We start from the raw sequence: 288,358 nt of genomic DNA, 5'->3' as shown, positions 1-288,358 counted from the left end.
AAGAGTGGACTATCCTATCAGATATCAAAACTTATTATAAAGTTATAATAAATTAAATTAAATTAAATTAAATAGCATGGTTCTAGACACAAAATAGACAGATGATTAGAAGAGAGAGTCCCGATTGCTAAATTCATGGTAAAGAGGGCATTTCAAATCCATGGGGAATGGCTGAATTATTCAATAGATGGTACCGGGCAATTGGTTAAGCATTGAAGAAGAATAAAGTTGGATCCCCACCTCACCTTTTATATCAAAATTAATTCCAGATAGAGTAACAACTCATATGTAAAAAAATAAAACCATATGAGTATTAGAAGAAACTGTGGATTCATTTATATTTTTATATATCATGTAATATTAATTTATAATGTTGGAGAAGGGTAAAGGCCTTTCTAAGCTGTTACTTACCTACTGTATTTTCCTTTTGCTGCTGTAACAAATTATCACAAACCTCGTGGCTTACGATGACACAAATTTATTAGCTCACAATTTGGGCAGTCAGAAGACCTAAAAGCAAGGGGTCAGCAGGGCTGCACTCCTTCTGAAGGCTCTAGGCATAACTGTTTATTTGCCTCTTCAGCTTCTAGAGGCCACCTGCATTCCTTGGCTCATGGCCCCTTCCTGCATCACCCCCATCTCTGCTTCTGTCATCACAGCTCCTACTCTGCCTCTGACTCTTCTCCCTCATAGAAGGACCCCTGTGATTACACTGGGCTCACCTGGATAATCCAGGAAAACAATCCCTCTCAAGCTCTTTAACTTAATCATATCTGCAAAGTCCCTTTTGCCATGTAAAGGAATATATTCTCGGGTCTGAGGATTAGGACATTGACATGTTGGTCAGTGGGGGCACTTATTCCATCTACCCCAACTACCCAATAGCTATTCCTTCCTTCTTCCTTAACAGGACCCCGATTATATTCACGCAGCCACTCCTCCCCAGTGCAGTGTGGGGGACTCAGGGAAAGCGGACCACACGCCCAGCTCCACTGAGCAATGGGTCTTGACTGGTCTTCTAGTTATGGTTATTGATCCAGAATGGTCATGGGATCTAATCCATTGGTCCAATCAAGAAAGTAGGAAACAAATGGTAGATAAAGAGGTTTCACTCTTTTACCGAATAAGAACAAGGCAGTGTCTCTCCACTTGGCTGCTGACAGCTGTGTTAGGATAAGAAGGGAGGCCACCCTCAGGATGGTGTCCACACTAGAGATGTCAGAGCAGGGAGAGAAGGGACCTCAGGTCCTGATGATATTATTGAGCAGTGTGATCAACCTGCCCCGAAGTCTTCCCTACTTTTGGATTTTCTGTTAAAGAAGAAAACAAATTTTCTAATTCTTTAAACCATATTTGGGTAGCTTTTCTGTTAATTGCCTTAATAGCATCCTAACTGATACACAACCAGAACATAAAACCCAGAAGCCGTTAAGAAGAATACGGACATATTCCAGTACATTTTAAATTCAGTAAACTTTAAACTTCTATGTGGGAAAATTATAAAAATGTCCAAAGACAATAATAAATAGAAAAATGTTTTCAACATATATGCTAAAAATCCAATTACCCGATTTAACAAAAGCTTGTATAAATCTTAAGAATGTAGAACCCAATAAGGAGCATGGACAAGGGATTCACATAGCTTAAAGAAAAATAAATGCAAGTCAATGAATGTGCAAACTCACTCAAAATTTTTATTTTATTTTTTTAAAAGATTTTATTTATTTATTTGACAGAGACATAGCGAGAGAGGGAACACAAGCAGGGGGAGTGGGAGAGGGAGAAGCAGGCTTCTCGCTGAGCAGGGAGCCCGATGTGGGGCTCAATCCCAGGACCCTGGGACCATGACCTCAGCTGAAGGCAGACGCTTAACGACTGAGCCACCCAGGCGCCCCTCACTCAAAATCTTTAAAAGGATAATCTAAATAACAACAAAGGAAACAACCAGAATGCCCAGAGAGAACCAGATAATGAATCATGGACATTCTGCAGCTGTTAAATAGGCTAAGCTGGAACCATATGTGCAGAATTGAAGAGTCTCCAAAATGTGTTAGTATAACTAGCATAGTGGAATAATATTAATATAATTTTTAAACAGTAACAGCAGTTTACATAATATGAGCCTTTGTGTAACATTTTAAAAACTAGATATGCATAAACATAGATATGTATAGATTTACAGATATTTACATACATAGCTAAACAATATGGTAGTATAGGTATAAATTTTGTTTTCACAGAAGGAAACACAAAGAACCTCCTGAGATTCACGAGCAGAACTTATTTTTCATTTTCTACCTCTCTGCATCGCATAAATTGTCTTCTCCCGCATATTTTTAAAAATGGCTCACATTAGTTATCTGAACTGTGGAATAATTTGACATTTTTATTTTTTTATATATCTGTGCATTCAAGAAAACAAATAGAAGTTATTTTGACAGTTAATTGGCTGGAGAGCCATCTGGATGGTTGGCTTGAAAGCAGACTATTCAGCAGGGTATTCAAGGCCCATTACAATCAGGCCACAGCTTCCCTTTGAGTTTATTCATTAATTCAGCAAATATTTGCTGAAGACTCACTGGATTTCGAGTTCTGCGCGAGAGGCTCATCTCTTCAATGATCACAAGCCATGGACACTGCCCTCCAGTTGCTCATGGACACTTGTACCGCTAAGTAGCTACAGTGGGGTGAATCGTGCATGATGCTGTCTTGGAGGAGAGGGCCGTGTGTGGGAGTTCCCAAGGTGGGAGGGGCCTGCTCCCTGGGGGCGATTCACAAAGGTTTCACAAAGCCACTTGCACATGACCTTGCAGAGTTTTGAGGTAGAAAGGACGTTCCAAGCTGAGGGAGCCACACGTGCAAACATGAGGAGAGGTGGAAGAAAATGCTGTGTTTGCAAATCTTTGGGTCATCTGGCATGTCCTGTGCAAGGGGTGAGGCCAGGAAGTACTCACAAGATGAGGTCAGAAAGGCAAAAAAAGGCAGATGACGGATGACCTTGTTGATTCTAATGGCAATGGGGAGCCAAAGCAGGATGTGGTGCAGCAGCATGTATGATCGCTGTGTGTTTCAGAGGTCAGCAATGAGGACAGATTCTAGTCCCATGGTAGCTACGGGAGAGTTTGTAGAGCGCAGTGATTAATAGTATGGAATGGGTTTGAACTCTGGTTCTACTACTTCCTAGCTGTATACTTTGGGGAAAATTATTCAGCATCTCTGTGCCTCAGTTCTCTGAGTCAATCCAATAATCCCCAAAGGCCTAGGTATCCAACTTTCTCCAGGACACAGTTACCCTGGCACACTTACCTCACAGTTCCCCTTGGGGAAAGTTGGAAGACTCAGTACCTAGGGTGTCGGTACCATGAGTTCTTTCTTAAGGGGACCTGATCTCCCCTACATTCACGGGGCTCCGGGCCTATGAACTGACTCAGGTCTGTAACTGTGCAAGGAGCCATGACTCTCAAGTAGCTTGATGTAACTTAGACCTCTGTTCATGAGACCCACAGATATAAAATCATCAAGGTTGAATTAAAAACCCTTTACACCTCAGTTTGAATTAAAAGTATCAGTATGAACTCATGATGTTATTTATGTTTAGAAAAGTACTTATTTTATATATCTGCATAGAAAGACCTAGATTCGGTGAATGACCTAGTAGCAATGAGCGCCCTCAGTGTATAGACTGCAGTCTCTAAATGCCATTGCCTACTAAGAAGAAACAAGAGTTGAACTATGTGGGAAATACGTGTGAGCAAGGTGTTCAACAATGTCCATCCTCAAATCTGTAACTGACTTCCCTCTTAAAGGACCAGTAAAATATCCAGCTGCCTCCCTGGCATCTTGACTTGGATGTTTCATGGGACCTCCAGACTCAACATGCCAAAAACAAAACTAATGACCCCCCCCACCCCAACCAAATCTGCTCTGCTACTAATTAGTGGTGTGACCTCAGAGAAGCCTCTTAGCTAGTCTAGTCTCCAGTATGTGAACTGCGCCAGTAACTAAATTATCCCTAGGTCATTTCCAGCTGAAGGAATGTGTGGGACTAAAACTTATCTCTAGGGGTTCCTGGGTGGCTCAGTGGCTTAAGCGTCTGCCTTCGGCTCAGGTCATGATCCTAGGGTCCTGGGATTGAGCCCCACATCAGGCTCCCTGCTCAGTGGGGAGTCTGCTTCTGCTTCTCCCTCTGCCCCTCCCCCTTCCACTTGTGCTCTCTCTCTCTCAAATAAATAACATCTTAAAAAATAAGTAAATAAAACTTGCCTCCATTTGTCAGTACTAATTTAATTGTGCATTGTTTCTAAAAACAAGCCACTTTTTAAAAAAAGATTTTATTTATTTATTTTGAGAGAGAGAGCGCGTGCATGAGCAACGGGAGGGACAGAAGGAGAAGGAGAGAGAGAATCTCAAGCAGACTTCCCGCTGAGCACAGAGCCAGACCCTGGAGGGTGGGGGGCGGTGGTGGTGGTGGTGGTGGTGGTGTTCAATCCCACAGCACTGAGATCATGACCTGAGCCTAAATCAAGAGTCGGACACTTAACCAACTGAGCCACCCAGGCGCTCCAAAATAAGCCACTTTAAAAAGAACTTAGCCTATGTATTAGCCTATGTAGCTTGCAGTATATTTGGCTGAAATTTCAAATAGTCCATAATTGCTTTCACTATGGGCTCATGTGTCCTGGACCCAACCAGCCAAGTAGCTAACTGCCTGCCTCCCTGTAGCAACAGCCAAGGACCTGTCTGTTGTTGTGAAGATAATTTAGATGACTGGTTTTTTTGTTCTGTTTTGTTTTTTTTCAGGCCTGGGCTTTTGTATCTGTTTCAGAAATGTGATAGGTGCAATTTTTTCCAAGGTAAGTGGAAGAGATGGTTTTGACCTCTAGTGAGGCATCTGTGGAAGGGTGACTTGTCATTTTTATTGCATAAGTGAGGGTGCTCCCACAGTAAAGTGAAAGGGGCGATAAATAAGATTCTTGGAGGCTGTTAAATGGCACTCGGCGGGAGGGAGGCCTGGGTGACAACTGCACACTGCTCAGGGATCGCCACATGCCTCCCCTTTCTCTGGAACTCTACACTGGCACGTGAATCGTGGTATTTGACTTCACTGTCTCTCTGTTCGGATGGTTCACCTGATTTAAGGGGTTAAAAAGCTGAGTAAGCTTAAAACCAATGGGAACAGAAGATAATTGGGAAAAGGTGGAAAAAGGTGGATCTGCCTCTTTCGGCCAATTCAGAACTTCCCCCAGGTAGAAAAGATAACACATCCGAAACTCGGTTTATCTTTTCTCAGAGGCAGTTATGAGTCTGACATCAGCTGGAGCCTCCTATCGTATCCTTGAGAGTCAAAGGAAATGTGACTTGAACCCCCATTCAATGTACAGTGCGAATCTCAGCACCAGCCATCTTTGGGGTTTTCGGGGCACTGACTTCTGTTTCTCCTGGTCCCCTCTAGCTCCCATGTCTACGGAGTCTCAAGCCAAGTCTCTAGCCAAGCCCCTGGAGCAGGTGCTGCCAATGGACCCATTTCCTCCAGGGATTAGCTCATGGCCATGATGCGCTGTCCGGCTTCTGCAGGCATTGCGAAGTGGTGGACACCGCCCAGACATTTTTGCTCTGCCAAGAACCACCCCTACAGGGGGTGGGGTGGGGGAGGCGAGGAGGCAGACTTGCCTGCAAAGTCAGGAGAGGTGCTACATTGCATAGCATCAGAGCTCAGCAAGGAGCTCCAAGTTGGTATCAGGCATCTAGGTTCTTAAAGTTAACTCGAGAAAATCTTCAGCCACTTGCTGTTGTGTTTTTAATCGACTCGCTATGTCATTTAGTTGCCATCTGTACACATCAAGGTAGGTACTGCTTCCAATATTTGTCAGGTGAGGAATCTAAGGAATCTGTTAGGTAACTTTCTAAGGCTCTGGATGGTCCATGACACCAAGTGATGGGAATCCCAGCCTGGCTGACTAGGGCTCTTTCTCTCCATCAGATTGCACTCCCCTAAACAGCTCAGGATTTCATAACATGCCTAGTTTGTAAAGAATTCACATATACATTCTCACCCGAGTCTAGCAACAGTTCGATGGAGGAAGTGGGGATTAAAAATGCCCATTTTGTAGATGAGGTACTGAAGTTCTAGAGAGGTGAAAATTCAAGGGCAACCAGATATTCAAATCAACAAAACCATTCCAGCCTGTCCTTGCTCTAGAAGAATAAATAAACAAAGAAGACATATCTCCTGGACACAGGCAATGCATTTCACATTGCTAGGTATTGTTAGTTATGTGTGAATTGTCCTTTTAATGTTCAGAGTACTTAGAGTCTGAAAAGACCTCTGGGAAAATGGGGAGCCTAATCCCTAGGTCCTCCTTGGAAATTCTGGTTTACCAGCGAGAACCACCACCTCACCGTTGCAAATTTGCATAGAAGCCAGCTGGACTTCCTGGAAGAAACGTCTTTTCTCCAGGGGACTGGGCGACTTCCCACTGAGTCCTAAGATAGTGAACTGAAGGCTCTTCAATGTCCAAAGTTTGCTTGAGCCTTGAGTGAACAAAGACCTCCCCCTAAGTCATTGGCTGATTGGAACCACCCTCCTACCACCCCCCAGAGGATACTGGGCAACATCTGGAGACATTTTTAGTTGTCTGGGGGAGGGCTACTTGTATCGAGTAAGTAGAGGCCAGTGGTGCTGCTAAAAATTTTACAATGCACACAACGGCCTCTCAAAACAAAGAGTTATTTGGCCTTGAATGTCAGAGTAGGGCCCAGGTTGAGACACCTGGCTCTAAGCCTAAGGTAATGCCTGGGCTCCATCCTGGGCCCTGGCTGACTACAGCACAAAGCAAGCTCAAGATGGCAGCCCTCATGTGTTCTGTGACCTAAAAAGCTCAGAAAAAAGTAGGTTGCTCCCCCATAGAAGGGACTGTAAGGAAACCGAAAGCATGAAATAGCCTTCAGGGCCCTGTCTAGGGTGGCTGAACGCCAGAGGGGAGGGATGTCTCCCCACCTTTAGGAGAGTGAGCTAGGTGAGTGGCAGGAACATTGGTGGGGTGGACAGGGGCGGCTGAGGAGCTCTTCTTCCCATGGAAAATAGGTGGAAAAGGCAACCAGAAGAAGTAGCAAAGAGGCACAAGGTTCTCCCTGCAGCAACCCCAAGGCAGGCAGGGTCCGCAGGCGCTGTGCCTATTAGATCCTGACAGGGGGTCCTTCGGGGATTTTACAGGGGTGATCCAGGCAGTGGCAAAGCTGGAACCAGGCCCAAGTCTTCTGATGCTCTTAGGGACTGAATTGTGTCCCCTCCCAGATCCATACATTGAATTCCTAACTCATGGTGTGACTGTATTTGGTGAGAGGGCCTGTAGGGAGGTAATGAAAGTTAAATGAGGTCATAAGGGCAGGGGCCCTAATCCAATACGACTAGCATCCTATGAGAAAAGGAAGAGACACCCCAGATCTCTCTCTCTCTACATGTGCACAGAGGAAAGCAATGTGCAGACACAGGGGGAGGGGGCTGTCTACAAGCCAGGAAGAGCCCTCTCACCAGAAACCAACACTGCTGGCAACTTGATCTTGAACTTCCAGCCTCCAGAACTGTGACAGAATACATTTTTGTTTTCTGTTTAAAACCATTCTGTGTAAGCCACACGGTCTGTGGTATTTTGTTATGGCAGCCTTTTGTTATGGCAGCCTGAGCTGACTAATGCAGATGCCAACATCTGGCTCCATGCACCAGATTCTCCCAACCGTGGCCCATCATTCCAATGACAGTCAGGTCACCGATGGCCATTTATGATAGCTTCTATTCAGGACTCGACCATCTTCCATCTTTGCACCACTTGCCCCCAGTCAACACTCCCTCTTTTTTTTTTTTTTTTACAGATTTTATTTATTTATTTGAGAGAGAAACAGCATGAGAGGGGATAGGGTCAGAGGGAGAAGCAGGCTCCCCGCTGAGCTAGGAGCCCAATGTGACACTCAATCCCAGGACTCTGGGATCATGACCTGAGCCGAAGGCTGTCGCTTAACCAACTGAGCCACCCAGGCGCCCCAACACTCCCTCCTGAAGGCCTCTCCCCCGAGGTGAAACACCAGTTCATCCGTGTCTCCCGATACCTCTCCCAAGGATCTCTCAGGCTCTCTTTCATAGGGTAGCAATGTCAAAGGTTCTCGTTTTGACAGCTCTTTGTTCTAACTCTACAAATTCTCCCTAGGAAAGCTGCCAAAGGACCTATTTCCACCACGACTTTGAACAATCTCCATCCCATGAATGGAAGTACCCAGCACAGAATCAGCTTATGCTAAATATTTACTGAGTGAAGGAGTAAATGACCAAATAAACAAACTATCTCCTGTAAGCTGAAATATTCTTAGTCTAGCTCTTTTTTCTGAGCTCCAGCCCTGCTGTCTTAGGGGCTGCCCACAGCTGCATAACAAACTACCCCCAAACTCAATGACTTACAACAAGAAGCATTTTTTTTCTTATGTAGGCTAACCGTGGTTGAGCTGATCTAGACTGGGCTTGGCTAGAAGGGATCTGCTCTACCTTTCAGATTTTGAATCATCTGGGTTTGGCTCCAGGCTATGAGAGCTGGATTCGGGTCTCCTCATTTGGGGCCAGACTATAAGGACAGTGGTCACTCAGCACATGGTTTCCTCATGGCAATCTCCAAATTGTACAAGCACAATGAAGGCCTCTGCCCGTGTTCACATCCTCTAACATCCCACAGAGCAAGCAAGTCTCAAGGAGAAGCCCATCGTCAATGGGATGAGGATGTAATCTCTGCTCATGGGATGGGGGAGAGGGATAGGAGTGAATATTTGCTGAACAATAATGCAAACATCTAAACTGACACAACTACATATCAAATTTCCTACAAGATACCTCCCCCTTGAATGTCTTACAAAGTCCTTAAATTCTCCATGTTGTTTGCTAAGAACCTAGCACTGCCAAATTCCTCCTTCAGAAGAATCGGGTCTCCTTGTCCATGTCCTATTAGCAGGGGATCCTGATGAGTTTGGACAGAATTCCAAACACTTACTTCTAACAAACAGCCAGCTCCCCTGAATTCTGAATCACCCACCTCCTAGAACCCCTCATTGTGCTGGCCCACACAGCTGAAGAGCTCTCCCACTGCAGACATGTGCCTGACTCACTCTTGTGTTGTCTGTGGAGTCTCAATGGGATGTTCACTTCCCAGCTCCCACTGTTCAGTGCGAGTTCTTCCCCTGCCCGTCAACTCCAGCTACCAAGGTCCCACCAGACCCTGTGCCTCAGCTTGCCTAAGTCACAATGAGGAGACTGCACACCGCACAGCCCTTTTGAGCACTCACCTGTTATAATGGAAATCAGCTTCTCTAGATCAGCTCTTCTCTGAAGACAGCATCTCATGGACAGGGCTGTGAACCACTTTTCATGGAACTGATATTAGGACCCACCAAAGGGGAGCAAGGTCAGAAAATGAGTTACTGATCAGCTTCGGCTTTCCCACGGCCTGGTTTAGATTACATTTGCTCATACACACATATACACACACACAGAACCCTATACCCAGTTCTAATCTTCCCACTCATATTTATTTAGGCTGTCGCCAGATAATTTGATAGGCTTCTTTAGGACAAATGGGCCCTGCTCCGGGAGGCTGAGGACAGGAATAGCAAGTCTGGACAGGCATACTTTGGCAGCATGAGGAGGAAAAGCTTTGCTAGATGAATGTTGGCAGTACTGTTGGCTCTTGCCTGCTGTATTAATTTCTCCTTTAAAAGAAAGCTGACCCATTTTTTCCAGCCCACAGCCCTAATGGACTGGTATTCAGAGGCCATCCTTCTCCCACATAAAGAGCTGTATTGTGTTTAATGATAAGCCTTTTAATGGAATTTGCTATTTCTGGGTCTCTGGGAAAATGCCATTAATGAGCTTGCAAGTGCAAGGAAAAGCAGATGCTCTGGGGGCACGCTTCTCAAGGGCAGACTACCCTGGCAAGATGATGAACAAAAACCCAGAAAACAGGTTTTTTCTCACTGTCTCGGCACTGGTTTGGCCTAACCAAAACTACGATCTAGACCAACTTTGTCTTCAAAATGTTAAGGTATCACCCTTAACCACCCCCACGCTACCCACCCCCCAACATCCTATCTGGAGGCCCCTGATTCTGATGTCACTCACAACAAATGCTTCTGTCATCCTCATCATAACCAAATTGTCAGCAGAGTGCAGGACTCTGACCAAGAGGGGCGCCTGGCTGGCTCAGTTGTTTAAGCAGCTGCCTTCAGCTCAGGTCATGGTCTCAGGGTCCTGGGATCGAGCCCCACATCAGGCTCCCTGCTCAGCAGGAAGCTTGCTTCTCCCTCTCCCACTCCCCTGCTTGTGACCCCTCTCTCTCTCTGTCAAATAAATAAATAAAATCTTTAAAAAAAAAAAAGACTCTGACCAAGACTCATGGGTCAACCAGGCGGACTAATATCTGTCACTCCTTCAAAACCTATAACTGGTCAATGTCCATTTAAGAGACTGAGCACAACATAAGACAAGTGGAGCACAACATAAGACAAGTGGAACCCACATTGTGAAGACAGGAGAGGGGGTGAGGAGTCTCCAAGTGCCTGGGTCCAGCTCACAGGTCAGATGGTGGTCATGTCTTTTTGATGGCAGTCCCCAACAGTGCAAAACGTCTGCCATCTTGGCATCCCTTGGCACCTCCTGGGACGTGCTGGCACCTCTGACACATGGGGAGCTTTGCTGGCACACACACCCTCTAAAGATATATAAAAAAGGTGTAAGAGGAGGTCCTGGTCCTCAAGGGTTTAACAGTTCAAAGTAATCCAACTCATATTACTGAGTAGTATTGAGAGAAAGGCACTATGCTAGAAGTGGTTGCAAGGTCAAAAATGAGGAAGACAGAATAGAGAATCCTGGTTATCTTAAAGGCTTGCTCAGCCTGAGGTCTGCAGCATCACCTGAGCTGGTTTACTTTTTATTTATTTTTTAAAAGTTTTTATTTATTTATTTGAGAGAGAGAAGTGAGAGAGCACAAGCAGGGGTAGCGGCAGAGGGAGAGGGAGAAGCAGGCTCCCCGCCGAGCACAGAGCCTGAGGCAGGCAGGGTTCAATCCCAGGACCCTGAGATCATGACCTGCGCTGAAGGCAGGCGCTTAACCAACAGCCACCCTGGCACTCCACCTGAGCTGGTTTAAAATGAGATACCACCTCACACCAGTCAGAATGGCTAAAATTAACAACTCAGGAAACAACAGATGGTGGCGAGGATGCACAGAAAGGGGAAACCGAACGTAAACTGGTGCAGCCACTCTGAAAAACAGTATGGAGGTTCCTCAAAAAGTTAAATGTAGAGCTACCTTACGACCCAGCAATTGCACTATTAGGTATTTATCCAAAGGGTACAAACATAGTGATTTGAAGGGGCACATGCACCCCAGAATTTATAGCAGCAATGTCCACAATAGCCAAACTAAGGGAGAGCCCATATTTCCATCGACAGATGAATGGATAAAGAAGATGTGGTGTGGGGCACCTGGGTGGCTCAGTTGGTTGGGCGACTGCCTTCGGCTCGGGTCATGATCCTGGAGTCCCTGGATCGAGTCCCGCATCCGGCTCCCTGCTCGACGGGGAGCCTGCTTCTGCCTCTGACCCTCCCCCCTCTCATGTGCTCTCTCTCTCTCATTCTCTCTGTCTCAAATAAATAAATAAAATCTTAAAAAAAAAAAAAAAGAAGATGTGGTGTGTATATATATACAATGGAATATTACTCTGCCACCAAAAAGAATGAAATCTTGCCATTTGCAATGACATGGATGGAATAGAGGGTATTATACTAAGCACAATAAGTCAGTCAGAGAAATACAAACATCATATGAGTTCACTCACATGTGGAATTTAAGAAACAAAACAGAGAAGCATAAGGGAAGGGAAGGAAAAATAAAATAAGATATAAACAGAGAGGGAGACAAACCATAAGAGACTCTTAACTACAGGAAACAAACAGCGTTGCTGGAGGGGAGGTGAGGGGATGGGGTAATTGGGTGATGGGCATTAAGTAGGGCACTTGAAATAATGAGCACTGGGCGCCTGGGTGGCTCAGTTGGTTAAGCGACTGCCTTCGGCTCAGGTCATGATCCTGGAGTCCCGGGATCGAGTCCCGCATCGGGCTCCCTGCTCAGCAGGGAGTCTGCTTCTCCCTCTGACCCTCCTCCCTCTCATGCTCTCTGTCTCTCATTCTCTTTGTCTCAAATAAATAAATAAAATCTTTAAAAAAAAAAATGCATAGTTGCTGGAGCTCCACCCAAAAGCTTTCATTTGCTGGTCTGAATTTCTGTTAAAAAACATTGACAGTTATCAGAGGAGAGAAGCTCAGCAGGTGTCGAAGCAGCTGTCAATAATGGGGAAGTGGGGACTGTAAAAAGCCGGTGTATTTCCTTCCTGTGGCTGCCATAACAAGCTTGTTTAAAACAACAGAACTTTATGGGGCACCTGGGTGGCTCAGTTGGCTAAGCCTCCAACTCTTGGTTTCGGCTCAGGTTGCAATCTCATGGGTTGCGGGATCGAGCCCCAGCTTCAGGGCTCCACACTCAGCGGGGAGTCTGCTTGAGATTCTCTCCTCTGTCCCTCCCCCCACTCTTTCTCTCTTCCAAATAAACAAATAAATCTTTAAAAAAACAACAACAGAACTTCATTCTCTCACAGTCTAGAGGTCAGAAGTTCAAAGTCAAGGTGCCTGCAGGCCTCACTCCCTCCTAATGCTCATGGGGAGAATCATCCAACCTTGGCCTCTTCCAGCCTCTGGTGGCTCCACTGCTCCAGGCTCTGCCTCTGTCTTTGCACGGCCTTAAACCTCTTCCCTGTCTTCTCTTCCGTCTCGATCTCCCTTTGCTGTTCTCTTCTAAGGACACTTGTCATTGCATTTAGGGCCCACTCAGATAATGGAAGACTATCTCATCTCAAGATGCTTAACTTAACCTGCAAAGACCCCTTTTCCTCATGAGGTAGGATTCACAGGTTCCAGGGATTTGACATCTATCAGGGGACCGTTTTTTTGCGTCTACCACAGCAACCAACAAGAGAAGACAGCATGTGCCCAGTACACAATTAGCACGACGCAGTAAAAGACTGAGCAGCAGTCTCTTGGGCCTGCTTTTTAACCAAATGAGAGCCTGAAGTTCAAGTGGCAAAGTTATTATGGTAGCTGTTCAGGATTCAGCAGGCCAGTACATTGCTTTTCAGGAAGATTTTACCACCACTCTGCTTCAAAAGACTGAGAAGAATACTATTGAGGATGATGACATCAAGGAATCACAAGTAGGTCTCTGCTTCCTGTTCTGAAGTTTCCACAGCTAAGAAAAAGACTCTCTCAGGAGACCAGGGACAAGACGGGGAGAACCACTGGTGTGGGACTGATTCTACCAGACCCCTGAGCTCTGAGAAAGCTGCTTGTTTCTCTGCTGCCTTGAGCAACCTACGAACATTTTCTAGTTGCATCCTCTTACTCTGAAGGATCAGAATATAGTGAGTAACTTCAAACAGGTCCATTAAGCAGTCAGAATGTGAACTGACCACCTGGGCCAGTGATTATGTCACTGCAGTTTGAAAGTAATTACAGGTGCCCCCCCAACCCCTGTCTGCAGGGGATATATCCCAAGACCCCCAGATAGTACCGAACCTACTGTATGTTTTTTCCTCTACATACATACCGATGATAAGGCTTAATTTATAAACTAGGCATAGTAAGAGATTAACAACAAGAACTACTAATAAAATAGAACAATTTTAATGCTATACTGTAATGAAAGTTATGTGAATGTGGTCTCTCTCTCTCTCTCTCAAAATATCTTACTGTACTCACCCTTCTTCTTGTGATGATGTGAGCTGATAAAATGCCGTGTGATGAGATGAAGTGAGGGGAATGATGTAGGCTTTGTGACATATATATCACAATATATCAGGAGGATCACCTGCTTTGGACTGTAGTTGACCCCAGGTAACTGAAACCATGGAGAAAGGGGGACTACTGTACACCATTGTCTCTGCAACTATGCATGTTTTTCCCATGGAACTGTTCCAGTATTCGGATTATAGAGGGAAGAGAGCTGTAATAAATGCCTTTAAAAATGGCAAGCTTTGGGGGGTGCCTGCGTGGTTCAGTCAGTTAAGCTTCTGATTCTTGATTTCGGCTCAAGTCATGATCTCAGGTTTGTGGGATCAAGCCCAGCGTTGAGCTCCATGCTCAGCGTGGAGTCGGCTTGAGATTCTCTCTCTCCCTCTCCCTCTGCCCTTCTCCCTCCACACATATGCATGAGCACTCTCTCTCTCTGAAGATAAAAAAAAAATATTAAAAAAAAATGGCAAGCTTTGAAGTTAGCAAGTAAGGAGGACACCTTGTCTATGAGACTGTTTTCAACTAATTACTAAATACTCCTCTCTCCAGGTCTCTCCCTTCCAATCTTCCTAATATTCCTTCATAGGAGTCTATAACAAAGGTGAGTTGTGCTCATAGAAATTTAACTGAAGAAAATAATCTAACAAGTGTGCAGCAATACAGTCTCAATGTCCATCATAGGGGCGCTTGGGTGGCTCAGTCGGTTAAATGTCCAACTCTTGATTTTGGCTCAGGTCGTGATCTCAGGGTTGTGAAATTGAGCCCCATGTTGGGCTCTGCTTGTCCCTCTCCCTCTGCTCCTCCGTTCATGCACTCTCTCTATCCACACACACAAAAAAGATTGTCTGCCTCTCCTTCTGGCCCTTCCTTGCCCCTTCTTCCTCTCTAATAAAAAAAGTCCATCATAATACTAATTACAATAATGAAAAACCAGAATCAACCAAAATGTCCACCAATTATAGTCCCTGCCTATCTCAGGAAAACTTCCTTGATCCCTCAGGCTGTTCAGTGTTTTCATACTTCTTGCTTGGTAGCATATCAAAATTGTAATTCAATTGCTATATAAAAACAGTAGAAGCTGTCTTAATCAGTCTCCATTCAAACAACTTGCGGATAACTAGTACTCTTCATCCTTTCTCTGGAAAACCACAACAATTCTGATCACCCTGTCACTTGTTTGAGTCAGTTGTATCTGCTGCTGTAATCATGTAATCTAACATCATCCTAAGTCAGTTATATATGAATGTAAAAAGTAAGTTGTTCCTATGAAAACTAAGTTGAACGCTTTGGACGGATTCAATAAAGGAGCACTGCTAAAGAAAAAAAATCTAGAGTATCGAGATTCTCTTCTCCACATCAAGACACCCAAATAAGAAAGAGTACAGATGCATTATGGGAAATAGAACAGATGCACTGTGGGAAATAGGACAGGTGCATTATGGGAAATAGAACAGATGCACTGTGGGAAATAGGACAGGTGCATTATGGGTAGGGTGACCGCATATCCAGGTCAATCTAGGACAGTCCCTGTTTACACCTGTTGTTTCGGCGCCCTACCCGGTTTAGTGCTCCCTTTCATTCTCAGAAGTGTCCAATTTGGGTGATAAAGTAGAAGGTCACTCTAACTACAGCTATAGTTTATGTAAGACAAATAAGGTTTAATGCCAATCAGCAGGCCATCCCAAAGAATTAAAACCGAGCCCCACAGGAAAAGATCAGTGAATGAATGTTCATGTACATGTTTTAAACTGGGGTCCTCAGACTTCTTTCTGTAAAGGTCCAGATAGTAATTATTTTAGGCTTTAGTCAGTCTCTGTCCCAACTATTCAAACCTGCCATCACTTTTGTGCCAAATGCTACCCTAGATAATCCATAAATGAATGTGCATAGCTGTGTTCCAATAAAACTTTATTTTGGACACTACCTTTGAATTTCATACAATTTTCACATGTCACAAAATATTGTTCTTATTTTTAAAAATTTTTTCAAGCATTTAAAAATGTGAAAACCATTCCTGATTCACAAGCCATACAAAGACGGGCAGTGGGCTGATTGAGCCTGTGGGCCATAGTTTGTTGACCTTTGTCGTAAGTTTTAAAAAAAATAATGTTATGTATGTGTTAGATTTTTTTCCTTCGTGGTTTTCATTTTTCAATAATTCAAAATGCTCAAATGGCATTGAATAAAAGGGCTTCCGTTGTATTTGTTCACATTCTTTCTATTTCTCTTGCCTGTAAGGTCCATGATATAAGTGATTTTACCTGGCACATAACAGGTGCTCAGTAAATGTTTCCTAGATGAAAGAAGTTATACAATATTTATACACTGGAAAACTAACACAACCATGAAAAATTATGTTGGCAAGCTCAAGGTCTATTGTGAAAGGTTAAAAAAAAAAACAAAAACCCAGGTAACACAATAGTTATGTATGATGTAACTCTAGTTTGAGAAATTATAGGTCTATGTTTGCATGGGAAATTATATAGTAAGCTATACAAAAATATTATCAGTTATTATATCACTATAGTTATTACAGGTTTGGGGATGCTTTAAAATCTTTTTTTTTTTTTTTGCTTGTATTTTTGACTTTTTTAAATGGATATGTTTTCTAAAATGGTGTATGATTTCTCATTGCTGTTTTATCTTACCTTATAAATCTCACGTCCTGAAGGAATTTACATCTGACCAATGGAGACACCAGGGTTGGTCAGACCCTGTGTCTGTGGTCAGGGGCCAGGAGGGACTTAGGTGAGATGCTGGCCTGGGAGGGAATGGAGGAAGTCCACTTATTTGTCAGATAGAACCAGTTCTCCACACCACTCAGAAAGTTAGAGATTAGTACCTCCTGAGTTCTGGCCTTGAAAAAAGCTACTCCACTTTCCCGTAAAATGTATGTAGGCTGTGGTTAAACTTTGATATTTGATGCTAGGAGCAAAGGGAGGTCCAGGAAGAGTTTTGTGCAGTTAGCCCATCAACGAACCCTTGTGGGCACCCATCACTGAACAGGCACTGTTTTAGGCCCTGGAGGTACAGGAGAGAACAAAGCAGACAGAAATCCTTGCCCTCAAGGCACTTCCTCTGGGGAGAAGAGAAAGAGATAAACAGTGAGAGGGAGAAATGATGACAACAGATGGAGCTGACGGGGCCTCGGACACAGGATGGGTAACAGCACCGTCCAGGTGGACAGGCTGGCCCGGTCTGAAGAGACATCTGAGCTGAGCCCGGTCAGCCAAGCCAGGATCAGGCAGACGAAACCAACAGAACAAAGACACCGAGCAGCACAAACCGGGCACATCTGAAGGCCCAAAAGAAGGCCGGTGTGGCTGGGAAGATGACACTGAGACACGGAAAGCAGCCACCTCAGGTGACCACGACAGAATTTATTCTATGTGAACAAATGTCATTCCAAGTGAAACAGGCAGCCACTGTGGGTTTTGAACAGAAGAATGACACGTTCTGGCTTATATTTTCAAAGCTCATTCTTGCCCCTGTGTGAGGCGGCAAGGGTGGACCACAATGCCCCTCAGGAGGCCACCCAGCAGGGGTTGGGGCGGGGAGGGGGGGTGGAAACGGGGAACAGAGGTGGGCTGATTGGTATTCGTTTCCAGGGTGAAGTCACCGGGACTTGCTTCAGAACTGCATTTAAGCAGGAGGAAGATAGGATTCAGTTCGTTTGCTTTGATTTGATTTTTGTCTGTTTTCATTTAGTGGCTTTATCGAGATAACGACTCTTACACCATACAATTTCCCCAGTTAAAGTACAAGTCAGTGGCTTTAAGTACATTCACAGAGTCATGTAACCATCAGTACAACTGACTTTAGCATATTTTCTTTACCCTAGAAAAGAAACCTTGCATCCCGTAGCGACTACCTGCCCCCCTCCCCGCCACCTTGTACTCTGTACCACATTTTATTTATCCGTTCTTCAACTGATGGACTTGTAGCTTATTTCCTTTTGGGGACTATTATGAATAGTGCTGCTCTGAAAACTGTATATGAGTTTTTGTGTGGGTGTGTGTTTTAATTTCTCTTGAGGACTTTGGAATTGCTGGTTCATACAATAACTGTTGAACGGAGGAACTGCCAGACCGTTTTCCAAAGCGGCTGCCATGTTGTATGTTCCCACTAGCAGTGTGTGAGGGTGTGATTCAGTTTTAAGGTCACTCTGGCTGCTGTGTGGAAGGAGGAGTGATGCAGACATCAGAATGCTCATGCAAAAGTGAAGGCATCTTAGTAGGGTGCAAAGACAACCAACTTAAAGTGTACCTCATGGTGTTTTACGGCAAAAAGATTTTTGTGAGATAGCCACCTTTACACCATGAATCACATCATTAAATGGAAAGATTCCAACGGAGAGAACTTGTTAAAAGAGATCTGCAGTTTTCCAATCTCGAATCCGAAAGCAAACTGGTATTGAACATCTGTCCCCAAACAAGCTCCGACAAGCAGGAGGGTATTTTCAGAGAAGCTGCAGGAGTCAGTGGGTGCAATAAAACTTCCACACCTTTAAGCCATGAAAACACAGGGCTCAAGTGGGAGCCTGTTGCTGAGGACTCCTGTGCTAACAGGCATCACTCCTACTGCCTTGGGACACTGCCCCTCTGTCCCAGAGAAGGGCTGGCTTTGTTCCCATTGCTGGTTTTGATGACTGCGCAAGAGTCTTGTCCCTCTGCAGTTCTTCCCGTTCAGAAAGGGAAGGGAAACCAGTATCTATCAAGCTCACGCTATAACCAGTTGTGGGTGAGATGCTCCACGTTAAGTCAGTGAAACCTCCTCTGTCAAATCATCAAGGAAGAAAGACCTATTTTTTCCTATCAGAGATGAGGAAAGTTGACCCCTTTGTATTGGAAGGTCAGAAAAGGCCTCTCTAAAAAGATGGTCTTTTAACTGATACCAGCCATGTAAGAAGCAGGAGGAAGAACAGTCCAAGGTAAACTCCAAAATTGTTCATTAGCTCTCCAGGTCTCTTCATGTTTATTCTCATTTAATTTTCACTTATATTTACTAGTATAAATAAGAGTAAGAAGTATCCCTCTAGAAATAAATCAAGTTTAAATTGACTGAAAAGATAACTTTGAGTCAAAATTAGAATTGTTTTGGGGCACCTGGTTGGCTCAGTCGGTTAAGCATCTGCCTGCAGCTCAGGTCATGATCCCAGGGTCCTGGGATCGAGCCCCGCATTGGGCTACCTGCTCTGTGGACAGTCTGCTTCTCCCTCTCCCTCTGACCCTCCCCCCTTCTCATGCTCTCTCTCGTCCTCTCTCTCTTTCTTGTCCTCTCTCTCTCTCTCAAGTGAATAAATAAAAAATCTTTTTAAAAAAGAAATTATAATGTTTTTCCTTAATCTTTCTGATTATACCCAGGACCTATTCTCCATAACATTATCTATCACCCACTTCATCCCTACAGACATCCACTATCTCCCCCACACATTAGGATCACTGTCTCTGCTAACCTTTTTTTTTTTTTAAAGAATTTATTTATGTGTATGTGTGAGAGATAGTGAGAAAGAGCACGAGGGGGTGGGGAGAGGGAGAAGCAGATTCCCTGCTGAGCAGGGAGCCCGACGCGGGACTCGATCCCAGAACCCTGGGATCATGACCCGAACCAAAGGCAGATGCTCAACCGACTAAGCCACCCAGGCGCCCCTCTGCTAACATGTCTTAGTAGACGTTGGACCAGGGGGAGATCATGTAAAAATCAATGGTATGGCAGACAGAGTAGAATGTGTGCTTCTATGGGCAGATCACTCCATAAGGAAAAAGGGAGGATGAGGAAAGAGCTCCGCCCAATCCCTGCTCTCAGCCTCACTAATTGGATACACCTTTCTCCTTCCATGGGAAAAAGTAGTGAAGATAATTGGGAGAGGTTATGGAAACATAAGGATGACCAGGAAAGAAATATCATCTCCACCCCCCACCCCCCACCCCAGCCAACACTGGGTACTGGATGTCCTGGTTCTGTCAATACGTACTAATGTAACGTCGGGCAAGAATGCTGGCCCTCTCTCCTGGGTCTTGGATTTTTCCTCCCTCCATTAAAAACGGTGCTTCCCTCCTGTTATGCAGAACTGCTGGGCACACAGAGGATGAGTAAATATGTCAAAACCTTTGCAAAGAACACAAACACTATAAAAAAGAATGAAATCTTGCTATTTGCAATAACACAGATGGATCTGGAGGGTACAATGCTAAGTGGAATAAGACAGAGAAAGACAAATACCCTATGATTTCACTCATATGCAGAACCTAAGAAATAAAACAAATGAACAAACAAACAATACAGAAAGACTCATAAATATAGAGAACAAGGGCGCCTGGGTGGCTCAGTTGGTTAAGCGACTGCCTTCGGCTCAGGTCATGATCCCGGAGTCCTGGGATCGAGTCCCGCATCGGGTTCCCGGCTCGGCGGGGAGCCTGCTTCTCCCTCTGACCCTATCCCCTCTCATGCTATTTCTGTCTCTCTCTCTCTCTCTCTCAAATAAATAAATAAATAAAATCTTTAAAAATATATATAGAGAGAGAGAGAACAAACTGGTAGTTGCTAGAGAGGAAGAGAGTTGGGGAGATAGGTGAAAGAGGTGATGGAGATTAATAGGTACAAACTTCCAGTTATAAAATAGATTAGTCAAGGGGTACCTGGATGGTGCAGTCGGTTAAGAGTCCGACTCTTGGTTTTGGCTCAGGCTGTGATCTCAGGATGGTGAGATCGAGCCCCATGTCGGGCTCTGCGCTCAGTGGGGAGTTGGCTTGAGATTCTCTCCCTCTGCCCCTCTTCCTCCCACTGCGCTGTCTCTCTCTAAATAAATAAATCTTAAAATAAAATAGGTAAGTCAAAGGGATGAAAGTATAGCACAAGGAGCGTAGTCTTGTTCCTGCAGTGATTTTTGTTTTGAGCTTTGTGCAATGTATGAAACTGCTGAATCACTATGTTGTACACCTGATATTAATATAACATTGTCTCAACTATACTTAATAAAATAAATAAATAATAAAAGGGGGGTGAGGAACTAACATAAAGCCTTAAAGCTCAAAAAGAAAACATTACAAACACTAAAAAAAATCATAAGGTATTACTGATGTGTAGAAGTTGCAGGCCCTTGATTGCAGGGTCTTCCAAGAGACTGGCACAGATCCTTTTCAAGGGGTGCCTGAGAGGGTCCCGTTGGGTTATTCTACTCCTTACACTTTTAGCTTGGCAGCTTCTGGCACCTGACAGGACGGCTCCTTGCCTCCTGGGCACTCTTCCTCTGATCGGGCGATGGGAGGGAGTGCCACGTGTATGCGATTATCACGCTTGCGGTCCCAGTTCCTGAGAGGCAGTCTTCAGTTCGATAGATGGCTCATGGAGAGGGAATGCACACGTTCCCATTCATTTTCTTGGTCTAATATAAAGCTTCTATTTGGGACAAGCCATTCTATGCCTCCTTGAAAGTTGGAACTGGGGAATCCCTGGGTGTCAGGGATGCCAAGCCTTCTGGGTATGAGGATATGGAGAGCCCCGCCAAAAAAAGAATCAGCTGGAGGTTGCTAGGACAGGGCAGAAAGTAGAGGCTGGCCTGACAGGCCCAGGGTCAGGGCTGGACAAACCTGCCTCATGCTTACCCAAAGGCTTTAGTGGGGTAATGGATGTGGAACTTCGCTTGGCCCAGATGACTCCTCTGTGCCCACTTTACTACTTAAAGCTTCAAGTGCTCTGAAACATGGTTCTTGACCCTGAGTTAACATCAAGAGTTCTTGAGGGGCTCTGAGAAAAGAGCAATGCCTGTCACTGCTCTCTCCTCTCCTTCACAGATGGGGCCCGGAGCCTTGTATGCTTTGTGTTTGTTTTAAATTTTTTTATTTGGAAACGATTTCAAACTTAGGAAAACACTGCCAGAAAAAGAACAATACAAAGAACATCCCCATACCCTTTATTGAGACTCACCTGTGCTTCACATTTGTCCCATTTGTTTTATCATTTGCTCTCTTTCTAAATTTTATTTATTTTTAACTTATTTATAAAATAAAATGCTTTGAGGGGTGCCTGGGTGGCTCAGTCATTAAGCATCTGCCTTTGGCTCAGGTCATGATCCCAGGGTCCTGGGATCGAGCCCCGCATCGGGCTCCCTGTTCGGCGGGAAGCCTGCTTCTCCCTCTCCTACTCTCTCTGCTTGTGTTCCCTCTCTCGCTGTGTCTCTCTCTGTCAAATAAATAAATAAAATCTTTAAAAAAAAATAAAAATAAAAAAATAAAATGCTTTGAGAGTAAGACATCATACTTACGTCCTTAAAAGAAGACCTATTTTGGGGTGCCTGGGTGGTGCAGTCAGTTAAGTGTCCAACTCTTGATTTCGGCTCAGGTCATGATCTCAGGGTTTTGAGATCGAGCCCTGTGTTGGGCTCCGTGCTCAGTGAGGAGTCTGCTTAAGATTATCTCTCCCTCTCCCTCTGCCCCTCTGCCCAACCCACACTCCCTGCACATGCATGTGTGCATGCACTCTCTCTCAAATAAATAAATAAATCTTTTTTTTTTTAAACTAAAACCTATCTCAATGTGCATTACCTCAGAATAAGGATATGTTGTTGCATAGCCACATAGTATATTTTCAACCCCAGCAAATTTAACATTGACATATACGCTTTTCACTTCTCTACCATCGTATTCCAGTTTGTCAGTAGACTTGACAGTCTCCTGACAGCATTTTTCCTTCCAGTAGAGACTCCAGTCTAGGATCCATCTAGTTGTCTCACTCGTGTATTTTTTTTTTTTTTAAGATTTTATTTATTTATTTGACAGAGAGAGGGAACACAAGCAGAAGGAGTGGGAGAGGGAGAAGCAGGCTTCCCTCCGAGCAGGGAGCCCCATGTGCCCGGGGAGCTTTTAAAAAATACACCAGTGAGGGGCGCCTGGGTGGCTCAGTCGTTAAGCATCTGCCTTCAGCTCAGGTCATGATCCCAGGGTCCTGGGATCGAGCCCCAGATGGGGCTCCCTGCTCGGAGGGAAGCCTGCTTCTCCCTCTCCCACTCCTTCTGCTTGTGTTCCCTCTCTCTGTCAAATAAATAAATAAAATCTTAAAAAAAAAAAAGCTCCCCAGGTGATTTTAATGTGTACCTTGGACTCTGAACAACCGTGTGAATGAATATTTATTACCCTAACACATATTGAATGTCTACCAGGTGCAAAGTACTGTGAATAAATTAGAGTTTATGATTTTTAAGGGACATACTATATACAAATCAACTATGACATCAGATGGATAAATATCATGAAAGAAATGTTAACCAAATCTGTGGGAGGAAACTTTAAATTTAACAAGCTTACTGAGCATCTACCATGTGCCAGGCATTGTACGAACTTCTGGAAAAACAGATGTAAGAAAAAAATAATGAATGCACAATTAATAATTAATGAATACATGGTTAATGTCAAAGGCAGGGTTTTTCAAAGGCTTTTCTTGGGCGAAGTGAGACTTAATAGATAAGTAGGACTCAGCTTTTAGAGATGAAGACATTTCAGAGAGTAAACATCAAGAGAAAAATGAAGGGAAATAAGTGAACCATGGAGTAAGTAATGTACTTCACTGTAACCTGAGAACTGGGAGCATGGGGTTGGATTGGGTTTTCCTGGAAAAGTAGGCTGAACAATGTAAGATGACAGTCACTTTGGAAAATAGTTTGGCAGTTTCTTCAGAAGTTAAACATAAATATAACATACAATCCAGGGGCACCTGGGTGGCGAGTTAAGCGTCTGCCTTTGGCTCAGGTCATGATCCTGGGGTCCTGGGATCAAGCCCCGTGTCAGGCTCTCTGCTCAGTGGGGAGTCTACTTGTCCCTCTGCCCCTCCCCACCCCCCTGCTTGTGCTCTCTCTTTCTCTCTCAAATAAATAAATAAAATCTTTTTAAAAAATAACATACAATCCAACAATTCTATTCCCAGGTATCTACCCAATTGTAATGAAAATGTGTGTCCACACGAAGACTTGCATAGGAATGTAATGTTTGTAGCAACATTATTTACAATAGCTCCAAAGTGGAAATGACCCAAATGTCTGCCACAGAAAGTGCATATCCATCAATGGGATACTACTGAGCAATAGAAAGGAATGAATGACTGACATATGCTACAACATGGATGAACCTCAGAAACATTCTGCTAAGATTAAGCAACTAAGTGAAAAGTACCAGATGGAAATACCATATATTATATCAATTAATTGAGTTGAAGTGTCTGGAAAAGACAGATTTATAGAGACAGAAAGTAGATTAATGGTTGCCTGGTGTTGGCGTGGGAATGGGGACTGACTACAAATGGGTACCTAGGATAGGTTTCTTTGGGGATAGAAATGTCCTGAAACCTGGATTATGGTTATAATGTAATAACTCTGAACATTTACCCAAAAATGTCGAATCGTACACTTAAATAGATGAATTTTGTAATATGCAAATTATACTTAAATAAAACTGGAAAAATTAGTTATTAAAATCAGAAAGGAAATTAGTAATCTTAGAAATTAAAAATATAATTGAAATTCTAAAACTTAACAGGAGTTAAGACTTGAAGATGGGAAAAACTCTGGACTGGACAACTTATTTAGAGGACTGGCAAATGGAAGGATTGGATTAAGGAATTCACCAGGATGCAACACAGAGGCAAAAAGAATTTTTTAATCACATTTCAGGATATAGATGAAGAGGCTTCCTCACTGACCTAATGGCGGTTCCAGAAAAGAGAATGTAGTCGATGACAAAGAAACATTATTTGAAGAGAAAATCATTGATAATTTTTCAGAATTAAAGAGAGCACACCAGTCCTCAACAGAAAGTACCCTAACATCTAGAAAGTTCTGGTGAAACTGCTAAACACCAAAATAAAACAAACACAAATCTTAAATGCTATCAAGAGAAAGGCAGACTGACCACAAAGGAATGAAACAGTCTGACAGTAGAATTTTTACCAGCAACAACCAGTGCCAGAAAACAATAGAGTACCTTCATCACTGTGCTTTGGGAAAATAAATGTTCACTAGAATTTTATACCCAAATAAATGATCACCCAACACTGAGGGCAAAATAACAACAGTTTCAAATATACAAAGAATTCCCTCCCCCACCCAGACCCCTACAGAAAAGTTTACTAAGAAATAAACTTCAGGGGCACCTGGGTGGCTCAGTCGATTAAGCGTCTGCCTTCGGCTCAGGCCATTGAGTCCCACATCAGGCTCCCTGATGAAGCAGGGGAGCCTGCTTCTCCCTCTCCCACTCCCCCGCTTGTGTTCCTGCTCTCACTGTCTCTCTCTCTCTCTCTCTCTCTGTCAAATAAATAGATAAAATCTTTAAAAAAAAAAAAAGGAAAAGAAATGAACTTCAGCTAGAAGAAAAGTGAACCCAAAGAGAAGGCTTTGGATTCAAGAAAAAATAGTGAGAGGTGATGAAATGTCAGTGAATTTAATTAAGGCTTGATTATAAAAATGATTTTTAAATTTAAAAAAGTCAAATACTCTAGATAACAATGGCAAGATGGGAAAGGAGAGGGCTGTTAAATGGTAAAGTCTGCAAAAATCTTTTGCAGGAATGGGGTGCCTGGGTGGCTCAGAGGGTTGAGAGTCCAACTCTTGATCTTGGATCAGGTCATGATCTCAGGGTCATGATCTCAGGGTCCTGAGATTGAGCCCCAGGTGGAGCCCCAGGCTCAGTGGGGAGTCTGAGATATTCTTTCTCCCTCCGCCCCTCCCCACTCCCCTGCTTGCTCTCTCTTTCTCTCTAAAATAAGTAAATAAATCTTAAAAGAAAATCTTTTGCAGGAAGAAAGAATTATACAATAACTTTGTTAGAAAAAATTATAGTCAAGTACGTATGTTGAAAAAAAAAAGGACAATTCTGAGAAGAATAGAAATAAAACCTAACACCCTCAAACCAGCAGTGGAAAATGAGGGAATATAGATCATTTTACTAAGCCAATAGAAGGCAGGAACGGAGGAAAAGGAAGAATGAAAAGGATGGCACATGAAAAACATAAAACATGATGGAAGAATAAGCCCAAATATATTAGTAATCACAATTAATGCACAAGGATTAAATTCACCTGCCAGAAATACAACTAAAATAAAACTTAACAGAAAGATTCAATCTAATGAGATGGAAAATACACACAAACATTAGCCAAAAGAAAGGTAGCATATCGATATCAATATTAAAATGTCTAATTTAATCAATTAGCATAACAACCGTATAAAGAGGCACTACATAATAAGAATCCATTATGATTTTTAATGCAGAATATCCTTTGAGAAACACTGCCTACTGTGCGCTAGGGATCATGCTGCTTTTTCCACTGCTGTCATCTTCAGTGCTTGGCACATAATAGGTGTGTCATAAATACTGCTGAGTGGAATGTTTACCACATTGTATTGAAATGATCTGTTCGTGTGTTTCTTATACACAGGGGTAGGGACTGTGTCTTAGTCAGTTTCATGCCATCAATATTCAGCACAGCACCTGGCACACAGTAGGCACTCCATAAATTCAACTGAATTCAAGGTTAATCTCTTCCATAAAATCTCCCCTAACTGTTCCTGCCCATAATGATTTACCCTTTGTTTCCACTTCTACAGAACGCATAGTTTGAAAAACCCAACTTAGCAATTGATTATACAGTAGTGTCTTTGAGTTTTCTTTCCATGTTTCAAACCTTGTGTCTCCAAAAACATTTTAGATTCCTTAAAGATAGAGATGTCTTATACTATGCCTAGAGCCTTGAATCAGTATTTTTTAGGGGTTGATGTCACATTTGGATAAATGTAGATTAGATCAGTTGGTGCCAGCCACACATGCCAATGCCCCAAGGGGTATCTCCATTCCCTTTTTTCAATCTTTGACTAACGAAATCACTGTCTGGAGACAGGCTCATATGCAAATAATGTAGAGAAGTTGATGGGAAGGGCAGGAGAAGGCAGCTAGTGTCCAGTTCCAAGACTCTGTGCTCTCTTCCTTCTGGCAAAATAGTCAGAGAGGAAAATGCCTGTGAACCTACAAAAAAAATGGGTGTGGGGGGGTGGGAGGGAGATAGAGAAGAGAGCATGCCCCATACACTACTGGACAGAATCTGGACCTGACCCTTCCACTAGCAGGCATGGTATCAGGAGTTTATTATGAGATCAAAAGGAAACCCCACGACAAACAGCTATATTCCCCCACTGGGACCTTGTAAGAGAGGGCTTTTGTTTCCATCTATACACAAGGCACAGGAGGGGAACCTACAATAAGAATCTCCTAATAGGGAAGCTGCAGAGAGCTAACCAAGGGCAGGGTGGCATCTTCTTGGTGGTCTTCATCGGGTCCTGGAGAGGTTCAATCCCGTCCCTGGGAGGAGGTAGGGAGATGGGCGGGCTGACCTCCCAAGGTCTTCTGTAATCCAGTAATTAACTGGGGACTCGTGCACTTCCCCATTTATGCTCTTACACACATCTGCACCAGTCTGATAGTAAGTCCCCCGGGCTGCCTTCCAGGTTTAGTACGGCGCCAGACAAGCTGCTGGCACTCAACAAATGGCTCAAATATTTGTTGAATGAAGGAATAAATTCATCAAGTGTTTAAATAGAGCCCACATGACCTCCCCAGCTGTAAAGCACAACGATGAATAAAATCACAACATTCCAGACCCGATCATTTGAGCAGAGCTGGCAAAGGAAAACAAACGCGCGCGCGCGCGCGCACTCCCACCAGCGCTGGTTCAACTAGGTTTCCCACCTTGGGAGCACAGACCACCTGCTCAGCACTGTAGGAGTTTCCTTGGCAAGTATCCTCATTCTCCAGAGAGGCGCTTCCAGAAGGTCAAGTTACCAAGATTTAGGACCGCTTCCCTTACGGGTCGGTCTCCCAGACAAAGTTTCTGCCCGGATTCAGCCTGGGCCTCCCCTGGGCCCGTCCCCCTCCCCCAACCTGGGGCCCCCAGGGCGCGCAGGTCGCCGGCCCGCAGCGCCTTACCTTACCTTGGTGAGCTGGGCGATCTTCTTGCACATTTTCACGTGCATCTCGGGATCCCAGTCCATTCTCGCGTCGGCGTCACCGCGGGCATCAGCTTTGGAGCCCTGGCAAGTCCCGGACGCGTGAATTTTGCTGTTGAGGACAGAAGCCATGGCTATAACGCGTCCAACACTCAAGGGTTCTCGCTCGTGTTCTCGCTGCCCGCGGTGTGCACGTGCGTGCGCGCGCGGGCGTGTGAGCGTGTGGGCTTTCTCCGGAGCGGTGGCACTGCAGTCCCGCCGGCCGCGCCGCCGCGCGGCCCCTGCCGCCCCGAGGTGCTGGCCCTTCGGCCGGTCCGCGAGCCCACACTCCCTGCTCCGGCGCTCGCTCGCTGGCTCGCCGGCTCGGCGGGCACCCGCACCCTGCGGCGAGACGCAGAGGATCCGCACGTGCCGCTCGCGACCCGCGCGCCGCTCTCCGGCCGGTGAGGGTTTCGCGCGCAACAGTGGAGCTTCCGCGATAGGAGCCGCCGGCCTTGGAGAGGTTTGCGCTGGCCGCGCGCCGCGCTCTTGGACACGTGGGTGGCTCCGGGCTCCGGGCTCAGCAGCGACTGCCCCCGCCCGTGGTGGGCATCCCAAGCCAAGGAAGAATTAAAGCCGGCCTCAGCGTCTGGCAGCCGGGGCGCACGGTCTGGGCAGGGGCCCTTGGCGATGTTCTCCGGGGCGAACGGGTGGCGAGTGACAGGGCACCTTGACCAGCACACTCAGCCGGAGGCTCCGGAACCTCCGAGCTCGGCGCTGAAGGCGGAGATGGGGGGCAGGAGGTCTTGAGAGGGAAAGGGAGCTAAGAGCAAGTCGCGAGGACGCGACGAGGTACCGGGACCCGGGCGCACAGTGTGGGCCCCAGTCGGGGCTGCGGGTAGCCGCCCCCCTTCCCCCATCTTGGGGAGGAGCCCGGACGTTGCGGGAGGATTGCCAGGGATCACCGAACAAAGGGAAGAAGCCAAAGGGACGGCCGAGGAGCTGGTGACAGAAATCTGGGACAAGAAAGCGCGGAACGTACAAGAAGCGGTTCCAGGAGCGCGGAGGAAAAGTCATCAGAGAGGTAGAAAGGCTGGTAGCAGGTGTGGGAAAGGAGGAAGCAAAGAGGAATGGAGTAGTTGACTAACAGATGGAGCTGAAAGTCTAAGTAAACCGAGCTCAATGAAAGGGAAGTGACTCATCCATATCCACACTCTTGGCCACTGGCCAAATGGAGCCAGAATCTTGTCATCAGGATTACGAGCTTGTGCCTTTTTATTTTGCTTGTTGAGTGGAGGAGTTAGCGACTAAATTTCTTTGTGGCTTGCTTTCTCTGGGTTCAAACAGTGGGTTTTGGGGAAAGTGACAACACCCTGATCAGATTTTCCTAACGTGTGGATAAAAGCATTGCCATAATAAGCAATTTTCATGCCTAATATATTTAATTTTACAGACTGCTTTATATCAGGAGTTTTAGTCATCTTGATAAAGCAAGCAAGCTCCAAAGGGTTTCAGAAACCACAATCCCATTCCTCTACACTGCAGGTAACAATACCCATTTTTATAGATAAGAAAATAGATCCAGAACATCTGTACCAAGCCAGGCAATTGCAAGTAGCCCAGTTGTGACTGAAACCAAGATATTCCTGTTCTAAATTTCTTCCTCTAGCCCCAGTATACCACGCTGGGTAGGAATGGCCAATGATATACCAGTTTTTGGTTCCTGGTATATCATCTTAGGTTCTCTTTCCAAGACAACATCTCAGTTTCCCAGTTCATTTAGAAAACAGAAAGTCTGAATCAAAATCACTGCCAGGAGGTTGTTATATAGATTCTTGGTCCTATGCTAGACTCCCTGAGTCAAAATACTTGGAGTTGAGGGTCCAAGAACGCACATTTTAAACAATCTCCCTTTAAAGTAGTTTCTGCAGGGTCTTACTATGCATTAAATTTTATAGGAATTCAACAACTGTGTAAACTAGAGGGAAATTAACCTTTTTAGTCCAAAACTTTACCAAAAGTTGTGCACCATTTTGGAAAATCACATCATCAATGGTCAATGGCTCATGCTATTTGGTTGTCAATATAACACACTTATATTTGACACATTCGTGGTTGAGTCTACCCAGATGTGCAAGCATCCGAATACTGCTTTATGTCATAAAGTTAATCATATCAGACCATTTATATATTGAAATACACATTAATTATAATGACTTTCTTTTTATTTCTTTATCTTACTGTCAAGAAATTATACTGATTTTTAAAAATGTGTGTATTCATTTAAAAAATTATCTCTGAATTTCAGTATAGTAACATGAACATTGTAAAAAAAAAAAGTGACATCAGGTCTGAATGGGATTGAGAATCACTTCTGTAGATGATCATATACACACTAAAGTTTGGTAAGACTGCGATCTAACCCCAAGTTTTACTTATTTAAATATGATCTTATTAGATCTAGGGGCCAAAATATTTTCCAGTGGGATATCTTTTTTTTTTAAGTTTTTTTTTTTTAATTCATCTGAGAGACAAAGAAAGAGAGAGAGAGAGCAGGAGCAGGGGAAGGGGCAGAGGGAGAAGCAGACTCCCTGCTGAGCAGGGAGCCCACCACGGGGCTCCATCCCAAGACCCTACCCTAGGATCATGACCTGAGCAGAAGGCAGACACTTAACCAACTGAGCCATCCAGGCGCCCTGCCAGTGGGATATATCTTACACTTTCAAGTTCTTAATGGAAGCCTGGAAAAACCCCAGATTCCCTTATCAGGCTTTGTCGGACCACAGCTACTAAGTAAGGAAGATACTATAAGCTGACCTGTCTTGGAAAGAGTTCTCTGCAGCTGAGATTTCCTAGCACTATGATTACTAGGTCCTTTCACACTATCAGAGCAGAAGGGAATTAAGCACTGTATCAAATATGGGGTGTGTGTGGGGAACATTTATTAGACCACTAATATGATCTTGGCATTGTGCTATGCTCTTAGCACACGTTCTTACTTCCTCTAAGGTACTTATTATCATTGTCATTTTACAGACTAGGAAATTGAAGATAAGGGAGGCTAAGCACCCGATTTTAGACAGCTAGTAATGGATCTGGGTCTATCTGACTTTGAAGGCTATTCTTCCCAGAGCACAATGCTGGTAATCTGAAATTCTTAAAAGCCATAATTGATTCGTTCTTTCTGTAGATTATAAAAATGTAAGCTTCTTATAGTACTCCTCTCCCCAAAAAACTCACCTGTAATAAAACAAAATATAAGCAGCAAGAAATTACCCCCAATCTTACGCTTAGAGAAAACTACCGTTAATATTTTAGAGAAGCTTCTTTTAGATGTCCTCTCTGTACACATCTAGATGCATTTATGTACATAAATGCATTTTTAAAACATAAATGGAATACTGTACATCATGTTTTTGAATCCTTATTCACTCAATATAAAATAGATATCTTTTTCCTTTTTTGTCAATAAAGATATACATTCCCATTTTAAACAACTAATATCCCGTTATATACAAAATAACATATTTATCCTATCCCTTATTGAAAAAAAACTGTTTTTATATTCTAAGCAAAATGTTTCATATATGTTTGCTATGTGTATTTTCTTTCTTTTGGTGGGGGGAGGGGCAGGGAAAAAGAGAGACTTTTTTTTTTAAAGATTTTATTTATTTATTTGAGAGAGAGGATGAGAGGAGAGAGAGAGCACATGAGAGGGGGGAGGGTCAGAGGGAGAAGCAGACTCCCTGCTGAGCAGGGAGCCTGATGCGGGACTCAATCCCGGGACTCCAGGATCATGACCTGAGCTGAAGGCAGTTGCTCAACCAACTGAGCCACCCAGGCGCCCAGAGAGAGAGAGAGACTCTTAAGCAGGCTCCATACTCAGCGCGAAGCCCAACATGGGCCTTGATCAGGGCCTGAGCTGAAACCAAGAGTCAGACCCTCAACCGACTGAACCACTCAGGCACCTGAGACTATTCATTTCTGTTCTAAAGGACAGGAAAAACAAAAAGGACATACGAAACTCATGTGTTAAGTGTAATGGGAAAGCAAATAGCTTATGAGATAGAACTGTTTAGATGTGTTAAGTACAGAAAGCATACTGTAAGACACGATAAAGATAGAATGGAAAATATATATAGAAGGGATGGAACAAACGAGGGTTACTAACTGAAAATAATGGAAAGGCCAAGGTGTAAGTTAAGATACCACCTTTGGGCCAATAACTACATTATCCCCCCAAATGCTGTTCGTTGTTCACACCCATCCTGGCCCCATGGATGTTCTGCTTCAGAAAAACAGAAAGCATGGCTCACAGCAGACCTCCAACCAGGCAAACTTGCCCTGCACATTTCTGATAGAAGAACGTTTTGGCTTTAGGCACCCCTCTATCTGCTGAGCCCCCTTTCCAATTTCAGCTGTGGTCCTTATAACCGCACTATCAGAAGTGAAGGTCGACGCAGTAGACGGGACATAAACACTGCATTACACAGGATTCAGGTAATATGGTCCTCCCAGCTCCCTGGCACCTTATCCTAAATGTCTTAACCGTCACTGACTCCTATTGAAAAGTGATTCACTAAACTATGTGATTTTGAGCATCTTAATTTGGGCTGTGGCGTTTCCTGTCCATGACATACAGGATAGCCTGTCTGATAGCGTATTTGGAGGTTACCACTGCATCGAGATAACTTCCTGCATAACATCACACGTGGATCGTTGCACACATGTGCAAGTATTTCCATAGGAATAAATCCTAATAAACCAGTTTCAGTAAGTTAGCACATTTTAAATGTTGATGCTATATTTTGTTATACCATTCTCTTGAAGTTATTCCGATTTACACTCTCATTAGTAGGGCACAAAAATGCATGTTTTCCTATACCCTTGCCCAAACTAGCAGCTATTGATCTTCAAATAGCTTCCATTTTAATAGGTGAAGAGTGTCTCCCCCTACACACCATTTGTGTGAATATCAGTAGGGCTGTTGGAACACCTTTCCAGAAACTGATCAGTTGTAGGAATTAAACTTTTTTTTTCCATTGTTTTCACCGGGCTTTCTTCGTGTTGAAATAACTTTCTAGGCCCAAGACAGAGTGTTCAGAATGCCACATCAGCAACCTGAAACTTAAGATAACTTTTGTGTCCTTGTAAATGCTTTGCCTGACCAGAAACACAGTATATCCAGTCAGCCAATCCTCAAATGCCAAGCCAGTTTGGGCTCTGTACTTATTTCCTCTTCCTCCTCACTCCAAACAAGGCTGACTATGTGGCCCCAGCTAATGAGAAATTTTCGATTTTTCTCTTCCTTGTTTCTTTTTTTTTTTTTAATTTTATTTATTTATTTGACAGAGAGACAGCGAGAGAGGGAACACAAGCAGGGGGAGTGGGAGAGGGAGAACCGGGCTTCCCGCAGAGCAGGGAGCCCAGTGTGGGGCTCGATCCCAGGACCCTGGGATCATGACCCGAGCCGAAGGCAGACACTTAACAACTGAGCCACCCAGGCGCCCCTATTTTTTTTTTTAAGATTTATTTATTTATTTGAGAGAGAGCGCATGCATGGGGAAGGGGCAGAGGAGAGAGAGAGAATCTTAGGCAGACTGCGCTGAGCGTGGAGCCCCATTCTGGGCTTGATCCCTGAGATCATGACCTAAGCCGAAACCAAGAGTCAGTTGCTTAACTGACTGTGCCACCCAGGTACCCCACCCCCCACTTGTTCTTTATTCTTTATTCTTATAAAAGCTTCTTGCCTTCTACCCCTTTTGTAGTCTCTGAACAAAGAAACTGTCTACTTCATGAAGTATTGAAGTTTTGTATTATCTAAGTTGTCTTTAATAATTTTTTAACACTTGATTACAAGATCTTTCCTTGTAGGGGCTTTTAGCACTGGGCCTATGATATATATATTGCAAACATTTCACCTAGTTCGTGATTTATTTCAGCTTTCTTATGCTTGGAAAAGGAGATTTCCAAGGTAAAGCAAGCAAGCTTAGCTAAGAGAGTCTCTTTTTAAAATAGGGTTGGGAGGGGTTGCCTCAGTCTTTTAAGCATCCTATTTTTTTTTTAAAGATTTTATTTAATTATTTGAGACAGAGAGAATGAGATACAGAGAGCATGAGAGGGAGGAGGGTCAGAGGGAGAAGCAGACTCCCTGCCGAGCAGGGACCCGATGCGGAACTCGATCCCGGGACTCCAGGATCATGACCTGAGCCGAAGGCAGTCGCTTAACCAACTGAGCCACCCAGGCGCCCTATTTTTTTTTTTTTAAGATTTTATTTATTTATTTATTTATTTGACAGAGAGAGGGAGAGAGAGGGTGCACACAAGCGGGGGGAGCAGCAGGTAGAGGGAGAGGGAGAAGCAGGCTCCCCGCTGAGTAGGGGGATCATGACCTGAGCAAGGCAGATGCTTAACCGACTGAGTCAACCAGGCACCCCAAATCTTACTCTTGATTTCAGCTCAGGTCATGATCTCAGGGTCGTGAGACCGAGCCCCCAGTTGGGCTCCATGCTGAGTGTGGAACCTGCTTAAGATCCTCTCTCTCCCCCTCTGCCCCTCCCCCCTGCTAAAGTGTACACTCTCTCATTAAAAAAAAAAAAAAAAAAAAAATATATATATATATATAGGGTTGGGAAGCCATAGGTTATGCATGTCCTCAACTTAGAAACTGTGAACTTTTCAGCTAGCTGCAAGCCCTCAGCCTGGACTAAACTTCCTCCTCACCATGACACCTGAATCATATGCACTCTTCACTTCCAAAGAGTCAATGTGTTTAGCAAATTTCAATCCCTCATTTTCAGATTAACCCAACCAATCCCAGTTACCCTAATTCCAATCCCTCCTTTACATAGAAGACCTGAATGAGAACTACACTCATAGCCTTTTGCCTATATAACTCTGCTCTCTCTTTGTCTTCCTTGGAACACAATTCAGGTTTCTATCTGAATCTGTGTCTCCCAAATTGCAATTCTAATTGCCCAGATAACCGTCTGTTTGCTCAAATTTTCAGTGAATTCTTTTCTTGGTTGACATGCTCTATAAATATTTTCAATTTTTATGTAGGCAAATCTATCGATCTTTTCTATTATATTTTCTGGTTTTTACATCATGCTTAGAAAAGCTTTTCCCGTCTATTAGTTTCTCCTAGCACTTCTGGGGTTTCTTTTTTTTCTTTTCTTTTTTTTTTTTTTTATGGTTACAAATTTGATCTAGCTGAGAGTTATGTTGATATATGGAGTGAGGTTGGAATACAGACCTGTTTTTCCAGATGGCTAGGCAGTTGTCTCAACAGGTATTGAATAATTCATCTTTACCACACTGATAATCCAAGTGCTGCCTTAGGTGATCTCTTTAGTAGAAATTTACTAATCTTTTAGCCTTTGCTTAGTCAGAGTTTTCTTTTGTTATCAGTTAAGTAGCATGGGTAACGGGCGCTTGGGTGGCTCAGTTGGTTAAGCGACTGCCTTCGGCCCAGGTCATGATCCTGGAGTCCCAGGATTGAGTCCCGCATCGGGCTCCCTGCTCGGCAGGGAGTCTGCTTCTCCCTCTGACCCTCCCCCCTCTCATGCTCTCTCTATCTCATTCTCTCTCTCAAATAAATAAATAAAATCTTAAACAAAAAAAAGTAGCATGGGTAACTTGATTGTCATTACTACTAATATACTTCTACTACTCATCTAAAACCAAGATCACATTCTTCAGTGTTTATTTCACTTAATCTCTTTAAATAGAAGGCGATTTTCCCTACTCTGCCTTATCCCTACTGTTAAAAAGAAAACCATAGGCCCAAAATGGTGTCACTTAGGTCAAGTCACAAACCAGGGCTTAATGTCTAATATTAATCGTGGTTTCATGCTCCCCCACAAATATTGTCTTAACTGGTCAGTCAGGAATTTTCTGTTAAGAACCAATAAGGTAATCTGCATGAAGACACCCCCTGCCATTCCCCCCCTAAGGGAAAGTGACCTTGCCTGGAAGAATCTTTTCTTTCTTTTGCTGATAACTTCCTTGCTTCACCCTCCTCCTATAAAAACCTTCCATTTTGTACTACAACTTCAGGATTCTGCCCAACTCATGAATTGCTTAATAAAGCCAATCAGACCTTCAAATTACTCAGTTGAATTTTTTTTTTTTTTTAACACTACTCATCTTTCAGACTAGTTTGTAAGTCCGTAAAATATGTGCTCAAGGCTCTGTATTTTTGGGTACCACCTATATCATATTTTTAAAAGCTAAAGTTCTCTCTCAAAGATCCCCTCCTTTTTGAGGGAAGAATGCAAGAAATGAACACAGAGCTTAAATTGGCACTTTGCCTGTATTGTAATCCTCACACACATTAACTAGTTCCAGGGTTTCACTAAAGGTAGTGTAGAGGCTGCTTTCAGGCAACAAGCTTGAGCAATGGACATATGAGTAAGGTAAAAGGGCCCACAGTGACCACCAAGCTGAATGCAAACAGGCTCATTCAGTGACCCACCCTGAAACTGCCATAGTCCCTAACTGACTAATTACAACCAGGCACAGTTACCAAAAAAGGGAAAATTCCATATGTTCCCATACCTCCTCACTCTGCCCTATATAACTAGCCCCTCACCATCGCCTTGTGGCAGACAGCCTATCCTTTGCTGTCCTGCTCACTGCTCCCTTGTAGTGTATCCAATAAGCTTTTATCTCTTTTATTCTGCCTTGGGTGAATTCTTTCAAAGGCCTCCCCATCAGATCGGAAGTCCCACAGGTAGCCTGGGATCAAGTCTTATATCTCATCTCCACAGGAGGAAAATAAAGACAAAACCCCTTGTCAGAAAAATGACAACACTTGCACTGATATTATAGTTATCTCAACATAACACCACAGGACATGACACTTTGGAATAAGATGATTTGTGGCAATATTATAGACGGATCATATTGTTGCAGGGGTGTAGAATGCAAGGGCCAAGAAAGAATTCTTGAGACATTGTATGGTGCAACCTAGTAAGTTTATTTAAGTAAGTAGCATGGGGCCAGGACTCCTGGGCAAAGGAGCTACACTTACGCTGTATGAAGCTGGAGGTTTTATGCTTAGTGTTCAAGGGGGAGGGGACGTGCAGGGAGTATTAAATCTTAAATGTCTTCTTCAAATTTCTACTCGTAAACCAACTTTTGAGAGATTTCTCTGGTGCTTACCGTTCAGTTATACATGCAGTCATGAGATCCTCTAAGAATGTAGCAATCAGCAAGTATTTGATCCTTATCAGAATTATACAGGCTATAGGTCAGCCTTCTGGGCTAAAGGTGAACATTCTTCTGCTTCTATTTCTCATCAATATTAATATGAACACCATGAGCTCCACATGGTTCTGGAAACAGCTTGTGGAAAATGAGTCTAGGAACTCTGGCATTGGTAGTCATTTTTTTTTCCATCTTCCTACCTTAAAATTGTGTTACTGGTAACAAGGTGTGAAACAGAGATAAAAGAAGAGTTCGGTACAGGAGCTAAGAGCAGTTTGTGGCAGAAGTAGTCTTTTTTTTTTTTTTTAGGCTTTATATATTTATTTTGAGAGAGATCACGAGCAGAGAGGAAGGGCAGAGGGAGAAGCAGGCTCCCCACCGAGCAGGGAGAAGCAGGCTCCCCACCGAGCAGGGAGCCGGATGCGGGACTCAGTCCCAGGACCCTGAGATCATGACCTGAGCCAAAGGCAGACGATTAACTGACTGAGCCACCCAGGGGCCCAAGAAGTAGTCTTTTCAATACCTGAAACAGTTAACAACCAATTTGCAAAGTACGTCTAACTTTGCCTTAGGGAAAATAGGTAGGAAGTGAATCCAGCATCAATACTGTTGCCTTTCTGGTCTTTTTCGGGAGTTCAGAGATAATTAAACAATAGAACGCTCCAACACTCAAAAAAGGAATGGAACTGATGCTTTTTAATTCTCTTGATTACATAGCAGTAGGGTGCTCAGTACTCAATGGACATGCAAATGTTTTTAACTGAGTTAAGTATTGGTAATATGGCTGACCTGTCTATGGTTGAATATTTCAATGTAGCCATTTCTCAATTTCCTATTTGGAATTGATCACTTTGCCTCTGCAGTACAAACCCAAGTATTGTCTAGAGTATTTACAGGGATTTAGAACCTTTTTTTTTTTTTTTTTTAAAGTAAGCTCTATGCCCAGTGTGGGGCTTGAACTCAGGACCCTGAGATCAAGAGTTGCCACGCTCTATCGACTGAGCCAGCCAAGCACTCCCGGAGTTAAAACTTCTTAAATTCTGGTTAACATAGAAATTACCATGAACTTGGTAAAAATGAGCATTTCAGACTCCCCATAGCAGAAATTTTGATTTAGGAGGTATGAGTAAGGCATTTAAACAACAACTTCAGTGATGCTGTTGTGGATGGTACCAGGTCCTACTTTGAAAATTGCTTTAATGGCTCTAACAAACCTTCTCAGTTCCCTCTAGGTCTTGCTTTATAATGTCCTTCTTGTCCTCTCTCCTATTTCAATCCTGTCAGCTGTCAAGTTTCAGCTCAGATCACACTTCTGAGGCAGTCCTGACCTGACTATTCCAGTCAGAGATACTCTCTCTGAGCTCCCTGGCAATCAGTATACAAGGGACATCTCCAAACTTTGACCAAGCAATCCGTCAGCAGGAACTTTTTAAGCATGCATTCCCCAAAATGTACTTCTTAACCTAGGAATCAGTATTATAGTGTACCAATATTTTACATACACTATAAAATATACACAGAAGTTAACAGATGAATTAAAGAAAATAGGGGTGCCTTGGTGGCTCAGGCAGTTAAGTGTCTGCCTTTGGCTCAGGGTCCTGGGATCGAGCCCTGCATCGGGCTCCCTGCTCAGGGGGAGCCTGCTTCTCCCTCTGCCTGACACTTCCCCTGCTTGTGCTCTCTCTGACAAATAAATAAAATCTTTAAAAAAAATACAAGTGTATACATGTGAAAAATCATAAAGTACACTTAAGATTAGTGTACTTTTATATTTTACTGTAGGTATGTTATCCCTTACTTAACAAAAAAAGGCAGATAGACAAATTGACCTGGCATGGTTTACTCAACAGATTTGATGAAAGAGAAAACATATATCACCACTCATAATCATTTGCAATTAAATAAAATTTGATTATATAATAATAATATAAACAAATTATGGGGAAAATCCTCAATCATAACTCAGAAAAAAGCCCTAAAGCATTATCTGGGAATATATTATGGAGCTGTCACTGGATTTAACTATATCTTGATAGCAAAAACAGTATGGAGGATGAAAAACAGTATGAAATTTCAAAGTATTTTTAAAGTAGGTAATTCCTTATGCTTTTGAATCAACAGAGGCTAAAATTTAAATGAAAGTGCTGTTGACAGTACATCATTTCTGTAAATAAGAAAATTCTGAGATTTGCCTAAGCAATGGAAAAAGTTCCTTTTCCAAAAATGTTATAATAATAATAATAATATATATATATATATATTTCTTTTCTTTCTGAAAAAGCCTTCTGCAGTGCATGGCTTACTGGAGCATCTATTGCAATTGTGGAGTATGAACCTGAAGAAGCAATCTAATCGCTGACACGACCACAATTTTACTGTATTTTTAATGTCAAACTTCTGAAATCTGACTACTAAAATTGTAATAAAATAACTAATGAAATAAAACTGAAATAAAATTTGAGATTTATATTTGTGACACAGTGACACTCCAGAATGTGTCCATCATCCAAAATCCAAAAATGTATATTTGGTGTACTTCTAATTGCCTCATTTTAACATTAACCTAGTATCCCATGTACTCATCCTTTTGATTTTCCCCAATATTCCAACATCTGTCTCACTCCTTTCTGCATTTTCCATGCACTCACTTTGTTCCCAGTTTCCTAGAGACCTACTTCCCAAAACCCCCATCCTACTTACTTGACATGGTAGCCATCCCAGCACTTTCCTTCATTGCATTCCTTAGTGAGGTCTTGTTTTCAGGATCCCAAGCCTTCTTATTTAGATTTACTCCTTTGTTTTGATGAAGCACATTCTCCAGGAGCCTCCTAAGAAAGGGTACATGGTAAGATAAAATTTTGAGACTATGCAAGTCTAAACTTTATTTTAGCCCCATACTTGATTGGATTGTTGGGGTACAGAATTCTACATTGGAAATAAATTTTCCTCTTATATTTGAAGGCTTTGCTTTCATAGTCTTCCTTCAACCAGTGTTGCTACCTAGAAATCTAAATACCAGGGGTGCCTGGGTAGCTCACTTGGTTAAGCCGCTGCCTTCAGCTCAGGTCATGATCCTAGGGTTCAGGGATTGGGCCCTGCATGGGGATCCCTGCTCAGCGGGGGAGTCTGCTTCTCCCTCTGCCTCTCCCCCTGCTTGTGCTCTCTCTCTCTCTCAAATAAATAAATAAAATCTTTAAAAAAAAAAGAAAGAAATCTAAATACCATTGTGAAATTTTTTTTTTAGAGATTATTTATTTACTTAAGAAAGAGAGAGCAGGGGGAGGGGCAGAGGAAGAGAGAGAGAAAGAATCCTTAAGCAGACTCCCCACTGAGGGCAGAGCCCAATGTGGGGCTTGATCCCAGGACCCTGAGATAATGACCTGAACAAAAATCCAGAGTTGGATGCTCAACTGACTGAGCCACACAGGTGCCCCATGAAAATATTTTATGTAACTCTTGTTTCGTCCCCTTTGGAAACTTTTAGGACTTTCTTTAATCCTGTCATCCTGAAATATCATGTTATGCTTTTCTGTTTTCATTGTGCTGGGCACTCAGTGGATCCTTTCAATTTATGTGACTCAGGTCCTACATTTTGGGGAAATGTTCTTTAATTTTGTTATCTCTTTTCACCTCCTTTCTCTGTTCTCATTTTGGAGCTCTTACTAATCAGATGTTGTATCCCATCCTGATCTTCTAATTTTCTTTTCTGTTCTTTCCTATTCCCCATCTCTTTCTGTTCTACTTATTGAAATTTCTCCAACTTATCTTCTAACACAACTACTGAATGTTTAATTCGAGCTCTATTTTTCCAATATTTTTATTATCTGATTGTTCATTTTTTCTAGCATCCTCTTCTTACTTCATAGATGCAGTATATTCTCCTGTTTCTGAGAGTATTTTATGTGCCTTGCATTATTTCCAGGTTTTTGTTCATTTATTTGTTTTGGTTCTTTTGTTTTGGTCTTCATGTTTCATTGTTGAAGTTATTCTCAAATGTCTATTGATCCTTGGCTATCAGTGTGTCATGATTATCAGAGACTGGAAGACATGTACGAGTGGGCAGGGCTTGTGGACTATGGGTTTCATTGCAACAAATAATCAAGTGGCAAGTTGTTTTTATACTTGCTCATCTCTCTGGGTGGGGTGGGCAGGGCTGGGTATTTAAACTCAGTGCCAGATTCTGTAGCCAGGTGGAGAAGGGGACTGAAGGCTCATGTTCAGAATACTGACATTCTCTCCATCTCTTGTTTTCAGTATAACACCTCATTGCCACACTACTCTCCCCCAAGTCCCAGTTCTAATCTGTTCGGTTTGATTTGTCCAGAGAATAAGCCTCCCATCTTTGGCTAGAAAGAGGGATAAGTAACCTGCTTCAAATCCTTGAGTCTTTGGGGGGTTCTGGAAATGTTCCAAATGTGTGGATCTTTTCTGCAATGCAGAATGGTTGCCAAAAATATCAAGTATTTTTTTTTAAAGTAATACTTAATCTTTTCCTTCGTGGTAAAGCAAAGTAAGAAATTAACTGCTTAGGGGCACCTGGGTGGCTCAGTCGTTAAGCATCTGCCTACGGCTCAGGTCATGACCCCAGGGTCTTTCTGGTTGTTCAGGGTGCAATCACAAAGCCAATCTAGGGTCTTTCATAAAAACTGGCCATACCCTTGGACTGTTCCAAATGTTTGGGTGCCTTCCAAAGGAAGTTGTCCCTTCCAGACTATTGCCTAATGAACACATTGTAAAACATCAGTTGATACATTGGGGTGTCAGGTCCCACACTTGACACCAGGGATGGAATGTTAGCATTAAATAAGCATAACTTTGGCAGTTAACCCAAATGTAATTTTCCCTGAAGTAACAATGAGCTCCTGAATTTACAAGCTGCAACACTGATTCTGACAATTTCATTTGGTTTCTGCCAAAATCTAATTTGATACCACACCAACTTGGTTTCTGTGTATACTAGGAACTTAGTTTTAATCTTGTCAGGCTGACCAGGATCGTGAGTCTCCTAGATGATTACAGATCATGCTCTACTCCAGGGGAACAGGGCATCAATTCCCAAATGATCCCAGGAATTTTCACATTATGTGTCAGGGTCATCTATGTCTTCCCAAATAAATTGCCCAAACTCCAGTCAACTTGTTTTATGATCCAACCCTAAATTGTCACTAGCATTTTAAACCGACTCCATGCTGTTTGGAAGCAACAACTCTGGGACCCTCTGCTTGCTATATTAAATTATTTTTAAAATCAGGCATTCCTTTCCCACATCTCACTGAGGAGCTGGCCACAGTTCTCACAGCCAACAGGAGTTGGTAGCCAGCAAGTGTCAGGTCATTGTGTTACCTTCATCCTTTCCATTTTCTTGGTCTCACATCCAAAACTGTTATATAATCCCACTGATGCCACCAATCGAAAGGAAGAATGTAGAGGACTGTCTACAGTGATCGGACTCAAACATGTAACTGTTAACTAAACTTTGTTTAAAATTGGCAAAGATACACCAGAGATTTTCTTTTTGGTAACAGCAAGTCGACACAGGAGAAATACTGGTGGTTGGTGTCAGCTAATACAGCTCCCTCAATTTCCCTCAGTCCAGTGGATATTGCTCACTGGTGGGCTCATATGCCAGGAGCTTGCACAGACTTGTATCATGAAGTCTGACAAGTTACCCAAACTTTCTGGGCTTTTCTATGTACCCCAGTCATATGAGCAAAACACTCCTGGCCCTGATCTTTATGTGCCATTGCCTCGTGAACTTATCAAATACAACTTAAATCTGGGTATAAAAGGCCTCTTTATCTATTCCCTTAGGTGACTACCCCTTTTGGGGTTTCATTGTTGGAGTGTGCCCTCCATGTAACTTTCCACTACACTTGGATGGCCACATATTTACAAATATCTAAGGGTCTGTATAAGGATTAGGCTAGTTTAATGTGACCCTAGAGAGCAAAAACAGCATCAATGGCCAAAAGCTTTGGGGTAGTTTACATTGGTTCAATATATATTATTATTTTTAAAAAGATTTTATTTGAGAGACAGAGAGAACAAAGCAGGGGGAAGTGCAGAGGGAGAGGGACAAGCAGACTCCCCACTGAGCAGGGAGCCAGATGCAGGGCTCAGGCTTGATCCCAGGACTCTGAGATCATGACCTGAGCTGAAGTCAGATGCTTAACCGACTCAGCCACTCAGGCACCCTGGTTCAATATATTTTAAAACTGATTTCTTATGTATAGTATCTTATTTAATTTTGCACTCCCAGGGTCTGGACTATAGTAAGCACTCCATACTATTATTAGATGAATGACTAAATTTCTAACAAGAGACATTTAAAAGTAATGGGCTGCTCTAAAAGGCATTAAATTCTCTAATACGGAAGCCAAAAGTAGAAAATAATTTATTAGAGACAGAAGAGAGAATTTATGTATCAGTAAGAAAATAACCCAAGCGATTTCTAAATTCCCTAACAGCTTTGATAATCTACTCTAATAACAGAACATTATATTCATCATAGATAAATTTTTTTAAATGGATACTTGTGATAGGAGCCCCAGGAGGATAATCCCCGAAAGGCGACTTAAATCTGTCCCTCATCAGACATGTATCAATTTTTTCCTTCTCTTAGGAAAGCTGATGGGTTTAAAAGACATGATTATGGTCTTCTGTGCTCAAAGTATCTGGATCGCTTTAACAAAAAAAGGCTGCCTATCTGCATTGCAAGAGAACAGTACCTTTATAACATTAATGTCTCTTGGTTTAGAAATCCTGTTTCCTTAGATAAATATTTCTATGAAAACACAGTAAATTTGTCATTTCTCCTAATCCCTTCGAGGGAGAGTGTGCCAAGTGGTAAATCCACCCCTAACCCCACGCCCATGGCACACAAAAAGAAGTAAAGGCTTAAGGCTTTTCCAGGTATCTCTCATTTTGTGTAACCCGTAATTACCTAACATATACAAACAAATGGGTTCAAATCCGGGTCTTGACTGAATATCTGACATTTTCTTTTACAAGTATGTTTCATTATCTAGAGCTCCCAAGTCACCTCCTATCAGAGACACTATATTGTATGTATGTATGTATCTATCTGATCAGTTGACTCTATTTAGCATTTAGTGAATGTTGAATATGCCTTAAGCAAAGCAGGATCTACTTCATTTGTTGAGAACAAATGACCATACTCTTCAGCACGTACAAAGCTGTTGGTTTATTCAGCTGCAGAGCTGGGGAAAGGCTTCCTTTCGGAATGAATAGCAAAAATGCTTCAGGAGCAAGGCACTTTTATATACACACACAGAGAAAAAGAAACATATTATGGTTACATAAACATCAATATATTTTAATTTTCAGACCTCCCTACCTCTTCCCACCTTCCCCTTAAGGAAAAAAAAAAAAAGGGAAACAGGTTTTTATAACATTTAAAAAACCCAATTTCACAGAACATCTCTACATAGGAACAGTTTCTGATACATTCAATTACACTAACAGTATGGTATGTTTTCAGTTCAGTAATTTTCCATTCACAAGTATCTTTCCTACCTACTACAGGTCCCTCTTTTTCCCTCAAGACATGACAACTAAGGCTCAGCAGAAATTCTCATTGGATTATAAACATTCTTCTCTCTCCTTGAAGTTGCTATACATGTGGAGAATTTGTGATTCCATTAATGCTTCCATTTTTTTGATGCCACATCATATACAGCACTTAATTATGGAGAACAGGAAAAAAGTAAAAGTAAAATGAAAGGATATAGGATCTTTAACAATCTATTTTCTGATTCCTTTTAGATGCCCCGTCAACCAGGATCACACACACAGGTTTCACTCTAGTGTAGGTGTGTGAAAAGATTTATTGGTCCCATGAATCTTCTTTTATGTATGATTTCTATGTTTTGACTCATTTCAATAAATGCAGCAAGATTCATTTATAAGGGTACATACTCTTCCTTGTTGAGCTAGAAGAAAATCTAAAGCTAATCCATGTAGAAAAACAATGCTGCTAAAAACTCCAACTTCTGATTGTATTAGGCTGAGATTTTCTGTAGTGCTAAGTTCTTTAAAGTTAGAAGAGTTCCTGAAAAGTTTGCAATGGATGTAAACAGTGCATAAAGTACTGCTGAGAACATTATGCAGATGAAATATTTTAATTCATTAGCAGTTAATATTGAAAGCATAAATGCTTTTAATCCTTTCCCATTGGTCTTCTAAAATGTGATCTGCTCTTGACCAAAGTCTGAATGCCCAGATGCAGGAAACCTATTCCCCGCAGAACAGGTGTCTGTTTAACCCCTGGTTACAATTTTTAGGCCAGTGTAGCTAGAGACAGCCTGGTGGGAGTTTAATGTATAAAGGTTTATACTGTAGCTGCAGGTACTGTAATAGGCCTGAAGCAGTGCAGCCTTGGTTTGAAACTTCACTCCCTCCCCTCCAAAATAGGAACCCTAAAGGGTGCCATATATAGGCCTATCTGTATAAAAGCTGGGAGATAAATTCATAGCCCCATCATTTTCTTTTGTCTAAGGAATTCCAATTAATGCAACTATCTCATAGAAATTGTTAGAAAAGAGTATGCTCAGAGAGGTGTTATTGAGAATAGCTAAGTTCCCTCTTCCCCACTGGCTATTCTGAAGGTTAGGTAGGGACCTACTACTTCTTCCTTCCCGTTCACAATGAAATATCTGGTTAAGAGTCCATTCAGAAAGGCAGAATAAATTGGGCGGGTGGCGGAGGGGGAGAACTGAGTGTGGACAACAGTCAACTAAACTTTTGTAATATGGTCCCTTTTGTCTAATTTTCTACTCAAGCTTTCATTTTATCCACAGGGTCTGTCAAAGGGCATGATCACCATGCATTTTTTGTAGCTGAGTTATGGTACCACTGTACTTGGTAGTACTTAAGGGCTTGTTAGGACAGGGTATGGTTTGGTTGAGAAGGCATTTGCTTTTCAACTATGGCGTGTGTGACTTTGTACTTCCTTCTCAGTTAGCAATATGAGAGATAGCAGAACAAATGGTGGGTCTTTAGAGTGATGCGGTTAGGAGTTTGTTAACTGCCTTCTGGAAGTCAGTATACGAGTAGGTAGTGTTGATGGGTTCAGTGCGGGTTGTTTCCTTAACTGTTTTAGTTAACCAGCCACAGCAACAACCAGAAACACATGAATTAGGGATCTGTTTTAGGTATTCAGGTATGGGAGTGGCTCTACTCAATGTCCGGCTTAACTGTTTGGTGGCAAACTGCAGTGCTCCGTTTAGAGTGGCATGATCTCTAGAAAGCCGACTGGCATTTGTAAGGGGCCTTTGAAAAGGTGGGACTCCACAAGAAGCCAGAGGAGGCCATTCGGGAATTGGTTCCAGTTTGGGTACACAATGGGAGCAATGGGAGAGTCTTAGACCTATCTCCCGAAGTATATGGACTGGTGTGCTTGGATCCAAGAGTTTAGCATGATATAACCAGGAATTAGGATTTAAAGGTTTCCAAGTTGTAGAGTATTTTAAAAGGCACTTAACCTGCCAGGCAAGACTCTCAAGAGGTGTGAGGTTGGGCACCACAGGGTCTTCTTCTTCAGAGGAATCCCACTCTTGCCCAGAACTCTCATTTAGGTAGTTAGCACTTTCTTCTTCCTCACTTTCTGATTCTGATAAAGGGTCAGGAGAGGGATTTCTGGGACCCATTAGATTAGAAGCAGAAACCAGAAAAAGGTAACAATCTAAGCCAGCAAAATACTGACTAAAACTAGCAAATAGAAACAAAAGATGAAAAATCCTTCAACAAGATTAATTTGTCAGTCCATTACACACACACACAGTATGCCTCTGGCTCATATCACTGTGCAGTTCTTCAAGATTATGTTGCATATTCTTCACTTACAAAGAAGACATCTCAGTTCTCAGGACCAGTTCAGTGTGTAAAAGTGTTAAGTCACTTACCAGTGGTACAGGTCAGAGTCTCTCCTTCAAATCCTGGCTACCCAAGAAGAGAAGGGGTCCTCATCTAGGCAAGCTGATTTTCTTAGCATGTTCTCAACTGGTCGTGATACTGTGAAGAGACACTTTATGTATTGTTTTGTTGGCAGGGATGTTATATCTACTTGGTAATAAAAGAAACAATGGTTGCCTTTCTTGTCCGCTGTTGGTGCAAATTTTCTTCAGGGAGATGGTGGGATGAGTTGTCAGGGACATCTGGTGTACACGGATCCGATGTTTTCCATAGGTGGTGCAAATGCCCTTGGAAACTGGTGACTTAGTTGTTGAACTATCTGGAAAGGTAGCTTTAACCTGTGAATGAGAAGACTAGAGAAATGATATTAAAGCTTGAAAGCAATGGGTAACATTACTGTCCTTCTAACTTTATATAGTATTTAAGAACACAGATGCTGAACATGAACACTTCCTGGGCTTTTCCATCTCTAGCTCATAGTCTTAGGCAGATTTTTCTACTGGGGATGACTCCTGGGAAGGAGAGCCTGGTGTCATTCTAATCATTTATTGGTACATATCTGGGTCAGTTTATTTATTTATTTATTTATTTATTTTTTTAAAGATTTTATTTATTTGAGAGAGAGAGAATAAGAGACAGAGAGCACGAGAGGGAGGAGGGTCAGAGGGAGAAGCAGACTCCCTGCCGAGCAGGGAGCCCGATGCGGGACTCGATCCCGGGACTCCAGGATCATGACCTGAACCAAAGGCAGTCGCTTAACCAACTGAGCCACCCAGGCGCCCTGGGTCAGTTTATTTTTTAGTACACTGTTCTAGCCCAGAAAATTACTTCTGCAAGAGCAGTTCCCTTATGCCCCAAACTCAATAGAGAGCTGTAAAAGGTACTTTTTTCCCTTTAGATGTGCTTATTGGGATTAGTTTTAGGGGACCTGTTCTGGTTGTAGAGCTGCATGCGACTCTTGTTGGGACCCAAAGGTTGTGGTCATATAACCATACTCTATAGATATGAGAGAAGATGGCAGGTGTAAATTTTTTTTTTCTTCCAGGTGTAATTCTTAATATAGTAGAAATTACAATGAATGTAAACAGTTTAAACTCACAGTTAAAAGACACTCTGATTGGATTAAAAAAACAAAACAAGATTCAATAATATGCAATTAACAGAAGATACTTCAAAGCAAAAAGACATAGAAAGGCAAAAAAATAAAAGAACGAAAAAAGATGTATCAGGCAACTGTGGACCAAAATAAAGCTGAGATAGCAATCTTAATACCCAACAAAAAAGATTTCAAGTCAAAACATATAAGGGACAAAGATGGACAATAATATCAGTAAAAGGAACGGAATAAAATTATATAGTACTCATCATAAATGTTTATGATCCTGAAAGCACATCCTCAAAATTTCTCAAGTAACAATGGACAGAACTATATAAGCAGGAGATATAAGAAGCCTGAAAACAATCAAAATATTAATATACTTTAGGTATTTTATCAGTAGTCAGAACTCTATACCAAACTGAATAGATGTTTGAGAGTGCACATATACACACATGAAAATAGATCATGTATTAGGTTATAAAGTATAACCAGTTGTAAAGGGTCTATTTCGTTCAGACTAAATTCTCTGACCAAAATGCAATAAAGGTGAATATTAAAAGATAGTTAAAAGTAATCCTATGTTGGGAAGCTAAATAACTCATGGGTTAAAATGGAAATTATAAAGGATGTTAAATACTAAAACCGAATAATATAAACCATACAAAGCAAAATTTGTGGGACATGGGAAACACGTACCTGAAAGAAAATTATAGCTTTGAATACACTGACGAGAAAATGAAGAAGTTTAAATATCTACAAGTTAAGCATTCAATTCAAAATAATGGAAAAGAGCAACAGCAAAATAAGCAGGAAGGAAATAAAGGCAGAAATGAAATAGCATATGAGAATAGAAAAGACTGACAAAACTAAAAGATGGTTTTTGTGAAAATATGAATAAGAAAAATGAACTAGTGAAACTTACTGAGAGACTTAAGAACACAAAAAGAGATTAAAAATAAAAAAACAGAGGACGGGGGCACCTGGGTGGCTCAGTGGTTAAGCGCCTGCCTTCGGCTCAGGTCATGGTCCCAGGGTCCTGGGATTGAGCCCCACATCGGGCTCCCTGCTCCGCGGGAGGCCTGCTTCTCCCTCTCCCACTCCCCCTGCTTGTGTTCCCTCTCTCGCTGTATCTCTCTCTGTCAAAAAAAAAAAATCTTAAAAAAAAACCAGAGGACGTCTGGGTGGCTAAGTTGGTTAAGCGTCTGCCTTTGGCTTAGTTCATGATCCCAGGCTTCTGGGATCAAGTCCCGCATTGGGCTCCTTGCTCGGTGGGGAGCCTGCTTCTCCCTCTGCCTGACGCTCTCCCCTGCTTGTGCTCTCTCTCTGACAAATAAATAATAAATAAATCTTAAAAAAAAAAAAAAACAAATATATACTAAATGTGAAAATCTAGGTGAAATGGCTGAATTCTGGAAGAAAATGCTAAAACTCACATAGGAAGAAGTAGATAACTTGAATAGAACAAACCAGTAAGTGTTAAAGAAAATGAAAAGGTACCAACCTCCTTTTAAAAGCACTAGGCCTATACGGTTTTATAAGTGAGTTCCACTAAAATTCCAAGGAAATTAACACCTATTTGTTTCGGAAAAAAGAAAAAAGCATATAAACTGACAAACTCCTTTTATAAGGATAATGAAATATTAATTCCAAACCTAAAGATGAACCAAATAAAAAAAGTACAGGCTCATTTCACTTGCAAAAATTCCAAATATTACCTAACAAAATCTAATAGATTAAAGAAAAAAAAGAATATGCTATCACATAGAACTTATCCCAGGGAAAGGAAGAATACCTCAACTTCAAAAAATTTATAAATATATGTCACCATGGTAAGAAAATAAAGCCAAAAAAACCCCAAACAAACAATTATTTTATCAACTGTGTATATTTAACCTTTCTTAGTTCCTTCAAAAACAAAACAAAATACTCTTACCAATCTAGGCAGAAAAGTTACCCTCTTAACTTGGTAAAGGTTATCATCAAAAACTTTCAGCAAATATAACCTGAATGAGAAATTTTAGATATATTCCCTCTAAAAATAAAATCAGATAAGGATAACCATGATGCCTGATATTGTCTGATGAGTACCAAAAGTCCTAATCAATATTATAAAAATAAGAATAAAATAAAAAAAGAATAAATGACAGGTGTCAGAACTGGAAGAAAAGAGATATGGTCATCTAATTAAAAAAACTAACATATAAACAATTAAAGCTAATAAAAGAGCTCAACGAAGTTCCTGGATTTAAGAATAATCTATGGATATTCATTATTATTTAGTATATACCACTTACTATTCTAGGAATTGCAAATGTTAACTCATTTAAAATTCTCCTAACAACCCTACAAGACAGGTACTTTTTTTTTTTTTTTTAAAGATTTTATTTATTTATTCATGAGAGACAGAGACAGAGAGAGAGGCAGAGGGAGAAGCAGGCTCCCAAGGAGCAGGGAGCCCGATGCGGGACTCGATCCCAGAACCCTGGAATCATGACCTGAGCCGAAGGCAGACACTTAACCATCTGAGCCACCCAGGCGCCCGACAGGTACTTTTTTAACTACCTCATTTTAAACATGAGGTTTAAGCTACCTGCCCAAGGCCATACCTCTACTACGTGACAGGATGTGGATTTGAACCCAGGAACTTTTAACTTCTACACAAGCAATACTAACTAAAAAAATGTATTACATATATACCCTTCACCACAGTGAGAAAAAAAAAAAACAAAAAACCCAAACTAGGAAACTAGGATCTAGGAACTACTTAATAATATATAAGACCTCTATGAAAAATGTAAAATTCTAATAAAGGACATAAAGATGATTTAAAAATCTTGGATGGAACAAATGAATATTATAAAAAGTTTCTCCAAATTGATTTATACAATCCCAATATGAAAAGAATAAAATTGCACATGCAGCCAAACCAATGATTTAAACAGAAGAGTGAAGGGGGTTCTTGGCCTACAAGATATTAACACATACTACAAAAGTCACAGAAATTAAAAGAGGGTAGAGTTAGTGTATTGGAACAAATAGTCCAATCGAACAGAACAAAACTCAGAAATACAGCCATATGAAGTTTTGGAATGTAGTACAAAGTAAAGTTTGCAAATAAATCAAGGAGTAATGAAAGTATTTAGTACATAATATTGGTAAAGCTGGCTCATTACATGAAGAAAACCAATGTTTAGTGTTTATATATAATTTATATATATATAATGCTACATACAAAGGAGGACTCACGTTGGATGAAAGACCTAAGTGATTATGGTAAACTATGAAGTTAAAGGAACATAATACATGAATATAGAGTATCATTGTGACGTGGGGCCAGGGAAACTTTTATTTTTATTATTATTATTTTAAGATTTTACTTATTTTAGAGATAGAGAGAGAGAGAGAGAAAGAGAGAGCATGAGTGTGGGGAGGGCAGGAGGAGCAGAGGGCGAGGGACAAGCAGACTCCACATTGAGCACAGAGCCCCACGTGTGGCTTGATCTCATCACCCCGAGATCATGACCTGAGCCGAAATCAAGAGTAGGCGGCCCAACTGACTGAGCCACCCAGACACCCCCCAGGAGACTTTTTTTTTTTTTTTAAAGATTTTATTTATTTACTCATGAGAGACAGAGAGAGAGAGAGGCAGAGGGAGAAGCAGGCTCCCAAGGAGCAGGGAGCCCGATGCAGGACTCCATCCCAGGACGCTGGGATCATGACCTGAGCCGAAGGCAGACGCCCAACCAGCTGGGCCACCCAGGCGCCCCCCCCCAGGAGACTTTTAAATGAAAAAACCATAAAGCACAAGACCAAAAAATGATGAATTCAATCACATCAAAATTATTTCTGGATTGAACTAAAGATATCAAGAACTAAGTTAACTACAAATCCACAACAAAAAGATAGCAACCTCAATAAAGAAAGGGCAAAGGACAAAAATATTCAATTTACAGAAGAGAAAATCAACCGGCCATTAGCCATATGATGAGTAAAGAGTTATCACATTATTCTATTTGGTAAAAATTAGAAAGCTGAAGACAATGCCAAGTGTTAGTGAGGAGACAAAGGAACAAGACCTGTAGGAACCAGTATTGCTGGTGATATAGTCTGGGGAAGAGAAATCTGGCTGTATCATTTGGCCAAACTATTTGCACATCTCATGATCCAGCAATTCTACTCTTGTGTATATATATAGTAAAGAAGTTCTCCATAAGACCAACATGTACTCTGAAGCTTCATCTTTGATGGTAAGGAATTAGAAGTATTGAAGGTTTCCATCACTGAAGGAGTGGATAAGCAAAATGTGGTAAAAGCACACTAGACGTATACGTCGCAACATGGATGTACTAAAGGCAGAACTCTAAATGAAAAAAGCAAAAACCAAAATATCAACATCCCATTTATGCCATTCTGTAGGAGTGATTTTCAAAATGAGTTAGTAAACATCTCTAGTTTCAAATACACACTGAATTGTGGTAATAACATTATATGGTATGGCTTCAGGTCAATACTCCTCTGAAGAACATTTCTCTGGCTTCTACACATTCTTTTTACTTAACTCTGTTCCCCAAAATGTCTGGCACATACTACAGCTTAGGATGTCTTTTGAAAGAAAATGAGAGAATGACAAAGGTCTGCTGTAAGTAACTATACAAGCATGTTCTATTTTTATTCTATGAAGATAAAAATTCCCAATTATATTCAGGTGATCGGGTAATATGTTGCACAAAGACAAATGAAAAAAATTTTAAAGCAGGATCAATATTGCTACATTTTTTACTAGATTCCATCTGCAAGATCATTATTGGGCTTTTCTTGTTATTGTGTTACTCAAAGCATTCTTTAAAAGGCCCACTCTACTTTTTTAGCAGAAATAAGACAAAGTCTCTTTGGGGGCACATGTAAATTCTAGAGTGAACCCATCACTGTTACTCCTTTATAATCCACATGTATAATTTTCCCACATCAAAACTGAATTAAACACAGCTATTCCATTTATTCCTATGTATAATTTACCTTTAAAGAATGATTTTACCATAATTTCAGAACTACATAGCCTTACCTTACAAAATCTTCAGTTTTGTTATATCTTCAACTAAACTAAATTTACCAAGGACAGGAAGAAATTTATTCCCAGGTATCACTTGTTCTTTTTTCCCACAAAACTAAAAGCAAAACTCAAGAAACAGGTGAGCTTTAAGGCAGTGAGACTAGAATGTTTAAGTTTAATATAGCACCTTTTTTTTTTTTTACCAGCTTTGAGGTATGATTGATAAGTTGTATATATTTAACATGTACAATGTGATGTTTTGATACATGTATATATTGTGAAATGATTACTGCAAACAAGCTATTAATACAACCATTACCCCAGAGTTACCATTTTCTTGTGTGTGGTGAGAACACTTGAGATCTACTCTCAGCAAATTTCAGGTATACATACATTATTACTAACTATAGTCACCAGGTTGTACATTAGGTCTCCAGAATTTATAACTCCAAGTTTTTACTTTGTCCAACATCTCCCAATTTCCTCCAAGCCCCTGATAACTTCCATTCTACTCTGTTACTAGGAGTTTGATTTTTTTAGATTCCACCTATAAGCAGATTATACGATATTTGCCTTTGTGTCTGACTTATTTCACTTAGCCGAATATCCTGTAGGCTGACCCATGTTGTAGCAAATAGGAGGATTTCCTTCCTTTTTAAGACTGAAGAGTATTCCATTATATATAAATCACATCTTCCATTGATGGGCACTTATGTTGTTTCCATATCTTGGCTACTATGACTAATGTTGCAATAAACACAGGGGTGCAGATACATCTTTTGAGATAGTGATTTCATTTCCTTTGGATATATACCTAGAAATAGGATTGCTGGACCACACTGGGATTTCTCTTTTTAATTTTTTGAGGAAACTCCAGACTGTTTTCTATATAATGGCTGTATCAATTTACATTCCCACCAACATGTATAAAGGTTCTCTTTTCTCCACATTCTAACACTTTTTATCTTTTGATTTTTTTTCTAATAGTCATCCTAATAGGTGTCAGGTGATATCTCATTGAGGTTTTGCTTTGCATTTCTCTGGCGATTAGTGATGTTGAGCACTTCTTCATATACTTGTTGGCTGTACGTCTTCTGTGGAAAAATGTCTATTCAGGTCTTTTGCTCATTTTTTAATTGGGTTTTTGCTTTTTTGCTATTGAATTGTAAGAGTTTCTTATATATTTTGGATACTAACCCCTTAAGGGAAATATAGTTTGCAAATATTTTCTCCCATTCCAAACGTTGCCTTTTCATTTTGTAATCCATCTTTTTATGTTCAAAAAATACTAAACAAAAACATGTTATTAAATCCTAAAAAAAGCTAATCAAAATAGTTAGGCTGACCTCTGGTGGCCAGATGCCTCATCCCTCAGTAACTGACAAAATGATACAAAGTCATCTCTCATTTGTGGAGAAGTCACCAAATAAAATACAGTAAAGGAAATAATATTGTTAGAAACTTCACATTCAGAGGAACATAGGTAGCAGGGACCCAGGGCATAAAAAGAGCTGAGCAATTAAAGGCCACAAAATAAGAAAAATGTCTCCAAATGTTAGTTTGTTCTAATTTTTAGTTTGCCAATTTTACATGAAAAACAAATGGCATATACAGTGGTTCTCAAAATAAGAATCGTTTCACACTATCCAATAATGTAGTCACTGGCCCCATGTGTCTATGGAGCACCCAAAATGTGGCTAGTGTAAAATAACACCGAATTTCAAAGACTTAGTAGGGAAAAAAAGAGAATGTAAATCATTTCATTAATAATTTGCTGATTATATGTTGAAATAATAATATTTGGATATTTGGTTAATAAATTAATGCCCTTTCTAGCTTTCTCCACAGCTTTCCAGGCATTCTACATTTTATCTACAGTGAGATTATGCTAGCAGTATATCCTATAGATTCTTGGGCCTCTATGCTTTTGTTCCAGCTGATTAACCTAAAATACTCATCCTTTTTTGCCTTTTCAGAATTGGACCTCCTGGTAATTTTGAAATTATAGGCAACCCAAATGCTACCATATTCATTACTTTAACTAGCATTTGAATACTTACGTTGTATGTATAATATGAAGCAAGAGAATGGATGAATAAATTATCAAATATTCATAGAACAGAATACTATAGAAACCGTCTGTGCCTCAGTTTCCTCATCTTAAAAGAAGCTAGAAGTTACCTTACTGGGGCTGTTTGTAAGGACTGAATGAAGTAAAGTGCTTACAACAGTGTCTGGCAAATAAGGGTCCATAAGGTGTAAGTTAGTATTATGAAAGTATCCATATGAATAAACCTCAAAAACAATATTAATTGAAAAAAGCAAGTTGCAAAGGATTATTTTGTTTGCAAATGATGATTTATATAATGTTAGAACATGAAAACAACACAGTATATTTATTCAGAGACTTATTCATATGTCATTCATACATGAAACAGTTGAGTTCAGAAAAGCCGTTAATGCAGGAGAGAGAAGGTAATTCAAAAGGAAAAAGGTACAGAGATGTTCGTTTTCGTCTGATAGAATACCATTTTTTTTTTAAGTTTAAAGACCTAGTTCCTGCTCGAAGGCACTCCAAATTTCTTCATCTTTACCACCACCCTGAACACCACCCCCTGAGTTCTCCTTTGTTGAATACGTTGTCGTCATGCACCTTTGTAAACTAGGCCTCGAAAGCTGGTGCCTCTAGAGTAAGCTAGGTCTAAACTGAATCATGCCTCTCTTCGCAGCTCTTCCCAGACTGCCTCCCTCTTGCAGACCCCCCACCAGCCGAGGCCCTAAGGTTTAAAATGACAGAGGCCCGCTTCCGTCAGGACACCTCGTAACGTCCCCCTCAGCAGATCGGGAACGTCCGCTTTCTCAGCGGAAGCCGGGACGCTGCCCAGCCTCCAGCACGCCCTCTTTCCCTTCTCGACGGATCTCCACACGAACCCTTACGCCCGGGATCCCCTGCTCCCCTTTAGCCGGAGCAGGAACTGTTCCCCTCAGCGGATTCCCTGTTCTCACCCATGGAGGATCCTTGCTTCTTTCTCGCCCCACGCCCAGCTGCACGACCCAGCTAGGTCTAGCACCACGAGCTCCGCCCGGACAGTAGCACCACGGCTCGGCAAGCAGACGAGCCGACGCCCCCTCCCCTTACAAACGCCACTTCCCACTCGGAAAACCGCGGCGCAGAACCTAAGCGCATGCGCCCAAACTGCCGTAGTTCAGGGAGGGATCCATCTCTTCCCGCTCTCGCGGCAGTCTCGCGGTATTTCCTTCCCCCGCGGGAATTATTTGAACGCTCTGGCGGTAACTCCACCCTGGGTGCTCAGCTGCCTGCTGACCGGAACCCGCGGCGGCTCTGTAAACTTGACCTGCGGGCCGTAGGCACCCTGCAGCCCGGAGCGGACGGGGCTCGTCCCGGCCGGGTGCCGGCGCCATGGGGGCGGAGAAGAAGCTGCTGCCGGTTAAGGAGGCCTTTCAGCTGGCGCAGCAGCCGCACCAGAACCAGGCGAAGCTGGTGGTGGCGCTGAGCCGCACCTACCGCACGGTAAGCGCGGCCCCGGGCCTCGGCCGCCGCCCCTCGCCCTCCCCGGACCAGCGTCCCCCAGGGGCCTCCCGTGGCCCTCCGGACTCCAACCTTCCGAACCTCCCGACCCAGTTCGGAGAGGTCTGGAGACCTGCCCCAGGTCGCCCGGGCACCCCCTCTCCCCAGCGGCCTCCGGCGCGGACCGTTAATTCTTTGTGAATTTGGAGAGCAACGTTTACGAGCACCGGGGCGACCGGGCGCCAAGTGTTGGGCCGCTGGGTGGATCCTGAGCGGGGTGGCTCAGCGGTTGTTGTCCCTCAGGTCACCGCCCACATCAGGAACGCCAGATTATTCACAGTTAAATAGAATCGAATCACCAAATAACAAATTAACCATTAGGACCCGGCTCTTCCTATTTAAGTAAATGCTGTTTTGAGTGGTGCCGTGAGAAGAACAGGACAGTGAGTTTCGGGAAAATTACCTTGAGGTCCAAGAAAAATTGTAAGTCAGTATAATCGGGTTTCAGGATATGAGATAGGATGTGAACGTTGTATCAAAAGGAAATCGCTGTGTAAGAGTAAGGCTAAATGTGGTAAAATATGAAAGCCATTGTTGATTTTGAGTTGTTTCATGAAGAAGCATATTTTTACTAAACTGGCACCAAGGCATATTGAGAATTTAGAGGGTATTAAAGTCAAAGGGATCCTTTCACTGTCAACATTCACGTTTGTTTTCTTCCTTGGAGAAGTGCATTTCTCTGGAGAGAGATCTGTGCAATTTTTTTTCCTTTGATAGTTTGGAAACTCACCTGAGTTTACTAAATAATGATTTCAGTTTGAGTTACGACTAGTACTTTAAGCAGTCTTAGGGTCCTGTTGGGAAAAAGGGATTATATCAGTGCAGTTTGTGCAGGGTTTCTCTTTTGTCTTTCAGATGGACGTTAAAACGGTTTTTCATGAGGAGTTTGTCCATTATCTTAAATATGCTATGGTGGTCTATAAACGTGAACCAGCGGTGGAGAGAGTAGTAGACTTTGCAGCCAAGTTTGTTACTTCATTTCACCAGTCAGATATGGAAGATGATGAGGAAGAGGAAGATGGTGGCATTTTAAATTATTTGTTTACCTTTCTTTTAAAGGTATGAAAACTGGAACTTTGGGGAAGTGTTGTAGAAAACTTTATTATATTAAAAGGGCCATGGGAGTTTGTATGTTTTAGAGAATGAAGTATTTAGTAACTGAGAAGATGTGGATGAGTCTGCCTTTTATAGGAAATACTAGAACTGTCATTAAGATTAAGAAATGGACTTAAAATAAATGCGGCGTTAAGTTTTTAATGAGCTCTCTTTGCCACTTCTCACATCATTTTAAATGAGTTCTTTATTTTAGGGGCGCCTGGGTGGCTCAGTTGGTTAAGCGACTGCCTTCGGCTCAGGTCATGATCCTGGAGTCCCGGGATCGAGTCCCGCATCGGGCTCCCTGCTCGGCAGGGAGTCTGCTTCTCCCTCTGACCCTCCCCCCTCTCATGCTCTCTCTCTCTATCTCATTCTCTCTGTCAAATAAATAAATAAAATCTTTAAAATAAATAAATAAATAAATGAGTTCTTTATTTTAGAAGTAAAGTAAAAATTTCTACAAAGAGAAGTATGCTCTTGTAATTTAGCTTATACTTACTTTGGATTGTGTATATGTATATATATATATTTTAAAGATTTTATTTATTTATTTGAGACAGAGAGAATGAGAGACAGAGAGCATGAGAGGGAGGAGGGTCAGAGGGAGAAGCAGACTCCCTGCCGAGCAGGGAGCCCGATGCGGGACTCGATCCCGGGACTCCAGGATCATGACCTGAGCCGAAGGCAGTCGCTTAACCAACTGAGCCACCCAGGCGCCCTGGATTGTGCATATTTTAATACTTTTAGTATGCATATGGATTAACGTAGCATTGTAGTTTCTCTGCGAGTAATGAATTACTTTTGTAACTTCCTGAATTCTAAACAATTCAAATGGTATGTGATTGCAAATAAATTTTGATTTGTTCCTGTTTCAGTCTCATGAAGCAAACAGCAATGCAGTTAGATTTAGAGTGTGCCAGCTCATAAACAAGCTCTTGGGAAGTATGCCAGAAAATGCCCAGATTGATGATGATTTGTTTGATAAAATTAATGAAGCCATGCTTATTAGATTGAAAGATAAAATTCCAAATGTGAGGATACAGGCAGTTCTGGCTCTTTCACGACTTCAGGATCCCAAAGATGATGAATGTCCAGTCGTTAATGGTATGTGTAGCTTCCTAAAATCTTTTTCAGTTTCCTTGACTTTGTTAAATTCTCAGTAGAGAGGTGTTTTTTTTTTTTTTCTCTATGTGGAATAGTATAGGTCATATATATATATATATATATATATATGATTTTTAAAAATACTCAAGTAGCCACCACCCAACTTAAAAAAATAGAACATCATCAGTGCCTTTGAAGACTACCTTACGTCCCACCCCACTCTCAGAGTTAACGATTATCCTGAATTTTGGGTTAATTACTCTCTTGTCTTTCTGTTTAAACAATTAGCCACATGTGTGTGTCTCTAAAAAGTTTTGCCTATCGTTTTGTATGCTATATGAGTCATACTTTTCTGTGCTTTCTAATAATTATTTATAATTGTAACATTCATCCATGTTGATATATTTACTGTCTTAAACATTCTGTGGAATGAATTGTTAACACAGCTAATTATTCTAATAATGACAGACTATCTGGTTTCCAGTTATTTTGTTCTGAAAAAAATGGTGTTGTTGCTATGAACTTCCTTATCATGGCTTCTGGTGCACAGCTTAAATAGTTTTTTCTGGGGTGTGTACCTAGGGTGGATTTGTTAGGATATGTGCACATTCAGCTTTATTAGATAAGGTACAAGTGTTCTACAAAACCGTTTACTAATTAATACTCCCAGTAACCGTGCATAAAAACATTCATTTATCCATATTCTCTCCAGTGTTAGATATTGTCAGATTTAAAAATTTTTGTTTATCTGGTTGTATGTATGAAATATATCCTTTTATGCATCTTTTCATATATTTAACAGTCAATTGTATTTCTTCTATATAATGCCTATTAATGTGTTCTCATTTTTCTGTTTGTCATATTGATTTACTGGAGTTCTTATTCTGGAAAGAAATTTTGGAGTTGTGTGAATTGTAGATTTTTTTCAACTTTAGATGGCTCTTTGTTTCACCCTCTTTGGGATATCTTCTGTTAGACAGAAATTCCTAATGTCAAAATTAATCAGTCTCTGCCTTTATGACTTGCACTTTTTTCCCTTTTCTTCCTTTCTTTCTTTTGATTTGCACTTTCTTTTATTTAAGAAATTTTTCTCTACCTCTGGGCTCGTAAAGATAGTCATATTCCACTTTTCCATACATGCCTAGCTACATTTTGGGCACATTTTCATTTTTTTCTTTGTCCCTGTTAATAGCTTTATAATCAGTTTTGATAACTGATGATAGTTAATATTTTTTGGTGTTAAATGGTACACATAATAATATTGTACAAAATAAATGTTTAATAGTCAACAAGTAATTATAAAGCTGGGGAAAATTTGAGAAGTAGAGTTGAATAAACATTTAAATAACAGGAAATGGATTTTGTTTCAGGGAGTAAAATTAGAAGTTACATCCTTCTTTAGGACTCATTAAAAATCAAAATAATGAGCCCTTTATAAAACCTTATTACTTTAAAATAAACTGCCTGCTATACTAGGCTTTCTTTTAGATTTTGAAGAGTAACAAAGACATAATCTCGGGGTGCCTGGGTGGCTCAGTTGGTTAAGTGACTGCCTTTGGCTCAGGTCATGATCCTGGAGTCCTGGGATGGAGTCCTGCATTGGGCTCCCTGCTCAGCAGGGAGTCTGCTTCTCCCTCTGACCTTCCCCCCTCTCATGTGCTCTCTCTCAAATGAATAAATAAAATCTTAAAAAAAAAAAAAAAGACAATCTTATTGATGGATTTTACATGATCTTTAGGGCTCTTTGTTTTTAGTTTTAGACTTTGTGCCTAGTCTTTTTTTTTTTTTTAAGATTTTTTTTATTTATTTATTCGACAGAGAGAGACACAGCGAGAGAGGGAACACAAGCAGGGGGAGTGGGAGAGGGAGAAGCAGGCTTCCCGCGGAGCAGGGAGCCCGATGTGGGGCTTGATCCCAGGACCCTAGGATCATGACCTGAGCCGAAGGCAGACGCTTAACGACTGAGCCACTCAGGCGCCCCTGTGCCTAGTCTTTTGACAAATTTCTTAATTTATTTTTTAAGGGAAGTTGGCAGGAAAAAAATCTTCCGCTAAAATTAAATGTGTAAGACTAAAAATTGATTATCTTTATTATTTTAAAGATATTGTCAAATACCAAAATGTGGGCTATCTTATGACTATGGTTAAATAAATAATATTTCTTTAGTGTACTAAAATGTATTGCTCTATTTTTAGCATATGCTACTTTGATTGAAAATGATTCAAATCCAGAAGTTAGGCGTGCAGTGTTATCATGTATTGCACCATCAGCAAAGACTTTGCCAAAAATTGTGGGGCGCACCAAGGATGTGAAAGAGACTGTCAGAAAGCTGGCTTATCAGGTAAATAAGCCTAATAACTTGTGTAGACATATTCTTAAAATACTTTTGAAAAATATTTGGCATGTAATAATGATTTCTTCAATTTTTATGGATTTTTATGAGATTTTTATGGATAGAAAGTATAAATAATTTAGGTATACTCTTATTACATTAAGTGTGTTACCAGATATTTGTTTTGGAAATTCTGGGTTATTTTCTTAGATGAAGGAGATATTATTAGTTATGAAATATGTAGACTATGTTGAGTTTAATGACCACCTTATTATTATTACTATCTCTTTAAGGTTTTAGCTGAAAAGGTTCATATGAGAGCTCTGTCCATTGCTCAGAGAGTAATGCTCCTTCAACAAGGTCTTAATGACAGATCAGGTAAGATAGACTTCTGTATATACAAAACATCAGATTTTGGTTTAGTAGACTTAGAAGATTTAGAAAACATGTGTCCTTAATTATGTCAAGTAAGCCCATCAATGACACAGCCTGTCAAAATTTAGCTTGGTACACCATGTAGAAAACATTTCAAAGGGTTAAAGATCCTGGTAGTTAAAGGAGCAGTGTTTGTTTTAATTTTCCTGTGTTTTACAGGTGAAACTATATCTCAAGGCTATATAGCTAATTTATATCAGAGGGCAGGAACTCTTTTTCAACTCTCTTCTAAAAAAGTGCTATCTATTCCCTTTGTGTATATCTTTTCTTTCTTCCTTTTTTTTTGTATTTGAGAGAGAAAGAAAGAAAGCATGAGAGTGGGGGGAGGAGCCAAGGGAAAGGGAGAAGCAACCGCCCCGCCCCATAAGGCCTGACACAGGGCTTGATCCCAGGACCCTGGGATCATGACCTGACCTAAAGGCAGACTCTTAACTGACTGAGTCACCCAGGCACCCTCCCCTTTGTGTATAGCTTGATAAGAATGTGTGCTGTACTGTGGGGACAGAAATTAAGAATGATCAGACTAGCATAATTTTCCTTTTTTTTTTTTTTTCTTTTTCTCTCTGTTAAAACTAGAGACTGCTCACAGGAGTAATGAGGAACAATATATCTTAAATTTCCAATCCCCATGAGAAGACTAAGATAGCTTAATTTTGCTGTAGCAAGAAAACTTGAGTTTCAAAACATTGTCAGAGGACTAATGACTGGGAGGATGACTTCTTAAAAAACTAAGAATAAAGTTTGTTCAGTGATACATGCTTATGATTCACTACTGCAAATAACAATCGTGTAATAGATGAAGTCAGGCATCAGGTGAAATAATCGCTATCATAATGTCAGGACTAACACTGAAGCCCCATGAACCCTGGGGAGAAGGAATGCAGATATTTTTGTAGGCCGTAATAGTGATTGGGTATTGGTTTGGGCCTTTTCCATTTTTTTTTTTTTTTTTTTTTAAAGATTTTATTTATTTATTTGACAGAGAGAGAGAGATATCACAAGTAGGCAGACAGGCAGGCAGAGGGAGAGGGAGAAGCAGGCTCCCTGCTGAGCACAGAGCCCGATGTGGGGCTCGATCCCAGGACCCTGGGATCATGACCCGAGCCGAAGGCAGATGCTTAACCATCTGAGCCACCCAGGCGTCCCGGGCCTTTTCCATTTTTATTAGAAGTGAGCAGCATAGTGATTTTTGCAATATTATTGTACCTTTTTTTTTCTTCGGTATTTTTCTTTGTTGTTCTTAGTCTCTTCTCATTTTTATTATAAATACTGATTTTATGTTAACATTAATCTGATAAAAGGTCATTAATACAGACAAAATACAGGAAATGGAAGCTAGAGGGAGCCTCTGTTCACTTATATTTCAAATGACTTAACAGATGCTGTGAAACAAGCAATGCAGAAGCATCTTCTCCAAGGCTGGTTACGTTTCACTGAAGGAAATATATTAGAGTTGCTTCATCGGTTAGATGTGGAAAATTCTCCTGAAGTGGCAGTCTCTGTTCTCAATGCCTTATTTTCAGTGGCTCCTCTTAATGAACTGGCAGAAATCTGTAAAAATAATGATGGCAGGTATATATTCATTACTTGAAATGTGATACTCGTGAACTTCTCCAATTAAAATTAGTCCTTTTCTGATTACTTCGGATTGTTTCAATAGCTTTTATCTACCTCACTTGTGTTTTCTTTACTCTGATGGATGTCTTTTCTCATTTATCCCTCTTGTGTAAGAACTCACTACCTTATCATAGACTACTTTAGCTGCATTCTTTTTTTTTCCCATTTTGTTACTTTGATTTTTGCATTAGCTTACCATGGAAAGTCCAACGACATGCTTCCCTATTGTATGCTTGCTTGTTTGATTCTTTTTTTTTTTTCTTTTGCTCTAAATATTTTCATTTGTGTGTGGGTGGATAAGTTAATGACTTTGCAATTAAAAGGATGCTGGTTATAAATCAGGTCTGCTTTTTATTTCCCATTTTTTATACTCCATTCAAATTTTTAATTTTAAGATTATTCTTTCTCTTATTCTCTCCCTTTTAAATGAAGGAAACTGATTCCAGTGGAAACATTAACTCCTGAAAATGCTTTGTATTGGCGTGTCCTTTGTGAGTATGTGAAATCAAAAGGAGATGAAGGTGAAGAATTTTTGGAGCAAATTTTGCCAGAGCCCATAGTGTATGCAGAGTATTTACTAAGGTAAAATTTTTTCTTTTTGTTCGGATAGTACTTTTGTTCCTGTGTGTGTCAACCGTGTAGCCCCCTCCCTCAAAGTCATGCTTGATCAGGGGTCAGTTATTTGGCTAGGCAGGGATAAATAAGAATGTGCATTGAGTCTGAAGAATATTCTGTGCTGGACAGAACACTGAAAGAGTAAAAAGTCAGTATGTTTAGGGACATTCCTTAAAACCGTTAGGATGGGGTGCCTGGGTGGCTCAGTTGGTTAAGCTCAGGTCATGATCCTGGATCGAGTCCCGCATCGGGCTCCCTGCTCGACAGGGAGTCTGCTTCTCCCTCTGACCCTCCCCCTCTCATGTGCTCTCTCATTCTCTCTCTCTCAAATAAATAAATAAAATCTTTAAAAAAATAAAAAAATAAAAACCGTTAGGATGTGATTATGAACATTTCTCCATAAAGTTGATAATGATGATATGTTACTCTTTGAAATTGGTTGGCAAACCTTTTCTTAGGGTCAGATAGTAACTATTTTAGTCTGTGGACCTGTGTCGCAATGACAGCTCTGCTGTGGGTGTGCAAAAGCAGCCAAAGAATATATGATGAATGATTGTAACTGTTTTCTAATAAAACTTCTTTCAACTTTTATGGACACTAAAATTTTAATTTTATGTAATTTTCATCTGTATATATTTTCAAATGTATATGTGTATACATCCATGTATAAATAAGCTTCCATTTAGCTTGCAAACTGTATGAAAACAAGCAGCAGGCTGTATCTGGTGCATGGGCCATACTTTTCCAACTGACAAGGTGAACCTTTGTGGCTAGTTTAATATTAATTAAAACTGTCACCATTTGGCTTTTTGTTTTTTAAAAAGTTTTTTCAAAATATACCTTTTTCTTAATTATTCTCATTTCACTTTAAAATTACCAAGTAAAACATGAATGCAATTCTTGTCAAAATTCAAATACAGAAATATATAGAAGAAAAATGTGGAATTTTCCTTTCATCTCCTAATTCCTCAGTTCCATTTATCTTAGACTTAACAATTTGGCGTATACACTTTCAGACCTCTTTCTCTACATTTATATACACATACATTAAAATACATAAATTACATTTTAAATGTATTATAAAAAAATAAATTACATTTTAAACATAGCACACTATACATATTTGGGGTTTTTCCCCAGCTACTTATATCTGCGATCATTATATGTTGGTGCATATAAATTTATCACACTCTCTCTTTTTTTTTTTTTTTTTTATTTGCGAGAGAGAGAATGAGAGACAGAGAGCATGAGAGGGAGGAGGGTCAGAGGGAGAAGCAGACTCCCTGCTGAGCAGGGAGCCTGATGTGGGACTCGATCCCGGGACTCCAGGATCATGACCCGAGCCGAAGGCAGTCGCTTAACGAACTGAGCCACCCAGACGCCCCAAATTTATCACACTCTTAACAACGTATCATCCCATAGTATGATGGCAATCAATTGGCAATCATAAAATCAATTTATGATGGCAATTAATTTACTTCTCTGTCAATGGACATTTAGCATGATTCCAGTTTTCACTGACAAAGTTGTGTTAGACCATACATTTTATGTATGTTGGGATTTTGTGGGGTTGATTCCCAGAAGTGGAATTGCTGGGCCAAAAGTTATATATATTTTGATAGATTTTGGTGTGTAGATTTTTAACTTTATGCTTTTGATGCATTTTTTAAAAAGCTTCTTCCATATAACATGAATTACAGGCCTGAATTCTCTTTGTATAGAATGTAGTATTCTGCTTTTGCTTATAATGATTCCATGTAAGTTAGGAGGCAAAACTATAAGTGCATTTTAATTTGTATGCAAAATATTGAATCAAGGATAAATATCTTAAATGTGAGCCAAAATGGAAACTTACAACCTGAGTTCATAGTAACAGCATAAAAAATATGTGTGAATCTCCTGTTTCAATAGTAATTATTTCAGATTTCAGTATTTAGAGTATTCGTTATAATGCTGTTTGAGCCATGTTGTAGTATGTCCAAAACGAATGAATTTGATGCAATGCTTAATAATATGAATTAATATAAAAGTAATAAATGTTCATAGAAAATAAAGAAAATATGAGGAAATAAATATTTAAGTAACAGAGGGAAAGCCTCTCCTCAAGGATTACCTCACAGATTAACTCTTAGTTACTGAAATCAACAGGTAGGGAGCTTGGTTCTTCTGGCTCTGAGAAGTCAGGGATTCTTGTATTTCCTCTGTCACTTAATCTGTGAGTTTTGAAATAGGTAGCTTTTAATCAGCTTTTTTCATTTATAAAGAAGAAAACTTTAAAAATTGTATTTTAATTATTATTGAAAAATACTTGAGAAATAGAGTGGTTTTCTTTTTGGGGCAACGTCACTAGATAGGATTAGCTTATTCAGGTACAGAAACAAAATTAAATGGAAAAACTATTTCCTGATAATCTCAGAGATATATTTTCAGACATTCTGTAGCAGAAAGAGGTAGTGACTCAGAATTCTGATATGAAACAATTTCCTGTTAAATGAGGTATTCACATAAAGGAAGAAATCAGGGATATTAAATTAGGCTTGTCAAATTTGAGGAAGAAAAAGAGACACCAACATAATTTTTAGAAAGTGACCTTAAGTCTAAATTCTTGGAGAGAGCTTTAAGAATAAGAAAAAGGCTTTCTTATTCTTGAGTGGTCTCTTCATTGTAATGAATATGTTTAAAAATGGTTAAAAAGATGATTTCATGGTAATTAAAATCGGTGGGTCCATTTTGAGTTGTATTTATGCAGTTCGAGATTTGTAACCTATTAATGAACCAACTACTCTTTGAATTTATTTTAAAAAATACCCTCTGTCTTGATGCATGCATTGTGCTAAAGCTAGAGTGGAAAAGTACTCAAAGGGGAGGGGAGGATTCAAAGATGAGTGAAGGTTTTTTAGCTTGTCAGAAACCAGCAACTACTAAGCTAATGATTTTGATAATTATTAGTTTCTTTCCTTTAGTTTTCTACTGGAACCCAGAGTGCTGATACCATTGGAAGTCCTAATCTCATGGCCAGAGATTTGTGAGCTTTTATTTACTCTTGGTTGTCATTTTAAAGACAAGTCAGTTTATTCATCAGACATAGTTCTGCAGTTTTTATAACTTGATTTTTGTTGACATTTAAAAAATGACATTTTTCATCAGGATTGTTTTTCATATTACTTATAGCCTAAAAGCACCTAGTTGTCTAAGCTTAAACTCCTAATTCTACCTTTAAGTAGCTTTTTTTTTGATCACACAAAAAAGGGAGACCTTTTGATAGGCTGTTGAATTTTATCTAGGTGAGGTTTGTAAAAGGCTTTAAGTTGGGCAGTGATAGTAAGAATAAAAGGGTAGTAGATGGTGCTTGTTTAGGAGTATCTACACTAAAATAAGAACAATACAGATATTAGTAGGGCCCCTAAGCAAGGATAATACAAATTCATGAAGGTCTATTTTTCTGATTTTTTTTAAAAGGTCATTGTATTCATGGATTACTTGCATAATTGGTATTAATTATTACTATTCTTTTAAGCAAAAGAATAATGGTCAGTTAGGGATGATGAGTGAAGACTAGCTCTTTATGAAAAACTGAGTTTTTATTAAAGGGATCCAGGACTCTAATTGAAAATATTGGTGACAGTCAGAATGGCTAAAATTAACAAGTCAGGAAACGACAGATGTTGGCGGGGATGCGGAGAAAGGGGAACCCTCCTACACTGTTGGTGGGAATGCAAGCTGGTGCAGCCACTCTGGAAAACTGTATGGAGGTTCCTCAAAAAGTTGAAAATAGAGCTACCCTATGATCCAGCAATTGCACTACTGGGTATTTACCCCAAAGATACAAAAGTAGGGATCCGAAGGGGTACATGCACCCCGATGTTTATAGCAGCAATGTCCACAATAGCCAAACTGTGGAAAGAGCCAAGATGTCCATTGACAGATGACTGGATAAAGATGTGGTATATATATACAATGGAATATTATGCAGCCATCAAAAGGAATGAGATCTTGCCATTTGCAATGACGTGGATAGAACTGGAGGGTATTATGTTGAGTGAAATAAGTCAGAGAAAGACATGTATCATATGATCTCACTGATATGAGGAATTCTTAATCGCAGGAAACTGAGTGTTGTTGGAGTGGGGGGTGAGGTGGGAGGGATGGGGTGACTGGGTGATAGACACTGGGGAGGGTATGTGCTCTGGTAAGCGCTGTGAATTGTGCAAGACTGTTGAATCTCAGATCTGTACCTCTGAAACAAATAATGCAATATATGTTAAGAAAAAAAAAAAAAGAAGAAGAAGGTAGCGGGAGGGGAAGAATGAAGTGGGGGAAATCGGAGGGGTGGACGAACCATGAGAGACGATGGACTCTGAAAAACAAACTGAGGGTTCTAGAGGGGAGGGGGGTGGGAGGATGGGTTGGCCTGGTGGTGGGTATTGAGGAGGGCACGTTCTGCATGGAGCACTGGGTGTTATGAATCATGGAACACTTCATCTAGAACTAATGATGTAATGTATGGGGATTAACATAAGAATAAAAAAAAATATTGGTGACATTGAAATAATGTTATCAATTTGAGAGTCAAATATGTGCCTTTTGAAAATTTCCCATAAGAAATTTGAATCTTTATTGAGTATATTTTCCAAATTCTTTTTGATTCAAGCCCATAAGTTTGTTTACAAAAGTTCATAACAATAGCATAGAGTTTATTCTTTAGGCCAAATTAGAATAATGTGGTATAAACATCCATATATTTGAAGTAATATGAACTGAAAAAGACCCTTTTCTGACCTCATGGGGAGCTAATGTTTTTTTTTTTTAACAGATTTTACATTTTATTTTTTCTGCTTGTTTTAGTTATATTCAGAGTATCCCAGTTGTTAAAGATGAAATGAAAAATGATTTTTCTTATATTGGAAATTTGATGTCAAAAGAATTTATAGGTCAACAGTTAATTCTAATTATCAAGTCTTTGGATACAAGTGAAGAAGGAGGAAGGTATGTCTAAATATTAACCCTTGTCCTAATTTGCTCTTCTAACATCCTGTATTGAAATATAGTCTTGTTACGGTATGATTAAGTATATTTATATTTAACCTAGCTCTCTAAAGTACAATAAAGAGTTTTCTTTTTCCTCTTACACATGTAATATCTAACAGGAAATACACCCTTTCTCTCTCTCTCTCTGTCTCTCTGTGTATACATACATATATGTGTGTGTATATATATATACATACACACACACACATACATACATATAATTGACTCTTGAACAACACGGGGAGGGGGTAAGGGTGCTGGTCCCCCATCCCCTCTCTGGAGTCAGAATCCAGATATAACTTTTGACCTCTCAAAAACCTAATTATTAATAGCCTATTGACTAAAAGCCTTACCAATAAGCATAAACATAAAAATTGACATAAACAGTTGATTAACATGATTTTCTATATTATATGTATTATATACCATATTCTTAAAATAAAGTAAGCTAGAGAAAAATGTTATTAAGAAAATTTAAGGAAGAGAAAATAAAGTACTGTATTGTATTTCTGGAATTGTGCTATACTATATTTATGGGCAAAAATATGCATATAGGTAGACCTGTGCAGTTTGTATCCATTTTGTTCATATATATATGGAAATAATTCAATTTTTTCAGAATAAATCAATAAAATTGCAGATTTTGCTTAAAAATCTCTATTACAGAGAAGGCTAGTAATACTCTCTAAAGATTTGATTCACTTCTGATGTTTTTCATTTCATCGTGTTGATTTATGACAGATTGTAGGGTCTTTATAAAAATTTTTTTTTTTTTTTGCAGAACATAAATTTTTGACCTAGTCTATACATAATTTTTTTGTACCTATGGTGATAAAAAAGAACTGAGATAAATAAAATTAAGTCTGCAGAATAAATGAAATGTTAGAGATAAAATGTGTTTCTACCATCATGTTTAAGTGAAAATAGTTCTTTTTGAATGCAGGAAAGGACTACTGGCTGTTTTACAGGAGATTCTTACTCTACCCACAACCCCGGTATCCCTACTTTCTTTTCTTGTTGAGAGATTGCTCTGCATCGTTATGGATGATAATAAGAGAACACAAATTGTAAGTAATTTTCTTAATTGTTCATAAAGGTTAAAAGGTTTTGGTCAATGATATTGAGGATTGTCTTGTTTTCTTTTCAGTATTTTTTGCTTTATTTATCTTTAATTGCCTTTTGTTTTAGTCTTGTATATTAAGTTTTTAGACTTCTTAAAACTAAATCTCTCTCCCACACACACATTTGAAAAATCATCTCCTTCTCTTCCTATCATTCTGTTGAATCAGTTTGAAATGGAACAAGTTAGGGAAGAGGGGACACATATGTCTTAGTCACTAGAGTGTTTGAGAGCTGGCTCAAATTAGACGCACTTAGGTTCAGATCCCTTCTGCTACTTTCTAGCTTTGTGACTTTGAGCAAGTTACTTAATTTAGCCTTTTTACTTGTCTGCAAAGTGCGAATAACAATAAAATCTACCTTGTTCAATGAAATAGTGTTCATCAAGTGCTTGGTAAATACAGAAATAAATGTTATCTGTTATAATACTATTGCCAAGTATTATTTTTTCTGGGCTAGCCAAAAAGACCCGTATCAGTGCTTTTCATCAATTCATACAATCTCTGAGTTGCAAATTAATTCAGGGTTGTCTTTTCCAACCCCTTCTTATACATACTTACACATAAATCCTTTCTACAACATGCAACATTCCCAGTTAGTGGTTATCCAACATCTGCTTAAGTACCTTCATTTGGGATGTAGCCTTTTCCTGAATCAGCCAACTGTTGTGTCCCAGTGGCTCTGAAAGGAAAGTCTTTAGTTAGGCTGTCATTATTTATGCATTGTATACCCAAAGGAAGAATAAAAGAGTATTCTATTTTTCTATATTTAACTCCCGTGGAGCTAAACAAGGGAGGGAGTTGAGGATTATAGACAGAATTCTAGTTTTTGGTGCCTAAGATTAGATACTATATTCATTTTTCTTTGTTTTTCAAGCATTATATGAGAGAATTTATCTTCAATGTCTATGTGCCTATTTACCTTCTCATAATCTTAGAGTTTTTAGTCAGGTATATTGTTTGGTCATTTCTTTCCCCAAAATTGTCTAGCAAGTAGAATGTGTGCTGTTTTACTCTGTTTTGCTCTATTTTTAAAGAGATTGTGGATACTATTTGGAGTTCTGTGTAGCAGTTTGATTCATTTTATGATATAGAACATATATTAAAGCATGTACTCTGAATTCTAACTTATCAGGTTACAGAAATTATCTCAGAGATTAGGGCGCCCATTGTTACTGTTGGTGCTGGTGATCCAGCTGATGCAAGAAAGAAAGAACTCAAGGTAAATTTCTTCTAAATTAAATAAATGCTTGAGTATAACGTAGCCATGCAAGTCTTTTGTTTCCTCTTGCTCTACATTTTCAAAATTGTTCTCACAGAGTCAAATTATTGATTAACTGTTAAACTATAAGAGTATCTAAAATGTTACCAGATTATGCAGTTTGGAAGATTTGCCCTTCTTTGGATCAGGAAGACTATGACTTTTTTGTATATGGCTGTTGTTGTATATGGTGTCATGATGTTAAGTATTACTCTTTAGTTTGCTATAGATGTTCATAATAATAGTTTTTGTTAAAGCAATTTATATCTTTCCTTAGATGGCAGAAATAAAAGTTAAACTTATTGAGGCAAAAGAAGCTTTGGAAAATTGCATTAACTTACAGGATTTTAATCAAGCATCAGAATTAAAAGAAGAAATAAAAGCATTAGAAGATGCCAAAATAAACCTATTGAAAGAGACAGAGCAACTTGAAATCAAAGAAGTCCATATAGAGAAGGTATAGATTACTTTATCATACTAAATTTCAGCTGTTATTAATCATCTCAACTACACTTTATTTTCTTTCTTAACTCAAATCTGCCAGAATATATTTATTTGGAGGACTTTTTAGAAGTATCATGAATTAACATGAAAATAATTTTTTTCTCTTGTTTCTTTTTATCTTAGACTTTGAAAGGCCTCAATTAGCTTTAATTATTATAACTAGGACTTTATTTGCTCCATTGTCACGCTAATCTCTGTAGTCTATATAGTCTTTCTTCCTTGCTAAGGAAACTTGCCTTCTAGTGTTTTCCGTGTGTGTGTGTGTGTGTGTGTGAGAGAGAGAGAGAGAGAGAGAGAGATTGAGCGAGAGAGTGTATGTGTTTTGAATGCTTTAGAAAAGGAATATGCATCTATCTATCCATCTTTTTCTTTGTGGAAGACTCCTGACTTAGCTGGGAAAAGAATTTCTGTAACTATCCCATTATACATGTAAATTTTTAAAGCTTAACTACATTTTTGTTTTTAGAAAAAGCTAAGTAGTTTTGTTATTTTAAATGAAATACTAAGCATTTTATCTAGTAACACTTAAAGCTGAGTTTCAGCATTCATTTTTTTTTTTTTTTTAAGATTTTATTTATTTATTTGAGACAGAGAATGAGATACAGAGAGCATGAGAGGGAGGAGGGTCAGAGGGAGAAGCAGACTCCCTGCCAAGCAGGGAGCCCGATGCGGGACTCGATCCAGGGACTCCAGGATCATGACCTGAGCCGAAGGCAGTCGCTTAACCAACTGAGCCACCCAGGCGCCCACAGCATTCATTTTTTTTTAAACTTCATTGTGTTTGATAAACTTGTCATATTTTATCATAAGATAGAATGGTATCAGTATAATATTTGATGTTAACTTTCAGGGGGTCTTTTAGAATTTTGCCTTTTGTAGTAAATATCATTATTATTTTACTTCAGTTTAGAAAGTGCTGATTGGAGTATGCTCATAAGTAGAATACTGAATAGGGAAGAGTTTACTATACAGGAGCATTTTGTAAGTTGTGCTATGTCCTTGTGCTCTCTAGCCATAGACATCCCTGCTCAAACACTCCACTTTTGAGTATGCCTGAATTTTATTTTCCTAGCTAGTACCTTATTTTGTTTGACAAAGTCTATGGATTATTATAGGTTCTTTACTTTGAGGAGCAGATTTAAAGTGAAAAATGAAAATATAAACTGAAAAACAATATAAACTCCAGGTCTGAATTGGAAAAATATGAACAAATATGTCCTATCGTGATTAATATCATCTGTTTAACTTGACTTCCTTTGATCTTTTGTGTGTTCATTTGTCCTATTTAAGGGTTATAAATTTATTATAGTATAATTTACAGCATGGCATAATAGATGGTATAGGCGGGGAAGTTATAGGGGTTGAATGGAGAGGCATCTAACCCAGGTAGGCTGTTGTTGGCTTCCCCAGGGGAAGAAATGTTTTCACTTGACATTTGAGTAAAAATAACAACGTAAGCTAACATTTACAGGATGCTTTTTCTGTGGTAGTCACTGCTTCAGGCACTTCGCAAGTGTTTGATTCTCACTATAACCCTATGGGGTGGTGCTATTTTCATTTTATAGAGGAAAAATAACTTGCCCAAAGTCACACAGATAGTAAATTGTAGAGGCAGGATTCAAATCCAGGCAAGTCAGGCAAGTGGCTTTAGATTTGTGCCTTTAATGCACTCTGTTGTCTCTCCCTGATGAATTGTTAAAGGAATGCAGGCAGATGGGAAGGCATGTGTGAAGGCCCAGAAGTTAAAGAGTACCTGCTGTGTTTGAAAACTTCAGGTCCACATGACTAGAGAATTGAGGGGGGAGAGGTAAGAGAGAAATCTAGTGGAAAAATTAATGGCCAGGTCTTATAAGGCCTTGTATAAGCAATATTGAAAACTTTCTGCCTTAGCCAAGGATCATGGTGAACCACTAAAGGTTTTAAGTGGTAGGATGAGATTTATATCTTCGTCAGAAAATGGGTTGCAGCGTGATAAGAACCTAGGCAGGCATAGTAGTTGAAGACTGTTAAATTAATGTAGGCTTGATATGATTACAGCCTGAACAAGACAATGATGGTGGATGTGGAAAGAAGTGATGGATTTGAGAAGTATTTAGGAATTAGTAACAGGGAGAAAAGTGAGTCAAGAATGTATTGTAGGTCTTTTGGTTTGGACATTTGGGTAGATGGCAGTGTTATTTATGGAAATAGCACAAGAAGAGGGATTGGGGTAATGATAAATTGGTTCTCTTTTGGACATTTAAGTTTGAGAAGCCTGTGGAACATACAAGAGGAAATGTCTTATAGCAATTGTATATATGAATCTGAAACTTAAGAAATAGCTGGGTCAGCTCATGTATTGTAAATGCAGTTGGATAATTGGATAAGATTGCCAGGGAGTATATCTGGAGATAATATGCCTTAGACAAAGCCCTGAAAAAGCTAACATTTAAGGGATGGACAGAAGATATTCTTACTAATGCAGAATATTTTGTGTTTCATTTTAGAATGATGTTGAAACACTACAGAAGTGTCTTATTTTGTGCTATGAACTGTTGAAGCAGATGTCCACTTCAGCTGGTATAGGTGCAACCATGAATGGCATCATTGAATCTTTGGTATGTTTGTGGCCTTTGAGGCTTTATACTTTAGCCCATTCCTTCCTCATTTCATAAGTAATATGTTCCTTGGAGTTCCAAAGAAGAAAAAGATGACCATCTTAAACATCTGATAAATATAAGTGGTAAAAAAAAAATTATATAGTGACTACTTCATATTGTGAAGATTAAATTAAGATAATATATATAAAAGACCTGGTATATAAGTATATTTATTCCTTTAAGAAGTATGAAAAAATTATGCTAGAAAGAGATGTAGAATATCTTCATTCTTTGATAGTAAGGGGAAATACTGAAACACATCAGGAATATTTAAATATTGGAATCTTGCTATATAGAAAGACTATGAGACTGTTGACATTGTGAGTCCCATGAAAGGAATTTGTTTTTTCCTGTATATTTAAAGGACTTTATACTTAAGTAGCTCTTCAAAGGTAATTTCCATATTATTGAGCATAGGGACATAAATACTGCAATCTGTAGTAAAACAACATTGTCTGATAGCAATGTAATGCAAACTACATGTAACTTTACATTTTCTGTAGCCACATTTAAAAATTAAAAAGAAACAGGTGAAATTAATTTTATTTATTTATTTATTTTTTAAAGATTTTATTCATTTATTTGAGAGAGAATGAGATAGAGAGAGAACATGAGAGGGGGGAGGGTCAGCGGGAGAAGCAGACTCCCTGCCGAGCAGGGAGCCCGATGCGGGACTCGATCCCGGGACTCCAGGATCATGACCTGAGCCGAAGGCAGTCGCTTAACCAACTGAGCCACCCAGGCGCCCGAAATTAATTTTAATATATTTAACCCGATATACCCAAAATGTTTTAATGGCATCATTTACTCAGTATTAAACTACTGAGATATTTTACATTCAGTTCTTCATACTAAGTCTTTTTTTTTTTTTAAGTAAAAAAAAGCATGGAGCCCAGTGCAGGGCTTGCTTGAATTCACGACCCTGAGATCAAGACCCGAGCTGAAATCAAGAGTCGGACGCTTAACCAATCGAGCCGCCCAGGTGCCCCCATACTAAGTCTTGATAGCATATCTCAGTCTGGTGTAATCACATTTCAAGTGTTCTGTAGTCACATGTGGTCAGTGGCTACAGAATCACATAGTGCAACTCTAGGGTATTGTTTTTACCAGCACTACTTATCCAAAGCAAATTTTGAATGTATCCAGGCTCTTCCAGGATTCTCCCCCAATTGTTTTTACTTGGGATTAATGAAAAACAGCCAGTGAATATAATCTAAAATCAAGTTCCTTGGATTGTCATGAGTTTCTAAAGTCAGTAAAGAAGACCAATTATTGTTTACAACAATGTAGAACTTCTGATTGAAAGAAGATTTTACTAAGCCATTAGAATTTTAGCTTTATTCTTAGTGAAGCAAATGTCTTTAGTGAAAAGTAGTACTTTTAAAGTTCTGTTTGCATACTTTATGTCTGGTCCTGTTGCAAGAGAATGGTAAACTATCGTATATGACACAATTGAAGTAGTAAATATGAAGACTGTATACTTGTTGGAAAAGATACACAATTTTGAGTGAAGAAAGAACACAAAATTGAATGATCATAATGATTTTGAGTATACAAAAACAATTTATGTCTAAAGATCAAAAGAAACTAGAGGGGGGTGCCTGGGTGGCTCAGTTGGTTAAGCAACTGCCTTCGGCTTGGGTCATGATCCTGGAGTCCCAGGATCGAGTCCCGCATCGGGCTCCCTGCTCGGCGGGGAGTCTGCTTCTCCCTCTGACCCTCCCCCCTCTCATGCTCTCTCTCTCATTCTCTCTCTCAAATAAATAAATAAAAAAGAAAGAAAGAAACTAGAGGGATGTAAATGAGTAGGGTATTTAGAGGAGTTGTAATATTTTAATGAAGTTACCATTTTTAAGTAAAAACCGTAAGTTACTAATTGAACAAATATTTATTGAACATCTACTATATACTAAATGCCAGTGATAGAGTGTATATGGTATACAAAACATGTAGACTGCCCTTGTAGATCTTCTGGTCAAGTGAGAGGGACATCAATCAAATATAAGTAGAAGGTTATGCCATTGATAAGTGCTATGAAAAAGAGCTATATGGTCATATGTGAATTTATAATAGTGGATTGGCTCTATTCAGGGAAGATGACCTTGATCTGATTTTTGAATAGACATTAAGTATGTGAAAAAGGGAAGGAAGAATATTCTAGATTTGCTCTCTCTAGTACAGTTGCAACCAGCCACATGTGTCTATTAAAAACCTGTGTCTAGGGGCGCCTGGGTGGCTCAGTCGGTTAAGCGTCTGCCTTCGGCTCAGGTCATGATCTCAGGGTCCTGGGATCGAGTCCCACGTCGGGCTCTCTGCTCAGCGGGGAGTCTGCTTCTCACTCTCCCTCTGTGTACTCTTTCTCTCAAATAAATAAAATCTTTAAAAAACAAAACCTGTGGCTATTAACAATTAGTCCAAACTGAGATGTGCTGTAAGGGTCAAAATACATTGGGTTTTGAAGACTTAGTACAAACAACACAATGTAGATTATCTCAATTTTTTTAATATTGATTACATGTTGTAATGTTAATAATTTGGTTATATTGGGTGTAATAAAGTACACTAAAATTAGCTTCACATGTTTCTTTTAAATTTTCTAGAAAATTTAAAGTGACCTATGACTTAACATATTTCTGTTGAATAGCACTGAATGGAAGGCATCAAAATCAGACCATTGTATAAGCAAAGAGCAAGGGGTAGCATAATATAAGATAGTACTAAGAGAGACTACACAATGAGATATATGTCATGTAAGGGAGTTTTATCTTTGTCCTATGAGCACTGGGAAGCTATTAAGTCACTTTTAGCAGGTGGAAGGGGAGGTGTCTTGTGATCAGACTGTATTTCACTCTGGCTACATTCTTCTGTTTTAGCAATTTAATATTTCCTTTTTTTTTTTTTTTAAAGATTTTCTTTTTTATTTATTCATTTGAGACACAGAGATAGAGAGAGAGTGCATGAACAGGGGGAGAGGCATAGGGAGAGGGAGAAGCGGGCTCTCTGCCGAGCCAGGAGCCAGGAGCCAGACATGGGGCTTGATCCCAGCACCCTGGGATCATGACCTGAGCCGAAGGCAGACGCTTAACCATCTGAGCCACCCAGGCGCCCCTACCTTTTTTTTTTTTTTTTAACTGAAAATTGTTAGACAATATGGATAAGAAGTAGATCTGTGATATCATACAGAAATTATCTATTTCACCATGTTTTTAATATACTGTTATGAATTTCTTGTCCTTGTCAAAATTATTTTAATTAAATTTATTTAATTTAGATTCTTCCTGGAATAGTAAGTGTTCATCCTGTAATAAGAAATCTGGCTGTTTTATGCTTGGGATGCTGTGGACTACAGAATCAGGATTTTGCAAGTAAACACTTCGTATTACTGTTGCAGGTAGGATTTATCCTATGACAAAATCTTGCTTGTATTTCCTGAAATAAGTACTCAGAATCTGTGGTGATAATTTGAGTGTTCTGAATTTAATTTATTCCAGGGCTTATTAATGATGATGACTGTTATGGATGACTTTTAGGGACTGGATGATTTTTATCTTTAGATTTCTTTCTTGTTAAAGTAGAAAAAAAGATGAAATGTCAATTACTTAAGATATTTTTTAAAAATTAAACATATAGCATATTCTGTGCCCAGCATTATTCTAGGCTTGGAAAATAATAAGATAGGTAATGAAAAAAACCAAGATAAAAGTTGCTGTCCTAATGGAGCTTACATTTTAGAAGGGGAAACACAATGAAAAATAAACAATACATAGCGAGTCAGATTGAAAAAAGCAAAGAAGAGGAGTAAGGAGTGGAAATAGGGAGAAAGATCTATTTCTTAGAGAAAGGCCTCACTAATAAGTTGAATTTGAGCCAATACCAGAGGAAAGTGGGAGAATGAACAATGTAGATATCTGGGTAAGATGTTTCTGAGGATAGGGAAGAACAGGGGAAGGGCCCCTGAAGTAGGACTTTGTTTCACATGTTCAAGGAGCAGGGTAACTGTGGCTAGGGCAAATTGAGCAAAGAGGAAAATAGTAGGAGAAAGTATTTGCAGGCAACAGGATGTCCGTATCTTCTAGGGACTTAAGAGACTTCACTGTGAATGAAATGGGAAAGAACTGGAGGATTTTGAGTAGAGGATTATTATAATCTGACTGGGGTATAGTGTTGATGTAAACTAGGGGTTGATAGACCTTCTCTGTAAAGGGCTAGAGAGTAAATATTTTTGACTTTGCAGGCCATATGGTGTGTCTCGAGTACTATTCTGCGGTGCAAGTGTGAAAACACCCAAGACAATATGTAAATGAATTAGTGTGGTAGTAGTTTAGTAAAAATCTATTTATGGACAGTAAAATTTAAATTTCAGATAATTTTCACATGTAATGAAATTGTTTTTTTTTTTAACCATTTAAAGATGTGTAACTCTTCTTAACTTGAAGTCTGTGCAAAAACAGGTAGCAGACTGGATTTGGCCCCTTACCCATAGTTTACAGGTCCCTAATATTAACTGTAGGGTTACAAGTATGGAAGCAGAGATACTCATAAGGAAGGTATGCAATAATCCAGGAAAGAGATGATGATTTGGACCAGTATTCAAGTGGTTATTGGGGTTGTGAGAAGGGGTGGTAATATAAGTTTGGAAGATGACATCTTTAGTATTTGGTGATGAATCTGATGTAACATGTGAGAGAAAGAAATTGAAGATAGCTAAGAATTTTAGCCCAAATAATTGGAAGGATAAACTTGCCCTTTCCTGTGATAGGGAAAACAGAGGAACAGGTTGTATGGCAGGTGGATGAGATAAGGAGTTCAATTTTGGGCATGGTAAATTTGAAGTTTGAGTTCCAAGTGGATTTATCAAATAAGACATTTGTATGTGAGTTTGGAGATAGGAGGGAAGTGCAAGTCGGAGAGATTAATTCTAAGTCTTTATAATAGTATCCAGTGCTTAGAGATTGGATGTTATGTGAGGGATGAGTGTAGATTGAGTAGAGATCTTGACTTTGTAGTTCCCTAGGGCTTAGGCCACATTTCAAGGAAAGGGGAGATAAAAAGAACCAGTAAAGGCTAAGGTGAAGTAGACAGTAAGGGGAGAGTGTGATGTCATTCCTAGAAGGCAAGTGAAGATGATATTTTACAGGGGCTAGCATCACCCGACTGTCCAATGCTGGTGACAGGTTGATAAGGATTTATAATTGACCATTTGGGGCAAATAAGGAAGTGTTTGGTGACTTTCATGAGAATAGCTTATGTGAAGGGCAAAGCTTTATTGGAGTGGGCTGAAGAGAGAATTATGAGAGAGGAATTGGAGATAGCCAGTGTAGACTACTCTTCCAAGATTTTATTTTTGTTAGGAGAAATAGAAATGGGGAGGTAGCAAGAGAAGGGTTTGGAATAAAAAGAAGAGGTTTTTGGTTTTGTTTTAGATTTTTTTTAAGATGGAGAAGATTACACCATGTTTGTAATAAATACTAAGGACAATGGCTCTGTTGAAAGGAAAAAATTGATAATACAGGAAGAGAAGGCACTTGCGAGAATGCTACTGAATAGACAAGAAGGATGAAATCTAGTGTACCAATGGAATGTGTTTGACTTTTTAACGCCTTTGGACATCTATCTTTTAACATTTGGGCCTGGCTTAACTTCAAAAATATACCTCCCTCCACTTCTCCATATGAAAAGACAATGTGACTCAGGTAGCATCTGGTATTGCCAAATCTAATGGTATAAAAAAGCTGCAGGGAATTTTAGTGCAAATTGCTTGCCAGCGGTAAATGGGAGTGCTTTGTGTGCTCAGTTTGAAAATAACATGTGACAACACAGATCATCATTTTCATGAAAAGATTATTTTAAAAGACTGAACTCTGGGGTGCCTGGTGGCTCAGTTAGTTAAGCATCCAACTCTTTATTTTGGCTCAGGACATGATCTCTCAGAGTCCTGAAATCTGCCAATGTTGGGCTCCATGGGAGTCTGCTAGAGATTCTCTCTCTCCCACTGCTTTGCCCCCTGCTCGCATGTGCTCGCTCGCTCTCAAATAAATAAATAAATCTTAAAAAAAAAAAAAAAAAGACTGAACTCAAGCAATAGTAGAGTATTCCCTCAGCATGAAACCCTTATCTTGGAGCATGCTTTAATGTTGCAATCACATTACCGAGGGGAAAAAAGCATACAATTAGAACTTGGGGAAGTCATGTGTTCTGGAAATGGTCAAACTGCTCGTGGCTTGTATCAGAGGAAGAAAATTAAAATCATACTTACGTCAAAAGATAGTCATTAGGAATTTCAGGGTTTTGTTTTAGTTTCCTTTTTTGGAGCATTTGGCATCTCATCAATTTATTTACTGTGCAGTGATGAAATTCCTGTTGATGCTCTGTTTATATTTATCATCCTATGCTGCTGTTGTCTTAGAAAAATTTCTGTTATTGTTAGATCCTTTTGGAAACTTGAAATGTCAGTATTATCTTTTTTATCATTTTATTTTTTAAAGATTTTATTTATTTGAAACAGAGCAAGAGATAGCGAGAGCAGGAACACAAGCAGGGGGAGTGGGAGAGGGAGAAGCAGGCTTCCCCCAGAGCAGGGAGCCCGATGCGGGGCTCGATCCCAGGACCCTGGGATCATGACCTGAGCCGAAGGCAGACGCATAACGACTGAGCCACCCAGGCACCATCAATATTATCTTTAAAAATGATGTGAAAGTTCCTTTCTCAAAGAAACAAAAATTTTGGTACTTTGTCCAGATGAATCATTTATAGTACTTGGCCCTACATCTGGTTTTGCTCTAAGATGTAGAGTGAATCTACATGTGTTATAGTCATTCTTTCTCAGTCAGTTGGCATTAGTGATTCTGTTAGTAATTAGAAGGAAGTCTTGTTTACTATTGTGAAATTTTTTGGCTTAATATAGGTGCCCAGAGAATAAAATCCTGTATTTTCAAAGAGGTTTTGCTAAGAAATACTGTATATATAGTAAGCTCTCTACTTGGGTTTCCTGGCTTCCTAGAAGATGGGTCTTGAAGTGCTAGATTGATCTCTGGTCATTACTCTTAAGTGGAAGAAAAATCTTATTAGAACATTCAATAGTGAAGAATTCATTTATATCTAGCTTAAGTAGGTTTTTTTGGCTCTAAAAATGGGATAAAACATTCATTAAGATGTTCTATGTACCATTAAGAATGCTGCTGAAAAATTGTGAGTTGTAGTCAGGTTGGAACTCTAATAGAGGAGATTAAAGGCAGACAGTTACATAAAATTTCTAATATTGCAGCAAAGGAAACACCATAGGACTTTTCTAAAAGATAATTAAGTTCACTTAACCTTTAAAGATGAAATGTGGATTTTGATCCTTTTAATTTTTGCTGGCCATAGCATCAGTAATAAGTGCTGTGGTCATTGCAGCCAAAGAAATATAGTATGATTGTAATGCTTAAGCGTGTCCTGGAGCATTCTGATATATTTAATACTAACTCATGCTCCACTTGACAGAGCATATAGGAGCCTTGATACTGTTTATTTTTATATTTGTACTTCTCCGTTGTGGAAAGGAATTGTCAAAATCAAGCAGGTGTGAAAGATAAATGATGTTTCTTATCAAGACCATTCCACAATTTTACCCTCTTCCAAATCAAACCAGTCAATAGAAAAGCAGCCTTGTCATGGAATTAAAGTTTTAAAGAATTGAAGTTGCCCCCCTCTTTTGTAATATAAACAACGGAGATCCCTAAACTTTTTTTGAGGACTAGCTATTAATATTTGCCTGGAAAAAAAAATCTATATCTATACATATATATATGTATAGATATAGATTTTTTTTTTTAAAGTAGGCTCCATGCCCAATGTGAGCCCAGTGCAGGGCTCAAACTCATGACCATGAGATCAAGAGTCAGACACTGACTGAGCCACCCAGGCATCCCTAGATTTTTTTTGTGAATTAAAAATGTTTGTTGGGGGCGCCTGGGTGGCTCAGTTGGTTAAGCGACTGCCTTCGGCTCAGGTCATGATCCCAGGGTCCTGGGATCGAGCCCCGCATCGGGCTCCCTGCTCCGCGGGAAGCCTGCTTCTCCCTCTCCCACTCCCCCTGCTTGTGTTCCCTCTCTCGCGGTGTCTCTGTCAAATAAATAAATAAAATCTTAAAAAAAAAAAAATGTTTGTGAATATCAGGTTCAAATGCAGTAAAATAAGTTATATGTAGGGGCTTCTGGGTGGCTCAGTCAGTTAAGCGCCTGCCTTGATCCCAGGATCCTGGGATCAAGTCCCTTGTCAGGCTCCTTGCTTAGCAGGGAGCCTGCTTCTCTCTCTCCCTCTGCCCCTCCCCCTGCTTGTGCTCTCACTCTCGCTGTCTCTCTCCCTCTGTCAAATAAATAAATCTATAAAAAAAAAATAAAAAAAAGTTATATGTAAAATTTTGTCCTTTTTTTTTTTTGTATGTTATTCTGCAGTGGGGTTTTAAGCTCTTCTCATGTCCTTAAAGGGTTTATGATCAAAAGAAGTTAACCACTGAATGAATTCATTTGTTCATAAAGTTACTTTTAGGGCTCTCATTAGAAGATTTTAAATTAAGGGAAAATAGCTATCTTTTGGGGGAGTAAGAAATCAGTTCTTTTTTAAATCAAGCCTTAGTAATACAAATTGATTTAAGACACGTATACACACTTGTTAGAAAGGTAAGAGAGAGAAATCCTTCCTTCCTTCCTTCTTGGCTTCATGCCCAACATGGGGCTCAAACTCACAACCTCAGGATCAAGAGTCACATGTTCTACTGACTGAGCCAGTTAGGTGCCCCAGAAATTATTTCATTTTAAAGTCTTGCTTAGATAAATACAGTATTGAGAGCTATTGCTAACCAGTAAGGGACTGAGAAGGACAAGGAAAACCAAGTTGCTGCTAAAAGAGTAGCATGTTTAGAAATCTTATAGAATAGTCCTTACATTGCATTTGTCTTTGGGAAATTTGCAGGTCTTACCATAATAGATAACATTTTGAAATTTTTTTCAAAGATTTGAGCTATTTTTCTCAATTCACTAACTTGACCAACTTGTGATTTTTATTCAGTCTAAAGGCTAAGCCATATAGCCAAGTAGTGGATCCATGTCCAAAATTTAAGTGCATTAAAGAATATAATAAAGCTTTTCATAATAGAAATATTCAGCTCTATCTTTTTCATGGCTTTGAAATTTAGTATATAGGAATTCAGTGTTCTTAACCTAGGACAGACTCATACAAACTGCTGGATTTTATAGTTTACCCCCTTTTTTAAAGGAGTCCAATTCATTGAGAACTGAATTTACTTTTAATGAAATTTGAATTTATTGAACTAATAAAGAAAATTTTATCTTTAGTAAAGCTTGCTAACCTGGAAGAGTACTGATATTCTAATGAATGCTTTTTATTGGTTAAAATGTAATGTTTTTTACTTAAGGGATGGCTGTAACAATTACAGTGTAATTGAACAGTTTTTCTAGATCTTAAAAAAAAATCATATCCAATATATTCATTCTTTTTCAAATAAAAGGAACAAATAATATAATACAGCCTGATTCTAGTTCTAGGAATTTTTTTTGTACTGAAGATGAACTTTTCCTGAATGAAATAGAAGTCTGAATGTTATGGTACAAATGAAAATAATAACGTTAAAACAAATTTTAATTTTTGAAAAATGATGTTTCATGTGGACTTGACTGTTGGAATTAGACTAAGAAAATAGGGTACATGTTAATTTTATACAGCATAGACAATGAAAAGTTTACTGAATTTACTTTTTTTGGCGGGGGATGTTTCAATTTAGGTTTTGCAAATTGATGATGTGACAATAAAAATAAGTGCTTTAAAGGCAATCTTTGACCAACTGATGACGTTTGGTATTGAGCCATTTAAAACTAAAAAAATCAAAGCCGTACAAAGTGAAGATGCAGAAATAAACACTGATGGAGACCAAGAGTTCAAAGAAGCTGAAGAAGAGACTGCTACAGCCAAGAATGTTCTGAAACTCCTTTCTGATTTCTTAGATAGTGAGGTAAGAAATAATCACAGCCTTGTTATTATGAAATTTCTTTTTATTGTGTATGTTTGGGCTCTTTATTTTTTTTAGGCTGAAGCTTAAATTTGACCAACATTTAAAAATTTTGCCTTTTAAATATGATTAAGTTCCACTTTCATTCCTAATATACCTTGTTTCTCACTGTCAGATTGTATATGCAAAGAATTGAAGTGTAAACAAAAATGACTATTAGAGGGGGTTCTGGTTTTTGGTTTTTTTAATCTTTTCCCATGTCTTTATGATTTATGACTTAAAGTTTTTCCCCTGGAGTCTTAAGAAATAATTTAAAATAATTTTACATTGGGTTGGTGGAAGGTCTGAGATAGGGTATGGAATTAGATTTTTTTCCTTAAGGTACCCCTGAACTACATTTTTATAGCATATATAAGCAATAAAAAAAAATATTTTTTTTTTAGGATTTTATTTCTTTATTTGACAGAGAGAGACACAACGAGAGAGGGAACACAAGCAGGGGGAGTGGGAGAGGGAGAAGCAGGCCTCCTGTGGAGCAGGGAGCCCTATGCTGGGCTCTCTCCCAGGACTCTGGGATCATGACCTGAGCCGAAGGCAGATGCTTAACGACCGAGCCACCCAGCTGCCCCAACAATCAAAAATTTTTTGTATTTTTTTTATTGAGGTGAAATTGATATAAACAGTTTTAAAGTGGACAGTTGATTGGCATTTAGTACCTTCACAATGTAATGCAACTGCCACCTCTATATAATTTTTAAAACATTTTCACTATCCCAAAAGGAAGAACTGTATCCTTTGAGCAGTTGCTCCCTATTTCTCCTTCTGCCTGTTCCTTATAGTCACCAATATGCCTTTTGTCTCTATGGATTTAACTTTTCTGGATGTTTCATATAAATGGAATCATATAGTATGTGACCTCATGTCTGCTTTCTTTCACTTAGCTTCTTTTCTTTCTTTCTTTTTGGATATATTTATTTATTTGCTTTATCTGTAAGTCCCATGGGGGAGAGGACTATGCTTGCATGTTTTTGTTTTTTTGTTTTTTAAATAGCCAAGGTATAGTACATCATTAGGTTTTGATACAATGTTCAGGATTCATTAGTTGAATATAACATGCAGTACTCATCATATCACATGCCCTCTTTAATTCCTATCACCCTGTTACCCCATTCCCCCACCCACCTCCCTTTCTGCAACCCTCGGTTTGTTTCCTGTAGTCAAGAGTCTCATGGTTTGTCTCTCAATGATTTCTTTGCATTCAGTTTTTCCTCCCTTCCCCTATTGTCTTCTGCATTATACCTTATGTTCCACATGAGTGAAACCATATGATAATTGTGTTTCTCTGATTGACTTATTTCACTTAGCATAATACCCTCCAGTTCCATCCATGTCGATGTAAATGATAGATATTCATCCTTTCTGATGGCTGAGTAATATTCCATTGCATATATGAACCACATCTTCTTTATCCATTCATCTGTTGAAGGACATGTCGGCTCCTTCCACAGTTTGGCTATTGTGGACATTGCTGCTATGAACATTGGGGTGCGTGTGCCTCCTCTTTTCACTACATCTGTATCTTTGGGGTAAATTGCTGGGTCGTAGGGTAGTTCTATTTTTAACATCCTGAGGAATCTCCATGCTGGTTTCCAGAGTGACTATACCAGCTTGCATTCCCACCAACAGTGTAAGAGGGTTCCCCTTTCTTCACATCCTTGCCAACATTTGTTGTTTTCTGTCTTGTTAATTTTAGCCATTCTCACTGGTATAAGGTGGTATCTCATTGTGATTTTGTTTTGTATTTCCCTGATGGCAAGTAATGTGGAGCATTTTCTCATGTGTCTGTTGTCCATTTGTATGTCTTTGGAGAAGTGACTGTTCATGTTTTCTGCCCATTTCTTGACCGGATTATTTGTTTTTTTGGATGAGTGTTGAGTTTGAGAAGTTCTTTGTAGATCTTGGATACCAGCCCTTAATCTGTAATATCATTTGCATATATATTCTACCATTCCATAGGTTTGTTGATTGTTTCCTTTGTTGTGCAGAAGCTTTTTATCTTGATGAAGTCCCAAAAGTTCATTTTTGCTTTTGTTTCCCTTGCCTTTAGAGATGCGTCTTGGAAAAAGTTGCTTTGTCCAAGGTCAGACAGGTTGCTGCCTATGTTCTCCTCTAGGATTTTGATGGATTCCTGTCTCACATTTAGGTCTTTCATCCATTTTGAGTTTATCTTTGTGTATGGTGTAAGATAATGGTCCAGTCTCATTCTTCTGCATGTGGCTGTCCAGTTTTCCCAACAGCCATTTGTTGAAGACTTTTTTCCATTGGATATTCTTTCCTGCTTTGTTGAAGATTAGTTGACCATAGAGTTGAAGGTCCATTTCTGGGCTCTGTATTCTATTCCATTGACTTATGTGTCTGTTTTCATGCCATATCATGCTGCTTTAATGATTACAGCTTTGTAATAGAGCTTGAAGTCAGGCAGTGTGATGCCCCCAGCTTTGGTTTTCTTTTTCAACATTCCCCTGGTGATTCGGGGTCTTTTCTGATTTCATAGAAATTTTAGGATTGTTTGTTCCAGCTCTGTGAAAAATGTCAGTGGTTTTTTGATAGGGATTGCATTGAATGTGTAGATTGCTCTGGGCAACATAGACATTTTAACAATGTTTATTTTTCCAATCCATGAGCAAGGAATGTTTTTCCATCTCTTTGTGTATTCCTCAATTTCTTTCATAAGTGTTCTGTAGTTTCTAGAGTACAGATCCTTTACCTCTTTGGTTAGGTTTATTCCTAGGTATCTAGTGGTTTTTGGTGCGATTGTGAATGGGATCGATTCCTTAATTTCTCTTTCTTCTGTCTCATTGTTAGTGTATAGAAATGCAACTGATTTCTGTGCATTGATTTTGTATCCTGCCACGTTGCTGAATTGCTGTATGAGTTCTAGCAATTTTGGGTTGGAATCTTTTGGGTTTTCCCCATAAAGTATCATGTCATCTGCAAAGAAAGAGAGTTTGATTACTTCTCTGCTGATTTGGATGCCTTTTCTTTCTTTTTGTTGTCTGACAACAAAAGCTAGGACTTCTAGTACTGTGTTGAACAATAGTGGTGAGAGTGGGCATTCTTGCTGTGTTCCTGACCTTAAGGGAAAAGCTCTCAGTTTTTCTCCATTGAGAATTATAATCGCTGTGGCACTTAGCTTATTTTCGAGGCTCATTCATATTGTAGCTTGTATCAGTACTTCATTCCTTCTTATGGCAGAACACTCTCTCATTTTATGTATATATCACAATTTCCTTAGCTCATCCACTGAAAAATATTTGGGCTGTTTTCATCTTTTAGCTATTGGGTATATAATCCTGTTATGAACATGTGTGGGCATGTATTTTCTGTTCTTTAGGGTATATACCTAGGAGAGGCTTACTGGGATTTATGGTAAATTTTTTTTTTTTTTTAATGATTCACCCCCAATCTAGTTAATTAACACATCCCAACAATTCACATATTTATTTACTTGTTTTAGTGAGAACATTTAAATTCTACTCTCATAGCAAAGTTCAATTATACAATACAGTGTTACCAACTAAGGTCACCGTGTTTTACATTAGGTCTCCAGAATTGTATTTATTTATTTATTTATTTATTAAGAACTTGTAGCTGAAAGTTTGTACCCTTTTACTAATGTTTCTGTATTTCTCCCAACCCCCAGTCCTGGCAGCTACTTTTCTACTCCATTTCTATGAGTTTGACCATTTTTTTATATTTACTTTTTTTAAAGATTCTACATTTAAAGTGATACATACAGTATTTATCTTTGGGTATTTCACTTAGCACAGTGTTCTGAAGGCCTATCCATGTTGTTGATGGTAGGATTTCCTTTTCTTATCTGCAAATATATTCTGTTGTATATATTCATATATATACCACATCTTCTTCATCCAGTCATCCATCAGTGGGCATTCAGGTTGTTTCCATATCTTGGCTATTGTAAGTAATGCTGCAGTGAACATGGGAGTGCAGATACCTCTTTGAGATTCTGTTTTCATTTCCTTTGGATATATATCCTGAAGTGAGACTGCTCTGTCATATGGTAATTCTATTTTTAATTTTTTTTTTAGGATTTATCCATTCATTTTACAGAGAGAGTGTTTGTGTGAGCAGGGGAAGGTGCAGAGGGAATGGGAGAGAATCTCAAGCAGACTCCCTGCTGAACGAGGAGCTGGGTGTGGGGTTTGATCTCAGGACCTGAGCTGAAGTCAGACACTGAGCCACTCAGGCACTCCTGTTTTTAATTTTTTGAGGAACCTCTGTATTGTTTTCCACGGTGCTGCACCAGTTTACATTCCCACCAGCAGTGCACAAGGCTTCCCTTTCCTCCACATCCTCACCAATACTTAGCTCTTATTTTTTTGTTGAAAGTCATTCAAACAAGTTGAGGTGATAATGCATTGTGGTTTTGATTTGCATTTCCATGATGGTTAGTGATGTTGAGCACTTTATCGTGTGCCTGTTGGTTGTTTCTATGTTTTTGGAAAAATACCATTTCAACTCCTCTGCTCATCTTTTTTTAAGTTTTTATTTAAATTCCAGTTAGTTAGCATACAGTGTAATGGTAGTTTCAGGTGTTCAATATAGTGATTCAACATTTCCATACAACACCTGGTGCTCATCACAAGTGCACTCCTTAATCCTCATCATCTATTTAACCCATCCCTCACCCATCCCCCTTCTGGTAACCATCAGCTTGTTCTGTATAGTTAAGAGTATTTCTTGGTTTGCCTCTCCTCTTTTTTCCTTTGCTCATTTGTTTTGTTTCTTAAATTCCATGTATGAGTGAAATCATATAGTATTTGTCTTTCTCTGACTTATTTCACTTAGCAAATACTCTCTAGATTCATCCATGTCTTTGCAAATGGCAAGATTTCATTCTTTTTGATGGCTGAGTGATATTCCACTGTATATATATACCACCTCTTTTTTATCCATTCATTAGTTGATGGACACTTGGACTGTTTCTATAATTTGGCTACTGTAGATAATACTGCCATAAACATTGGGGTGCATGTATCCCTTTGAATTAGCTCTTTGGCTAAATTCCGAGTAGTGCAGTTTTTGGATTATAAGGTAGTTCTATTTTTAACTTTCTGAGGAACCTCCATACTGTTTTCTAGCGTGGCTGTACCAGTTTGCATTCCCACCAACAGTGCAAGAGGGTTCCCCTTTCTCCATATCCTTGACAACACCTGTTGTTTCTTGTGTTGTTGATTTTAGCCATTCTGACAGGTGTGAGGTGCTTTCTCATTGTAGTTTTGATTTGTATTTTAATTGGATTGTTTGGGTTTTTTTGCTACTGAGTTATATGAGTACCTTATATATTTGGAATATTAACCTGTTATTAAATATATAATTTGCAAATAATTGTTTTGCAATATGTAGGTTATCTTTGCATTTTGTTGATGGTTTCCCTTGCTGTGCAGAGCTGTTCAGTTTGATGCAGTCCCACTTATTTTTGCTGATGTTGACTTTGCTTTTGGTGTCAAATCCAAAAAATCACCAAGACCTCTTTTCTTCTAGGAGTTTATGGTTTCACGTGATACTTTCTTTAACTTCTTTGAGGAACTGTCAAACTGTTTTTCACAGCAGTCAAACCATTTTACATTTTACAACATTGTACCAGGGCTTCAATTTTCCCACATTCATATCAACACTTGTTATTTTCCATTAAAAATTTTTTTAGCCATTTTAGTAGATTGAAAAAATACTTCCAGTGGTTTTGAATTGTATTTCTCTAATGACTACTGATGAGTATCTTTATGTGCTTGTTGCCTATTTGTAGGTCTTATTTGGAGAAATGTCTTTTCAAATATTGGGTTGTCCCTTTTCGAGTTCTTCATATATTCTGAGTAGTAGATCCTTATCAAGTATGTGATATGCAAATATTTTGTCCTATAGGTTGTCTTTTCTTAAGAATGTCCTTAGATAATATAAAACATTTGTAATTTTGATAAAGACTAAGTTGTGTTTTTTACCCTTTTATTGCTTGTGCATCTTTTGGTGTCCTAAGAATATATTGCCAATCCAAGTTATGGAGATTTGTCTCTGTGTTTTCTTCTAAGAGTTTTACTTTTAGCTTTTTATATTTAGGCTTTTGATGAATTTTCAGATAATATTTCTACATGGTGTGAGGTAGAGTTCCAACTTCATTGTTTTGCTTGTGGACATCCAGTTTGTCTTAGCACCATTAATTGAAGATGCGATTTTTTTCCCACTGAATTGTTTTGGCACTTTTGTTGAGAATCAACTGACCCTACTTGTGTGAGTTTATTTCTGGACTCTCAATATTACATTATCTGTGTCAATCCAGTACCAGACCATTTTAATTTGTGTAACTTCATAATAAATTTTGAAATTGGGGAGTTGAGTTCTCCAACTTTGTTCTTTATTAGTATTGTTTGGCTACTTGGGGTCCTTTGCAATTCTTCATGAATTGGAGGATTGGTTTTTCCATTTCTGCAAAAAAGTCCATTAGAATTTTGATAGGGGTTGCATTTGGACATGTAGATCACACTGGATAGTATTGCCGTCTTAATAATGTTAAATCTTCCAATCCATAAACTTGGATGCCTTTCCATTTATTTAGGTCATGGTTCATTTCTTTCAAAAGTGTTTTTGTAGTTTTCAGGGTATAAATCTTTGATTTTCTTGGTTAAGTTTATTCTTATGTATTTGGATGCTATTGTAAATAGAGTTGTTTTCTTAATTTCCTTTTTGGGTGGTTGGTTCACTGATTTTGTATAGAAACTTAATTGGGTTTTCTGTGTATTTATTTGATTTGGTATTCAACTTTGCTGCATTCACTTATTAACTCTTGTAATTTGTGTGTGTGTGAATTCTTTGGGATTTTCTCTATATAGAATCATGTCATCTGTGAAGAGACATTGTTTCAATTCTTACTTTCCAATTTGTATGTGTTTTATTTCTTTTTCTATTTTATTTTCTTTTTCCTGCCTAATTGCTCTAACTGGAACTTTCAGTACACTGTTGAGGCAGCAATGTTGTTTCGTCTCTAATCTTAAGGGAAAATTTTTCAGTCTTTAACTATTCAGTGTGAGGTAGGTTCTTTATAAATGACCTTATCACCTTGAGAAAGTTTCCTTCTATTCTTGTCTGGGTTTTTTTCATTGTTTTGGCTTTGTTTTGCTTTTGTCATGAAAGCATGTTTAATTTTTCAAATGCTTTTTCTACGTCCGTGAGATGCTCATATGGGTTTTTGTTCATTTGTTTTATGGATGTACGTTACTTTGCTTGATTTTCTTCTGTTGAACCACCCTTGCATTCTTGGGATAAGTTCTACTTGGTTATGGTTTATATGGTGTATAATCTTTTTAATATGTTGTTGGATTTGATTTGGTACCATTTTGTTGAAGATTTTTATGTCTGTATTCATAAGGGAAATTGGGCTGTTGTTGTCTTGCACTGTCTTTGTCTGCCTTTGGTTTCGGGGTAATACTGACTTCATATACTGAGTTAGGAATTGTTTGTTCCTCTTCTGTTTATTGGAAGACTTTGAGAAGATTGCTGTGAATTCTTCTTTTATTACTTGGTGAGAATTTACCAGTAAAGCCATCTGGGGTTGGACTTTTCTCTTGGGGAGGTCTCTGATTACTTATTCAATTGGAGTATAATTAGAGGTCTATTTGGATTTGTTTTTTTTTTTACTGAATCAGTTTTGGTAATTTGTCTTTCTAGGAAATGTCCATTTTATCTAAGTTACTTAATTTTTGGTGGTCAGTTTATAGTGTTTTACAATTCTTTTTATTACTGTAAGGCCAGTTGTAATGTTCCTGTTTTCAGTTCTGATTTCAGTTATTTGCATCTTCTTTCTTTTATCTTTGTCACTCTAGCTGAAGGTTTGTCAATTGTGTTCATATTTTCAAAGAACCAACTTTTGGTTTTATTGATTTTTCTCTTTTTCTCTCTCTGTTTTGTTTCTCTTCTCTAATCTTTAATATTTTCTTTCTCCTTCCTTCTTTAGTTTTAGTTTTTTTTTTTTTTTTAAGTTCCTTAAAGTATAAAGTTAGGTTATTGAGGTGTTTTTTTGTTTTGTTTTGTTTTTTGTTTTTTTAATTCCAGTGTAATTAATGTACACTGTTATATTAGTTTCAGGTGTACAGTATAATGATTCAACAGTTCTGTGCTTTACTCAGTGCTCATTATGATTAAGTGTACTTTCAGTTCCTTTCACTTATTTCATCCACCCCACCCCTCCCCCCTTTCCTCTGGTAATCACAAGTTTGTTCTCTTTATTTAAGCGTCTGTTTATTGGTGTGTCATTTTTTCATTGTTCGTTTTGTTTCTTAAATTTCACATATGAATGAAATCATATGGTGTTTGTCTTTCTCTGATTGACTTTTTTCTTTTTCCTTTTTTTTAATGCGGGGCTCAAACTCATGACCGTGAGATCAAGACCTGAGCCAAGATCAAGAGTTGGACACTTAATCAACTGAGCTACCCAGGCACCCCACTGATTGACTTATTTTATTAGCATTATACCTTCTTGATCCATCCATGTTGTTGCAGATGGCAAGATTTCATTCTTTTTTTTTTATTTTTGGTTGAGTAATATTCCATTGTATGTATGTGTGTATATATATATATTTATCCATTCATCTACTGATGGACATGTGCATGGTTTCCATATTTTGGCTATTGTAAATAGTAGTGCAGTAAATATGTGTATATATCTTTTTGGAATTGATGTTTTTATATTCTTTGGGTAAATACCCAGTAGTGGAATTACTGGATCATATGATAATTCTATTTTTAATTTTTTGAGGCACCTTCATACTTGCATTCCCACCAATAGCACATGAGGGTTCCTTTTCTCCACATCCTTGCCAAACTTGTTGTCTCTTGTGTTTTTGATTTTAGCCACTCTTACAGGTGTGAGTTAATATCATTGAGGTTTTGATTTGCATTTCCCTGATGATATGTGATGTTGAGCATCTTTTCATGTGTTTGTTGGCCATCTGTATGTCTTCTTTGGAGAAATGTCTGTTCATGTCTTCTGCCCATTTTTTAATTGGATTATTTTTTGGTGTTGAGTTGTATGAGTTCTTTATATATATATATATATATATATATTTTTTTTTTTTTAAAGATTTTTTATTTACTTATTTGAGAGAGAGAATGAGAGAGAGAGCATGAGAGGGGGGAGGGTCAGAGGGAGAAGCAGACTCTCCGCTGAGCAGGGAGCCCGATGCGGGACTCGATCCGGGGACTCCAGGATCATGACCTGAGCCGAAGGCAGTCGCTTAACCAACTGAGCCACCCAGGCGCCCCTTTATATATTTTTGATACTAATTCTTTATCAGATACGTCATTTGCAAATATCTTCTCCCATTCAGTAGGTTTTTAGTTTTGTTGATTATTTCCTTTGCTGTGCAGTAGCTTTCTGTTTTGATGTAATACCAGTAGTTTGTTTATTTTTGCTTTTGTTTCCCTTTCCTCAGGAGATATATCTAGGAAAGTGTTGCTGCTGCTGATATCAAAGAAATTACTGCCTGTGTTCTCTTCTAGGGTATTTATGGTTTCAGGTCTCACATTTAGATTTTCATTTACAATTAGCATTTTGAGTTTATTTTTGTGTATGGTGTAAGAAAATTGTCCAATTTCATTGTTTTGCATGTAGCTGTTTAGTTTTCCACTTGTTGAAGAGACTTGTCTTTTTCCCATTTGTGTGTTTTTGCCTCCTTTCTTGAAGATTAATTGACCATATAATTGTGTGTTTATTTCTGGGCTCTCTGTTTTGTTCTTTTGATGTTTGTATCTATTTTTTGTGCTAGTGCCTTACTATTTTAATTACTACAGCTTTGTAGTATATCTTGAAATCTGGAGTTGTGAAACCTCCAGTTTTGTTCTTCTTTTTCAAGATTACTCTGGCTTTTTGGGGTCTTTTGTGGTTCCATACATATTTTAGGGTTATTTGCTCTAGTTTTGTGAAAAATGCTATTGGTATTTTGATAGGGATTGCATTAAATATGTAGATTGCTTTGGGTACTATGGACATTTTAACAATATTGTTCTCCCAATTCATGAACATGTAATATCTTTCCATTTGTTTGTGTCATCTTCAGTTTCTTTTATCACTGTTTTATAGTTTTCACAGTACAGGTCTTTCACCTTCTTGGTTACATTTATTCCTAGGTATTTTATTCTTTTTGGTGCAATTGTAAATGGGATTGTTTTCTTAATTTCGCTTTCTGTTACTTCATTATTTGTATATATAGGCATGGGAACAATTGCTGTATATTGATTTTGTATCCGACCTTCCTGAATTCATTTATCGGTTCTAGTAGTGTTTTGGTGGAGTCTTTAGGGTTTTCTCTATAGGATATCATTTCATCTGTAAATAGTGAATTTTACTTCTCCCTTACTGATTTAGATGCCTTTTATTTCTTTTTGTTGTCTGATTGCTATGGCTAGGACTTCCAGAACTATGTTGAGTAAAAGTGAGAGTGGATATCTTTGTCTTGTTCCTGATCTTAGGGGAAAAGCTCTGTTTTTTTGTTTTTTTGTCTTTTTTTTAACCACTGAGTATGATGTTAGCTGTGGGTTTTTCATTTATGGCCTTTAGTATGTTGAGGTATGTTCCCTCTAAACATACTTTGTTGAGGATTTTTATTATAGATGGTTGTACTTGTCATATGCTTTTTCTACATCTATTGAAATGATCAGTAGATCAATAGAACATTAGCCTTTGTCTTATTGATTTGATGTATCACAATGATTTGCAAATATTGAGCCACCCTTGCAACCCAGGAATAAATCCCACTTGATCATGGTGAATGATTTTTTTTTTTTTAATTTTTAAAAATAAAAAAAATTTTAATGTACTGTTTCTTTGCTAATATTTTGTTGAGGACTTTTGTATCTATGTTCAATAGCTATAATATATTATTTTGTAGTGTCTTTATGTGGTTTTGGTATCAGGGTGATGCTGGCTTCATAGAATGAATTTGGAAACTTTCCTTCCTCTTCTATTTTTTGGAATAGTTTGAGAAAAATAGGTAATAACTTTTCTTTAAATGTTTGGTAAAATTCACTTGTGGGGCCTAGTGGCAAGTGGCCCTGAACTTGCGTTTGTTGGGAATTTTTTTTATTATTGACTCAATTTCATTGCTTGTAATTGAACCATTCATATTTTCTATTTATTCCTGATTCAGTTTTGGGAGGTTACATATTTCTAGGAATTTATCTGTTTCTTCTTGGTTGTCCAATTTGTTGGCATATAATGTTTCATAATATTTGCTTATCATCTTTAGTATTTCTGTGATGTTGGTTGTTATTTTTCTTCTTTCATTCTGATTTTGTTTGAGTCCTCCTTTTTTTCTTTTTCTTTCTTTTTTTTTTTTTTGATGAATCTTGCTAGAGTTTGTCAGTTTTGTTGGTCTTTTCAAATAAAAAGCTCCTGGTCCTGGCTTCATTTATCAGTTTTATTAGTTTTTATTTCATTTATTTTTTCTCTAGTTTTTGTTATTTTCTTTCTTCTACTGGTTTTGGATTTTGTTTATTCTTCTTTTTCTAGCTCCATTATGTGTAAGTTTAGGTTGTTTGAGATTTTTCTTTCTTCTTGAGGTAGGTCTGTATTGTGATAAACTTCCCTCTCAGAATAGCTTTTGGTGCATTCCCAAATTTTTTTCCTTTTCATGTCTCTCCATTTTACTTTTTGATTTGTTTGATTTCTTGGTTGCCTCCTTAATTGTTTAGTAGCATATTATTTAACCTCCATGTACTTGTCTTCTTTCTAGATTTTTTCTTGTGGTTGATTTCTAGTTTCATAGCATTTTGGTTGGAAAAGATGCATGGTATGATTTTAGTCCTTTTGTTGAGATTTGTTTTGTTGGCTAACGTGATCTTTTCTTGAGAATGTTCCGTGTGCACTTGAAAACAATGTATATTCTGCTCTTTTGGGATGGAATGTTCTGAATATATATCTATTAGATCCATCTTGTTTAATGCATCACTGAAAGTCATTATTTCCTTGTTTATTTTCTGTTTGGATGATGTATCCATTTCTGTAAGTGGGGTATTGAAGTCCCCTACTATAATTATATTGCTATCGATTACTTCCTTTTTTTTTTTTTGTTACCTTTTGATTATGTATTGTCCTTTGTCTCTAGTTACAGACTTTGTTTTAAAGTCTGTTTTGTCTGATATAACTGTTTCTAGCCCAGCTTTCTTTTCACTTCCATCTGCAGATAAATGTTTTTCTATCCCTCACTTTCAATTTGCATATGTCTTTAGATCTGAAAAGAGTCTCTTGTAGGCAGCATTTTTTTTTTAAATCCATTCTGTCACTATATGTCTTTTGATTGGAACATTTAGTCCATTTACATTCAAAGTAATTATTGATAGGTATGTACTTACTGCTCTTCTTTTACTAGTTTTGTGGTTGTTTTTGTAGTTCTTCTCTGTTCCTTTCTTGGTCTCTTCATTCACGGTTTACTGGCTTTCTTTAGTGATATGCATGGATTCCTTTCTCTACTTTTTGCTTATCTGTTACCGATATTTGATTTATGGTTACCATCAGGTTTACATATAACCTGCTATATATGGATATAGCAGTTTATATTAAGTTGATGGTTGCTTAAGTTTGAACCATTTTCAAAGTACTAAATTTCTACTCCTCTCTCCCCACATTTTAGATACACGGTGTTATACTTTATTTCTTTTCCTTTTGTGAATTCCTTGACTGATTTTTAGGTATACTTAATTTTACTCCTTTTGTGCTTCCTAGTTTTCTTTCTCCTGCTTATGGTGTTTCTTTTCCACTAAAAGAATCCCCTGCAACATTTCTCATAAGGCTGGTTTATGGGGATGAATTCCTTTAACTTGTTTGTCTGAAAAACTCTTTATCTCTCCTTCTATTCTGAATGATAGTCTTGCTGGATAGAGTATTCTTGGTTGCAGGTTTTTTCTTTCAGCACTTTGAATATATCATGTCATTCCCTTCTGAGCTGCAAAATTTCTGCTGAAAAATCAGCTGATATTCTTATGGGGTTTCCCTTGTGTGTAACCTTCTTCTTTTCTCTTTCTGCTTTTAAAATTCTCTTTAAAGTCAATTATCAGGGCGCCTGGGTGGCTCAGTTGGTTAAGCGACTGCCTTCGGCTCAGGTCATGATCCTGGAGTCCCAGGATCGAGTCCCACATCGGGCTCCCTGCTCGGCAGGGAGTCTGCTTCTCCCTCTGACCCTCCTCCCTCTCATGCTCTCTGTCTCTCATTCTCTCTCTCTCTCAAATAAATAAATAAATAAAAAATCTTTAAAAAAAAAATAAATAAATAAAGTCAATTATCATATGGTTTCACTTATTTGTGGAACATAAAGAATAGCATGGAGGACATTAGGAGAAGGAAGAGAAAAATGAAGGGGGGTGGAAATCAGAGGGAGAGACGAACCATGAGAGACTGTGGACTCTGGGAAACAAAGTGAGGGTTTTAGAGGGGAGGGGGTGGGAGGGATGGGTTAGCCTGGTGATGGGTATTATGGAGGGCACGTATTGCATGGAGCACTAGGTGTTATACACAAACAATGAATCAGGAAGACTACATCAAAAACTAATGATGTACTGTATGGTGACTAACGTAACAGTTTAATAGCAAAAATTAAAAAAAATAAAATTCTTTATCTCTACTTTTTGCCAATTTTTAAAAGATTTAATTATTTTAGAGAGCATGTGAGCGAGGGGAGGGGCAGAGGGAGAGGCAGAGAATCTCAAGCAGACTCCATGCTGAGTGTGGAGCCCGATGCAGGGCTTAATTCCATGACCCTGAGATCATGACTTGAGCTGAAAACCAAGAGCTGGGCACTCAACCAACTGAGCCACCCAGGCGCCCCACCACTTTTTGCCAGTTTAATTACTATGTGTTTTGGTGTGGACCTCCTTGGGTTGATTTTGCTGGGGACTCTCTGTGCCTCTTGTGTCTGGATTTCTGTTCCTTTCCCAGTTTTGGACAGTTTTCACCTATTCTTCAAATGAATTTTCTCCTCTTTTCTCTCCCTTCTCCTTCTGGGATCTCTATAATGCAGATGTTATTATGCTTGATGGTGTCACTGAATTCCCTTAATCTATTCTCATTTTTTATTATTTTTTCTTTTGTTCATCTTGATTATTTTCCATTACTCTGTCCTCCAGTTCACTGATCTGTTCTGCTTCCTCCAGTCTACTGTTTATTCCCTCTAGTGTATTTTTAATTTCAGTTATTGAGTTCTTCATTTCTGATTGGTTCTTTATTTTTTTCCATCCCTTTGTTATGGGTCTCACTGAGATCCTCCCCTCTTTTCTCAAGTCCAGTGAGTATCTTAGTGACCATTACTTTAAATTATCTATCAGGCATATTACTTATCTCCTTTTCATTTAGCTCTGTTGCTTGTGATTTTGTCTTGTTCTTTTATTTGGGACATATTCCTCTGTCTCATTTTGTCTAACTCTGTCTCTGTTTCTATGTGTTAGGAAAGTCAGCTCTTTGTCTTCTGCTCTTGAAAGTAGTGGCCATATGAAGAAGAGGTCCTGTAGTGTCCTGAGTGCAGTGTCCTCTGCTCACCAGAACCTGGTGCTTCAGGGGTGTCTCCTATGTGTGCTACGCACCCTCCTGTTGTGGCTGAGCCACGTTTGCCTTCAGTCCAGTCATCTGCAATGGTTCCCTTTGCTTGTTGGCAAGCTTTAGTCCCTATATTTTTACGGGCCAGTCTGGGGCTACTTTAGGCTTGATTGGGTCAGGGTGGGTGTTTGTCAGAGATGTATTCACAGTGAACTGAAATGGCTCTCCCGGTGTTGTCCCCTGGGAAGCTTTCATTGGTAGGCAGGGCTGGCAGTCGGATTAGATGTGTGCTTTCACCCCATTACTTTAGCTGCTTTGGAGAATTCCTGTTGTGGGTGGGTTGAAATGGGCAGATCTGGAGAATTCAGGAGTGGGGTGTGCTGTTAGCAAGGTAGGTGGAACATGTTCATCCTGGGCTGATTCCCTCAAATGTTGGGTATCTGGGCTGGGGGCCAGAGGAGGGAAATGGCACTGCCAGCTCTTTTGTTCTTGGAGAAGTCTCCTAAAGATCCCTGTCCCTCTAGCACACATTCTGAGATTAGTAAATAAATCTTCCTGTATACTCCAGGCCTTTTTCAAATTACTGCTTCTATGCTGTATCTTAGCAGGGTTGGTTGTTATGCTCTCTCCTTAAGGGCAGGGACTGAGTTTCCTATCTACATTTGTCTCTCCCAGAGCCCAGTTGGCTGATTTTTTAAGGTTCCAGGTGTTAAGCCCCACTGATTATAAGAACTCACAGTGTTAAGTCTCTCTGTTTTCAAAGCCATATGTTATAAAGGGGATTCTTCTTTCCAGTGCAGTTCTCCGGTACCTGTGGTGCCTGGGGTGGGGTCTGCTCCTCTCCTCTGTCCAGTGGCTGCAGTGTCCCTCCTGTGGACAGTCCCATGGGTCAGTTTGGTTCATGGCCATGTCTCCACTCTTCGTGCTCTTTTTGATGTGGCCTCTTCTCTACATTTAGCTGTGGAGAGTCTGGGTCATTTTCTGGGTGATTTACAGTGATGTGGGTATTATCTAGGTATATCCATGGGAGGAGGTGAGCTTAGGATACTCCTACTCCACCATCTTCCTGGAAGTCCAAGATTTTTTTTTTCTTTTTCACTGTAGGCATTTACTGCTATACATTGCCCTGTGAAGACAGCTTATGTTGCACTTCCTAAGTTTTGGGTTTTTGTATTTTTCATTTTAGTTCATTTCTAAGTGTTTTCTAAATTTCCTTTTTATGTCTTCTTTGACTCATTGGTTTGTAAAAAATATATTGTTTACACATATTTGTGAATTTTATAGTCTTCTTCTGGTATTGCTTTCTAGGTATATTCTCTTGTGGTTTGAGAAGATATTTTGATGTTTTAATTCTTTTAAAATTTATTTCGAGTTGTTTTTGGCCTAACATAGTGTCAGTCCATGAGGATATTCCATGTGCCCTTGAGAAGGAAGTGTATCCTACTATAGTGAGGTGGAGGGACTACATGTTTGGTGGGTCTGGTTGGTCTGTAATATTGTTCAAGTCCTTATTGTTGTTTTCTTACTGATCTGCCTGGGTGTTCTGTCCATTCCGGAAAGCTCTTCAGTTATTATTGTTGAGCTATTTCATTCTGCATTTCCGCCAATGCTTGTTTATGTATCCTGAGGCTCTGTTTTATCTATACTTTTAATTATCTTTTGATGAATTAACCTTTTTAATATCAGTATTTATCGTTCTTTGTCTCTTTTAACAGTTTTTGACTTACCACATTTTGATTGCAAAATTGTGGTAATCAGTCCTTATCAGTGATTTAAGTGTAAATAAATTAAACTCACCAATCAAAAGGCAGATGTTGGTTTTAAATTTTGAGTTAATATTCAAGCAATATACTAATTTCCTGTTGGGAATTACCCAGTGCTGTGGGCTTGCTGACATTGCATTGGTAGAAAATGACTGAGCAGTAAAACTGTATGACAAAGGAATGAAGCTTTTTTTTTTTTTTTAATAGTACTGGTACCTTAATCTCTTTATGGCTATATTAGATTCTGTGATATTAACTTTATTTTTGTCATTACCACTAAACAAAATCTGACTTACTGCACTGCCCTCTGGGCCATAATAAGAATTTTTTTACATGCTTTAAAGACTTGCAGTTCTGTTTCATTTCAAATTCCTGACATTCAACAGATGGATCACTATTGCTATCAGGAAAGTTTGTCACAGTTAAACATTTTAAAGAGATGGGGAGCGTGCAGCCTTTGAAGTTGTAGACTTGTACATTTGTGTTCTGGTTGCATTTGTGTGAATCTTCAGTAAGGTGTTTACTGTCTCTGGCTTTTTTCCTCATCTGCAAAATGGGGATAATGATGCCTATTCACTGGATGGTTCTTTAATTAAGTCAACAAATATTTGAGGGTTGGGGGCACCTGGGTGACTCAGTCTTTAAGCTTCTGCCTTCAGCTCAGGTCATGATCCCAGGGTCCTGGGATCGAGCCCTGCATCGGGCTCCCTGCTCCGCAGGAAGCCTGCTTCTCGCTCTCCCACTCCCCCTGCTGGTGTTCCCTCTCTCTGTGTGTATCTCTCTGTCAAATAAATAAATAAAATCTTTAAAAAAAAAACAACAAATATTTGAGGGCGAATTATGTGCCAGTCACTATGTTCTTGAGAGTACAGTGCTGAGTGGAACAAGGTTTCTGCCCTCTGGTTGTTGTGAGCCCAAAAGGAGTTAGTGTGTGGAAAGCACGTGCTCGTGCCCTAGCACTTACTAATCTTGTTGGCTTCTAAATCTTTGAGTTTTTGAAAAACTTTTGATAATAGTTCTTGTGTTTGCTTGTTCCATTGTTTTTACTTCTGTCTCTAGTTTAGACTTGTTTTACATTCGTAGATTATAATCTGCAAATATAATTTTCCTAAAATCTCATTTAAGTCTTTATTTCTCTGCCATTTCAAAAACCTTAAGTGGTTCCACATCCTGCCTCACTACAGCTGAATGTTTTTGCCTGATTTTCAGGATCTCTGTAATGTGATCACTGAGCAAATTTACTGTTCTTCAGTAATAATAAACAATAACTGATATTTGTTGAGGATTTACTATGTGGCTAGCACTTTTTAAAAAAAGATTTTATTTATTTATTTGAGACAGAGCGAAAGAGTGGGGGAAGAGCAGAGGGAGAGGGACAAGCACACTCCCTGCTGAGCTCTGAGCCCAACTCAGGTCTGGATCTCATGACCCTGAGATCATAACTTGAGCTGAAACCAAGAGTCAGACACTTAACTGACTGAGCCACCCAGGCACCCCTATGTGGATAGTGCTTGCAAGAGTTTTATTTGTAGTATTTCTTTATCTTTGTAACTGTAATTTTATTATCCTTTTTTAAAATTCAGAACTTTTTATTTTTGAATGAAAAAAGTAGGGTACATGGGGTGCCTGGGTGGCTCAGTCAGTTGAGTGTCTGACTCTTGATTTTGGCTCAGGTCCTGATCTCAGGGTTATGGAATCAAGCCCCACGTGGGGGCGCTGCACTTAGCAGGGAGTCTGCTTGAGATTCTCTCCCAGTGTCCTTTCCCCCACTCACGTGTGCTCCCTCTCTAAAATAAATATGTAAATCTTTTTTAAAAAATGGGGTACAAAGTTAATATGCACAGGATCATGCAGCTAGGAAGTGTCAGAGGCTTGACTTTAATAATTCAGTCTCAATAACTAGTATTTTTAGTTACCTGTCTTTATGCCTGTACCTCCATTTGAATATCACCGTATCTTCTTTTCCATTTTCTTCTCGAAGCTTTGCTTTGGTTACTCTTTCTAGGAATTCCTTTTTCCATTTGTACACCTTCTATTCCCATTTCCCCTTTATTCATACACACTGTCACTCCCACCTCTGGAGATTCTGTTTATAGGTCACCTTCCTCTCATGGTAGGGATTATTACTGAGTGTTTTCTATATCTTATCTCATGAGAAGCATGTAATACATTACTGTTGTAACTTTTGATTTCTTCTAAAAAAATTTTAAGGGAATTGAAGTTTTCTTAGCTAGACTAATAATTTGTCATATAGCCTTAACCTAAAATCTTTTTATGTATCTTTAACAAATTCATAGTATGAGTGATTTTTTGATAGTTCATAGAAGAATATTGTAGGACAGGCTACATTGTAAGGCTTTAGAAGGAAATACAAATTTAATAAAATTTCTTTTAATGAAAGTCATTTTTATTAGGTGTCTGAACTCAGGACAGGAGCTGCAGAAGGACTAGCCAAGCTGATGTTCTCAGGGCTCTTGGTCAGCAGCAGGATTCTTTCTCGTCTTATCTTGTTATGGTACAATCCTGTGACTGAAGAGGATGTTCGACTTCGACATTGCCTAGGCGTGTTCTTCCCCATGTTTGCTTATGCGAGCAGGTATTTAGTTATATTGATAAATCCGAATCTGACTTGAAGTTAAATTCAGGCTCCCCATGAGTCCTATCTATAAATATAATTTTGTTATTGTTCCTTTTTTTTCAGTGGTTAGTAATGAAAATGAGAACTTACCTAGATTTTATTTACCTGAATTATTTGTCTCTTTCCTAGATGAAAATATACTGTATCTTGATGGGGTGAATTTTATACTTTTTTTTTTTTTTTTTTTTGAGAATCCTATGCCTTTTCTTTGCTCACATACTTTTCAAATTGTTTTTCAATAGGACTAATCAGGAATGTTTTGAAGAAGCCTTTCTTCCAACTCTGCAAACACTGGCCAGTGCTCCTGCATCTTCTCCTTTAGCTGAAGTAGATATCACTAATGTTGCTGAGTTACTTGTAGATTTGACAAGACCAAGTGGATTAAATCCTCAGGCCAAGAATTCACAAGATTATCAGGTGGGTGGGTATGTTAGCCTGTGGATGGTAAGGATGTTGACTATCATACAGGTCACTGTTGTTTTTGATAAAATAATCCTTTTCATAGGTTCTTAGAAATAGAGGCCACGGTTTGATCTTGAGATTTCTGGTCTATATGGTGGCACATAACACAAAGGAAGCAAAGATCTTTTGGGAAATGTGATAATCATATAAAGATAGAAATAATTTGCTACTGAAATTCAGAACTTAGCAAAAATTCATCTCTCTCACTACCCCCTCCCAACCTAGTGCTGGCTATATTAAACATTCTGAAAAATGTCCTATGTTTATCTAGGACTCATTGAATCTTCAAACGTTGGCTTATCTGCTTTGTTTCTGATACAAGGAAGGAGAATTCAAAGAATGAATTGGTCATCTCAAGCTCATTTTTGTTTTTAATTCAAAGAAGATAAGTTAACTGCAAACTGTCCCATAAATTAAACTTAAGCTGGGTTTTGGATCCTTTAACTTAATCATTTAATTAAACTTGTTACCATATTGAAAATTAATGTGTTATTAATGATTTCAGATGCCAGCTAATTAAGTTGAAAGTATAGCTTTTTAATTTAATTTTTTTAGTGACTGCATACTCCATTCAAGTCATTATGTTACATGTTATTGGAAAGATGATTACAAAGGATATTAAGGCAAAATATAGTAAGGGTAGGTGATAGAGCTACTAAGTGCTTAGGACTTAAGAAGAAGGCAGGGTTCATGTAGTAGGGGTGATGAGTACAGCATTACTAATAAAATTCACTTCGGTCTTATTGGGAATAAAAAAGACTTTAGGTAAAAGTGATTAAATGTAGCTGGTTGTCCAAGTCATGCAGGGGACTGTGGAAGAATCATTCTGGCTAAGGAGCCAGAATGGCCCTGTTGAGGGCAGAACATTAAGGTGTAGGGAATTTGGAGTTGGCCGTATTTGCCATAATGATGTAGGGTATATATTGAAAGGCTTAATGGGATGAAAATTACCTATTAGGAAGATCAGTTTGGTGGTCAGTATCATTATATGAGGTGAACTGGTGTAGGGTATATATTGAAAGGCTTAATGGGATGAAAATTACCTATTAGGAAGATCAGTTTGGTGGTCAGTATCATTATATGAGGTGAACTGGTGAGAGGAATAGAGAGCGAATATTAAGGGAGCAGTTGGAAATCTGTATAATTAAGAGATAAAAAGCTTGTAGAAAAAAGATGATAGCAATAGAAAGTAGAAAGAAAAGAATAGTAGACAGTGACATGGAAAAAAAAAAGATGGGTATAAAGACATGAAGAAAGAACTTAGGGAGGCAAGGAAGATGGAGTCCAACCAAGATAACTCTTAAGGTCCTGAGTATGGGTTACAGAGGACTTCAAAGAAGCTGTTGACATCTTTTAATTGCAGTTTTCTCCTGATCAACATCCTGGAGGAGTGAGGGAAGTAGGTTGGGGCAGAGGAAGAACTTGAACTGTCATGCAGTCTTAAAGCCCCAGCTCATCCCACAGGAAGCTCCAGAACTGGGATAATCCCTTGAGTTGCTCAGATGGAGACAAGGCTGGGCTGTTGTACCTGCGTATCTTCCAGCCACTGAAGGAGGACTAACGTGGCAGGCCCCACTGTCTCCAGCCTGGATCAGTTCTGCACCTGAGAACTTTTAGCCTCCAGAACTCAGAGTAGCTGGAGATGATTGCTTCATTCATGAAGGGGGTGGATCTGGACCCTGTACCACAGGACCCTCTATAAGAAGAGGGGGGGAGTTCAGTTTGGGAGGAATATGTTAAATTTGGATTTAGACATTTTGCATTTGAAATTATGGCAAGATAATTAGTTGGAAATGTTTGTTAGATATGTAGGAACTATATTGTAATACCATTTCCAGTTTACAAAACCTTTTTCTCTTGATTTTCTAGGCCTTATCAGTTCATGACAATTTGGCTATAAAAATTTGCAATGAGATCTTAACATGTCCATGTTCACCAGAAATTCGGGTCTATACGAAAGCCTTGGGTTCTTTAGAACTCAGTAGCAATCTTGCTCAAGATCTTTTGGTTCTATTGAATGAAATTCTGGAGGTAAAGTGGTTTCTAATTACTCTGTATATAAATTACTGTGAACAAATTTTTTATTAAAGTAGAATTTACGTGGTTGTATTAAATTATTGTTGTATTAAATACATTACATGGTTGTATTAAATTATACATATGTCGGCAAATTGTGTCTGCTCATTTGAAGTAAATATTGCCTTCATAAGTTTAATAGAATTTTTTAAATGTTTTTAAACATCTTGATATCCATATATAGCTTTTCTGAAAGAAGATTAGAAAATGCTGCATTAAAAAACATTAATGATGTTTTCTATTATAGCAAGTAAAAGACAGGACATGTCTGAGAGCTCTGGAGAAAATCAAGATTCAGTTAGAAAAAGGAAATAAAGAGTATGATGACCAAGCAGTAGCAGCACAGGATGCCAACATGACTATGACTGCTTTTCAAATTGAAGATGGTAATCACATACTAACCTGAGTATTTGTAAGATTCTGTCCTTTGAATCTTTTTTTTTTTTTTTTAAAGATTTTATTTATTTATTTGACAGAGAGATTGACAGCGAGAGAGGGAACACAAGCAGGGGGGGAGTGGGAGAGGGAGAAACAGGCCTCCCGCGGAGCAGGGAGCCTGATGTGGGGCTCGATCCCAGGACCCTGGGATCATGACCTGAGCCGAAGGCAGACGCCCAACGACTGAGCCGCCCAGGGGCCCCTGTCCTTTGCATCTTAAAGAGGCACTTTTTTTTCCTCCTCTAGCATGTGGTTGGATTTCAGAAATGAAAGAAAAATGTTTCTCATTAATTCCCTTGGAAAGTGTATTACTGATAAATGTTTATTCTACTTTCGTAGTTTTTTTTTATGTGTACATTTTTCACCATAGGACCATGCATACTGTCTCAGGTTTCGTTTGCTTTCCAGTATTCATGCTTTTTGGGACACCGGTTTATGATAATTTTCAGTAGCTGCTGATGGTACTGTTGTCATTTCTGTTTTATGAAAAATTGACTTGGAAAGGCCATTTAAAATGTTTAATGAAGCTTTTTAAAATTTACATTGTTGTGTCATTTCCTTTAATAGAAAAAAGTAAAGAAGCATATAAAACTCCTCTCAGGGATGTAAAAGCAACCCGAGCATCAAAATCCACTCAGCAGAAGACTAACAGAGGTAGTATATGGATCTTTATAATAAAACTTTTCAATTTTGTTTTCCAATGAAATGCTCACTTTGCAAGTTTCCTTGTTGATAAAGATTTTTAAATGTCTCAGGTATCCTTTATTTTCAGTTCTTAGAGCTGATACTAGGTTTTGCTTTGTGTCTAGAAGATTCTAATACTAGTGTTGCTCCAAGTGCTTTTGATTGAAAGAGTTTTGATGCAATGTATCATGTTGCAAAGGACTATTTGGGTTAAATTAAGATTTTTTTTACCAGATGATCAAGGATGATTTTCTATTATTAGCTGGTTATATTCTGTCATTTATATGATTAAGCATTTTGAAAACCTTTTATCCCTGTAGTACTTGTCTGGGCTTCTGTTTTCCTTTTTCCCATTTCATTTCATCATTTTTCAACATCATTTATTTCCCAAGGGGTATCCAACAATAGGGGATTTGTTGGAATAAAGAAAATGTTGACAATTAGGGGATCACTTGGAAAAAAATCTGTAATTCAACATCTTTTTATTGTTTTATTATTATTACAAAAGCAATTCATGCTTATTACAGAAGAATCAGAAAATACATGCAAGCAAACTAATATAAAGAACGCTAATCATCCCACCCATGAGCCAACCATTATTTTAATTCTTAAAAAACAATTTTGAGGCCCTATGCAGATTTAATTTTTTTCTAAATGGAATCTGGCCATAATATTTTTGTAGACAATCACTTATTCACATGCTTATTGTTGGGTATTGTTCCAAATTAGTCCCATATTGTTGGATGTTTTCTTGGGGCTAGCTGCATTATGAGCAAATATGTAAGGTTGTGGAGAAAAACAGTTAAGTCTCACATGAATAATAAATAGGGTATATAAATTTCAACCAAATGTTCATACTGAGCAATTTGATCAGATTCTTATCATAAATGAGGGAGCATCATGGGCTAAACTTTATCTTCTTAACCTTGGAAGTTTCTAGCAAGTAGAATTTTGCAACCTTCAGCATATTGTTAGAAGGTCTAGTTTTTATACTGAAAAATGTTTTATAACACATACTTGAATTGGCCATGTATACATTTGAATATTTTGTAAGAAGCCATTACCTTACTGATTAAAGCTCTCTCTCCCGGGTCTGCTGATGGGCATACCCCACTTTTCTCCCCTTAATTTTCATTAGTTTCTCCGCAGGTCATGTGCTATAGCAGAAGTACTTCTCTTTACATAGCATGTTTTTCACATTCTTCTTTCTCCCAAATATATTTAACTAAAATTTGCCTCCTTATAATTTGATTTCCATATTTTCCTTTGCCTATTACCCAAGCTTACAAAAGAATAAATGGCTGGAAACTAGGAAGAAATTTGTTGCAGAGGGAAAATGAAGGATTTGGGTAGGTCAGAAAATAGAAACAGTCAGCAATTGAGAATAAATTTTGATAATGAATTATATACTGTCTTGAAGGACGGAGAAAAGTGACAGCTTCAGCTAGGATGAACAGGAGACGTCAGACTGTGGAGGTTGACTCTGAAAGGTATGCCATGTACATCTAGAAAATGGATGTGGTGGTTTTGGGGGGTTTTTTTGGTCTAGGAGTAGCAAAGAAATTGTAGTTTGCTAACACTGTGAAGGAGAGAAACTCAGTATGTGTAAGATACTCAGTGAAAACTGTAAATCACAAGGTCTTGGATATATATAGTCTAGAATTCCATTATCAAGAGCATTTGACGTCCCATGTCTTGTGTGCTTTTCCTACTGGGATGGCCCGTAGTCTTAGGTGGTCATCTTTAATATGTCCTTTCAGTTTATATATCCATGTATGCTTCTAACTACATGATTGTGTGTATGGCTCTCCGATCTTGAATTAGCAAACTCTTAAAGGATTTAGATTTGGGTTCTTAGCATTTATAAGCAGGATTACTCTATCATTGTAAATTATATATTATTTGTCGTGTAGTGTTTATTTTTAGATTCTGCCAATTAAGCCACTGTCGTAAGTTGAAAGTTTGTAGTTGCCTTGTGTTCATCTATTGGTAAAATTGTAATGTGTGTATTTTCAGTATATAGCTTTAGGTTAAGTTTTGACTAAATTTAAAATGTTTTTTGGAAACCTGCTCTTTACAGAGTGTTTTAAGAATGTATTACCTAAATTAAGAGAATGTAAGATGTTTTTTCACTTTGTGTTGTCCTCCAAAATTCTTTTGGGCAGTTGTTCTGTTTAATCACTTCATTACAAAATGTTTTTCCTTATAATACCAGGTTCCATATAGAAATAAAAAGCAATTAGCTAGGTTTTCCATGATTTACTTGGCAGGATAGCCAATAAGTCTTTTTTGGTTTTAGTTTTAAAAACTTAGTAAAATCAGGATATCAATTACACACTGATAAAATGACAGAAACAAAAAGTTTTATTGATAAATAAACTTGTTTTAAAGCTTGTATTTAAATTGGTGTATTTTCAACATCCATTTAGTGACCCTGAAATTCCAGAGCCAGAATCAGAAATGAAGATGAGATTGCCAAGACGAGCCAAAACAGCAGCACTAGAAAAAAGTAAACTTAACCTTGCAGAGTTTCTCAATGAAGATACAAGTTAGAAGAGATGATGGAGGTGAAGTCCTTTTAACCATGTCCATTAAAATTATGTTCAGTTTTCTGCTTTAATAAAGTTACCCTTGTATCAAAATCAGAAAATGCCTGATAGCTTGTAGGACTTTGTGCTGTGTGACTCCACGTTACTTTGGCCTTTACTGAAACATTAGGACAGCACCTGGCTGGCGCTCCACAGAAGCCTGCAGCGGACCCGGGGGTGTAACCAGCGTCTAAGGTGGGCCTAGGAACCTGCTTCGCAAATCGGCTTCTCAGGTGATGCGTGAACTCTCACGTTTAGTATATGGCATTCTGGACAGCTTCTCAGTGTAACTAGCTAGTAGCTTGCATTTGAGAAGCTTGTGATTTAGATAGGGCACATCCAACATAGATGAGAACACTTCAGAACACATTTAAAAAGGGACATCTCAAGGGCAAATGAAGTACCACAAACTGGCTAGAAAGGAGCTTGCTTACCTTCAGGGAGGAGGACTACTACAATGACTCCAAAGTTCCCAGCATCTAAGCTGAACAGTTATTTTGATAATTTTGTGATTCTTACACTAAAAACATTTTGGTAATGCTATCTGAATGGATAATTTCTCTTCTTACAGTATTTGCATATGAGAGCTCTAGTTTTCGTATGTTTCTGATGGCATTTCTTGGGTTAGGAGATGTTCACATGTACTTTTTTTTTTTTTAAGTAATCTCTACATCCAATATGGGGCTCGAACTCATGGCCCAAGATCCAGAGTCACATGCTCTCTCTACTGACTGAGCCAGGCAGTGCCCGCACTTTCACATGTTAATTATGGAGTTGCTTTCTATGTTTTTGGCATAACAAAATAAATACTGTGGATAATAAAAGACAATTCTAGTAGGAAAAGCATGACAGAAGTCCTTTATATACTAGTTTATGAGCACTGTTTCTTCATTGTCAATCTCATTTTTCTTCCCAAATTGGCACTTGCCTCAGTCGTGGAATGGATATGAACTCAGTCCTCTTTCCGTCTGCAACACCCAGCAAAACATGTTTTCTTATCCCTCTGATTACCTTTTCTCTTTATTATCCAGAATAGAAATGTCCTAACACTGGATTTGTTTTATTAATAATTGTGCTTTTTAAGATTTATTTAGGCCATTTATTTAAGGTGATGTTCTAAGAGCTAAATTAAAATCGTTGTGCTTTTTAGAACCAAATTGCTATATTACATAATATATGTGCTTTATAAAACTCAGAAATATAAAAGGAGTCTGAAAGTTACAAAGTAAGAATGCTTACTAAGCAAAAGGAAAAGGCAGATGTGGTCGTAAAAACAACAAAACATAGATGATTGTTTTTCATTCTGTTGGCTCTGTGTCTTCCTGTGCTTTAAATCCCTTTTGTAAGTCTTACTTTGTTAAATCCCTGTCACTGTAAAAATAATTTTTTGGGGTGAGGGGTAGGGAGAAATAGGACTTAAAGTGTACACAGAATGTGCTATAAGGAAAAGTGTTTAGAAACACCATAGACTGAATCCCATGTACCCCACAGCCAGGCCATCCAACGGGAAGGAGCCCTGTTCTTATATACTTCCGTGGGCCACCGTACCAGAGCTTTTTTCCTCTGGCATGGGAAAAACAAATTTAAGCACCAAACCTTTAGTGTTCTTACTATTCAAGTTTTAGACACAATCACGTAGCCATTGCTGAAGCTATGCTTTTGCACTATTATAGTTAAAGGTAAGGAATTTTATCCTGATTTTAAAAGAAAGACATTTTACACTGAAATGGCTAAAATACAATCAAATCAAGAGATGTAAATCCATTTACCATTTTTTCATTCAAAACTGATAACTTACACCAAACAGTATTCTTGTCTGCAAGAGGCACAGCTTTGCTGAAGAGTAAACATGCAATTGTGCCATTGATCTTACAGCCCACAGATTTTATAGGTTTAAAAGTACAGAGAAAGAACCGATCAGCTCAAATTCTATGAATGAAAACATGCTACTTGGTGATAAACTATGATCAATTTTTCTATACATATATAACTTTGAAAGAGAGATACTTCTAAGAGATACCTTTGCCTTTTACCAGTTTGCTTCGAGGTAGTTGGTATCCACCTATTATACAACTGTTAATGGTCAGGTCATCACAAATCTTTACAATACTAGCCTTCTAAATCACATAATGCAGTATATATTAAAACTTTGTGCACAGAAATAAAACTGGGGATAATTATGTATTTAAACTTAGGGCATAAAAAAATTCACAAAATACCTTTAAAAAGAGAAACATCAAAATCCATTTGTACTGCAAAATTCCACAACGGTCCGGTGTAAAACGTAAAAAAACATACAAAGAATCTAATCCAAATGATTAATGCTAATGATTATATTTAATATAAAGACATCACAGGACTAGAAATATTTCAAGATCAATTGATAAATGCAGAAAGAATACTGATGTACAAAATAAGGACAGTGCAAGAAGAACTGCAATCTATTTCTCTTCACTTCTGAGGTTTTGGTTATGAACTGTACAGCTCGCTAGAGGAGATGCTGTCAAATTCAGATTCCATTCAGTGGGGCGATTAAGGCACATCTTAATGGGGCTCACAGGGCAACTTGCTGTATTCCCATCGGACAAATTCAGTTTCTCATCAGTTTTCATTTGTAGCATGCTGGAAAAAAAAGTGCAAAGCATTTAGTGTTACTTTAACTTCAAAGAAATTATCAACCTTGTAAAAGAAAATTCAGTCATTTTTATTGTTTGGACTTCTAAACAGAGTAGATAGGGCATTTTATTACCCTGAAAGTATGAGAGTTTTGTTCTGTTTCTTAGCTCCAGCCTCCTTACTGAACTGAATATATTACATATAGCCAGGTACTTAAGGCGTCACCCAGGTAGCGCTGGCCAACAAAACCACTGTGTATGTGGATTCCATAAGTACACTCATGACATTTAACCTACTGAACTTGGCAGGATTCAACCCTTTTCATTTGTCCTTTAACTCACCAGGATCAGAGCCACTTTGAGACAAGAAGGAATTAACCTTTGTTTGAAAGTCTACCATGTTCTAGGCACATTCACATGTATTATCTCATTTAAATTTCATAACAACCAAGCAACGTTGGTATACTTATCCTGATGATAAACAATAAAAGTGAGTCTCAGACTCAAGTACAAATATGTCTGAAGTTATAGAGTCACCCAACGAATTGGAATACGGTCCTTCCTCTTTCCCTTATGCTTGTCTACTAGCTCTCTGATGAGAATCTTTAGAAACAGAAACTTGAGTCCAAAGGGTAGCTAGTCCACATGTAATGGACATGTAGTCCTGAATCTTAAATAATATTCATGATAGTCTATTCACGTTTTCAGATGTGAATCCTTATGTTTATAAACTAATAGCTTGCTGTACAGTAGCTCATTTGATGCTTAACTGATTAGTTTGGTTGGACTACATCATTCCTAACCTTTCTCCAATGACAGATCTAGGATTCTTTCTATTAGTGAAGAGGAAATAGGCATGTAGTATTTAAGTGACTTGTTACAAGTGGCAGCTTCCTCCAGACCTCAGTAGCATTTTCCTGATCTTTCCTTGCAACGTCAAAAACGGGACTCATTTGCCATTCAATAAACCAGAGAGTTTAACCTGTTATAGCATATTTCAATGGCTATCATGTTGCCACTGAGTTCTCCCCAGGCAAATGGTCCCAGTTTCACTGAATAACATAGTTTCAGCTTCATAGATACGAAGCAAAATGACAAACTACAAGTAGCTTAAAAGGTTACTCATCAAAAATAGAAAATCACTTAAAAAGCCAAAAAACAGAGGTGAATACAAAAGAATATATTTAAAGTAGGTCATGGCCTGATAAATGACAAAGAGATCCAAAATACAATATTCTCATTCATATCAGAAATCTTAACTGATTTTTGAAAATATTTGCATCGGTTACTATTATTAGACTGATGGCCTCATGGACCTCAAGATTTTTTGTTTTTCAAGTTAGCAAAGCTCAGATAAAGCAGTAATGTTTTTCCTTCTTCCAAGGACTGCTAGCCTTTGTATTTGTATTATTTGCATATATACCTCTTTGAGAAATCTAAGGCAAGCTATAAAAATACAAATATACTTAAGATAGCTTGGTAGATCAAGTATCAATGCCAAAAGAAGATGATGGCATGAAGCAACAAATGGTGATAAAAACAATTTTTGCTAAAAAAAACCTAAAAGACCCCGATTTTTGCTGTTTGATTGACAAAGGTATATTTATCAGAGAATAATACTTTAATAACTACATTGTTCTTTTTAAGACCTTCAAAAACATTAAAGTTACTTTTCTAGAGAGTGTACTCCAAATTTGGGTACACAAACTCCAGGAGTGCACAAAACTATACACATGCATGGGAAGAAAATTCCAGTTTTAAAAGCACTATATGTTAGTACTAATACACAGATTGACATACTTAATTCATAAATATACACTTAAAACTCGGTATGCAAAGTTTGGGGCTACTAATCTATAGAATACTAAGAGTAGAAGAATATAGCTATCTTCAAGTGCTAGAAACAGAGGCATTAGAACAATAGAGCTAGAAGGGACCTTTCTAGACACCACCCACCCACCCCTTTTTTAAGATGGGGAAACTAAGGTATAGGAAAATAGAAAAATAAAATAAACTTCTTTTCTCAGAGTGTTCCAATCAGATGTATGTGGACTAATATAAGAACCTGGATCTCTTAAGTAATCTAGTAATAACCAAAGCACTTCTCAATTCCATTTTCTGTACCAAATTATTTAACATTGGGTACCCACTAGAATGCACCTTTCAGGTACAAAGATGAGGGAGCATACACAGTGCATGCTTTCAAAGAATTTGCAATCTAGAATTTTTAATAATCCTTTATATTTGGAAATTGAAAAATTGACTAGTTAGGTTTAATGTCAGGAATTTGTAGTACAATCATACACATTTGTACTAAATGAAAGATTAAATATTCTTCAACTTTTTTTTTTTTTTTTAAAGTATCTCTACACCCAGTATGGGGCTTGAACTCACGATCACAAGATGAAGAGTCCCAAGCTCTACTGAACAGAGCTAGCCAGGTACCCCCTCAAATTTTCTTGATGTACTTTTTAAACTTTTTATTTTGTATGTTTTAAAAATGAAGTTGAATACTCTTGTATGTGTCTGTATTCAACTGTATCTATAGGGTTGATGTCTAGGAATAGGATAAATTGAGTCACAAGGTGCTTTTAAAGTTCTGATATTACCAAAATATCCTTCATGGATTACGTACCATTTTACGCTCTTGCCAACAACGTGTGCAAATGTCTTTCATTTTCTTACCAATAATGTATAATAAAATGGATCTTTGAAAAAAATGATAGGTCAAAAAATGATAGTTCATTGTTTAATTTGCATTTCTCTTATGAGGAAGGTTCAGCTTATTTTCATATTAATATGTAGTTAAGATTGGTGCTCTGTTCTATGTGATTTGCAGTCCCACTCCCCTCCCTACGCGGCCTAGTTCATTCGTGTTTGTATCTGCTTATGGTGATTTTGTCATGAATCCATTCTAAATTTTGGATCATCAAATGTAGCAGTCTCTTATTTCATGGCTTCTTTGCCTTACGTGTGATTAGAAAGCTGAAGCAGCAGCATTTAAACCGTCAGATCAAGTGGCTTTATCCATATCAAGGATTCTACTGAAAGCTCAGCGACAGTGTGTAAAGAACTGGGGAGAGGAACATAAAGACTGGAGTCCCAGTTCTGAGAAGATCAATCATCAGCCTTATGACCTTGGACAAGTAACCTTAGTCTCTTTCATTCTCCTTTTCTCATCTTTAAAAAAAGATATTGAGGGGCGCCTGGGGGGCTCAGTCAGTTAAGCATCCGACTCTTGATTTTGGCTCAGGTCATGATCTCAGGGTTGTAAGATTGAGCCCCGCGTTGGACTCCGTGCTGGGCATGAAGCCTGCTTGAGATTCTCTCTCTCCCTCTTAAAAAAAATTAAACATCATCCTGTTCACCGTTACATTTCTGAATGATTTAATGAGAGCCATTTAACATGATTTAAAAACCATACGGAGCTATCGACAAATGCAAAGGTTTAATTTAACACTGTGTCTTTTGGTGAATGGGGGACAAAGCTGGAAGAGAGGTACTCACCCTAAGGCCTCTTCTATCAAACTAGCAACCGAGACAGACGGTAGGTGAGGAGTGAATGAGGACAAGGAAGGGGCACTGAAATGATCATCTGGACATACAAGCCTATTTTCAATACTTCTGTAATTTCATCCACCCTAAGTAAGGTAGAATGTCTCTCCAGAATGTGAATGGAGGTTTACAAGAATATGTGCATTTGGGAAGTATAAAAGATGAAAATCTTTTGTGGGTCATGGAAATCCAAACAGTTACAATGTGTGATTTAAATTAATGATTACTGGGGTGCCTGGGTGGCTCAGAGGGTTAGGTGGCCAACTCTTGATTTTGGCTCAGGTCATGATCTTGGGGTCTTGAGATCAAGCCCCACATTGGGCTATGTGCTTGGCGCCGAGTCTACTTGAGATTCTCTCTCTCCCTCTCTGCTCATGAGCTCACGAATACATAAAATCTTTAAAAAATATTTTAAAAAATGATTACTGATAATTCTAACAAAAAAATTTTTAATATATCTAGCTGTAATAATTCACACTTGTTTTACTTATTACTAGAGATATGGAATAGTTCATTTCTGTCATAGAGACAATACACTTTAATGTAAGCTAGCCAAATCGCAGGAAACACATTTTAGTGTGAGCAAGACAGTTCTGAAAAGATCATTTCTAGAGCAGCTGCTACATGCTAGGCACTATGCTAAAAATCTTTCCAATGATATTGCACTCAATTCCAAAAACCACCACTGAGGCTCCAAGAAGTAAAATGACGCATTAAGGTTCACCCAACTAGTAAGTGCAAATTCAGAGTCTAGGATTTATCACCCTATCCTGTATACTAACTCTTGGGCTGTAATTCTGTCATGATTCTCCCTTTATGTTAATACCCATCTACCTATTTCTTCAGAATACTTAACATATGGTAAGTGCCTGGTCTACAGATTTCAGACAGACAGACATTCTGAAGGGCTACAGCCACAACCGTATCTAGGAAATTATATATGTAGAGCATGGAGTTTCCTCATATTTAACTAAGTAAGTAGTAGTCATATCTTTCAATTTCTCAAGATAAAAAAAAGAAAATATGTTAGGGCACAGACATGTTTTTTGAGAGCTATCATACGAGTTTTTTTTTTTAATTAATTAATTTATTTATTTATTTGAGAGAGAGAGAGCATGAGAGGGAGGAAGGTCAGAGGGAGAAGCAGACTCCCCGCCGAGCAGGGAGCCCGATGCGGGACTCGATCCCGGGACTCCAGGATCATGACCTGAGCCGAAGGCAGTCGCTTAACCAACTGAGCCACCCAGGCGCCCCTTAAATCTCTGGGCTTTAAAGGGGAGGAGGATTCAAATGAAAGAGCCATAGAGATCTAGCCAGTTACACATGGTCTACCAGTGGAACATGATGTCTAACGTAAATCCTTTCTCTTGTTGGCAAACTCTGTAAGAGTTAGGTTATATAGGTTTTTTGTTTTTTTTAAAAGATTTTATTTATTTATTTGACAGAGAGATAGAGAGAGAGCACAGATAGTCAGAATGGCAGGCAGAGGGAGAGGGAGAAGCAGGCTCTCCACCATGTAGTGAGCCCGATGCGGGGCTCGATCCCAGGACCCCGGGATCATGACCTGAGCCGAAGGCAGACGCTTAACCAACTGAGCCACTCAGGCGCCCCAGGTTTTTTGTTTTTAAAGACTTAATTTATCTCAAGAGAAAAATTTCTCTTTGGTAGGATACTTGAATTTACTTGAATTTACTTGAATTTAAGGGCCCTGGCAGATTAAGTGGTAGATTTTAAGTCGGACATTTTTTCTGACTTGCTTTTGATTATTTGAGGTGGTTATTTGGAGGAACAGAAGAACCTGGTGGTTAAGAGTAAGACTTTGAAGTCTCATATTCTTGGATTAGAATCGCAGATTTGCAGTTTACTCCAAACAATTTCAGGAGAACTACTTTTTTTAATATAAAGATTAGCATAGTATGTGCTTAACTAGTAAGTGCTATCATGATTATTAGAGCAAACCATAAAGATTCACAAGAAAACATCTAGAATAAAAAGAATAGTTTCTCCTGAGAAACAGGATATCTACCTGAATTTTTAGTTGGATGGAATGAAGGAAATTATAGTCCGATTAAAGGCACAAAACCAATTCTCTTCAGAAATCAATGAACAGTTTGCAGTGCTATGTGATTTACAAGTGATCATTGGCCAGGTAGGGCCAAAAAGAATTTACCTGAATTTCTTAATTAACTTGTATATTAAATTAGTATAATGCAACTGTGCCTAAAGCAGTATCTTAAATATAATAGGTATTCAGATATTCAATAAACACAAATGTGATTCACATACATTTATAAAAATAAAATAGGAAATTTTAGTACTAAATTAAAAACACTTAGCAACTTATTGATCTAAAATAATGCCAACTGACTAACTGTGAAAGAGTGTGGAACCTGACAGCCCTTAGAAAGATTTTGGATCCTGTTCCCATTTGCCTTTTGAGGAACTTAAAAATGATTATAATCACTGATCCCTTCCTTTTTTTTTTTTTTTTAATATAGCTGCATCCACAGCCCAAATTCTTCACTCCTCCCTATATTCATCTCTTTGCCCTATTATTTTGCAATGTCCTCTCATTCTAGCCTCACCCATGTGACTTGCTTTGGCCAACAGGATGTTAGCAAGTATGAACTCTAAACTGGCTGAGGCCAGTGCAAGCTGAAGCTTGAGAAACTACTTGGGCACTTATGCCCCCTTGTGTATCTCTATTTTTGCCATGAGAACAATGCCTGGGCTGGCCTGCTGGATGGATGTGAGACGCAGAGAGGGGCTAAGCCGGCTCACCTGATAGCTAGCTAGTACAAGGCATGTGAGGGAACCCAGCCAAAGCCAAAAGAACTTCTTAGCCTTATTTGCCAGTCAGAGATGCAGAAGTGAAATAAGTGCTTAATTTACCTAAGGGAGTAAGTTTTGGGGTGGTTTGTAAGGTAGCACTGTTGTGGCAATAGATAAATACTAGAACATGTCTTCTCCTCACCATGATGTGCAAGGTCTCTCATTCCTTAAAAATAAAAACAAACAAGTGCAAGGTCTCTCATTCCTTAAAAACAAAAACAAAACAAAACTTCACTCAATCTTTTATTTTCCTCAAAATAACATTTTTAGAGCTAGTTTATTTTAATGAGTTATCCTATACTTGCTATCACCGTTTTCTTCTCTCTTACTCTTAACCTACTCCAATCTGGCTTCCAAGTCTTTCACTCCATGAAAACAACACTTATTAAAGTCACCAATGAATTGATAAGTCTGATGAATGATCTTTAATTTTCAACCTTTTTGCCTTCCTAAGAACATTAAACACTATTGGTCATTTCCTCTGCTATAGACTGAACTGTGTACCTCCCTGTTTTATATGCTGAAGTTCTAACCCCCTATATTAAGAGATATAGGGCCTTTAGGAGGTAACTAAGGTAAAATAAGGTTACAGGGTGGAGCCCTAATCTGATGGCCTTGTTGTCCCCATAAGAGGAGAAGAAGACACCACAGAATGGGAAGGTAGCCATTTGCAAACCAGCAATAGAGACCCACCAGAAACTGAACCCTCCAGACCTTGATCTTGGACTTTCCAGCCTCCAGAACTGTGAGAAAACAAATCTCTGTCATTAAGACACGCAGTCTAGGGGCACCTGGGTGGCTCAGTCGGTTAAGCGGCTGCCTTCAGCTCAGGTCATGATCCCGGGGTCCTGGGATCGAGCCCCACATCGGGCTCCCTGCTCAGCAGAGAGCCTGCTTCTCCCTTTCCCTCTGCCTGCCACTCTGCCTACTTGTGCTATCTGTCAAATAAATAAATAAAAAAAAATTAAAAAAAAAAAAAGACACGCAGTCTACAATATTTTGTGATGGCAGCCTGAGAAGAGTAAACCTCTTTCTTGAAACTCACTTTTTTTTTTGGCTTTTGAGACAAAACACAATATTGGCTTTCTTCTTCCTCTTCCCTTCACTGCAAGTCATCCTCCTCTTGGATGGCTTGGAATTTCTCAAGCCTAAGTCCCAGGCTTCCTTTTCTTCTTCTATAATCTTTCTTTAGGGGTTCTCATCCATACTCAGTTTCGGTTATCAATGACATCTCAGACATCTCAAATCCTCCCACTGCTCACCACATTACTTCTTCAAAAAGGATTTCCCTGAGTATTCAACCTAAAGTTATTACCACTAGAAACTCTTTAGATCATCTAATTTCATTAACACAGAACTTACAATTGCTTATGTTTTTCCTCCCTCCCATTAAAATACGAGCTTGATGACAGAGTACAACATATTGGTCTTGTTCAACATATTATTTCCAGTACCCTGCATATAGAAACTGGATAAATATCTGTCAAAAGAATAAATCTAGGACTTCTGCTTCTGGCTATGATGAAGTAACAGGAATCAGATTTACCCTCTCACCTTAAACAACTTAAAAAATAGACAAAAATATAAGCAATATATATAGTAGGCTCCACATCCAGCATGGAGCCCAATGTGGGGCTTGAACGCACGACCCTGACATCAAGACCTAAGCTGAAATTGAGAGCCAGATGCTTAACTGACTAAGCCACCCATGCACCCCTGAAATATTTTTAAGACAATGGATGAAAGAAAGTACAGGGTGACTGTGATCCCTGAAAGAAGGGAACAAAGGAGGGAAGTCATAAAAATTGCTCTGGCTTACTGCCTGAAGAATTTCCAGCCTGCAGTTTCAAGAGAGGGACCAAAGGAGCTTGGAGATCTTCCTGAAATGAGAGGACAGTTTGTTGCTGAGGGAGACCAAAGCAACCAGAATCTGTGGGGCAGAGCACAGGAGACAGAGCTGCACAGAGAGAGCTCTAGAGATCTGCACTGGCTTCCCTCGAATCTGTAGATAAATACTGATCAGTGCATGATAAATGTTTCCCAATTCTGTGAAAAAGACCACTGAAAAGGACCAGGCAGAAAATTGCTAGAGGCCATACAGGACTGGATATAATTTGTGTTCCCACCAGCAAGAACGGAAAGACCCCCTGACACATATGACAGTAAATAATTATTGGTAGTGCCTCACTAGTGGGGTAAAATTAGCCCTATGGCAAGATTTCTCATCCTCAGCACTACTCACATTTGGGGCCAAGTGATTCTTTATTGTGAGGAGCTGTCTTATTATGCACTGTAGAATGTTTAGCAGCATCTCTGGCCTCTACCCACTAAGTGTGACAATCCAAAATGTCTCTACACATCATCAAATATCCTCTGCAGGACATCCCCGGTTGAGAACCACTGTCCTAGATTAAAGGCTGTTTCAACTCTGCCTATCAATGCCCAAAAGCAAGATTTGAAACAATAAAGTTTTCTTAATGAGTTAATAGTGTCTCAGAACAGAGCCACAAAACATTGAAGACATTGGAAAAACAAAACAAAAAAACCCCAGCATACAAGGTAAAATCGACAGTGTCCAGCATCCAATCCAAAATTACCAGGCATGCAAAAAACAGGAAAATATCCAAAATGAGGAGAAAAATCAATCAGTAGGAACTGAGAGCACACGATGTAAAATTAGCACACAAGGATTATTAGTGCAAGTACTTTCAAGAAGCTGAGGAAAGCATAAGCATGAGGAGAAATATAGTAAATACAAAGAAGACTAAATTTATTTATTTATTAAAAGGATTTTATTTATTTATTTGTGAGAGAGAGAGAGAGACATAGCAAGAGAGAGAGAGCACCAGCAGAGGGGAGAGGGAGAAGCAGGTTCCCTGCTGAGCAGGGAGACCAACATGGGGCTCGATCCTAGGACCCTGGGCTCATGACCTGAGCCGAAGGCAGACACTTAACCAGCTGAGCCACCCAGGTGCCCCAGAAGACTAAATTTAAATCTCTGGAGATGAAAATATAATTTCTGAAATGAAAATATCCTGGCTGTTACTAACAGCAGATTAGACAATCCAAAGAAGAGTTTATCAAACTTAAAAACATGAAATAGCATAATCCAAAATGAAACAGAGAAAAAAATGTAGAAAAATGAACAGGTATCAGTGTTCCATGCGGCAAAATAAATGTGATTGGAATCCCAAAAGGAGAGTAGTGACAAGAGAGATAGAAACATATTTCAAGAAAATACAGCTAAAAGATTTCCAAATGTGGTAAAAACTAAACCCCCATATCCAACTAGTTCAAAAAACTCCAAATCGAAAAAAACATGAAGGTAACAATGCCAAACCCATTTATAATCAAATTGCTGATAACCACTGATAAAATCTTATAAGCAACTGGAGGAAAAAAAAATCCAGTACATACAGAGTAGCAAAAAGAAGAATGACAGCAGACTTATCTTCAAAATCTGGAAGGCAGTGGAGCAACAGGTTCAAAGTACTAAAAGAAACATATGGTCAAATCTGAATTTCATATCCAGCTAAAATATCTTTTCAAAAACAGAAGTGGGGAAAAAAAGTGCGAAATAAGACTTTTTCAGACAAAAAGGCAGGGCTGAGTGAATTAATAAAGAGCAAACCCACACTACAAGAAATGCTAAAGGAAGTTATTCAGGCAGAAGTAAAATAATATCAGATAGAAGCCTGGATTTGTACAAAAGAATGAAAAGTACCAGAAATGGAAAATTCATGGGGAAAATACTTTTCCTATTTTAAAAATCTCTTTGAACAACTGTACAAAGGAAAAATAGTAACAACATATTGGGAAGATTATAACATTTATAGAAGCAAAATGTATGACAATAATAATAGCACAAAGGCTTGGAGGGAGGAAATGCAAATGTACTGTAAAGTTCTTAGACTATACATGAAGTGGTGTAACATTATCTGAAGGGAGTTACTGGTAAATTGATATATAGGGTAAACTTGACAACAAGTACTTCTTAAAAAAACAATTAAGAGAGTAAATAGAATAATAAAATACACTCAGCTTATCCAAAAGAAGGCAAGAAAAGAGAAAAAAGGAAGTAAATAATAGATGGGACAAATAGAAAATAGAAAGTTGGATGGCTTTTATCAAAAAGATAAGAAATAAGTGTGGGTGAAGATGTGGAAAAAAGGTGAACCTTGTGTACTATTAGTGGGAATATAAATTGGTATACCCGCTATAGAAAATAGTATGGATGTTCCCCCAAAAATTAAAAATAGAACTACCATATGATCCAGCAATTCCACTTCTGGATATTTATCCAAAAAATGAAAACAGTAAACTTAAAAAAATATATGCACCCCCCCCCAATGTTCACTGCAGCATTATTTACAATAACCAAGATATGGAAACAACTTGTGTCTATCAAAGGATGAATGGATAAAGAGAATCTCTCTCTCTGTCACACACACACACACACACACACACACACATCCAGCCATAAAAAGGAAATCTTGCCATTTGCAATAACATGAATGGACCTTGAGGACATTATGCTAAGTGAAATAAGTTAGAGAAAGACAAATACCAGATGATTTCACTTATATGTGGAATCTAAAAATAACAAAAGCCAACCAAGCTCACCAATACAGAAAGCAGATTGGTGGATGCTAGAGGCGGGGGCAAAATGGGTGAAGGGGCTCAATAGGTACAAACTTGTAGTCATAAAATAAAGAAGTCATGGGAATGTAACATACAGCACAGTCGCTGACTATAATTAATAATACTGTATTACATATTTGAAGTTTGCTAAAAGAATAGATCATAAAAGTTTTCATCACAAGAAAAAATTCTATGGTGACAAAAGTTAACTAGACTTACTGTGGTGATCACGTCACAATACATAATAAATACCAAATAATTATGTTGTACACTCAAAACTAAGATGTTGTATGTCAGTTATACCTCAATTAAAACAAAAACAAAAACAAAACAAAGTTGGCTGACTGAAACTCAACCACATCAAGTCACACGAAATGAAAATGGTCTATTAAAAGGCAGAGATTGTCAGATTGGGTGAGAAAGCAAGCCTCAACCATATGTTGCCTAAAAGAAACTCACTTCAAATACAGAGGCATATAGATTAAGAATGAAAGTGTGGGAAAAGATATACCATGCTAAAACTAGTGAAAGGTAGCTGGAATGACTATAGTAATATCAGACAAAAAATGATTTCAGACCAAAGAATATTTCCAGAGATAAAGAGGTTCATTTCATATGAAAAAGGAGTAAATTCATCAAAAGTACATAAAAATTCTAAATGTATATGCACCTAATCACAGAGCTTCAAAATACATGAAACAAAACCACAACTGAAAGGATAAATAGGAAAATCTAGAATCAAAGTTGCAGATTTCAAAACCTCTCTCTCAAGGATAAATAGAATAAGTAGACTGAAACTCAAGAAGGATGTAGAAGAGTTGAATAGCACTATCAACTTGCTTAACTGACAAGACTCCACCCAACAGCAGCAGACTACACATTATTTTCAATAACATGGAGAACATTCATTAAAGTAGATCTGGATAGACTCTTGACCATAAAAAAAAAATCTCAATAAATTCAAAAGAATTAAAATCATACAAAGTATATTTTATAACCATAGTAGAATTAAACTAGAAATCAGTAACAGTATCTGGAAAATCCTCAAAATTTGGAAACTGACCAATATATCTCTAAATAATCCATGGGTTAAACAAGAAATCACAAGGGAAATATGAAAATAGTTCTAATTTAATGAGAGTGAAAATACAGCAGAGCAAAATTTGTGAGATATAGCTAAAGTAGTGTTCAGAGGGAAATTTATAACATAATGATCATATTAGTAAGGAATTAATCTTCTTTCTTTTTTTTTTTTTTAAGATTTTATTTATTTTTTAGAGAGCGAGCAAGCGAGAAACAGCATGAGAGGGGAGAGGGTCAGAGGGAGAAGCAGGCTCCCCGCTGAGCCGGGAGCCCGATGTGGGACTCGATCCCAGGACCCTGGGATCATGACCTGAGCCGAAGGCAGACGCTTAACCATCTGAGCCACCCAGGTGCCCCTAATCTTCTTTCTACTACAACCCTCTACACTCTATACCAATAGTTCTCTAAGTGTGGTCCCTGGAGCCCAACCATCTCTTTTTTAATAAGCCCTCCTGGTGATTCTGATGCACACTAAAGTTTGTAAAGCATTGTTTTAAAGTAGTACAGTTCTCATTTGGACCACCGTAATGGTCTATGCCTTCACTCTTGCAGTCTACCATTCATTTTCCACAAGGCAGTCAGAGAGATCCTCTAGGGAGAATCTGATGATGTCATATATCTTCCCTATCCAATCTCTACTCTAAGAGCAATAGGAAGCTCCTGAAAGTACATAAACATGGCTTATGGGAATCTACATGGCTATCCTTCATTTACTTCTCAATCCTCACACCTGATATCATGCTCCTCCTTTCTCTTTTGACTCAAGACACACCAGTCATTGTCATACCTGCAAAGAATACCATGCTGCAGTTTTCCCACATGCAAGTCTTTCTGGAAGTCAGTCCTCCCCTCCTAGCTCTTTGCTACTTGGCCTAATTAATTCCTACTCACTCTTCACAGCTCAGTTCAATGCCATTTCCTTAGAGAAGTCTTCCCCCCCAATTCTCTGACTTGATAAAATCTCCCTGTAAGGAATTCTTATAATACCACCTACTAATTAAGAACTTGTAAGATTTGTGTACTTACTTACTCAATGTCTGCCTCTCTTAATAAACTTGAACCATGAGGGCAGAACAATACCTGGTTTTGTCCCCCATCATATCCTGTATGTCTAGCATATCGCCTGGCACACAGGAGACATTTTTTAAAGAATAAATTAATGGGGTCTATCTAGCTTTCTGTTTCTATGTACAGAAACAAAGTAGAAAACAAATGAAATGTCTAGGTTGCCTGGGATTGGAATGGGAGTGGGGTAGGAAAAAGAAGCCAAGGTCTTATTAAAATTAAACAAGAACAACCAAGAAAAACCTGGCAGGATGAAATCATTCAGACACTGCTCTGTCCCCCCCACCCCCCGCGCGTAATTAAACAACAGGTGAATTCAATAGACTTAACATTATAATCACAGAATGCTCAGCTCCACTGCAAACTGTTTACTGCCCAGGAAAAATGAGGGTGGGGGGAATGGTAGCTGGGAGAGCTGAACCAAGAATTCTGAATCCCTAAGTGAAGAAATTGAGAAGAAAAAAGGAGAACATTTGAGGAAGGAATTTAAGATGTAAAGCACTGAAATCAATCTTTCTAACAGGTGGTAGCCACCGGTGAAGGAAGAGAAGAAGGGCGACCCTTGGACTTACCTCAGATAGACAAAGCAGGTCTGGAGGCTGCGGGGAGAGAATAAAGATTTACAAAACAGAATAAACTGCCACTCATGGCTCCCCAGCACCACTCTGCTGGATAACGATAGGTCTTGTCCCATACAGATAAAACAAAACAACTACAAGTCAGAAATATATTGCATTGTGTGGGAAGAGGGAGAGGATGGGGTGTTCGGAATAAACTGGATATAATAACTTTAATCTATTTTTAAACAACCCAAGGACTTTCTAGCCACATACCAAAATTCTCCTGATATATACAGGTCAGCAAACTTTTTTCCACAAAAGGCCAGGTAATAAGTATTTTAAGCTTTGTGGGCTTTATGAAATTACTCAATTCAGCTTCAGTGGCATAAACAGCAATGACAACACCTAAGTGAACTTGGAGTGTTACAATAAAACTTTACTTACAAACAGGCCATGGGCCAGGTGCCCCAATTTAGAGAATTAGTTTTATGTTTGAAAATAGTTCTATACTCCGTATCCACTAGTATGGAGAATCAATCAAATTATCTTTCTTCAAATTATACTGTGCTGCCAAAGTAAAAACAATTTGACATACTTTTTTGTAAGTTCCCCGAGTTCCTCTGTGACTCTAACACAAAGCCTAGTAGACCAAAAGAAAAAGTATCCAATTTGTTGAGTAAATTAGATGGTTTTCCATGAAAGATGTGGGGTAATTAGTCAAGTAGAATATTGTGAAAAACTCAGTAATGGTTAACAAAGCAATAGGATATAAAATAGTCAAGAAAAATTCTAAGAAAAAAAAATCAAGACAGGAGATTATCAAAGTAGCTCTTCTATATTTTAATAAAGCATTATAGCAAGAGTTAGAAATGCTTCAAAACCCAAAACTCTTCTCCTTACTCAGTTCCTATGAAAGTTATGCTGATAGGGAAGAAACTCAATTATAAATAGAACAGATTTTTATTAAAAATTCCTGATTTCACGGGCGCCTGGGTGGCTCAGTCGGTTAAGCGACTGCCTTCGGCTCAGGTCATGATCCTGGAGTCCCGGGATCGAGTCCCGCATCGGGCTCCCTGCTCAGCGGGGAGTCTGCTTCTCCCTCTGACCCTCCTCCCTCTCATGCTCTCTGTCTCTCATTCTCTCTTGCAAATAAATAAAATATTAAAAAAAAAAAAATTTTTTTTTAAATTCCTGATTTCATTAGAATACTTCAAATAACCAAAAGTTTTAACGGTTTCACTTGTGGCACTGTCAATTAGTAAAGAGGTAATATGAAGTCCAAATAAAAAAGAATATGCCAATGAGTTTTTTCATTTTTCCACTAAAATATCTATCTTCACTTCATCCAGTTCTGACTAAACTAAGATGGTGTAAGATTAATTAAGACTTGAGGAGATACTGATGTTATATGAAATTAAGACTTGACAAAAAACACTGATCTCATATGTTTTCCTAAGTTCATAAGATATTTTCTCATGGTTTGTAATATCTATGGTAAAGCTACCTGAATTGACTGCTACCACCACTCCTCCTTTCTTAACATGAAATGAAAATCTAATATACAAAAATGAAATTTACAAAATGGGCTCATTAGAATGTGATCATCTTTGGCTTATAGGTATTTACCACAGTGTTCTTTTAATGGTGAATGTTAATAAAGCACTTACAACTTAAGTTTGATTACTCTAATTTATGTCCAAGAACAAATCTAGTATATAAATTAGTATGTTTTTATAGTCATTGCATTTTTCTGGGAATATCGCAGTAAATATAAAGAAACCCTAGCAGGAAACTATATAGAGCAGTGTTTTCCAATTATGTTCCCCAAACTGTGGGACATAAAAAGCTATGATATGATATATGATATGATATGATATATAAAGTTTGAAGAATGCTGTTTAACATGTTAATGGGGCATAGTGATTCAACAAGCACAGGACTGAGCATTTCCCAAAGTTATTAGACCATAGGACCCTTTTCCCACAGAACATCTTGGAGGACTAGTGCTTCTTGGACTATATCTCTGGAATGCTTGTGTGGCAAACTAAATGAAGGTGACAATGAGTCATCTAGCAATGTGTTTCTATCAAAATGAAATTTAGAAAATCATCTACTCTATGCTACATAGTTCTTCCATTAAATGATAATTATGAAGCTGAATAATAGCACATGAAGAAATGCTAACTCTAAATTTTATTTGAACATGTTTAAGGATATTCTGTGCCAAGGTTTGCCTCAACCATACAAATTTAAAAGGATATTTTGAGTTAGGATGCAAAAAATGTGGTAAACCATTCATGAGCAGGACCAGAGGAGGATGAATGGTTGGTTTCAGTTTTAGGTAGTTGAAATTTTATTAATATTAATTAAAAATCACCCATCAGTTAACATACCTGTGTGAAAACCACAATTCTAAATGGAAAAATTGTATTCAGTCATTTTTGAGGATAGATGACAAAACAGGAGAAGCTGACAAATTGACTTTTTTTCAGTCAGCTCAGAATCTAATTCAAAGTATCAATTTGAATTCTGAATTTTTATGGCAAAATTTAATGTTTTAGGATGAGTACAATGAGTATAGCTACCTCAAGTCCACATTAGTTATTCTAGTCTTAAAACTTCCTTAGATGTGTCCAAAGTAAGCTTATTTACATCCAGATCTTTATCAGTTAGGAAAGGCACACATTTACTTCAGTAACTCAAAAGACACTGATATGCAAAAGTTCTATATTATTATTTTCAATAGTCACTCCATTTTAGGCCATTATCACCTCAAAAATCATCTCTTGCAGCTAGCCTTTCACACACCCCATTTTGTCCTTCCCCTCAAAACTCTATACTGTGTGTTATCATTAGAAAAGATTCCCTAGAATTACACTTTAGTTTCTCACTATTCACGGAATGAGTTCTCGGCCTGATCTCTTTGTCCTTTTGTTATACCCACTTGGTGAACCCAATTAACCCAATTAAATCTAAGGGCCCACCTTTCTCCAAGCTTACATTCTGGCGGCTGAGATAAAAATCACAAAACTGTTCAACCCTGTTATTTCTTGAGAGAGTATTTCAAATGTTATCTACATTGCACAATACCCACCATATTATTCTTAAATTACCTCTGGAGTCATAGAAAATATCTCTAATATTCTCAATATTTTGCCCATGAATTTGTGAACTAACGTGCATTCCCATATATTGTTTCCACTGTTTTCATGTTTTAAGAGAGAAGTGATTCTTCTCACCAAAACTATCTAATGATGGCCCATAATGTCCAATAATTCACTCTGGGGCTTCACTCCATTTCCACTGCTTGCCATCTTGTTTGTATCTTCAACCTTTCATTCTCTACTGGCTTCTCCTCATTGGCAGCAGTTAAACTTTTTTTTTAAAAAAAACAGTCTTCATGAGGGCTTCCTCTCACTATCTCCCTATCTCCTCTCCAGTCAGAGCCATTTAGTTTTCTATGCTAATTTTCTTCATTTCCTCTTCCTGCATTAACTCAATCATAAGATTTCTGGCTGCGTACCAAAACTACGCTCTCCAAAATCATTACAATAACCTTTTGTGCTATCTTCAGTGGAAACATTTCAAGGCTTAATTAACCTCTTTTCAACATTTCACACTGTTGTTTTATCCCTTCTTAAAACACATTTCCTTTCTACCACACTCTCCTGGCTTTCCTCTTACTTCCTGACTACCCTCATCAGTCTCCTTTTGTGTACTTTTTTTTTTTTTTAAGATTTATTTTAGAGAAAGAGTGAGTGCGTGTGTGCACTCGAGTGGTGGGCAGGGGCAGAGGGAGAGAATCTCAAGCAGACTCCCTGTTGAGTATGGAGCCTGATGCAGGGCTCAATCTCACGACCCTGAGATCATGACCTGAGCCAAAATCAAGAGTTGGGACACTTAACCACCTCCGCAATCCATGTGCCCCTGTGCACAATTTTTTTTTTCCTCTATATCTTTGGGGCTCTGAGGTCCTAGGCTCTTCCCATTTTACACTGAGCAATCCATTCCACTCTCATGGTTTCAATTATTTATGGACTCCAAAATCTTTATCTCTAGCTCAGACCTCTTTTCTGAGAAACAAACACATATTAACCAAAGCTGACCTCTTAATAAGACAGGTTTAAACTGCGCGGGTCCACTTACACGCAGATTTTTTTCCCCATAAATATACATACAGTATTGTAAATGTATTTTCTCTTCCTTATGATTTTCTTATAAAATCTTTTCTCTAGCTTACTTTATTATAAGAATACTGTATATAATACATATAACAGAAAATATGTATTAACTGTTCATGTTATCAGTAAGGCTTCCGGTCAACAGGTTATTGGTAGTTAAGTTCTTGCGGAGTCAAAAGTTATATGTAGATTTTTTTAATGCACAGGAAGTTAGCACCCCTAACCTCTGCATTGTCCAAGGGTCAACTGTGATTGCTTCCTAAACATCTTTTCTTAGATATTCCACTCAAACTGCTTACATCTAAAACTGCACACTCTTAATGTTCTCTTATATCTCAGTGAATGTTACTATCCTCTATCACTTAGATGTTCAAGCACAAACCTGGACATTACCCTTTATTCCTCTACTCTCTAAGATGTACTGATTCTATCTCATAGACCTCCACCAAATCTATCTGTTCTCCATTACTGCCATACTAGGGCTCCAAACATTTTTTCATTAACTGATGCTGGCCTCACAATTTGGGCTATGCTTCCCTCAGTAGCTTTATCTTTTGCCATTTTTCTGTCCGCCCCCTGCCCCTTTCTTAATTTCTCTTTTATGCCTCAGCTATATGAATTAAATTACTCAGTGTTCTATAAGCCTGTTCTGTCACCCAAATTTTCCACATGCAGTTTGCTCTTCCTGAAATACTTCTCCCCTGACTTCTAATACTTTGGCATCCTTCAAATCTCAGCTTAGATGTAACTATGTAAGAATCCTTGCCTAATTTTCTAAACCTGGGTTCAATTTCCCTCCTTGGTGCTTCTACAAGCCACCTCTCTCCCCAATTACAGCACTCTACTTTCTACTGGAATTGCCTATTCACTGTCCCCTATGAAATGATAAGCTCCATGAGAACACAAACCATGACTTTAGCCATTCTATCCCCTTAATATAATTAATAATATAATATCTCACTTAAAACATAAAATATACTCTATTTACTGAATATATATACATGATGCAAGTCTTGTTTTCTTACTCAGATGGAAAGGGAACTTTCTGAACTTTCTACAGTATCTAAGAGCATGTTGTAGGCATTCATTAAGTATATACTGAATTAAGAATAGGATAGAATTGCATTTCTTCTTTCCTTGCCATGTCTACAGTTGATACACAGCAGTACAAATGTAGTGAAGTATAAGTTTTAAAACTCCTATGTATTAAACTATATCTAGACAGTAAATCTTGAAATGTACAAAAACAAGACATTTATGGCAGAAGCAAAACTTTTCATCAATAGAAATATTCCCTAATTCATTATATACATTGCCTTATGAATTTTTCTAGAAAAGTCCTTGTTGTTAAAAATCTCTCTCAAATCTCCAGTCACTAATTACTCTATGACGAAGAAAAACACATATAAAACTGATAATGAATTTTAGTGTCATTTCCAAAAAGGCATTAAGAAGTATGGAATACCAAGAATAATGAGAAAAAAAAGAACACCTTAAGAAACATTTTAAAATCAGATAAATATAACAAAAGCTGCTATAAATACAACTTTGTAAAAATAATGTCCTTGATTAAAAAAAAGAATGTTAAATAAAGAAGGAAAGTTATCAGTAAAAGATAAATAAAACTTTAAGCAGAACAGGAAATAGTACTAGTAATTTTAAAAATGAGAAAAGGTGTAAAACAACAATGCTAAATTTTTTTAAAAAATCACACAAGGATTTTGAGATTAATGTGAAAAAGTAATAATGAGGCATTTTCCATCTGATTTTTCCAGGGTGATCTCATATTTAGTGGGATAAAGAATCATATTAATATAAATTTTATATTCATACCTTAGGAAGATACAATGGTTAAGAAGCTAGAAGGACAAAATACGGTTCTGTTGTAAACTACCTTTGGTAAACTCTAACAGCATGAAATGAGAATGAAAGAATTAAAAGTGAAACACTGCACTTTCTACTCCATTCATGACAGTCTTTCAAAAATATGTGTATATATTTTTAGGTGAATTATAAATTTTTTTTTTTTAATCACTATCAGGCTTCTTCCCTCTTTTTTCCTGACATGCTATTTGTCATGTTATTTTTAGTTATCCTAAGGACAAGAAACAAAGGACATTATTTTTTAATTTGATTCATCTTTCATAATGGAGACTCTAATTTGATTAACATTAAAGCTTTAATCGTCACATGTTACAAAGTTAAAAATTTTTAATTAATGCATGTTAAATATTACTGAAATAGGCATTTTAAAGTCATTCAATTAATTGAATGTTGGGGTCATTATAATCATCTAACCTATTAAAACTTGAGTTTATTGCTTTTAATATTTTAATAGAAAATTTAATAATTGTTTCTTAGCTTTTAAAAAAGTTTTAAAAAGGTAACAAAAATAAAGCCATCAATACCTCCATAAGCCCCTAAAATATACAATGTAACAATGCAACTATACAATAAAATAGCCTTAAATTTACAAATGTAACCTGGCACACTCTCGCATGTCCAGGAAGTAATGAAATGAGCATTACCATACTTCTACAAATCCTGAACTGTCTAGCACCTATCAATAAGCTGAGATGGAACTGGCTCCATTGGCAACTACAGTGTTCATATCCTATCTTGCTAGGGTCTGAGGGGAACAGTCTCCCTGAGGCACCAAAGTCAGGCCAGCATAACTGAGTAAAGCACATAATTACTTACTAAAGTAATTTCAGTTTACATTCTAAATTTACCATTACCTTAACAGTATCTGTATATGATTTTCTCCCTTGTTACACTATAGATTATCTCTGGAAAGAAATCCTCATCTTTGTATCTGTGGAATCTAGTTCAGTGTCTCATCTGAAAAAAAAACCTATTCAACAAGTTTGCTTATTTATTGAAGAAAATATCTTGTTCCTTGACACTATTTAAATAAGCAGAGTCTTAAGATGGTTCTCAAAGCAGTACCAGAGGACATTAACAATTTGATGGTAAATGTGAGACTGATTTACTAGAATTATTATATATGTTATAGACCTCATTGACTTAGCAGAGACCGTCTTCTTTCCACATGGTCTCAAAGCTATTAATTTATCAAGACAATGAATACATATTATCCTGTAGTGTAGCAGTTAATTTTTAGATAGCTCCTTGGGCATATTTACCATTCACACTGTTTTCTATATTTTATATTAGATCAAATACAAAAACAGATAATATAACTTGTATATTAATGATATATGTTTAGGAGCTTTCTATGTCTCTACTAAATATATTTTAATTTGCTTAAAATTCTGGACACATTAAGAGGTAGGGAAGTGCATGGGTACATTTAGTAGAACCTAATTTCGTGAGTTTCATACTAGGTGCCAAGAAATTAGGAAATAAATTGAAACTAAATCAGCTGTTCCTTTTCTACCCATTATCTCATACTTTACTCAAGGCACCTACAATGAAACTTTAAAATTAAGTAGAGAAAAACTTACCTAGTTGGGATTTTGAATAATAGTTTGCCATTTGTCCACTGTTGCAAGACTGTCGTTTATGTCTTTTTGTTGACATTTCTGTGGTCTTCCATGGTGGTCTTTTTCTTTTGTTCAATTTGCTAAGAACATCAGAACTATCAGGATTCTTGTCATAGTTAACACATTTATTTAATTTACTGTTGTCAAGTTGGCCAGGAAATTTATTGGTTGAAGGACTATTTGTTTTAGCATTTTCTATTTCTTTAGATTGCTTTTTAAAAGAATTTTGCCTAGCAGAATGGGATCTTAAGGTAAAGCACTTTGATTCTTCTCTATGAGTCTGATGATTACTTCCACCGTCAATAGATTCAGGAGAGTAAATGATTGTATTTAGCTTAAAAGTATTTCTGTGTTCAAGATAGTTGATCTTCCTCAAAAATATTCTACAATCTTTTAAGGTTTTTGACCTCCAATTATTTGGACATACATTTCCTAGTCTTGGTCCCTTTTCAAAATCTTTTTGGCTGCAATTTGTTCCATTCTCCTTTGCTTCTGACTTAAAATTATTCTCTAAACTAGCATGTGTTTTCAAGTCAGACATCACCACCTTCTGTTGCAAAGAGTCATCCCTGATCTCAGGTGGCAAAATAAACTGATTATTTAGTGTGTTTTTTCCTTGGAGTGGGATGTCAGCCTTTGTTCCCCCCTCAGTCTTATTTAAAAATTGGTTCTGGCAGAAAAATCTTAAGTTCCTCCTTTTAGAGATCCAATCAATTGTTCCATGGTTGTGCAGCTTTCCCTCTCTTTTCCACTTTGCATGTTGCAACCTCTTAAACTCAGTTCTTTTTAATCTAGCTAATGTTAAATTACTTTTCACATTTAACAGTGGAGAGCTAACCATTTTATGCAGTAGATGCAACTTCCCTGCTGATTTTGAAGGAGAAGATAGTGCAAATTTTTTAAAGTGCTTTCTGAAGGGGCTGGTATTAAAATTAGAATATTTGGTCCCTAATTTAATTCCTCTGGTGTTTATTACTTCCAAAGGGTTTCGAGCATTTGCTTTTCTAACTAGTGAAAGAGACTGTGTTTCTGTTGTTTGCATAAACCAGATACAGAGTTCATTCAAATCATACTTTTTCCGAAAAAGCATTTTTACAGGTGAAACTTCAAGTTCTAAAAGACAGGTTTCCAAAGGTTTTGCTATTTTGAAATTATCATTTTCAATGCGTTCTCTTTTTTTATGAACACAGTTTCCAGCTTCATCTCCACTCACTTGTACCCAAGCATTTGTTATTTGCTCAAATCTATTGTTTAATTCCTCTAATAAGGAATCGTTTGAAGTAGAAGCAGCCCACCACCTGAGCAAAGGATTTGATGAAATTATAGGGTCCAAGGATACTTCAGAAATGGGTATTAATTTGTTATCTTCCAAACATATTTTTGCATTCCTTGAATTTCTAGTTGCTGGGGTACCTTTCGAAGCTATTTTTATCCTTGACTGCCTATGTTTTTCCTTCTGACTTTTACCTTTCTGCAAATGGAGTTTATATGATTTACGGAGCAGAGCATTTCTATAAATAAGTGAGCTAGACGATGCTAATGGATGTAAGAAATGGAGAGATGGTTTTCTATCCCCAATAGAATGTCTCAAAGGTATAGTAGCAACCATACTTTTTGATCCATTCTTAAATATGTCAGCTTCAGTGTGCCTTGTATCCATCTTACTGCATTGGTGATCATACTTTTCTTCAGCCAGATTTTTTTCTAATGTATTTTCTTGTTCTAAAGGAGGTAAGCAGCTGCTAATACTTACTTCTCTCTCCTGAGGTGAAACTCTATTAATAGTCACAGATATGCCAGAGATTTTCACTTTTGCAGGTCTACCAGGCTTCCTAATTATTGCAAAAGGCTTCTGGTTTGGTCGAATAATGTTCTTGGAAGGTTGAGGTATCACAGACTTGTTCTTGGTAGGCCTAACATAGTCAAAGCCAGACCCCAAGATCTCACTTTCAGTAGTCAAACTCGAAACAGCACTTCTTTCACCTGAGTCAGTTTTGTATTCTCTAATATTTCTGAGACCGTTACATTCAGTTGGAAAGTCAGCAACATTATTGCTGAAAGACATAATATTGCTTATGTTTACAGTTCCTTCAGAAACATGCCTTCTACTTCTTCTTGATCTTCCATAAATAACAGTTACAGTAATACTCTTTTTATAAATACCTTCTTCTACTTCTGATAGGAGAGATTCTGGACTTTTCTTTCCAGCACTAGAAGACTCATTTTGGCAAATGGTGATGTCTGTTTGATCAGTTTTAGGTTTTGGTGGTCTTCCAATTGGCCGCTTAATTTGTTTCACAACCTGGGGACCTATTTTTTTAGGTCGACCTGGTTTTCGTTTAAAGGATGAATCAATACCATTGCTTGGATTTTCCTTAGGTTCATGTTGTGGCTTATCACTATTCATATCATCTATAAACATTGCAGGGGATTCTGTAATTTCTTTTGCACAATTAAATTTGTTTAGTTCTCCCTGTAGAGGGTCACTGTCATTAGGATTAGAACTATAATTTTCAAAGTTAGCATTTGGGACATCCTTATTTGTTTCTGTTTTTTTTTCAATTACATGATGAGTTGGACATTTTTCAGAAGGAAGATCAATATTTGATTTGGAAGTACCAACTGAAGTTAAAGTATATTTGACTCCTTCACTGCTTTTAACCTCAGATAAAAACATGAGTTTGATAGGGCTAGAATAGCTGGAAAAAGAAGAGCTTTCAATGGCTTCATATTTTGTTGGCACACTTTGAACATTGGAAATCAAGCTACTCGCATCTAAAATAGAAGACTTTTCGAGATTATCAAGTCTTTTGCTATTCATATCTATTGTAGGAATATGACTGCTTTTGATATTGCTGGCTGCTACCACAGATTTTGATAAACTCTGTTCTTTGCATGTCGTTCTGCTTAAAGTAAGAGTCATATTTCTACCTGCAGTTTGATCTTTACCATTAATTTCTATCAATTTCTTGGATGCCTTGCATCCTTCAGATAATGAGTGATTATTCAAAGACTTTTTGGCCATATTTATTGTGTCTTCCAAACGCTCCACAACAACTTGTAAATTAGAATTCATTGCAATTTTGTTTAGATCTATATTGTGTGAGCTTTCAATTTGAATATTTTTCACTGGGTCTTTTTTTTTTGTAGATTCAGAAAGTTTTTTGGCCTTAGGGGATTTTTTAAAAACATAATTATTTGTTACATATATAGAATACCACCCCGGGCGCACAATATTTCGTTTAGTTCTGCTCAAAAGTCCAGGAACATCACTTTTCAAAGGAGTTTGAGTATTCTCCAGTTTTGGATTCTCCTTGTGATTTTGCAAAAGTTTTTTTCCAGCTGCAGATTTCTCCTGTGATTTTATGCTCATTTTCCCAGGGGAAGTTGTTTTAAAGCTTTCTGAAAATGCATCAAAAGCCAAGTTAGTTTCTAAACTATGAAGAGGTAGTTGCAATGATTGTAATGCACAATCTGGTGAAAATGATGTTTCTGCATGATTGTTATCTTGTAAGCTTTCAGAATTTTGTAAAGACCCTTGGCAATGATAGAATTCTTTTTTGTCCGTGGAAAATATCTCATCATTGCATGTCAACTTCCTTGAATTTTTTTCAGTGTATTTTTTTCTTACAAAATTTTCATCAAGACTAGCAAGTTCTCTTTTTATTTGTAAAGACTGCCTTCTAAACATGGGTGAATCAGGAGAGTTGTGCATTGAAAATAAGGTTTCTTGACGCTTTCGAAATCTTGTCTGAATAATTTTATTTTCTACCTTTTTATCATGTTGACTCAGCAATTCCATGAAACTGTAATCACTGGCCTTGGCATTATTCAAGAGTGAGGATATTAAATCTCTCAGTTTTAAATCATTATCTGTATTACAATCACTGCTAGATAATTTTATAAGGTTTGTCACATCTGTAGTTTCTATTGATTTTAGTTTTTCATTAATACGATCCATTAAATCTTGAAAAATTATAGTAGTTTCACCTTTTTCATGATTTGTAGTACAATTACCGCTGTCTTCCAGAAGCAAATAATCAGAGTCACTGGATTTTTTAGTTTTACGTATTTTACCTTCGCGGTCACCCTTGTCACTGTTTATGTCTGCTGGTATGAGAGATGGAGGCTGGTTAATGTTTATTTCGAGTCCATTATCTTCTAAGGCCGAAAGCTCTGAGACGACATCTTTCAATTTTTCGAATCCTTCAGTCTGTACAGGTGATAATGGGGGAGGTGATGGACTTCGAGATCCACAAAAGTCCTTAAGACTGACTGAAACACCACATACTTCCCTTGGTGAAAGAGGAGCATGAAACGTTGGTTTTGTGGAGTGAATGTTTGGTAACAGTCCAGAACAGCACCTGTGAGAATTAGAACTGTTTGCAATTCCTCTATTCACTACTGTCTTAATGTGTTCAATAGTTACAGTTTGGCAAGATAAACAATGTAAATCTTTAATACAGACTGGCAGAGGCACAAAACCAGGGCTTTGTCTTTCATTTTGTAAACACCCTCTTTCTGCCAGCCTATATTCATAATTACAGAATAGACCATGTAAATCATCTTCAATTAGGGGCTTTTGAGATTCTGAAGACACAGTATATGATGCATTACAAGAGCAAAGAGAAGCAGCATTCTGCTCTTGGACTAATTTCAACATGGCCAAAACTTGTTGCTGGTGATGTATGCACAAAGATTCCAAAACTTTGCTTAATGCTGATTTTCCTTTTTCCATTTTAGTAGCTTCCTCTGATTTTGCATCAACAGTTGAACTAAAAATAAAAATCAAACAAAAAATGAATTACAGCAAAAATACCAGTATTATAAGGAGTTACAATTTTAACAGAGTTTGAACAAAAGAAATTTTGGTATTGCTGGACTCCTAACTCCTACAGAGCTGCACTAATGACATCTTGATTATTGTTCAGCAAAAATATAATGAAGCACGATGATAATTAATTTCCCATGGCAAGTATCATAGTCAAAGGAAAGCCCTAGTTTTGTGATATAAAAGCTGATTATAGGTATGATTATATTTATAGATTGCTAATGTTTAGTGCTTTGGATGTATTAAGAATATTTAATGGAAAGTGCTTCAGAAGGAGTTACATTTTTGAAAGTAGACATTTTTTAAGTTATTTTGATAATTATCAACCCGTATTAGTGCAAATAAGAAAAATAAGATGTAGGAGAAAATCTTATCTTTATTTAAAATAGATATTTTTTCAAGGTAGTGAAAATAAAAATTATTGATAAAAGAAAGCTTTGCATACTCACAAGGAAAATTAAGGAATTTAGATTTCATATAAATAACAATATCTTTTCTAAGATTAAGCTGCAGGCATTTTAACCTAATAATAAAAAATCTAAGCTATTTAAAAATAAAATCTATTTTTAATTTATTTTAAATACTAAAGTAATTACATGAAGACTAAAGGCATTACTTACCTAATTATTTAATTTCAAATGCTGGAAAATGTCCCACTGAAGAAACTAATATACATCTAATTTTAACTAACACCCAGGATTACTTAGCAACCAAGGCAGAAGTCTACAAAAAAAATTTTTTAATCCAATACCAGCAGCAAGAAGAATAAAATATATTAAAAGAATTCTGTTTCAGAAAAGTATCTATTTAAATTAAACATATCACCAAACTCTGTACATGAAAATAGCCTCCCATTCATGATTTCTTATATTTGCTATTATTGTTAATAGTTCCTGTTTTGTAGAAATTTTATTTAGGGTTGGAATTGGGATATACTGATTATGAATTGCTATAGGAGATTGTATTTTGTTTAAAGGGTTATTATATTCATATATATTAAAAAGGATTTTTATTTTAAAATGAAAAGTGAAATTAATTTTATTTTGCTCTCTAAAACTGACTTAACCTGTTTCACAGATAAGTATGCAATATTTTATCTACATTTTATAAATATTGTTGAGTAGCAAAAACACCAAAGCAAATTCTGAACATTAGATCAAAAATTTTCTAGAAAAACGGTAACTTTACTAGATTCAACCAGTATTTCACCAAAACTAATATGTGATTTGACAAAAAGCAGTTATCAAAGTGAGAAAAAGATATGAAATTAATAATAAAACGTTTAAGTCCACAGACATGACCCCAATATCCTTTCCTTTCTGAAAATATTTTTTTTTTTTTGGTCAGTTTTATCATGATTGGGAGTAAATGATGGAACTGATTCCCAAGATTCACTATTAGATAACTCAAAAAATATATGGAGAACAAAGACATGAGGAAATGTTAACTATCAAATATGAAGATATAAGTGATATACTCTTTTCTAGCAAATTAAAAATTATAATTTTCACATAAGCAAAAGGATACCCAAGAGTTCTGATAGATGCACTTCAACAGTTTCTTTAAAGTTATGTTATGGCCTATTAAACATATCTGTGATTAAATAAAAAGAGATTTTGTTTCTTAGAAAAATTCATTGCATCATAATTTAAAGATTAATTTGCTTTCCTAAGTTTTCTAAAATGCTTAAATGTTTTTTCTGTTAGCAAAGTCAAATAGAAAGTAGAAATAATTAAAACTAATGATTAGTGTTAACTATTCTGAAAACCACCCCAAGATTTTTACATTTGTCTTCTGAGATTTCAAGGAAGTCTATACTTTAAAAAACTTTCTTATTCAGTTAATTACTTTTGGGTTTTTTTTTCCCATTTTATTACTTTATTATAATAATGGAACTTCCAAAATACCACAGTGGTCAATAATTCCCATGTAATGGTATATGAAGAATAGCTTCATAAAGTTACTAATTGGATATTAAGGCATTAGATTATATCTAATACACACATATCAGATATTAGCTAACTAAATTCTCAAATTATAAAATTCCATAATGCTTATTTGGCTCCAAATTTTTCTTTTTCATATTTCTTGCACGTTAGAGGCTCAAAGAAAAACCTAATATTAGTAAGTAATAGTTGAATACACATAGGTCTCCAATCTAGTATTCTCAAGTAATTATGTAAAGGTTCTATAATTATATCTTTCATAGCTCCCTTGTTTTTAATGTTAAATTTTTTTCTAACCTTTTCCAGTTTGATTTATAAACCAAAACATCCTGCCTATTTTTTATACGTTACTATCGGTTTTGCTCATTACAAGTTTTGTTGTTCTTTGGAGAAGTCAATTTTTCATATTAATATAAATAAAACTCATTCCTACAGTGAATCAAAAAAGTCAGTGTAGTCAGTTTTTTTCTTTTCTTTTCTTTTCTTTTCTTTTACTGAATGAGTAAATCAATCACACACCAACAGTGTTGTAAATTTAAGTGCAAAAGCATTGAAGTGCTTTACTACAAATTACAACCTAGAAACACGTTAACTGAACAATTAAAATTCATACAATCAGATTTAGATATATAACAACACAAAGTAGGAACAGAATTACAGTACATTTACAACACAAGACAGATACATGAATTCATTAGAAAATATTGTAATAAATAATTCATGAATTATAGTGCAATTGATTTATGCATAAATATAACTAATTGCCTAACAATCAGTTTATATTAACAAAATCTGTCAAAATCAAGGCAGCCACAGAGTTTTACTAAATTACTGCGACAATGGAAATACTGCAATTAAAAAACAAATACAAGTATTTGTACTGTAAACAACTAAAAAAATCAGTCTCACTAAAGTTAGTATACAATTTAATATAAAATTGTCATTAGCTACCAGAAATGGTTTAAACAACTTTACTGAGCAGTAGTTTTCTAAAAACAGAGGCACTGTTTTTTCTTTTCCTTCTTTTTTTTTCTTTTAAATATAAAATACTTGAGGAACATTCAAATAAGTAGAAAGCATATAAGGGTTGCTTTCACCTTCATTAAAAGTCTGCTGAAACTGGATTTTTCAGAAAACTGTCAATTAATAAGTAGTAACTGGTAACTAAATTTATAAAGTACTTTGAAAGTTTAACGTAAAGAACATCTTAATAGAATCACTGGGGAGAAGGGGAACCCATAAATTTCCCTGCCTTTCCTAGTTTGTATAATCAAAAGTTAACTCAATAATTAGAAACATTTTGTTTCTTTTAAAAGTTATGGGTTGATCATTACCTATAAACTATCAAAAAATATTTAATTTACTATTTCTGACCAAAAATAAATAATACAAATACTAAATGCTGCAAATTAACTATAATATTACCTATAAAACTACTGATCACTGTGAAGTCAATAGCAAAATGATCCCTGATTTTATGAATCCTGTAAAGTTTTTGGTCAGGTCATCTTTTAAATGATATAAAAGTGTTCTGTAAGTATCCCTTTACTATAAACTTCTCAATCAATTTATTAATGTAAATATAGTGTGAGGAATAAAAAAGCTCAATATAAATATTATGTAATGCATTCAGGCCCCCAAATTTTTGCAAGTAAAATTCTGTATAAAGAGGTCAATAAAATTGTGTTGAAACATTTACTTTATTTTTTAAATTTGTTTTTCAATGGGGGAGAAGGGGAAATATATTAAATAATCCAAGTTCTGGCCCTCACAAAATATGGCTTAATTCTTTAAAAAGAAAGATGACCCTGACATCTGCTGTTTTGCAATCTATTATGTATACTTACTTGGAAAAAAAAAAAAAAGAGCAAGAGGATTCATACCCTAGTATGCAGGTAACGTTAAGCTGAAGAGGGTTCAGTATAGATCTAAGAGACCAAATAACTACCTGGTTGTGTAGTGTCCCACTCTTCAGTTTTTTAAACATATGTAAGCAGTTTTTAAATGTAATAGCTGAAAATCTCTTTAGTATTACACGTATATGTGATTATTAGATACACACAAACACAAGTGTAAAAACACAAGTATTTGACAAGGTGCACTTATTTTTTAAATTCAGCTTTAAGTATTCCTTTTGGACTTAGGAAAATTGGCTTAGAAAAATGATCAGAACCTGAATTTTAACAGAGAAAAGGGGCACTCGGAGAATTCTGAATATACGAAGCAAATCCCCATTCTTTATATGGAGGCACATGCTTTATAACATTTTACCACTAAAACTGCATACTCCATAAATCCAACATGGATACTCTGAACCACATTTTAAAACTGCTATATAAAAATTATTGGTCTCTCTCATGAGTCTAGTAAAAGTTAAAATGCACTGCCCAGCTTCTAACTACCCAATTAGTAGAGAGTTTACATTACTGAAAGTTCAAAACAGCTTCAGTGTTAAATATCTGTAAATCTATTCAAGACCCTGAACAAACTGCAAATTTGGTTATTAGCAAAATGATAATGTATCGCCCACCAAAATGAAATCTGTAATTCATTTTGATAAACTGAAAATGTTTTGAAATGTCACAGCAGCAAATATATTAAAGTTACACTGAGGTTTTTCAATAGTAGGAGTGTGTCACAATCCTTAAAATTTAAAGTAGTCATAACATCAACTAACCAGCACATTTAAACCAAATATCATTCTCAAGCTTTTTCTGTGCACATTATAAACATGCTCTAAGTTGCATTCCAACTTTCTTTTCTAACCTTACACATTAGCTTATTTTTCAAATGAAAAACAAAATTAAATTATTTTAATAATTAAATTTAAATTACTTTTTGTTCTTAGTATTCCATCTTATATTAAAGGATTCTATAGCTGCTGGGGTTAACTATGTGTCAGTTTTTTTTAAAAAGTATATACCTTATAAACCCCAACTTCCTGTAAATCAACTATTAAATGATAAATATTAAATTTCATTATACATATCATTTAAGGTTTTCTTTTCTATTCCTGGTGGATGCACTTGAGTGCATTTCATATTTCATAGAATACACTGTAGTGTACTAATACTGTATATATTAATTTTTCTTAGTATGGAGATAGCTGTCTATTTAAACTTTGATTGGTTGTTTGATGTACTTACAATAGCTGTAAGTGTAGTATGTAAAAATGTTTACAAACTATTAATATCATATTTCCATTATAAGATGGTTCAACTGAATGGCTGGAGTGGTCTTTCACCAATAAAAATGTTTCACTTGACAATTACTTGTTTTCCCACAACGCTTTATGCTATTGACTACTAAAGAAAACCTGAATCTTTTTCACCTATTTATACAAGGATTAAATACAAACTATCAGAATTTAGTAAGCAACTATATAATTCTGTCCACAGTGAAAACCCTGAATAAAACTTTTTTTTTCAAAGGCATGTAAGTGGTTTTTGAACTGTAAAATTCCATGTCTCCTGTCAGAGTGAGCATCTGTAATTCCCACGTGTGTATATAGACACACAAATACACACCTGTGCACATACACACACACACACACGCAAACACACATACACACACGCACATACGCACATACAAACATTTTCCTAACAAGTAATCTACACAGGCTTGCTGTTTTTGCAGCTGCCAGTCCCTGAATCTGTCATATTATATAACCCAGTGTCTGGTAATCGGAGTTTCTTCTTCGGAGGAGTCTTCAGTGTTCCAGATCTTTCTTTTACCTTGTATTCTAAAGTGCTGTGAGGTACCCCATAAATTCCTTGTGCTTTGGAAACACTCATTTTTCCGCTCATTACCATTGCAATAGCCTCTTCCATTATTTCATGATCATATTGGCGATAACGGCCACGTTTTTTCCTGGGCTGTTTGTTATCTTTTCGATCCAGTCCGTCTTCAGTATTTTCAGAGGTTCCATCAACTGTTCCATTTTTAGAATTAAGACACAAAGGAGAGAGGTCCCCATGTAGAAAATAAGAGTCAACACTTGAGTGAGTTACAGGCCCAGAACATTCTATTTTGTTCTGTTTAGGGAGTATATTTTTCAGTTTTTGGAGAGCTGATCCTTCTAGGACTGGAGAGGTTTTGGAAACTTGATACATAACATCCAGCAGACCAGGACCATCAGGTTGTGGTTTTGAAACAGAACTTACTCGGAGCTGAGGAATTTTTAACTGTACAGTAGGATGTGAAGTTTCATATTGTAGGCTTTCATTTTTTTCTTTAAATTGAGTAACCATTTTCTGTAGAGTTAACTGATGGAGGTAACTGGAAGCTGTTGGGAATTTTAATTCTGAGGTTTCAAGTAGATTGAGTTTACTTTTTTCTGTGCGCTCTGCTTGAGCTCTTGCCCACAAGGCTACTTTTTGCAGCACTGCACAAGTTTCTTTACTGTCTTTATATGAGAAACTATCATTGAAATCTCGAGTTTTGTTTTTAAAAGATGCAGGCTTCCCTGCTGGTAAGGCTTCTAAGTGGAGAAGTAAAGTTTTTTGAGGTATGCCATAAAGTATGCCTGCTTTATTTATGTCCAGTGCTCCAGACTGAATGTCTTTCAAAGCTTTTGAGAGCAAACCATCTGCAAACTCAGCACTTCTTTCCACATAGTCCTCTCTGTTTCTGTGTAGTCTCCTGGATGGATGGAATGAAACGATGGTAAACTGATGCATGAGAGACTCTCACACAGCTATGGAAGGGGAGGGTCCACTCCTTTATTATACTCCTTGCTTAGGTAACATCACTGCTTATGACTCTTTTTAAGTCTGTGAGATGTAGTAGTTACTCCTTATCAAAGCAAACGCTACAGTCCTGGTAGGACAATGTGTCAATCATACGGTGGCCTCAACGGGCAGACCTTCCAAGAACTTAAAATCCTAACTCAGTATTTGTAAAAATATTCTCATGATGTTGCTATTCCTCTGACAGATGCTTGCAGAGCAACACTTATAATTTTTATTTGTACAATTAAGAGTTCCATTATAAAAAATACCCAAATCCTAAAGGAGTTTTTGTTAGTAGAAACGTGACGTTACCGCTAAACAAGTAATAAAAGAGTCAACCCCTTTAAAGGAAATTTGTAGCAGCAAGAATATTTCCAAACACAACATCCCATATTTCCACAAGACTAATTTTTCTCTAGACAAAAACTTAAAATTTTGAAACAGGTAGATAAGTTATATTTGGGTAAAATAATTTGATACTATAAATGTTATTTCTGTTTCAAATATATCATTGTAATTTTCAGCTTCTCAAACAGAAGCTAACTATACTTTATGACTCAAAAGCTACTACAGTCTTAGTTGAAACAAATTACACTCTATATCTAAGATTTAATTGTGACAAAAAATCTTCCTATGCAGTTTGTTAATGGTAAGATGCAAAAGTTACTAAATAAAAATCCAAAAATCCAACAGAACAGCATTTCACTGCTAATTATTTATTTAATTAATTTAATGAGAACTTTCAAAGCATGAAAGGACTTTCTGTGGTGCTTACTAGATATATATTATATATATATTATATAAAGTTTGCCACCACACCTAAAGCACAGTGAAAAAAATGTAAACACTATAAGCTAGCTCTAAGAATTAGTAAGTATGGTACTTTTAAAATTTGATTGTTTAAAAAAATTAAATAGTGAAATCACATATTTTCCTTAAAATTGCCTCCTGAATATTGAATTTTAAATTTTCTTTACTCGTCCTGCTTCTTAGTTTGTAGCCTATGATTAAGTTGGTAGTTCATTTTAGTAACATGAACTAAAGTTTGGTGATTGTTCTGATAACTTTTCTTTAACAGAAAGAATAAAAAAGAAAGAGAAAGGACAAATGAAAGGTATGAGAGACACACACTTATGAGTGACAAAAATTCTGGAAGAAAGCTATATATGTCAATCTACTCAAAGTAGTATTGAGAGTTCTCTGTAGAGATAATTTTATATTAATATTAAATTATATTTCCTAGATATTGCTTACCCAGCCATTGAATTTTCAGAAGAAGGATCACATATGGATGACTCTTCAGATTTTATGCTGGTTTTCTTTGTAGAGAGATCTAACACTCCATCCCCTATAATTTTTGCAAGAGAAAAAACTTTATATTTGTGACAGGTAATCCTTACATTTTAACATTTCATATTTTTGCTGATCTACTAATTCATGACCTAAAAATTAACACTTGTATTTGACATGTGGCTATTCCCAACTCATCTTGTGGTTTTAGGAACAGGACATGACTGGGAAGGCACTACATAGGAAAAAAGAACAGAGAAGGCATTGCCAAATGATATGAAGAAACAAACAGGCTATGATATAAAATCTGTTTAAAATCAACCTTTGGCCACTTTTCCCAGTGTTCTGCTGTGAACAGCCATTAACTGCCTATCCACGACTTTTTTCTAATCAAGGCTGCCCAGATGATGCTTTAAGAAAGTAGGAATGATGTAAGTTGTACAAAACAGAGACCACAGAAAAAATGATGATGAATAAGAGAACAATAATTAGCATTTACTAGGACTAGCAATATGTGGAACATATGCTTTAGGTAAACTGTGATTCTATATATAATCAATGTATTTTTTAGAACTCAGTGTAAAATTTTACTATTTTAAATAACTGAAATGTGTAACAGTTGAATCACTGCTTATGTAATATATTGTGTTTACAACTGTGATTGAATGAAGACATAACCTATAACAATATAACATTTTAGGAAAAATAGGCTGTTAGAAAACAACTGCCTAAGTATTTATTAAAATGTAGTTGTTTTTATTACTGTTATAACATTGAATTTACATAAATAAAACCAATGATTCAGACATGTTAATCTGAAAAACTTAAGGATCGAAAAGAGTAAAAATAAACTATGAATTTAAAACACAGCACTAAGTAATACTGTGACTATTTCTTTACCGATAGCTAAAAAATTGAAAATTTAAGTTATAAAGAATCATTATAAGAAAACACATGTTTAAAAAATATAAAAATTCAAGTTGGTTTAAAAAAAATCAACTTGGTTTTATTGTTACCATATAAATTTACCTATCACTTAGGTGCTCTGGCAAGACACAAAGACAGAAAAATAAAATGTCTATCTCACAACCTGCTATATGTAATTCAATAATTTTATTGAGTGCCTACTATGTGCAAAGCACTATTTTAGGAATTTGGAAACAGCAGTAACAACGGCATAAATAGTACCTATTGTCATGATGCCAACCATGACCAACCAAATATGTTATCGAGGGAAAGCTTCTCTAAGGAACAGCGTATGCAAGGGCTGTGACATGGAATCATTTCTGAAATGTCTGAGGAATAGCAAAGAGGCCAGGGTGGCTGGAAGCCAGGCTGACTGAAATGAGATCAGAAATGTACAAAGGCAGATCACATTAGGCCTTGTAGGCCATGGTAAGAAATTTGTATTTTGAGAGACAGGAAACCATTGGAGGATTCTGAGCACAAGATTGACACGATTTTAATTTGTGCTTTTAATGGATCAATCTGCTGTGGGGAGAATGACTGCAAGGGCTAGAGGTGGAGTAGGGAAACCTGCTGGGAAAACACTATCATATTTCTCAACTCTGGGTTTCACACTTCCTTAGTTTCCTCTGTTAGAAGACTCCTAATCCTTTCCTTCTATCCCCACATTCACCCTAATTCTCACCAAATCTTACTCATCATTCAATCATTCAGGCCACAACTTGAATTTGGTTGTCATTATTCTAGGTTCCTATACCTGCAACACTTACCTATATTATTTAGCATTTAGCATGCTATATTCTAGTTGCTTACATACTTACCAGTGTTAGCCATGCAGACCATCAGCTATGTGAAGACAAAGACCATGTCTATTTTATTCACCCATGTATCCCCACTGCCTAGAATAGTGCCTGGCATTCAGTAAATATTTGCTGAATAGAATTTTGAAGAATTAAAAGAGAAGACTGGATAGGTAAACAAAGCATATGGTACACACAGTACCTTGAAAAATTGTTAAATAAGGCATCTTGCCCCAGGTTATCTGTCCAGCTCAATTTTTTATGCTTTGTCTCCAACTCAACCCAACCCTCATACTTCCCGTGTATCTAACCACTTACAGTTCCTCAAACATGCTACTTGGTTGTCAGGTCTCTCAAATTGCAGTCCATGGTTCCCTCTGCCTAGAATGCTCTACCTTTTCAACTTGTCAAACTCCTATTCATCTTTAAAGATCCATATGACCCCAAGTAGAAGCTGATTACTGTCTCCCTTGTGTCGACACTTATAACACTTAATGACACTTATGATACTGTCTTGCAATTATTTATTCCTGAAGACTGAATTCCTCAGGTCAGGGATCTTATTTACTTGTATTTCATAAATAGTAGAGTGCTGTAACCTACTAAAAGAAAAAATTGAATGTTGTCTTCTCTTTTACTATCTCATTTCTCTCCTTTAGCAATTAAAATTTTATTATTTCAAGACCTTATAAGATCATCTTCAAAAAATCATTACTATCTCATCCATATTCAGATTTATCCCTGAATTCACCAGTTTTGATTCTGCTCATGTTTTGCGTAGTATGCAGCACATAAAACACACTCTCCATAAATCTGTTATTCCTAGTCAATGTTACAAAATGAATTAATGAAATTTTTCCAATTCTAAACTTTTACACTTTTGATAGTCAATTTAAAGTTAATTATTTCACAGACCAGAAATAAGAAAAGGAGGTCTGGGAACTCCTCTCTCTCCTTTACATTAACTATGCAAATTAGGCTATAGCTCCCTAGCTAGGGCAATAAAGGTATTCTTGTCCTTTTTGGGCCATTCCTAGACACATGGCCCTGTTTAGGGATAATTTGAATCTGAAGGATGAACTAGACCTAAGTCCTGTTTCATCTTTAAAAGAGCTACTCAAATCAAGCTTATACTCCTGACTCTTCTTCTTTCAGAACTCTAAACAGTTGACCGAGGTGAGAGATGCTTTAATTTTTTCCCCACAGCCTTGTCTCCATACTTAGGCTACCTATGTTAATAGTTTTGCTCTAGAAGTAACACATTAATCTGTAATCTAGTGAAAACAAAATATACTCCCTCAACATATTTCTACCACACAGTAAAATTATGTAATCAATGAGCATTTATGTAGTGAATACAAGATACATAAATATATAAGTAAAGAACTTTTAGAGAAATTTTAGTTATCATAGAAAATCTCACATTTTGTTAGCAGTGCTTTGGCCTATACTAAAGTATTTTGCTGATACCATTACTCCTTTATACATCATAAAAGCTGTAGCTCAAGAGCTAGAAAAATCACAGAGTTATCTCTAGGATTATCCAAATTAGAAAAGCAAAAACAGTAACAGAAGGGAAGAGATAGCCTGGGAAGAAGGATTCAGGAAAAAAAAAAAAGATCAGGAATGGGGATAAAGGGCATTTTCTTGCTCCTGCTGCTGATTTAGATCTAGTTGAAGTGATTACATCTATAAGCATCACTCCTTCAACAATGGAGATAGCACATCATAACTAGATTATTTCATGTATATATTTCCAAAGTACTAATGATTAACTTGAAAGATAGAAACTAAGCACTTTTTAAAAAAAGATTTTATTTATTCATCTGACAGAGAGAGAACACGAGTTGCAGGGGGAATGGCAGAGGGAGAGAGAGAAGCAGGCTCCCTGCTGCAGGGAGCCTGACATGGGGCTTGATTCCAGGACCCAGGCACCATGACCCGAGCTGAAGGCAGATGCTCGGGTCATGCACTCCTTTTTAAAATATTTTATTTATTTATTTGAGAGAGAGAGCAAGAATGAGCAGGGGTGAGGGGCACAGGGAGAAGGAGAAGCAAACTCCCACTGAGTAGGGAGCCCAACATGGGGCTTGATCCCAGGACCCTGAGATCATGACCTGAGTCGATGACAGATGCCTAACCAACTGAGCCACCCAGGCACCCCAAAAACTAAGCACTTATTATGCTCTAGGGCAATATAAAATAAGTAGAAGACAAGGGCTGAAATTTATTTACCATTCAACTATTGGTAGGTACCTAGGTTGTTTCTGTTTTACACTTTACAAAAAATACTGAAATGAAAATCCTTTTAAATGCTTTCTTGTGGGGCGCCTGGGTGGCTCAGTCGTTAAGCGTCTGCCTTCGGCTCAGGTCATGATCCCAGGGTCCTGGGATCGAGTCCCACATCGGGCTCCCTGCTCTGCGGGAAGCCTGCTTCTCCCTGTCCCGCTCCCCCTGCTTGTGTTCTGCTCTCGCTATATCTCTCTCTGTCAAAAAAATAAATAAAATCTAAAAAAAAAAAATTAAAAAAAAAATAAATGCTTTCTTGTGTGCATGTATAAGAATTTTTCTAAGATATACACCTAGAAGTGTTAAGTGCTGGACTTTACATTTTGGAATTTAGTAGATATCACCAAATTTCTTTCCCACATCCTTGATGACATTTGGTGGTGTTGAGATTTTTAATTTTTGCTCATCTGGAAAGAAAAGCAAGTTGTAGGAATAAATTAACAAGAGTGCATCTAATATGCATTATTGTGAATTTTTAAAAAACACAAAAGTATTTTACTTATAAATGCATAAATAGGCATTATCAGAGGTTGCTTCCAAGACTAAACAAAAGGATGTGATAGTTCCTTAAGAGAAAGCATTATCAGAAGCAAACATGATCAAATAACACATTTATTAGTTCTGGGTAACAGGAACATAACTATTAAGCAGTATATTTCTCTATATTTGAAAACTACTTAATAATAAATACAAATTATTCCCATTTACTGATTATAGACTGGGTCTTAAGACTATAATTTACTTTTGATCAAACACTAATGCAAAATGTATAGAGAGGCCAGTGGAATCTTTCAACAAGGTCAGGTAATTGTATATACTACCAGATATAACTTTTAAAATGGACTGATCCTTGAAAAACTGAAACCATGACCAAACTGGGCAATTTCTTGATATCAATACTTTACTGGCTTAATTTTTTTTAGAATTCACCTTCTGTTAAAATCAAGATTTGAATTTTCATTTACAAATTGTTTTCAGTTCCGTATTTTCATGCAAATTCCTGATCAAGGATCTATTCAAAGCAGACAAGTGCAACTGTCATAATACAGAATTGTTTTTCACACCTCCAAGGATACCATTTTTACTTTTTTTTTAAGATTTTTTTATTTATGTATTTGACAGAGAGAGAGAGACAGCGAGAGAGGAAACACAAGCAGGGGGAGTGGGAGAGGAAGAAGCAGGCTTCCCGCGGAGCAGGGAGCCCGATGCGGGGCTCGATCCCAGGACCCTGGGATCATGACCTGAGCCGAAGGCAGACGCTTAACAAATGAACCACCCAGGCACCCTGGATACCATTTTTTCTTCTCTCTTATCTTATGGCCTTTGTCCATTCTTCAAAGTAGGTTCTGTGTTCTCTTGGCCTGGCAAGTTAATTTCTACACATCCTTCAGGATCATCCATCCCCTCAAATGTTTTCCAAATTTCCCAACACCCTTTATATTCTTCTATACTGTATTTATGATGTGTTATTATAATTTGTTTGGTTTAGCACCTCAAGTCTAATATGGGAGTTAGTAACTATTTTTAGAATCTATTTAAGATTTATATATAATTAAGCATAATTACCTGGCTGCTTTTCTCACAAGACTCCCTCCCTAAGCCAGGGCCTGAAAGGAATAGTACCTCAGTAAAAACTTATTCACTGACTGACTCATCAGTGTCTTGTTCAATTTTGTCACAACAATCAGCATTGCATATAAAAGACTCTGACTAGCAAAACAGTCATGCAATCAATTAACTTTGTTCAGCTATCCAGAAAACAACAACACAGTCAAAAGGTTGATATCTATACAGAAGAGAGGGTTAGCTGCACATAGAGAAACTCCACTTAAGTTAAAGAACCTAAGAAAGGTTTTAATCAATTACTGTATTTTTTAGGTTCTAATAATCATACAGATTTTTCTTCAGAAATTGTCAAGACTGATGATCATTAATCACTTAATTATGAATATTATTAACTCCTCACAATACTATTGGTCTTCAGTTGCTGCACGAGACAAATCATGAAGCTCAGTCCATAGGAGGGAATATGAGATAAAAGGTCTTTGAAACCAAATTATCTCTCATCAATATTAAATATGTAAATATTAGTAAGATTCAGTATATGAAGGCAAGTGCATTTTAATGAGGAGAAAATATCACATAAATTTTATGTTGTCTAGAAGGGGGAGAATATTCCAAATTAAATTTCACAGAAATGGCAATTACTAGCAATAAAACTTTCATCAAAATCACTGCTACTTAACATTTAATAATGTTTGATGCAAACTGCAAACTTATGCTACAGTTTTAATAAATACCTTAATGCTATTTCTACCTTACATCTCTCATCATTTCTTGTCTATCTCCTTATATGCATCTTGTTTTTTTTTTAAAAAAAGATTTATTTATGAGAGAGAGAGAGAGCAAGCGCACCCACGGGTGGGGAGGAAATGGGAGGGGCAGAGGAGAGGGAGAGTGAGAATCCCAAGCAGAGTCTGTGCTGAGTGTGGAGCCCCATGCGGGGCTTGATACCATGACCCAAGGCCATGAACTGAGCCGAAACCAAAGGTCGGATGCTCAACTGACTGCACTACCCAGGCACCCGGGGTTTTGTCTTTATTTTAGCCCCTCAAGGTATTGTCCTAGTCAGCCTCTGGCTCTTTCTGGTCTTTTCTTAACGTTACTCTCTAGGAGAGTCCTATGGTTTAAATTATTAATCCACTTATATTCAACTGACTTCTAAAGAATATTAGTAACTCACAAAAGATCTACATATATAAAACTAGTATTTTTCTATGGTGCACATAAAGTGTGTGAAACATCACACTAAAGCATTTCATGTCTTAACCCATTTAGTGCTTACACAACCCAATACAGAAATAGGTTTTACTAATTTGCAAATTTAAAGGATAAAACTGAAAGTGAAAGAGGTTAATTGTCCTACCCACGGTCACACAGTTAAGTAGTGAAAATGCCATTCAAACTCAGGCAGCCATGTCCCAGAGTCTGCGTTTAACTACAGTTCTAATCTGTGATGTTTTGAAAAGACAAATTACAAGGTTGGTAATGGTGTAATAAACTTGCCATGGTCAAACATTACTAGCTCAGGAACACAACTTTTGGAAGCATTACAGCAATATGTCATCAAAAATCTTAAAAATGTTCACACTTTTCTAGGTATCTATTTTAAGAAAATATTTAACAAGGAAATGTTTTCATGTACAAAGATATACCAAAGATTTCAATATTACTGATCAATACAATTATTTTTTACAACCCTGAATATTTAAAATATGGTTATATAAATTATGGTAGTTTCACTTGTTTGAAAATTAGGTCTAACATATCCGTTAAGGTAATTAATAAAACACTGAACACTGCAACTGCTATTACAGTGTTTTTAAAAGGTAGGATATAAACTTGAATAGAGATATGGACAACTAACCATATAAAAAGCCAAAAAAATCAAATATAGAATAAAACCTGGAAGTAAATATACCACATGACAACAATGCTGATCTTTGATAAGGAGCTGAGCAGTTAAAATATGTGTGTGGGCACATACTTGCATACACATACGAAAACTTATTAACACACACTTAACAAAACTTATTAACGCAATAATACAAAGCATAAAAGCATTCCCTTGGGTTTACCCAAATTTTATTTTTAAATTGTTTTTATTGTTCCTGGTTTAACCAACGAGTTAGTTTCAGAGTCATGGGGGAATAACCAATAAAATATCAGAGTAGCATATCAATTAAGTTTTAACATTGGTTTTTCCTTCCTTTATTTGCCTCCCTCGACAAGCAAGCGTTCTAAAAAGGGAAAGTTATAGCCTTCCTGATGTTTTATTTAGTGCATATATAGCTGAAACCCATAGAATTCATTCATCTACTATTTATTAATAAAAGACAATATAAATTGTGAACTTAGGATGTAAAAATTAGCTAAGCACTTCCACCAAATACCATTTTAGAATTTCATTGCAGTTTTTTTCTTTCTTCAGTTATTCCTATAAGTACTGAATTGAAACAAAATTTCAAAAAGCTTCAAGTCCATACTTAAAAAATATTTTAAAAAACAGGTTCTCTTTTTTATCTCATGTATTGCACTATCTTATTCTATAAGTTCAAGTTTTAACCAAACATTTTACTTAAAATGTGGGATGTATACTTATTACAACAATGTCATACTGGAAGACTTTACATTTGTTGACCATACACTTGATAGCCTCTGTCATGCTTATCCAAAAATGATTTATATTTTTAAAAGCTTTTTATTGAAATATGACATTCATAATAAAAATGCACACAAGTATAGTTTAATGAATTTCCACAAACTAAACAGTCCTATGTAAACAGCACCTAGATTACCACCATCAACCAAGAGACACCCCCCATCCTATTTCCCTCTGATCACTAACTCACTCCCACACCCACCATCTTGACTTCTAACAGCTTTATGCATGCATTTCAATGCAGCAATTTTACTTCTAGGAATGCGTCCTACGGTAAAAATTAAGATTGAGGGCAAAGTCTTAGCTCAAGCATGTTTACTTATATACCTAGAGACAGAATTAAATATGTGATACTTCCACACAACAGAGTATTATTCAACTAAGTAAATGATTTTGTAGAAAGATATCTAGTAACAAAGGATGTTTAAAAATATTATTTTAGGGTGCCAGGGTGGCTCAGTTGGTTAAGCAACTGCCTTCGGCTCAGGTCATGATCCTGGAGTCCCGGGATCGAGTCCCGCATCGGGCTCCCTGCTCGGCGAGGAGCCTGCTTCTCCCTCTGACCCTGCCCCCTCTCATGTACTCTCTCTCATTCTCACTCTCTCAAATGAATAAATAAATCTTTAAAAAATATATATATATATTATTTTAAAAACCGTAAGTTGCAGAGGATTATATAATGTAGATTTGTGGGAGTGAGCTCTGGGAAGACAGAGAGTGTATGTGTCTATGTGTCTATGTATTTTTTCCCAGAAAATGATTCAGAAGGATTGAAAACTTAACAGGAGCAGTTACTGCTGGGTAGGTAAGAAAGGATAATTTTTATTTTCTTCATTTGTTTATTTTTTAGTTTTCCTATAATATATAGCTTTTATGTTCATTTATTCAATTAATACTTATTGAATGGATACAATATGCCAGTCATTTTTTTAGGCACACAGGAAACAGTAAGGGAACAAGATAGAAAATGTTCCTGCTTTCATGGAACTTACATTCTAGAGGGGAAGACAAAGAAAAGATAAACAAATCAATAAAAAAAAATTTCCCAAGGTGATAAGACTTACAATGAAAATAAAACACAGTAACAGGATACAGTGGCAGGTGGAAAGGGGTTACTATGTTGGAATAAATTATTAGGCAAAGCCTCTGAGAAGTGATCTGCTTTTTAAAAAGATAAATTTTATTAAGATAAAATTCAAACATACAAAAATATAGAATGATTCTCCCTTATATCCTCTCTTCAGTTTCAACAATTACCTAGATTTTTGCGATACTTGTTCCATTTATCCCTATTTACCTAAGTATTTTAAAGCTAATTCCAGATGTTACATCATTTCAGTGTCATGAATCTTTAAAACATATAAACATTTTCGGGCGCCTGGGTGGCTCAGTTGGTTAAGCGACTGCCTTCGGCTCAGGTCATGATCCTGGAGTCCCGGGATCGAGTCCCGCATCGGGCTCCCTGCTCGGCAGGGAGTCTGCTTCTCCCTCTGACCCTCCCCCCTCTCATGTGCTCTCTGTCTCTCTCATTCTCTCTGTCTCAAATAAATAAATCTTTAAAAAAAATAAATAAATAAAATAAAACATATAAACATTTTCATACATAATTACACCAATTCCTTGCTATCGTCTAACACCTGGTTTGTACTGAAATTTCCTCTAGTGAGTCTTCATGACACTTTTTCAAGTTTATTTTAGTGATCTCTACACCCAACGTGGGGCTCAAACTCACAACCCTGAGATCAAAAGTCACATGCTCTTCCAACTGAGCCAGCCAGGTGCCCCAACACTGACTTTTTGAAGAAGCTAGGTCATAGGTACTACTAGAGAACATTTTACATTATGGTTTGTTCTGTCTCCTGTGATGTCATTTCCTTTGTTCTATTTACCAGTAATTCTGATAAACTTGGAATTAACTCTAAAGCAAATGGTCTGTAAGCTTTTGGATCTCATAATTTCTTTTTACTCTTAAAAAATACTGTGGGGGCGCCTGGGTGGCTCAGTCCATTAAGCAGCTGCCTTGGCCCAGGTCATGATCCCAGGGTCCTGGGACTGAGCCCCAGCATCGGGGTCCTTGCTCAGCGGGAGCCTGCTTCTCCCTCTCCCCCTCCTTGCCACTCCCCCTGCTTGTTCTCTCTCTGTCACATAAATAAATAAAATCTTAAAAAAAAAAATACTGTGAACTTCAAAGAGCTTTTGTTTAGGTGAGTTACATCCATTTATATTTACCATATAAATTAAACGGATAAATTTAAAAAATACTCCTAATTGATAACAATATAAACGTTAATGTTTTTAAAGACATTTTAATGAAAAATAACAGTTTCAAAGTAAAACAGTGAGATTTTTAAATAATTTGCAAATCTCTTTAATGTCTAGCTTAATAGAAGATAAGCAGATTGTCATATATGCTTCTGTAGTCAATATATTTAGAAATACTAGTAGTCTCTGGTGGACTTAATTACATACTTGTGAGAGAATGAGAGTGAAAAGGACAAATAACATATTATTAGTTTTGACCTGGGGTATCCCCCGAAAAAGTTTCAGGGGCTCCAAGAACTTCCTGAACCATATTTGAGAACCGCTGGCCTAAAGAACTGCTTAGATTCCTATTCAAACATATTCTTGTTTTTGGCAAGAATACTTCACAAGTGATGCAACCTATCACAAGGCACATAAAGTCTAATCTCAATGATGCTCAAGTGATCAGTGTGTTCTGATGGTGCTAATCTGACCATGCCCTCCATTGTACAGTTCCCCAAATAACCTTTCCTCTAATAGTTTTATCTTCTGATGATGATGTTTGATTCAATTATCTTATTAGGAGTTGCAAAGTAGTCATGTTTTCCATATTTATTAGCTGAAATTCTTTAAGAATCCTTTTTTTTTTTTTTTAAGATTTTATTTATTTGAAAGAGAGAGCACAAGCAGGGGGAGCAGCAGAAGGAGAGGGAGAGGCAGACTCCCCACTGAGCAGGGAGCTTGGGGCCTGGCTCTATCCCAGGACCCTGGGATCATGACCTGAGCTGAAGGCAGCTGCTTAACCCATTGAGCCACCCAGGTGCCCCTTTAAGAATCTTTTTTTTTTTTTAAGATTTATTTATTTATTTATTTATTTATTTATTTATTTATTTATTTGAGAGAGAGAGAGAGAGAGCGTGCACATGAGAGGGGGGAGGGTCAAGGGAGAAGCAGACTCCCTGCTGAGCAGGGAGCCCAATGCGGGACTCGATCCAGGGACTCCAGGATCATGACCTGAGCCGAAGGCAGTCGCTTAACCAACTGAGCCACCCAGGCGCCCAAGAATCTTTCTTAAATGATGGCTATTTGGTCCTGAAATACAATCTGTAGAAAGAAAAGAAAAGAAAAGGAGAGAGAGAGAAAGAGAAAAAGAGAAAGAAAGAGAGAAAGGAAGGAAGGAAGGAAGGAAGGAAGGAAGGAAGGAAGGAAGGAAGAAAAGAAAGAAGACGAATACTTAAGTTTTCCCTTTAATTGCTCATTTGCGCACTACGGTACACTATGTATCCCCAGAGTGGACTAAAGACTTTGAGGGGCACTTCTGTTTTCTGATTATCATAAATGAATGGATTTTAAAACATTCAGCATGCTTCAGTTGCAACTGTTCATTTTGATGCTCAAATGTTCTCATACTGGCCAATGGGGAACTCTTAACATTGGCTTCTGTAGTCTGTTGACAAATTAGTCTTTGGAGCTTCCTTGCTTGCTGGCACAAGATGTTCTAGGCTCATTTTGTACACTTTCTGATCCACACGAGGATTGTAAGGAGGCCAGTTTCCTTTTAAAGGAAAATAATGTTTAGAGATCATAATCTGGGTCTAGGTTCAATTGAGCTGTCATTGCTTTTAGAGTACTTCAGTAGTCAGACTAGGAAATGAAAATTTTTGAAAAGAAAAAAAAAATTGTGAATTTGCACTGACATTTCCAATCCACATGTAATATTACAGCATTTTTACTTTTTTGCTTTTACTCCTGTTTCTTCTCTTACCCTGGAAATCTTGGTTCCCTAACAATGTTACATGATTACATATTTATTATCTAGATTCAAAATAATATACAATGGCAATATTATTACTAATATTACCAAAAATATTTCTTTGAAGCACTCTTTGTCCTTAGAATATATTCTACTCAGAATGTACAGTCAAAATATTGGCTAAAGTTACCTGACGTAATTCTTTCCTCAGTGTCACTATGTTACTAAAATGATGCAGCCAGATTTGTTATATTCTTTCTCAAATTTTAGGGATTGCTTTATTTTAAAAAATGTATATTCTTTGGAATATGTAGAATATTTACATAAAACTACATAACAAAGTCTATTCACAGCACTTTCATCCTGTCTCCTCTGCCTCATCTACTTCATCCCCTTATAGGGAACCATGCTTTTAGTTTTTATCCTTCCTGCTTTTTTTACAAATGAGAATATATCTCCAACTCTTTGCTATTATAAATAATGCCCCCAATGAATAACACACACACACGTATTCTATATATAAAACAGAGAGGTGGGCAGGGACAAGATCCTAGCAAAGTCATACAAGTCATGGAAATAAATTTTGTTCTTCATGTAACAGAAAACTAAGAGGAAGGTTTTAAATACAGAAGTAATGTAAGCTTTACTTTTATTCAATCTGAGCACAAGAACACAATTCTGACAAACTGATAACTTCAAAGTTAAGATATACATTATGAAAGTTATCTCTTTAGAGGGAAAATAGATGAAAAAAATTACAAAGGAAACTAAAATCCAAAGTATTGTCACTTAAAAACCATGTGGTGCTACAGTGGCCAATTTTCTATCAAACTATAACAAATATTCAGGAAAAATGTAATGGCTATAAGGAAGTTAATCTTTTTTTTTCTTTCTGTTTCTTTTTTTTCTCTTCCTCTCCTTTCTTTCTTTTTATGCTTCATGCAGCTAATTAGGTTAGTCAAGTGTTGGTTTGCTTACATGGCAACATTTAAGGAACATCTGACTGTAAAGCGTATGGCTTTTTGTTTGTGATATTCTTTACAAGACAGAAAAACGAAAAATCCAGTTCAGACGTTCTGTGACAATTATATTTCTTCACACTTTATAATCTGACTTTATAGAAAAAGCTTTGAATAGTCTCCTGATTTTTAAGTAACTGACACAATCTTCATGCAGTTCCTCAAACATAACTGATCTGTTCCTGCCTTTTTTGCCTTCTGATATTTTTGTCTTTGTATTTGATATTTCTTCTTCCTAGAATCCCTTGCCCTCAGATCTTCATGTGGAGGACTTCTCATTATACAAGCCTCTGCTCAAACTCATTTCCCTCAGGGAGACATTCCTGACCACCTTGCCTAAAATAATCCTCCTAGTCACTCTTGATATCTTGCTTATTGATTCTTTTGTAAAATTAGGGGCACGCTGACAGGCATATTTCTAAAAATGTTACAAATAATTCTGGAAATGAAAAATGTAGTAACAAATTAGAAATTCAAGATACAGTTTAAACAGTAATCAGAATAGCTCAGGAGAGAATTAGTGAATTTGGAGATTGCTCCAAATACACTAATCAAGATGCAACAAAAGGAGACAAAGAGATGGAAGATATAAAAGAGAAGATAAGTGATACAGAGGATAGAATGAGAAGATCCAAAAAATGTCTCAGTAGATTCTGACAGGTGATAAAGTGAGAATTACAACACATTTGAAAGATAATGGCTAAAAAAAATCACAATTGATGAAAGACATTTGTCCTAAGTTATAGAAACCATATGATTACCAATCAGAATAAAGAAAATAAATCTATACCCAAACATATCCAAGACAACCTACAGAACCCATAAACAAAACACACATACAGAGAAAGAGAAAGAGAGTTGCTGAAAGTACAGAGTATGAAGATTACCTATAAAGGAAAGCCTACTAGTTGTAGTTATAGCAACAATGGAAGCCAGGACACTCTCAGAGTAGCAGAAAGACTAAACTTGTGTACCCAGAAAAATAATCTTTTAAGAACATACATTAAAAAAAAAAAAAAGAAACTGAAAAAAAAAAAAAAAACCTGGGAATTTGCTATCAATAGAATTAAGAAAATTCTGTTTATTAAAAGAATTTTTGTTCCTAGAGGAAAATCTGAGATACAGGAAGGAATGGTGAGCAAAGGAAAAGGTCATCATATATGTAAATCTAAACAAAAACTGAGGATATGAAACAGTTACAATCCTTAAACTGTGGTGTCATAAAAAGAGAACTAAAGCACTGATAAAATAGCTCTATGTGTCGGGATAGGTGGCAACTTAAAATGCTCTAAGTTATTTATATTAACTGTTCAGCTAATTACACACTTAAAAATTTCTGGTGTAACCATCAACAGAATAGCAGTGAAGTATATAACTTGAAAATCAGCAAAGGAAAAAAAAGTGAAATAAAGGGAAAAATGTAACCTAAAAGAAAATAAAGGACAGGAAAAAGCTTAACAAACAGAAACCACAAAATAAATGATGGAAACAAATAATTAGAAGGGTGATAAGTGCTACAAAAGAACACATGATGCTATGAGAAAATAGAAGAGACCCAAACTTAAATTTTCGTGGGAAATTAATAGAATGTACACACACACACGTGTGTGTGTGTGTGTGTACATGCAATTTAGGAGGTGTGAGGGAGGTTTTGTTAGAGAAGTGATGTTTAAAAGACCTGAAAAAAAGAAGAGTAAGTTTTATTTAGAATAAATTGGTGGGGGTAGAGAGTGGCTTCTATAGAGAGGCACGAGCATGTGTGAATGTTCTGAGGCCAGAGTGTATGACATATTGAAGAAAATGAGAGATAGCCAGAAAGAGGACCAAAACGAAAGAGAGACACAAGATGAGACTGGTAGACAGGAGCTGGATTTTGGCAAGTTCAGGATTTTAGATTTTATCCTAAGGACAGTAAGAAGCCATTAAAAGGTTTTATTTTATTTTTTATTTTTTTTAAAGATTTATTTATTTATTTATTTGACAGGGAGAGACACAGTGAGAGAGGGAACACAAGCAGGGGGAGTGGGAGAGGGAGAAGCAGGCTTCCGGCCAAGCAGGGAGCCCGATGCGGGACTCGATCCCAGGACCCTGGGATCATGACCTGAGCCGAAGGCAGTCGCTCAACCGACTGAGCCACCCAGGCGCCCCCCATTAAAAGGTTTTAAAGCAGATAAGTGGTATGCCTCGATTTGGAATTTTTAAGTATCACCTGTTTCTTCTATGCCTAGAGTCAGAGAATATTAGATTGAAAGCGACATGGATAATCTAGATACATTATGTTTTATTCTTCAGGTTTAATAAAATATGGTATCATCTTAAACACGGACATAACATTTTCTTTTATGTCTTTAGCCTTGGAAAACAAAAGCTCAGCAATGAAAAGAGGGATAATTTTATTGCCTTCATTGGCGGACACAGAAATACCTTCTGAACTGAACTATAAAAACTGTTCCGTATTTTCCTCATAGAACAACAACAGACTCCATTTATAAACAGCATAAACATCACATCACAAAACCATAAAGGCTCTCTTAATTACAGTTTAACATCTCCGCTGACAACTTCACCTACCTTAATTTCAGCCAAGAAACCAGACTAGTAGTGACAGTAGCAGCAGCAGCAAGAGATACTTAATAAACATATCTGTGAAAGTCATGTAAGTTTTTCAATGCAGTCTCTCAAATGCTCACTTGAAGCCTAGTTGATAGTAGTCTCATAATTTTTTTTAAATCTTACTCAAACTAGAGGATGTGATTTCCAAAGGTTAACTTATTGGTAGCGCTGTGTAGTAGTAATTTCTGAAAATATATTTTTTTTTTTTACTTATCTGTTGCCAATTAGCTTGAGGGAAAATAATTCTAAAATGTCAAGATATTACAAGGCAGTGCGATAACTAATGTTCATCATGACACTTAATGTTTCATGTGTTGTTTAAGAAAGTATTAAGGCATTTTCCATTCAAAATTATTAAAATAAAAAATTTCATTGCTAAAGAATCATAAATCCAATGATCAAGTCTCAATTCTCATTTTAGTTGTCAGTAGCATTTGAAAACAATGAAGATTTTAAATCTAATAAATTGAACATGTCATATATCATACATGTACTAGGAATACAAAAATGAAAAGACAGGTTCCTGCTTCCAAAGATATATTATAGTGGAAAGATAAACATGGAAACAATTGCAATGCAGTGAGAAATTATAAAGAAAGCTCTAGGAGAGTATCACTGGACCTCATGGCAGAAATCTACACCAACAGGGCCAATGACATGCTGTTTCATCTCTGCCCATATTTGATCTTGTTTTGTATAGGACTGGTAAATTCTTCATGAGCATCACAATAATGATAAAGTCTATAAGTTGCAAATTTCTTCCTGTACTTTAGAATTTAGGAGAAGTTTTTAGTTTGGTCCCAGATTAAGAGTGAAATTAAAAAAAAAATGATATGCGAATGTTATTTCTACCTGTTTTTTAACTTAGTGTGCCAGGGCAAAAAAGAATCATTGGTATAAGCAATGCATGACTTACTTCCTCCCAGTTTCTGAGTCTCAGAGTATTTATACAAATCTGTAGAAATGAAAGTGCACAAAGAAATATCTCTAATATTTCAAATACCTTGTTAGAAAGTAAAATGGAGAAGTAAATGGCAATGTTCCCCTCTGGGTAACTACATTTTAAGCCAGTCTAGAGTTTGTAGAAGAGAGGGAAAGGAAAATGAGGAATATGGAAACTGACTTATGAAGAACAATTTAAAAAGATGAAAAGATTTGCCTGGAAAACAGAAGTTTAGAGAGACATAATAGTTTCAATAAATATTTACAGCAGTAGTAGAAGGAGTAAATTTTCTCATATTGCTGCAGACAGGGGAAAAATCCCCAAAAGAGAAATCTTAGAGTTATAATAATTTCTACAAATATTTATAGTACTGTTAAGCAAAATATTGTTGCAGATAGAAAAAATATAAAACAAGGGGTGGATATTTCAGAGATATGAGCTTAATTATCAGAGCTATCAAAGATTTTTTGCAAGTATTTATTATCAATCAGTAGTTGAATTACCATCTCTTATATGATAGAATAAAAGAACCCTATACTGGGGCAGAGGCTGGGTAGGATATTCTTTTAAGTATCTTTTTCTTTCCTTATATGGCTAACTCTGTTCTGACAAGTGTTTTGCCTATTTTTCTACATAGCTGTGTTTTTCTCATTCACTGTAGTTTCGTTCTGTTAGTTGAATGGGTTGCCAGTTACATCAGTTATAAATACGGTCTCCATTTGAGGCTTGAATTTGCCCTCTGTTCATAGTGACTTTTATAACAGTTAAGTTTATTTTAATACAGTCAAATTTACAAAATTGTCGTATGGATTGTTATTCTTGCAATCTTTTTTTTTTTTTTTAAAGATTTTATTTATTTATTTGAGAGAGAGAATGAGACAGAGAGCATGAGAGAGGGGAGGGTCAGAGGGAGAAGCAGACTCCCTGCTGAGCAGGGAGCCTGATGCCGGACTCAATCCCGGGACTCCAGGATCATGACCTGAGCCAAAGGCAGCCGCTTAACCGACTGAGCCACCCAGGCGCCCTGTTATTCTTGCAATCTTAAGAAAGTCTTCCCTATTTGGAGTTCATTAGGATTTAATCCTATATCTTTTCTTTTAGTTTTTCTTTTCACATTTAGCCCTATAACCCACTGGAATTACTTTTGTGAGTGGTGTGAGGTAGGAATCCTCTTTTTTGTTGTTGTTGTTGCCCTACATGGATAACCAGTTGTCCTGGAACCATTTATTCAATAGGCCATCCTTCCCAGTGATTTATAATGACATCTCTGTCTTGTACCAGATTCCACTAACATCTGGAGAGTTTCCAGACTGCTAATCTGTTCTACTGATTTGTATATGTCCAACAGCACCATGTTTTAACTGTTTTGCATTAAGTAAGTCTTCATATGTTTTAGAGGAACTCCCTCAATCACCTTGACTTAAGTTATGCTTAGCTCTTTAAGTATTGCCCATAAATTTGAGGATTGGCAAGTCATTTTTCACAATAAACCCAATGAGAATTTGACTGGAATGACACTGAATCTACAAGCATATTAAGGATGAAATGCCATCTTTTAGCATCTGTCCATTCATTTAAAATGGAACTTATTTTGGGAGTCTCATTTTCCATCCTTCAATAGTATTATGTTATCCATAAGGTTTGAAGCAGTTTATTAGTTTCATTCTTCGGTGTTCTGGTGCATTTCTGCTTTGTTGCTATGGTAAATGAGATTTTTTAAAAACTGGATTGTCTAACTGGGTGGTTGCTGATTTGTAGTAATATATACCGATCTAATGAGCAGTACCTTTTCTGAACTTTTTATCAGTTCTAAAAGTTTACCTAGATATTCTTTCATACTTTCTACATATACAACCATCCTGTTTGTAAGCAACCACAATTTTGTTCATTCTTGCCTTATAACATATTTATTATTGCTTATTTTCATACTTCTCTTTTTTTCTCATCATGCTACTTAAGTCAGGACCTCTATGGTCTGGAAAATGTTGAAAATTGGTGATCGTGTGCATTGTTGTCTTGTCCATTACATCATTAGGATATGATATTTTTGGTAGTGGCAGTGCACATTTACTCTTAATTTGATAAACATTTTTATTATAAATGTGTCAGCTTTTGTAGAATTTTTCTGTAACTATTAGGATGATATGTTTCTTCTCTTTTTTTTTTTTGGTAATGTGGAAAATCATAAAGGTTTTTCAAATGTGGAATCATCTATGCTTCCCTGTCATCATTTATTATGTTTTTATACTTCACTATATTCATTTTGCTAATATTTATTTAGGATTTTTGTACCTATGTCTGTAAGTAAGACTGGTTTGCAACTTTTCTTTATTTTGCTATTTTTGTCTGTTTTTGGTATAAAGATTATACCAACATTTCTCTTTTCTATTCTTTAAAATAGTCTGTAAAAGACAGAAATTATCTGTTGCTTTAAGGTTATATGAAGTTTACCTACAAAACCATGATTGATAATTTAAAGATTTATAAGTTACACTACCCATAAATTATTCACATTATTTATGGTTAGATTAGCCATTAGATTTATAGATTACATTATCTAATTTGAATAAAGTAACACACAGAATGAACAATGGGCTTAAATGAGTACTGTTAAGACATTATAAAGTGAGAATACTATGAAAAATGTAAGCACTAGCAAATAAAGGCAGAACACAGCTACTGCTAGTATAAGCACTTAATTGATTATAGGTAAGAACAGTGAAATCAGGCCAAAAATTTTAATTTTTTAAAAAATATTTTATTTCTTTATTTGAGAGCTTGTTTGGAGGTTCTAGCAGGGGAGCGCAGCTACTCGTATACCCTTGACCGAAGAACGGTCCTCCTCTTTCGGGGGAGGTCGTCCTCTTCGACCGAGCGCGCAGCTTCGGGAGGGACGCGCATGGAGCGGTGAGGGAGGAAGGGGACACCCACCTAGCCAGCCAGATCAGCCGAATCAACCCTGGCGATCAATGGGGTGACAGATGTCGCAGCCAGATCGCCCTCACGTCCTTTATTTATTTATTTGAGAGAGAGACAGAGAGACAGAGCGAGTGAGCACCAGTGGGGGGAGGGGCGGAGGGAGAAGGACAAACAGACTCCCTGCTGAGCAGGGAGCCCCAACTGGATGACTGGACGACTGGATGACTGGACGACTGGATGACTGGACGCGGGGGCTTGATCCCAGGACCCTGAGATCATGACCTGAGCTGAAGTCAGACGCTTAACCAACTGAGCGACCCGGGCACCCCCCAAAATTTTAATTCTTAGGAAAACCATTTGAAATATGGATTTATATCTTCTATCATTACTAATAAAATTCTCCCAAAGTCTATACTGTGTAATAACATACCAGCAGTGAAGTCATAATTAGCAAGATACTTAAAAATTGTTTATAACATCTTTATTTCAACCTTAAAAATTTTAATTTATGGAAAGATTAGTACAGATATTGGTATATATACATGCACACACACATGCACACACAAATGCATCAAAGGATATGTGCTCCATTTATTTTTAGGATTTCATGTGCAAGTATGCAAACTTAGAGCCTACCCAATCTATACCACAGAATGGCTTTATAAAAAAAAAAAAATCTAATTTTATTACTCTCTGCTTGAAGCAATCTGTGGCCCTAAGAAAGTCAAAATCCTTAATATTTCCTGTGTAACTTTCTCATAATCTGGTCTCTATCTATTTCTTTGGCTTAATCTATTAATATTCTCTCCCTTGCTCTCTGTACTACAAGCCACACTAGACTAAATGATTCCTATAATCATATAAGATAAGAAGTAATCCACCAAAATCATCAAGAAGACTATTTATTTAAGGTATAGATTTATATCCACTATCATTACTCTTTTCAATCTTCGGATGAAAAGGATGTTCACATATATTATCTGTGTACTTTGCCAAGAATATCACAGTAATTTAAAAAATTTACATTACTTGTTTTCTGTATATACTTGGGTTTGCCTTATCACTTAAGTTCATAGAATCATAGAATGTAAGGATTGGAAATTGACTTTTAAAAATGTCACTTATTCCAACCACTCATCTAATGCTTTTGAATACCTCTAATGAAAGGCAACCACTTTCCACTTGGAGAATTGTCTGATCCTTAGAAATATTTCTGTTTCCATCTAATTTCTAGATCCTAATTCTACTCACTGGGCTATTCAAAGAAAGTTCTGCCCTACTTTAATGTAATAGCCACACAAATATTTACAGATAACTATCATGTTACTTCTAAGACTTCTCTTCTGTGGTAGTAAGGAAAAGCAGGTACAGAGCATGGAGACTAGTGTTCGACTATCCTTTATGAGTTCGTTACTTCATATTTAATTTTCACATTGCTCTAATGAGTTTGCTATTATTAATGCCAAATAACAAATGAGGAAACTTAAAGCTCCAATAGGTAAAGTTACTTGTTCAAGTAATTAAGTAGCAGAGCTGGTCAACCACAAGTCTGTCAGATACCAAAACCTTTTAGTCTCATTAGAACACTGAACTGCCTTTGACAAAGAGCTCTAAGAGGATATGAAACATGGAAAAGCAAAAAAAAAAAGCAAAATTCTAAAAATCCTATGCCTTCTACTTTCCAAAATTCTGTGTTGATATATTTTTTCCTCAAGCCTCATATCATAGTCATCTTTGACATTTCTGCTTATAAACTGTCTAATTATTATCTTAATATTTCTCAGATCTTTCTACATAAGTAAACTCCCACAACCTACAATTAGGGAGGCAAAAAGAGAAAATCATTCCATATTTCATCCACTCTCAATTTTAATCTGTTTTATACAATGAAATGACTATCTTCTTTAAACACTGACTAGATACTCTAGAGCCCAAACACACACTGCCCTCTGTGATCAAACCTGACTCCAAGGACTGACAACACTATCCCTAACCTGTGTGAACAAAAGATACCTGTCCTCTCTTCTCCAGGCAAACAATATTTGGCACCCCCCACAAGCACTTAAAAGGTCCTTCCTTCCTTTCCTCTGTAAATCATGGCTCTTCTTCAATTAACTGTTAGATAAGTCCAACATAGCCTTCATCATTCAGACTTCTTATGAAAAATGTATCTCTATATACTTAATTGCATGATTATATTTATCACATATATTAACTTTTCTTTTTCCTCAGTTACATCATAAATAATTGAAAAAAAAAAAACCATCTATTTTTTATTTTTCACCTAAGTGTAAACATTGGGGTGCAGGTAAGTGTAAAAACTGAATAGCAAGTGCTTAGTGTTCTCATCTATACATTTTAAAAATAATTTATACAGCTCTTTATTTGTATTCTTTGCTTTTAAGCTGCTTGTTAAGATTCTCTTACCATACATTTTATTGTGAAAAGAGACCAAGAGCAACTCAAATGTCCTCTTTTGTAAACAAAGTCAAATACAAAATTCAGCACTTCTCTCTAGTTCATATCACATAGGTTAATTGCAAGTAATATTACTTCTAAAATAAATTTTCTTTATGAATGTAAGGCTTTATGTATATTAAATACTAAAACATAAAATTATGAATCACACACACACACACACATGCACCACACACAAAATCTTACCTTGCTGAGTATTTTGTTCTTGCATTCGATTCACAGTGAGGTCTAAGGGGCCTTCCTGTTCTTCCTGAAGGGAGTTTTCTGCTTGATTCATTTGGATACTTTTACATATTAGACTTGGTCCAATTGAACCATTTCTATTTTCTTGAATTTTACCACTTTTTGAAATATACTCAATTGCAAACTGACGTATCATCTTTTTCATTAATTCCTGAGCAACTAAGGGAATGTTAGGATCACAGTTCTGAGGAAGATCTAGGGAAGAAATAAACATGATAGGCATTAAAAAAGAGAAATGGAAAATACCAATACTTAAACTTATTTTTATTAAAAATTAATGGTTTCAGAAGTCTTCAGTTCAGTCCACAATTGCTAATGACTTCTAGGACTTAGCAATAGAAACCTTGTAGATTTAATTAGTATTATATCAACCCAAACTTGGCATATTTAATCATTTCTTAAAAACAAACATTTTCCAGGCACCTGGGTAGCTCAGTCAGTTGAGCATCCCACTCTTGATTTTGGCTCAGGTCATGATCTCAGGGTCGTGAGATGAATCCCTAAGAAGGGCTCCCTGCTAAACGCGGAGTCCGCTTGAGATTCTCCTGCTCCCTCCCCCTTTTGCCCCCCTACCACATGCACCTGTGTTCTCTCAAATAAATAAATAAACAAATAAATAAAATCCTCGAATGACAACAAAAAAACCAAACATTTTCAGTCCTAAACTTAAATACAGATGAACAATTAGACATAGAAGAAGAACAGCTTATTTTCAGGGTTTTAATTCAAATGTATTCTACTAGATATTAAAACACTTAGAATGTGAACATAACTGGTGCAGCCACTCTGGAAAACAGTACAGAGGTTCCTCAAAGAGTTGAAAATAGAGCTACCCTATGAGCCAGCAATTGCACTACTGGGTATTTACCCCAAAGATACAAATGTAATGATCCAAAGGGACACCTGCACCCCAATGTTTATAGTAGCAATATCCACAATAGCCAAACTATGGAAAGAGCCCAGATGTCCACCTACAGATGAATGGATAAAGAAGATGTGGAATATATACACACATCCACACACTGGAATATTATGCAGCCATCAAAAAATGAAATCTTGCCATTTGCAACAACGTGGACGGAACTAGAGGGTATTATGCTAAGTGAAATAAGTTAATCAGAAAAAGACAATTATCATATGATCTCACTCATATGCAGAATTTGAGAAACAAGGCAGAGGATCTTGGGGAAAAGAGGAAAAAATGAAACAAGACGAAACCAGAGAGGGAGACAAACCGCAAGAGATTCTTAATCTCAAGAAAAAAACTGAGGGTTGCTAGAGGGGAGGGGAGTGTGGTAGGGATGGGGTGGCTGGGTGATGGACATTGGGGAGGGTATGTGTCGTGGTGAGCGCTGTGAATTGTGAATCATAGACTTGTACCCCCGAAACAAATAATACATTATATGTTAATTAAAAAAAAAGAATGTGAACATAAATTTAACTACCCAATTTGTAACCTAATATACAAAGTAAGTGCATGCATTAACTATTCAACAAAACATCTAAACTCTTATAATTATTTATTACCATTAAATTGTTCAATTCTGTCAAATATGTATTCCATATATAACCCAAATGTCATCATCAGAAATTTTCCTTTCCTCAACTTATATTGAGAAATTTCAATCATAAAGAAAAAATAAAGAAAATAAAGTGATATAGGCAGCCTCTACCAAGATTCAAGAATTGTTAGTATCTTCCATATTCACTTTTTAAACTTTTTTTAATTTGCAGAACTGCTGAAAGTATAGTGTACAATTACGACATTTCACTCCTAAGCATTTCAGCATGCATCTACTAAGACTCTCCTATAAAACACAGCAATACCCATTGTTGAGGGTCTTAATCAATCCTTGACCCCAAAACATGTTGATCAGCTACAACTATAATGAAGGTCAGTAGTGATACACACTTCTACTTGAAACTTGTACAGGAGATACAACAATTGAATGATTTTATATAATAGAGGTGTAGAATAAGGACAACTTGTAAACATAGTATATAATAGTAATAAAGAGTTTTGGTATTGAGGAAAGTGGGTGGTGGTGGCTTTTTCACACACACACACTTTTGGCCTCACTCTAATCCTTTTATTTACTCTGCTCCTTCAGAGGCAGAACTATAGGTAAATTGGGAAGGATGACTATGCGATGTGATTAGGCTCCATAACTCTTCCTCTTAGAAGTGAAACTAGAGATACTAATTCTTTGCTCTTTAAATACCTCAACTCAGAGGGGGAGATGAACCATGAGAGACTATGGACTCTGAGAAACAAACTGAGGGTACTAAAGGGGAGGGGGGTGGGGGGATGGGTTAGCCTGGTGATGGGTATTAAAGAGGGCACGTACTGCATGGAGCACTGGGTGTTATATGCAAACAATGAATCATGGAACACTACATCAAAAACTAATGATGTAATGTATGGTGATTAACATAACATAATAAAAAAAAAAAAAAAGGAAAAAAAAATACCTCAACTCTTACCCAGGCAGAGCAGTGTTATGTAAATAGGCCTGCTCTGATCCAGGGCTGTCTGAGACTGAAGGAGTAAGTCTCTTTAGTTTTGGGGTTCAACATTAGCTGGAGCACATGTCTAAGAAATCTGAAGGCAAGTTCCTCAACTAACATCTACAATTATAGATACATGACTCTAAAATGCAAGATGGTTTGAAAACATGTAATAAATATATGGAGGTGAGGAAAGGTAACAAACTACTTCCACCATGACCACCACTAAATTTGGTAGCAAAATGTGATCTGGGCTGAAATGAATTTATAGTCCTACAGAAATATCAATACATTTGATCACAGGGTGTTGTTTTGGAGATGTTATAAAATAAACATGCTTATATTACCTCTTTCAAAATAAAAAAATCTTGAATTCTGATAAAACATCTGAGAGAAGAAACTGGGGGCCAAAAAAATGTAACATTGTAGCCTTCACACTTATTCTTCTTTTAGAACCAGGGAGGGAAGAAAGGCACTATTGTTTTTACATACTGGGGACAAAAGGACTTAGCTATAGGTTGGAATCTTAGCCATCCTTACAAACTTAGGGTAGTTACATATCCCTTCCAGGTTTTAGTTTCTCTGTTCATAAAACTGGAAATGATAACAGAACCTTCAAAATCATAACAGGGCCTACTCACAGGATATTTTAAGGTTATGTAAGATTATAGATAAAATACTTAATTCCTGTACTTGGCATTTTAACAGTCTAGTAAACATTACCATTAAGATGTAGATTGAGTAGTTATATTTAAGTCACAAAATGCCAAATAAGTAAAAATATTAACTAGGTTAATATAAAATTATTAGCTAACTGGGAGAATACGAAGGACCTAACTTTTAAGTATATTTGATACTTTTTGGTCCAGAATAGATAGTGTTATTAGCACATGTACCCTAAATGACATGGCTTACCAAAACAAGAAATTTCCATGTTGTACATAAAAACTCCCAATTTATATAATTTCTTGATTATTACCTCCAGGCATCTTTGAAGGCTTCTGTGAACATTCTTCTCCATCTTTTTCCAAACCTAATTTTGCTTTGTATTATGTGTTAAAAGGAGATACCGGATTTACTTCTTCTAGATATTTTAACTGTGCTATAATTTATTGACTAATGACACCTTATAAATTCAAAATAATTAAATTTACCAAAAAAGAACAAACATACTGGGGCTATAACTTTAGGGTTAAGTTTAGAGCTAAGTTTAAAGCAGAATACATTGTGCTACTCTATATTTTTTTTTCATGTTCTCAGTTTTTGGCCCTTTATATTGGGGAATAAGTATATGTTTTAGTATATGTGCTGCTGAAGCGAGCACGGAATAAGTATATGTTTAATTAATTAAAAAGAGAGAAAGCCAAAGAGACAAAGAAAATGCTGATTAGCTAGAGCCTTCTAGATTATGTGTACAAGCTGTCATAACTATAAAAAAGTAAACGAGTTAACTAGAGATACAGACCAGGAATTTTAATGTTTCCAAAGGTCAGGCAAGTAATAAATATTTGGCTAGAAGAGAGAATGCTACCACATGGAAATAGTGTCTACTATCCCCAAGAAGACAGAAATAATTTATTTTTTGCCCTATCTCTTAATTTTTCAAACCTAACTAATTCAGAAGTTTAACAAGCTTTTTGTAATAGCCAGTTTCAAGATAATCCTCAACGATTCCAACCTTCTGGCTTCATTCTGTTGTGTAGCCCCTTCCGTGTTGCATCGGTGGTGATATGGGTCAGTTACAGCATACTAAAGAAGTCTGTCACTTCCAAGATCAAGTTTAGAAGAATGTGATTTCTATCTTGGATACTCTTGAATGTTAGTGTTTGCTGTCACCTCCCTCCCCCATCTCCTACTCCGTCCTTCAATCTCTGTCTCTTATCACTCCCTCTGGAAGAAGCCATACTCTTAGCTCTATGGGGAGGCTCAGGAGAGGAACTGAAGTCCCCTGCAAACAACCAGTGAGTGACCTTGAAAGAAGATATTCCAGATCAATGAAATCCCAGATGACTATAATCCTAGCTGACCCCTTGACGGCAGCCAAACATCCAGCTATGCTACTCTGAGATTCCCAGCTCAGAGAAAATATGAGATAATAGTTTTTTTAAACTGCTAAGTTTTGGGGCACCTGGGTGGCTCAGTCGTTAAGCGTCTGCCTTCGGCTCAGGTCATGATCCCAGAGTCCTGGGATTGAGCCCCGCATCAGACTCCCCCTGCTCAGTGGGGAGCCTGCTTTTCCCTCTCCCTCTGCCCCTGCTTGTGTTCCCTCTCTCGCTGTGTCTCTATCAAATAAATAAATAAAATGTTTAAAAAAACTAAACTGCTAAATTTTGGGGATAATTTGCTAAATAGTAATAAGATTTTGGTACACGTTAGTGGGATGTTGCTGTAATAAAAGTCTAAAATGTAGGTTTGGCTTTAGAACCAGGCAGTGGGCTTTGGAGAGAATTAACATTGTAAGCCAAAAAGTACCTTGAAGAAGTTGTTAATAGGAGCTTCATGGTTTTTGATAAGATGTGTAGGGTGAGGATATGTAGGATAATGAGGTAAATGTTACTGGAAAGCAGAGGAAAAAATATACTTATTTTGTAGGGGCAGAAAGTTTTATAACACTGTTTGCAGTAACTTCAAAGGTAGAAAATGTGCCTAATAAATTGGTTGATCTATTAGGGAAATTTCTAAGCAAAGCAAAGTGCCCTCTGGTTTCTTCTTGCTAATTACAATAAAATGTAAGGAGGGAGATAGACTAAAGGAAGAATTGTTAAACATAAAGAAACTAGGTCTTAATTATTTTGAAAAATTTCAGATACACATATAGCAAGTGAGGCTAAAATTAAGAAAGGTTGAGCTAAGACCAAATCAGGGGAACAGCCAGGAAAACAGCTTCAAAAAAAATGATGGTTTTCTCCAGATCTGACTCTCTTGATAACGTTGTGGGACTCATGTGGATTTTTAATTTTAATTTTTTTTGTGTGGGGGGTATCATTCCTTTAAACAAAAGAACTCTGGAGTTAACCAAATCTTGGCTAACTCTCAGTAAGAGAGTTGAATTCTGATAAAACATCTGAGAGAAGTTTGCATGGAGCACTGGGTGTTATACACAAACAATGAATCATGGAACACTACATCAAAAACTAATGATGTAATGTATGGTGATTAACATAACATAATAAAAAAAAAAGGAAAAAAAATACTTTTAAATTGCTTTATTCCCATCCTCCCTCCCTACTTTTGAGGAAGCCTGTCCCAAGGCAAAGACTGACAATGTTATGGTTCTAGATATCCCTGTCCAATCATTAGCTGACCACTAAGTTAACTAAGCAGAGATGCTAATAGCCACACAATACAAAGAATACTGACTTTACAAAATTAGATCAGAAAAGTCATTAAACAAACAAACAACACATAGCAACAAAACCTGAGGTGGGGGATAATCTGATTTCTACCAGTGTCACATTGTATTATTTAAAATATCTGGGTTTTTAAATAAAACATTACAAGAAATGCAAAAAAACCAAGAAAGTATGGCCCATACACAGGAAGACTAAATCAACACAAAATGTCTCTGAAGAAACCCAGATACTGAACTTACTAGACAAAAACTTTAAATCAGACATTTTAAATATGTTCAAAGACCTAAAGAAAACCATGTATAAAGGATTAAAGGGAAGTATCAGGAAAATATCTCAGCAAATAAAAAACAAAGTTTTTAAAAAGAAACAGCTAGAAATTCTAGAGAAAAATACACTAATTAAAATACAAAATTCACTAGGATGGATACAACAATATATTTGAACTGGCAGAAAAGAGAATCAGTGAATTTGAAAATAGGCCCATTGAGATTACCCATTCCGAGGAAAGGGAGAAAAGAAGGAAGGGAGAGCAGGAAGGAGCGGGGGGAAGGAGGGAAGGAAGGAAGGAAGGTAGGTACGTAGGTAGATGACGGGAGCACACAGGAGGGGAGGAATAAAGAAAAAAAGAAAGAAAAATAAACAGAGTCTCAGAAATCAATGGAATACCATCAAGTGTACCAACATTCACAATGGCAGTCCCAGAAGGAGAGGAGAGAAAGAAGCACAAAGGATAACTGAAGAAATGACAATGTCTCAAATTTGGTGAAAAACCATTATCTATATATCCAAGAAGCTCAACAAACTCCAAGTAGGATAAACTCAAAGAGAACCACATTTAGATGCATCCTAATGAAATGGTCAGAAACCAAAGACAAAGAGCAAGTCCTAAAAGCAGCAAGGAAAAAAACTCAATTCATCACATGCAAGATCCTCAATGAGATTAACAGCCAATATCACACCAGAACCCATAAAGGCCAGAAGGCAGTGAGATGACATATTCAAGGAACTGAAGAAAAAAGAGTGTCAACCAAGAATTTTATATTCAGCAAAAGTATCCTTTGAAAACACAGGAGAAATTTAGATATTCTCAAATAAACAAAAACAGAAAACTTGCTTCAAGCAGACCTGACTTAATAAAAGGACACTGGACAGTAACTCAAATCCACACAAAGAAATAACAAGCATCAGTACAGTAACTATATAGGTAAAATACAGTATAAATGTATTTTTTGTTTGTAACTTTTTTCCTATCTAATTTAGAAGATAAGTGATAAAGCAGTAATTACAAATCTCTCTCAGTGGGCAATGTATAAAGATGTAACATGGAAGATAAAAACAGCACAGAGGAGGGAAAATGAAATGGAGACATACAGGATCAAAGTTTTTCTATACTACTGAAATTAAATTGGTATTAATCTGAACTAGACTATTGTCCATTAGGATGTTAACTGTAATCTCCAGGACAACCACTAAGAATATACCTGAAAAAACAGAGTAAAAGACACAAAAAAGGACTGAAAATGGTACACCAGAAAATATCTAACACAAAAGAAAGTAATAATGGAAACATAAAACAAAAAAAAACATTGAAAACAAATAGTAAAATGACAGATGTAAATCCTACCTCATCAGTAATTACATTAAATGTAAATGGAAAGGCAGAGATTGGTAAAATGTATTAAAAAGAATAACCCAACAATATGATGTCAAAAGAGACACTTGAAAATTTTTTTGTAAAGATCAAATCTATTATTTGCTGTTCTTTCTCCAGCTCCTTTAGTTGTAAGGTTAGATTGTGTACTTGAGACCTTTCTTGTTTCTTGAGAAAGGCTTGTATTGCTATGTACTTCCCTCAAAAGAGACACTTTAAATTCAAAGATCCAAATATGTTGAAAGAAACAGAATGAGGGGAAAAAAAGACATTATGAAAACATAACCAAAAGGAAGCTGGGGTGATTCTACTAATATCAGGCAAAATCTATTCTAAGACAAAAATTGTCAATAAAAACAGAGAAGGTCACTTTATAATAATAAAGGTTCAATCTCTTAAGATTTAATAATTATAAACATATATGTACCTAAGAACAGAGCCCAAAAATACATGAATAACAGAATTAAAGGAGAAATAAAATATTCAATATTAACAGTTGGAAACTATTCAATAAACCACTTTAAAAAAAAAGACTTTATTTATTTATTTAGAGAGCTCACATGAGTGGGACAGGGAGAGAGAAAATCCCAACTAGACTCTACACTGAGCACAGAGCCCTACGCAGGGCTCAATCCAGGACCCCAAGATCATGATCCGAGCCAAAATCAAGAGTCAGACACTTAACTGACTGAGCCACCCAGGTACCCCTAAACCACTTTCAATAATGGATAGAAAATCCAGAAAGAAGATCAACAGATAGAAGACTTCAACAACACTAAATTAACTCTATCTAAAAAACATAATGCAGCACTCCATCCCAGAACAGCAGAATACATATTTTTGTTAAATTCATGTAGAACCCTATGACCCAGCAAGTGCACTATTGGGTATTTACCCCAAAGATACAAATGTAGCAATCCAAAGGGGCACCTGCACCCCAAGGTTTATAGCAGCAATGTCCACAATAGCCAAACTATGGAAAGAGCCCAGATGTCCATTGACAGATGAATGGATAAAGAAAATGTGGTATATATAAACAATGGATTATTATGCAGCCATCAAAAAATGAAATTTTGCCATTTGCAACGACGTGGATGGAACTAAAGGGTATTATGCTAAGTGAAATAAGTCAATCAGAGAAAGACAATTATCATACGATCTCACTCATATGTGGAATTTGAGAAACAAGACAGGATCATAGGGGAAGGGAGGGAAAAATGAAACAAGAAGAAACCGCAGAGGGAGACAAACCACAAGAGACTCTTAATCTCAGGAAACAAACTGAGGGTTGCTGGAGTGGTGGGGGGTGGGAGGGATGGGGTGGCTGGGTGATGGACATTGGGGAGGGTATGTGCTATGGTGAGCGCTGTGAATTATGTAAGGCTGATGAATCACAGACCTGTACCCCTGAAACCAATAATACATTATACGTTAATAATAAAAATGCATGTAGAAATTCTCTAAGACAGACCACATGTCAGGCCACAAAACTAAAAGATTAAAAACATAAAAGGTATGTTCTCCAAAATCAAAGGAATAAAACAAGTAACAAAAGGAAATATGGGAAATATACAAATGTAAAAATAAAAATAAAAAACATATTCCTAAACATCTAATGAGTAAAAGATTGGGTCACAAAGAACATTAGGACATACTGAAAGTTTAATGAAAAGGAAAATACAACATACCAAATGGTATGAGATGCAGTTAAAGCAGTGCTTAGGGGCAATTTGTAGCTGTAAACACATATATATATATTTTAAAGAAATTCAAACCAACAACCCATTAACCTGCCTTGAGAGAAAAGGAACTGAAAACTAAACCCAAAACAAGCAAAAAGGAGGAAATAAATAAAAGGTTGGAGCAGAAAACAATATAGAATAGAAAAACAACAGAGAAGATCAATGAAACTAAAAGTTGGTTCTTTGAAAAGATCAACAAATTCTCAAACCTTTAGCTAGACTGACCAAGAAAAAAACTAGAGAAAATTTAAGTTGCTAAAATCAGGAATGAAGAGACATCACCACTAACCTTAAAGAAACACAAAACAGAATCAGAAAATACTATACAAAATTATACAAGAACAAATTAGATATCCTAATTCATGTAACACTGTATGTTAACTATACTGGAATTAAAAAATAATAAAATTTTTAAAAAGAAAAAAAATTACAATCCTAGATAAAATGACTAAATTCTAGAAAGACAAACTACCAAACTGACTCAAAGATGTAACAGAAAATGTAAATAGATCTATAATAAATAAAAACATTGAAATAATAACTAAAAAACTTGCCACAAAGAAAGCCCAGGGACAGATTTACCAGTGAATTATATTAGACATTAAAAAAATTAATGCCGGGGCGCCTGAGTGGCTCAGTCGTTAAGCGTCTGCCTTCGGCTCAGGTCATGATCCCAGAGTCCTGGGATCGAGCCCTGCATCGGGCTCCCTGCTCTGCAGGAAGCCTGCTTCTCCCTCTCCCACTCCCCCTTCTGTGTTCCTGCTCTCGCTCTCTCTCTCTCTGTCAAATAAATAAATAAAATCTTTAAAAAAAAAAATTAATGCCAAATCCATCACAAACTCTAAGAAAGAGATGAGGAAGGAACACTTCCCAATTCATTCTATACACAATATTAGCCTTATATCAAACTAGAGAAGAAAATCACATAAAAAAAAAACTACCACGCCAAATGAAAACTATCCATTATGAAGAGACACAAAAATCCTAAATAAAATACTATCAAACAGAATCCAGCAACACATAAAAAGAACTATACACCAAGAATTTATCCCAAGAATGCAAGGTCATTTCAACATATAAAAATGAATCAGTCATTGTAATAAAACATTAATAAGAGATAAGAGCCAAATCTCCATAGATGTAGAAAAGTACTTGAGAAAATCCAGTTAAGCTTTCATGCTAAAAACACTGAACAAGTTAGGAATAGAAGAAAACTACCTCAATTTAAGAAAGGGTGCCAATGAAAAATTTCCAAGTAACATCACATTTAATGGTGAAAGATAGAAAGCTTTCCACCTAAGATCAGGAACAAGACTAGAATATATGCTCTCACCACTTCTATCCAACATACACTAGAGGTTCTAGGCAGGGCAATTAGGCAAGAAAAATAAAGGCATTTAGATTGGAAAGAAAGAAGTAAAGCTCTGTTTGTACATAACATAATCTTTTAAAAAAATTTTTACTTTAATTCCACTACAGTTGACATACAGTGTTATATTAGTTTCATGTGCACAATATAGTGATCCATAACAATCTTTTTTTTTTAAGATTTAATTTATTTATTTGACAGAGAGAGACACAGTGAGAGAGGGAACACAAGCAGGAGGAGTGGGAGAGGGAGAAGCAGGCCTCCCGCTGAGCAGGGAGCCCGATGCGGGGCTCGATCCCAGGACCCTGGGATCATGACCTGAGCCGAAGGTAGACGCTTAACGACTGAGCCACCCAGGCGCCCCCCATAACAATCTTATGTATAGAAATTTCTAAGGAATCCAAACACACAAAATTTTAGAGCTAATGATTAAGTTTAGCAAGGCTACAGAAAATCATATCAATAAACAAATATCAATTTTACTTCTACACACAATGGCACTAAATTCCAAAATGACATAAGAAAATAATTCCATTTACAACAGGACCACAAAGAATAAAACACAGGAGTAAGTTAACAAAGGAAGTAGACATTTGTATGCTAAAAATGATGAAACTTAAAAACAACCTAAATGAGTAGAAATACATCCTGTGTTCATGAACGGCAAGATGTAATATTAAGACGGTTAATACTTCCCAAAGAGATTGAACACAATCCCCATCAAAATCCCAGCTAGCATTTTCGTAGAAATTGGCAGGTTGATCTAAAATTCATATGGAAATGCAAGGAACCCAGAAAAGCCCAAAAAAAAAAAAAAAAAAATCTTGAAAAAGAAGAACTAAATTGAAGTGTTAGCATGTCCTGATTTTGAAAATTACTATAAAGTGCAATAATCAAGACAAGGTGTTACTGGCATAAAATTAGACATATAGATGAATGTAGTAGAACTGAGCCCAAAAATAAACCCTTACATTTGAAGTCAATTTGTTTTTGATATGGGGGAAAGAATAGTCTTTTCAACAAAGGGGACAACTGGATATTTACATACAAAATGAAGCTGGATCTCTACCTCATACAATATATAATAATTAACTGAAAATGGATCAAAGACCTAAACAGAGGAGCTAAACCTTAAAAACTTTAGAAGAAAACATATGTATAAATCTTCATAACCTTGGATTGAGGCAACAATTCCTTATATATGACACCAAAAGCACAAGCAACAAAAGAAAAAAATAGATATATTGGATTTGATCAAAATTGAAAACCTTTGTACTTCAAAGGACACTATCAAAAGCAAAAAGACCGTCCACACAATGGGTGTTAATATTTACAGATCATGTCTGATAAAAGTCCAGTGTCCACAGTATATAAAGAACTCTTCTTATAAATCAACAATAAAAAAACAAATCCCCAAATAAAAAATGGCAAATGATTTGAGTAGATATTTTCCCAAAGAATGTTACTAATAGCCAATAAACACATGAAAAAAGATGCTTAACATCATTGCTCATGAGGGAAATGTAAATCAAAACCACAAGGTGATATCATTTCATACCCAAAAGGAACATTATAATAAAAAATGCAGGTAAAGTGCTCATGAGGATATGAAGAAATCTGAACCCTCAAACACTGCTGGTGAGAATGCAAAATGCTGTAGCCACTTTGGAAAACACAATGGCAGTTTTTCAAAAATGTAAACACATGATCCAGCAAATTCCACTCCAAGGTATATACCCCCCAAAACTGAAAACATATGTCCAAGCAAAAATGAGTGCATGAATGTTCATGGTAGCATTATTCATAACAGACAAAAAGTAGAAACAACCCAAATGAACATGAACTGATGAATGTATAGATACATACAACATACATAAAAAGGAACGAAGAAGTGACACATACTATAAGGATGAACTTTGAAAATATTATGCTAAATGAAGGCTGCACATTGTATGATTCCATTTATATGAAATGTCTAAAACAGGCAACAGAGACAGAGAATAGATTTAGTGGTTGCCAGATCCTGGGGGAGGATAGGAAAGGATGAGGAATGAGTGCTAGTCTGATAATGGGTTTCTTTTTTAGGATGATGAAAATGTTCTAGAATCAGATAGCAGTGATGGTTGTAAAACTTGGTGCATGAGTATACTAAAACCCACTAAATTGTATACTTTTTAAAAAGTTAATTTCATAGTACCTGAATTACATCTCAATTAAAAAAAAACAGAAAGGAGGGATAACTCGGCAGAACATGACAGATCCAAGAGCCATAAGGAATTATTCTTAGACCTTAAGATCTAATCAAAGAAATCTCAACTTTGCCCAGCTGGATCTCAGATTTGCTATGAATAGTGACCTCTGTGTGCACCCTTTCCCCAATTCTGAATAGGAGTATTTACAGTGGTTATCCTATGCCTGTCCCACCACTCTATGTGGGGTGTGTGTGGCAGGTAGCTTGTCTTTTTACTTTTAAAGGTCTACAGATCAAGATGAACTGTACTTGAAGTGCTGTGCTTAAAGAGCAGCACCCAAAGAACCTTGTTTGCACCTGGAACTAAATTAGTATTGTGAGATAATACTGTAATAACAGTAAGACTTTTGAAGGTCTTGGGCAAAGATGAATATATTTTGCATATAAAGAGAGACGTGAATCACTGGGAACAGACTGATTCCAACTTCCTTGTATTCACACCTTTGTTTAGTATTCTTCCACACTGATAGCTAGCATATAATGCCATTGTTTACCGAAGAGGAATAGTGGCTCTTGAAATCATTCTAAGAATACTGATTGGGTTGTCTCAATTATGAGATCATCAATGTGGAATTTATGTCATTAATCCAATAAAATGTTTTAAAAGTCATGATGGTGGCATTTCTGTAATCTTCTCCCATCCCCATTTCTCTTCTCTCCATGTTTGATAGCTATATTAACAACAATTAACACCGGTTTAGCACTTTATAGAACAAGAAGAACTCTGATGTACAATGGTATCATTTAATATCAAGAATCCTATCAGTACAGATGATATAAGGAAAAATAAAAAGGGAAGCAAAGTCCTATAGAACCATTTATGGTACACAGTTTTTGCCCTTGCCTTTTATTTTTTGCCAAGTATTTTACTTCTAAACATTACAATCTATAGAAAAATTTAAAGAAGAGTACAATGTACTTCCACAAAATTTTACCTCTATAGATTCAACAACCATTGACATTTTGTATCATTTGCTTTACATATACACAAGTTATTTAGGGGTGAAGCATTTGCAGATGTCATGAATTCTTAACCTGAAATACTTGGGTAATAAAGAACATTACCATATATAACTATAATGCCATTATCCCTTTCAAGAAATTTAATGCAAACAATAATGCCCTCAACTTTCCCAATTATGTCCTTTACAGCCTTTTTTCTCCCCAATCTCAGGATGCAATAAAGAATCACATGTTGTATTTGACTATCATGTGTCTTTAGTTCTTTTGTTTTTTCTTTCATGCCATTTAGTTTCTAGCATGTTACACAATTTGGGTTACATTCCTCATCATTCAGGTTCAGATTAATCATTTTTTACAGGAATAGTACCATAGGTGATATGCCTCCTTGGAGTATCAGTTGGTCCCAGTATCAGTTGATGGGGTTTTAGAATATAGGTGAGGTTCGGTGGGGGGATATCCGGAGCCGATAACCAAGAAAGAATTCTTGGTGCAAAACGGTGGTTTTATTAAAGCATGGGGACTGGACCAGTGGGCAGAAAGAGCTGCTGCACCGGGGTTGAGGGGGTAGCTGATTATATACTTGGGAGTTGAGGGAGGTAATGAAAAGGGAGGTTTTCAAAAGGATTTTCATAGGTTAAAGAAGACTCCCAGGATCCCAGATGCCATTGTCAAGTTAAGGTTGTTCTTCCTTCTAGCAAGGCATTAATGTGAAGACAGTTGGGAGCTTCCTGGATGAATGTCACAGGTACTACGGTGGGGGGAGGGGGGGTGTTGCAGGGTGTCAGCTTATGCTTTGTCTTCAGCTAGCTGCCTGTTCCCTCATCATCAGTGATGCATCCATCACTTGCTTTAAGGTGATACCCAACAAATCTCTCCATTATGAAGTTACCTTTTCTCCTTTGTAATTAGTAATCCATGGAGTAATACTTTAATGGGATTATCCTGTTCGCCAACATTCAACATTCCTCAATAGTTTTAGCATGATTGATGATTCCTGCCAGAATCAGTTGTTACGCTAGTGATTGCAAAATGGTAATTTTGTAATTCCATTATTCATTCTCTATTTTTATGTAGCATTCTTTAAAATAGTGCCTTCTCTTCTGTGAAAACCCTTGTCTTTTGTTTTTATCACTATGGACTCACGGATTGTTTCTTGTTCTCCAGTGTTACTGTCCATGCCATCATTATTCATTTTAATGTACAAATTGTTCCAAATTTAGCCAGTGGAAACCCCTTCAAGTTGGTCCTTGTATCTTTTTGATGTATATCCTGTTTGTGGGGACTTCCTTATTTTTTAGCATATGAGAAGATACTCCATGTCCACTTTCTACTTTTCCTGTCCCTGATTTAGAATCAACCAATACTGCAAATATCCTATTTTTCCTTTTTGTGGTAGGGAGGGCTACTGAGACATCAAGATCTGGATGCTAAGTGTGGTCATTGCTACTGTGGTGTCACTGCTTCTAGAATCTTAACAGTAGGCAAAGCTAATAAATACCATATATGTAAGCATTTTATATATATGTGTGTGTATATCTATATGCATATATATATATATTTAAATCATGAATTCATAGATACCTCTATTAACATAGCACTGTTATTTTTCTTCCCCCATTCCATATTTTTATTCCTTTCTCCAACAGAAAAAACTCTCAGAATTACTACACGAATACTGCTGCCCAAAAATATTAATCCTTAAAATATGTCCCACTGAGAGTACAAAGTAATAGGTTAATTATTTAATTTTTTCCTGTGTTCTGTAGTATCAATATGATACAGTTAGGTTTATTTGTTTTTTTGTTGTTTGTACTCAATCACAGGGTTCACTGCCCCATCCTTGCTGATTTTATTTTTTTTTAAATGCTTAAGATTCTCGCTCTCCCTCCCCCTCTGCACACCCCCTCCAAATAAATAGTAAAAAATTAACATTTTTCAAAAGTCAAAACTATACAAGACTCAAATAAGTTTCACTTATTTTCCATCACTCCCAAAGTAACCAATCTCATTAGTTTCTAGTTTATCCTTTTGTGTTTTTGTGTAAAAATAAACAGATTCATATATTCTTCCATCTTCTTTCTTAAAAGTGAACATACTATATACAATATGCAGTATAATTTTTCCTCTTGCTTTTTCCACTTAAAAATATATACCCAGGGGGCGCCTGGGTGGCTCAGCTGGTTAAACGTCTGACTCTTGATTTCAGCTCACGTCATGATCTCAGTGTCTTGCGATCAAGCCCCACATCCAGCTCCGCTCAGCGGGGTGTCTGCTTGAGATACCGTCTCCCTTTCCCTCTGCCCTTCTCCCTGCGCTCTCTCTCAAAAAATAAATCTTAAAAAAAAAAAAATACATAAACACACACACCCAGGGAATTTCAATCATTCTCATCAGTTCACAGAGATGTTCTTCGTTCTTCATTCTCTAGTTCCATGTCTGTCTGTCCACTATGTTTCTACCACAAAATAGTCAACATGTCTCCTATGGATGGGCATGTTAAGTGATTTCTAATATTTTGCTATTATAAGTAATGCCGAAATGAATAATTTCGTGCATGTTGTTAAACAAGTACCTTCAGGTAAATTCCAAAAAGTGACATTACTGGATCAAAGGGTAAATACCTATGTAGTTTTAATAGATACTGCCTTATACTCCTTGTAGGAAGTGTATTATTTTGTACTTCTCACAACAATGGATGTAAATGATTATTTCATAGGTATCCCAAAAGAGTGCTATAAGGCTTTTGAATTTTGGCCAATCTAATAAATGAGAAATGGTAACTCACTCTTGTTTTAATTTGCAGTTCAAGGGCCATTTTAATGTCTTATTTTTCTGTGTGTAATATAGTCTGTTCACGCCTTTTGTCAATTTTTTTATTGATCTTCCCCCCCTTAATTTAAAAAACTTACATAATAGAGACTAACTCTTTGTGATACACCTCGCAAATATTTCCTCCCAGTTTGTCTTTTGTCTCCCAACTTTGACTATGGAGTTCTCTTCCTTGGCAAATTATTTTTTCTTTTTTGATATTAATGACTCTTAAATGTAGTCAATATTTTATTTTATTTCATCTGGACTTTAAATAACAGAGAAAGCCTTTGCCCTACAGCTGGGTTACAACAGAATTCACTGATACTTTTCTTCCAGTATGTACACGGTTACATTATTTTGTATTTAAATCTCTTATCCAATTTGAAATTTATTCAAGTACACATGAGGTATAGATCTAATTTTATCTTTTTCCAACTGATTTTCCAGTTGTCCTAAGACCATTTATTAAACAGTCCATCATTTTCCCCACTATTTGTAACACCATCATATGAGAATTTCCCTGGGTATCTAGGTCGATTTCTCAATGGCTGCTTGTCCATTTGGGTGACAGTACTACAATTTTAATTATAGAGGTTTTAATACCTAGAAGACCCAGTGCCAGTACTTTAAAAAAAATCTGTTCTTCATATTTGTATTCCATATATTAGCTCCAAGGAAAAGTGGGGGATGGAGGAAGGAGAACTTTAAGGGATCATATGAAATGTATATATTAATTTAGGGAAAACTGAAATTATTTGTATGTTTATTCCAAAATATTGTGGGGTTTTTTTGCTACTGTAAATGGTATTATATCATCTGATTATGTGTATATGAAAGTCATTGATTGTTCATTTTATGTATCTTGACTCTGTGCTGAATTCTTTTACTGTTTGAGTTGGTATTATTATCAATGCTCTTGGTTTTCTATTATCATTTGCAAAAAGAACTAGTTGTATTTCTTCTTTTCCAATTTGTATGAATCTAAAGCAGTCCTCTCGTCTAATTGTCCAAACCTTTAACACAATGTTAAGTAGCGGGGACTGAGAACAATCCTGTCTTGTTCCAATTTTAATGGGAATGCTGCCAGTCTTTCCACATTAAATGTTATGCTGTATTTAAAAATAGGGTATATGTGTTTTATTAAAGAAATATGCATCAATTCCTTTTTTATTATTTTTATCATGAACACATATTGAATTTTGCCAAAGGTCTTTTCAGCATCAATGGAGATGAACTTTTTTGTTCCTCCTTAGATTAACAGGTGAATTATATTAATGGATAGATATCCTAAAACAGAACCATTCTTGCATTACTAGAACAAATCTCATTTGACCATGATGTCAATCATTTTCTTTGTAGCATAGAATTCTGTTTGACATTTTATTTTCTTACTGTAGCACAGAACTCTGGCATTTTTGTACTGATAGGAGACTGTTCAGTAGTTGCATATGTGTTAACTATCTTAATGAGATTTTTATCTAGATCAGTTTCATACTCATGTTAAAATAATTAGGACACTTTTTGGCATTAAAACTGGCTAACCTTACGTTTAGTAAAATGTAACTTTTAAATTTTCTGGGCTGGTGTTTTGTTGAGCTTTTTGATACTTTTTCCTACTTAAAAAAAAAAAGTCTTGTTTAAGCTTTCTATCTCTTCTCAAAGATAGAAGTCTATCTCTTCTGAGATAAGAATTCTGGTAAATGGGATTTTCCTATGTAATTATCCATTTCATCTAAGTAGTAGAAAATAGAATCTGCAATTTTGTTTTCTTCCCTTTCACCTTAAAGTCATTTCAAAGAATGTTTACATTGCAGGTAGACAGGACTTTGAATTTTTTCTTATTCACATTTCTATATTGTATTATGATTGAAAAGATGTTTTTATGTGTTGTTTCTACTTTATGGAACTTTTTTAGGATTCTTTTTGACTTAGTATATCAATTTTTTGGTGAATGTTCCCTGTACACTTGAGAAGAAAGTGTATTTAAATTACCTGAGGATAGAGTTCAATATATACCCATAAACTATCCTTTACTATTAAGTTCTCTATATCTTTACTTATTTTAAATTCATTTCACCTATCCTGGACTCAAAGTGACATGTTAATACTCCTATGTGTTTGTTCTTTCCTCTGAATTTTCTGTAAGCTTTTGCTTTATGAAGGTGGTTGCTATCTTATTTGGTACATAGATATTAATAAATGTCCTATCTACATTTTAAGTTATAACCTTTAACAAAGTCTTTTGTCCTCAAGACAAAGTCCTCAAGTCAAGACAACCAATATAATTTGGTATGTAACAGAAATATTTTGAGTACTCACATTTAATTGTATTTAATTATACAGAATATTTTTTTAAATGTCTAAACCAAGGGTTAAAATTTCACAAATTAAAAAAAAATTTATTCCTTCATCAAGGGCATACCAATTATATAATGGTCCTTTTTTACTACAATGTGTGTGGTGCTGAAGAACACTACTAGGTATGATTTATCACCATTGACTTGATTCATGCTAAGGTGCCAGCAATTTTAACCAGTGTTGCTTTTGTACCATCAGTGCAAATGTCAACATGGCAAAACTGGCAAATAACATCTTAGAATTATATTTTTAAAAAATAGTTTGGACTTTGCAGATTCCTTGAATGAGTCTCAGGGACCTTGCAGATTCCTTGAATGAGTCTCAGGGACCCCAGGGTTCCCATGTATCACATTGGAGAACCACCATCCTATGAAAACCTAATATATCTCTATCCCATAATAAATAGTACACTGGAAGGCAATATAGAAGAAGGGCTGGAAGTACATCCTTGTGGTCAGATATACCTGGAATCAAATTTCAGCTGTGTTGATTATAGCTTTGTAACTTCGGGCAAGTAACTTCGTAAGCCATAATTTGTCTACCTGTAAAGTGATTCTACTACTTGCATCTGAAGAAGTTGCTTCAAGGATTAAATGAACTAATACATATAAAGCATGTATCCAGTACCTATTACATAGTCCTCAGAAAGCACTAGCCTAATTATTTAATTTTTATATAATACAGTTATTTTCTAACAATCCCTATCAGGAGAAGAAAAAAATCAAAGACAGTAATTTGGGTAGTTTCTCTAAATCAAAAGCTTAAAAAATGAGCAAAACCTTTGAAGCATTAAATTCCTAAAATTTTAGAATATAAAATTTCAGATATTGGCATACTATGACATTTTAAAGCCTTTTCAAAAAATTGACCTTTTAATCTTGTCTATCTTCTCCATTTTATTTATTTTATAAAAGATTTATTTTAGAGAGAGAGCATGAGTGGGAGGGGCAGAGGGAGGAGAGAGAATGTGAAGCAGACTGTGCTGAGCATGGAGCCCGACACGGGGCTCATCTTTCGACCCTGACATCAGGACCTCAGTGGAAACCAAGAGTCAGATGCTCAACCAAATGTGCCACCCAGGTGTCCCCTATCTTTATTTTACCTTTGCATTCTATTTCATTAATTTCGTTCATATCTTTGTCTTTCTCCAACCCTTATTTATTTAGGGTTACCTTTTTTTTTTTAACTCCTTCAGTTAGATGTATGGTTCACTCATTAAATTTTCTTCTCTTTCTAATGTAAGAATTTAAGTTTATAAATTTCTTTTTACCAAATAAGCTTGTCCAATAAGTTTTAAAATTTCTTTTTAATATCATCCAGTGCTAAATATATTCTAATAACTATTAGTTCTTCTTTATCCCCTGAATTACTTAGAAATGCCTATTTCCATATATTTATTTATTTAAAGTTATCTTTTTGTTATTGATCACCATCTTAATTGAGCTGTATCAAGGAATATGGTCTTTATATCAGTTTTTACTTGATAATTCAATGCACAGAATACAGTCAATTTTTATAAAATTTCAAGTACACTTGAAAAAATGTTTACAATGTTTACTCTATCAACTTGATGATGGTTGGGTTCAGGGTTCTATATATGTCTATTAGCTCAAACTTGCAAACTATGTTGTTCAAATATTCTTTCTTCTCATTAATTTTAAGTCTATTTGATGTAACCAAGACAAACCCTCAGACAGGGACAAACCCTCCTTCTACAATGTTCTGCTTATACATTTAATAACTTCTGCTTCATATTTTCAAGCTATGATATTCTGGTATACCTATTCATAATGGTCATGGTTCCCTGGTTAAAAGTACTTTTTATCATGATATTAAAATCCTATTAATTTTTTTTAAAGATTTTATTTATTTATTTGAGAGAGAGAATGAGAGAGAGAGAGAGTACATGAGAGGGGGGAGGGTCAGAGGGAGAAGCAGACTCCCCGCTGAGCAGGGAGCCCGATGCAGGACTCGATCCCGGGACTCCAGGATCATGACCTGAGCCGAAGGCAGTTGCCCAACCAACTGAGCCACCCAGGCGCCCCAAAATCCTATTAATTTTTAACACTTCTCTTTGACTTTATAAAGTCATTATATTTGATGTTAATATGTTGTTACATGTATCTGGTCAGGCTTTCACTGGCATATATTTCTTCCCAGGATTTTACCTTTTCAAGGAGTCTTTTAGGAAAAACATATAGTGGATTTGAATTTTTAGTCTATCTGATCATGTTTTAATTGGAGAGCTCATACTCTACTTAGATAACTGATATTTCCATTTACTCCTATTTTTTGCTCTTATACATTCCAATTTTTCTTTTAAAATTATTTTTTCACATGATTTCCCCTTTTCTACTGGTTTGATCTATTACTTGGCCCAGAAATTTTCACATGCATATTTTTCCGTGTCAAAGATTAAAGTCCAATTAATATATATGCCCTATTAAAAGCACTGTACAATGCTTTACTTCTAGTCACACCACTCTAGGCTTACATGTTCTTATTGTCAGGTATTACAGAATCTTTAATCCCACAAGTAGATATTATTTTTATTATTTTATGCAATCAGTTTTTCTTTAGATTTACCCCAATGATTATCAATTTTTATTTTCACTTCTCCTTGTAACTCAGACTTTCTTTCCAGGATTATTTTGTTTCTTCCTCAGGTATAAACCTCAAAGATTTTTTTTGTTTTGTTTGTTTTTAAAGAGGAAGTCTACTGGAGGTAAAGCCTCTGTTTTCTTTGTAACCTGCAAATAAATCTGTTCCTTGAAAGACCTTTAACCAGAATATAAAATCCTAAATTGATAGTCATTTTTCTTTTGCAGGCGTCCATTTTGCTTAGAAGTCAACTGTTAGTCTATTGTTTGACTGTAAGTAATCAGTCCTTTACTTCTGGCTGTTTTCAAGATTTTCTCTTTCTCTCGGTCTTTTTTTTTTTTTCCTCCCCCCAGTCTTCTTTCACTAAGTCTGATGTGAATTTATTTTCTTTTATCCTCTGAGGTAACACTAACATCCCTGAATATAATGATCTTATCTTTCATAAATTCTAAAAAATTCTCAGGCAGTATCTCTTTGAAATATTGACCCTATTAAAGTCTATTTATAATCTCCACTTAAAACTCTGATTAGACATATGATAGCTTATTTCACTATATCCTCCATGTCTCTTAGCATCTTTCACATTTTTCATGTCTTTGCTGCATTTCTTTGTGGCTTCTTCAGATCTTCCCAATTATCAATTACCCTCACTATTTATAACTGGCTATTTAAACTTTAAGTTTTTAATTTCCATTATTTTTTCATTTTTAGACAGTATTTGGTTATTTTTTATACGTTAGTTTTTTACAGTCTCTCGCTTTTACTCATGTTTTTAATTTTTAACTTTGTATTTCTATTTAAAAGATTAAAATATACTCCTTTTATATTCTTATCTTTTAATTACAAAATCCACAGTCTTTGAAGGCAAGGTCCCATTTTTACTGTTTTTGCCAATTACTGCAAACAGTGCCTTGTTTGCATGTATATTTTATAATTTATCTTATTTTGGGGGGAATGTGTTCATTTTTAAAAGAACTTCATGTTTGAGACTGTTTTGAGATTTAAGTTTTGTATATGTTGTTACAGAGTCCGTGCCTTTGGTTCTTCTAGGTGCCTGGAGGAGCTACCAAACCACAATGATTTAAAAGAAATGTTTTTTATCATGGTAAAATACATAGAACATAAAATTTACCATCTTAACCATTTTAAGTGTACAGCTCAGTGGTATTATATACATTCATAATGTTGTTCAACTATCACCACCATCCATCTCCATACCTCTTTTCATCTTTAAAACTGAAACTCCATACCCATTAAATAACCTCTCCTTATTCCCCTTCACCGCTGGCAAACACAATTCTACTTTCTGTCTCTCTGATTTTGACTACTCCAAGTACCTCATATAAGCAGAAGCATACAGTATTATGTCTTTTTGTGACTGGCTTATTTTACTTAGTGTAATGTCCTCAAGGTTCTTCCACGTTGTACCATATGTCAGAATTTCCTTCCTTTTTGGGCTGAAAAAAATTCTATTATATGTATACACCACATTTTACTTATCCATTCATCTGTCCAAGGACACTTGAGTTGTTTCCAAACCAAGATGATTTTAAATTAAATTCTAGAATTATGAATTAGTATGAATTTAGATTCCTAAAGCCTGTGTCAAACAGTCACTGGCTAAAAATTACTAGAGGAGATTTTCTCCTTTGGATATAGATATAGGTTCTTATTTTCTATTTATTTTAAACTTTGTTTTTCAATCTAACATTTTTCATTGTTTAATGAGAATTTCTTAATTCTAGTCTTCTCTATTTCTAGAAATAAGAAATCAGATCTCCCTTGCCTATAAATTTCCATTCATATCAAAGGTCATTTGTAGCTAATTATACACATTTTCAAAATAAATACTTTTTTTCCAAAATAAATACTTTTAAACCAACAATTCATTTAAAAACCAAATTATCCATATGCCTTATTTTTAAAAGGCATAACTCATTTAAAGATTCAGAATTATCTTTTCAGACAATATAAATATACTAAAATGACTTATGAAATCTATACTGAAATCCTTCAATAATTGAAGTTTAATGATATAGTGAGACATTTAAACTTCCTATGGGACCACTATTAGCAGCTCTAACCCTGTGGGTAAATTTGAAAAGTCTAAATGTAGAATAATAAGCAAAAGAGCTAATGGTTTTTCAATGTTGTCATGGTCTCAGGACAATTCCTGGAGATTCATTGTTGAATCTCATAGGAAAGGACAAAGATGGCTAAATCCTTACAGGAAAACTCTCCTTGGGGCAGTTACCCTGACAAAAAGCAACTCTGCTACATTTCTGCTATGTTTCTATGTTCCAATGCTAAACAAGGTCTAAAAATTTACAGCAACAATTAAACTAAAAATCAGATTAAGGAAAAGAATCCATGATATACTTTCAGAATTTTTTCTTCCTTAAGCCATTCAAGTAGATATCAGAGAAATTTCAGAATAAAAGAGTTTAGCTTATATTCTATGCCTTTTTAAAAGTTAAAATCAACTGGTTCTTTGAAAAGATCAATAAAATTGATAACCCCTAGCCAGGATACCAAGATAGAGAGGGAAAACACAAATTAAAAATACCAAAATAAAAAACAGCCATTGTTACTTATCTCATAGACATTAAAAGGGTAATAAAGGAATATTATGAACAACTTTGTACCCAGAAATATAACTTACATGAAACAGACCAATGTCCTAAAAGACACAATCTACCAAAAACACTTACAACAAATGCTGGTGAGGATACGGTGCAACAGGAATTCTCATTCATTGCTGCTGGTAATACATAATGGTAGAGCCACATTGGTAGACAGTCTGGCAGTTTCTTACAAAACAAACAGTTTTACCATAAGCTCTAGGAATTACAGTCCTGGGTATTTATACAAATGAGTTGAAAACTTACATCCATTTATAAACCTGTTAATTTTAATAACACCTTTATTTATAATTGCTAAAAACCTGGAACCAAGATGTCCTTCAGCAGGTAAAGGGGTAAACAAACTGGTACATCAATAGCATGGAATATTATTCAATAATAAATGAAATGGGCTATCAAGCTACGAAAAGACACAGAGGAACCTTACATGCATATTGCTAAGTGAAAGAAGTAAATCCAGAAAGTGTATCTAAAAAGACTACATACTATATGATTCCAACGATATGGCATTCTGGAAAAGACAAAACTATGGAGACAGTAAAAAGATCAGTGTTTGACACAGGCTGGGGGCATGGGGTGGAGTACAGGGGATTTTGGGGGCAATGAAACCATTATGTATGACACTGTAATGGTGGATACATAAAATTATACATTTAGTGAGACCCGCACAACTTTACAACACACACAGAGTGAACCTAATATAAACTATGGGCTTTATTTAATAATAATGTATCAGTATTGATTATCAATTGTAATAAATGTGCCACAATAAAAGATGGTAACAGGGGAAACTGAGTGGAGGGGAATATGGGAACAACGTATTTCTGCTCAATTTTTCTGTAAACCTAATACTGCTCTAAAAAATAGTCTATTAATTAAAAAAAAAAATCAGATTAACTGAAACACCTACTTGATGTCACATACTTTTCTTCCACTAACAAACTATGCAGTAGATGGCACCAGAGATCCTTTATAGGAATTACAAGATGTATTGTACTATTCATAATGCTTGGTTTTGATGTTGATGATACATACTTTGAGATTGTATTTATTCATGGAATAATATAATTGACTTTTTTAAAAAAAAGATGTGTTAGAGACAGCTAAATTCAGATGTAAATTATATCATCCCATAAGTAAGTAAATAATAACAGAAATCTAGGAATGCAGATCTGAAAAATTATGGAGCAACAGTAATTCAACATTATGGGTAAATAAAAAAGGGGCTACATTAAGCTATTTAAAAACCAAATTCCAACTCACATTTGACAACTATATAGCACATCCATTTGACACCTCTTGACTACTGTGAGCAAGTATCTCATTAGTAAATTGTCTTTCTCCATAGACTAAAAGCATTCACTAAATGTGGCATCAAGGCATTTTAAAATTCATTTTCTCCTCAAACTGGGACAGAAAACAAGTATTATGTCTTTCTAAAAAGCAGAGGGTGAAAACATGTTAATTACCCACCAAGCAACTATGTCTATCCACCCCCTGGCATTCAAGCTGCCATAATATACAGTTTTGTAGAGAACAACTGAAGTAGCCCTGATTTATAAAAAACAATCTATTCTTGTATCTTAATTTATATCAGCTTCAAGTGATATTATACAGGTACCTGGCTATTATGTACTTTACCCATTAATGGAGCCAAATATTATATACTGCTACTTTGGTGGGGATAGGAGAGAAGAGATACAAGGTAAGAAGGAATCAAAGACTCATCTGGAGAGAAGAGTAAAATGTATTCTTATTTTTCCAAATTCAGAATTCAATTTTCAGAGAACAAATTATCAACAATAGCAGCATGTGGCTAAAATGGTAATATAAAGAGGTATACTATACTTTAATTACCATTATGGTCTTCTCTATACTTGAGAATTACTATTTAACATTTCCAAGAAAAAAATATTACTCAGAGTTCCAATCAAATTAATAAATTTTTAGAACACAGTTTAACTGCAGTTGTGGAACAACAGAAATAGAATAAAATTAAGTCCAAGTACACAGTAATTGAAAATCAATCTTGGAAGTAAATACTCTGAAAGTCTACTACACATTACTAGTTAATACAAAATTATGGACACTGATGGATCTCTGATTTGTCCAGAATAAGTGTATTAATCTTAATTTGTAAGAGAAAACTATGGTCACCTACACCTTGCAAAATAAACCTTGCACAATATATGGCATAGTGATTTCCAATCTTTTATAACTGAATTCCTGTTTAGTTTAATTCAAAGCTATGCTAATAAGGTGTTTTGTCTGGTAAATTTTATGAAGAAACAGTAGTATGAATCTGAAACAAATATAAAGGAAACTTTTCTTTGGCTTACAGTCATTACCAGTAAATATATGACTTCTTACCAACTTTTAGGACTATTAGACCTCAGGCTCCCTCAGGCTGAGAGACAAAATCTAATTCAACCTCACAATTTTACAAAGAAGGAAACAAAAATCCAGAAGGATCAAGTGGCAGGGTTTAGAACATCAGTTTTCTAATCTCCCAAACGGTACCCCTTTACCTGACCACATGGTCTTATTACAGAAACAGTAACACAAATATCACTCCTTATTCAAATTTATTTGGTTCTTGAATTCACACAGTTTGAAGAGGAAGTTCAGGTAGCAAGGGATGTTTACAATTATTCGAACCTATTTGATTCTGGGGCACCTGGGTGGCTCAGTCATTAAGTGTCTGCCTTTGGCTCAGGTCATGATCCCAGGGTCCTGGGATGGAGTCCCACATTGGGCTCCCTGCTCAGCGGGAAGCCTGCTTCTCCCTCTCCCACTCCCCCTGCTTGTGTTCCCTCTCTCGCTGTTTATAATAAATAAATAAAATCTTCAAAAAAAAAAAAAAAGAACCTATTTGATTCTGAATTTGCAATAGAGAGAAATTTATTTGAAAATTTATCTGAATTTATGCCATTTCTGAGTTCAGATAATGAGAGTTCAAATAAAGAAGACCTATTTTGTAAGAAGATGGGAAGAAAAACTTGATCCATCCCTTTTCTTTTTGGGCATGTGTTTATAATTCTACCCCACCAAGTCTCAGGAGTCACAGTCACTGAAATGTCTCTATTTTTCTTAGGGTAATATTTAGTTTAATTAGTGAAGAGTGTAGTTTCCCCTCAACTCCAAACCTTCCTTCACATAGAATATTATAGAAGGTTCCCAATTACCACCAGCAGAAGTATAGACAATAGATTAAATAGATTAAACTGAACAAATATGTTACAAATCAACATGCTCGGTATGCATGGTTCAGTTTACATTATTGTATAATAATCTCATAATTCATTATATAAATTTTATAATCATTTATAATTTACATATAGGGTTAAAGAATTTCTAAATATGTGATGACCTTTTAATCCCCTCAAACAATTCAGAGGTATTCATTCTCATTTTAGGTTGGGTCTCTATTCCTCCCACATATTCCTTAATGCCAAACTAACATTACTCTGGGATAATATGCTAATTATTTTAAAGTTTTTCAGACAAATTTTCCCAACACTGTGTTGCAATTGTTTTCCTAGCATACTGTAACACGCTTCTACTGCTATATATATTTCAACAAGCTCTAGCATCCATACTGTACCAAACAACTAGAAAAAAATATTTTAAAAGAAGCATTTATCAATAAAGAAATGTTATCATCTGGAATCACTGTACTGTTATCAAGAAAAGATAATTCCTCATTATAAAGAGCAGTATTAATATATCTAACTTTTTAAGCATTTGTAAGAGAATTTAAGAAGAACATGGCTAACTGAATCTCTGAGATTAAAAAAAAACAAACCTGATTTTCATTAATGATTTCATCCTGACTTTACCAAAAGTCTCTTGTGATAGAGCAATAAATGGGAACACCCTACAGACTTAGATTTCCTCTCCCTTTCCTAATCAGCCTCCAAGAAAAGATGATAACAAGCATGACACTTAGAACACCAGAAGACACACAGCAGCACACACTCTTGCCCACACAATTAAAAGGCACAGCTAAGACATATAAAAAGGAAACTTCTAAGTCATTATATTCATTATCAATTTACCCATTGATAAGCCTAGCTACGTATTTCTCAAATAAGAAAAAGAACTAGAGTAATAAAGAGCAACAAAGTCTGGTCTAGTCTTATATAAAGCACGGAAGTAGCCCGGAGAGTTATCTGACCTGGGCCTTACATTTTCAAATTTGCTACACATGTAGAATTTTAGTATCTTCAAATGAGGTTATGCGTTTATATATGACAGGACTAAAAAAAGGCTTTAACCTTACAACTTCGAATTTCCACTCCTGGAAATTACAAATTAATATTGTATATTAACAAATTAATACATTTTATAAACCTAATAATGACCTTGTAAATACAATTTTATTTCATTTTGTAAATGTGTTTAAGGCTTAATTTGTTACACAAAACATTTAAAATAACATGATAATTTGCTCACCTCAAAAAAGGAAAGTTGCTAAACCTCTCTCAACTTTTCAGAGATCCCCTTTTTATTTTTTTAGTTTTCTTAGTCTTAACTTAGTTCCATCTGTCTAGTTTCTTTAGCTCCCACATGGAGGATATTAAAACTATGTCTTCAATCTCACAAGGCTGAACAAATTAGGAGATAAAAAGGTACTTGGTTAAAGCACTATTCAGACATTATGAATGATGACTGATCATTCAGATAAATGACTTGTATCCAGAATTTATAAAAAATATGTACAAATCAATAACAGAAAGCAAACAACCCTATGAAAAAGGGGCAAATGACTTGAACAGATTCTTTAAAGGAGAAGATACACAAACCACCTATAAGAACTTGAAAAGGCACTCAACATTATTAGTTATAGTTATCAGTGAAATGCAATTTAAAGCAAAATGAGATATCATTTCATACCTACTACATTAAATAGTAACAAAGACCAATAATAGTAGTTGTGCTCTAACAGGGATGTGGACTAACTAGAATTCTCATACATTTCTTTTTTTTTTTTTTTTTAAGATTTTATTTATGTATTTGACAGAGAGAGAGTTAGCGAGAGCAGGAACACAAGCGGGGGAGTGGGAGAGGGAGAAGCAGGCTTCCCGCCGAGCAGGGAGCCCGATGCGGGGCCCGATCCCAGGACCCTGGGATCATGACCTGAGCCGAAGGCAGACGCTTAACAACTGAGCCACCCAGGTGCCCCAAATTCTCATACATTTCTAATGAGTCTGCAAAATGATTTAATTTTGGAGAACGGTGTAACAGTTTCCAATATATTTAGAAATATTCATTGACATTATGACCCAGCAATTCTACTCCTATGGATCGTCCCAAGAGAAATAAAACAGATGTCCAAAAATTGTAAGAATGTTCATAGCAGCCTTATTAATAATCCCTAGCTACTTATTAATAACCCCTTTCAGAGGAGGTAGTAAGAAAGAACAAAGAGTCAAAAATGATCCTTGCACTTTAATTCTGAGCGAGTGGGAAGGTGTCAATGGCACTAATTAATTGGGGAACACAGGAGGAAAAGGTTTAAAAAGGAAAATAAGCTTAGTTTAGATTCACTGAACTTAAAATTCCTCCCACAATATGTATGTGAAGAAATCTAGAAAATAGCATGGAATTTGCAGAGGTGCTATGGCTCATCTAAACAGAGGTTAAATGTTGAAGCTGGGAAAGGGGATGAAATCTGGAGGGGGGCCGAAAGGAATAGGTGTATGTTCATAAATATATATATGTAAGTATATATAAATTATAAGGACATGGTCCTTAAGGTATAAAATTCTGGGGACAGCATGAAGATCAAATAGTAAAAGAGGTAGACAGAATTCTTAAACCTTTTTGTACGAGGACTCCTTCAGTCAGCAGTGTGGTCAAAACTATGGGATCTTACAGTCATGTTTTAAAAGCACAAATATATAGGATTACAAAAGAAATCAACTATATTGAAATACAACTGTCAAAAAATTTTTAAAGTGAGTTACTGCTATATATGTGTTTTTTTCTTAATGCATTAAAATATAAGATGTAGTAGTAAGTTTAATATCTATCATAATTTCAAAGTAGTGAAGTGAAAACTAAATAATAATTTAAGATATGACAAGAAAACAGCTATGGTTTTTATTGCTGGGACAGGTATCATTACTACTACTGTTGTTTATTGTCAATATTTATATCTGAAGGAAATATTAAATTTCAGGTAGGGGTTAGTGAAAATAAAGATGTCGGGGCGCCTGGGTGGCTCAGTTGGTTAAGCGACTGCCTTTGGCTCAGGTCATGATCCTGGAGTCCCGGGATCGAGTCCCATATCGGGCTCCCTGCTCAGCAGGGGGTCTGCTTCTCCCTCTGCCCTCTTCCCTCTCGTGCTCTGTCTCTCATTCTCTCTCTCTCAAATAAATAAATAAAATCTTTAAAAAAAAAAAAAAAGAAAAGAAAAGAAAGATGTCATTTTTTTTTCCCATGAAATCCTATCCATGAACTTTTGAAGGAGTATCCCTGGTTAAGAACCCCTGAGTTAGGAAGTAAAATTAAAGAGACATAAAACCTCAATGAAACAGTATCATGGAAATTATAGCAGCAAAAGAGCAAATGCTATTTTTAAACTGCCATGATAAAATCCTGTACCCACTGTTTCTGCTTCATTTCTTACAACTGTGAAGCAGGATAAGAAAGATCAGAGAGCAGTATGTTAAGCAAAGTAAGACAGAAAAGATGCAAAGGTTTCTGAGTTATTTCCAGTAAAATAACTGTATTTAAACTGATTTTAAAATATGTATCTCCATTAGGAATCACTTCATAAACCGCCATAACCACAGACTGCCAATACAATAACCATTCTACGTACCAGACATTCCACTCCCATCCTGCTTCATTCCACTTCTTACCAAAATCTACTGATATGTTCTGCTATGCAAGCCAGGGTCAGAACAGATGAATAGTAATGGCATAAGTCTTTTCAGCTGGCCTAACTGCTACCCTAGAGATACGAAACAATTTATTATGATACTGAACAGGAGAGGTAAACCATTTTCTTCTTATAGGGATGCGGTCAGACATGTTAATCCAGGTACATTATCTTACAGCTCATATTTCTCTACATTAAAAAAAAAGTCTGTATTGTAGTAAAAATTTGACTAGAAATCATTTGGAATGCTGAGTCACTTTTCATGGAGGGCATCTGGCTGGTTTTTTCTGCCTCTCAGCAGCTACGGCACTTGCAATTAAGTAGTACCAATCTCTGACCTAACAAAGTAGTTGTTTAGATGATACCTTATTCTTCCCACAGCCACCTTCAACAGAGCTTAGAAGTTACTGTCCAGAGTCTTACTGTGGGGGAATTACAGCACAAATGTATGTAGAATATACCCACTGTAGAACTCTCTGCTGTGGGATACCAGAGAGATACCAACATCTCCAGACAAGCTTTTATTTATTTACTTCTTTTTTTTTTTTTTTTAAAGTAATCTCTATGCTTCATGCGGGGCTCCAACTCACAACCTCAAATTAAGAGTCACATGCTCTACTGACTGAGCCAGCCAGGTGCCCCTCCAGACAAGCTTTTAGATCTAGTAGAGCTGGGGCATTCCTGGGAACAAACAGAAACAACTAGAAAAGTAAAAGCATTATAAAGCCAACTCCCTATCAAAGAAAATCTAAATAGAGTGACGTCAAAATAAGGTTGTAAAAACTATTCTAAAACAGTAAAGTTTGATAAGGACTACTACAGTATATACTATATAGTATATAATATATTCCCATCTTTTAATCCTATAGTAGGATTTGAATGTATTATACTCTGGACATGACCAGATCATGTGGGATATCTAATGTTCAGTAACAAGCAGAAAATTAGGCTGAGGAGTGAGGCTTAATACTCAACTAGTAAAACTATTATTGCTCTTTCTTGTCTACTCAATATGAGTCATAAAAGACCCTCCCAAATGTTGTTTTTTTACTTTATTATTTTTCATTTTAAATGGAATGAGACTAAACAAAATGCAAATTAATTACTATTAAAAAGTATTTTTAAAACACTATCTAGAAAATAATGGAATAGCTACAGAGGCACAGAGCCATGTTTTAACTGGAGAAAACTTTTGTTAGAGGCAAAGTTATTAAAAATCAGTTATCAAGACTAATAGAACTATGATTACTTACTTGCTCAAGATAATAAAAGAGACACTGAGAAAGAATACATATTTTTGGTTTTCTAGGTGTTAGCAATCAGTATGGAAAGATACAATGTAAAGATCATATATTTCTTGGAAGAGCACTCTAAGGCTCATTTGGTCTTCAATTTTAACATTCCCGAGTAGAGTACAGGAGGTTAAAGATGACATATGAATCAAGAGCGCATGAGCTACTCTGTTTTATCTCCTCTTATCCTACTATAACATGCCAGTGTCCTCCTTGAGACTAAACACAGTATTTTACTCACTTACCTATTCAGTGATCTACCACGGTACCACACACAAGGTAATTCAATAAATTTAATAAATAAATGACTCTTCACTCTTTAAAGGGAGTAAGGACTGCATGAACAATTCAGCAATAAGCTTATTTTTTCTTTTAATTTAAAGGACATCGAAAAATAAGAATGTGGAATTTAAGAAACAAAACAGATGAACATAGGGGGAGGGAAGGAAAAATAAGATGAAATCAGAGAGGGAGACAAACCATAAGTGACTCTTAACTATAGGAAACAAACTGAGGGTTACTGGAGGGGAGGGGGGTGGGGGGATGGGGTATAAATGGGCGATGGGCATTAAGGAGGACACGTGATGTAAAGAGCACTTGGTGTTTTATGCAACTGATGAATCACTAAATTCCATCTAAGAAACTAATAATACAGTATATGTTAATTAAATTGAATTTAAATCAAAAAAATTTAAAGGAAAAATATGAATAAGAAAATATTCCTTTACTCTCTCACACTTTACACAAAAGGTTCCTGAACAGTCATTGAAGGAAATTATTAGAGAAAAATGATTTTTTTTTCTGGAAGTCTTACAAGTTAGTTGGCTCAAAGGCAGGAAAGAATGAAGACTTAAACATTGCTTATGTTGCTTTCAGTTTGTTCACTGTGTCCCTACTAAACACGCACTACAAAGGATTAATACAAAATCAAAGATCAGAAGAATGGACATGGGCTTCCTGAAGCTTCTTCTTATTCCACAGATTTAATGGTCTCAATTGTCCATGTAGAATGAGGAATCCGCCAGGTCAAAGGGACATAGAGAACACAGAACCATAGGATCTCTCACTCATGACACTCTAGGGTTTGGGGGGGGGGGGGGTAGGGAGAAAGGAGAATAGAATCATGTGACCATAAGAATTTACACCATTATCATAAAAGGAAACTCTTGCAGTTATACTTCCCAGTTGAGGTTTTAGTTTTAGTTTTAGTAAAAGTCATGGCCTACCACAGCTTAATGTATCTACTTATCTATACAGTTTTCCTTAAAAAAGGATATGGACATGTTATCATCTTTTAGTCCTAAATCATTTTGCACCTTCTTATTCATCCTGCTCCCTGTGTTTTTGCCTCTTTAAAGCCATGAACTGACCACTATATTTATGAATCTCCTAGCCTTGTTAATGCAAAAGTCCAACATCCCTGTGACTACAAGTTTCCCTATTAGATCTTTTAGCAATTAAGTCAGGTCACCAATTCTGGACTTAGAAATAATCAATCTCTAAAATATATCTTCACAGCAAAGTTTTCAAATTTTGTTGAATATTTAACCTCACCAATTAACAAAATTGAAAATATGCCTTTAAAATATGTGTATTATTTATAAATTACACAGTCACATTCTTATTATGAGCCAAACATCTCAAAGCACAGCATATACCTGGAGGAAGGTTCATCAATGATAGAATCTTTTAAGGCCAACTTATCTATTTTTTAGTTAATTCAGATAAAACTACATAGCAGAATATGTATATCTATTTAACTAGGCCATATAAACTGCAATATACCACAATACTCAGAATGCAAACCAAAGAATGAGGACTCCATTAGCAATTCCTCGTGTGAGGAACTGAACTCTTAACTCATCTCCCAGGACACTAGGTCTCCCTTATATGACAAGGGCCTTCTGATATAAACCCCAAGTAAGGGTGCTATTGTCAGTCCATATACCAAAGATAGTAAATATTAACTTGTTTTTATTATGTTTTAAAAAATACTTTAAATTTTGAAGTAATTTTAGACTACAAAAAAGTTTCAAAAGCAGTAAAGTTCCTATATATTTTTCTATCGGCTTTTTTCTAATGTTAACTAACATCCTATATAACCAATTATCAATACCAGAAGTTAATATTGGTATAATACTATTAACTAAACCATAAACTTTATTTGAATTCATTAGTTTTTCCACTAACATACTTTTTCTTTGTTTTTTTTAAAGATTTTATTTATTTATTTGACAGGAAGAGAGAGAGCAAGCACAAGTAGGCAGAGCGGCAAGCAGAGGGAGGGAGAAGCAGACTCCCCGCTGAGCAGGGAGCCTGATGCGGGGCTCGATCCCAGGACTCTGGGATCATGAACTGAGCCGAAGGCAGACGCTTAACCAATTGAGCTACCCAGGCCCCCCTAACATTCTTTTTCTGTTCCAGAATCCAATCCAGGATCTCACAATGCACTCAGGTGTCATATTTCCTTAGTCTCCTCTAACTAGTGAAAGTTCCCCAGTCTTTCCTTGTCTTTCATGATCCTGACATTTTGGAGTAGTTCTGTTCAGTTATTTGGAGAATGTTCCTTAATATATATGAAACTTTTTCATGATTAATTTCAAGTTATGCATTTTTGGCAATCTACTGTGAAGTAATGTGCCTTTTTAAGTGCATCATATCAGTGCACCAATGACTTAATATGTTTTATTACTGGTGATATTAACTCTTGATCACTTGGTCAAGTTGTCTGTTGAATTTCTATGAATTACACTGTTATTTATTTTGTTGTTCAAAAAGTTCCAGTTTGGGCCATTAGGAGCTCTTTTACATTGGCTCCTATGTCTTACCCAACACATTCCTATCCTTTTCTGAGCACTTCCTTACTTTCTGGCACCACAATATGTTCCAAACTCATTTTATATTTTCCCAATCCCAGCAATGGATGTAACCACTTCTCCAAGGAGACTTGGTTCCCTTCACTGCAGAAGTCTTATTTTATTAAGAATGTGTAATGATGTAAATAGACTTCCTGTACTCCAGTGACTCATCTTATTTAACCACTGTCTTCATGCACAAATGATTTTGGAAAGCTCTGTTCTATAGCACTGCTCCATGATGATAAGTATTTTTTTACTCTACCAAAATACTCAGCAATAATGAAGGAACACTCCTCTATTAATAGTCTAAAAGATTTCCAGGGTTAGTAAGAATTAAGTCAAAGAAATAGATGTAACAGGAAGAACCACAGACTTGTCAATAGGATCCAGTTTTATCTCTATACCTTGTACACATGCGAGGCCTACAACTCTGAACTCCAAAACTACAAGAAATGATGATGTCAGAGGTACATAAACATACTTTAGTCTGGGGAGGCACTGAACATTATTCCACCAAAGACAGTGTTTCTTTTACAAACAACCTCAATCAGTATCGTGAGTGTGCTTTTTAGAAAAATATGGATAAAGTCTCACATGAAAAAAAAAGCTAGCATTTAATGGGCTCACAGATGGTTTTGTAGAACTCTAGAATTTTTTAAATTGAAGGAATGAGGTATATGCAAAGTAAATCAAGAGCCAGTATGGCATATCACACCCAAAAGGCTTTGGAATTCAAACAATACCAGATAATTAGAGCATATGATCAGACTCACTAGCATATTTGGCTAGCACCATGGTTCCAGTTGCTCATCAGAAACACTAGCAGCCTGATTTAGTGCGTTCACAACAGAAGTAACTCTAAAGCAAGCCACTTTAACACCTTGCTGGCTTAAATTAAAAATAAATTTTCTTAAATACACATAAAAGCATTTTAACATCTTTTTAAAAAGATTTATTTATGTATTTGAGAGAGAGAGAGAGAGCACAGACAGGAAGAGGGGCAGAGGGAAAGTTTCTCAAGAAGCAGGCTCCTGTGGGGCTCAACCCCAGGACCCTGGGATCATGACCTGAGCCAAAGGCAGATGCTTAACTGACTGAGCCACCCAGGTGCCCCACATTTTAACATTTCTAGTTAAAGTATACTCTCCATTACCCATTCTTAAAGTAAAAAACCAATCTAACATAATAAATAGTCCCCAAATAATTTATATTTTGCTTTAGAAAATGTGTCCTTTCATTACACAAATATATTCATACAAGATTTTCACATTATTATTAAGTTAATATTTTTGGCCAATTTTGAAAATTTTTTATGATGAAATTTTCCTTCAACGTGTCTCACATGACTATTGAAGGTTGGTTGGTGAATATGTCTGTAAAATAATTTTTTCAAAAAAATTTTTTTAAAGATTATATTTATTTGACAGAGAGAGAGCACAAGCAGGGGGAGTGGCAGGCAGAGGGAGAGGGAGAAGCAGGCTCCCTGCTAAGCTGAGCCCTCAGTGGGGCTGGATCCCAGGACCCTGGGATCTCCTGGGATCATGACCTGAGCTGAAGGCAGACGCTTAACCAACTGAGCCAACCAGGAGCCTCTCAAATATTTCTTTATACTGTTTCACTTCCTGAATGCTACATAGGCTAACTATATCAACATACTTTAGCAAAAAGTTTTCCATTTTATCAACTAAGAAATTCAAGCACAGAAGTGACTTTTTATTTGTATAAAACAAACACAAAGAACATTGTCATTTGTATCCTATTTAGTTGATAATTCTACTCCCTCAGAGCATCCAAAGAGTACTAGATTTACTGCTGACAGTTTTGAAGCATTACTACTCAATTTTGAGACTATATGATACCTTATAACTTGATGTTAGTTATTAATTCATAGAATCCTAAGGACAATACTCTAAACAATTAGAAGATTCAATGTGGCAACAAAACTCTCAGTGATCTCCCTTTGTTGATTTAGTGTCATTCCAAGTAACTGATGATGATAATGATAATAAGTAACAGTAACAGTGGTTTTGGATTATTGAGTCTTTACATACATTATCTCTGCCCCAACTTATTGAGGTATAACAAAAACCACACATAATTAATATATACAATTTGGTGAGTTTGGATCATTAGTTCTTTTAAGCATCGCAATAATCATCTTGAAAAAATCATTAGAATTATATATAATGTATAATAATAATTCTAAAATACTTAGAATTATTCCTACTCTATAGAAATGGAAACAAGTCTTAAGGAGGTTAAAAAGTTTGCCCGAGGTCACACAGGGCTGAATAAGTAGTTCAGCCAGGACTAGACTCTTGGTCTAATCCAAAATCTGACCTTTTAGCTACTATGCCTTAGTATGATTAGAGCAGGTCATTTAGATGCCAGGGCCTAGTTTTCTCATACAACAAAAGCAGCAAAATTAGTGCAATCCACCATGGAGTTACTTTTCACTGGATGCCCATTATAAATATGGCACTAAGTTAAAATGTTTCATTTACATTATATTAATCTTCACACAATGATACAGTATTACCAGCTTAAATAACCTGCCCAACATCACAGCTAATTTAATGGGAAAAAAAAATGCAAGGAACACATCCAGTTTTGACTCCACAGCCCACAGTCTTTTTTCCACCAGAAGCTACTAGTGAACACATAATATACATATCAATAACTAAAGCATTAAAATCTAAACTATTATCTTCTATTTTAACAAAACTATGTTTTTGGTAGGTGAGGACAGACAACAGAGTATAAATATCTATAATTATTGTGCCTCTTCTGCAGATGAGAAAAATAAGTCACAAAAAGGGTATGGAGTTTGTCACAATCACATAATATATGGTGGGGCAGATTTGGATCTATACCTGTTCAGTTGTAAAGCTTATGCTTTGCTCCTTCTATTGAGGATAGAAACATTTTAGAAGACGTCACTAAAAACATTTTAAGTAGGAAAAATCACACATGCCTATAAAAATATAAATCCATATGGAAAAAGGCAGGGGTTAACTGCTAATTATTACTAGCAAATCAATATTACTAATTAATACACCTTATAAAACAGTCTGATCATGTTGTGGATATAATGCACAACTAGCCAAGAGCAAATAGTAAACTGTAACTGACAGTTTAAATTATATGCAAGCTAAAAATGGCAAGATGGCAAATTTTGTCAATACATACAAATAATGTATTACTTGTTTCAGGGGTACAAGTCTGTGGTTCATCAGTCTTACACAATTCACAGCACCCACCATAGCACATACCCTCCCCAATGTCCATCACCCAGCCACCCCATCCCTCACACCCCCCTCCACTTCAGCAACCCTCAGTTTGTTTCCTGAGATTAAGAGTCTCTTATGGTTTGTCTCCCTCTCTGGTTTTGTCTTGTTTCATTTTTCCCTCTCTTCCCCTATGATCCTCTGCCCCATTTCTCAAATTCCATGTATCACTGAGATCATATGATAATTGTCTTTCTCTGATTGACTTATTTCACTCAGCATAATACCCTCCAGTTCCATCCATGTCAGTGCAAATGGCAAGATTTCATTTTTTGATGGCTGCACAATATTCCATTGTATATATACACCACATCTTCTTTATAAGATGGCAATTTATAAACTAATTTATCACATTTTCAAGTACGGTATTTGAAAAAACCCTCTGTTAGAATCCTAGACGCCTTGCATGTTGGTGAGTAAGAGAAATTCAGAAAAAATGAGTTCCAAAGTACCACAGGGAATGGTAATTCTTTAAAACAGAGTTACCTATCATATTAAATGAGATAGAGAGGAAAGCCCATGTGTTAGAGCATGTTTAATAAAGTGCTATTTCTAAAAAAATTATAATTAAAAATGATCTTTATGTGAGAATAAGAAACTGAAAATATCAGATTCAAAATTATGAGAAGACAGAACTTCAACCTTTTATAAAACACTAAGAGATTACAGACTGATTCAGTGCCTGGCCTATAATTCAGGTGGTTTTTACACTAGATTTTTTCATTCATAAAACTACAGTATATGGAGAAAATTATCTGGAAAAAGTTAACTGACTAGCAACATACTCCTTTTCCTTTTTTTTTCAGTTCAGTACACATGAAATACTTCAGTCCTTGGCTAATTTCTTTGGCCATTAAAAGTTTACTTTTAAAAGGCCCCAATCCTGAGATTCTAATACCACATAATTTAGTATGTTGGGCTGTCTTAAATTTGCAGGCAGACTGCAATCAGGTTTAACTTCTTACAGCTATCAAGGGGAAATATATTTTTTTTAAGTATTCTAGAGTTTTAGACATGTTACTTACAAGAGTAATGACAATTTTCTATATTTATGCTTTAAAATGACATCTTTTAAAAAAAATGGGGCGCCTGGACTGCTCAGTTAGTTGAGCGACTGCCTTTGGCTTGGGTCATGATCTTGGAGTCCCGGGCTCCCTGGAACGTCAGGCTCCCTGCTCAGAGGGGAGTCTGCTTCTCCCTCTGACCCTCCCCCTTCTCGTGCTCTCTCTCTCCCATTCTCTCTCTCTTAAATAAGTATTTAAAAAATAATAATAATTAAAAAATGGACAAAAAATTGCCATAGTAGTTTTTACCCTAAACTCATCTAACAACCTGCTGTCTTTAGGTACATAACAACAGAGATAATCACTGTTATAAAATGATATAAACTAGGGGCGCCTGGGTGGCTCAGTCGGTTAAGCGTCTGCCTTCGGCTCAGGTCATGATCCCAGGGTCCTAAGACTAAGCCCCACGTCAGGCTCCCTGTTCAGTGGGGAGTCTGCTTCTCCTTTTCCCCCTCTCTCAAATAAAATCTTAAAAAATAAATAAAAATAAAATTATACAAACTAGTAAATGTTATGGCTTAATTTTAAAAAGTTAAAATACCATGAAGAACTTGAAAACTTAAAGAGACAAAATTTAAAAAGAAAAAAAATCAGAGAAAAGCAGACCTCCAAGACATATATAGATCTTTCCAAAAAGTTTAAAAAAAACAAATCTTTATTTTCACAGCATCTAACACACGCACAAACTTTGTGGCAGAAGAACTGAATGAATTCATACATATCAGTTCTTACTTAAAAAAATCTTAGACATATATTATTTCATAGAGCAAAAACTTAAGACACCTGAAATACAGCAACTGAGAAGGTAAAAACTGACCAGGAAACTACTTTTGCATCATATTTTGAGTGGGCTCCTCTTGTCTTTGTCTAGACATGTGGCAATACTCCTGAACCATGCTGCTATATGGTATCTTAAAAACTCATAAGGCAGCTGAGCCATGTTATTCTATCATACACATGAATGCAGTATGCATGAACATGCATTTTTAAAAAGATACTGTTTTTTCATCATTTTATACCTAAACGCATAATCTAAATTGTTCATAAATTGAGTGGTAAATGTATTTATCACATGTTGAAGAGTGTCTTCTGTGTTTTTTATGTCTTTGACCAAAACTATTAAAAAAACAATAAGTATTTATAAGGAACTGAAAAGGTAAAAAAATTAAGACGCTATTTGCCTCCAGAGTTCAAAATATACTAAAATCAATACTCTTAGGGAATATGATAGAATATTTAAAATTGACAAAGATAAAAATCATTTTGTACAATCAAAATTATCCTTTAAAATCTCTTAAATAGCCAATGGGTACAGTATATACATCAATTAAGGTCTACAATCTCACGCATTATGTATTATGAATCACACATCTTTTTGAATATGAGAATCATGCTCTATTTGCAGAGATGCTTTGAAGTACAGGAGATGTGTAGAAACTAGAAGCTATTAAAAGAATAGTAAATTCATTTATCTCCCGTCTCATGGTCACTTACGGGGGGCTATATTCTGACCAAGTAGAACAGTGGATAGATGCCCACATGATACAGATTTTTATTTTTCACACCTGTTATGAATATATCTGATGTGGGGTGCTGATGCATTTGACATTTCTGGATGTAGGATTTATGAAAGAGTTTTGATAAAAAGACAGTCTAAGTGAATCAGGCTTCAGAAAAAGTATCACAACAAACAACGAATGAAGTATGAAAGAAACTAGCATATTTTTTGTTAACTTCCAGAAGTTAAAGGAAATGTTGAATATAAAGCAAAAAGTTTTACATTTTGCTAAGGAGGCTAGATTTAATGAAGTAGTGAAAATGTTAAAGAACTGCTAGCAACACATAGCAAAGAATTTATGATGGAGAAAATCTTTCAACTTGATGCTCATCATTAGTCAGGCAAAGATAAAGGAGCCACAAATACCTGACACCCAATCTTTAAGAAATTTTTAATAATACAGATAAAATATTTATGGCTAAAAGTAAATTTTATTATAATATGAGAAGCCTCCTTATATTAAAAAATGAAACTGCAAGGAAAATCTTAGGTGACCAGGAGCTGAAAAACTGCAAGTGAACGGAACTTAAATAGTTCATCCATTTATAGTTTTTTTTTTTTTTTTTTTGAATACCATTGCTTTTTCCATGGATTTAGACGTTGATGAACCTCAGGCATTTAATTGCCTGTTTACTACTTCACCAGCTACTCTGACTTATATTACTGACCACCAAGCAGCAACAGGAACTAAAGCTTCCATTTCTTTTCTTAACCATCAAACCTTACCCAGGCAACTCTAGAATCCATTAATCAAACATTTTTTAAAATGCCTTTTTAAAAATTTTACTAAGTGCTACTGGTAATTATTATCTTACATTATTTCATTATTTACTTAGTATATGTTCCTTGGTCAACTTATTTACCTGTTATTTCTTTGTAGATACAGGAACAGAAACAATCTCTAAATCCTCTGCCTGCTTTAAAATGCCATCATTTAGGGGTGCCTGGGTGGCTCAGTCGTTAAGCGTCTGCCTTCAGCTCAGGTCATGATCCCAGGGTCCTGGGATTGAGCCCCGCATCGGGCTCCCTGCTCCGCGGGAAGCCTGCTTCTCCCTCTCCCACTCCCCCTGCTTGTGTTCCTGCTCTTGCTATCTCTCTCTCTCTCTCTGTCAAATAAATAAATAAAATCTTTAAAAAAATAAAAAAATAAAATGCCATCATTTTATATTGGTCTTTAAAAGGAAAATACTCTGTGAAACTGAGGAATGGGAGTGGCAATCACTATATAATTTTTCAAAACTGGTATTATCTTTAATTTTTGAAATGTATTTCCCCTAGGATTTCAGTAGTTTGCTACCCTGTTTTTTTGTTTTTCACATCTTTGCTCAAATGTCACCTGACGGCCCTTTATAAAATTGGGGTCATCACCTCTATCCTGGCATTCCCTATGCTCCTCCACCTGCTTTGTCTCCACAGCACTTATACACACACACACACGTGCATACATATATTCATATATGTCCAGCAAGTGTGTTAGAGGTATGTGTGTATGTGTGCATGTGTACACACACATGCACATTCAACCACAAATACAATTTGTTTATTGTTTGCTTTCCCTCACTAGAATATAAAAGTCCATGACAACTGGGATGTTTTTGGTCTTCTGTTAATTGGTATGGTACTGGCATATAGAAAAAAGCTTAGTAGATCTTTGCTAAATAAATGAACTTCCCTAATCATGGACCAGAAATATGTTTTAGAAAGTCCAACATGCTGGTCTTGCTTTGGGAAAAGTCATACTCAGGGGAAAAAAAAGAACTAAATTAGTAGTATTTTATAAAAGAACATACAGGTGATGACACAGTTGGTGAGTTTATGAGTTACTCAAGAAAACCAGGAAAATATTATAAAAAGATTTTAAAAATAATGAGTTAATCCTCAATAGTTGTACAGCACATATTGGTTCTTCTGTTACTTCCACATAATAGTGCTTTTTCTTATTCAGTACTCTGGTTATAAAGTGTTTTGAATAGCACACAAAGATTACTATATATATTTGGATACAGGCTAGTTTAATTATCTGACATACTAGAGACAGAGCAAAGGGAAGAAATATTATCCAAGGACAGATGGTAATTCAAAAAACAGGACCCCAAGTAGAATTATACCTCTTCTGAGAATTAGGTCTTCCTTCTCACCTAATAGACTATATTTTCTCAACTGAAGGAGAACATACAAAGAAATAATTTAGACAAACTCCTAAAGAATTATATAAAGATAAATGGAAAAACCGTTGCTTCTCCAAAATTTAAATCATGTTCTCATAAGGTTATTAGGATTGTGCAAAACCACTGAAAGAATAATTCAGTGACTAAACATCTCTGAAAGGAATTTAGAATCACTTATATTTTTAGTATTTTTGGCTGATTCCTAGAACATCTTAGAATATTGGCACTTGCTTATTACCTACAAGGGCTCACTAAAAATTTTGTAAAGGTCTACATACTATGGCTGTGAATCACATTTTAAAACACTGGATAGACAATCATGATTTTAAAGCATTGCTTTTGATCTTTAAAACATTCCTTTTCTAAATGATTTACATGCACTCCATTAAGTTATTGAGCATTAACTATACCAGGTACTATTCTAGGGGGTGGGGATATACAAAAACAGACAAAATCCCCGTTTTATTGGTTCTTAAATTCTAGAAGTAGCAGATAACAGACTTTAAAAGAAAGTCTGGAGAAACAAACAAACAAGCAGAATAAGTGAAAAGAGAATGACTGAGATGAGTTATCATAAATAAGATGGTTAGGGCATGGATGGTCAGAGCCAGGAGTTTGGTGATATGAAGGAGTGGGCAATGTTCACTGTGGAAACAGGATTCTAGATGGAGGTAATAGCAAGTATGAAGACCCTGAGATAGGAACAAGGTGAGCACATTTGAAGAAAAGCAAAAAGCCATTGAGTGTGCAAAAGAATGAGCAACAAAAAATGTGATCAAAAAAGAGGCACAACTAGAGTCCTTGATATATTTTATTCTAAGTGACATTCAAAGTCATTGGAAGATTTTGGGCAGAGAAATTAATGATCTGGTTTAGGCTTTCTTTGTTCTTAAGATTGATTTCTTTATTCGAGAGACAGAGACAGAGCATGCGAGCAGGGGAAGAGGCAGAGGGAGAGAGAGGGAAGGAGAGAAACAGAGAGAGAGAGAGAGAGAATCTTCAGCAGACTCCCCACTGAGAGCACAGAGCCCAACACAGGGCTCAGTCTCGCAACCCTGAGATCATGACCTGAGCTGAAACCAAGAGTCGGACACTTAAGTGACTGAGCCATCCAGGTGCCCCATGGTTTAGGCTCTAGATACATCAATTTGCCTTCTCTGTATAAAAATGAATTGGTAGGGAAGGGAAAAGTAGAAGCAGAGACACCAATCAGGAGACTCTTTAGTAGTATGCCAGAGATGACGTGTCTTGGATTAGGGTGGTAGAAACGGAAATGACAAAACATGGCCAGACTTAGAGTAGATTTTGAAGGCACAGCCAATGAACCTGATGACAGCTTAGATGTGGGTATGAAGGACCCTGAGAAATCAAGAAAGGCTCCTAGCTTTTGAAGCTGACCAACTGGGTCAAGAATGATATATTTTACTAAGATGGGAAAGTCCGGGGTAGGGGAAGATTTTAGGGGAGTAAAATCAAGTGTTCTGTTTTAGACAGGTCATTCTGAGATGCCTATTAGATATTCTTATGAAGAGTATATCAAGTAGGCAGTTACATATAGGAGGGTAAAACTAGAGGAAAGGTTAGGATTAGATATAATATTTAGGTGTCATCAGCACACATATGATAATTAATGCCATAAGATAAAATGAGGCCATCAACTAAGTTAAGGTATATCCATAGCAAAAGACAGCTGAGGACTAACTCCTGAGGCTATTCAACATTTAGAAGTCAAGAAGAACCAGCAAAGAGCATGTGAAAGCAGCAATATGTGAGAAAAGAGGAAAAAATTAAAAGAATATTATCTCCTAGAAATCAAAATAAGGAAGTGATCAACTCTATCAAATGATGCTGAAAGGTTAAGTAAGATAAGAACTGGTAACTTCCCTTTGAATAGTACAAGATGGATTTACCAATGAAATTGATAAAACAATTAATGAAGCGGTAAGAAAGAAAGTCTAATTGGGATGGGTTGAAAAGAAAAGGAGAATTGAGAAGTGAAGACAGTAAAAGTATAGATGATAAATATTTACTAAATGTTTACCTACTGTGTGTCAGATGCTTGAGATGTTAGTCAACAAAAATACAAAATCCAATCCCTCATGGTGTTTTCTAGCAGAAGAAAAAACACAATGAACAATAAATAAAAGAAATAAGTAAATTATATATGTTAGAAGGTTAATTGTACTACAAAAGGAAAGGGTGATTTTTAGTTGTTGGAGAGATAAAAAAATATAAAATAACTACCTGAAAGAGAAAAAATTGACTAAATGAGACTCAGAAGGTCAGCATAATTGGGTGTTTTACTCTAGTCAAGTTCAGCTGGTCCAGGGCAAGTGTGTAATAAATGAGGAACTGGACACAGATAAGGTTCTAACAAGCAAATATGACAAAGGAAGACAGAGGCAACAGAGTCAAGATTTTATATGAAAGAGGATCACAGTGATCAAGCACAGTATCTGAGCTGAGTAAGGAGAGAAGTGAAGTCATAAGTCATGTCCAGGAGACAATGAAGAGTGAAAATTGGTGTGATCAATAGACTGGAAATTGCAATGAGGTTAAAAAAGGGGGGAGGGGGAAGAGTATTGGAATAAAACTGTAGTCAGAGAAAGAGACGGATGAGATTAGATTTGAGAGGTGGCAAAAGTCTAGGAATAACCATGGATAATGATGGCTGGAGGAGAATGGAGGAAAAGATCATTGGAAATGAAGAAATCATATAACTGAGAGGCCAGAGTGTTGAATGTATCAGCCACACAATTTGAAGTCACTAAGAACTGTGATGGGAATAATATTTAGGAAGAAGAAAGTGAAAAGGCTGGTAGAGGTCCACAACATGATAATGTAGATGGAATAGTTTCATGTCCTATGCTTCAAAGAAGCTCAGGGTTTTGAGAAGGGCGAATAAATGATGGGAAAGCAGCTATAAAGATATTAGAGGTTACCTGCTAATGGTATCACCCTATATTACATAAAGCAAGGAATTAAAAACAGAAAGGGAGAGGGCTACAAAAACAGCCTTTATGAGTATGTAGATCTGAGTTACAGAAATAAAAATAAAGGGGACATTAAGAGAAAAGACAGGACATAGGAGATTTTGCAGATGAAAGACCACAAGTTCCAGAAGACAAAGTAGAAATATGGGTGCTTGTAAAAGGACAGCTGACTCAAATTCAAGAATAAAAAAGATAGGGCGCCTGGGTGGCTCAGTTGGTTAAGTGACTGCCTTCGGCTCAGGTCATGATCCTGAAGTCCCGGGATCGAGTCCTGCATCGGGCTCCCTGCTCGGCAGGGAGTCTGCTTCTCCCTCTGACCCTCCTCCCTCTCATGCTCTCTGTATCTCATTCTCTCTGTCTCAAATAAATAAATAAAATCTTTAAAAAAAAAAAAAAAGAATAAAAAAGATAAAAGGAGATAAAAATCTAGATGATAATGAGTGACCTGATAGTTGGCCCCTAACTCCTATTATGGATGGTACTGCAAGTAGAAAGGTGATTTTACCAGAAATGCAAAAATCTTTTAAATCCAGTTATAATTTTAAGTGTATTTTTTTAGAATTTCATTCATAGCTTCCAGGTATATGACAAAACAAGAAAAATCTTTTCATCAACACCTTTGAATGTGGTCCATAATAGTGTGTGACTTATTTTATGGCACTAATATACAGTTTCTGAGAGTTCCAAAAGGCAGCCCATATAAGAGAAATTCAATGTATGACCCACAATGGTCTCATAAAGGCACATTTGTATAAGAAACACTCAGGGCTTGAATCAATCAGGTCAAATCTACATAGTCACTCAAGGATGCCTGCATTTATAGAAAAGCAATCTAAAAGATCACCACTCCTGTTTCTAAAAAATCAAATGCTTTATTATCTAGCAGTCATAACCAAATGGTTAGTGAGCCATATTAATATTTATTTCCTGATATAGAATAAAACTTAAAAATTAAGAGTTTAGAAGGAAAAGGATCTGTGTTCAGAAAAGGTTGAATGACTTTATATAAAACATGGCTACCAATTAATTTAAGGGGAAAGGGTTGGTTAATATCAGCTTTCAACTAACTGCATCAAATACATCAGGAAGCTCTTCGAAAACAGGGACGCCTGGGTGGCTCAGTCGGTTAAGCGGCTGCCTTCAGCTCAGGTCATGATCCCAGGGTCCTGGGATCGAGTCCCACATCGGGCTCCTTGCTCGGCAGGGAGCCTGCTTCTCCCTCTGCCTGCCTCTCCCCCTGCTTGTGTTCTGTCTCTCTCTGACAAAAAAATAAATAAAATCTTTAAAAAAAAAAGGAAAGCTCTTTGAAAACAAAAAAACAGATTAGGAATTACATGAATGCTAAATGTGTGTGGGGATAAAAGATAAAGCAGGAAAAACATATTTTGATGAAGAAGTATTTCATTTTATCATATATTTAGCAGTATGATTCATTCAACTACTATGTGTATACTAACTTTCCAATTTAGTCAAGTAGCCTTCTTTAATTTAAAAATAAAAGATGAGACATCTTCCTGAATCATAAACCAGTAACTTAAACTGCTTCAGGTAATCAGAGAATGTGAAGCTAAAAGTCAAAATAATTTAGTTTACATATGATGGGGATACTTTGGAAAAGGCATTTTATATCTATAAGCCTATGTTTCTACACACTTCAAAACAAACTGCCTGATATTCAAACTATACACAGTAATAAACTTAAGTACAAAGTAGGGAAAGGTAAACTATATGTACATGCTAATTTAATTTCTTTCTCCAAATAAAACAAGTACTAATACCAGAGTATGTAGAGAAACTGGAAGATACCTGAACAGTTTATTAGTACTCATTCTTATGGTCAAGAAATATTTACTGAAGACAGATATGACAAGTACTTCTAAATACTGAGGATACTGCAATCAACAAAACAAAGTGCCTATTACCATGGAGCTTTCATTCTACTCTATAGAGAATTTTAGGGTTAACCTCTAGAAGGAATTCAATTCTGAAAAATTTCTCAGGAATATTCAAAACTAGTTAAAAGTTCAGCTCTGTACTAAAATATCAGCCTCCCCCATTCTATTTACTCAACCCTGAAAAAGTATTTTTGACTAGCTTTTAATTACAAGGGATTGGCCAAACTGTATTTAGTATATAAGTTTCCTCCAACCTATTAAACTCTATAAGGAAACTAATCACTAAAACTGTTTCTAGTTCATTTAAAGGAAGAATGGAAATGTAGAGAAATATAGCATTTCTCATAGGTCCTCTCTAGTCTGCCTAATTCAATTAAAATAATCCTAATCCTAGGTGGCTAGTAGAGAATAGGAAGGTTTTTCTACTTAGTACATAAAAGAATCTAAGTGCTTCTCACATAGAACACTTTTCAACCTTTTTTTTTTTTTTAACTTCTTGAGGACTCAAATGTTCATAACAGAACTAAAAGACACATTACTTTACTTTTCTGTGTTTCATTGTCTCTACCTGTTAAAATGATAACAACAGTACCTGTCTCTCTTAACACTGTTTTTGGATTAAATGAGATTAAGGCATAAAAAGGTCTTAGTGCTCAATCAGAATTGATGACCTCAATCATCATTATCCTGTGTAGTGGGTTCTTAATAACAGCTTACATTTATCATTATCATCTTCCCAAAATCATAGTGAGGAGAAATAATAAGCTACAATAAAGCTATTAAGAGATTTCTTTATATTTTGGCAAGATGATTAACATACATATGTTCCTCAAACTGAGCAAAAGATCAATATCTGTAAGTATCAGTAACACTAATGTTACTAATATCCAGAATTCCTGAAAATAGCTGAATTTGGGAAATTTTCAGGAATCAAATAAAAGCTTCACCAATAATATGGGGTTTTTTTGTTTTTTTTTGTTTTTTTAAAGATTTTATTTATTTGACAGAGAGAGACACAGCGAGAGAGGGAACACAAGCAGGGAGAGTGGGAGAGGGAGAAGCAGGCTTCCCGCCGAGCAGGGAGCCCGACGTGGGACTCGATCCCAGGACTCTGGGATCATGACCTGAGCTGAAGGCAGACGCTTAACGTCTGAGCCATCCAGGCGCCCCACCAACAATATGTTTGATCAATATTTTAGTTGTTACTCCAAAGACTCAGAAGTGTTTATTTTTAAAAATATGTTTATGCCTTTTATTTCCATGTAAAGTTAACAGTAGAATTATCTAAACAAATGAAGGAGTTATCATCACTTAAAGATACTGCTATTACCTTCTGGCCTTATCCTAGTTGGATCATACTGGGAAACATCCAAAATGATTTTATTCAAAGATAATTTAAAAATAAGGAACAAAACAAAACCAAGTAAATGAGTAGAAAAATCTTTACGTTTAATTAAATCTGGAGAATCACGTTGGACTACAAATAAAGGAATTAACAAAGGTAAGACCCCGAAGTAAAGCAAAAAACACTAGTAAGAATCTTTCATTTAAAAACCCTGCAACCCTTCAAAGATCTTGAAGAAAACCAAGATTATCCCCAAATGGAGAGGTCACTAAATATCCATGAACACTCACCCAACCTTTGGTAGGAGACCTCTTGAAGACCCAGATGCTTGAATCAGCTGAAATAGTACCAAGTGTTTTCTGATTACTCTTAATAGGGCAATGGAGCACAGGTTACTCCATACTATCAAAAATTACAGGTCATTATTATTGATAATTCTAGCTACTACCATTACAAATCACTCAAGGAAAAGGAGACTGAGTAATGAGTTCTAAGGTGAGTGAAACTTATTGTGCGCATGTATAAATGTGGATGTTTCTTCCAGTTCTCTTAGTGATAGAAGTCTGATAACATAATTCTTCTTATAAGTGTAAATACACTGGCAGAACAAAATTTTCTAAATTAATGTTATAAAGTTCTTAAAGAAAGCATGTAAAATATTTTTAATATTGGTTCAGATAAAAAATTTCTAGGGATGCCTAGGTGGTTCAGTTGGTTAAGCATCCGACTCTTGACTTTGTCTCAGGTCATGATCTCAGGGTCATGAGATTGAGCCCCACAACAGGCTCTGTGCTGAATGTGATGTCCGTTTAAGATTCTCTCTTTTCCTCTCCCTCTGCCCTTCCCCCCACTTGCATTCTCTTCCTCTCTCTCTCAAATAAGTCTATCTTTTAAAAAAAATTCTAAAAAAAGAACTTGTTTTTTCAAGACAAATGCCAATTTCTCAACATTAAGCACTTCAGTAACACACAGGAAAAGATTTTCAGTCTCCTACACTTAAAAAAAAATAAAGTTCTTAACATTAGGGTTTTTTTGGTTTTTGTTTTTAAGATTTATTTGAGAGACAGAAAGAGAGAGAGAACACACAATGCATGGGGGGAGGGGCAGAGAGAGAGAGAGAATCTCAAGCCAACTCCCTACTGAGCGCGGAGCCTGACAAGGGGTTCTGTCTCATAACCCTGAGATCATGACCTGAGCTGAACTCAAGAGTCAGACACTTACTGACTGAGCCACCCAGGTACCCCTTTAGTTTTTTTAATGTAATGATTCTTCTAATCACAGGATTCTTATATTTCAACATATAAAAGAACTCATAACACTGAGGACTAAACAAAAGCCTCCTTGCTCAAAGATGATGACTATTTTCAACATTATTGGTTAAAATCTGGAAGTTATCAATTTAATAGAAAAATATCCGATATTAACCTAATTTCAAAGAGGAGTAAAGCAGAGTCAACACCTAGATGAAATACAGTAATGTTTTTCTTGATCTCTGGAAAGTGGGAGGCAGAATGATAACTCCTCCCAACCTGCATTCCCCTTATACCATGACTCACTCCAAGGGCCTATGTGGTAAAAATTAAGACACTCTACTACTGCAGAAATTGCCAAGAATAAAAAATGGAAGGTTCTATATTTCTAAATTTTTCTCAAGTAACTAAGATATAAAAAACTACTTCTCTCTGATACATGTGTATCAAGTTAAGGGAACAAGTGAAACAAGCCTCATTTGGTTTAAATAGTTTAGACAGACAGGAAGCAAAAAAGAACATTTGACATTTAATGTTAAGTAAGCATACTCAAGCTACCAAAGAAACATTGAAACCCCAAGGCAAATATACTCTAACCTGGCTGATAAATGATTTAACTGTTACATTTCTAAAGACAGCTTTGTAGTATATCTATCACTTACTGAACATGAAAGAACTTTTGAAGTCTTGAGAACAGCAACAAAATAAGGAAGACCAGAAGCATAAAAAAAAAATTTCCTGTCTGCCTATAGTAGATGAGGAAAATGTCTGATAAAGTCAGGGAGAGATCTGAGAAAAGAGGGGTGAAAAGGAATGGCCAATAGAAGACTAGCACTACAATAACTGAGAATCCTAATGTCCCTAAAAATATGAAGAAAAACTAAAGATAAAAAAATAATAATAAAAAATGGAATTAAGACTGGCATAAATAAAAAACTTGTGTGTGAGAAAAATACAAACATTCTAGATCTCTACTGCTAATTTTGAATGACAAGGTATACCAATATTACCTTTCTTTCGAAAGAGTGCATTTAGGTAATTTTCTGCTTGGCATTCAATCTTTTCAGTGTTGGACTGGCCCTGAGATGATAGTTCCTCCGTTGGTGTTGACTGTGAAGAATCAAGAGATGGTATACAATCCTAAAATTATAAGAAAGCAACATAAAAAAATCAGTTTTAATTATACATGCAATTTCACTAAAAATAGCAAAAAAAAAATATTCTCTAAATGCTCATTTGTTCTATTTAACAAATTATATAGAGAGAACATAAAATTTGGGACAGGAGTGAGGAGAAAAGAAATTTAGCTCTGATACCAAATTAGCTTTATTTCTTAGCAAACTATAGCCAAAAAAGGGGGGGAGGAAGTGTGGATAAAATGCATTGCTGAATAAATTCACTATATAGTATGCCAGTAATGAGAGTTTTAACAACAAAATAGGTATGTTTACCCACTAATCTGACCAAAATGGGTACAGGTTCTCAAGTTCTCATTTCTTCCCAGCCTTTCTCACAATAGTAAAGAATTAGGACTTCCCGCCATACAAGAAGATGCTGCTTGTCTAGTTTATGCCGTTTATAGTAGACACTATTTAATCATTTACCAGGAAATAATTCTGATATCCAAAAGACTTCAAGAGAGTAAAAGGCTAAAAAGTAGTACCACATTATCCTCCAACTATAGATTCCTAAGAAATCAGACTATAGGGTGGTCTCAAAGCAAGCTAGGCCTCCAAGCTCACCACTGTCTACCTAAATACAAAACAGATCTAAACTGAACTTCAAAGTCAGGGAGCTATAAGGAAGAAATGTGAAATAAGCAAAAAAGATGAGTGTTTTGTGATTTCACCTGCAAGTTAAGCTAAATGTTAGACTTCTAACATAAGACTTTAAAATATTCTTCTCATTACCAAAATCAAGTATTTAAATTTGCACTGTAAGTCATCAATTTTCAGAACAAATTAAGTTAAAAAAATTGTTACAATTGTGCGATTAGTTTAGAAATAATTTCGTAGCACTAAAACTTACACTGACTGCTTCTCTCTGTAGGTTACAAAATGAACATTTTTCATCCATAGACCAGTCAGTCAGCTCTTCTGGTTCACAGTCTTTAAAAGAGGGAAAAATATTCATTAAATACACTAACTTTAGTCAAACAAATAAAATTACCACTCTCCACAGCAATGGCTCATATAAAAAAAACTAACTACTAATAGTAAGGGGAGAAGGCCTAACTTTAAAATTAAAGTGATGAAATCTAGAAAGAAATAAACAGAGAAGGCTGTAAGGAGAGTAATTTTGCACAATTATGGGACAAAGTAGCAAGAACAATGAGCTGGTTATAAAATTATTTTCTAACAATAGGGTTTTAAGTATCATCTAACCTAAAAGATTCAATTTATCATTAATTTTTAACTTTCACTATGAAAGAGATCAAAACAAGGAGGTATGGAGAAAAATAAATTTTACACATCATGAAAGCAACATAAAACAGAGAAATGGAGTAGAGCACCAGAAAAGCCCACAGATTTGAGAAAATGAAATGCTGTTCCAAAAAAAAAAAAAAAGTAGAAATCCATAGCTAAGAAGTCCAATCAGATTTTTATTGTATTGTTTAAAGGTGTTGTTGTAAGAGTTCGAGTAAAAGGCAGGTAAATAAGCCTTTATTCAACACAAAACATGAATTCTTTTCCACAAGAATGTTTCAGATAATCCAACTATAAGTAATGTATTAGAAAGTTTGTGCAAAACAAACATTTTATGATGAAGAAATTTTATGACAATATAACAACACTGCCAACCTAACTATACTTGGTACAGACAGTGATTTTTCAAACTTACTCCTTGCAGTAAAACTCCCCTTAATTTCCTTTCCCAAATAAATTCCTATATAGAACCTCTAATATATGAAACAATTATCATCTGAGGCAGTTACACAGGTACTAATTTGAAAAGCACCGGTATACCACAGTTATTTTCTTTCATACTTTTGAAATAAGTAAGCTGAATACATGTTTATGTTAAACTACACAGAAAATAAGCTTACCTTTTTTGGAATGGTAATAAATAAGTACCAGTTAGGATCAGCCCCCAAGAAATTCTTGCATCAATTGAGATATACAAGTCAGAATAGAAGATAATGTAATCTGTTGGAGTATAAAAGTGTAGTGACAGCTCCCTTTGGCTTTGGCAATGGTCTAGAAATAGTCCTAATATTTATCCAAACTTAGAAATGGTAGGAAATGGGAGCATGAGACCCAGCATAGGGTAATGGAAAGATAATTGGATTTAAAGTCTCCATCTGGAGTAGAATCTACTCGTTGTAACCTTGTCAAGTTACAAAGTTTTTGTTTTAATTTCTATATCTATAAAATAAAGATCCCATCACCTAACTTACTGTGGATCAAATGAAAAAAGTGAGAAAATATTTTATAAACTATAAAACACCATGCAAAGGCTAGTTACTAAAAAAGCAGGATCATCAGTCATTATTTTTTAAATCCTGCACAATCACAAATGTATTTAAAATGGTTAATTTGCAGAAGACAGATAATTTTAATATACCAGTTTAAGAAAACTAATCATTTTTTTGCAAATGACCTGATAAATCAAAAAGTTTAAGCAATCTAAACAATTAAAAACCCAGAACTGTAGTTATGCAGGTTTATAATTTTCTTCAACCCTTTGGCCTGTCACTATAGTTAGAATAATACATTCACACTCTTGAACGTGGAATTGTGCAATGTCTCTTATTAGGAAGGCAGAGCTTTCTGATTAGTAGAATGAATGTGGGAAAGGTGACGTATATATTCCAAGCTGAGGCTTTAAAAGGTATGGCAAGTTGCCCCAGTTCTCTTGAGTTTCAACCATCCAACATGAAAAGAATTTGCCCCACACAGCTATTACTCCTTCAGACTGGGACCTGCAGTCATCAGAAGTGATCCCTGAGGTCCAGTGAATCAGATCACCCATAAGGATGCAACAGATTTTAGAGCTATTTGTTAGGCAGTATTACTGTGCAAAAACTTGACTCATATGCTAAGCATAACAATTTTGGTAGATCAAGGAAATCTTACTGCTTTTTTTTTTATTATGGCTTCATTAATAAAAGATATGAAAGGAATCTAGCATTAGAATTTTTTAAAAATAGCTGGTAGTCCTGGAAAAGAGGTATTTTTGAAAAATCACTGTAAGGTTTCATGAAGTTTTAGTGATAAATATGTTGAATCAAGGAACAACAACTTTGGAATAATTAAAACAATTACCAGTTGTTTTGTTTTTGTTTTTTTTTTTAAAGATTTTATTTATTTATTTGAGAGAGAGTGAGAGAGACAAAGAGCACAGGAGGGGGGAGCGGGAGAGGGAGAAGCAGACTCCCTGCTGAGCAGGTAGCCCGATGCAGGACTCGATCCTGGGACTCCAGGATCATGACCTGAGCCGAAGGCAGTCGCTTAACCAACTGAGCCACCCAGGCGCCCCAATTACCAGTTGTAAGATAAAATTGGGCATGCTGAGATTATCCCATTTATTTTAGTTATTTTAGAAGTTCTTCAAGGAAACGTTAATTAAAATAAATGCCTATATGGTTAAATAAATGGCAATGAATAATCAACAATTATATAAATGCCATTAAATTTTGCTGGGTAAAAAAATCTACAACTTTACTTACCAATATTTAATAACTATTCTTTCTACAGAACTTTTGATTTTGAGTCCAAATAAATGATGCTGAGATACATCATTTTATTTATTGGAAAACAAATTTTGAAAAATCAACTCTAGGCCAGATTTCTCTGTCCAGGTTATCTTTTCATGTCATAAAAGTTAAGTAAATACTACAGACTTATTTTATTTCTCAAACAAAATATGATAATAAATCAGATATCCCTAAAATACATTGTCTCTCATTTTGCAATTTTAATACATGAAGTTGTATAAGCTCAAAAGGATCAAATTATGTACCTTACAGAAATAGTCTTATTAATGAAAGGCAATGTCATAATGAAAACTAATAGTAGGGTGTCTGGGTGGTTCAGTCTGTTAAGTGCCTTCAGCTCAGGTCATGAGACCAGGGTCCTGGGATTGAGCCCCGCATCAGGCTCCCTGGTCAGCGGGAAGCCTGCTTCTCCCTCTCTCCCTCTGCCTGCCACTCCCCTTGCTTATGCTTTCTCTGTCAAATGAATAAATAAAATCTTAAAAAAAAAAAGCGGGGGGAAGAAAAGAAAGGAAAACTAATAGTAAATGACTAACAAAAGATCAACCTTTTAACCATGGATATATATTTGTGGTCAAAGTCTGGTTCCAATCATTTTACCTAATCTGTCTTGGAAAGATAACAGACTTTGAAATTAAAAAGCCTTGGTACTGAGATATCTTTCCAAATACTAGATGTGGCCTTTGGCAAGTTACTTTCTCTGGGCTTCAATTTCCTCATCTGTTAAAATGAGGATAATGATTGCATCTTAAGGCTGTAGTAAAAATTAAATAAGAACATATGCAGAACACCTAACAAGTTCAATAGGTGTTACTTTCATTTTCTTTTAGATAATTGTACTTCTTTTGAACATTTTTATTCTCTTTTGTACACTTTCACCCTAAGAAATAAATTTAAGTTCCCAAAGACAAAGCCCAATGAAAAGTGAAAAAAGAGAATACTGAACCAGATTTCTCATGAAGGTCATGAAAAAGTGGTTATAACTATGTTGATTTTGAGGAAAGATACTGAACAGTGGGCAATATTACTGAAAAATAATTTTTCATTTAAAACTACGTATTAACTATACTGAAAACTACAAAGGAGAAAAAAAAAACTATTTGTAATCCCATCATCCAGAGATAATGATTAACATTTTGCAATATATCCTTCTAGTTTATATTCTATGCCTTTTTAAAAATTAGCATTAGCTGATTCTTTGAAAATATCAATAAAATCGATAAACATTTACCCAGCCTAACCAAGTAAAAAAAGAAAAAATATCAGATATTAAAGATGGGCCATCACTGTTGATTCTATGAATAATAAAAAAATAATAAAAATATTATAATATTAGTTGCCCACAAATTTGGTAACTTCAGATGAAATGGACAAATTCCTTGAAAGACACTATCTACCAAATCTCACATAAGAAATAATAAATCATCTCAATAGGACTATATCTATTAAAAAAATTAAATCAGGGACGCCTGGGTGGCTTAGTTGGTTAAGCATCTGCCTTCGGCTCAGGTCATGATCCTGGAGTCCCTGGATCGAGTCCCGCATCGGGCTCCCTGCTCGGCAGGGAGTCTGCTTCTCCCTCTGACCCTCCCCCCTCTCATGTGCTCTCTGTCTCTCTCATTCTCTCTGTCTCAGATAAATAAATAAAATCTTTAAAAAAAAAAAAATTAAATCAGCAATTAATAACCTTCTAAAACAGAAAGCTCCAACCCAGATGGTTTCTCTATAATCTGTTCCAGAAAACAAAAGCAGAAGTATTTCCTCATTCTATCATTATTACTATCTATCATCATTATCCAAGTACCAAAAACAGACTGAACACCTCACCCAAGAAGATATGCAGATAGCAAATAAGCTTATGACAAGATGCTCAATAGCATATCCCATTAGAGAACTGAAAATTAAGATGAGCTACCACTACACACCTACTAGAATGGCTTAAGTCTGAAACATGGACAACGTCATATGCTGGTGTGGATGCAGATCAAAAGGAACTTCAATTCATTGCTGGTGAGAACACAAAATGGTATGGCCAATTTTGAAGATAGTCTTACAGTTTCTTCAAAGCTTAACAGAATCTTTCCATACTATCTAGCAATGGTGCTCCTAGGTATTTAGGCAAATGAGTTGAAAAGTTGTATCTATACAAAACCTTGCACACAAATGTTTAAAGCAGATTTATTAATAGTTACCAAAACTTGGAAGCAACCCAGATGCCTTTCAAGTAGATCAATGGATACGCAAACTATGCTACATCCACCCAGTGCAGTATTATTCAGTAATAAAAAGAAATGAGCTATGATGCCATGAAAAGACAGAGAGGAAACTTACATGCATATTATTCAGTGAAAGAAGTGAGTCTGAAAAAACTAAATACTGTATGATTTCAACTATATGACATTATGAAGAAGAAAAAACAAGAGAGACAGTAAAAAGAGCAGTGTTTGACATGGGTTGGAGACAGGGGAAATAACTAAAACGCTGGATCTGACATTAGTGGTAGCGATATTTTTCTAGGTATATCTCCTAGGGCAAAGGAAACAAAAGCAAAAATAAACTATTGGGACTACATCAAAATAAAAAGCTTCTGCAGAGCAAAGGAAACCATCAACAAAACAGAAAGGCAACCTACTGATTTTTAGGGCAGTGAAACTATTGTAAAGAATACTATAATGTGGATATATGACTACGAATTCACCAAAATGCACACTACTGTACAACACCCACAGACTTAGCTAATGTAAACTATGGGGGCTTTAAGTAATAAAATGTATCAATATTGGCTCCACAATTCTAACAAATGTACAACAGTAATGGAAGATTTTAATATAGAGAAACCTTGGAGGGGGGAGGGTATATGGGAAATCTTTGTACTTTCTTCTTGATTTTTTCTGTAAATTTAAACTGCTTTAAAAAATGCTATTTATTCTAAAAATTAGGATATTATACACATGCTTATTTGTCACAAATATTTCCTATGCTCAAATATACTTCTAAATAATTTTTAATAAATAAGCATGGTCCATCAAACAGATACATAACTTACTTAATAAATATCCTATTGTTGGATATTTAGCCTGTTTCTCTAGTCTTGGTATTACAAGCAGCATGATGAATACACTCAGATAAGTTTTTGTGTGCACACTGATAAGAGCTAATATAATTTATATAACTATAAAATAGAGCAGTATTAGATTCTCTGGTTTTAAAATAAATAATCAATCCATATTGGAAAACTACTGACTTAATACTAGGCCATGAATTCCTAGAAGAGATTCTACTTACTCATTTTTCTTTCCTCACTGCTCATCACAATTCCCGACACAAAATAAGCAGACAAAATAGTTCATCTAACAAAAGAGGCAAGAATACACAATAGGGAAAAGACAGTCTCTTCAATAAATGCTGGGAAAATTGGGCAGCTACTTGTAAAAGATGAAGCTGGACCACTTTCTCAGATTATACACACAAACTCAAAATGGATTGAAGACCTAAATGTGAGATCTGAAACCATAAAAATCCTAAAAAGAGAACATAAGCAGCAATTTCTCTGACTTAGTCGTAGCAATATTTTTCTAGATATATCTCCTAGGGCAAAGGAAACAAAAGTAAACTATTGGGACTACTACATCAAAAAAAAAGCTTCTGCAGAGCAAAGAAAACCATCAACAAAGTAGAAAGATAACCTACTGAACAGGAAAAGATATTTGTAAATAATATGCCTGATAAAAGGTTAAGAGGTTAACATCCAAAATATACAAAGAACTTATTCAACTCAATACCAAAAAAAAAAAAACCCAACCAACTAAAAAATGAGCAGAGGACCGAAATAGACATTTTTTCAAAGAAGATATACAGGTAGCCAAAAGGCATGTGAAAATATCCTCAACATCATTCATCATCAGGGAAATGCAAATCAAAACCACAATCAGAGGGGCGCCTGGGTGGCTCAGTCGTTAAGCGTCTGCCTTCGGCTCAGGTCATGATCCCAGGGTCCTGGGATTGAGTCCTACATCGGGCTCCCTGCTCGGCGGGAAGCCTGCTTCTCCCTCTCCCACTCCCCCTGCTTGTGTGTTCCCTCTATCGCTGTGTATCTCTGTCAAATAAATAAATAAAATCTTAAAAAAAAAAAAACACAATCAGATATCACCTTTCATCTGTCAGAATGGCTAAAATCAAAAAAGCAAGTAAGTGATGGGTATTAAGGAGGGCACTTGTGATGAGTACTGGTTGTTGTATGTAAGTGATAAATCACTAAATTCTATACCTGAAACTAAACACTGTATGTTAACTAACAAGAATTTAAATAAAGACTTGAAAAAAAAGGGTAAGAAATAACAAGAGTTGGAGAGGATGTGGAGAAAAAGAAACTCTTGCACGCTGTTAGTAGGAAGACAAATTGGTACACCAGTGTGGAAAACAGTATATGGAGGTTCCTCAAAAAATTAAAAATAGAAATACCATATGATCCAATAATTCCATTACTGGGTATTTACCCAAAGAAAACAAAAACACTAACTCAAAAAGATATATGCACCCCTATGTTTATTGCAGCATTATTTACAATAACCAAGATATAGGAAGCAATCCAGTGTCCATCAATAGATGAATGGAAAAGGAAGATGTAAGACTAAACACACACACACACACACACACTCTCTCACTCTCTCTCTCTCTCTCTCTCTCACAGGAATATTACACAGCCTTAAAAAAAGGATGACACTGTGACATTTGCAAGAGCATGGATGGATCCCACGAGTATTCCGTAACTGAAATTAAGTCAGACCGAGAAAGACAGATACCATATGATTTTACTCATGTGGAATCTAAATCAAATGAATAAACTAAAAACTGAACTGGACTTATAAATACACAGAATAAACTGATGGTTACCAGAGGGAAGGGGAGGGTGTAGGGAGGATGGGCAAAATGGACTAAGGGGAGTAGGAGATAACAGGCTTCCAGTTATGGAATGAATAAGTCACAGGAATAAAGACACAGCATAGAGAATATAGTTAATGACGTTGTAATAGCAGTGTATGGTGACAGATGACAACTATACTTTTGGTGAGCACAGCATAACATGTAGAGAAGTTGAATCACTATGTTGCAACACCTGAAATCAATGTAACATTGTGTGTCAACTATACTCATATAAAAAATTTTTTTAATGTTTTACCTAATAAATCTTATTAAAAAGTAGTTTTGTTGTCTCTATCATCATAGTGTTTACAGTTGAAAAAAAGATATTAAGTCAAAAATAGTAAATTTCAGTCAGTGGTACACTCAGGGGTCAGCAAACCTTTTTCGATAGTAAGTATTTTAGGTTTTGTAGGCCATACAACCCGCCACATCATTCAACTCTACTGTTGTGGTAAAAAAAAGCAGTCATTGACAATGTTTCAACAAATGAGAGGGGATGTTTTCAATAAAACCTTATTAACTGAACAATTAAATTTGAACTTCACATAATTTTCATATGTCACTAAATGTTAATCTTTTTATTTTTTCAACTATTTAAAAATGTAAAAATTATTCTTAGCCCACAGGCCATTCAAAAACAGTAAACAAGCTGGATTTGGCCCATATACTATAGCTTGAAGAACTCTGACATAATCTCCCCCTTTGGATCTATCAGTTTACACAGGTCGACCACACTCTTTCCAAATTTTTGTAAATATCCATAGTCATGGCAAGTAAATCAGATGATTCCCACAGGTGAAAGAAACCAGCCCACAAATAAGACATGAGAAAGGACTGACTAAAGTAGGAAAAAAGAGGGAATTTTTGCTTAAAAGTGCTGCGGCATCAGGAAAAATAAGTTTTGGAGAGATGAGAAGGAAGAGAGGCACAGAATGTAATAAGGAACTTTTCTGGGCATACATAAAAGTTTGAAGTTTATGACATTCAAACCTTCTTTGGAGACTCCCCCCATCCCCTGCCAAAATAATAGTTATATTTTCCCCAAAAGGAGAGAAAGTCACAAAACATACCAAAGAAGACAGAAAACAGGGGCTTCTGTTTCATTTCCAACAAAACAAAAATTAGCACCACTCATACGCTTCCTTCAAACCATTCAATCTGGAGGTGGTTCTGAATCAAATTCAAGAATTAAAATACAAACCTCTCAAAACATTAATGTATATGATACAAAAGTCTTAAACTTAAAAATATGCTCTGTGCCACAGATGATTTTTTAAGGTACCAAATATGAAATTTAGAATATATTTTCCACAGAAACAGCAGTAGGTATGCAATGTAGTCTATCTAAATTAATGTATTATAAAATTAAAATACTAAGTATTTTAATTTTATAACAAAAAATAATTTAGAATAATATACAAGAATCCTTTGCTAGCCAATATATTTGGTTTCTGAGTTTTGGAAAGTGAGTTAACAAAGGTTCAGATTTCCAACGATTCATCTAAAAACATACACTAATCTATTTGATTCCTGCATATAGATTTGCTTAGTGAGAAATACTTATAGTCCCAGCATCTAAATATTAAGCCATTTTTAACAATGGCAACAACAAAGAAAGCACACTTATTTATAAGAGGATAAGAAAGAAGATGGAGATGTCTATAATGCATAGTTTCTACAGAGCCTTTTCAAGAGGCTCTACACTTTTGATAGTACTGATTTAATTTCCCTCAAAATGTATGACTGTCTTCATCCTTGCACAGATACAGATTTATTGCAATAATTAATATCACCATTCTTAAGGCTACAATTTAATTAATTTTTTAATTCAAAAAAGGAAATAAGAGGAGGAAGAATTTACCTAAGAAACATGGAGAAAGAATATTTGGGGTAAACTAAGGCAATGAATATGTGTCTATACACAAGTTTCAAAGCTTAGCTAATTTTGTTAACTCCCCCCACCAAAAAAAGCACGGAAAGGGCAATAAAGTACAAGATCTATCTGAATTTAAATAAACTGAATGAGATATACAGCAATGGGTTATTAAATTAAGTAAGTAATTATAAATAGATCTACAATGAAATACTGGGCAGCCATTAAGAAAGATGGTCTAGACTTAATATACCCAAATGATATACCAGTGAACACAACAGGCACAGAAATTACACATACTGTGCATATAGTATATACTACTATAATTAAAGAACAAATACAAACGTAGATCTTATATTTACATAAAAATGTTTAAAAGTTATCTATGGATCATGGGAGTAGGGGTAATTTTTTCTTTCTGGCTTATCTGTATTCTTGAATTTCCTAAAATAAACATACAACTTGTATACTAAAGAAATACTAGTCTAAAAACAAAATACAAAGCATTTATTTCCTTAGAACATTCTGCCCTTTGTATAATAAACAATTTCTGAAGGAACATAAATATATACATATATATACAACTATATAAATAAACACATATAAGTGGGGGAAGCAACAGGCTGAGTCACAAGCTGTAATTTGGGTTGTCAGAAGGCAATTAAGTATAATGCTGACTTCTGACATGAATGAGGACAGCAGGTTAAGAAAGGAAGACTGAAGAAATGTCAGGCTTAGGTTAAATTCTTGTTTTTTTAGATTTTTCCTTTGCTCATTTGTAAGCTCAGAAAAATATGTGAAACTACAATTAGAATTGCTAAAAAATATATCAGGTAAAAATAATTCAGTGTTGAATTATGATAAGATGAGAAATGATTAAAGTTAAGAGAAATTAAAAGAATGATCTTAGCCAGAAGAATGATAAAACACTAGAACAAGCACATTTTGGAGTCTCCATTCTTAAAGTCATGTTTTACATGGATATCAATTCATCTCAGCGAAGACAGGTGGTTGGGACAAATGATCTTTCATAGATACTTTCAGATCTATGATTCCTAACTCAATTATTCTGCTCAACATTAATGAAGAATGGGCAGAAAACTTTTGACTACTCCACCATCATTCCCTCACCTCAACAGACTTATTTACACAGAAGAGAGAAGCACCTTTAGAGATGTCTTGGGTCTTGGCAGAATGGAAGGTACCATAGTAGAATAGAAGGTAAAAGTGGACATAAAACAGACCAGATACAAGATTCAGAAATAATTCAATCAAAATTGAAGTAGAAAATCTATACCAGCGTTACCTATTTTGTGAATAAACTGTACTATAAAATTTCAGAGGTCTACAAAATCGTTCTCCTACTGCTCTACATTTCCAAGCAAGCAATAAAACAACTAAACTATGGTATCACAGCAATCATATCACAAATCAAAATCTTCCACTAGGATTTATGCTACAGCATTTGAAAGAAGTGGCTAATAAATAACAAATAGCATTATACATAAATATAAAACTCTTAACACACATGGTGGGATTTCTCAGAGCGACAATCTGATTTCCAGGCTACCTGTTTCATGAGCAACAGGAAATATTTACTTAATTGAACCCTTTGAAATCCTCTTTAAGAATAAGCCAAGGGTTGGGGCGCCTGGGTGGCTCAGTCAGTTAAGTGTCTGCCTTTGGCTCAGGTCATGATCCCCGGGGACTGAGCCCTGCGTCAGGCTCCCTGCTCAGTGGGGAGCCTGCTTCTCCCTCTCCCTCTGCCTGCCACTCTGCCTATCTGTGCTCTCTTTCTGTCAAATAAATAAATAAAATCTTAAAAAAAAAAAAAAAAAAAGAATAAGCAAGGGTACGTTACAATAAAAATTAAATTTCACCATTAAGCCAAAAACAAGCTTCACTTTCCATTTTGGTCAGTGTACTAAAGATTATGATAATGTTATATAATAACAAAAACAATATTTAGATCACTTTATTTAAAAATACTAATTAAACAAGACCACAAATTCATGTTTAATGTAAAGTTAGCACAGAACAACCATTTTTCTTTGTTAAATGGGACAGAAAGTCACAATTTTAAAATAAAACTTAAAAAGCATTACCTTCAAATAAGCTGAGGTCTCTTCGTAGCCGTGGTCCATAAAGCCCTTCTAAAATACTCTCAAAACCTGTGTTGTAAAAGAGAGAAAAGTATATAACCTACTGGAAAAGTTAAATTTCACAATAATCAAAAACCATAATCCCAAATGAATTAGAAAATTATAAGTTTAACTAACTATGAGGCGTCATTTTTCCTTTAGGTGAATTAAGCTGAACTAGGCAATACACAAAACAGTAAACAATCATACAATGACTATCAGAAATTACATGATTGTGAAGAATTTAAAATATTCAAATGTAAATATTCACTACTAAAACAAGTAAACATCTTTGTTATTTAGAAATATTCCAAGGTTGAAATATTATAGGCAGATTTTTTTTGGTAATAATTTTGTAGAGGAGAAGAATGAAAAAAGACGTATTACATTCCAGTTTATGTCTGTAACAAAAAATGTTAACATAAAACAAAGTAGCATCTTTAACCTCAGTTACAAGAATGAGTAAATGAGTATCAATGGGGAGAAAATCTTGCTGTGAAAAGTATGATGTACAAAATTTAAACCTACATACTTATAAAAATTAGAACACAATAATTTGTTCATGGCTATGGACTACCTTGTTTTAAGGAAAAAAACACCAAAAATCTTGTCAAGTTAACAAGAATCATGAATTTGAAAGCGTATTCTACCTTTTGGATATACTGATTTTAATATTTTACAGTTTTCTTTTTGAAGCCTGTATCTTATTCAATTTTAAGCAGCTTACTGATAAAGTAAAAAGCATCCCAAGAAAAATGACCAGGATGGCAAAAAAGGAAACCAAAAAAAGGAATGAATTTAAGAGTGCTTAAATTAGGGAAGAAGAAAAAAAAAAGGTAGCATGATAGGTATGAAAAATGAAAGGTAAAGTAGATTTTTTTCAGTGGTATTCCTATATTGTAAAACAACGGAAATACTTCTACAGAAATGTTTCATAAATCATAAAATGCTTTACAAAACATTTCAACATCTTTGAAATCAATATGCATATTAAAATCAATGGTGTGTTATAGCCAGAGTGGCAACATTTTTTCACTTAGTAAAATGTGAAGAAATGATGCAACTTAAAATTAATGATGCCTTAGATTTGACAAAATAATGTAGTTATCATAGTACTTAGTAAATATGTAGTTAATAAAATCTTTGTGAAATGATTCAGTACTAGTTCCTATGAGTGGAAATTTCAGGCAGAAAAGTGAATGAATCATCATCAGAACTTTCAAGAATGCTATATAAAAGACTTTCATATTAGGTAAAGACTCAGACTGAAAGAACCCCAAATCTTTATTACTAAGATATTTTATTTATCAATGTGCTCCAACTATTTTAAGATGTTATCTGTATTATATTGGACAAAATATCATGCCCCCCCTCCTTACAAGCCTACTGAATTTAAGTGTTGCACATTTCCTAGATTTAAGTCTGAAATGAAGAAGGCAAACAAGGACTTACACTTTTGTTCTACTGGGCTTCTAGGCTCCTCCCTAGATAAGACCAAGGTCTTATGCATATCCTATTAAGATTTAGTCATAGTACATAGTGTTGGTGCTACTGAAAAGTTTTGTTTCTTGTAGGTTGATAGAAACATAATTGGTGTTTGTATATTGACTCTGTATCTAGCAACATTGCTAAATTCTCTAATTATAATAATTCATCTGGATACTCTATGTACACAAATACAACATCTATAAATAATAGTAGTTTTGTTTTTTCCTTTCCAATCCTTACTGCTTTCTTTTTTCCTGTTCTTACCTTACTGCCTTGGCTAGGACCTCCATTATTATGATGCTGAAAATTAGTGATGATAGCAGACATCCTTGACTTTGTGAAAATTAATAAAAGGAAATCTCATTTTTGGAGTCAGGAGGCCAGCAGGGGGAGCTCTCACATCCTACCACTGGTTGTCAACTGCAGACTCAAAGAAAGAGAGGGATCTTGCATGTGGATACTACTTGACTGTCCTAGAGGGAGGAAAAAAGGGTTTCCTCCTCCCCTGGCAGCAGTTCAACCAATGAGAGACTGTCACAGTTCTGCTAATGAAAGGTCACTCTACTCTGAACTCCTAGTATAAGAGCCCACCCAACTTCCCTCCTTTTCTCTTTAAATAAACCTGTTCAGGGGACTTGCCTATGGTTTTGCCTTATCTTGCTTGTCCAGGATGGCAATTTTCTGCTATTACTGAATAAATCCATCTTTTGCTGAAAAAATAACTGGCAGTTTTATTTTTAAGCTTAACTACTTATGCCCGATCTAAATGGGAAAGCATTCAAAGTTTCATCATTAAATATACTTTTAAAATAAACCACTTGGGAAATCTGGGTGGCTCAGTTGGTTGGTTAAACTCTTGATTTCAGCTCAGGGCATAATCTCATGGTTGTGGGATTGAGCCCCATGTTGGGCTCCGTGCTCAGCGGGGAATCTGTTGGAGATTCTCTCCCCCCCCCGCCCCGCCCGCCACCCTCTGCCCCTCCCCCACTTGCATTTGCACACGTGTGTATGCACGTGCATGCTCTCTCCCCTTCTAAAATAAACAAATCTTGGGGTGCCTGGGTGATTCAAGTCATGATCCCAGAGTCCTGGGATCGAGCCCTGAATCAGGCTCCCTGCTCAGCGGGGAGCCTGCTTCTCCCTCTCCCACTCCCCGCTTGTGCTCTCTCTCTCTCACTGTGTCTCTCTCTGTCAAACAAATAAAATCTTTAAAATAAAATAAAACAAATCTTTCTAAAAAATAAAATAAACACTACTTATCACATTCAGGGAGTTCCTTCTACATCTAGCTTGCAAGGAGGTTTTTACTACCATCAACAGATGATCAATTTTATTTTTCATCTATTGAGATAATTGTGTCATTTTTTCTTTATCTCTTAATATATGTTAAGCCAACCTTTTCCCATTCCCAGGAAAAGCTAACATTACCATGAGGTATTTTTGCTGGGTTTCCTGTCCTACAGTTCCTTCAAAATTTCTGCATCTATGGTCACCATCGAAACTGGTCTATAAATTTCTTTTGTACTTACCAAGTTCTGATATTAATGTTGTGCTACCCTCATAAAATGAATGGTAATGTTCTTTTTCTTTACCACCTGGGAAAAATGAAAAAATGTAGATGTCTTGCTTGAATATTTGGCAGAAATATGCCAGGGATGACACCTGGAAATAAAGTCTTTCTAAACAAGCTTATTACCAATCCAATTTATTTAACTGTCATAGGACTACTCAGGTATTCTATTTCTTATGTTAGCTGTCAATTTCAACTATATTTCTCAATTTATTTGCATCAAATGTTTCACTGTATGCTTTTATCTATCTAACGTCAACAGCATCAGCAGTCGTGTCCTCTTCGCTTTTCATTCCTTACTTTGGTTATTTATGCTTTCTCTTCTTTCTCAGTAAAGCTCATTAAAAGTTTCTCAATATTTTTAATTTAAAAAGAATCTTTTTGATTCCTCGGTCTTGTTTCGTATGCATGTTTCCTTATCCATTAATTTGTGCTTCTGTTTTTATTTCATGTCCTCTATTTTTAGTTTATCCGGCTCGTTTTTTTTTTTTTAATTTTATTATGTTATGTTAATCACCATACATAACATCATTAGTTTTTGATGTAGTGTTCCATGATTCATTGTTTGCGTATAACATCCAGTGCTCCATTCAATATGTGCCCTCTTTAATACCCATCACCAGGCTAACCCATCCCCCCACCCCCTCCCCTGTAGAACCCTCAGTTTGTTTCTCAGAGTCCATAATCTCTTATGGTTCGTCTCCCCCTCCGATTTCTCCCCCTTCATTTTTCCCTTCCTACTATCTTATTTTTCCTTTTTGAAATGGATGTTTATCTCATTAACTTTCAGCTGTTCTTCTTTCCTAATTTATGTATTTAAAGCTATCAATTTCCATCTAAGTATTCCTTTAAGCGACATTCCACAACTTTTGATACATAATATTTTCTCATCATTTGGTTAAAATATTTCCCAATCTCCATTATGACTCCTTTTGGGATTCATGGTTTTTGGAAGCATATTTTTAAATTTACCTGAAGAAAATGCCCCATATAACTTCAAGCCTTTGAAATTTCCTGAGATTGTTTTTACGGTTGATATACACAACTTCTGAAAATTCTCTGCATATACCTGAAAAGAACATGCACTCTAAAACTGAATACAGCATTCTATATTTGTTCATTAGGTTAACATGTTACCTGTGCTCTTTAAATTATCCTTATTCAGTTTTGTTATTTTATGTCTCTTCTACCGATTGTTGAGAAAAGTAACTAAAATCTTTGATAAAATTGTGACTTTCTCTATTTCTTTGAACTTCTGCTTTATATATTTTCAAGGCTGTATTATTCTTTATAATTTTATAACTGTTATAGCTTGCTGGTGAATAGAACTTTATCCAATTATGAAGTGACCTATTTTATTTCTAGCAATGATATTTGCCTTAGACTATATGGTCTAATATTATACAGCTATAAAATATTTTTTGTTATTATTTCTATGATATGTCTTTTCCAATTATTTCTTTACAATCTTTCTGTATTGTTAATATGGGATATCTTTTAAAAACACTGACAAAAAAATAAAATAACACTCTTGACATTTTGTGAGAATTTAGTAATTTAAATTTAAAAGAGTTACCAATAAATTTGGGTTTATTTTTTTTTTAAGATTTTTATTTATTTGTCAGAGAGAGCATGCGCACAAGGAGGGGGAGTGGCAGGCAGAGGGAGAAGCAGGCTCCCCGTTGAGCAGGGAGCCCAGTGCCAGACTTGATCCCAGGACCCTGGAATCATGACCTGAGCCAAAGGTAGGCACGTAACCAACTGAGCCAGCCAGGCTTCCCTATATTTGGGTTTAAATTTTTTATCTACTTTTGTCCTATTTGTATCAAGGTTCTATGGTTCTATTTCTCTCCTTTCTTGCAAATTTTGGAATTGACTATTTTTCATTCCATTTGTTCTTCCCTATCAGTATGAAAATTATGTCTTTTACTTCTATGCTTTCTGAGGTTAGCCCTAAAATTAGGATGTAAGTCTAAAGTTAATCAACATCTTTACCCACCATTGCAGAGGTTTCCTATTTATGCTACTGTTCTGTGTACTTTACTAAGCATTATGTTCTATTATGTTTAGACATATATTTACCACTGTCTTTGCTCTTCATTACTTATTATATCTCAGAGTATCCACCTTGGATTACTTCCCTTCTGTGTAAAGTAATTCCTTTAGTGAGCATCTGTTGATGATAACACCCTTTGTAAGACTCTGAATAAAAGTGTCTAAGTTGCCCTCACTATATACTTTATGTTACTCTCTTCTGTATTTTACATCTCTTTCACTTAACTGCATTCTGGTTAATTTCTTCTACTGTATATATATTCCATTTTACAAATTCCCTTTATCATACAATCAGCTGACAAACACATCCTCTGATTTTTTTTTTTTTTAAGATTTTATTTATTCATTTGTCAGAGACACAGCGAGCAAGCACAAGCAGGGGGAACAGCAGGCAGAGGGAGAAGCAGGTTCCCAGCTGAGCAGGAAGCCCAATGCAGCACTCGATTCCAAGACCCTGGGATCATGACCTGAGCCGAAGACAGACACTTAACTGACTGAGCCACCCAGGCATCCCGTCACCCTCTGATTTTTTTTAAAAAATCAACTTTAAAGATATATAATTTTCATACAATACCATGTGTCCACTTTACGGATAAAGTTCAGTAAGTTTTGACAAATGTATACTTTCACTTAATCAAGAACACAGTAAATTGTGTAAATTGCCTGACAACCCAAAGCCCTAAGAAACACTCACTTTCTGTCATTATAAACTAGACTTGTCTTTTCTAGAGCTGCATCTAAATGGAATCACAAAACATATACTCTTTTGTGTCTCACTTCTTTAACCAGCAAACTGTCTAAGATTCATTCATATTGTTACACGTATCAGTAGTACTTTCCTTTTAATTGTGGAGATGTATTCCCTTATATGCTCATCCTACCTTTTTATTTGTGCACTTACTAATTCCATACTTACTGGCTTCTGCCCTCAAAAGATTAAAAATTCCAAGGCCTAGGATGGATGTACCCTCCTCCAAAGACGCTTACTGTTTGCTTCCAGAACCCACCTAAAGGCACCATCAGTTAGAAACCATCTTGTGGTTGGTAGAATGAATGGCCTCACAGAAATGTTCATGTTCCAATACCCACTACCCATGAATAAATTATATTACATGGCAAGAAGGCATTAAAGTCACAGATGGGATTAAGGTTGCTAATTAGTTGATCTTATAATAAGATCATACTGGTGGACCCACTATAATCACAAAACTCTAAAATGGGGAGAGGTGAAAGAGTCAGAATGAGACAGCATCATTAGAAAGACCCAACTGGTCACTGCTGGCTTTGAAGGCAGAAAGGAGCCACAAGCCACAGAGTGCTGGCAAACTCTAAAAGTTGGAAAACACAAGAAAATGTACTCTGCCCTGAAGGTTTAATAAAGGAATACAACACTACCAACAACTTGATGTTAGCCCACTGAGGCCCACTTCAGACTTCTGACCCTCAGAACTGTAAGATAAGAAGTTAGTGTTCTCTTAAGCCACTAAATCTGGGTTAATTTGTTACAACAGTAGGAAACTAATATACATTTCTTAGTCCACTCAGGTGGTTATAACAAAGTAACAGGAACTGGTAGTTTATAAACAACAAACATTTATTTCTCACAGTTCTGGAGGCTATACGTCCAAGATCAGAGTGCCAGCATGGTCAGATTCTGGTGAAGGCTCTCATCTGGGTTACAGAATGCCAACTTCTCTGTGTCATCACATAGTGGAAAGGGTGAGCGAACTCTCTGGGGTCACCTTTAAAAGGGTACTAATCCCACTAATCTCAATCCCATGAGAGCTCCACCCTCATGATCTAATCACCTCCAGAAGGCCCCACCTCCTAATATCATTACTTTGGGCATTAAATTTTCAACATATGAATTTTGGGGGAACACAAAAATTCAGACCATAGCAACACTTCAAACCAGTATTACAGCTAGAGGCAACTTGATTGTCAGGATACAGATCTGCTAGATGGCCAGTCTGTGACCAATTCAATCTCAGGTTTTTTTCTCCTTTTACTTCTTCCTTTTCCTGCTCTGCTCATCAGGCAACGTTTTGGAACTGCAGAGAGGAAGGATGATTTTAGATTTGGTTGCTTTTACCCTGAAGGCATGGCCTTTTGAAGTCTAGCTTAATTTGCAGAAGATATCCTCTAAGAACGTCTACCTTGGACAAGCCCTAAGGCTTGAATTTTGATCCTTTTGCCTAGTTAGCCAGGAAAACACAAATAAACAATATTAACAAAGGACTTCAAGCTTAAGCAGCTTTGCCTCTTATTTTCTACCTACCTCTAACATTAGCCTCGGTATTTCCAACTGTCTTTTCAGCTCTAATTTTTTTTTTAATCTAACATTTTTTTCATTGCTTTCAGCACCAAGATTTATCTATCTAACTGAGATCAACCTTACCAAAAGACCAAAATTCCTCGTGCATTCAGTTTGACTATAATACAGAGTTTATATAAATACATGCAATTTATCCATTTCTCTATTGACAGCTGTGTGACTTTTCACTTTTTTGTTATTATGAACAATGGTGCATTAAAAATCTTGATGAATGTGTCATCCTGTCCAAGTGTTAGTTTCTTCTCGACAGAAATCTGTAAGTGGAATTACATGGCCCTAAGGTATGCACACTTTCAACTTTACCAGCTATTACATTATATGATTAAATCATTTTATAAGTCTATCAGCAATGTTTAAGAGTTCCTGTTTTCCCCCAAATAACCAAAACTTGGTATTATCAGACTTTATATTTGTCAAACACATTAAAATAAAATTTTAATTTAACATATTAGGTATAGCATTTTTTGAAATGTTCTACATTCCAATTGCCCTTTTGCTGCTTTTCAACTGATTGTTGGCCTTTTAAAAATTCAGTCACAGTTTTATACATTCTAGATGATAATTGTCAATTTCGTGAACTGCAACCATTCCCCAACTATGGCTTGACTTTTCATTTTGTTCTCTCGCACAGAAGTTTGTTTTATTTCATTTTATTTTTTTTAAGATTTTATTTATTTATTTGAAAGAGAGAGACACAGTGAGAGAGGGAACACAAGCAGGGAGAGTGGGAGAGGGAGAAGCAGGCTTCCCGCTGAGCAGGGAGCCCGATGCGGGGCTCCATCCCAGGACCCTGGGATCATGACCTGAGCCGAAGGCAGACACTTAACGACTGAGCCACCCAGGCACCCCAAAGTTTGTTTTATTTTAATAAAGCATAGATACTTTTTTTTTTGTATCTTGTTTTATGGCTTACAAATTTTTTCTTGGATAAAAAATTTTTTTGACAGAAATAATTATTTTACATGTGTATGTGTGTGTATAAAATTCTGAAGTTTTGCTTTCATAAAGGAATACAGCATATTCATATGTAGTTCTTAAATCCATCAGAATTCATTTTTTAGCAACAGTCTAATAAAGAACCCCAACTGTATCCCAAGCATTATACTATCTCAAATGAGGAGCACCTGGGTGGCTCAGTCAGTTAGGTGTCTGACTCTTGAGTTCAGCTCAGATCATAATCTCAGGGTCCTAGGATCAAGCCCCACATCAGGCTCCACACTCAGCATGGAATCTGCTTAAGATTCTCTCTCTCCCTCTCCCTCTGCCCCTCCCTCCGCTCAGGCTCACTCTCTAAAAAAATTTTACTAAAATTTAAAAACAAATAAAAAAAAATATTACCTCAAATGATTAGTAAGGCTACCTTTATGTCCCTGAAGTCCCTAAATGTAAGTCTATATTTTTTTAATTAATAGCTTTATTGAGATATAATTTACGACCATAAGATTTATTCATTGTAAATATACAATTCAGTGATTTTAATAGAACTCTGTATAATCATCACCACAATCTAATTTTAGAACATTCCATCACCTTGAAAAGAAATATTATACCCATTTATGAGTCACTTCATTCCTACTCCAGCCCTAAGTACCTATTAATCCACCTTTTGTCTCTATAGATTTGCCTTTTCTGGATATTTCATATAAATAAAGTCATGTAATCCGTGCTTTTTTGTGTCTGGCTTCTTTCACTGCGCATAATGTCCTTCAGATTCATCCATGTTGTAGCATATATTAGTACTTCACTACAATTGTATATCCATTTATCAGTTGATAGAACTCTGGGTTGTTTCCACTTTTTGGTCACTGTCAATAATGCTGCTATGAACATTTGTGTCCAAAGTGTAGACACATATTTTCATTTCTATTGGGTTGGTACATAGAAAAAGAATTGGAATTGCTAGTGCATATGATAATTTTACGTTTAACATTTTAAGAAATTACCAAAATGGAAAAAAAAGAAAGAAAAAAATTACCAAACGGTCTTCCAAAGTAGCTGGACCATTTTATACTCCCACCAGTGATTTCTCTACATTCTTACCAACACTTGCCTTTTTTATTATAGCCACTCTAGTAAGTATGAAGTGGTATCTCATTTTCCTAGTGACTAATAATGTTGAACATCTTTTTATGTGCTTATTGGTAATTTGTATATGTTCTTCAGTAAAAAAAAAAAAAAGTCTATTCAAATCCTTTGCTTACACTGTAACTGGGTTATTTGTCTTTTCATTACTGAGTTGTGAAAGTTCTTATGGATATAGGTCACTTATCAGACACATAATTTATCTGCAAATATTTTCTCTGCTTTGTGGGCTCTTTTCACTTTTTTGATGATGTCTTTTGAAGCACAAAGGTTTGTAACTTTGTGTAACTAAAGTCCAGTTTATTAACTTTTCTTTGTGGATCTGTTTTTAGGCTCTCCATTAATGTTTGTCTACTAATAAGCAAATATCACAATGTGTTAAGCATTACAAGGGTCTTAAAAATATTAAAAATAATAAAAAATAACATTTAATTTTTTAAAAAGTATAACATATAATTTGTTGACACTATTCTTGCTTACTTTATGGTTTTCATGGACACCAAAAATTTTAACTTAAAAAAAAAAAATTCTTTTTGGTGTACCCAGTGGATATGGTCAACATATATCCAGTAAACTTGCTAAACTCCTCTACCCATTTTAATAATATATCTATTGACTCTCTTACATTTTTCCATACAAATATGTGTGGAAAGCCACAGATGTAATTCCTCTTTCAAATTATTGTGCTTTTCTTCACCCCTAATTCTGTTGCTTCAGTTAAGGTCTCCAGTTAATGTTCAACAGGACTGGTAATACTCTAAATTACATACACAAGAACAAAGGTAAGAATTATAGCACATTTCCCATCCAAAACTGTGCAAGCCAGAAGACAATGGAGTGACATTTTTAAGTACTAAAAGAAACTATCAACCCATAATTCTATACTCAGTAAAAATATCTTTCAAAAATGAAGATGAAATAAAGACATTTCAGACTCCCCCCTCAAAAAAAGACTGAGCAAATTATCAGAAGACCCGCAATACAAGAAATATTAAATGAAATTATTATTATTATTTTTTTAAAGATTTTATTTATTTATTCATGAGAGACAGAGAGAAACAGAGGGAGAAGCAGGCTCCCAAGGAGCGGGAAGCCCGATGCGGGACTCAATCCCAGGACCCTGGGATCATGACCTGAGCCGAAGGCAGACGCTTAACCATCTGAGCCACCCAGGCGCCCTAAATGAAATTATTCAAGCAGAAGAAATACAGACCCTTGGATCTGTACAAAAAAAAAAAAAAAGATTCCTCAAAAATTGTTAAGATAAAGGTAAATAAAAAAATAAAGGACAATTTTCCCATTCTCAATAACTCTAGAAGATAATCAACTATCTAAAGTAAAAATAGTAGTGATATTGGTTAATAGCATATATAAAATTTTTGCAAATCATATAACTGATAACAGACTTGTATCTAGACTAAATAAAGAACCCTCAAAACACTAAGAAAGCAATTTTTTTAAAAAATGGATAGAAGATTTAAACAGGATCAGCAAAGAAGACCTATGGGTGGCAAATAAGCACATGAAAAAGTGCCCAACATCATTTATTACTGACATGCAAATCAAAATGCCAATAAAAGATCACTATACACCTATTAGAATGGCTAAAAAGAAACTGCTAATACTACATGCTGGTAAGGATGTGGAGCAACTAGATTTCCCATAAACTGCTGGTAGAAATGCAAAATGGCACAACTTTAGAAAACAGTTTGATAATTTCTAATAAGTTAACCATATACCACCACATGATCCACAATTCCACTCCTGGACATTTACCCAAGAGAAACGAAAATTATATTTACACAAAAACCTGTACACAAGTGTTCATGGGGTTTCATTCACAATTACCCAACCCTGGAAAAAACCCAATGTTCTTCAACTGTTGAATGGATAAACCATGGTACAATGGAATACTACTCAGCAAAGGGAACAAACTACTGATACATGCAACAATATGGCTATATCTCAAATGCATGTTAAGTGCATTGTTAAGTGAAGGAAGCCAGACTCAAAAGTACATACTGTGTGATTCCATTTATATAACATTCTAGAAAAAAGCAAAACTGTAGGGTCAAAAAGCAGATCAATGGTTGCCAGTGCCAGAGTATAGGTAAGGAGATGACTACCAAGGAGCACAAAATAACTTCTGGGGATGCGGTGCATGGGTGGCATAGTCAGGGTCATGAGATCAAGCCCCACATCAGGCTCCCCACTCAGCACAGGGCAGAATCGGCTTGAGATTTTCTCTCCCTCTTCCTCTGCCCTTCCTGCTTGTGCTCTCTTTCTAAAATAAACAAATAAATCTTTATTTAAAAAAAGAACTTCTGGGGTTGACAGAACTGCTCTATATCTTGACTGTGGAAGAGTGGGTCATCCAACTGCTTGTGTATCAGAATTCATAAAATTGTTCTCTGTAAATTATATTTTAACAAACCTTGCTAAATTTTTTAAAAATAGCATAAGAGAGGCGCCTGGGTGGCTCAGTCGTTAAGCGTCTGCCTTCAGCTCAGGTCATGATCCCAGGGTCCTGGGATCGAGCCCCGCATCAGGCTCCCTGCTTGGCAGAAAGTCTGCTTCTCCCTCTCCCACTCCCCCTGCTTGTGTTCCCTCTCTCGCTGTGTCTCTCTCTGTCAAATAAATAAATGAAATCTTTTTAAAAAAATTAAAAGGGCGCCTGGGTGGCTCAGTTGGTTAAGCGACTGCCTTCAGCTCAGGTCGTGATCCTGGAGTCCCGGGATCGAGTCCCACATTGGGCTTCCTGCTCAGCGGGGGGTCTGCTTCTCCCTCTGACCCTCTTCCCTCTCGTGCTCTCTCTCATTCTCTCTCTCTCAAATAAATAAAATCTTAAAAAAAAATAAAAAAATAAAATAAAATAAAAAATAGCGTAAGAGATTTAAAGCAGAGAAAGGTGAAGGTCATTACTGAGAATTAAATGAACTGTGAGGTTAGATGGTTTAATGGGTTATCCTTAAGAACAATAAAGTCAACCACAAATGATGTCAGGGTTTAAAGTAAAGATGGAAGACTGAAAATTAGTCATCAGTCATCAGTGATGTGGAAAGGTAACTTAGCTTCCCACATTTTCATGACATACCAAAAATCCCATGATCCTCAAAAATAAAGAGCCTTCTGTATGGGGTAGAATAATGATTTGAAAGCAAAAGCATGACACAGAGTATACACAGAGAAACTACTTAAAAAAAAAAAACAAAAAAAACAAAACCTAAGATTCCAGAAGCAAAATATACCAAGAGATGGTAAGATATAGGAAGTAGTGGGTAACTAAAATAGAACAGAGGTAAAACTTGCTGATGGTAAGTAACCATATTATAAACTTAAGGGTAGGTCTATGCTGATGCTTTCTGCATTCCCCACTCTGCTTATCATAATGCTATTATTAAAGTTGACCTAAGGGCTACAAATCTAATACTGTATTTTTGTAATGAAAATACACCTGATTATAATGTTTTCTATCTGTAAATTACCTTTAGACAGATTCTTGAGTTGCTAGATTCTATTCTATGTTTTAGATCTTATTAAATGTAGCAAGTCTAGTAACTTTGACCTATATTACATACAAACTGTCTTTTCCTAAGGTCACAATTATCTAAGGAAATGCTTTAGTCAGTACTCAGATGATAAATCCATTTAAGTGTATCTTTACTTCCATGGTGGTAAATCCATGCACTACACTCAACATAAAGCTATACTGAGTAAAACTAAAGTTTAGACAAAATTTCAGTACTTTCTATCTGCTAGAATCTGGCTACTAAACATTGACTCCTGGACTTAAATATAATAGACATTAAGGGAAAAGGCAAAAATTCAGACTTCAGCATTGGAGGATATAGAAAAAGATGGTGTCAGGTAAGGTTTTCCAGAAATGGATGACACCCAATCTGAGTCTTAATAGAAAAAGGGAGTTAGTTGGCAAAACAAGGAAGGGCACATTACACATACAGAAAAGGAGATTAGCATATAGAAAGACATGGGGAATAGAAAGCTTAATATACTCAAGAACAGCACTATCCAATAGAACTGTTATATAACGATAGAGATGTTCTATATCTGTGCTGTCCAATACAGGAGTTGAGGAAGAAATTTAAAATTTTTATTTAGTTTTAATTAATTTAAATTTAAACAGCCATGCCTAGAAATTGAAAAACTATGGCAAAAATAAAGAATGTGATGTGAAGAAAAGGGAAATATAAAAGGCTGGAGAGATGAGCGTAACGCGGATCCTGAAAGGCCTAGTGCATTTTGTCAAGTAGTTAATTTTTACCTTGAAAGTCAGAATGAGCCATGCTAGGTCTTTAAGTAGTCAAGAGACAGGATTATCTTTACATTCAGAAATGATCACTCAAGCGGCAAGTGGCATACAGACTAAATGGGAAAAGAATAAAGATACAAGGCTAGAAAATTTGCAGAAATACAGCAGAGAAAAAAAAACAAGAACCTAAGTTTAGGCAGAAGTTTACCTAAGAGAAAGAAGATAGCTCTGAGTGATATAATACAATTAAGTGGAAATAATAATTAAATGGTGACATAGCTTCATTATTTTAAGGTGAGGTTGAGTGGAATTAAGATTTCTGGCTTGAGAAATTGAGTGAATAAACATTCACCGAGACAGAAAATCCACGAAGTGGTTTTGTTTTGGTTTTGTTTTACATAATTGGTAGACATAAAAAGAGTTCACTTTTGGATATGCTCACTTGGATATGTGAGCATAAATCAAACAAAAACATCCAGACGCAGAAACATAGACTTAGAGGTCATCAGTACATAGATGGAAGATGGGAGTCCCATTTTCTAATAATTAATTAAAACAGACTTTCTTCAAGTATCAGAATAAAAAAATTTTAAATTACCACTTAAAAGCTTTTTTCTATTTAATTGCTAATACTGTAATGTTATCATTGTTTTTTACTACAAATATTTAGTATTTCAGTACACATAAACAAAAAGTCAATATACCATCTGGTACCCTGGCCTCCCCCAACCCCTGCCAACTCTCAAGACCTAAAAAATGCTACATTATATCCCACCACCAGCATTCACACAAAGCTGTTCCTTCAACCTACAATATATTCCAACCCCCCAGTTTTACCCCCAAAACATGTCTGGATAACTCCTACTATTTCTTAAAAACTTGGTATTAAGAATCAGTAAACCATAAAACTCCTAGAAGAAAACATAGGGAAAATACTCCTTGACATTAGTCTTGGTGATGAATTTTTTTCATATGATACCAAAAGCACTGGCAACAAAAGTAAAAGTAAACATGTGGGACTAGACCAAACTAAAAAGCTTCTGCACAAAGGAAATGACCAACAAAATGAAAAGGCAACCTACAGAAAGTATTTACAAACCAAGTGGTCCAGTTTTATATGATAAGGGGTAATAGCTAAAAACAATCCAATTAAAAATGGGCAGAGGAACTGAACATTTTTCCAAAGACATACAAATGGCCAATAGGTACATGAAAAGGTACTCAACATCGCTAACCAGGGAAATGCATATCAAAACCACAATGAGCTATCACCTCACACCTGTTAGGATTGCTGTAATCAAAAAGATAAGAGATAACAAGTGCTGGTGAGGAAGCGGAGAAAAGGGAACCCTTGTACACTACTGTTGGAAATGTAAATTGATGCAGCCACTACAGAAAACAGTATAAAGGTTCCTCAAAACACTAAAAATGGAATTACCATATGATCCAGCAATTTCACTTCTGGGTATATATCTGAAGGAAACAAAATCACTATGTTGAGGAGATACCTGCCCTTCCCCACTTCACTGCAGTATTATTTACATAGAAACAACCTAAGTGTCCCTCAATGAATGAATGGATAAAGGAGATGTGGTATATATAGATAACAGAATATCATTCAGCTATGAGAAAGAAAGAAACCCTGCCATTTGCAACATGGCTGAATCTAGAGAACATCATGCTAAATGAAATTAGCCAGACAGAGTAAGACAATAAATCTGTGTGATCTGATCTCACTTTTATGTGCAATCTTACAAAAAAGAAAAAAAGGTCAAATTCCTAGAAACAGAGTAGAATGGTGGTTACCACAGGCTGGGGGATGGGGGAGATGGAGAGATGCTGGTCAAGGAGAACAAGTCTTCAGTTAAAAGATGAAAAAGCTCTGGGGATCTCATCAAGAGCATAGTAATACTGTGTTGCGTACTGGAAATTTGCTAAGAGTAGATTTGAAGCTTTTTCATCATATACACACAAAAAAGGGAACTATGTGAGGTAATGATGTGTTAACTCTATTATAGTAATCATTGCACAAAGTATACATTCATCAAATCATCACATTGTATACTTTAAAATGTACAATTTTATTCACCAATTATATCTCAGTAAAGCTGGGGGAAAATATTCACTGCCTCAATTTAAAGCTCCGTCTAATCTAATCTAGCTTTAGACTATACTAGATCCATTGTTTCATGCTTCATATTATATAATACCTGTATTATTCCCTTTGAAGCACTTAACACAATTCTAATTAACCATGTGTAATTTTTAAAATGTCTCTTCCCGAGTAATCAATTATTCATTTACCAAATATTTACACATGAACCAGGTGTTCTAGAAGCTGGGGATACATCGGTAAGTAAGAAGAGACAAGTAGTAAGAAGAGACAAGTATTCTGCCCTCAACTCAAACTGGCAGAAGGGGAGTAACAGGGAAAAAATTCACATAGATAAATATTTGATATTTTTATTTGATAAATGCCATGAAATTTTAAAATCTCCAAGAAGTAAAGTACCATGTCATCTTGTTTGCTATACTAGCTCTAGTGTCTGGCCCACATAAAGCACTCAAATATTTACTGAATAAATGAGGAAAAAATTTAACCCTGAGACCAAAGACTATTATTCTCAAAAAAAACCTTTTAGAACACAGCCCAATTATAAGTTAAAAACTACCTGTTCTTACAGGTAGTACGTTTCTTTACATTAAGTTTCTTTCTGAAATTCACAGCCATTTATTTATTTATACCCTATCTTGTTCTAAGAAGAAATACTCATATTTATGTCTTGCTTAGTTTAGTGCTTTTTCTATTTCTTAGAACCTAAGACACTAGTTTCAATGTAACCACTGCCTCTTTCTTAAGCTGTGTCTTACTATTGTTCTTCCTGTAAGCATATGTCAAATATATTTTCTACTACAACTTAAGGATTGAGGTGCCTCTATTAATAAACATGTCCCTATTACAAGGTCTTGAAGTCTCCCTAATCTCCAAACATGAGCATATAATTGGAACCAGTGGTATCTACTAAAATCAAGGATGCTACTAAATGTCCTACAATGCACAGGACAAAACTCCACAACAAGGAATTGTCCAGCCCAAAACGTCAATAGTGCCAAGGTTGGTTCAAAACTCAGGGTTAGGAAAACTGGGTCAATATGTCTGAATATACACTAAAAAAGAAAAACCCAAAGAATATCTTAATTATCCACCTCTTTCTCTGATTTACATTTATGCAACAAGTGTAAATCAAACTAGTCATAAAGAATTACCGAGGAATAAGCACATGTACAAAATAAACGGTTACACTGTACAAGGCTTAAACACACTTGATTTGATACTATAATAATTATTTCACTGAATTTAAATGCTTTTTAGTCACTGCTGGGGAAAGTGATCTCATCCTCTCATTAAAACTATTAGCATTCCCTAATTTTTATATCTGAGTCTGTTTTGCCCTCTCATAAATACACGATGATAATGGATATGGAGTTAAGATCCAGGTTGGAGTCCCAGACTTCCCATCCTATCAGCTATATGATCTTGGAAAAATGACCTAACTTACCTAAATCACTAATCTTTCTTCTGTAAGACTTGGAATATTATCAACACTTCATATGTTGAAGATTTACTTATTATAATCAAACATTTAATAAAACTCATATATCCCAGTACAGAGTCAATTTGTATACAATTTTTAGTGAAATGTAAAGCAATAAACAAAAGCTAAACACTATTCGCAAACTAGAAATACACACAGGTATCTGCAATACACTTTACACCTACTTGAGAATATATGGACAAACTCAGGAAATATATTCTGACCACTGTGTGTCCATATTATTTCCCTTTATCTTTTACTGTTTGTAAATTATTTTTATAGTTATAATACTAGAATATTCATAATTTATAGCATTGATGTCTGATTTTAATCAAGACTAATAGGTGAAACTAGATTTATATACAAATGAAAAGACAAAATATGGGGTAATAATATGCTCTAGGAAGAAACTTACAATAATTTAAATAAGAAGGTTTATGGAGCATTTAAAATAATTCAGCACAGAAAAATTCAATGTGTAACTTTTACGAAAGACACCTTTGTACATAAAGTATATCTGACTCTCACTTTGAAATCATTTGTAGAAAGTAGACTATGAATGCTTTAAAGAAGAAGCAAGAGAAAAATATATACGTCCAGGAAGATGGAAAGGGAATAGGACAGGCAAACGATAGATGAGAATTTCAATTTCATCTGTCATGTTTTATTTCTTTAAGATGGAAGGTACTTGGATATACATAATACTACACTGTAAATTTTCTGGAGGCCTGATACAATTCACAAATTGAAAAAAAATTTATAATTCCAAACAGTGAAACTGTTACCTTAAAGATTCACCTCTATCGAACATTATTCTCAGCAATACAGAAAACGTTAAGTTTACTGGAGTACCTCTCTGATTACTAAGGCTCTTATAATAGATATCAGAATCATTATTCTAATCAACTTTCACAATTTAAAAGAGCATAAGACTTTATTAACTCTACTTAAAACTCTTTGGTCCCTACTCCTTATAGGATAAATTACAGATGTTCTAAAAGAGCATACATGGCCTTCTCTGATCTAACCTCTACCTATTCTCCCACCTCATTTTACATAACTTCATCATAATTAAATTACAACATTATTGCCTTTGTGGTATTATCTCTAGGATCTGTCATAGTGATTCCTCTAATAAAATGTAGTTGAGGGGCACCTGGGTGGCTCAGTCAGTTAAGCATCTGCCTTCAGCTCAGGTCATGATCCCAGGGTCCCGGGATCAAGTCCCACATCGGGCTACCTACTCAGCAGGGAGTCTGCTTCTCCCTCTGCTGCTCCCCTTGCTTGTGCTCGCTCACTCTCTCTGTCAAATAAATAAAATCTTTAAAAATAATAATAATAATAAAATGTAGTTGAGGGGCACTTGGGTGGCTCAAATGGTTAAGCGTCTGGATCTTGGTCTCAGGGTCATGAGTTCAAGCCCTGTTTAAAAAATAATAATGTAGTTGAATTTCATGGCTGACAGAGGAGAGCTGTCAAGGGAAAGAGGGACCATCGATACTTAATACTATTTCAATAAAGAGATAGAAGTTTAAAATAATAAGGTGACTAATATAAAAACATTTGTTGCAAATGATAGTATTTTAGAGAAGACTAAAACAGTGACAAAGTCTTCATTTTTTTCAAAAAACATTTTTGTTAAACTCCTAATAGACACTTGCCTTAAAGACAGTTTAGTGGGGAAGAAAGGCAAAGCAACAAACAAGATCAATAAATATTACATAAAATGTGTGAGATGAGCAAGACTAGAGAGCTGAAGTCTAAGAGAAAGTGGGAGAAATAAAATAGCAAAAGGTATACTATCATTATTATTTAATCAGGGGAGGGGAGAAACGAGTGTTAGTAATGAGCATGGTAGTTAAAGCAAAGATGTTAATTTTAACATCAGAGAAGATAAATACAAGATGAAAAGCAAACACTCTTCCAAATAAATGATACTCAAGTATGACATAAGTAACTTGCAAAAGAAACCAGTTTTTAAGGGACAAGAAACTTTGATCAAAAGCAAAATATACTATAAACTCCGGCTTATCTCAGTGGCTTAACTCTACTTGAATTTAGTGACTTAATTCTGTAAAAAGAAATAGGTTTTTAAGCCCATAAGGGGAAGGGGGCAGGAGAGGAGAGTCTATATTCCTTGAAATCTTAACTCACTGTTGATACAGTTTATCATTCATCAAAGTCCTGTCTTGGCTCCAAATGTCTTCTGGCTATTTACAAAACTCAAGACCACCCTCAAAGGAAAAATAATATTACTTGTCACAAATGGGGTTATTAAATATGCTATGAGTGATAAAAAACATTTCCCAAAAATACTTTACACAAATAGCTGTATGAACAAAAGTACAAAAGGGACAACACAGATACCTGACAAATTAGAAATTTTAACATAACTTTATTATTTTAAAGTAAATGCATATCTAAAGAGAATAAAACAAAGGCAAAGAGTATTAATTGTATTATTCAATTTCCATTAGATTTATGTTTATATTTATTTTTTTAGCAATGGAAGGGTGAATATACTGAAAAAACGCATTCACTCAACAATTATTTAAGTACTCAGCGAGTACCAAAAAGACAGGGAAAGAGAAAACATGGATTTTCTTTGCACACAGCACACACACTTTTGAGTGCACACACACACATACTTTGAACGTGGTGTTATATATAAATAAATGTTTATGATAGAGGAAGGTGACAGTGATATCAGTGCACAGAAAAGGGTACCAAATCCAAACTTGGAGAGGCTAAGAAAGGCTTCTTGGGAAAAGTGAAATCTAGTCAGCTAAGATGAGGTAGAAAAATAATCCAGGAGTTGAACCAAAATTAAAAATGTATAATGTGGGGCACCTGGGTGGCTCAGCTGGTTAAGTGTCTACCTTTGGCTCAGGTCACGATCCCGGAGTCCTGGGATCAAGCCCCGCATCAGGCTCCCTGCTCAGCAGGGAGTCTGCTTCTCCCTCTCCCTCTGCCCCTCTACCCTGCTCATGCTCTATCACTCTCTCTCAAATAAATAAAATCTTTAAAAAAAAATGTATAATGTATAAGAATGTTAACTGTACTGTTTGAAATAATGCAAACTGGAAACAACCCAATTATCCTTCAAAATGAGAAAAGATGAATGTTATACATATTTATATATCAGGATATTATAGGGCAATGAAAAGGAATAAACTGTATCTGAAGGCAACTACATGAATGGATCTTACAGATAGAATGTTGAGTTTAAGAAGCTAGACACAAAAATATAAATGCTATATAATTCCATTTAAACAGTTTCCTAATAACAGGCAAAAATAATCCATGGTATTAAGTTGTCAGAAAATTATATTTGAGGAGGGAGGTGAGATTAGTTACAGGGAGAGGTTATGAGGGAACTTCTTGGGGAGGGGTTCCATTTCTTGATCTGGTGGTGGTTGCACGAGTATGTTCATTTTGTTCACTGAAGTTTATAGTCTATATACTTTTTTCTATGTAGTTACACTTTTTTTTTTTTTAAAGATTTTATTTATTTATTTGACAGAGAGAGAGAGCGAGAGCAGGAACACAAGCAGGGGGAGTGGGAGAGGGAGAAGCAGGCTTCCCGCCAAGCAGGGAGCCAGATGTGGGGCTTGATCCCAGGACCCTGGGATCATGGCCTGAGCCGAAGGCAGTTGCCTAACAAATGAGCCACCTAGGCGCCCCTCTATGTAGTTATACTTTTTAAAAAGTTTGTAAAAAGAAGCAGTGAATAGCAACTATTGGTAATCCAAAAGGAGAAAACAAATATGCAAAAGTCCAGAGGTACAATGTCTGAGAACCCCAAAGTAGTTCAGTGTGACTCCTCTGTAAAATGCTAACTACAATATCAATACTCAAAGTTATAATGAGGAGGGATAGAATAAATATAAAGTACATACCTGGTACAAGTATTTATAATCAATAAATGTTAGCTGCCATTATTTCTATACTACTACTACTGAGCTACTGATGCAGCTGATTGATGGTAGTACCCAAGGCAGAATGACAAAAAGGGTAAGGTAGTATAGAGGCAGCAGGTTACACTGGGCTTTCCAAGCCAGGTTATGAATTTAGACTTTATCCTAAGGTTGACAGAAAACCAATGAAGTTTTTTACACAAAGAATCATGTGATCATGTTTGAGTTTAGGAAAATTATCCAAGGAAAGATGTGAAGCTTTAAAAAAAAGAAAAAGACAAAAAAGATATCAAGAAGAAAGAGACTGTCAACAAATATTGCAGAGAGGTCCACTACAGAGAAAGGAAGAACAAAAACAACAAAAAAATCACTGATTTGAAAATCAGTATGTAACAATTTGTACAACACGGTTAACTGGCCACCTAGAATAAAAGGTACTCTAAATTTACAATTTACTACAAAAATCTCGATTTAATATTCTTTATATAATTGTAACTTTAAGCACACAAATGGCAACAGGACATCCTGTTCATTAAAATTAAACTAAAAACACATTTTTTTAAGTCCCCTGGAATCATGACAATTTTTACCACTAACAACAAGTTATACACATAGGTGAATATCTATATATCTCCATCTAAATCTCATAAAGTTCAGATTTTCTAAGCCATAAATTAATTTGCTGTGGTTCTTTTAATAAACACTCAAGACATAAGCACTAAATTATCATGAGTGTTGACATATATTATAACACTAATGTGAAAACAATTTAATAAGTTATTGTCATTTCAACAACAACCAAGTAAGATGAGTGCTCTGAGGGATTTTGACATATTAGCTAGATCACTGTTAATTCAGTGGCTCTACAAGATTAAAAAACAATGAACTGCTCTTCAGCATATTCAATGAGTCTATTAATAAGCAGTACCTTTTTTGGTTTGCTTGATGAACAGAAAATGTCAGACAGATCCAAGACATAAGCAGCAATGGTTTCTTACTGGTTTTTAGAGCTATTGAAAACACAGAGGATAAAGATGGGAGGAAGAAAGGGAAAAAGAGGGCGCCTGGGTGGCTCAGTTGGTTAAGCGACTGCCTTCGGCTCAGGTCATGATCCTGGAGTCCTGGGATCGACTCCCGCATCGGGCTCCCTGCTCAGCGGGGAGTCTGCTTCTCCCTCTGACCCTCCTCCCTCTCGTGCTCTCTGTCTCTCATTCTCTCTCGCAAATAAATAAATAAAATCTTTAAAAAAAAAAAAAAAAAAGAAAGGGAAAAAGAGGGTAAGAAAGAAAAAGTATGACAGAAAGAAAAATAGAGAAAAAGAGAGTAAGCTTCTGGGTTCTAAATTTTTTTTGGCTCATAACCAAAGCATATACAACCAAAAATAGTTTAATATTAAGCCTAAAAGCAGGCGGTAAGATGTCATATATATCATATTTTCCACAACTCTTACATAAATTCACAATTACTTGCACAAAATGTGTAATCTGGGATTATTCATATTAGAACAAGAAATGGGGGCACCTGGATGGCTCAGTCAGTTAAGCATCTGCCTTTAGCTCAGGTCATGATCCTAGGGTCCTGGGATCAAGTCCCCCATCAGCCTCCCTGCTCCAGTGGGGACTGTGCTTCTCCCTCTCCCCTTCCTCCCCACTTGTTCTCTCAAATAAACAAAATCTTAAAAAAAAAAAAAAAGAAATGGATTACAGCATTCAGACAACCAATATATAAAATGTTTTGTTTTGATTAAAAATTTTAATATTAGGGGCACCTGGGCAGCATAGTTGGTTAAGCATCTGACTCTTGGTTTCAGCTCAGGTTGTGATCTCATGGTGGTAGGATCGAGCCCCATGTAGGGCTCCGCACTCAGTGTAGAGTCTGCTTGGGATTCTCTCTCCTTTTCCCTCTGCCCCCCTGCTTGTTCATTCTCTCTTTCTCTCTCTCACAAGTGGATAAATAAATTTTTAAAAGAAATTTTTCTTTAATATTAAAAATTAGGCCAGAATTTGTAATACTGTTAAAGCTAGATCAAAGGAATATGGAAATTCATTATGCTTTCTTCTACTTTTGTACATACTTAAAATTTCCCATAATAATTTTTATAAATTATGCCCAAGTTTTCAAATATTCTCCTGGGAAGGTTACTTTTGATTTCCACAAAGAAAGAGTAATCATGGTTTGCATAGGGTTGGTCTAAAACAGAGAACTGTAGGGGCGCCTGGGTGGCTCAGTTGGTTAAGCGACTGCCTTCGGCTCAGGTCATGATCCTGGAGTCCCGGGATCGAGTCCCGCATCGGGCTCCTTGCTCGGCAGGGAGTCTGCTTCTCCCTCTGACCTTCCTCCCTCTCATGGTCTCTGTCTCTCATTCTCTCTCTCTCAAATAAATAAATAAAATCTTTAAAACAGAGGGAGATCAAGAGTTCAGTTTTAGGGGCATCTGGGTGGCTTAGTCTGTTGAGCGTCTGACTTTTGATTTCAGCTCAGGTCATGATCTCAGGGTTGTGGGATCCAGCCCCCATTGGACACTGCACTAGGCAGGGAGTCTGCTTAAGATTCTCTCTCTCCCTCTTCCCCTCCCTCTGCTTGTGCATGCTTGCTCTAGCGCGCGCTCTCTCTCTCTCCCTCTCATAAATAAATCTTAAAAAAAAAAAAGAGTTCAGTTTTAGGTATGCTATATTTAGGATATCTGAAAGACATACAAGTAAGTAAAGAAAGATCAAGTAAATCAAATATTGAGATAGGTTAGTAACTGGGAGGACATAGAGAAAATGAAGGTAAAGGAAGTGTTTGGGATTTTGTTTAAAGATGGAATCATTATGTCAAAGCTATGGGGGTCTAAAACCTACAGTGAGCCATGTTACACTCTAGCAACTTCGACACAATTAGGGAAAACCGATCTGAGACAGTCTTTCCAAATTATGTTTATTATAAATTATTAACAAACAACATACAATTACAACATAAAATTACTCAGTCTATCTAGGCTAAATTTTCCTGACAGATAATGAGGAATCAAATTTAGGAGGGAAAAAACAAAATACCACACACACAATAATAATCAAGGCCTAAAGCCACCTCTAGGCCTTCAAATGTTAAAAAAACAAGAATGTACAGGCACCACATCATTCCTGCAGCAGAAGTAGGAGCCTCTGAACTGTGAAATATGAAAAATATGCTGCTCTATATCCTATCCTGGATAACTGTCTCACAATCCAACTAGGCCTCCTAAAAGAAGCCTGAAAATAATTTTCTCTATTCTTCCTTTTTTTTTGTATGCCCATGGCTCATCAAGATCTAAAATCTGTTGACTGTAATGCATCATATCTTTTGAATTTTTCCTTCTCCTCCATTACTACTACTCTTATTTCAGATCCTCATAATCCTCCATTACTACTACTCTTAATTCAGATCCAAGAGGATCCCCAAGATCCTCTTGGTTGGACTATCTTGACGTCTCCCTGGTTGATTTGCCTGTCCTATTCCCCTATTACTCTATGGGCAGAATAATCTTATAAAACCACAAATGAACCTACGTCACTCCCATGCTTAAAACCCATCAGTGGTTTTCCACTACCTATGAGTTATTTAATGGGGACGATAAAAATAGTTCTTATTTATATAACTGTTGTGAAAATCAAATGAACTCGAGTGTAAGCATTTAATGCCTAATCCAAAGTAAAATAATTAAAAATAACAATAATATTACTATTATATTCCACTTAGAAGTTTCTTCATGATTCATCTTCTCTTTCTCTTTTCTCATATCCCACAATCATCCTATGACCATTGGACAAATACAAGGAAACCTGATCACTCTCCTCCTTTATATCACAACGTTAATATTCTAAATGCTTCTATTACAGCATTTATTACAGTAAAAAAACCTTGTGTAATCTACAAGCCTGTGCTTCATGAAAACAATTTAATGCATCTGAGTCCCCTAACACAATGCCTGACCCTGTAAATACTTACTGAAAAAAAATTATGAGGAAGAGATGTACAACAGGATCATAGCAGAGGACCATGCTTCCTTCAACACTGAAAATCCTATTATTCCTGATATAAAATAAAGGGGCAATTTTAGAATGGGTCTAAAGAATGAGAGGGTCAGCAAAAACTCTGTAACAGAGGATGAAAGGATCTGTGGGTTCAGACTGATGAGAAGAGTGAAGATAAAGAAGATAACTTAGTAAGATAAGTTAGATAAATAAGCTAATGTATACTCACTCATAGGGATATTCTATCCCATTTGTAAGTTATACTGATGCCAGAGCGGAAATATTAAAAGGTCAAGTAATATGGCAAAGGAGAAAATATAGGTAATGATTAGGCTGATGTCATAATGTTGGTGTGTTTAACAACAACAACAAAAACTTACCAGGCACTATTTTCCTATACTCTAAATGAGTATAGGGGAACAGAAGCAAAGGGGAATTAAAATGTAATGATAAATTGTCATTAGCTATCTTCTATTTGATCATTTACCATTCTTTGGAAAAGTTCAAAAGAGATGGAAAGGAGATGGTCATCATTCTTGGAACTGGGATAGAGAACAACTTTATATCCAGACTAAAAACACTGACAATCTGTGCTGGGGAAAATCCTTGCCCCACTAACTCCATGCTCTTACCACCCGCTATTCCCAATAGATGACAAAGAAAGAAATTTGGGTATGTTATTTCTAATTAATCTACCTTAATAGAACCTTTAATTCAGATATGTGTATTTAAATAACAGAAGGCCCTATTCTCTCTTATTCTCTCACCAAGAACCAAGTGCTGAGGTGGTCTAGAACCTTTTCCCTACCCTTGAAACTCAGGGTTCTGAAATCAAAGAGAAAACAGCACTATCTTACTAAAGCTTTAGACACAACTATCTGATTAGGAAGGATCAGACCTGTTAATTTTTTAACCAGGTTTGACCAAGAGAGTAATAAAGACCTGGATGTGAATTCTACCTTCATATTTCCTACATGGAAAGTCTTGGGCAGCTTCTCTAAGCCTCAGTTTTCTAATCGGTAAAATGAAGATAAAAATTGTATTATTTCACATGTGAAAACTGAATGTGATTAATACACATACACATAGTATATGACACATGGTAAGCACTCACAGATATTAGCTATCATTATTTCAAAAGGCAATTCTTAGTGTTGAAAAACCTGTAAGACAATTTATATATTACTGTGTGGTTTTTTAAGGGCTGAAAGCGATTAATTCAAGAGAATGTAATATTTTGACTCATAACATTGCTTTTAAATACTTACTTTTACTTTGTAACAACTGTATTTATTTTAAAGATTTTATTTATTTGAGAGAGATAGAGAAACAGAGAGAACAGAGGGAGAGGCAATGGGATAAGCAGACTCCCTACTGAACAGGGATCCTGATGCAGGGCTTGATCCCAGAACCCTGATACCATGACCTTAGCCGAAGTCAGACACTTAACCAAATGAGCCACCCAGGCGCTCCTGTAACAATTTTAAATTTATAGAGAATGTTTTAAGTACGATACAAACTTTTATTTTTCCAACTATTTGAGAGTAAATGGCCTACATCATGTCCCACCACCCTTGAATTCTTTAACAAGTAATTCCTACAAAAGCATTCTCTTAGGAATATAACCATTAAAATCAGGAAATTAACAATGATACATTATGTACAATGTTATTGGACTGTCACTGCTCTTAGGCCCCTTCTCAGTGAACAATAGGGCATAAGTGTGTATCTATACACACACATTTACTACATTTCTAATCTATATATAATGAAAACCATGAGTTCACACCAATATCTCATTTCCAGTCCAACACAGAGAACTTTCTAGTTTTCTCCAATTCCATTTTTTTTTTTTTTTAAGATTTTATTTATTTATTTGACAGAGAGAGACACAGCGAGAGAGGGAACACAAGCAGGGGGAGGGGGAGGGGGAGTAGCAGGCTTCCCGCAGAGCAGGGAGCCCGATGCGGGGCTCGATCCCAGGACCCTGGGATCATGACCTGAGCCGAAGGCAGACGCTTAACGACTGAGCCATCCAGGCGCCCCTCTCCAATTCCATTTTTGAAACTCCCTTCTCAGACAGTGAGAGGCCTGGCTCCCATTATCTTTAATATTTATTTTTTTGACCAGTCTCCCTGTGTATAACCAATCTCCAATTGTGGCTGTCTCCCCTTCCCTACAGGGATACTTTCCTCACCCTTCTCACGCCTACCCTCACGCCTCCTCCGTGTACATAACTTCCTCACTTTGTTCAGGCCCCTATTCCTCATGCCTGGCACGCCCCTACAAGAATATCCTCCAGCTGCTCAGGCTCTAACATCCTACCTATACTGAGCTGACCTCCATTGGGATGCCTTCCTCTCCCCGCCTTCAGGCTCTGACATCTTACACTGGGATGTTTCTATGCATCAACTCCCTCCTCATCCAACTGAGCCTCAATACACCCACATCAGGCTACTCTCCTACACGGATGCCTTTCTTTCCCACCCCACCTCCAAGCAGATGCCCTCTTTATCCTCTTACCCTGTTCAGGTCTGGACAACCCTTAATAGAACAACCAACCCTCCCTCATACCAAGTCTACTATTCTTCACAGATACCCTGCTGGGACTCTGACAACTTGCACCAGCATGCCCTTCTAGGCACATTACTCCTCACCTCTTGAAACTCCATCAACCCACATCGGGACCCTCCTTATTCCTGTCAGCCTCTGACATTCCACTCCTCTCTCTACCACATATCCCATCCAGTGTAGACACCTACCCTTGCTTGGTCCCACCTGATGGTTTTACTACTGAATTGTTCAGAAGAGGAAGAGGAAGAGGATGAAGAAGAATTGATAACATTTTAAAGAAAGAGATACCAGTCAATAAACTACATAAGCACCCATAATCAGAGCTGATTAAAAGCATAATTTATCAAAGTATCTGCTTTTTTCACTTAAAAAAAATAGTGCTCTATTCTTTCTAAATTTAAAGTCACTTGATAAAGAAGTTAGTATTGTCTTTCCTTTTTCACCAAACATGGATTTTATTTAAGTATCTTACACAGGTAGAAAATCTAGTTCATTAAAAAAGAGTTTAAGAAATATGGTTGTTTCAAACACTAGAATTAAATATTTCTTTAAATATCCAGAATATGAATTTTGACTTTTCAGTATAATAACAGTTGAACTTACCTACAGATATAACTGCAAAAAAGCCTGGATTGTTGGAGGAATAACACCTTTTCCTTGCTCCTTGTTTCCATGAGGAAGGATTCTTCACAAGCACAATATGAGCCTCTTTTCACCCCTAGGGAAGTGAACTAACTGCATGATCTGATTGGTGATTTTGTAAGGAATAATTGAGTAGACAGAGCTAAGTTCTGCTTCCTTTCCCCTTGGGAGTGAACTATTGGGAAAACATACCTGCAGAGAACTCATATTTTGCTCTGCTTTCCTAGTAAGCCTAGGACTAGGTGGATAAGTTGGCCAATGCCAGACCATATGACTCTCCCACCAAGCTCTTCCTCTATTCTGGTCTCATCAGCAGAAGTGATATTTTGGCTCCCATCTTTTTCCTTATTTTTCAAGTTGCTCAGACCCCAGGCAGAAAAGAAGGGTGCCATTTGTGATTCAGCTATCCAACATCTTAATTAATATAGTGAAGTGGAGATTGCTCATTTTCCCAGTTTTGACTTAAAAGGGCTGCTTCAATTTGAGCTTCTTAAAACTATTACAAACAAAAAAACCCCCTCAAACCTGAACCAACAGATGTTCAAAATGAACATAAGCCAACTTATCTGATCATGCTTATTACCCGTTAAAAAAAAACAAACCTCAAGACTAATCATTTCTTCCTTATAGAGGCCATAATTTTTACTTCCAGTCCCACTCCCTACTCCCACCTTATACTCCAATGACACTAGAATGCTGAATATTTTCAGAATATATCATTATTTAGACTTCTATACTTTTGCTTATACTACCCTTCTGCATGTTCCCTCCACCCTACTCTCCTGCTGGATCATTTAACTTAGGGATAAGTGAACTATGATCTGTAGGCCACATCTGGCTATTTTTGTAAATAATTTTTTACTGGAATACAGCCATGTTCATTCATTTATATATTGCTTTTGCACTTTAACAGTAAAGTTGAGTAGTTGTACAGAGACCAAATTTATTATCCCACACTTTACAAAAAAGCTTTTGTACAGCACCGGAAACCTTATCAACAAAACAAAAAAACCAACCTACTGAATGGGAGAAGATATTTGCAAATGATATATCTGATAAGGGGTTAAAATCCAAAATATATATGGAACATAAACAACTCAACACCCCCCCCAAAAAAAATCCAATTAAAAAATGGGTAGATTACCTGAATAAACATTTTTCCAAAGAAGACATACAGATGGCCAACAGACACAAGAAAAGATGCTTAGCATCACTAATCATCAGGGGAATGCATATTAAACTACAATGAGATATTACCTCACAGTCAGAATGGCTAGTAGCAAAAAGACAAGAAATAACAGAGGGATGGGGTGGCCAGGTGATGGACAGTGGGGAGGGTATGTGCTATGGTGAGCACTGTGAATTGTGTAAGACTGATGAATCACAGACCTGTACCTCTGAAACAAATAATACATTACGTGTTAATAAAAAAAAAAAAAAGAAGAGAAAGAAAGAAAAAGAAATAACAAGTGCTGGAGAGGATATGGAGTAAGAGAATGCTTAGGCACTATCGCCTGAAACGTAACATGGTGCAGCCACTGTGGAAAACAGTACGGAGGTTCCTCAAAAAACTAAAAATAGAAACACCATATGATCCAGTAATTCCACCACTGGGTATTTACCCAAAGAAAACAAAAACACTAATTCAAAAAGATATATGCATCCCTATGTTTATTGCAGCATTATTTACAACAGCCAATCCAAGTGTCCATTGATGGATGGATGAAGATGTCTCTCACACACACACACACACACACACACACACACACACACACTAGAATATTACTCTGTCATAAAAAAATGAAATCTTACCATTTGCAACAACACTGATGGGCCTAGAGGATATTATGCTAAGTGAAGTAAGTCAGAGAAAGACAAGTACCACATGATTTCACTTATATGAGGAATCGAAAAAACAAAACAAACAAACATAAACAAACAAAAAAACCCAGACCCTTAAATACAGAGAACTGGTTATTGCCAGAGGGGAGGTAGGTGCAAGGATGGGCAAAATAGGTAAAGGGGATTAAGAAGTATAACCCTCTAGTTATAAAATAAGTCAGGAGATGAAAAGTACAGCATAATGAATATTTAAAAAAAAAGTTTGCCAACTCCTGCTTTCACTCAATCTCTGGAAGCCTCATCATTTCAAATCAAAATTAACTGCTCCCTCTTCTTTCTATTATACGAGCTCTAATACTTAACATTCCTGATAACTGTCAGTGCTTTAATAAAAGCAAAGTCTAAGCCCTATTCCTAGTGTATACAATAAGCTTTTTACCCACCCACAGTCCCCACCTCTCCCAACAATTTCCACATGGTTAGGGGAAGTATTTTGAAAGAAGCTTCTGCCCTTTTCTCTACCCTTTATTCAGGCCTCCCAAAGCAAAGAGGAATGACTAATATTGGCAACATCTTGATAGTTGTTCCTAGTGGGATGAATTAATGTTTTTAAAGGTCATTCTTCATGCATGGCAAGCCTCCGTCTCACTCCGCCTAGATGGTCATACCTACCAATAAGCAAATCACATGATAAACTTACCAAGCTCTACCAGGCACAGAGTTCCCTGCTGGCTGCTCTATCTTTGATAGGTTGGTAAGTTCAGTTCAGGACAGGGAGTAAAGAAGTCTGATTTGGTCTCAATTCCAAGCCATGTTCTTCCATACTACCTACTGTTTAAAAAGTTAGTATTTTAATCTCTGATTCCTAAGTCTATTTCCAGTTCAGAACCCAGTAAGGAAGAAACACAGAATCACACCCCATCAACTGGCACACAGTAGGACTCACGATATTTGATGATTAACTGACAACAGTAAATTAAGTGGAAAAAAATCATTCCTTTAAATTGTGTGACACACTAATTCTGCACATATCTTAGTGATGAACTTAATTAGGAAAATATTTTTTGAAGAAAAAAGAGATATATATTTTTTTTTTAAAGATTTTATTTATTTGACATAGAGAGAGAGAGAGGAGAGTACACAAGCAGGGGGAGAGGCAGAGGGAGAGGGAGAAGCAGGCTCCCCCGCTGAGCAAGGAGCCTGATGTGGGACTCAATCCCAGGACCCTGGGATCATGACCTGAGCCAAAGGCAGACGTCTGCTTAACCGACTGAGCCACTGGGGTGCCCCAAGAGATACTTTTATAGTTCACATTCAGTGAGTCAAACCCAGCCCATTCTATTTATCTGTCTCAGTATCTTGCTGCATTCAAGTCTCAAATAATATAAAAAGTAATCATCAATTATTGATTCAAAAAAGCATTCCCCATCATAATGGTTATCTCTCACCAAACCAACAAACATCCCTAAACCCCAGGTTCTTCCAATTACTGCTTCATTTATCTGTTTTTCCTCAAAATGTAGCTTCTCAAATGAGTAGTCTACTACAAATGTTATCTCCTCTTATATACATCTTAATTATTTTCTAGTCTATTACAATATGGCTTCCTTCCCCACCACAGTGCTGAAATTACCAGTTAATGTCACCTAGAACCTACATGTTGCCAAAAACAATGTATACTTCCCTGTTTGAAGGTACTTAACATCTCAACAACATGTAACAATCTTTTCTTATTGTAACACTCCTCTCCTTAGATTTGGTGATACTACTATCTCCTGGTTTTCCTACTTATAGCTAATTGCCTTACTTTTTAGTGTAAAAGTTCAGTGGACTTACTTTGAGGCTCCCCTTCTTCTGCCCAAAGAATGTTAAGATTTCTTAAGGCATGGTATAGGGTACTCTACTCCCTTCTACTTATACTATCCTTTACCCCTAGGTGATCTCATCCATTTCCATGGATTTAAGTTATATTCTTTATGCTGCTAATGCCTTAATTTATACCTAATACCTTAATTTATATCTTCAGCCAGAAACCACTACTATATAAGTATTACAAACCTTTCCCAAAAACAAAAAAGAGTGAACATATGAGGACAGATATTATCCTAGTTTACAGATAAATGACTTGTGCCAAAGGCTATAATGATTAAAGCCAAGAAAAAACCCATATTCTCTCAATTCTTAGTCCTTTCTATCACTTGTGAAGACCCAGTCCCTTGTCCCTAAATGGCTGACTACTTAAATATGAAGACTACTGAAGTTACTTCCTACATACACACCCTGCACATACCCATCAGAAAAGAACTGGCCAATCTGAATGAAGAAAGGTCTCAGACTTGTTTTTCAATAAATAGAAAAGACTCTAGGTTATAATTGATTTTTAAAAGTGACTGAGGATGCAGGGTAGAAGATATAACTAAAAAGATAGTCGGGAATTTGGGGCAATGTGTACAAAAGAGAAGTAAAAGCAGATGAAAATGTATGGGCTGTAAAGAAGCAGCTAGACAAATGGGGGAAAAGCAGTCTGGTAAACTATGATCAACTAACTGAATATGATTATGAGTTTTTACTTGATGAAGAAAGACAAATGGGAGATGCTACTGCTTTGTAAACTAAAAAACCAAAATAGGTATTCCAAATAATGACTTAATATAGATTATAAGCTAGACTGAAACACAATAAAACCAGCAATGCAGATGATCTAGTATGATACAGATTTTTAAAATGAATTTAAACTAATTTCTTGTATTCAGGTACTCCAAAGCCAAAAGATTCCTTAGAATGTAGGAAGGCATCATTCTTCTGATCTCCCCATATATGAAAAGACAGGATTATGCTAAGTGATATACTGTGATTCTAAAACTCTGACTCTTGGGGCACCTGGGTGGCTCAGTCGTTAAGCGTCTGCCTTCGGCTCAGGTCATGATCCCAGGGTCCTGGGATAGAGCCCCGCATCGGGCTCTCTGCTAGGCGGGGAGCCTGCTTCTCCCTCTTTCACTTCCCCTGCTTGTGTTCCCTCTCTCGCTGTGTCTCTCTCTGTCAAATAAATAAATAAATCTTTAAAAAAAATAAAAAAATAAAACTGACTCTGTGGCTCTAAAATAACCCTGGAATATTGATCATGCAAGCCCTCACTCTCTTTTCCTCTAATATGCCTCATGATCCTTTTATTGTTTATCAGCATTCCCACCAGAAAGAATTTATTGGCAAAAACATAAAGCTCAAAGCTGCTAATAACCTCTGTAAATCACTAATAATAATACTATTTATGGAATGCCTTCTATATGGTAGACACATATTAACATATATCAACATAACTAATTCTCAAACCAATTTACAGATAAGAAACTGAAGTATAGGGAGGTTAAGTAACTTGTCCATATTGGTAAGTGGTAACACTAGGCTTCAAACACAGGTAGTCTAGCTCCAGAGCCTATTTATTTGCAGTATTTTCTATACAAATAAAAGATCTGGAGAAAGATAAATTAAGTTGTGGGTTTGGTTATTATCAGCACATTTGAAGTAAGTGGTACCATGGTATCAAGAGTTGGCTGGAGCTACTATACTATAGAACTATATTGTCCAATGAGGTAGCCACCTGGCCACATGTGGCTATTAAGCACCTGAAATGCGGCTAGTTCAAATTAAGATGTGCTAAATGTATAAAATGCCTAACTTCAGAAATTTAATATTTAAAAAAAGAATGTAAACTAACTCATTAATAATTTTTGTATGGATTAATGTTAAAATATTTTGAGGATATTGGCCTAAAAAATGTGCTTTTCAAATGTGGCTACCATAAAATTTTAAATAAAATATTTGGCTCCCATTGTATTTCTACTGGACAACACTGGTATGTAGAAAAGAAACTGGAGTTTATAGAATGATTCTAATCAAATCTTTGCCATTTTGTTTTGTTGTTGCAACCTTAGGCAAATCAGTTACACTGAGTATTAGCTTCTGCATCAGAAAAAATAGGGTTTAAAAACAGTCCTGGGGCACCTGGGTGGCTTAGTCGGTTGGGCGTCTGCCTTTGGCTGGGGTCATGGTCCCAGGGTTCTGGGATCGAGCCCCGCGTCCGACTCCCTCCTCGGAGGGGAGCCTGCTTCCCCCTCTCCCTCTGCTCTCCTGCTACTGCTCTCTTGCTCACTCTCTATCTCATTCTCGATCTCAAATAAATAATTAAACAACAGCAACAACAACAAAAAGTTCTGAAACCTACTGTTCAGTTTTGGTATCTAAATCTATTCTCCACTAAAAAAGAATGGAGGGTTCTTTGGAGAAATGGTTTATGTCGGGGCTGGGACAGGTTAAGTACAAGATGAACCTGGAATATCTTGTTTTGGCAGGAAGGAAGTGTTCAAAAAGTCATTTGAGAGATGAGGGTGAGAGGGGTTGTAAGAGGTGAGACTTGTCAAAAAACATTGGAACCAGCTTGATGAGGCTCCCAAAGACCAAACCTGAGACAATCTGGGAATCAAAGTAATGACAGTAATGGATTTAACCATTAAATAAAGAATCCATGAGTTCATGCTGATAAAAATAACTGGATAAATAAATAAATAATGGAGGAGATAGGAAAGATTGCTTTATGACAGAATACCAAGTACTAATTAGAGAAGGAATGACGAAGTTAGAAAATCATGAATGGATATTAAAACTTGTGGACGAAATATTGGTGAGACTATGTTAATATCCTGTTCCTCAAAATATTTTCCCACAAATTACATTATTAATTACAAAAGGATAAATAATAACTTTCAGGGAGAAATATGGAGAATACCACCTTAACCAAATTTTCAAAGCCAGCATCACCAATATCGGGACAAACCAACATCATGAACCTCAAGATATGATGTACTGATAAAGAGAGAACATCTCTTTAGAGGTATTCTGCCAAATATGTATAAGCAATCTAGTCATGAGAAAACAACAGACAAATTCAAATTAGGGACATTCTACAAAATAACCATACTGTACTTTTAAAAAATGTCAAGGTCAAGAAAAACAAGAAAGGCTGAGGAAGTGTTCCTGATTAAGAGAGACTAAAGAGATAGTACTACCAAATGCAATACATGATCCAGGACTAGGAGGTAGGGGGAGCTTATAGATAAAAGAGATAAAAATTGAGCATGGATTATGAAATAGATAATAGTATTATGTCATTTTTAAATCTCCTGGTTTTAATAATTTACACTGTGGTTAGGTAAGATAACGTCCTTGGTTTTAGGAAATATACACTGAAGAATTTAAGGGTAGAGAGGTATGATGTCACTAAAGTATCCTCAAATGGTTCAGAAAAATACAGATACAAGGCCAGAATGATAAGTGCTGCATAATGTAATACAACTGGTGAATGTGGGTAAGGGTACGTAGGAATTCCTTGTACTATTCTTCCAACTTTTCTTATAAATTTGAAATTTTATCAAAATTAAAAATTAGCAAAAAGTAGAAAAACAAAAAACTTGGCCTATCTCCCAGACTGAATACCCTAATAGACTATATAAGACCTGGTAATATTTTAAAATATGCTAATGCATTTCTTTTATGCTTGACTTTACTTTGTTTTAAATTTAATGACTTACCAGATACTAACTGCATTATATATTCCATAAGACCCAAGACTTTATCCGTTATCACTCGATGTCATACTGAGTACTAGGATACTATTTACTATATCCAATAAGCATGCAAACATTTGTTAGCTGAGCATACTCAAAATTACAGCACTGTATAGGATGATTATAGAAAAATAAATTATAAAAAGCACATTATAAACAGCTATTAATTAGGACATAAGAGTTTGTAGAACAACTTTTCAATTAAACTGTAAAAAAGAAAAACCAGAATAAGTCAGAGTAGTCACAAATTTAACCTAAAGACATGAGTTCCACAAATAGAGAAAAAGCAAACATCACTTTCCTTATCAAGAGTTAAGCATCTTAGCTAACCACCAGCAGTCATGACAACTAAAATGAACTTTTTCCCTTATGAAATTAGAATATTATATGAGTTATAAAAAAAATCAGATTACTTTAAAAACTTGGGCTAAGAATTGAGATTTAAAACTTCACTACCGGCTCAATACTAATTTGCTGTATGAGCCTAGGACATTGCTTACAATTTGTCTCATAAAAATAAGACTTTTGGATCATTTTCTTTTCCAAATTATAGAAAGTATAATTTATGAAAATGATTTCAAGCAATAAGAGCACTGAATATATTCAATACAGAAATATAAACATATATTATATATATATAAATACACATATAAATATTCACACACATGCAAAAGGAAAAAGATTTGGGCTTTTTTGTAAATATGTTTACAAAGTTAAGTATTGAATATAAGCACGTTAACAGCAAAAGGTAATTTAAGATAATCACACAAACTACATTTAATCCTAATTCACACTATGAATAAGTGCTTCGCATATACAATACTGAAAAAAAAAAACAATCAACAAGTGTATATCCTGTTTAAAAGAGTTTTAATGTTTATGTAAAAATAATGACAAAAACAAAGTATGAGATGGGTTTTACTAGGTCTCCTGGCTGGGACTATGGGAAACAACTCTCAAATATAGTTAAAGCCCAGGAAAAAATGTCCTCTCAAATACAGTACAGTTATACATTACATTAAAAATATAATTTGGAGATTGCATGTTAGACATACCACATCAACTCAATTTTCAATGTCTTCCAATCTTGTGCGTCTTAGTAGGTAAGGCAGAAAGATACTCTAAATCCCTTTTTCCATCAAATCCAATATCGTGTTTAAAATTTGACTATTTTTCAAAACTACACATATTTTTGTGATACAGAGCCATACTTAATGTATCTAAACAAGAAAAAAAGGGAAAAACCCTAAAGTATTCCAAAACATAAAAACTGACCGAAGACATGTACAAATCACTGTGTGCCTCGGTAAAACTTAACACAATTATATCGTGAGCCAGTGTTTCAATGCTGTCATCCTGCCTGATTCCCACCAAAGGAACTCCACAATTTCTAAACAGGTTGTCAGTGGAAGAGATCTTTACGTAAGCAATTATAAAAATGGGTCCATTTTGTATTCAGGAAGCACTAGCAACACTTGGCTTAACATTTTTATAAAAGAATACCCTGAGGGTTTTAATTTTTTTTTTCACTTTTTCTAAGAACTAAAATCACTTATAAATACTTGACTAAAGCTATTTCCCAAAATATTTCCTTAAATAAGACCAAAATATATTTTATAAGGGTAAAACAGTTTACCGCTTAAAGTGAACTTAAATGCTCCTAGTCGGAGCAAGTTTCCTTCTTGTACATTTTCCTATATCCACCGTATTCTGCAGTGCACATTTCTAAGCTGAAGCTGTACTAGTTTATTCTACCACGGTCTCCTTTTCACTAGGGAAAAACAAGAAAGATCTTCAGGCGCTAACCAAACAAATCTGAGGGGGGTGTGGGGAAAAGGGGCGCGAGGTGGCGCAAGAACAGATGGAAACAAGGTAAGAGAGTTGTTTTCTTAAGGCAGAAAGGTACTTACTCCTCAACTCCAAAAGCCAAGATTTAATCGCCAGTCGAGCAAACTGCTACTGCTACCCATCCACTCCTTAAGACAATGCAACCTTCCTTTCTACCTCTATTCCTACTCTCCAACCCACAACCCCCTTCCAAAGCAAACAGGCACAACACACCCCATCCCATAACCCTCACAGTCCCTTCTGCGCCCGCTAAACCAACCTGCTGGGTAACAGCTCCTCGCACACGTCTCAGACCAAAAAAGCGACCGCGGCACGGTGGGGGGGTTCCCACAATCTCCTGCCACCCGAGCAACCCGCAGAATGACAGCCCCAAGCCCAGAAGTTTGTAGCAAAACGATTCCGACCCCACCAAAAGGGAAGACGGAATTGCAGGAGAACGGGGATGGGAGGTGGGGAGGGCGATGTGCGTGTATGTGCAGGGAAGGGTCCATCACATGACAGTACAAGAAGACCAGAGTCGTCCCGGCGTCCGCGAGGGGAAAAGGAGGGGGGGAGGGGGGGGAGGGTGCCGTCGTCATGGCAACACCCCCCATCCGTCCAGACTTCCAAAGAGGGAGGAAGAACTTCAAATCCCAACCGTCAGCGCTCGAGCAGCTCCTCCTTAAAGGGGTACACACAGCGCCGCCGCCGCCGAGCGCGAGAGGGCAGAGTTGGGTGCCCCCGCCCCTCGGGCGACGCCCCCGCTGCCCCTCGCCCCCCGCCGGCCCACCCGCGACCCCCGCCCCGCGAGCGCCGGGGGGTCGCCCGGTCCCAGTCCCCGGGAACTCGGCCGCGTCCGCCAGCCCGGCCCCCGGCGGCGAGAAGGGGGTGTGTGTGCGCCCGGCGGGGGCGCGGACCAGCCCGCCTTCCTCCCGCCGGCCCTGCCAGCCGGCTCCCCTCTGTCCCAAGGCCGACCCACCGGGCCGCTGCCTGCCCCCCGACAGGGTGGACGGCGGGCTGCGAGGGGCGCCGCGGAGTTTCGGGGAGAGCGCGAGCGAGCGGTTTCCCCGGGGGCTCAGCGAGCGGGTCCGAACTAACAGTTCCTGAGAAGCCCAAGAGCTGAGAAGGGAAGGAGCGCGAACCGCGCCGGGCGAGAAGCCCCCAGACAAAAGGCGAGCGCCGGAGCCGCCGCGCCGCCGCCGCTCCCATCGCGCTCCCCCATTGAACTGACCCGAACGGGAGATTCAACTAACCCCCTCAGCCACAAACTCCTCGGGCTGCGGCAGCCGTCGCCGCGCGGAGCCGGGGCTCCGGCCCGTGTCTCTCTTACCTACACAGTGCATGAGGCGGTGGCGCCAAGAGTCGAGTTCCCGCCGGAATCCTCTCCTCTCCGCCGCGCACCGAGGGCTCCGGCACTGAGCGGCGGCGGCGGCGGCAGCAGCGGCGGCGGCAGCGGCCATTCTCTCTCTTCCCTTGTCCATCTGCGTCCCGCGTCACGCGCCCTCATTTACATACGAGCGGCGCAGGCACGAGGCAGGGGCGCGAGCCCTCGGCGCGAGCCCCGGAGCGCGCGCCCCCCGGAGGGGGGGTTGATTGACACGTGTCACTACCTTCCCTATGCCCTTCCCTCCCCCTCCCACCGCTCCCTCAGGGAGAGGCGGGGAGGGAGCGTGAGGAGAAGGAAGCAACCTGCAGCTTCCGCTGACCCCGCCTCCCCATCCACTCCCAGCTCCCTCCTCCCCCCGGAGTTTACTCAAGCAAGCCATACTGCTCCCGCCGCCGCCCGCGAAAATCCTGAGCGGGAGCGAGAGGCTCGGAGCCCGGCCAGAAACCGGCGTGGAGCGGACTAGCAACGCCTCCCTTCTGATTTCGCGACGGGACTCGGGCCGCCCGGAGACTTCACTTCCCAGGCTCCGTTGCGCCGGGGCCCCGGAGCGGAGCTTGCCGCCGCTACGCGATGCATGCCGGTCCTTGTAGTCCAGCAGGAATGGGCACTCACCAGTTCTCTCACAGTGGGCTTGCAGACTGGCCTTGACTTCTTTGCGCTGTGCAGCTTGTGCGCTTAGCTTCCAACTCGCTGAGCACAGGACTGCGTAGCCCGCGTCGCCGAATCTGACCCAGTCGCCTTAGCTTCCCTGGGCTCCTCGATAAGAAGAGCGGTGGAAACCGCCAGAGTTGTCTGCCCTTTTAGGGTTCAGGCTGCGCTTTGTGCCTTAAGTGCTGGAAACTTTGGGGGTCACTGTCATCCCGCCACCGCAGGGAAAGATCAAGCCGGCCATTCGGCTGCATCAGAAATAACTGCCATATATCCAGAGAGAGATCCCACAGTGACTTCAGTTTCCAGGGTGAAGAGATCTAGGAAAGCGAGAATATTTGCAAGGATTAGGGAAAAGATGAGGGGATTTTCATTGAAAATTGTTTACCGGGGGATTGGGTGTGGCTGAGTGAAAACTCCAAAAAAAGAAACTGTTATGCTCCGCAAAATGTAAGCTCCTGTAGGACAGCGACCCATTGAGACGTCCGTATATTGGCATCTCTCACTTTCATGACCTTCGTACAGTGGGTGGCACGGGATTTAGCACTTCACAAACGTGATGAAATAAATTCTACGCTGTGCTAGAGAAAATATTTCTTCTTCAGAGAGAGGGAAAACTTTTTCTTTCTTTCTTTCTGTCTTTCTTTTTTTGTGTGTGTGTGAAAACTTTTGATTGGATATAAACTCCAATGACATTTTTTTCATTTCTGCACCAGAGTGCATGGATTTCTGTATATGTGCAGGTGTCAAGCCAAAGCTGAGACTCCCAAAGTTTGCTGGGAAGTACTGTGTATTAGTGGAAATTTATGCACAAGTCTTTGGGAAATATGCTTTACTCTTCTTGGAAACTCCTATGCATTCAGTTTCACCCTCCCTTTTTTGTGGCTTATCCTTATTGGCCTGCTTGCTTGCTTGCTTGCTTGCTTGCTTACTTTTTTTTTAGGAGAAAGTATTTCATTGTTCATCATTACCTTTCAATAGTGAAGATGTAGTTTTACATTTCACAAAGAAAAAAGAATGAAATTTGAATTTCACAGTCACCTTTTCCAGAATGGTCACAATTGAAGAAGCAAGTGAAATCACTAGTGAAAGTGCTTTGGGAATTATCAGTGGATAATTTCAGTTACAGATTCCACTCAATTGCCAGGATGATCGGCCTTTGAAGTTTTCATGATCACTTTTACAGTAATCTACATTAGTTAGGATGGGCTAGGTTATAATGCAGTAACAAAAAATCTAAAAATTGTAGGGGCTTAAAACAGCAACGAAGAACATATTTCCTGCTTACCTGCCTGCTCATGGGGAGCTGGGTTTGGGGTGGGGAGGCAGGGGAGTTTCACTACAGATGGTTCTCATCAAGCAACCAGAGGCTTGAGAAGGTTCCAATCTCTAGAACTTCCCCACTTGCATGATATGCAAAAAGAACATGAATGGCAAACTGGTTCTTCCTGAAAGTTATACAAGTCAATTCCACTCACATTTCTTTGACAAAAGCAAATCTTATGGGCATGCTAACTTCAAAGGGACAGGGAAGTATAATTCTATTTGTCCAGAAGGAAGATAACCCAAATTTACTGGTGAACTGACCAATGCTTACTGCAATTCATTCTTCTGGTCGTCAATTTACAGTTATTCAACTTAAACTACAAAATACTTTAACTCCTTTCACAAATGAGACAATCAAAAATTTTATTCAGTAATGGCATTAATTTCAAAGTTCAGCATCTCTGGGTGTTGCTTGGTAGTCCCTAAATTAGAACAGGATAAAGCTTCTCTTGTTAAAGAGAAAGTATCTATCCTCCCTGTTTATACACATATGCACACTCAACATGTAGTGCTGGAATAGGGACAAAATAACCATGGTAAACATTCCTATTTAGAAAGGGGAAGAATGGGAGACACACATGAATAGTTGTAGCAAATATTTTACCACAGCCAGCATGGATTGCCAACTTTCCAGACTCTAACAATAGCCTCCTTGCCACCACCCACTGAGTTTCTAAGTCACTGCTACATATTTTAAGTTTTCTGTCATAACTATACCTCCTGGGTACCAATTTCTACATTAGTCAGAATGGACTAGGTTATGCTTTAGTAACAGTAAACCCAAATCTCAGAGGTTTAATACAAAGGTTTTTTTTTTTTAATTTCAAGTTTTTATTTAAATTCTAGTTAGTGAGGGCGTCTGGGTGGCTCAGTCGGTTGAGCGTCTGCCTTCGGCTCTGGTCGTGATCCTGGGGTCCTGGGATGGAGTCCCGCCTTGGGCTCCCTGCTCAACAGGGAGTCTGCTTCTCTCTCTGCCTCTGCTGCTCCCCCTGCTTGCTTGCTCTCTCTCTCAAATAAATAATTAAAATATTTTTAAAAATTCTAGTAAGTGAACATATATGGTAAAATTGGTTTCAGGTATAGAATTTAGTGATTCATCACTTACATATAACACCCAATGTTCATCATAACAAAGATTTCTTACTTAAACTGTATGTTCTCCAAAAGTCAGTATCAGGGAGGATGGGGAGGACTGTCCCATGTCCATTAAGGGACCCAGGTTTATGAAACCCCACCATCTGGAAGCACCCTAGTCACCATGACAAGAAAAATAAGATGCTGAATCACAGTCCAGCTCTTAAAGGCTTCTGCCAGAAGTGACATAGTTCAGTGGGTGAAGCAAATCATGTGGCTGTGCCTAATTTCAAAGGAGTGATATATCAGATGGCTTTAAGGGCATAAAAACCACTCCAAAACTTAATAGCTTAAAACATCAACTATTCATTTAGTTCATGATTCTATGGAATGGCAATTTGTATTAGGCTCAGCCAGACACTTCTGCTGGCCTGCGCTGCACTTCCTTAGGTATCTGTGATTAGCTGCCTGTCAGCAAGGCAGCTCTGTTTCTGGGAGTGAGCTATCAGCTGGGATAACAGAACAATCAGGCCAGGTGTCCCTCATCATCAAGAGGCTAGCCCTGGCTTGTTCACAGGGTTGCATTCACAGTGTTCTAAGAGCAGCAAGAGAGCAAGACCCAGTACACAAGCACTTTATAAGTTTCAGCTTGAGTCACATTTGCTACAGTTCCAACAGCTAAAGCAAATCATATAGCCAAGCTATATTAACACAAAGAGCTGGAAGACAAATTGCAAATGGATGCAGATAGGGGAAAAGAAATAATTTGCCGCTTTTGCAGTCTACTGCATATGGGAAAGTGCAATGCTACTGTGTTCCCCTGAAGAATGAGAAATAGAAATATCAATGAAGAGAACTAATGAATATCATTGCTGAAGAATTTCTGGAGAGAAGGGAAAGATCATGGCCATATATAATGAAATACATAAATGGAGCCAACTTTGGAACTCAGCTTGACTTAGAAGAGCAAAGAATTTTCCATGGCATACCACAAAGTATATTATAATAATCCAATAACTTGACTTTAGTGTAAGCTCAATAAACATAGAGATAGGAGTCTAGCTGATTCACTCTTGTATTCTCAGCATCTAGTGCTGTTCCAGGGACTTAATTGGTGCCTAATATTTTTTTTATTGATTTGACAAATGTTTAGGATATCTATAAAGCCAAGGATAGAAAAAGGGTCATATCCAAGATGGTCCCCTACACTGAAAATCTAGTTACACAAAGGAATTTTCCTATAACAACAGATACATGATATGAAAATATTAATGTTTGGTGTGCCTGGGTCGCTCAGTTGGTTAAGTGCCTGCCTTTGGCTCAGGTCATGATCCCAGAGTCCTGGGATGGATTCCCGCATCAGGCTCTTGGCTCAGCAGGGAACCTGCTTCTCCCTCTGACCCTCTCCCTCTCATGCTGTTTCTCTCTCTCTCTCTCTCAAATCAATAAATAAAATCTTTAAAAAAAAAGAAAATGTTAATGTTCTTTGGAAAGATGTTTTTGTTCTATTTCCTACATACATTATATCAGTTATTTATTGCCGTGTCATAAACCAATCCATAACTTAGTGGCTTAAAAGAGCAACCATGTGTTATTGTTCAAAAGTCTACAAGTCAGGGGTGCCTGGGTGGCTCAGTCGTTAAGCGTCTGCCTTCGGCTCAGGTCATGATCCCAGGGTCCTGGGATCGAGTCCCACATCGGGCTCCCTGCTCAGCAGGAAGCCTGCTTCTCCCTCTTCCACTCCCCCTGCTTGTGTTCCTGCTCTCACTATATCTCTCTCTGTCAAATAAATAAATAAAATCTAAAAAAAAAAAAAAAAAAGTCTACAAGTCAGATTGCCATTTCTGCTGATTGGAGAGGCTCTGCTGATCTTGGTTGGAATTGCTAATCCTGGAAGCTGCATGATCCAAGGTGGCCTCACTCTGGTCTGGAATTTGGCTCCCTGTTTGCTGGGGTAATGAGAATGACTGAGCCATGTCCCATCATCCAGAAGCTGGCTAGAGCTTATTTACATGGTGGCAGCATGTGAAGTACAACAAGAGAGTAATATGCAAATGATTTTCAAGACTTCGCTTGCGTTGTTTGCTTGCCACTGTTCCATTGGCCAAGGCAAATCACGTGCCCAAGCCCCAAATCTGGATAAGAGGACACTAACAAATGGCATGGATATAGAAAGGTGTGAGCGAATTGGGGTCATTATTATAATCAAACCACCATGAATATCCATCCAAGTTCACTATTATCTACCTAAAACAGATATAGTTTACTTGTTTGTTGTTTTTAGAGAGAGAGGCGCATGTGGGGAAGGGACAGAGGGGGAGACAGAATCTTAAGCAGTCTCCACACTCAGCAGCACCGAGCCAGACACGGGGCTCAGTCTCATGACTCCGAGATCGTGACCTGAACCAAAATCAAGAGTTGGGTGCTTAACTAACTGAGCCACCCAGGCGTCCCAGCATATCAATAGTTTTCATATAGTACCAAGTATAGACATAAACTGCTGGCAGAATTAATAGTTTCTTGATTTATGTGATCACTGGGTATTTAATTCTTTTTTTTTTTTTTTTTTAGATTTTGTTTATTTATTTGAGAGGGAGAGACAGATAGCGACAGAGAGCAGGAGCAGGGAGGAGAGGAAGAAGCAGGCTCCCCGCTGAGCAGGGAGCCCGACGTGAGGCTCAGTCCCAGGACCCTGGGATCATGACCTGAGCCGAAGGCAGACGCTTAACCTCCTGAGCCATCCAGTGCCCCTGGGCAGTTAATTCTTAATCTGGGGTACATTTTCATAGAATATGATGTAAACATACAAATAAATTGGAGTAGTTTGAAATATTCATGTTTCCATAGTAGAGAAATATGAAATTTACAGAGGGGTATGACTAGAGTCATATTTTTTGAGATACTAAACAAAAATGAAAGCTATTCTTTTACTTAGGAACAAAAAAACCCCAATATACTAGTAGGATTGTAAAATACCTACTCAATTATGAATTATCAACATGTAACATACAAACATAGTATACATTTCTAATTTAATAAAATCTAAACACTTTTGTATGAATTTGATATTTTTAATTATAAGGCATAAATATTCAATGCCTTACTTAACTATAAAATTATTCATAATTCTGAGAAATCATTTTTTCAGTAAGTTTTATTAGCTGCTTTAAAAATAACACAACTTGCTATATTTCCTTTAGTTCTGAACTCTAATGCACTGTACTGATCAGAGATCGAAAAATCAAAGACAAATTTGATCAACCAATTATTTAAGGCATGGAACATAGCCCCATCCAGAAAATTTCTAATCAGCCACATAATCATATTATGCTAAATTTTATGCAAACATCTTGGATTCATCCGGGTTTATGAGCCAAAGATTTCTCAGCATTCTTTTTCTTTTGTGAGAATGGATTCCAAGGATATCATCATCTCAGATATACATGCTGTGCATTTAATTTCAATGCTTCGGTTAAATAATTAGAGATATCTAGAATAGATGAATGATTTTGTCTTCTCGATGCATTTCCAGATATCATCAACATCTCTTTTGCGCATTTTATAGGGAACAGAGATAAAATTTCATAGAAGGAATAAAAATTGAGAAAGCAGAAATAGTGATGCACCTCATTTTTTACCTTATAATGTCTACCTATTTCCTATTCCAAGACTATTCTTAGTATATATAAAAATGGACATGATAGTTGATCCAATATTGTCACTCATCTCAGGGTGGTATCTCAGATATTTTTCTTGGTGTTCTTTGTTTAGTTATATCATTAGGTATTTTTTAAGCATTACTGTTGTACCCTGTTACCATCTTCATATTAAATATCTTTTTGTTGGACACAATTTTCACTGTATTAAGAAGATTTAGGCCCTAAACTGTCAGGATAACCAATATGAAATTAGAGTAAGCATATTTTCTAATTTTTTTTTAACAAAATCATACGCCTTTGAGCTTGGCATCTGAATTTAATACTATTTACCACCTATTTGCTCTTGTATCAAGGCAGATCATGATAGAAGCTGATCTATCACTACTCTTTTTTGTGTCCCCTTGAAACCCCTCCCCCAGCCCAACTCATTATTATCGCTTTCATTTTTAGCCTTATAATAATTTCAATGTATTATATGCTTAATGATGGCAATTTGATCCAATTTAATCCAATTGCATAGTTTAGTATCAAAATCAAATAAAAATGCCATCCATATCACCTAGACTATGATAGTTTAGAGAGAGTACAGATCTTACAGGTCAATTCCTTATTTTTGCAGATATGGAAATTGAGGCCCAGAGAGGATAAGCAGTTTGTGTAGGTCACACAGTTTATAAGTAGCAATACTCAAACTAAAGATCAGATTTCCTACTTCCTAATCTTGGCTCCTTTTACTATAATGATAGCCACCATATTTTGGAACACTTACCTGCATTATTAATTCATTTAACCTTTACCATAACCCTATGCAATAAGTACTGTTATTATTATTCCTATATCTCAGAGAAGGAATTATAAATTGGCTCAGTGAAGTTAACTTGTCCAATGTCACTTAGCTAGTTAGTGGTGGAACTGGAATTTTCATCTTTGTCTTTCCAAACTTAACCTCTACTTTACATTGGCAAAGCAGAAAAGAAGGTGATAAAGCTGCCTCGTAAGGAATCAGAAAGTGAGAAACATGGACTTTACCTGATTTTCATGAGGGACTGCTGTTGATTTGGAAGAAGATAGTAACACAAACACAGAAGTGTGGTCCTTACCATCCAGCCAAACTAGGCTTTCTGTTGCCCCCCATCTGAGGCTTCCCTTCTTGTTCAATACCTCCAAACAAAATCATAGTAACTCCCTTCCATGTTCTTGAAACATTTTATTTATACTTTTTCCCATGGGTGTTATCACATTCTTCCAAGCATTATAATTATTTGTGGATGTATCCTATTGTTTTGGACAGAGTCCAAAAACTCTCACCTTGCAGATTATGAAGTCAAGGCCTGGGTTGTCATCATTTCTGTATCCCTGCATTCTACACTTCGTTTGTACCAAAGAGACGTTTGTTGAATTGAAATGAAATGGTAACAATTTGGGTGTTTTAGAAGAAAATATGAAAAAAAAAAAAAAGAAAATATGAAAGATGTAAGACTTCTTTCACCCCCCACCCCACCACCATTCTCAAGCCCTACTCATAAATCCAAATTTCTTTTCATCCTTAATGTTGAGACAGTAACAAAAGGAGATGGCATGGTTGCATTTTACAGAGGTTATATTTGAAACCAAGAAATTAATATCTTGGCATTTCTGCATGTTGAAACTCCTGGCATAGAATAAACCATAATGTCTTATATGAATAAATCTCATTACTTTACTTACTAAAATGACATAACGAGCAGAAATAGGAACAATTTGCGAATTTGGAATTGTTTTTCCATGCTGTTGACAATAGCTAAGATTTGGTTCTCAGTTTCAACATATAGAATATATTTGTTTCAATATGAAAATAGTACAAAATACCAATACTTCATGAAGAGGCCCAGCAGTACACCTCCAAAGTGAACTCCAGTGGATTGAAGAAGTTTATTTGAAATATTATCACAAAAGTTTATTTAAACAATGAATATGATAGTGGCCCATATTAATATCCACCTAGAGAATAGAGGTGAAATAAAAGTAGAAAAGAAAGAAGCCGTTAAATTATACTATGATTTACCTTCATAAAGAAGAAATGGGAATAAAAATGTGAAGTTGGTGTAGCTTTAGCACCTTTTAACTTAGTAGTAATTATGTCAAAATGATATCATATTTGAAGATTTAAATTATAATATAAGATTTAAATTGTAATTAATACTCACGTATGGAACTATGGAAGGTAAAGAACAGTCTAATATTATTATCCTGTTACAGGCTTTCAAATTTAATAGGCAAAATCACCTGATCTTATTCTTACCCACTAAAGTCATGAAGCTCTAAATCGGAAATTTGAAAGAAAAAGAAATCTAAATATAAAACTCAGCAACTATTTTGAATATCACTGGTCTCCGTGATTTCTTTCTCCATTGCTCCCAGGAAATAGAGACTAACAAGGCAGACGGTTGAGGTGGGAAATAGGGCCAAAAGCCTGGGATTGGCTGAAAGATAGTGTAAAGAGCTGTGAGAACTACCTCCTTCTCTAGACTCCCTCCCCATCAGATACAGCTAGGCTTTATCCCAATTCTGGCAAGAGATAGGCTTTTTGTTCTGTGGAGAAATTGGACTGGAATGATTATGGATTTGAGGACACCGAGTATAGCAGCAGTGGGGCTAAAGTTGCAAACTGAACACAGATTATTAAGTAAAAGTTTGCTAAATTGCTCCCAGCTTGCTCCTACAATACCCATAACCAAATTTGTACTTTTTAACAGGCAACTGGAGATCCTTCGCAAGAGAAATTCAAAAGTATCACAGAAAAGACTTACAGATGCTGACATCTGAAAATCTCCCCAGTGAAAAACTGGCCTTTTGCCTGATCACATTTTACTCAGAGTAAAGTCCACCAGCCACACAGCCCACCCATGTACATGGAGCTTCCAATAAATGTTTAAGGGTTTCATTCATAAGTATGCATTGACTGCTAAGAGCCCTTAGACGTTTGAGGAAAATATCCAACTTGAAAGAGACCAAAACAAGCAGGTAAAAGCAATTCAGGGAAAAAACAGAAGATTCACGGAATAGAAGAAAACTTCTAATTAATTATAATTAACATCCTCAAAGAGATAAGAGAAGATATTGCACCATTAAAACAAGAATTACTTTGAAACAAGATGCCATGGAAACCAAGTGCAATGAGAAATCAAGAAAGAGCTCTTGGAAATTAAAAATATGTCAGAGGAAATTAGACAAAATTCAATGGAAATGTTGAGATAGAGTATTTCTTCAAAGTAGCATTAAAAAAAGATATGGGGACAGACAATAGGAGATAAGAAAATTTCAAGATCAATCCAGGAAGTCCAATATCTGACCAACATGAGTTCCAGGAAGAGAGAACAGAGCAAACTGAGAGAACGGTATTATCAAAGAAATAATGAAAGTTAAGCCTCTAGATTAAGAGGAATCACTCCAAGACACATAATCATGGAATTTTAGGATCCCAGGAATAATGAGAAAATTTTAAAAACTTATAGAGGGTAAAAGTAGACCATGTACAATGGCTAAAGAATGGAGTACTATTGGACTTCTCAATAGATGACAATGGAGCAATGTCTTCAAAATTAAAAATGACCTCCAACTTAGAATTCTAAAATCATCAAAACTATCAGTCAATTATGGGAATAAATTAGATATTTTTCAGGCTTGCAGGGTCTCAAAATATTTACCTCCCATATACTCCTTTTCAGGAATGTGCTTCTTCATAATAAAGAAACAGGGAATCCAACATAAGAGAGGGGTCAAAGGAATTCCTAAGATGAGGAAGGGCAGTTACAAAGGAGAGTTGGCAGCAGAACCTGAGAGCAAGTCCAAATGTGAATAGGATGGTGGAAAGATCCAAGGAAGAATTTCCTGGGACAAAATGGAACAGAAATTATATAACAAGTTTAACTTATGAAAAACTGGAAATTGGAGTGCTATTGGAGAGAGCAAAAAGAACTAGTCATAGGCCCATAGATAACTTAGAAAATAGAAAGATACTCAATGTCTGTCACTTTGAATTTTTATTTCTGTTTCTCCAGTGTCTAAAATAGTGCCTGGCATGGAAGAGGATCTCAATGATGCTTAGTCAGTAGATGGACAGATGGATGGATGGATGGATGGATGTTAATAATAAACAACTTTGTGCCTTCCTCCATCAGCACTGAACACAGTTGCTTGAACACAGACAAACCTCTATGAGTGTTCATTGAATTGTATGAATACAGATTGTTTACTTATTTGATAATCCCTTTACATTAGTCAGTTTTCTTTGTTTTGAAGGACAGAAATTAAATTTAAGTTTGTTTGATCAAGGAAGGGAATTTATGAAAATTCTGAAAAATTCCAGATGGTAGCTTTAGTCATAGAATGGATCCAGGTACTCAAAAATATTCTGCTTCTGTCTCTTACCACGGCTTTCCTCTTGGTTGTTTTCATTTTTAGATCAGCTCTCCCCTGGCTAATGTGGCCATGAGTAGTTAAAGACTTAATCCTCCAGGTTACCAAACACCTCTTTTTTAGTAGTCACCCCAAAATCTAGAGCTGATTCACAGTTGACCAACTTTTATCAATTTCCTGAGCCAATTATTATGACCAAGGTAATGAAATATTCTGATTGGTTAGGACTGGGTCACATGATGAATTCTAGCATCATGAATCAACTTCATCAAAACCACATGGACTCAAAATGAGGGAAAGATCGTTCCTCAAGGGAATACCAGGGCACCATTACCAGAAGAAGGGAATATAGATATCCAGAAAGGCAAAAACAAATAGCTCCTTTACTGAAAAAAATTTACCTACTTTACCCTGACCTCTATAAGAGAGACAAATATTTCTCCAAATATGCCTTTTGGAACAGAAATAACATTTGAGAATGCTTGTTAGATGTGACTTTATTTTTCCTCATATCTCATCTGACCATTCTCATTTCTTGGCATGTATATTGTGGACTAGCTCTGTTCAATAGAAACATGGTGTGAGACACAATGCAAACTACATGCACTATTTTAAATGTTTCTAGTAGCCACATTTAAAAAGTAAAAGTGAGATTAACTCTAAGAGTATATTTTATTTAGTCCAATACATCTAAAACACCATCGTTTCAACATATAATCAATATAAAGTTATTACTGAGGTATTTTACATTCTTTTTCTGTCCTGAATTTTTGAAATTCTGTATGTATTTCACATTTGCAGCATGTTCCAATTCAGATTAGCCACATTTCATAGTTACATGTGGGGGTGCCTGGGTGGCTCAGTCGTTAAGCATCTGCCTTTGGCTCAGGTCATGATCCCAGGGTCCTGGGATCGAGCCCCGCGTTGAGCCCTGCATCGGGCTCCCTACTCCGCGGGAAGTCTGCTTCTCCCTCTCTCACTTCCCCTGCTTGTGTACTCTCTCTCGCTGTGTCTCTCTCTGTCAAATAAATAATAGAAAAATAGAAAATTTAAAATAGAAATAATTAACTTAAATTAAAATAGAAATAAATACATAGTTACATGTGGATAGAAGCTACCATACTGGGCAGGACATTTCTGGTCTGTGAAAGCTTTTATATTCTATTAAGTAGAGTCTTTATTCTCTCCCTCCCCCAGCAAATACCCTCCCTTAAAAACCTCCTCTTTCCGGGCGCCTGGGTGGCTCAGTTGGTTGGGCAACTGCCTTCGGCTCAGGTCATGATCCTGGAGTCCCGGGATCGAGTCCCGCATTGGGCTCCCTGCTCAGCGAGGAGCCTGCTTCTCCCTCTGACCCCCCCCCATGTACTCTCTCTCATTCTCGCTCTCTCAAATAAATAAATAAATCTTTAATAAATAAATAAAAACCTCCTCTTTCCATTCTAGCCATCTTTCTTTCTCTAATCAAATAGTATAATACCTCAAATAGGACAATGTTAATTTATTCACAGTCTTATGATTTGGAAAAGGGAATAAAAAGAAGTGTTCACATGTTTTCTACTTTTCAAGAATAAGAGCTGAAATGACATGGCAAATCACACTGGTGCTTTCATTCAGCATGAGTTAAAGCAATATTACACAGATGATCACATCTTGATGACAATTATGGTTCTATTTGGCAGGAAGACCTGAAGAAAGAATTTGGCCTGTTAGCATTAAGTAGCTGCCCAGATAGGTTCTACAAAGAATAGGATGAGAGAAGAATCAAGTTGCCTACATGCAGCTAATGAAACAGTTGCGTCATGTTGTTGGAAGAAGCTCAATTGCTAAGACAGAATGCCTGTTAGCACACCTCTATTCCTCAAAGGGGTCTGGTTTGCACATACTCACTCTTGAGAATAAATCTTCAGATGTGCTCTTTATGCATTTAAAAAAGCAGATTCTTTTTTCTATTATGAATCCCTTGATCTGAGGGTTTATTTTGGCACTTTAAAGATTATGTAAAACTTAATGCCAAAGCAGCATTTTCTTTTAAAGCATTGGTTGTAAAGCACTCTAAGTTAAGATAGATTTTAAAAATGAAATAAAAAGCCCTCCAAAATGTCAACTTCTTTGGGATGGATTTCTCATGACTTTCTTGGTTCAAATAAAACTGCAATACAGTTGACTCCTGAACAATGCAGGTGTAGAGGTGTCGACCCCCCTGCCTAGTTGAAAACCCAAGCGTAACTTTTGGCTACCCCAAAACTTAACTAATAGCCTACTATTGACCAGAAGCCTTACAGATAACATAAACAGTTGATGAACACGTATTTTGTATGTTATATGTATCATATTTTGTATTTTTACAACAAAGAAAGCTAGAGAAAAGACCATGTTAAGAAAACCATAAGGAAGAGAAACTATATCTACAGTACTGTACTGTATTATTTTAAAAATTTGTGTTTAGGGCGCCTGGGTGGCTCAGTTGGTTAAGTGACTGCCTTTGGCTCAGGTCATGATCCTGGAGTCCTTGCTCAGCGAGGAGTCTGCTTCTCCCTCTGACCCCTCCCCACCTCATGCTCTCTCTCTCTCTCAAATAAATAAATAAAATCTTAAAAAAAAAAATTTGTGTTTAAGTAGACCCATGCAGTTCACACCCATGTTGGTCAAGGGTCCACTGTATATATAAAAATTTGACAGGATCACCTGGGTGGCTCAGTGAAGTAAGCATCCGACTCTTGATTTCAGCTCAGGTCATGGTCTCGGGATCATGGGATCTGCCCAGCATTGGGCCCCGAGCTGGGAGTGGAGCCTGCTTGGGATTCTCTCTCTCCCTCTCCCTCTGCCCCTTCCCCGTGGCCCTCCCCTCAAAAGAAATGGAACAGAATTCCACTTTGCTTATCTAGTATGATTGGAATTTATGTACAGCTACAAAAATACTGTTCATTTTTTACAGAGCTATCTTAAACAACTTGCATGTGTACAAACTGGATGATTTGATTTTACAATGTCGTTATTTGATACACACCTAATCATAAAATATATCTTTTAGTCAGAAAGCAATACCTCACACATACAAATTCCATAAACATTTTGGGCACCTAACATTTGTCAAATGCCACTACACTAGGTGCTGAGTGTCCAGTGAGAAGTCACGGAATCTGCTCTTGGGATTATGGCATAAAGGTAGAGTATTTGTGTGCAGTATTTGCACACTTCCCTTTTAGAAGTTACATCTCGATTTCCCTTTAAGATCAATCCCTCTCCTATTCTCAATTTATCTGCTTCCTATGGTGTTGAATTCATCTCCTGGGAGCAGGTGACCCAGAACCAGCCAATCAGAACATGGTGTTCCCCTGGCATAGTGATTGGCTCAAATATAGGCACATTACCTGCCCAGGGCCAATGAGACACAGTGAGGTTTGGGAAGGCCCTTGTTCTTTTCCACTAAATGTGCTACAAGCACCTTGCAATGAACTATTTTGGGTTCAGGAGTGAAGCCAACACCAAGGAACAGAGCTCACAAAAGGAGGGAGGGAAGCCAAGGCCTGTAATGAGCTCCATTTAAGCCAATCACCTGGGACAACAGGATGAGAAGAAGAGAGTAAACCAAATGGAGGCAATGAGTTGGGGAGGGGTGGGAGCATGTTGTAGTTTAGAAAAGGAAACAGCGAGCACCTGGGTGGCTCAGTTGGTTAAGCAACTGCCTTCGGTTCGGGTCATGATCCTGGGGTCCGGCGATCAAGTCCCTCATCAGGCTCCCTGCTTGGTGGGGAGTCTGCTTCTCCCTCTGACCCTCCCCCGTCTCATGCTCTCTCTCTTTCTCATTCTCTCTCTCAAATAAATAAATAATAACAAAAAAATCTTTAATAAAAAGAAAAGGAAAGAACATTTCAGCCAGATAATGTAAGACTAAAGGCAGATAGAGCATGATGAATGGGGGAAACCTCAAACAATTAGTCTGGGGAAAAGATAAAGTGACAATAGTTACCAGAGAAGACACTGGAGAGTCATCTTAGCTCCCACGTTAAGGAACATCGCACAGGGGGTGCAAGGATCATTGACATGGTCATTTTTTTTTTGAGACAGAACACTCTAGAGGCATTGCAGGATGTGTTGGAGGGTACTAGAGGCAAGGAAAACATTTAGAAGACTTCACCACAATCTATTCAGGAGCTAAGAAGGTTTGGAAATAGACAATGATAAGGAGAAGGCAAAGAGGAAATTAAATTCTTATTTATTTATTTTATTCAATTGGAGTTTGATTTTTTTTTTTGCCCAAGTAATATATACACATGATTTCAGGGTAAACTAGTACTGAGTGTTATTTTTTTAATGAAAAAAGAAAAAAGACAACAATAATAGTCTGCCTTGCCCTTCCTCAATCCCAGTCCTATTCCCCAGAGCAAACTACTTTTAATTTTTAACAGTTAACATTAATATTTATTCTTGTGGCCAGTCAAGGCTGTGATATTCAGTTGAACCCTGTAGAATTTGCATGACTCTATGTGGCAGCCCTCAATTACCTCTGCAT

At 36.8% G+C, this 288,358-nt stretch overlaps 4 protein-coding genes and 1 long non-coding RNA gene across 14 annotated transcripts in view; 1 reads left to right on the top strand and 4 right to left on the bottom strand.

Moving 5' to 3' along the window:
- The window catches only part of FAM184B (family with sequence similarity 184 member B), a 138,230-nt gene extending 109,787 nt beyond the window's left edge, over window positions 1-28,443 (bottom strand). Inside the window, exon 1 of the mRNA XM_035005239.1 lies at window positions 27,846-28,443. Within this exon, the coding sequence (XP_034861130.1) occupies window positions 27,846-27,992 (147 nt within the window). The 5' untranslated portion in view covers window positions 27,993-28,443. The remainder of the gene's footprint in view (window positions 1-27,845) is intronic.
- Window positions 1,886-10,962, bottom strand: LOC118010676. Its single transcript, XR_004679289.1, has 3 exons — window positions 10,551-10,962; window positions 9,322-9,409; window positions 1,886-3,110 (listed from the first exon to the last, which is right to left on the bottom strand). It is a non-coding gene; the product is annotated as an uncharacterized LOC118010676 (long non-coding RNA).
- Window positions 28,444-44,233: 15,790 nt separating the features above from the next.
- On the bottom strand, window positions 44,234-46,979 carry DCAF16 (DDB1 and CUL4 associated factor 16). Its single transcript, XM_035005242.1, has one exon. It carries the CDS (start codon window positions 46,715-46,717, stop codon window positions 46,067-46,069), a length of 651 nt encoding a protein of 216 aa, XP_034861133.1. The 5' UTR covers window positions 46,718-46,979; the 3' UTR covers window positions 44,234-46,066.
- A 9,350-nt stretch (window positions 46,980-56,329) lies between these two features.
- On the top strand, window positions 56,330-110,311 carry NCAPG (non-SMC condensin I complex subunit G). The gene is made up of 21 exons (XM_035005240.1): window positions 56,330-56,663; window positions 57,576-57,779; window positions 58,691-58,919; window positions 61,115-61,260; window positions 61,545-61,629; window positions 63,066-63,258; window positions 63,736-63,885; window positions 68,764-68,904; window positions 69,890-70,013; window positions 71,200-71,286; window positions 71,603-71,782; window positions 74,316-74,426; window positions 77,740-77,859; window positions 84,250-84,477; window positions 103,248-103,429; window positions 103,714-103,888; window positions 105,803-105,964; window positions 106,257-106,395; window positions 107,015-107,101; window positions 108,552-108,621; window positions 109,561-110,311. Exons 1-21 carry the CDS (start codon window positions 56,553-56,555, stop codon window positions 109,682-109,684), a joined length of 3,048 nt encoding a protein of 1,015 aa, XP_034861131.1. The 5' UTR covers window positions 56,330-56,552; the 3' UTR covers window positions 109,685-110,311.
- A 324-nt stretch (window positions 110,312-110,635) lies between these two features.
- Window positions 110,636-273,060, bottom strand: LCORL (ligand dependent nuclear receptor corepressor like). Of its 10 annotated transcripts, none has more exons than XM_035005231.1 (9): window positions 272,684-273,057; window positions 233,504-233,569; window positions 221,917-221,996; window positions 220,899-221,028; window positions 168,984-169,235; window positions 146,519-146,612; window positions 133,719-138,532; window positions 126,083-126,109; window positions 112,257-112,341 (listed from the first exon to the last, which is right to left on the bottom strand). In XM_035005231.1, the coding sequence occupies exons 1-8, from the start codon at window positions 272,832-272,834 to the stop codon at window positions 126,084-126,086; spliced, it is 5,613 nt and encodes a 1,870-aa protein (XP_034861122.1). In that variant the 5' UTR covers window positions 272,835-273,057; the 3' UTR covers window positions 112,257-112,341; window position 126,083. The 10 variants fall into 10 exon arrangements, 8 of the variants coding, with proteins under 8 accessions (XP_034861126.1, XP_034861127.1, XP_034861123.1 ...); XM_035005233.1 differs by lacking the exon at window positions 272,684-273,057 and adding an exon at window positions 236,557-236,673; XM_035005235.1 differs by lacking the exon at window positions 133,719-138,532 and having other exon boundaries at window positions 110,636-112,341; window positions 272,684-272,849.
- Window positions 273,061-288,358: the final 15,298 nt, after the last annotated feature.

The sequence above is a fragment of the Mirounga leonina genome, unplaced genomic scaffold (genome assembly GCF_011800145.1).
Source record: "Mirounga leonina isolate KUSES-001 unplaced genomic scaffold, KU_Mleo_1.0 Mir_129, whole genome shotgun sequence".
Taxonomy (NCBI): Eukaryota; Metazoa; Chordata; class Mammalia; order Carnivora; family Phocidae; genus Mirounga; species Mirounga leonina.
Note: the sequence above shows the minus strand (reverse complement) of the source record. Positions and strands in the feature narration are given on the sequence as shown.

What these genes read in the sequence shown, in the direction of transcription:
- NCAPG (XM_035005240.1), top strand. Translation starts at nt 56,553, where the DNA reads ATGGGGGCGGAGAAGAAGCTGCTGCCGGTTAAGGAGGCCTTTCAGCTG. An exon ending in ATAATAAGAGAACACAAATT is followed by an intron (nt 70,014 to 71,199) that starts GTAAGTAATTTT and finishes CTAACTTATCAG; the next exon opens with GTTACAGAAATTATCTCAGA. An exon ending in AGAATTCACAAGATTATCAG is followed by an intron (nt 103,889 to 105,802) that starts GTGGGTGGGTAT and finishes TTGATTTTCTAG; the next exon opens with GCCTTATCAGTTCATGACAA.
- LCORL (XM_035005231.1), bottom strand. Translation starts at nt 272,834, where the DNA reads ATGGACAAGGGAAGAGAGAGAATGGCCGCTGCCGCCGCCGCTGCTGCC. An exon ending in CCGCCTCATGCACTGTGTAG is followed by an intron (nt 233,570 to 272,683) that starts GTAAGAGAGACA and finishes TTTACAACACAG; the next exon opens with GTTTTGAGAGTATTTTAGAA. An exon ending in TCTGAAAATTCAATGGCTGG is followed by an intron (nt 138,533 to 146,518) that starts GTAAGCAATATC and finishes TTTTATTTTTAG; the next exon opens with TTCAACTGTTGATGCAAAAT.
- DCAF16 (XM_035005242.1), bottom strand. Translation starts at nt 46,717, where the DNA reads ATGGGTCCCAGAAATCCCTCTCCTGACCCTTTATCAGAATCAGAAAGT.